Source organism: Batrachochytrium dendrobatidis (assembly GCF_000203795.2).
Source record: "Batrachochytrium dendrobatidis JAM81 unplaced genomic scaffold BATDEscaffold_1, whole genome shotgun sequence".
Lineage (NCBI taxonomy): Eukaryota > Fungi > Chytridiomycota > Chytridiomycetes > Rhizophydiales > Batrachochytrium > Batrachochytrium dendrobatidis.
The window spans coordinates 2601563-2870325 of record NW_006281099.1 but is presented as its reverse complement, the minus strand read 5'-3'; the positions used below and the strand labels follow the sequence as shown (position 1 = coordinate 2870325).

General features: G+C 39.6%; 92 protein-coding genes across 92 annotated transcripts in view; 52 read left to right on the top strand and 40 right to left on the bottom strand.

The window, feature by feature from the left end:
* Positions 1-313: 313 nt before the first annotated feature.
* On the top strand, positions 314-1013 carry BATDEDRAFT_36498 (uncharacterized protein). The gene has a single exon (XM_006675822.1). The coding sequence runs from the start codon at positions 324-326 to the stop codon at positions 891-893; it is 570 nt and encodes a 189-aa protein (XP_006675885.1). The 5' UTR covers positions 314-323; the 3' UTR covers positions 894-1013.
* Positions 1014-1125: 112 nt separating this feature from the next.
* Positions 1126-2001, bottom strand: BATDEDRAFT_85900 (uncharacterized protein; the record flags this gene model as incomplete). Its single annotated transcript, XM_006676030.1, has 1 exon — positions 1126-2001. The coding sequence occupies one exon, from the start codon at positions 1999-2001 to the stop codon at positions 1126-1128; it is 876 nt and encodes a 291-aa protein (XP_006676093.1).
* Positions 2002-4981: 2980 nt separating this feature from the next.
* BATDEDRAFT_85352 (uncharacterized protein) lies at positions 4982-5377 on the top strand (the record flags this gene model as incomplete). Its single annotated transcript, XM_006676319.1, has 1 exon — positions 4982-5377. The coding sequence occupies one exon, from the start codon at positions 4982-4984 to the stop codon at positions 5375-5377; it is 396 nt and encodes a 131-aa protein (XP_006676382.1).
* A 3585-nt stretch (positions 5378-8962) lies between these two features.
* BATDEDRAFT_36497 (uncharacterized protein) lies at positions 8963-10493 on the top strand. The gene has a single exon (XM_006675821.1). The coding sequence runs from the start codon at positions 8976-8978 to the stop codon at positions 10260-10262; it is 1287 nt and encodes a 428-aa protein (XP_006675884.1). The 5' UTR covers positions 8963-8975; the 3' UTR covers positions 10263-10493.
* A 77-nt stretch (positions 10494-10570) lies between these two features.
* BATDEDRAFT_84963 (uncharacterized protein) lies at positions 10571-12366 on the bottom strand (the record flags this gene model as incomplete). Its single annotated transcript, XM_006676029.1, has 3 exons — positions 12052-12366; positions 11811-11920; positions 10571-11694 (listed from the first exon to the last, which is right to left on the bottom strand). Exons 1-3 carry the CDS (start codon positions 12348-12350, stop codon positions 10571-10573), a joined length of 1533 nt encoding a protein of 510 aa, XP_006676092.1. The 5' UTR covers positions 12351-12366.
* Positions 12367-13216: 850 nt separating this feature from the next.
* On the top strand, positions 13217-15098 carry BATDEDRAFT_34170 (uncharacterized protein; the record flags this gene model as incomplete). The annotated part of the gene is made up of 2 exons (XM_006675711.1): positions 13217-13352; positions 13543-15098. 2 exons carry the CDS (start codon positions 13217-13219, stop codon positions 15096-15098), a joined length of 1692 nt encoding a protein of 563 aa, XP_006675774.1.
* Positions 15099-15272: 174 nt separating this feature from the next.
* On the bottom strand, positions 15273-15935 carry BATDEDRAFT_22093 (uncharacterized protein; the record flags this gene model as incomplete). Its single annotated transcript, XM_006675405.1, has 1 exon — positions 15273-15935. The coding sequence occupies one exon, from the start codon at positions 15933-15935 to the stop codon at positions 15273-15275; it is 663 nt and encodes a 220-aa protein (XP_006675468.1).
* A 120-nt stretch (positions 15936-16055) lies between these two features.
* Positions 16056-20154, bottom strand: BATDEDRAFT_34169 (uncharacterized protein). Its single transcript, XM_006675710.1, has 11 exons — positions 20050-20154; positions 19769-19869; positions 18637-19204; positions 18410-18528; positions 18139-18266; positions 17920-18057; positions 17621-17828; positions 17192-17523; positions 16826-17098; positions 16477-16751; positions 16056-16366 (listed from the first exon to the last, which is right to left on the bottom strand). The coding sequence occupies exons 1-11, from the start codon at positions 20117-20119 to the stop codon at positions 16191-16193; spliced, it is 2388 nt and encodes a 795-aa protein (XP_006675773.1). The 5' UTR covers positions 20120-20154; the 3' UTR covers positions 16056-16190.
* A 1459-nt stretch (positions 20155-21613) lies between these two features.
* Positions 21614-23101, bottom strand: BATDEDRAFT_36496 (uncharacterized protein). Its single transcript, XM_006675820.1, has one exon. The coding sequence runs from the start codon at positions 23043-23045 to the stop codon at positions 22248-22250; it is 798 nt and encodes a 265-aa protein (XP_006675883.1). The 5' UTR covers positions 23046-23101; the 3' UTR covers positions 21614-22247.
* A 505-nt stretch (positions 23102-23606) lies between these two features.
* BATDEDRAFT_15571 (proteasome regulatory particle lid subunit RPN9) lies at positions 23607-25641 on the top strand. The gene is made up of 7 exons (XM_006675068.1): positions 23607-23720; positions 24038-24201; positions 24326-24567; positions 24691-24846; positions 24958-25089; positions 25163-25387; positions 25465-25641. The coding sequence occupies exons 1-7, from the start codon at positions 23614-23616 to the stop codon at positions 25606-25608; spliced, it is 1170 nt and encodes a 389-aa protein (XP_006675131.1). The 5' UTR covers positions 23607-23613; the 3' UTR covers positions 25609-25641.
* Positions 25642-33725: 8084 nt separating this feature from the next.
* BATDEDRAFT_15567 (uncharacterized protein) lies at positions 33726-35604 on the top strand. Its single transcript, XM_006675067.1, has 5 exons — positions 33726-34020; positions 34347-34545; positions 34654-34863; positions 34959-35281; positions 35383-35604. Exons 1-5 carry the CDS (start codon positions 33775-33777, stop codon positions 35485-35487), a joined length of 1083 nt encoding a protein of 360 aa, XP_006675130.1. The 5' UTR covers positions 33726-33774; the 3' UTR covers positions 35488-35604.
* Positions 35605-35621: 17 nt separating this feature from the next.
* BATDEDRAFT_22087 (uncharacterized protein) lies at positions 35622-39324 on the top strand (the record flags this gene model as incomplete). Its single annotated transcript, XM_006675404.1, has 5 exons — positions 35622-36146; positions 36786-36886; positions 36971-37027; positions 37115-37369; positions 37413-39324. 5 exons carry the CDS (start codon positions 35622-35624, stop codon positions 39322-39324), a joined length of 2850 nt encoding a protein of 949 aa, XP_006675467.1.
* Positions 39325-41305: 1981 nt separating this feature from the next.
* Positions 41306-43576, bottom strand: BATDEDRAFT_22086 (uncharacterized protein; the record flags this gene model as incomplete). The annotated part of the gene is made up of 4 exons (XM_006675403.1): positions 41306-42041; positions 42110-42299; positions 42365-43256; positions 43403-43576. The coding sequence occupies 4 exons, from the start codon at positions 43574-43576 to the stop codon at positions 41306-41308; spliced, it is 1992 nt and encodes a 663-aa protein (XP_006675466.1).
* Positions 43577-43810: 234 nt separating this feature from the next.
* Positions 43811-45512, bottom strand: BATDEDRAFT_22085 (uncharacterized protein; the record flags this gene model as incomplete). Its single annotated transcript, XM_006675402.1, has 4 exons — positions 43811-43836; positions 44041-44241; positions 44309-45227; positions 45306-45512. 4 exons carry the CDS (start codon positions 45510-45512, stop codon positions 43811-43813), a joined length of 1353 nt encoding a protein of 450 aa, XP_006675465.1.
* Positions 45513-46370: 858 nt separating this feature from the next.
* BATDEDRAFT_5215 (uncharacterized protein) lies at positions 46371-47495 on the top strand (the record flags this gene model as incomplete). Its single annotated transcript, XM_006674857.1, has 5 exons — positions 46371-46463; positions 46529-46654; positions 46778-46912; positions 47008-47184; positions 47295-47495. Coding segments are annotated over 5 exons (732 nt in total), but the record flags the coding sequence as incomplete, so codon positions are not given.
* A 334-nt stretch (positions 47496-47829) lies between these two features.
* BATDEDRAFT_22083 (uncharacterized protein) lies at positions 47830-52061 on the top strand (the record flags this gene model as incomplete). Its single annotated transcript, XM_006675401.1, has 15 exons — positions 47830-47931; positions 48122-48182; positions 48311-48472; positions 48568-49067; positions 49216-49462; positions 49530-49605; positions 49686-49749; positions 49817-49845; positions 49926-50125; positions 50212-50303; positions 50383-50436; positions 50502-50830; positions 50932-51121; positions 51246-51555; positions 51706-52061. The coding sequence occupies 15 exons, from the start codon at positions 47830-47832 to the stop codon at positions 52059-52061; spliced, it is 2772 nt and encodes a 923-aa protein (XP_006675464.1).
* A 201-nt stretch (positions 52062-52262) lies between these two features.
* On the bottom strand, positions 52263-56118 carry BATDEDRAFT_34165 (uncharacterized protein). Its single transcript, XM_006675709.1, has 2 exons — positions 55581-56118; positions 52263-54966 (listed from the first exon to the last, which is right to left on the bottom strand). Exons 1-2 carry the CDS (start codon positions 55843-55845, stop codon positions 52388-52390), a joined length of 2844 nt encoding a protein of 947 aa, XP_006675772.1. The 5' UTR covers positions 55846-56118; the 3' UTR covers positions 52263-52387.
* Positions 56119-57000: 882 nt separating this feature from the next.
* BATDEDRAFT_34164 (uncharacterized protein) lies at positions 57001-58910 on the bottom strand (the record flags this gene model as incomplete). Its single annotated transcript, XM_006675708.1, has 2 exons — positions 57001-58245; positions 58331-58910. 2 exons carry the CDS (start codon positions 58908-58910, stop codon positions 57083-57085), a joined length of 1743 nt encoding a protein of 580 aa, XP_006675771.1. The 3' UTR covers positions 57001-57082.
* Positions 58911-59389: 479 nt separating this feature from the next.
* BATDEDRAFT_22080 (uncharacterized protein) lies at positions 59390-60247 on the bottom strand (the record flags this gene model as incomplete). Its single annotated transcript, XM_006675400.1, has 2 exons — positions 59390-59860; positions 60113-60247. 2 exons carry the CDS (start codon positions 60245-60247, stop codon positions 59390-59392), a joined length of 606 nt encoding a protein of 201 aa, XP_006675463.1.
* A 1061-nt stretch (positions 60248-61308) lies between these two features.
* Positions 61309-63822, top strand: BATDEDRAFT_84954 (uncharacterized protein; the record flags this gene model as incomplete). Its single annotated transcript, XM_006676318.1, has 2 exons — positions 61309-62095; positions 62202-63822. 2 exons carry the CDS (start codon positions 61309-61311, stop codon positions 63707-63709), a joined length of 2295 nt encoding a protein of 764 aa, XP_006676381.1. The 3' UTR covers positions 63710-63822.
* An 844-nt stretch (positions 63823-64666) lies between these two features.
* On the top strand, positions 64667-67797 carry BATDEDRAFT_22078 (uncharacterized protein; the record flags this gene model as incomplete). The annotated part of the gene is made up of 14 exons (XM_006675399.1): positions 64667-64737; positions 64912-64995; positions 65067-65111; positions 65193-65251; positions 65344-65431; positions 65515-65605; positions 65703-65986; positions 66053-66170; positions 66248-66445; positions 66544-66673; positions 66739-66798; positions 66883-67165; positions 67342-67622; positions 67715-67797. 14 exons carry the CDS (start codon positions 64667-64669, stop codon positions 67795-67797), a joined length of 1875 nt encoding a protein of 624 aa, XP_006675462.1.
* A 1090-nt stretch (positions 67798-68887) lies between these two features.
* BATDEDRAFT_22077 (uncharacterized protein) lies at positions 68888-69681 on the bottom strand (the record flags this gene model as incomplete). The annotated part of the gene is made up of 2 exons (XM_006675398.1): positions 68888-69522; positions 69648-69681. 2 exons carry the CDS (start codon positions 69679-69681, stop codon positions 68888-68890), a joined length of 669 nt encoding a protein of 222 aa, XP_006675461.1.
* A 156-nt stretch (positions 69682-69837) lies between these two features.
* On the top strand, positions 69838-70723 carry BATDEDRAFT_29299 (40S ribosomal protein S13; the record flags this gene model as incomplete). Its single annotated transcript, XM_006675573.1, has 2 exons — positions 69838-70259; positions 70690-70723. 2 exons carry the CDS (start codon positions 69838-69840, stop codon positions 70721-70723), a joined length of 456 nt encoding a protein of 151 aa, XP_006675636.1.
* A 335-nt stretch (positions 70724-71058) lies between these two features.
* BATDEDRAFT_84952 (uncharacterized protein) lies at positions 71059-72681 on the top strand (the record flags this gene model as incomplete). The annotated part of the gene is made up of 6 exons (XM_006676317.1): positions 71059-71187; positions 71385-71684; positions 71745-71855; positions 71938-72062; positions 72138-72409; positions 72481-72681. 6 exons carry the CDS (start codon positions 71059-71061, stop codon positions 72657-72659), a joined length of 1116 nt encoding a protein of 371 aa, XP_006676380.1. The 3' UTR covers positions 72660-72681.
* A 155-nt stretch (positions 72682-72836) lies between these two features.
* Positions 72837-74257, top strand: BATDEDRAFT_15564 (proteasome core particle subunit beta 1). The gene is made up of 5 exons (XM_006675066.1): positions 72837-72895; positions 72991-73069; positions 73438-73558; positions 73689-73963; positions 74044-74257. The coding sequence occupies exons 1-5, from the start codon at positions 72854-72856 to the stop codon at positions 74169-74171; spliced, it is 645 nt and encodes a 214-aa protein (XP_006675129.1). The 5' UTR covers positions 72837-72853; the 3' UTR covers positions 74172-74257.
* A 288-nt stretch (positions 74258-74545) lies between these two features.
* On the bottom strand, positions 74546-75459 carry BATDEDRAFT_85895 (uncharacterized protein; the record flags this gene model as incomplete). The annotated part of the gene is made up of 3 exons (XM_006676028.1): positions 74546-74998; positions 75117-75225; positions 75443-75459. The coding sequence occupies 3 exons, from the start codon at positions 75457-75459 to the stop codon at positions 74546-74548; spliced, it is 579 nt and encodes a 192-aa protein (XP_006676091.1).
* A 1673-nt stretch (positions 75460-77132) lies between these two features.
* BATDEDRAFT_32741 (uncharacterized protein) lies at positions 77133-78900 on the top strand. The gene is made up of 3 exons (XM_006675604.1): positions 77133-78151; positions 78272-78376; positions 78446-78900. The coding sequence occupies exons 1-3, from the start codon at positions 77222-77224 to the stop codon at positions 78674-78676; spliced, it is 1266 nt and encodes a 421-aa protein (XP_006675667.1). The 5' UTR covers positions 77133-77221; the 3' UTR covers positions 78677-78900.
* A 513-nt stretch (positions 78901-79413) lies between these two features.
* Positions 79414-79656, bottom strand: BATDEDRAFT_85894 (uncharacterized protein; the record flags this gene model as incomplete). Its single annotated transcript, XM_006676027.1, has 1 exon — positions 79414-79656. The coding sequence occupies one exon, from the start codon at positions 79654-79656 to the stop codon at positions 79414-79416; it is 243 nt and encodes an 80-aa protein (XP_006676090.1).
* A 1002-nt stretch (positions 79657-80658) lies between these two features.
* Positions 80659-84293, top strand: BATDEDRAFT_34161 (uncharacterized protein; the record flags this gene model as incomplete). Its single annotated transcript, XM_006675707.1, has 5 exons — positions 80659-80717; positions 81207-82671; positions 82786-83596; positions 83683-83943; positions 84067-84293. The coding sequence occupies 5 exons, from the start codon at positions 80659-80661 to the stop codon at positions 84264-84266; spliced, it is 2796 nt and encodes a 931-aa protein (XP_006675770.1). The 3' UTR covers positions 84267-84293.
* A 609-nt stretch (positions 84294-84902) lies between these two features.
* On the bottom strand, positions 84903-86340 carry BATDEDRAFT_9100 (tryptophan--tRNA ligase MSW1; the record flags this gene model as incomplete). Its single annotated transcript, XM_006675015.1, has 3 exons — positions 84903-85390; positions 85496-85617; positions 85706-86340. The coding sequence occupies 3 exons, from the start codon at positions 86338-86340 to the stop codon at positions 84903-84905; spliced, it is 1245 nt and encodes a 414-aa protein (XP_006675078.1).
* A 180-nt stretch (positions 86341-86520) lies between these two features.
* On the bottom strand, positions 86521-87429 carry BATDEDRAFT_85893 (uncharacterized protein; the record flags this gene model as incomplete). The annotated part of the gene is made up of 1 exon (XM_006676026.1): positions 86521-87429. One exon carries the CDS (start codon positions 87427-87429, stop codon positions 86521-86523), a length of 909 nt encoding a protein of 302 aa, XP_006676089.1.
* A 1548-nt stretch (positions 87430-88977) lies between these two features.
* On the bottom strand, positions 88978-91211 carry BATDEDRAFT_22069 (uncharacterized protein; the record flags this gene model as incomplete). The annotated part of the gene is made up of 9 exons (XM_006675397.1): positions 88978-89259; positions 89362-89425; positions 89492-89856; positions 89944-90147; positions 90233-90276; positions 90355-90497; positions 90583-90692; positions 90809-90851; positions 91030-91211. 9 exons carry the CDS (start codon positions 91209-91211, stop codon positions 88978-88980), a joined length of 1437 nt encoding a protein of 478 aa, XP_006675460.1.
* Positions 91212-91912: 701 nt separating this feature from the next.
* On the top strand, positions 91913-93514 carry BATDEDRAFT_22068 (uncharacterized protein; the record flags this gene model as incomplete). The annotated part of the gene is made up of 1 exon (XM_006675396.1): positions 91913-93514. One exon carries the CDS (start codon positions 91913-91915, stop codon positions 93512-93514), a length of 1602 nt encoding a protein of 533 aa, XP_006675459.1.
* A 241-nt stretch (positions 93515-93755) lies between these two features.
* Positions 93756-94339, top strand: BATDEDRAFT_85358 (uncharacterized protein; the record flags this gene model as incomplete). The annotated part of the gene is made up of 3 exons (XM_006676316.1): positions 93756-93884; positions 94058-94165; positions 94286-94339. 3 exons carry the CDS (start codon positions 93756-93758, stop codon positions 94337-94339), a joined length of 291 nt encoding a protein of 96 aa, XP_006676379.1.
* Positions 94340-94865: 526 nt separating this feature from the next.
* BATDEDRAFT_85359 (uncharacterized protein) lies at positions 94866-97582 on the top strand (the record flags this gene model as incomplete). The annotated part of the gene is made up of 12 exons (XM_006676315.1): positions 94866-95226; positions 95361-95567; positions 95662-95763; positions 95830-95931; positions 96022-96135; positions 96222-96311; positions 96409-96504; positions 96571-96684; positions 96800-96910; positions 97032-97130; positions 97206-97343; positions 97449-97582. 12 exons carry the CDS (start codon positions 94866-94868, stop codon positions 97580-97582), a joined length of 1668 nt encoding a protein of 555 aa, XP_006676378.1.
* Positions 97583-97620: 38 nt separating this feature from the next.
* Positions 97621-98347, bottom strand: BATDEDRAFT_85892 (uncharacterized protein; the record flags this gene model as incomplete). Its single annotated transcript, XM_006676025.1, has 2 exons — positions 97621-97853; positions 97933-98347. 2 exons carry the CDS (start codon positions 98345-98347, stop codon positions 97621-97623), a joined length of 648 nt encoding a protein of 215 aa, XP_006676088.1.
* A 133-nt stretch (positions 98348-98480) lies between these two features.
* On the top strand, positions 98481-99528 carry BATDEDRAFT_8312 (uncharacterized protein; the record flags this gene model as incomplete). The annotated part of the gene is made up of 5 exons (XM_006674926.1): positions 98481-98545; positions 98656-98766; positions 98918-99083; positions 99203-99283; positions 99394-99528. The coding sequence occupies 5 exons, from the start codon at positions 98481-98483 to the stop codon at positions 99526-99528; spliced, it is 558 nt and encodes a 185-aa protein (XP_006674989.1).
* Positions 99529-99573: 45 nt separating this feature from the next.
* BATDEDRAFT_34160 (uncharacterized protein) lies at positions 99574-103367 on the bottom strand. Its single transcript, XM_006675706.1, has 12 exons — positions 102741-103367; positions 102568-102658; positions 102352-102453; positions 102026-102271; positions 101840-101932; positions 101643-101761; positions 101286-101510; positions 101102-101183; positions 100917-101038; positions 100706-100848; positions 100527-100626; positions 99574-100426 (listed from the first exon to the last, which is right to left on the bottom strand). The coding sequence occupies exons 1-12, from the start codon at positions 103248-103250 to the stop codon at positions 99644-99646; spliced, it is 2616 nt and encodes an 871-aa protein (XP_006675769.1). The 5' UTR covers positions 103251-103367; the 3' UTR covers positions 99574-99643.
* Positions 103368-104060: 693 nt separating this feature from the next.
* Positions 104061-106984, top strand: BATDEDRAFT_84945 (uncharacterized protein; the record flags this gene model as incomplete). The annotated part of the gene is made up of 15 exons (XM_006676314.1): positions 104061-104134; positions 104203-104320; positions 104437-104575; positions 104666-104751; positions 104848-104885; positions 105050-105262; positions 105368-105462; positions 105547-105701; positions 105774-105854; positions 105940-106049; positions 106128-106285; positions 106372-106508; positions 106578-106659; positions 106789-106902; positions 106974-106984. The coding sequence occupies exons 1-15, from the start codon at positions 104076-104078 to the stop codon at positions 106982-106984; spliced, it is 1596 nt and encodes a 531-aa protein (XP_006676377.1). The 5' UTR covers positions 104061-104075.
* Positions 106985-107042: 58 nt separating this feature from the next.
* Positions 107043-108865, bottom strand: BATDEDRAFT_34159 (uncharacterized protein; the record flags this gene model as incomplete). The annotated part of the gene is made up of 1 exon (XM_006675705.1): positions 107043-108865. The coding sequence occupies one exon, from the start codon at positions 108863-108865 to the stop codon at positions 107234-107236; it is 1632 nt and encodes a 543-aa protein (XP_006675768.1). The 3' UTR covers positions 107043-107233.
* Positions 108866-108980: 115 nt separating this feature from the next.
* BATDEDRAFT_22061 (uncharacterized protein) lies at positions 108981-110838 on the bottom strand (the record flags this gene model as incomplete). The annotated part of the gene is made up of 2 exons (XM_006675395.1): positions 108981-110383; positions 110766-110838. 2 exons carry the CDS (start codon positions 110836-110838, stop codon positions 108981-108983), a joined length of 1476 nt encoding a protein of 491 aa, XP_006675458.1.
* Positions 110839-111665: 827 nt separating this feature from the next.
* On the bottom strand, positions 111666-112301 carry BATDEDRAFT_8543 (uncharacterized protein; the record flags this gene model as incomplete). Its single annotated transcript, XM_006674958.1, has 3 exons — positions 111666-111858; positions 111929-112062; positions 112146-112301. Coding segments are annotated over 3 exons (483 nt in total), but the record flags the coding sequence as incomplete, so codon positions are not given.
* A 6264-nt stretch (positions 112302-118565) lies between these two features.
* Positions 118566-119597, top strand: BATDEDRAFT_8175 (uncharacterized protein; the record flags this gene model as incomplete). Its single annotated transcript, XM_006674912.1, has 2 exons — positions 118566-118872; positions 118933-119597. Coding segments are annotated over 2 exons (972 nt in total), but the record flags the coding sequence as incomplete, so codon positions are not given.
* Positions 119598-120888: 1291 nt separating this feature from the next.
* On the bottom strand, positions 120889-124087 carry BATDEDRAFT_85890 (uncharacterized protein; the record flags this gene model as incomplete). Its single annotated transcript, XM_006676024.1, has 4 exons — positions 120889-121699; positions 121788-121888; positions 121957-122880; positions 122981-124087. The coding sequence occupies 4 exons, from the start codon at positions 124085-124087 to the stop codon at positions 120889-120891; spliced, it is 2943 nt and encodes a 980-aa protein (XP_006676087.1).
* A 339-nt stretch (positions 124088-124426) lies between these two features.
* BATDEDRAFT_22057 (uncharacterized protein) lies at positions 124427-126837 on the top strand (the record flags this gene model as incomplete). Its single annotated transcript, XM_006675394.1, has 8 exons — positions 124427-124522; positions 124726-124843; positions 124968-125033; positions 125148-125151; positions 125217-125318; positions 125423-125593; positions 125675-125767; positions 125832-126837. The coding sequence occupies 8 exons, from the start codon at positions 124427-124429 to the stop codon at positions 126835-126837; spliced, it is 1656 nt and encodes a 551-aa protein (XP_006675457.1).
* A 193-nt stretch (positions 126838-127030) lies between these two features.
* On the top strand, positions 127031-129154 carry BATDEDRAFT_34157 (uncharacterized protein; the record flags this gene model as incomplete). Its single annotated transcript, XM_006675704.1, has 4 exons — positions 127031-127335; positions 127736-127857; positions 127965-128838; positions 128913-129154. The coding sequence occupies 4 exons, from the start codon at positions 127033-127035 to the stop codon at positions 129000-129002; spliced, it is 1389 nt and encodes a 462-aa protein (XP_006675767.1). The 3' UTR covers positions 129003-129154.
* Positions 129155-132540: 3386 nt separating this feature from the next.
* BATDEDRAFT_85889 (uncharacterized protein) lies at positions 132541-132866 on the bottom strand (the record flags this gene model as incomplete). The annotated part of the gene is made up of 2 exons (XM_006676023.1): positions 132541-132658; positions 132769-132866. The coding sequence occupies 2 exons, from the start codon at positions 132864-132866 to the stop codon at positions 132541-132543; spliced, it is 216 nt and encodes a 71-aa protein (XP_006676086.1).
* Positions 132867-135149: 2283 nt separating this feature from the next.
* On the bottom strand, positions 135150-135663 carry BATDEDRAFT_85888 (uncharacterized protein; the record flags this gene model as incomplete). The annotated part of the gene is made up of 3 exons (XM_006676022.1): positions 135150-135222; positions 135358-135454; positions 135603-135663. The coding sequence occupies 3 exons, from the start codon at positions 135661-135663 to the stop codon at positions 135150-135152; spliced, it is 231 nt and encodes a 76-aa protein (XP_006676085.1).
* A 771-nt stretch (positions 135664-136434) lies between these two features.
* BATDEDRAFT_15558 (uncharacterized protein) lies at positions 136435-137796 on the bottom strand. The gene is made up of 3 exons (XM_006675065.1): positions 137565-137796; positions 136684-137448; positions 136435-136597 (listed from the first exon to the last, which is right to left on the bottom strand). Exons 1-3 carry the CDS (start codon positions 137776-137778, stop codon positions 136503-136505), a joined length of 1074 nt encoding a protein of 357 aa, XP_006675128.1. The 5' UTR covers positions 137779-137796; the 3' UTR covers positions 136435-136502.
* A 228-nt stretch (positions 137797-138024) lies between these two features.
* Positions 138025-139882, top strand: BATDEDRAFT_84937 (uncharacterized protein). The gene is made up of 3 exons (XM_006676313.1): positions 138025-139306; positions 139433-139464; positions 139552-139882. Exons 1-3 carry the CDS (start codon positions 138103-138105, stop codon positions 139870-139872), a joined length of 1557 nt encoding a protein of 518 aa, XP_006676376.1. The 5' UTR covers positions 138025-138102; the 3' UTR covers positions 139873-139882.
* Positions 139883-139986: 104 nt separating this feature from the next.
* On the bottom strand, positions 139987-143411 carry BATDEDRAFT_34155 (uncharacterized protein; the record flags this gene model as incomplete). The annotated part of the gene is made up of 16 exons (XM_006675703.1): positions 139987-140164; positions 140267-140381; positions 140471-140521; positions 140600-140687; positions 140765-141175; positions 141260-141358; positions 141483-141551; positions 141651-141703; positions 141787-141858; positions 141935-142135; positions 142235-142260; positions 142361-142427; positions 142519-142550; positions 142661-142745; positions 142916-142982; positions 143241-143411. The coding sequence occupies 16 exons, from the start codon at positions 143409-143411 to the stop codon at positions 140041-140043; spliced, it is 1731 nt and encodes a 576-aa protein (XP_006675766.1). The 3' UTR covers positions 139987-140040.
* A 1057-nt stretch (positions 143412-144468) lies between these two features.
* Positions 144469-145491, top strand: BATDEDRAFT_22051 (uncharacterized protein; the record flags this gene model as incomplete). The annotated part of the gene is made up of 4 exons (XM_006675393.1): positions 144469-144610; positions 144688-144884; positions 145030-145101; positions 145351-145491. The coding sequence occupies 4 exons, from the start codon at positions 144469-144471 to the stop codon at positions 145489-145491; spliced, it is 552 nt and encodes a 183-aa protein (XP_006675456.1).
* A 128-nt stretch (positions 145492-145619) lies between these two features.
* BATDEDRAFT_22050 (uncharacterized protein) lies at positions 145620-147569 on the top strand (the record flags this gene model as incomplete). The annotated part of the gene is made up of 4 exons (XM_006675392.1): positions 145620-145673; positions 145714-146016; positions 146153-147103; positions 147192-147569. 4 exons carry the CDS (start codon positions 145620-145622, stop codon positions 147567-147569), a joined length of 1686 nt encoding a protein of 561 aa, XP_006675455.1.
* A 2159-nt stretch (positions 147570-149728) lies between these two features.
* Positions 149729-149953, top strand: BATDEDRAFT_7482 (uncharacterized protein; the record flags this gene model as incomplete). The annotated part of the gene is made up of 1 exon (XM_006674877.1): positions 149729-149953. A coding segment is annotated over one exon (225 nt), but the record flags the coding sequence as incomplete, so codon positions are not given.
* Positions 149954-150010: 57 nt separating this feature from the next.
* BATDEDRAFT_36488 (uncharacterized protein) lies at positions 150011-150735 on the top strand. Its single transcript, XM_006675819.1, has one exon. It carries the CDS (start codon positions 150035-150037, stop codon positions 150584-150586), a length of 552 nt encoding a protein of 183 aa, XP_006675882.1. The 5' UTR covers positions 150011-150034; the 3' UTR covers positions 150587-150735.
* A 671-nt stretch (positions 150736-151406) lies between these two features.
* On the top strand, positions 151407-153322 carry BATDEDRAFT_18497 (uncharacterized protein; the record flags this gene model as incomplete). The annotated part of the gene is made up of 8 exons (XM_006675120.1): positions 151407-151707; positions 151990-152194; positions 152296-152436; positions 152538-152589; positions 152632-152760; positions 152832-152948; positions 153020-153118; positions 153215-153322. The coding sequence occupies exons 1-8, from the start codon at positions 151473-151475 to the stop codon at positions 153320-153322; spliced, it is 1086 nt and encodes a 361-aa protein (XP_006675183.1). The 5' UTR covers positions 151407-151472.
* A 2019-nt stretch (positions 153323-155341) lies between these two features.
* On the bottom strand, positions 155342-156105 carry BATDEDRAFT_36487 (uncharacterized protein). Its single transcript, XM_006675818.1, has one exon. The coding sequence runs from the start codon at positions 156042-156044 to the stop codon at positions 155463-155465; it is 582 nt and encodes a 193-aa protein (XP_006675881.1). The 5' UTR covers positions 156045-156105; the 3' UTR covers positions 155342-155462.
* A 7201-nt stretch (positions 156106-163306) lies between these two features.
* On the bottom strand, positions 163307-164996 carry BATDEDRAFT_22045 (uncharacterized protein; the record flags this gene model as incomplete). Its single annotated transcript, XM_006675391.1, has 5 exons — positions 163307-163458; positions 163548-163934; positions 164027-164254; positions 164554-164629; positions 164700-164996. The coding sequence occupies 5 exons, from the start codon at positions 164994-164996 to the stop codon at positions 163307-163309; spliced, it is 1140 nt and encodes a 379-aa protein (XP_006675454.1).
* A 591-nt stretch (positions 164997-165587) lies between these two features.
* On the top strand, positions 165588-167489 carry BATDEDRAFT_84932 (uncharacterized protein). Its single transcript, XM_006676312.1, has 6 exons — positions 165588-165775; positions 166000-166231; positions 166376-166477; positions 166571-166686; positions 166811-167046; positions 167151-167489. The coding sequence occupies exons 1-6, from the start codon at positions 165593-165595 to the stop codon at positions 167356-167358; spliced, it is 1077 nt and encodes a 358-aa protein (XP_006676375.1). The 5' UTR covers positions 165588-165592; the 3' UTR covers positions 167359-167489.
* Positions 167490-167532: 43 nt separating this feature from the next.
* Positions 167533-170733, bottom strand: BATDEDRAFT_22043 (uncharacterized protein; the record flags this gene model as incomplete). Its single annotated transcript, XM_006675390.1, has 12 exons — positions 167533-167760; positions 167857-167928; positions 168018-168142; positions 168205-168319; positions 168414-168478; positions 168562-168630; positions 168759-168975; positions 169061-169357; positions 169466-169793; positions 169867-170030; positions 170135-170233; positions 170353-170733. The coding sequence occupies 12 exons, from the start codon at positions 170731-170733 to the stop codon at positions 167533-167535; spliced, it is 2160 nt and encodes a 719-aa protein (XP_006675453.1).
* A 508-nt stretch (positions 170734-171241) lies between these two features.
* Positions 171242-172144, top strand: BATDEDRAFT_22042 (uncharacterized protein; the record flags this gene model as incomplete). Its single annotated transcript, XM_006675389.1, has 3 exons — positions 171242-171548; positions 171695-171832; positions 172098-172144. 3 exons carry the CDS (start codon positions 171242-171244, stop codon positions 172142-172144), a joined length of 492 nt encoding a protein of 163 aa, XP_006675452.1.
* A 1289-nt stretch (positions 172145-173433) lies between these two features.
* On the top strand, positions 173434-174085 carry BATDEDRAFT_8511 (uncharacterized protein; the record flags this gene model as incomplete). Its single annotated transcript, XM_006674952.1, has 2 exons — positions 173434-173742; positions 173942-174085. Coding segments are annotated over 2 exons (453 nt in total), but the record flags the coding sequence as incomplete, so codon positions are not given.
* Positions 174086-177931: 3846 nt separating this feature from the next.
* On the top strand, positions 177932-179466 carry BATDEDRAFT_22040 (uncharacterized protein; the record flags this gene model as incomplete). Its single annotated transcript, XM_006675388.1, has 6 exons — positions 177932-177983; positions 178144-178209; positions 178463-178609; positions 178693-178863; positions 179051-179347; positions 179441-179466. 6 exons carry the CDS (start codon positions 177932-177934, stop codon positions 179464-179466), a joined length of 759 nt encoding a protein of 252 aa, XP_006675451.1.
* A 411-nt stretch (positions 179467-179877) lies between these two features.
* BATDEDRAFT_5975 (uncharacterized protein) lies at positions 179878-180678 on the top strand (the record flags this gene model as incomplete). Its single annotated transcript, XM_006674862.1, has 5 exons — positions 179878-179949; positions 180029-180101; positions 180191-180270; positions 180350-180534; positions 180621-180678. Coding segments are annotated over 5 exons (468 nt in total), but the record flags the coding sequence as incomplete, so codon positions are not given.
* Positions 180679-180988: 310 nt separating this feature from the next.
* BATDEDRAFT_22038 (uncharacterized protein) lies at positions 180989-182564 on the top strand (the record flags this gene model as incomplete). The annotated part of the gene is made up of 6 exons (XM_006675387.1): positions 180989-181264; positions 181343-181388; positions 181512-181697; positions 181840-181958; positions 182386-182440; positions 182524-182564. The coding sequence occupies 6 exons, from the start codon at positions 180989-180991 to the stop codon at positions 182562-182564; spliced, it is 723 nt and encodes a 240-aa protein (XP_006675450.1).
* A 375-nt stretch (positions 182565-182939) lies between these two features.
* On the bottom strand, positions 182940-185739 carry BATDEDRAFT_22037 (uncharacterized protein; the record flags this gene model as incomplete). The annotated part of the gene is made up of 11 exons (XM_006675386.1): positions 182940-183303; positions 183392-183477; positions 183554-183672; positions 183751-184068; positions 184157-184274; positions 184360-184662; positions 184773-184871; positions 184976-185071; positions 185131-185349; positions 185434-185523; positions 185626-185739. 11 exons carry the CDS (start codon positions 185737-185739, stop codon positions 182940-182942), a joined length of 1926 nt encoding a protein of 641 aa, XP_006675449.1.
* A 1252-nt stretch (positions 185740-186991) lies between these two features.
* Positions 186992-188474, top strand: BATDEDRAFT_8480 (uncharacterized protein; the record flags this gene model as incomplete). Its single annotated transcript, XM_006674943.1, has 6 exons — positions 186992-187055; positions 187723-187812; positions 187895-187921; positions 188009-188076; positions 188192-188260; positions 188343-188474. The coding sequence occupies 6 exons, from the start codon at positions 186992-186994 to the stop codon at positions 188472-188474; spliced, it is 450 nt and encodes a 149-aa protein (XP_006675006.1).
* A 174-nt stretch (positions 188475-188648) lies between these two features.
* BATDEDRAFT_32736 (coatomer subunit alpha) lies at positions 188649-193724 on the bottom strand. The gene is made up of 9 exons (XM_006675603.1): positions 193626-193724; positions 192916-193045; positions 192272-192829; positions 190843-192203; positions 190531-190729; positions 190219-190431; positions 189627-190179; positions 189194-189542; positions 188649-189122 (listed from the first exon to the last, which is right to left on the bottom strand). Exons 1-9 carry the CDS (start codon positions 193647-193649, stop codon positions 188871-188873), a joined length of 3639 nt encoding a protein of 1212 aa, XP_006675666.1. The 5' UTR covers positions 193650-193724; the 3' UTR covers positions 188649-188870.
* An 87-nt stretch (positions 193725-193811) lies between these two features.
* BATDEDRAFT_22034 (uncharacterized protein) lies at positions 193812-197488 on the top strand (the record flags this gene model as incomplete). Its single annotated transcript, XM_006675385.1, has 7 exons — positions 193812-194081; positions 194215-194539; positions 194626-196098; positions 196206-196356; positions 196430-196536; positions 196644-196906; positions 196991-197488. The coding sequence occupies 7 exons, from the start codon at positions 193812-193814 to the stop codon at positions 197486-197488; spliced, it is 3087 nt and encodes a 1028-aa protein (XP_006675448.1).
* A 95-nt stretch (positions 197489-197583) lies between these two features.
* On the bottom strand, positions 197584-198609 carry BATDEDRAFT_8814 (uncharacterized protein; the record flags this gene model as incomplete). Its single annotated transcript, XM_006674986.1, has 3 exons — positions 197584-197790; positions 197858-198266; positions 198371-198609. Coding segments are annotated over 3 exons (855 nt in total), but the record flags the coding sequence as incomplete, so codon positions are not given.
* A 754-nt stretch (positions 198610-199363) lies between these two features.
* BATDEDRAFT_84929 (uncharacterized protein) lies at positions 199364-204064 on the top strand. The gene is made up of 12 exons (XM_006676311.1): positions 199364-199424; positions 199686-199730; positions 199917-200083; positions 200209-200276; positions 200360-200476; positions 200570-200677; positions 200764-201486; positions 201567-201741; positions 201833-202112; positions 202225-202355; positions 202435-202931; positions 203021-204064. The coding sequence occupies exons 2-12, from the start codon at positions 199723-199725 to the stop codon at positions 204041-204043; spliced, it is 3297 nt and encodes a 1098-aa protein (XP_006676374.1). The 5' UTR covers positions 199364-199424; positions 199686-199722; the 3' UTR covers positions 204044-204064.
* A 536-nt stretch (positions 204065-204600) lies between these two features.
* Positions 204601-205606, bottom strand: BATDEDRAFT_22031 (uncharacterized protein; the record flags this gene model as incomplete). The annotated part of the gene is made up of 2 exons (XM_006675384.1): positions 204601-204917; positions 205006-205606. 2 exons carry the CDS (start codon positions 205604-205606, stop codon positions 204601-204603), a joined length of 918 nt encoding a protein of 305 aa, XP_006675447.1.
* Positions 205607-205704: 98 nt separating this feature from the next.
* BATDEDRAFT_85368 (uncharacterized protein) lies at positions 205705-206076 on the top strand (the record flags this gene model as incomplete). The annotated part of the gene is made up of 1 exon (XM_006676310.1): positions 205705-206076. The coding sequence occupies one exon, from the start codon at positions 205705-205707 to the stop codon at positions 206074-206076; it is 372 nt and encodes a 123-aa protein (XP_006676373.1).
* Positions 206077-206162: 86 nt separating this feature from the next.
* On the top strand, positions 206163-207283 carry BATDEDRAFT_85369 (uncharacterized protein; the record flags this gene model as incomplete). Its single annotated transcript, XM_006676309.1, has 5 exons — positions 206163-206516; positions 206626-206665; positions 206769-206877; positions 206969-207104; positions 207191-207283. 5 exons carry the CDS (start codon positions 206163-206165, stop codon positions 207281-207283), a joined length of 732 nt encoding a protein of 243 aa, XP_006676372.1.
* A 472-nt stretch (positions 207284-207755) lies between these two features.
* On the bottom strand, positions 207756-212086 carry BATDEDRAFT_68 (uncharacterized protein; the record flags this gene model as incomplete). Its single annotated transcript, XM_006674812.1, has 4 exons — positions 207756-209537; positions 209619-211112; positions 211231-211469; positions 211540-212086. Coding segments are annotated over 4 exons (4062 nt in total), but the record flags the coding sequence as incomplete, so codon positions are not given.
* A 1140-nt stretch (positions 212087-213226) lies between these two features.
* BATDEDRAFT_34150 (argininosuccinate lyase ARG4) lies at positions 213227-215456 on the top strand (the record flags this gene model as incomplete). The annotated part of the gene is made up of 4 exons (XM_006675702.1): positions 213227-213245; positions 213289-214340; positions 214409-214477; positions 214594-215456. 4 exons carry the CDS (start codon positions 213227-213229, stop codon positions 214843-214845), a joined length of 1392 nt encoding a protein of 463 aa, XP_006675765.1. The 3' UTR covers positions 214846-215456.
* A 24-nt stretch (positions 215457-215480) lies between these two features.
* BATDEDRAFT_85372 (uncharacterized protein) lies at positions 215481-217074 on the top strand (the record flags this gene model as incomplete). The annotated part of the gene is made up of 4 exons (XM_006676308.1): positions 215481-215596; positions 215688-216626; positions 216739-216899; positions 216980-217074. The coding sequence occupies 4 exons, from the start codon at positions 215481-215483 to the stop codon at positions 217072-217074; spliced, it is 1311 nt and encodes a 436-aa protein (XP_006676371.1).
* Positions 217075-218040: 966 nt separating this feature from the next.
* On the top strand, positions 218041-225548 carry BATDEDRAFT_29284 (trans-hexaprenyltranstransferase; the record flags this gene model as incomplete). The annotated part of the gene is made up of 6 exons (XM_006675572.1): positions 218041-218080; positions 224212-224402; positions 224529-224880; positions 224923-225074; positions 225136-225309; positions 225387-225548. The coding sequence occupies 6 exons, from the start codon at positions 218041-218043 to the stop codon at positions 225546-225548; spliced, it is 1071 nt and encodes a 356-aa protein (XP_006675635.1).
* A 635-nt stretch (positions 225549-226183) lies between these two features.
* Positions 226184-227672, top strand: BATDEDRAFT_22024 (uncharacterized protein; the record flags this gene model as incomplete). The annotated part of the gene is made up of 5 exons (XM_006675383.1): positions 226184-226465; positions 226555-226612; positions 226696-226856; positions 226928-227410; positions 227511-227672. The coding sequence occupies 5 exons, from the start codon at positions 226184-226186 to the stop codon at positions 227670-227672; spliced, it is 1146 nt and encodes a 381-aa protein (XP_006675446.1).
* A 195-nt stretch (positions 227673-227867) lies between these two features.
* Positions 227868-228828, bottom strand: BATDEDRAFT_85881 (uncharacterized protein; the record flags this gene model as incomplete). The annotated part of the gene is made up of 3 exons (XM_006676021.1): positions 227868-227977; positions 228078-228151; positions 228416-228828. 3 exons carry the CDS (start codon positions 228826-228828, stop codon positions 227868-227870), a joined length of 597 nt encoding a protein of 198 aa, XP_006676084.1.
* Positions 228829-229145: 317 nt separating this feature from the next.
* On the top strand, positions 229146-236715 carry BATDEDRAFT_84927 (uncharacterized protein; the record flags this gene model as incomplete). Its single annotated transcript, XM_006676307.1, has 22 exons — positions 229146-229278; positions 229402-229508; positions 229641-229696; positions 229805-229832; positions 229901-230080; positions 230154-230300; positions 230526-230547; positions 230608-231883; positions 231961-232589; positions 232775-232838; positions 232932-233376; positions 233471-233525; positions 233606-233913; positions 233986-234052; positions 234522-234634; positions 234723-234820; positions 234908-235215; positions 235293-235426; positions 235527-235774; positions 235866-236218; positions 236285-236416; positions 236488-236715. The coding sequence occupies 22 exons, from the start codon at positions 229146-229148 to the stop codon at positions 236655-236657; spliced, it is 5073 nt and encodes a 1690-aa protein (XP_006676370.1). The 3' UTR covers positions 236658-236715.
* A 623-nt stretch (positions 236716-237338) lies between these two features.
* On the top strand, positions 237339-237708 carry BATDEDRAFT_85377 (uncharacterized protein; the record flags this gene model as incomplete). Its single annotated transcript, XM_006676306.1, has 3 exons — positions 237339-237367; positions 237454-237485; positions 237584-237708. The coding sequence occupies 3 exons, from the start codon at positions 237339-237341 to the stop codon at positions 237706-237708; spliced, it is 186 nt and encodes a 61-aa protein (XP_006676369.1).
* Positions 237709-242303: 4595 nt separating this feature from the next.
* On the bottom strand, positions 242304-242807 carry BATDEDRAFT_85880 (uncharacterized protein; the record flags this gene model as incomplete). The annotated part of the gene is made up of 1 exon (XM_006676020.1): positions 242304-242807. The coding sequence occupies one exon, from the start codon at positions 242805-242807 to the stop codon at positions 242304-242306; it is 504 nt and encodes a 167-aa protein (XP_006676083.1).
* Positions 242808-243383: 576 nt separating this feature from the next.
* Positions 243384-250997, bottom strand: BATDEDRAFT_22020 (uncharacterized protein; the record flags this gene model as incomplete). Its single annotated transcript, XM_006675382.1, has 8 exons — positions 243384-243450; positions 243521-244197; positions 244276-244325; positions 244401-245242; positions 245320-245401; positions 245535-248094; positions 248190-248955; positions 249028-250997. The coding sequence occupies 8 exons, from the start codon at positions 250995-250997 to the stop codon at positions 243384-243386; spliced, it is 7014 nt and encodes a 2337-aa protein (XP_006675445.1).
* A 430-nt stretch (positions 250998-251427) lies between these two features.
* BATDEDRAFT_84926 (uncharacterized protein) lies at positions 251428-253866 on the bottom strand (the record flags this gene model as incomplete). The annotated part of the gene is made up of 11 exons (XM_006676019.1): positions 251428-251624; positions 251708-251771; positions 251845-252002; positions 252093-252403; positions 252495-252560; positions 252633-252734; positions 252871-252906; positions 252998-253112; positions 253210-253298; positions 253381-253572; positions 253697-253866. The coding sequence occupies 11 exons, from the start codon at positions 253864-253866 to the stop codon at positions 251452-251454; spliced, it is 1476 nt and encodes a 491-aa protein (XP_006676082.1). The 3' UTR covers positions 251428-251451.
* Positions 253867-255117: 1251 nt separating this feature from the next.
* Positions 255118-256422, bottom strand: BATDEDRAFT_8359 (uncharacterized protein; the record flags this gene model as incomplete). Its single annotated transcript, XM_006674931.1, has 4 exons — positions 255118-255588; positions 255665-255799; positions 255886-255973; positions 256250-256422. Coding segments are annotated over 4 exons (867 nt in total), but the record flags the coding sequence as incomplete, so codon positions are not given.
* Positions 256423-256898: 476 nt separating this feature from the next.
* Positions 256899-259010, top strand: BATDEDRAFT_22017 (uncharacterized protein; the record flags this gene model as incomplete). Its single annotated transcript, XM_006675381.1, has 4 exons — positions 256899-257321; positions 257415-257807; positions 257893-258535; positions 258616-259010. The coding sequence occupies 4 exons, from the start codon at positions 256899-256901 to the stop codon at positions 259008-259010; spliced, it is 1854 nt and encodes a 617-aa protein (XP_006675444.1).
* Positions 259011-259528: 518 nt separating this feature from the next.
* On the bottom strand, positions 259529-262329 carry BATDEDRAFT_22016 (uncharacterized protein; the record flags this gene model as incomplete). The annotated part of the gene is made up of 12 exons (XM_006675380.1): positions 259529-259653; positions 259749-259773; positions 259879-260210; positions 260303-260365; positions 260447-260537; positions 260612-260792; positions 261084-261249; positions 261359-261485; positions 261566-261662; positions 261803-261989; positions 262107-262157; positions 262299-262329. The coding sequence occupies 12 exons, from the start codon at positions 262327-262329 to the stop codon at positions 259529-259531; spliced, it is 1476 nt and encodes a 491-aa protein (XP_006675443.1).
* An 841-nt stretch (positions 262330-263170) lies between these two features.
* On the top strand, positions 263171-263389 carry BATDEDRAFT_85380 (uncharacterized protein; the record flags this gene model as incomplete). Its single annotated transcript, XM_006676305.1, has 1 exon — positions 263171-263389. One exon carries the CDS (start codon positions 263171-263173, stop codon positions 263387-263389), a length of 219 nt encoding a protein of 72 aa, XP_006676368.1.
* A 347-nt stretch (positions 263390-263736) lies between these two features.
* BATDEDRAFT_22015 (uncharacterized protein) lies at positions 263737-264513 on the top strand (the record flags this gene model as incomplete). The annotated part of the gene is made up of 1 exon (XM_006675379.1): positions 263737-264513. The coding sequence occupies one exon, from the start codon at positions 263737-263739 to the stop codon at positions 264511-264513; it is 777 nt and encodes a 258-aa protein (XP_006675442.1).
* Positions 264514-264666: 153 nt separating this feature from the next.
* BATDEDRAFT_18488 (Serine/threonine protein phosphatase PP1) lies at positions 264667-267344 on the top strand (the record flags this gene model as incomplete). The annotated part of the gene is made up of 7 exons (XM_006675119.1): positions 264667-264708; positions 265781-265922; positions 266041-266172; positions 266269-266499; positions 266614-266790; positions 266869-267155; positions 267231-267344. The coding sequence occupies exons 2-7, from the start codon at positions 265865-265867 to the stop codon at positions 267342-267344; spliced, it is 999 nt and encodes a 332-aa protein (XP_006675182.1). The 5' UTR covers positions 264667-264708; positions 265781-265864.
* Positions 267345-267672: 328 nt separating this feature from the next.
* BATDEDRAFT_84922 (uncharacterized protein) overlaps positions 267673-268763 on the top strand; it is a gene marked incomplete at its 5' end in the record, with an annotated part of 1586 nt that continues 495 nt past the window's right edge. Inside the window, 4 exons of the mRNA XM_006676304.1 lie at positions 267673-267789; positions 267951-268001; positions 268158-268496; positions 268626-268763. The exon at positions 268626-268763 is cut by the window's right edge and continues 156 nt beyond it. Coding sequence (XP_006676367.1) covers positions 267673-267789; positions 267951-268001; positions 268158-268496; positions 268626-268763 — 645 coding nt within the window. The remainder of the gene's footprint in view (positions 267790-267950; positions 268002-268157; positions 268497-268625) is intronic.

Here is a 268763-nt window from a genome sequence, read left to right as displayed (position 1 = left end):
TCAATTTCTCCCCCATTGACGCTTCTCACTCTGCAGACAACTTTCGCGCAGATAGTCTGAAGCGATCTATTGCATATATCCACCTCACCATTGCCAAAGTTTCATGGGTACTTGCTGGCTCAAATTCCAAGGAAGACAAGTCTGTCCGCCGCAACTGGTTTGAACAGGCTCGCCAAGCTCTTGAAGCAACTGTATCGGGTTCATTTATGAATAATGCCGCCGATCACCATTCTATACACAGATTGTTTGGAAAAACATCTGTTTCTGGTAGCTCTACTCAGCAAGGACTGGTTAGGGGAATGTTATCTGATCTTCTTAGTGCTATGGGTGATCATTTGGATATGCATCTAGGAAATCAGCTGGATGTGGGTCGGCCGCTTGTGAATGGATACCTTGGCCCAATGGTGTTTGCAACAGTTGTGGACTTGTTGCGATTTGCTCAGTACTTGAGCTTATGCAAGCAGCCATTGGAGCCATCGAGCTCAACTACACCGTGTCCAAGTGGCTCTGATCATGCTCAGTCATCCGACTCGACCCAATCGCAAGAGCGTGAATTTGGGCTGTTTAAAATGCTGGGTGTACCTGAACGTACCGTTTCTACCATAATCCACGCGCTTGTTAATGCAGCCATGACGCTATACGAGTCGCAGATTGGCGCATGTGGTACATGCTTGCCTATTCTAGTGGAGTCGCTCAAGAGTGATATGAATGTGCGCAGCGTGTCAGGAGCCAAGGATAGATTTACTGGCGAACCAGATAGCACATCGTTGCCGTATGCATTTTCTGTCCTGTTCCGTCACCAAGCAATTGGTGGCGATTTTACAGACGATGCTGCTACAAGATTACATGCTCTTTTGCCATGTGCACATCACCATCACAATATACAAGTATGACATGTATATCAAGGTTTTTTGGGCGGACTCGTTTTGATATTATCAGTTTAGAGTCATTCAATTGTTAACGGCTATCAAATATACATATCGATTTATAAAGAAAATACATTGACACTACTCCAAATTGTGCATGACTAGATTTGCTTGTGGATGTTTTAAAATTGAAGATGCGACCATAATTGCAAACAAGATCGAGTATAAACATTTATGAAACTTGGTATAAAAAATGCATTTACATTCGGCTTATTTGTGCATGAATAGCCTCGACAATTTCCAACTCTGCAAACCCCATCGTATAGTCTACCAATCCATAGAGTTCCAATACATCACCACAGGAGATGATGTTATCTCGAAGCATGATCCAATCCTTGATCAACATGGCAGAACTCAGATCGCCTTCGGTATCTGCCTGAGATGAGTCTGTTTTTGCATTACCATTTGCCGTAGCTGTGGATAGATTAAGAGCATGAGCTGTAGAAGCGGCATCCGCCGCAGCAGCAGTTGCTGATGCCTTTGATCCTCGAATGCTGCGACTTCTAGATCCACGCCTTGAACCTGTAAACACAGTTGTGTCTTGACGCAACAAATCCATCTCTGTCGATGTTCCTGCGCATCGAATTGCTAAAAGCCATGTACTATTAACCTGCTGCCAAAACTCGATACGATGTGCTACTGTCAATGGCATTAGATCGCTTCCTTGAGTTGCCCAAGAGAATGAATGTGTGCCAGTGTTTGTATTTGCCAAATCACCCTTGACATGACTGTTGCTCTTGGCAGTGGATTCAGAATCCAGCACCTTGTTATTGTGTTGGCTATGGTTTACTGCAGCTGTTTTTGGATGAGCAGTGGTTGAGGGTTTAGATGTAGTTTCAGATCCAAGACGGTCAAATCCGCCCAACAAGAGTGCAGCTGCCTTTTCAGTGGTTGGCGAGTGGGGTGAGCCTGGCTCATCAGGGTCAACCAAACCTAATATTTCGATATGTGTACAAACAACCTCCATGACTGAAGAGCATAAATCCAAGGCCTCCTTGACTTTTGCTTGAGAAGCCAGGGTAACAGCATGCTCCAGGTCAGTATGGACAGACAGCAATGTCAGCGTGTCGCCCATGATTGGGATTTCAATGTAAAAAGTAAAAACTGAAGCCGAGTTTCGGTGCCAATAAATGGAATGTTGAAGTTTTCATTCCATTTCCACTTGTTCACATAAAATAAAGCACTAAAAGTGTCTAATGACAGTGTCTGATGACAGTGTCTGACAATAGTCTTGTCAAGTGTTTCATTTTACTGCACAACATTGTTTTTTGAACTCTAGTTACCAATCTCCTGGTGATTGGCATAAAGTTGCATCCCTAAAACTAAAGTCCTTGATTTCAAACTAGGGCGTATTGAGATTTCAGGACACAGCAAAATGTATTGTGTAAAGTGTTATTGACAACATCAAAATAGCCGAATTCAATATCTGGGTTACAATGAATATGATTTTAAACTTGGTCATCTTGCGTGTGGTTATGCCAAAAAAAAGAAAAGACTCGAATATATTTAGATTGTGCACCATATGATGGTCGTTATGCTTATTGAAAAATTGAAAATATTTATTGAAACCATCAGTCTAATAGAAAAGTATAGCATTTAATGATTGTCTATTCCGAAGCAGAATAGAGATCAATCGCTGCTGGCACTCTATTTTGCGTGAATACAGCGGTAAATGCACTTGGCTTTACAAAACGGTACAGAAATAAGGTATGCGTACCTTTAATAAGCAAAAAGCTACGTTCATTTATTCTACTACGGGAGTGTTTGTGCTTTATACACTTCGCCAAAACTATGCACATCGCTTGTGATCAGTAAAGGTAATAGCAAGATTGAATATCTCGGCTTCTGTAACAAGCGCTAAACAAGATAGGGTGTCTCGCCATCATTATCAGCTCTTGATGCGGATAACAGGCCACTTGAAGCTTTGAAACCAGCTATTACAATTCATCCGTTTGTGCTATAACGTGCCGAAAATACTGGATATGACACGATTTTGTGTTCAAGCTTTTTGAGGCCCTGAATCTTGGACTGGAAACAGTCCCTAAACAAGCATCCAATTTTGAAGGCCGTCTATTTAAACTCTAGTATTCACTTGCCGATTCTCAAAGTGTTCAATTCGCAAGGTATTACAAATCAAACTTATGAATGTCCATTTATTGTCTGATCATGTATTTGAATTATGTATTCCTGTATGGCTTAATGTACAATTGCTCTTTTTATCCAGTCCCAATCATCTATTTTCTAAACATTCCCCTATCCAATACTTTTGATTGACATTAAATAGCTGCTACAATTGAAATTCTTTCATTCAAGCAGCTGTTTAAATAACAAAAGCATACCTGATAATTGCTCCATGGCTCACTTTTGAAATAACTAGACTTGTATCCGCATTCACGTAAAATACAATATGTATTTTGCAGCCAATGCCTCTATTCTGGGAATGTGCACTAGTTGAATGTTATACCTTCCTACTGGAAAGTTGTGCTCCCTTAATACTCTCAATTCTTCAAAACACAACACCCATCATATGATGCACAATCAAACTGATTTAAACCTCCCTTTTTCCCTTTTTGGCATAGCCATACCCTAAGATCCAAATTTGAAGATATATTCATTGCAGCCCAGATATTGGACTCTCATGTTTTCAAACTCCATCTTATTGTATCCTAAAACCTCGAACATGTTCGCGCCTATTTCAAAGTTTCTATACCAACTGTTCAATGCCATAATGTGGTTTGGATGAAAAGTTGGAGACTGAACAGGTGTCGAGGATGTGGGATTTATTGAAACAGAGATGTGAAGATGTGTTCAGTATTTTTATACAAAATGGGCATAAAGGAGAAGTATCAATGGGTGTAAAGGAGAAGGATCAGTGAGCATAAAGGAGGTCTGGTCAACACAATGCTGCCAGTAATTTTGATGAAGCCGTTCATTTATTATGCATTGACACCCTTATTTCATGGCTCATTTACGTGAATACGGCAGTGGATCAAGCTTGTATTTTTCAACGACTCCACAGTTTGTAGTTACTTGGTACTTTTGTGCGGGTAGAGCCTATTGATGTGGTGCAATCAAGTATTTATCATGTGATATAAATCAATATGTCTGATGGTTGAGAATTTGATGAAGATGGTTCTTACCGCAGTACAATGCACCAATTTGCTTTGAATGATGACTGATGATGATTTCGATGAAAAAGCTAGGTCGTGAACTGGCGAATGTTTAGATAATGCTAGGTGTCACGGCTAGCAAAAATAAGGACGGGGTGGAAAGATTGTCGGCAACCATCACTACCATATGTATCATGTATTTAAAGCATTCAATAGTTTTGCCTTTTGGAGTACTGCTTGATACTTGCTTTGGTAATTTTGATTGCGACAACCTACCACTAAACCATCTTTATCATTTTTTGGTAAATGCATACTGCTTGCTGTATCATTAATCCAAATCCTCGACATTGGTTGATCTTTTTATTACCACCATTGCCTTGTTCAATTATCGTTATGAATCTGCCCTAGATGCTACCAATCATCTTGAATACTGCCAACCTTGCACAATTTGAAGCATAAATATTCATTGTGATATTCAGCCAAACATTGCACAATTTAGCAATTATCCAACTTGTGCACGATTTGGCTATACATTCTACTTTAAGCTATATATTTTTATGCATTTACATGTTTATACTCTGGAACTGCATGATTATGTTTGGAATTCCATGTATTGATCCACCCGAGATACAGTGTGCCTTCTACTAATCTATATGCCATCTATATTTTGCTTGAACAACTTTATCTGCACGTGTCAAATATGGAATGCTTCTAGCTTATACCAAACTAAGCATTTTAAAGTGAATCGACGATATTAGCGAATACCGATAGCAAGCCTGCTTTATTTCTCGTCTTTTTGAAGAGCCCAAATCTATAAAGACACCCTTGACTACATTTAAATCGATCAGCATTACCGTGTGATACTGTATCTGTCTAATCATTTTGGTGAAACCTTGAATCTGTGCACTCTACTATTTGGAATCAAGTTTTATTACAAACCGCACCATGACTTTGGGTCTTTGGAACAAACTTAGAAGGAGGGACGGTGGTGCCGCTGTCCTGCCTGTCACTCCTATGAATCTAACTAGCATGCAGGGCAATACAAACAGCACTGGTGGTATTGACGATAGTTTTAGATATGGTTTTGACCATACCGATTCTATTGTGCCCATGAGCAATACACACTTTGGCTACACTTCCAACAAGCCAATTCCCGATACGTCGATCAATGTTCAGACCGATGCTGGTTCGTGTAGTGACACGGATGTTCTACAATATATGCTAGCAGGCCAAGCCAAGTCTAATCTAAAAAACACCACTTTACGGGCAAATGCACGACAGCTAAAAGGCGGGCCCAGAGCCAATTCCACTCAAGGTCAGTGCAAAATATTAATTGCTTAATTCATTGGTATGAGACTGTAAAGTGGAGCAGATATTTTGAACAGACGGCAGGTTTAGCCATATTGAATGGTGTTTGGTCGACCCACCACAGCATTTCAATTAGTGATGGGTGGTCTACTAAACTTCCATGGACTAATGTCATTGAATTAAAAAGGCATTGATTTGCTTTTGTTTTAGTCAAATTATGGCTTTGCGCTTTTGAATATTTTTTTCGCACTGGCTTGCTTTCCATTGCTGTTGTGGAAATGGGCCGAGTGCTAATATTTGTGGTCTGATTGCTTGAGGTGCCAAACCTCAGTATCAAACTGTGTGCTGTTTTCACCCCCTTGTTGTTCAAATGCAAGCATTCCAGATTGGACAGCCATTGCAGCGGAGATTTAACTGCCTGGCTGCTTGGCCGGAAACAAGTGGCGGGACAGTAGAGTAATGATTGGTGGATAGTTGTATACAATGACGCGCTTTGTTTTTCAACTTGTCGGGTTACTGCTCAATTGGTATCTTTTCAAAAGTGCTTCTAAATCGGCTAATGGGAGAAATCACCATTTACTGAAGCGCGTCTTGGTATCGACAGGGCTTTGTTGATATGCTGTGCTAGGACTATCAGTGAATTTGATTGGTCAATTCATATAGCATGCATTTGTTGCTGTTTTCAGTCAATTTACACTTTTTGAGATGTTGGATGAAACTTGGTTGGTTTCATGCACTGCATTTGTCCCATCATTACTTGTTTCAGCTCTTAATCTTGCTACATTGTTAGATATTTACATTAGTCAATAATTCCTTGATTGCTGACTGGCTATCTGATGGCACTTTTAGTCATGTGAATTTGTTTAAACTTGAATTGAAATTGTTTGTTAGTTTACCCTGTTTCCATTTGGCATATACTCGAGTGGCTTTCACTATTAATCCCTCATCAGTTCTTTATTGATTGCTTTTCTCATTTATTCCGTATTTGCTGTATGAATGGCATGCCAACTTAGCTAATCTGACACTATATTATATTTGCATTTTACTCTTGCACAGAATCTATTAATACATTAGCAATCACTTCAACCAACACCACTTCTATTCAGTCACCTGCCATTTTTACCAGCAACCATCCGGTGCTAATGTCATCCCACCCTTTGAAACTCCAATTATCTCGGTTGGACCGTCATAGCCATTCTCCTCGAGCACAATCATTTTTGACTGAGCAGTCACCTGGTCCATATGCTTATCCGTTTGGCTTTGGTGACTACGCCAAGTTTTCCTTGTCCCCAATGTCATCTTCAACTTCATCCATCTTGCCTGCTCCAGCTATCAACGCCATGCCATCCATACCGTCTTCCACTGCTAGCGATGATTTACTATGGAATGCATCCATGAATTTACACCAGTCTATGGCCATGCCTTGGCCAAATAGCGCAATCATGACGAGTAAGTGTTTAATTCTACTGATTCAACTCAATTAACCATTAGTAAAAGGCATTCCATAACCAAATGCCAGTTTGCTTGTTCGAGCCTCAAAGTTTCATTACATGGAATGCTTTTTGGTTCTAAATATCAGTCGGTATTGTTTTGATGGCAACTAACTATTTTACTTTTAGATTCTACGCATACGTCTAGTGTTGTGGATGCTCCACCATTCATAGCGTCTAAATTGTCTTTAGCAACAAGCCAACCCGACAGTGCACACTTGTCGCACTACCCAGTACCCCAACCACCTACTGGAGCGCACATACAAACACCGCGATCAATCAAACGACCGCTTACTGCTGACCAATGCAAGTCCGAATCCAACGAACAGCATTCTAGTACAAATCAAGTACAGACTGAATCATCTGGTCATCCAATGTACTCGGCAATGACAGAGGAAGAGTTTTTCCTGCTATTTCCTCAGAATGATCAAAGCGACTCTGCAACCATTTCGCCTGGTATGGCTGATTTGGGGAAAATCCTTTCGAATGGAAATTTGGCCTCATTGCCATACATCAAGCCCTATCCAGATTTGCACAAGCGTTCCAAAACTGCTTTTGAGAATACGGATCACAGCTGGTGCAATTTGTCTGATTCGGGAGTACAATCACTTGCAGCATTGGAAAGCAACACTGCTCACCATCCTTTGAGTTCGTTGAATATGCCTGGACAATCCATTCTAACTGGCACACTCAAGGAGGCAACAAGCAAGTTCAATCGATCACGCTTTCAATCGCTCAATACGAGTATGCGTGGTCTTGGACTGGATACAAACAGCCCAGGCGCTGTTTCAGGATCTGCTAATGCATTCTTTCCATCAGCTCTAGGCGATCCACAGCTTTACTCATCAGCCATATCCAATACACCTTCCTTTGGCTATAATTGCATGCTCAGTCCTGTTGTTTCTTCCCCATCATCCCAAGCTGCCACCCGAAGCAACAGCGAAAGCAACATTATGTCGGGAGTTTCAGGACTGGGTTTTGCTGCTCCTAGTTCCAAGTTCCGTCGTGGATCTCCCAACCCTCCACATCGCCGCAAATCCACTTCTGCTTCTCTTGCATTAGGCGCTACTCAATCTTGTAAAAACTACCGAAGCATCCATTCGGCAAATGTTTCTGAGGATTGGGAGTCCTTTACCTGTGATCCAATTACAGTAACTCAGGGCTCATCTGGTGAAATGGCGTGTGCTACTATTAAAGATACTTGTGTGGATGCAACTGGTGTGGTTTTGGCTGGCCAATCCAACACCGATTCAATGCACATGTCTGGAGCTACCTTTGCAGACCAGCCTTGGGATGCTATAACCAATGAATCTACCTCGCCCACAGTGACCAATATGTCCTCTGGTCAGCGATTAACAGCATGGAAAACTGGCTCTTTGGGAAAAGGTGAAAATCTTTCGTTTACTGGCTCAGACACAAATGTTTCGGCAGCGTCAAAGCCACACCGAGCTCAAAATGCTGGTGCACAAACGCATTCAAAGATTTCACCTGCAACAGAGTGCAGTGGCAATAATAATTCGGCTGGACAATCTTCGGCGTCTTACTATACATCAACCGCCGAGACTGCTTCTTGTTTTTCAAAACCAGCACCTGTCGCATCTCAGTCTGCGTCACAAATCATTTCTCCAGTCTCTCCGAGCGTACCCCGAGGAGGACCGCAAAGCAAATATGCGGCTTCTCAATTCCATGATAATATATCGATGCGATCACCAGCTGATTATCTGCAATTTTCCGGTGCCACAAGTAGTCATGCCTTTGTTCAGGGTTATCCAGCAAATATGGGCATGGACGCAGGCAATATTTCAGCCGTATTTGCTCTTAATTCTCCTACATCAATAATGCAAGACTCTTTAGATGGAAACTCTGCGTTTGGCAAAAGAAGCATGTTTAGATCGGATAGTCTTGTAGATCCCAATTCTCAGTTTTCCTTTGCCAACTTTAACCAGGATCCAATGCAACAGTTTAAATATAGTATAGCTCCACCTTTAAACATTTCTCAACCATCACACATGCAGATGCCCATGACTGCTAACTCACTTGGTCTCATGAATCTGTCTCCAACAACTCCCTCAGACTGTGCCATGTCTACAACACTTGCAAGGGCACAAAGCATTCCTATACCTGGTATGTTTGGGGGAAATATGACAACAGATACTCTTGTGAACCCCATGTATGACGTTCATACGTCTATGGTGCGTGGACTTTCCTGTGATATGTCTGATACTCAATCTCTTCCCAGTAGCCACAGATCTTCCGTGTTGTCGATTCCAAATAGCGTGTCTTCAATGGGAAATGGTGGTATGGGACTGATTGATTCAATTGCCACTACAGATTTTTCAAATTTAATGTCGGACATATCAGGAAGTAGTTCTCGTCAAAGTCTAGGCTCTGCCGAATTAAAGTCTAAACTAAATCGAATTCAGACTCCAAGTCGCTCAAAAACTAGCACTCCGAAAAACTCTCAGAAAAAGGCATCGAATGTTTCCAAACTAGTTCATAGCCCAAAACCACTGCTTACCAAGGGCTCTTTAATTTCAAAATCGGCATTGGATACATCCAACTATACAACTACTCGGCCTAATCTTCTTCAATATCCAATATCTGCCTCAGTAAGTGGACATCTTCCATGCTATAGTAATAATGCCTCGGACACAGCGTTGCCAGAACTTTTTGATACTTTGCAAGAAAGTGGTGGCGATACTGGTGAGTCTACTGAGGAGCGTCGCGAGCAAGAATTGTTGTTTGTTGGTGATGTGTATACTCCTAGATGGGTTCGTAACCACGCAACTCATAAACAAGGCCTTTGTGAGCTATGTCCAGCTCCTGGCCGTTGGCTTCAATTAAAAAACTCAGCCTTTTGGTACCACAAGCAATTTACGCATGGTATTTCGTCTGTTTCTTGTCTGCCATTCTTGCAGCCTGTTTCGCTTCGCACTGTCTGGATGCTTACTGCTATAAGCATTCCTGTGGCTGGTAAAGATTTGACTAAAGAGCGAAAGGACCCGACTTCTTCTGCTTATATCATGATCGAGGGCTGCTGCCACACCTGCAACGAATGGATACCTCTGATGAGCACCAAGCGTCGCTGTGCCACAATCCAATGCAGTCTTGTCAATGTTACGAATCTTGTTGGAAAATGTAGTCCCGCAGGTGCTACACCAGCAGTTTTGCTTACAGCTGATGAAAAGTCCTCTAAAGTTCAAGTATCGCTTTATCCCAACGGAGAAGTTGTTGTCCCGCCAGTTCTTTTGTCGGTTTCTTCTCACTTTACAGAGGGAGTTGCCGATATTGAGGCACGACGCGGATTAGTGCCGGCATGGTACCGCCATGCATCCAAATGCCACGACCACCAAAAACCTCGCCGAGCAACTGCTCCTAATATGGACGCTCAAGACGTTTCCACAATCACTCCACCCCCACAAATGTAACCACCCAATTATTTTAAATATATATTTGGATATCAATCCTAAATATGTAGGCAAGCGTCTCATCTTTTTGATCACTTCACTACCTATTCTTTTTACACCTTGTATCGGAATCACACTGGTTGCGATTTGCTTACTTTTATGTATATGATTTTTATGCTGCTTTTATTTTCTTGTACCTGTAATGTTCCCTGAATCGATTTTCACGAATGAAAAATTATACTATCTGAACGCAACCCAACTTTTTGTCATTATCTTTGCAGAACATTGTATAAACAGATCAGACTAGCTAATTTATTGTTAGTCCTAACCTAGGTTTGGAATTCCGTTGTTGTGCCATCTCGTTTCGTCAGGATAATACGGGTGGTGCTTCCCAGAGCAGCAGGGTTGGATGTGTCGCTATTGGGACCTTTTTTACTCTGTTTGCCCTTAGTTTGGTTACCTGCAGAAGAGGTACCAGTATTGCCTTTTGCAGTTGCACTTGTATTTAAATTCAAATCTTTTTCAGTCTTATTACCATATCCATTTGACTCCTGGAGCCCAATGGCTGGCTGAGAGATGGATTGTTGGTTGAGAGGGATAGAGTTGGATACTGGAGCATCGCGTTTCTTTCCACGACCAGATTTACTTTTCTCTTTACTACGTAAAGCAGTTGTGCTTGTGGGAATGGGTTCAGCATCATACTCTGATGGCCCTGATACGGAAAATGAGGTTTCCTGAACTGCATTCCCGGACTTGGATACTGGGGTTGATTCAGCGTTTTGAGAGTTGGGTTGAGATGAAGCATGTGCACCAGCAAATGACTTGGCTGCCTTTTCTTTTTTGCGCTCAGATCGACTCTTGCGAGATGAATTCAAGTTTCCTGTCTGAGATGGCCCAGATACTACATCACCTGCGCTTAATGTGTGTTGAGATGAAATCTGCAGGTTTTGACTCGAAATGGCTTGCTTCGGTGCCTTGGATTTTTTGCCATGTTTCAATGTAGCAGCTCCAGAAACAGTTTTATGCGCATCAGTATGTTCACGAGATAAATTAGAAACAGACTCTCGTTTTGCCAATTGAATATTTCCAGATATCAGTGATGTTTTGAATAGTTTTTTTTTGCTTTTTTCATCTGCCTTGGCAGTCAGTTTTCTAGCTTTTTCTGCGCGAATGGCATCTAAAAGTGGAGTACTTTTGGTCGTCTCGGCATCAGTCAATAAAGTACTTCCCACCACAACCAAGTTGGATGCCGTTTCCAATGAAGAATCTATACCAACTTCGCTGGGCAAAATGGAGTGTGGATCAGAAAGGCTACTTGGATCAGAAAGTGATTGAAGAAAGGCTTGATAATCTGCATCTGCATCCAAGGTGTTGACTAATGGATCGATTGTTTTGCGCTGTTTGCAGAATCGTTGAAATGGCGCAAATTCCACGACTGCTCTATGCTCGTTGCCTGCAAGTGATTGATGTGTAATTTGATTATACAGGACAAGGTCAGCAATCAGAGTATGGTTGTTTCAGAGATAAAAATCAAGACAATGAATTGTCTAATCAAAGCTGATGCTATACCCTTGCTATCCACAAACAAGTGGCCATTGCAAGATTTGAAAAAATCTAGCACAGAATCACAATCGATGAAATTCAGATAGGCTCTTGAAAAAACATTTTGTTTTGCCAGCCTATATAAAGATATAAATGTGTAAGCATGGCGAATAAAGCAAGCTGCAATCCAATGCTAGATAGATTGGATTTCAACTTGAACATACAAGACATGATCTAAAGCAGCCGCTGAATGATGCACTAGCCTTACTTTTTGGCAAGCTTTCCGGAAACATATTCCGACCAATCTATATAATCCAACCACTTGGATATGGTATTAAAGAATGCATCTCTAGGCAGCGTTGGAGGCAGTCTCCTTACAACGATCTTTGTGCGAAGTTTAGGTGTATGTGGTTGCTCCTGCCTTGGTCTTTTTTGCTTACGCTTTGCTTGAAGCCGCTGTTGATTTTCCATCTTCTGCTGTTCACGAAGCTCCTTTTGTTTTTGGTTATATTCTTGAATTTCCTTCTTGGTATACTTTGGCTTTTTGGGGGCCTTTGTAGCCTCCATGATGTTGATGAACTGAAAGGAAAAAGATGCAATTTGAATGTGTAAATTGCAAGTCGCATTTTGGTAAAATAATGAATTGAATGGCCAAATAATGGATTAAAAATGGCCAATTGAACTTGCATTCATATTCATACTCATGTAAAATGCAACACTTGTATTTATCTTGCATTAATTGTTTCAGAATAAACAACAATCAAATATTTGCTACACTTTTCTATTGAAATGGGTTTGGTTAGACATTCTCAATTCAGTACACACAATGCTCACAAAATCGAAGCATCTTTTTTTCAATTTTGGCATAGCCGTACATTATACGACCACAGATTCATTGGTTGCAGTATATATTTGGTTTGGTTGTTTGGTGTTTCAGAAACTCATCCTTGTGTCCTGAAATCACATACATTCGCGTTCTAGTCTGAAAACAAGATTACACGTTTCAGGAATGCAATTGTAATGCCAATCACCCAATATCATAATGTTTGATTTGTGTCAAGGGTTAGTTGGAGATTAAACAAGTGGAATGTATTGGAACGGGGATGTGAATGCTGCTTTGAACATTTGTCCAGTTGTCCTGTACGAAATAAGCAAAGAAAGATCAGTAAATTAGAGTTCAAAGGCAGTGTTGTCCAGTACATTTAGCACCAATCAATTCATGAGATGGGTTGTTGTTTATGTATTCGACACCCTTATTTAGTCTTACGTGAACATGGCTGTAAATATATGGCCAAACATATTCCTCATTTGGGCAAACTGGAAAGATCCCATGAAAAGTCGATCAACACAATCCTGCCTGTGAAAAAGCCAAGGATTTTTGTGAATTTAGAGCGAATACACAGGGCAAAACATTTAGTCTGAGCCAATATTGCATGGAATTTGCATTGGCCCAGCCTCATTGTTGGTTCCAGGTTCCAAAACACGAATACAAAATAGATGCAAATAATCAGCAACTGCTATGCAGCTACGAAGGGTCTACACATATGACTCACGTCCGAGCATATTTCTGTGAGTTGCATTCTGTTTCTAGTCATGGTGCTGCTGTGTTTGAATCAAGATCAACCGCACTGGCCTAAAAAGAAGGAATCTGCTGTGTGTAGAAATTAGCCGCCTCGTGACAGACAACACGCATTCGATAAATATCAATATTTCAGGATAATAAAATGTAGATATTTATACTTGCCATCTTTAATTTCAGTTACTTCAATCCCCCACATTGATATCATGGACCGTCGTTCGTCCAACCGAAAAATTCGTCCTCTTGTCATGTCCATGTTTGAGACCTCTGATAGAGATCCTATTGTACCGCAGGCCCATCCTTCGAATACTCGGTCTTCTCGACATTCCAGCATTCATAACTCAGATGAACTTGCCTATATCCGCAGAAAGCGTAGCATGTCCCTCCCAACATCCTCGTTAATTCTGCCAGTAACCGTTTCTACTACTGCAATCACTGAGCGACTCCAGGGCCAACTCTCACGACTTACTCTCAAGCTGTCATCTGGGAGTAAACGAGATCAGAATGCTTCGTCCTCGTCTTCTTCCCGCCGACTGTCATCCAAAAGTGTTCAGGATGCAGCACAGAGTGCCATGGGATTAGCTCCTGATTGGCAGCTGCCCAGTAACTACGACTGTCTGTTGGATCCAGCCAAGGAGTTTACTTTCCAGCCATTATCTACAGATCTCGCTTCACTGCCACGCAAAGAATCAAGGGCTCATCACTCATCAGAGGCGGCTTCTGAGCCATTATCCGTATCATACAACTCGGCTCCAGTGCTACCTGTGACATTTCCAACAAGCAATACCTTGTCTAATCAAGTTTGTCGGGATACTCAACATAGCTCCGCCATATCCACTCTACGCCAAACTAGCAACTCATACACAAGCTCTCATGCTTATGATTTCAAGACTGTCTCGGATGATCATGCATTATCATCTGCATTCAAGACTTCTGACCACACATTGTCAACAGACTCCGCTCCAGCAACAGCTGGCGATTCGATTGGTGTAAGTACACTGACTGCTTTTTCATCATGCCCTTTTATTCAAAAACGCAGCTCATCACATTATGTCCGCTCAAGGTCAGGTCAGGACACAGTCATGTGTTCGACACCCAGCAACGAGCTGGAATCTCGAATTCAATTGCCGCCTCTTCTAACAGCAAAGAATCGGTATCAACCATCCTTGACATCGCCTGCATCTTTGGAAAAGTCAATTACTGGAACTACAGAACATTTGTCTGAAGCAGCATCCTACCCTGGCACTCAGCATCGGATCAGACAGTATGAGCAATCGCTTGGTCAATGTCCTACTCTCCCACGCTCTCACACTCCGACACTAGGCAAATATCCGCAGGAATCATTTTCCAGATCCCTTAGTCCAAGCTACCAACAGCGCCAATCCACATACCAAACAAGCTCTTTTCAGCCATCATCTACTATTCACCATGAAGACCATTTGTTTTCAGTAGCCAAGCCTCCGCTGTCCCTGAATCACGCAAAAGCTTCAATGGAATACACAACTGGTCTTTATCTGGCAGTGCCCAACACAGCTTCTCGTCACACTCAAAAGCATCAGCCCTTACTCGCACAAGAGCAGCCTGTTTCAATCCTGCAGAAACACAACAGAGAGCCATCTCATGATAGTGGCTATGGATCTCCATCTCGTTCTCATCCTGCCTTGTCCGACAGGGGACGGCATCTAATCAGCCCTTTATCGTTTACGCCCACGCTCTCTTCTACTGTTTTGGAGTAATTGATTAGCCAACCCATACTGGCAATGTCTGGGCGTTTTCATGTTTTTAAAAAGCGGCTTGTAATTTTAGAATTTTATTTTTGGAGCATACCAATATTCCCTAGTAGTCTAGCCCATAATAAAGGTCAATATTACCTGGAGACTAGTTTGGTTTTTTGAATTGCCATGTCAGATTTAGTCGTCCCATGAAGGGTCCCAGTTGGGTTCATTCGAAACGACATTCCGGGATTTCCAGAAACTCTTGCCATATGTTACAAGTAGCTCTTGGCCAGCCTGAATTATTTGGTTCAATGTAAACACTCCCACTCTGCATTCCCCAGTCAAGCGATCCCGATACACATCAAAAGCCACGTTAGGCCTCTCATTCACTCGTCTAAAGTCGTTTATAAATCGTGCCTCATTTCCTGCAACTGCTGCATCAATCGACAGAGTACCATGAAAATGTATACAATAGTCGCTGTTGTGATCAATCAGGTCGTCGAGTTGTATTGTTCCACGATAGTCAAGAATGTAAGCATGTGGTGGAACATCCTTTACAGCGAATAAACCATACTCGCCGTGTGCTGGATGACTGCTGTTTGCAATCTTTTGGATTGATACAGTGTCACAGACTATGGGCGACTGGATCTCTAGTTCATCCATGGTCTCGAGTAATGAGGGGATTGGTGTTTTGGGTTGTGGAAGCAATGTAGGACAAGTCGGATGGTTTACAAGACCGTATAGGGTTTGAATATGTTCTGGAATCTCAGAGGCCAATCTATTGTGTTTTAAAAAAGTTACATCCTCTGGCCAATCTACTGGAAGTGTTTTGTCTATGGAATAGTTGTGTGTATCCATAAATCAGGCGTACTTGTTTTGGAGCAAGATATTTGGAGCTGATTCAAGTTTCTGTATAAACCGAATCACTCCAATGTCATGGTTTGAGCACATGTGTTTCAGATGAAATGGTAGAATTTTATTCAAAAGTTTAATTTTATTCAAGTGGTTGGATATAGAGCATCATTGGCCATGCCTGCTGTCTAAATCCACATCCTATTAAAACACCAGCCAGTCCAAAGCCATTTTTAAAAATATACACATGTCATGATTCATCTAACGCTGCTTTTCTCTATTCAAGGTGAGCATAAGTATAAATGCAATCAGACGCCATCCAAGCCCAATAAGTACCATCATGCCAAAATCAAACGGGACTCGGTTCAATGTGTACCCAGATCGATTTGTCAGATCAATATCATACACGCCTTTATATATATTAACAGTATCTGAATCTACATTTCCAATACCCATTGCACATTGGATTAGCTCATGGTTTACAATGGGTTTGATGCTATATCATTTTTACAACATAATGCACATTATGTTGTAGAGTTTAGCTTACATTGTGCTTCGCAGCCCCACATGTTAAAGCTCAATGCCCAGATAAAATACACTCCCCAATTGGTGGCTTGACGAATTGAAGGCCCGTATCCACAAAATACGGCTGCGAATAGACAGAATACAACACCAAGAAGCGGAGCACTTTCTCGACTAACGAGCATAGATACTGTCGCACTCATGCCATATACTCCGAAAAAGAAAAGCATGATCATGAGATACTGTGTTTGAAATGTGATTTCCGGTGTTGCAAGATATACAAAAATTGCTGTAAAGTGACTGTATAATTGTATATGCCATGGGAATATTAATCAAATATACTCGACACACTTTTACTAAAAGCAACGACTTACAGACTACATATCAAGGTGCGATAAAATGTGGCGACTGTTTTTCCAATATAGTACGCGGTGGAAGAATGCCCAGACGAGGCTTCTCGCCAGTATACAGCCTTTTCGTTTCCAAATACATTTACACCAGCTGGTGCAGCAGCAAGTGCTACAGCCATACCAATCAGCAAGCCAAATTGAGAAATCAGCCATTCCAGAGGTGCAGGGGATAAAAGAACATAAGGTTGAATGAAAAGTCCCTGATAAAGTTCAGTGGTTCCAAACGATGCTAAACCCCTATTTTGGTATATATGAATAAATAGTATACATTCAAGTTATAAATGAATTGCCACAGATAGTTGTACTAAAATGAAATAAAGGCAACATCACACTTGCATGAGTAATCCTGCAAATACGCCGACCAATATTTCCATCACAAATGCATTGATGCGTTGGTACTGCTGCATTAGACTACGGTTGTGACAATACAGAATCTGCTTCCACAAAGACGCTCCACGCTCCTTAACAAGAGATATAGCGCCTTCGTGAAACGCTGTATCCTTTTCAATTTTCTTTGGATCTGTTGGGGAGGTTTCGTTCATGTCTGCATTCTTGAGCCATAGTTGTACAAGCTCCGTGCTTGTATAATTTTTGATCGTGTTTTCGCCTTTTCCACTAAGAATGTCCATAAGCGTATCTGCCTCATTGCTTCCAGCATCAAACTAAAGTCACAATGTATCAGCAATGTGAATCAGCAACATGACTAAATACCCATCAAACTCTCAAAAACACGGGTGTATCCTAAATGAATGGACTTACCAAATAGCCAAGCGATTCAAAATAGTTTTTTGCGTTGGCAGTGGGTCCAAGATAAGCCGTCTTTCCACCTGGTGCAATCATCAATACATCATCAAACTGACGGAAAATTTCAACACGAGGCTGATGGATCACAGCAACGATTGTCATGCCTAAATCTGCGATACGCTTCAAAATCACTGCGGTCTGTAATGCAGATGTGGCGTCAAGGCTTTGAATTTAAGGTGGGGTCGAGAATGAATGTAAATAAGATGGGCTTGGTAAATACAATACAGCAATGGTGCATATAAAGCATGGTTTACCCGGATGTCGGCTCGTCTAAAAATATACACACTGGAGCAGCAGCAAGCTCCATTGCAATATTGACTCGCTTTCGTTGACCTCCAGAAATACCGCGGGTTGTCTCGTCACCGATTGTACTATACGCCACATGAGATAGACTGCATTAAAGTTGAATGTAAAAGTTAGCTCACACTAGTTAATGTATCACTATACAATCCAGATACTGAAAACAGTCATACTTGAGTGCTTGTAGAATATTGTCCACATGCTCGGCAATTTCCTTTTCAGTCCACGAGTTTGGAAGGCGAACTCGGGCTGCGTGTAGGATATTTTCACGCACAGTTAGTTCACGATGCATAATATCTTCCTGTAACGTTGAGCATAAGCATGTGTTGGTTTAGTATGTTGAAACCAAAGTCAAGCATTCATTCACTGATCAAAACAAAATGCAGTAGAAATATACAATGGCTTGAATATTACAACCCATTTCAAAATTTTGCTTGATGTTACCTGCGGGACAAATCCAATAATCTTTTTAAATTCCGTAATCTCTGTCTTTTCTCCACTAACATGAAGCGTTCCCGAAGTACGATTGATCTTGCCGCATAAAACACTCATGAATGTAGTTTCTATTGTTATTCAATCAAAGCAAGTCAATATACTCGGTTGATAAATGAAAAATTGAAATATAATTTGGGCAAGAGTACATAAAACCAACCAAAAAAATTTAAACTTACTTCCAGCACCTGATGGACCCATAATAGCTGTCATACGAGAGTCACGAATGGATCCACTCACTCCTTCGAGGACTGTCTTTCCGCTAGGTAGCTTTAAACCCAGATCATGCATTTTAAAGTTCATGCGCATATCACGACCACCCAGTGCTTTGTGAAAGGCACCCGTCAATACATCCATATGGGTGATGGGTAGCGTACTCACTGCTGAAGAAGGAAAAACCGAATTCAACGGTTCCTCCATTTTGTCAATTTGACCATACGTGCCATCCTTGATTTTCAAGATACGACGAATAAAGTATGGCAAAGCGTTAATGGCAGACCTTCCTGCTACTCGAAGCTGTGAAATGGTCACTGCGTACACCAGCACAATCAAAAAAACGTCGATTACAACTGCAGATACGATGCCTGTATAAGAGACTTGTGCAATTGAACCCGGTGAACACGATGAAATTGTATCGCAGATTCGAGGAGTTGTTGTTCCCGTAGGACAAAAGTACCCTTGTGGACTTTCAATAGATATATATTGTATCAAATAAATATTCAGTTGAAGGTTTGTCATGATTGTGATCTATCAAACGAAAAATCCAAGTTTAAATCGGTATGTATCAATAACGAGTTGAATCTACCATTTTAGCATACTATACTGGTCAGGACAATAAAACCCTGCTGTACAAACTTGAGGCTCAAGAACTCCCTGGATATGTCAATTCAATCAAATATTGTGAGCACAACGTGGGTTTTATCAAAACAATATCATAAACGTAAGTTTATTCTCGTACTGATGACGAGCGTTTACATGTTATTTTAACCAGTTTAGATAAGTATGATTGACATTGTGGTTTAAAACTTTACCTGAGGTAGCTGTTGATTGTCATCAAGCGTATTCCATCGAGACGCATCAAATGTGTTTTTACCATCACGATTTAACCGAGTTGCAAAATTATTTTAGATTGACAGTGAGTATACATGGTCATTGAAGCAATAGCGTGTTAGTATGGATTCAAATGGACAAGTGGTAGGATAACATCAATTAGCGCGTCAAATGATCACGATAAAGATTTGTTTGGAAATGGCTTGACAATTTGAATATCACTACTGTAAAACGAATGGCTATGTGGCATATGGTACCTACATCACAGTTCACGCCACGAAGACGATGTAAGCTACATTTAATGGAGGGTGGACAGTAAGTTGGACTTGTGCTTGCATTGATCGAGTTGGGGCAGTAAAAACCTAAACCATGTTTGTAATACAGCAGGTTTAACAAATGTTTTAAATAAAACTGAGAATAGTTGTTGATTTTCATCTGCCAATGTCTGAGTATATTGGATAGTTGGGCTTGGCATGATCAGATCAACTGGCTGTTGAGCGATTATAGGTTACACACTATCGAGTATCACAAGCTTGACTTACCTTTTGCGCATGTAAATGTACCATCTGAAAATAACGGTACTCCTGACGAATTGGTTACATAGCATGCCATTTTGAATCTAAAGTATTTATTTAGCTACTTTTCTGTAAAAGTGTAGTATGTGGCTTGTTAGGGTGCGATAAAAGAGGCGAAAACGTTTATATTTAAACAATCCAGCTTTGTCATGTTTGAAAATGCTGACAGCCATTGAACAAGCAGCTGCTGTAGCATCTCAACAGCGTGAATTTTCCGTTCGTAAAACTGTACGCTTGCTTCAGATTAGCGTAATGTTCTATATAAGCGAAACGCCGAGCTTCCGCGTCAAAACAATAAGAACAAGACCAATATCGAGCTTAGCAAGCAGCCGCCGCTAGACTAAAAGAGGAACGTTGTCCTATTTAATTGACAAGAGTAGCAGGTGATGTCACAAGTCGTTCAGCAAACATGTCATATCAACAAGTCGGATTGTCGCCATGGTGCAAGAGACGTGAGCGATAGATGCTCCTGCCATTCAAACCGACAGGTAAACAGTCTACCGACACTTTCAAAAGAACTGCATTTCCAATAAAGCTGTCAACCCCAACATATACTTTTGTGTGGCTGAATGGATTTTGCGCAGATATTTCATATGATACGCTGAGAGTATTGATTGCTGACATTTTCTCATTTATCTCTTTGTTTTCATGCCTTTTTCAATCAGTTGTGGAGGGAATGTACAGAAAAGACGCACTAACAGAGAGTTTAAAGATGCAAGGCAGCATTGGGGTTTATTCATTGATGATTTTGGACAAATTTCATGGATGAAAAAAATCCAACTTTAATGTTTCACTATCATGACTTATTAGGGTATATCCAATAGCAAAAAGTAGTAAAGTATAGCTAATATGGTATCGCATGTGGTGTGTAATTTATGATTTCAGAAATACAATGTTGTCCAATAAGCTGGAACCAATAAAACACAAGACTGGCTGCTTATTATGGGGTTTGGCATCCTTATTTGGTAATCCATTTTACGTGAATAATAGTCATGGAAAGCTTCGTTTAAAAACACATTTTTACGTATGAAAGAACGCACTCGTGGATTTTTACCCAGTGCAAATGTCTCGGCCAACAATGTCAATGATCTTGAAGACAATATTATGTACAAAAGCCAACATTTGTGAGTGACAGACATATTGGCAACGTGGAATATGTCAAGACTTTTCAGAATATTCAACATCTAGATTGCAGTGAACGGGTATTAAATTTGACGATCGTACAATGTATGGCTATGCAAAAAAGCCAAAATGCAAAGTTTAGACACAGCAGTCCAAAACTATAGTTTGATTGTATGCGTCACATGATGGCCAACGTGTGATTAATCAAGGGAGCTGTCAAGGCTGTAGTATTTTGACTTTCTAAGCGACATGCAACGTTTTTAAGCTGCCATCTCATTTTGGATGATGTTCCACTCCATAAAGCAACTGTCTTATTAGACATGATTTTTGAACTCTGCATAAGATGACTTTTCCAAGAAATTCCAGACACTGAGAAACTATCCAAGTCAATTTGTAATGGGAAAACAGTAACTATTCAACCATTGTTTATTCCAGAGCAAAATAGATTGAAATATGAATACAAGATGCGCCATTGTACACGAATACGAATGCAAAACCGTATTCACGTACAGCAGTAAAAGTCCACAACCACCCAGGTTTTGGCAAGTGGTTGATATTGTTTTATTATGACCAAATCCCATTAGACCAGCCAAGTTTATGATCAAACAAGTATTTGACATAATTAGTGTCCAAATGCCAAAAACACCAAGCTACATCACCAACCATATATACAAATAAACAAAACAGTATAGTTAAAAAACGACTTTGTTGATTGCGTAGCAAATAGTGCTTGTATAAATAAACGAGTAATTGATGAATCATGGCAAGGTCGAAATATGGGTTTTGAAAACATTGTTGCTAAAGATGATAGATCGAGACAATAGAGAATGAGGTTCACAAATAAGCCAGTGTAGATAGACTAGAATGAAATTCAATCCACTTGGGCATACAAGCATGATTAAAGACATTATTGGGCAATTAGGCTGTGATTAAAGAATAAGACGAGATTTTTCATCTAGGGCGGGCTGATGCGAGGGAGTGTCGAGAACAGAAAGAATTAGGTAAATGAAACTGAAGGCACTGGCCAGTCGGTCCTATTCATTCTATTTTGTAGACATTGGAGTAAAGAAATGAATGATGCTGGCAGTCTTCTGAGTCCATCGAGTATATCTCTTTTTGCTTTTCTTCAGCTCTTGCCGCCGCTTTTCAAACTCTTCAAAATCATGTTCTGTACTGAGCGATTCTGCCCAAGAGACAGAATGGCCCTTTGAATTTGAGCGTTGGGGGGTATGAGTGATTGGAGAAAGTAGAGGTTCAGAGTTTGGATCTGTCGTTAATCCGTGGACAGTGCATCGTCGACGAGGCAGAGTGTTGATAGGTGACGAAGTGGAGTGAGCAGCATACGAATCTACTGAGCCGAATCTTACACGACAAGAGTTGCAAGAACGATTGGCCATCAAGGCTTGTGGAGATAAAGGCATGGATATAGACGAGTGCTGAGAAGATTGGCTGCAAGAGTTCTGGCAGACGATCTCGCTGGAAGAGTATTCACAGTCCAAGTTTAAACTTGCATGGTGCTGTGGTTCCAATGTTTGCAGATGATCAGACAATTGTGGGGACGAGACAGGGCTGCGAGTTATTTTGTTGGTCGAGGCAAAGTCGGTACTAATATGAGTAGCAGTATGGCAGCAGTCATACGGAGACTTCATGTCGGCTCTATCCGTCGGCATACAACAGGCACTACTTGGAGAGACCAAAGTAGAGGAAGTCAATGTATCGATGAACAGTTGTGGGGTAAGAGGTTTAGTAATAAAAGAGGGATGCTTTTCTGGGAATGCAGAAGCGGTAGATGATAGTGATGGCACACAGACGGCAGTGTCTGTGTGAGTAATACAAGTCATGGCAGTAGTTGAATGTTGATGGCAGTCGAGTCCTAATAGTAGTTGAAGAATCGGTATCGATACAAAACGGATGAAAATCAAAAAGTTGAGCGCAAACCTCCGCTACGCTCAGAACGAGTGGTGTCCAAACTCAGACTGATTCATGATCCATGTGACTAGTGGCGCTGCCACTGCATAAAACTTGTTGAATTGAACTCAAATTGTGGATTTTCGATGGCTGGAATTTGTTGATTTTGTCGAGTTTTGATGTTGATTTTGTCGAATTGGGTTTGCTTTTGTCAAGTTTGTAATCCAATAGTCTAGTCAACAAGTTGTTTGAATTACTGAATGGTTGTTATAAGAATACCTAGTCTGTGATGACATGTATAAGAATATCAATCCATAATAATATCAATCCATAATAATACCTAGTCTATAAGAATATCAACCTATAAGAGTACCAATTCATAATAATACCAATCTATAACAATTCCCAATTCATAAGAATATCACCAATAATGCTCACTCTGTAATAATATCATTTCGAGAATTGCAAACATTTCTTTCCTCTCAAATGGCTCCCGATTTGATGCAGATTGAGCGTGATGTCAATGTCTGGCTGACAGCTCAGAGAACTGCAGCTCCTGCTGACCTTAAAGACTACTACTCCAAGTTTGCCGACTTTTATGATAGAAAGTACGCTCAGTATCTTCATTGCATTCAACTCAATCCCGTTGTATTGCCTTCAAGGCTGCAACGCTTGCTTGCAACACCCTTGCTGTCAAGTCTTGATCTAGCTGCAATAACTGCTTATCACTACTTCCATCTTGATGAATAACTGGGTTTCTTTTACTACTTTACATTGATGTAACCTTGTCTTTTGGCTCGGCTGAATAACTGTCTTTGTATATTCGACCTTGCAATTTATATCTGCAATGTTGCTTTCTGGCTGGACTCGTGGTTAACAACTGCATATTAATACATTGATCTTTGGCTTCAATTCAACTATGCAGGCTATGGCATCAACTTACAGTCTCTATTGAAAAGTTTGCTGCTCTTCCTGCTGCTGTACCTTTCTTTCTGGCTCTCTATGATAACTTCATTGTCGACTTTGAAAAGAAGATCAACCCTATCAGCCTGGTTAAATTTCTCATCCAAGTTGCCCATCAGATGAAGGGTAAGCTCACTACGCAGCTGTTGCTATATTAAACTATATACTATTTGCTATCCAAACTATGCATCCCAAGTCTTAAATGCTCATCTATCGAGTCTTGCTAAACCATCCTTGTTTACTTGAACAGATCCCAAGGCTGCCCTTTCATTTTTATCTGCTCAGTCAGAAAAACTCAAGGAGTGGGGAGTGGGTTCTAAAGAGGCATATGTGCTTGCTGTAATGGAAACTGCCCATTATCGTGTGGTTACAGGAGATCTGGAGGGCTGCAAAATCGCCATGGAAGAGTCGGAAAAGTTGCTCGATGAACTCCCTGCAACCGAAACCGTAATTAGTGCTGCATTCTATCGCGTATCTGCAGATTACTACAATGTATGTCATGTCGGTGTCTTGACAAGAATACCTTTTTTAATACTTGTTGAGTCTGATTTTGATCTTCTTGCCACTAACAACATGTGAATAATCAATCTTTTTAAACTACACAATGTGTAATAGTACAAAATGGCATACCAACAATACTATCACAACGCACTTTTGTTTCTATCGTCTGTCAATATTGATGATCTGAGTATTCAGGAAAAACAAGAACGTGCATACAATCTGTCCATGAGTGCACTTCTTGGCGAGTCTCTATATAATTTTAGTGAACTCGTAAGTATTTAATCGTCTCTTTTCATACGTGAATTAGTGTTTTGGTCATTGCTCATCATTGGATTTGTTTTTGTAAACCTGCATGGCACGTCTACTACCAACACGCCTCAGCTTATGCACCCCATTCTTGATTCTCTTAAAAATACCAGCATGGAGTGGTTACGCATCTTGCTATTCCAATTCAATACTGGTGACATGGATGGATTTGAAAAAACTAGTCGCAGCGGAGAGTTTCTTAAACTGGTATTTATACTGCCACCGTTGTTGTATAGTTTCAAAAAACTAATTGCATGCCATGTTCTCAACCTACTTTCAGCCCATTTTGGTCAACACTCTTGCCTTTTTGAGACAGAAGCTGTGTCTCATGACTCTCATTGAAGCTGTTTTTAAGCGATCAAAAGAAATGCGTGGCAAAATGACATTTTCTGAGATTTCTCGTGAGACTCGAGTGTCGCTTGAAGAAGTGGAACATCTAGTCATGAAGGCGCTTTCTCTTGGTCTGATTCGTGGAAAAATTGATCAAGTAGATAGTGTTGTTATTGTAAGTTTCACTTTGAAATTCCAAGCCAGTGGTTTAATATTCCAAATACACTAATGCTGACGGGTTTGCATCATTAGGTCACCTGGGTTCAATCCCGTGTATTAGACAAGTCGCAGATTAAAACAATCCATGACAGGCTAGATGGCTGGAGTAACAAGGTTCTTGAGCAAGTTACTGGTCTTGAGCAACAAGAGAGTGTTCAGAGTCTGATCGTTCAATAAATGTATTGATGAGCGACATCTTTATCAAAATTCAAAACATTGTGTTTACGTCTAGCAGGTGCAATGGTTGAGAAGGGTTAGATTTGATCGGCAAGCTTTATTTGAAGGCGCCAAGAGAATCGGGAGAGCAATAAGGTATAAAACTAAATATCATGATAGCCCGTTTGTAACAGTTATTGGGAGTGGGTGTTGTTTGGCATGGAGCCGCCTTGAGCAGGCGGATGTTGAGCTACTGTTCCAGCAAGAGATTGGGGCGAGCCTGCAGCAACTGTTCCACGCCCACGACCACGTCCTCGAACAGTACCACGACCTCGGGTACGACCTCTACCAGCAAGTGGCGGCGGAGTCTCCTGTGGAGTCTCTACTGAGATTGATGTACGTGCTACACGAGCTAAAAACACCCGGGCCATTGGCAAGCAAATCGTGGTTAAATAGTCAGTTTAAAATCAATAAAATGTAAGCATGTAAATCATACCTCGAAGAGAGCAGGTGTGTCGGTAGGTGTTCTTGTAATTCGCTTACCTCGAAGTGATGGTGTGGGTTTACCTATGGGTGAAGCCTGACCTTCTACAAGTCCAGTAGAAATTGATCTTGTTGGTGTAGATACATTGGTTGGCATTGACGCTCCAGAAACAGCACTAGGTGTAGTGGGAACAGTTGCAGGTGACGAAACCATAGATCCCTGAGTACCCGATGCAGTTTCCTGTTCTTTCATCATTTTCTTCTTTTTACTCAAAAGTAGCATCTGTTTGATGCGCTGCGTTTCAGCATGTAGATCTTTCTCGGATTTCACCTCTGTAGGTTTTGGAGTAGCTACTGGGGTGATATTAGGCACGGAAGGATTAGTTGAAACAACTGGAGCGGATACTGCTGCAGCAGTCATAACAGGCGCGACATGCGTGGTAGTGATCAAAGATGGGGTAATGGAAGAGACTATACTAGTTGAAGCCACTGTTGTTGAATCGTTGTGGGTAGCTGCAACAGGAGTTGAATGTGCTACAGAAATAGGTTCATGAACTGATGGTTGTTGCACTGAAACAATTGTAGGAGATACTTTGACCGGAATTTGTGATGGTTGCACGTTGGTAGAATCTTGTGGATTAGGAGCATGCAAAGCAGTGGCTTGCACTGCTAAAGTATCCAACGTGGATGGGATCAAAGTGATGGATGTCGTGGCAGGATGTTCTACTACAACCTCTGGAATTTCTTGTTTCTGTGACTGCAACTGAGGAGCAACTATTTTTGAAGTAGAAGTCGGTGATTCAGTAACTATAGCACCAGTTGTTGATGGCTCAATACAAGGTGTTTGTGAAAAATCTGGTGATGCATTCGGCACTTGAATTATGGGATCTGTCATCTTGGCGCGTTTAGCCATAGATTCTTCTTCAACAACTGATGGTGTAGCAAGAAAAACATTTTCTACTTCATCGCGAGCTCGCTTGATTGGAGTTGGAGTAGACGTTGCAGCAGGATTGGTTACCATGCCAGCAGAAGTCGTCATTACAGTTGCTGCGTTGGATAAGGGTGTTGTAGATGGTATATGCACCAGAGTTGTTGGCAAGGTCTGTGCATGCGTTGTATTGCTAATCGAACCGTCTGAATGAGTCGCTGGTAGTGGCTTAGATGGGGGATTTAACACGACTGTAGCTGATGGCATTGCTATGGTAGCAGAAGCAGGTTTTGGTTTTTGTGGTGTAGCAGGTGTAGGGTTATTGGAAGTCGCCGTAATGCTTTGACGAAGTAATGCAATTTCGCTCTTGTATCGATCCAGTTCGGCTTGCAACTCCAATTGCCGCATTTCCCACTTAGACTCTCGAGACTTTTGCAGGTTTGTTTGCTGCTCCATTTCTGCAGTATGAGCAGTAGACATGCCACTAACAGCCTCAGCAAGTGATTTCTCAGTCTCTTGTAGTTTAGCCTGTGTTTGTCTATACTCTATAGTAACACGATCTTTGCTTTCCTTCAATTTTTGAGCAATGCCATTTGATCGAGCAACCAGATCCTTGAGTTTGGTGTTGGCATCATCTGCATCCTTGGCAGCACGGGCTTTGACTTCCTCAATGACTGCATCCTTCTGAGCTAGCTCATCACGGCACTGAGAAAGTTCGGCGCGAATCTGTGAAAGAGTGGTTTCCAAAATTGTCATTTGGTCTTGATGCTGCTGCAATTTGGAATCTATAGAAAGGCGAAGCTCGGCAAGATCACCAATAGCTTGATCGCGAGCAGCTGTCAAATTAACCACATCCTCCTTGAGTTTGCTATGTTCGACGGGGTCAATCCGCTCATACTTTTGCAAAATCTGTTGCGTACGACTCTGCCATCTCTCATTGTCTTCCGCCAAGTGTTTGTTTTCCATCTTACGAGCCTCAATCTCTGCCTCAAGTTCACCGGAACGTTCACGCAGTGGCATCAACTGTGCTTCAACTTCTTCCAAACGAGCCTCGGTCCGTTTCAATCGCTTCAATGTCTGTTCATTTTGATCACGAAGCGTCACATTGGATTCACGAAGTAAATTGGCTTGCTCAATTTTCTCCAAAAGCTCACGATGCTTTTCTTCGTTGCCCAAGGCATACTGTTTTGATTTTGTCTCCTCGTCCAAAAGTGCACGGGTTTCATCAAGCGATCGCTGAACATGATCGACTTGGAGAGTAAGGCGTTGTGATTCTTGAACAGCCACTTCAAGACGAGTATCAAGAATAGATTTCTCGCGACGAAGGAACCGAATTACCTCACGCAGGTCATCCAGCTGTTTTTGATGCTCAGCTGATACATCACCGTCACCCGTGGCAGCATCAGTATATTCACTCAACGCTCGGGATTTGTTGAGAGATAGCTGCTCAAATTGAGAATGAAGCAAATCGTTTTGCTGACCAAGATCCTCAATTCTCTTGATATACTCACTGATTTGCTCTTCTAATTTAGATCGGGTGGCTTCATGAGACGCCATAGTGCTTTGAAGCTTGGATACAACTCCATTATATTTGGTCTCCATTTCTGCAGCACGTTCATATAGTTCTCTATTGGTTTGTTTGACTGCTAAAACAGACTGTATTGTGTTGGAGTGTGCAATGACTTCGCGTTCATAATTTTCTTGTGCAGAATGAGCAGCGGCTACATGCTCAGATACATCTGCATGCATCTTCTCTTGTGATGCAATAGCTTGTTGCTGACTTTCTCGTAGTTGAATAATGGTATTTGCCAATTCAGTGCGCTCAGTATTAAATTCGGCACGAGTTTCTTCAAGAGTTTGCTCAAGATGAGTATGCTTATCTGTTGCTGCATGCAGTTTGGTTTGCAAATCAGCGATTTCTGTTTCAAGTTTCTCCACAGTTGCTTGTTTTGCTGCTAAATCCTGCTCCATCTCAGTTTTAAAGACCTCATAAGTGCCATTCATCTCGGCTAACCGTTGTTCATTGGCGTGGCTAATGTCTTGGAAAGCTGCGCATCTCTCCTTTTCAATAGCCATCTCGGCCTTCAATGCCTCCAACTGAGACTTGCTTTGAGTAAGCTTAAGATCAAGGTCTCTGATTTTGTCTAAATCAGTTGCATCGGCACCCAAGCCAAAGTTGTTTTTGGAACGACCCTCGTAGAGCGCAGCCCGTTCTTCAGCAACAGCAAGACGCGACGACAAGTCTTGGCATTTGAGGTTCAGCGTTTCCTCTTTATGCTCAGTAAGTATCAACTCTCCACGTAACTTTTCTATTTGGGAAGTGAGCCGTTCAATTTTAATGTGCGATTCTTTTTGTTCAGAGTCTCTCTTTGCAGTTAGAGTACGATTATCGTCCAATGTTTCACCCAACTGTTTGCGAACAAGTTGAATATCGCGTGTTAAAGACTCGAGACGATCCTCGAGTTTGGCCTTTTCAGCACTCACTAAACGCTCGCGTTCATCCAGCTGGTGCTGAAGATCACGGAGTCGATCATTAGCAGCATTTCGCTCACGAATCAAATCTTGAACATCACGCATTGCTCGCGACTCGCTTGATTTCCAGACTTCTCTTTCAATCTTGAGCTGCTGATTCTCATTTTGCAAAGTTTCAACTGACATTTTGGCATCCATGAGCCCGTCTGTAAGTTCCTGTGCTTTGGCATCGTGACGAGACGACATATCCATAAGAGATTGAAGTCGTTTACGCAACTGCGATGTTTCTTCTTCTTGGTGCTGCAATTTTTTGTTCAAAAATACATCCCTCTCCTGAGAATACAAAATTTGGTTTTTCAAGGTAGCAACTTGAATATTCAGCTCAGTTCGCTCATTTGTAACGGATTCAATTTGGGACTTGAGCTGTTTGATATCTATTCCCGATTCTTTGCGGAAAATAGAAAATTCAGATTGAATATCACGATACAATTGCTCGTACTCATTGGTCAGAGCTAACGTGTCAGTCTTTTCCACAGATCGGAAAGGACTTGCTGTATCTCCTTGACCCATTTCTTTTGTATGGGCTGGAGAACTAGCTCCACGGCGTTCAGCAATAGCACGCCAGCTGTCACGCTCGTTGGAAAAGCTTTGCATCTTGTTAGTTTGATGGTTTAGTCGTTCCTGTAGAGCCTTGATAACACGAGCAGCTTCTTCCAGCTCATGGGTTTGCCACTCATCTCGCTCTTTTACTCGCTCAGCATCATACGCCTCCAATTTAAGAGTAAGGCTACGCACAGCCTTCAAAAGAGATTGATTTTGTGTCTGCAATTCTTCAATATTTTTAAATACAACCAGTCGCTGCGAAATAATGTCGTCTGCTGCCATATCTGCATAGGATTCACTAGTGGTGTCTTGGGTAGTGCTAGAAAGTCGGTTGTACAAGGACGAATCTACTCCATTGAATCGAGTCTTATTAAGCTCACTCTGTCGAAGTAGTGCCTGCAACTGACTTGCAAGATCGCGAGACTCTGCAAGTGCAAAATTATAATTAGTCTATCAACAATATACCTTGCAGTAAAACTGACTGATTATCAAAACGAACCTTGTTGGAGCAGCCTATTTTCGTGTTGTAATGCCTCTTTATCTGCGATAGCAATACTCGTCTCACTTAATGCTTGAGTGCGTTGTTGTAAAGCAGTGGATAGCTCGGCAGAAATACGTTCAAGCTCTTCATTTGCGTGCAACAAATCCAGTTTGTTCTGATGTAGCATTGGAGCACGCTCCTCAAGCTCGGCCATAATATGCTGCACCATTTCGTTGAGTCGTTCTTCTTCAAATTGAGAGCGAACCAGTTGTGCTTTCAGATCATGATACTCGGAAATAATATCTGTCATACTTTTTCCAGACTTTTGTGTTTTACTGAGTGCCATTGCAGTAGAGCTCAATTCTCCCATTGGGTCTTGATAGGACGACTCGGCAGGATGTGTGCTCAAAGTCTCAAGTTTTTCCGTAGTGCAATCCAGCTCTTTCTGTAGTCGCTCTACATTCTGGCTGGACTGCTCAAGATCATCACGCAATTTATCTTGAATTTGATGATGTTCCTGCTGAAGTTGATCAATGCGTGACTCGGTCTCGCGAAGAAGGTTTTCCAATTCAGATATTTGGTCTGCAAGCTCTTGACTCTTGGTTTGATACAGCTCTGTTAAGCGTTTCTGTGAAATCATTTCACTCTTGAACTGTTTCTCTAACAGAATCAAACGACTATCCGTCTATATAATAATTAGATTGTAAATAAAATGCTATAGGCTCATCTGTACATAACATGATTTTGTATCATTGGCCAAAATCTTATTTAGCCTCACCTCTTTACACTTTTCTGTCGAAAAATGAAGCTTTTGTTCCAGATCAATGTTCCAGGATTTCAAGGACGCATGAGAAGCTTCAATAGAGACTTTTTCTTGTGTTAAAATCTCCAATTTAGTTTGTAGTGAACCAAGTTGGTCCGTCTATATATAATAATACAGTTGGTATGAGTTGATAAGATACATACTCGCAATGAGTCAAGACAAATTCAAAAATAGATTTACAGGACTTGCCTTTTCGCGTCTATATTCTGAAAATTGGTTAGAGCGACGTTTAAGCTCTTCACTCAACCAATCGTTGCTTTTTTGCAGTTGCTCGACCTGTTGTTCGCGAGAAGAAACGCTGGATTGTAGCTCCATTCGAACATTGTTTAGTTCATTGACTTTTGAAAGCGATGTATGCAATTCTCCACGGAGATTGGATGCTGCATTATGAGCCTCTTCCAACTCCTCTACATTAATGGAAATGGCAAGTAAAGCGTCAGATATACTGAATACAATCACTATAATTACAAAATGTGATCTTTTCCAATGATATTGCATAGTAAGCGTTGCTAGCTTTTGAAGAATAAACAAAACACACCAGTTAAGCGAACAGTTTCGGCTTGTTTTTTGGCAACTAAATTAGCAAATGTCCGTTTTTCAGAATCTAGAGATTGAATGAGTGACTGATTGGCAAGATCCTTTTCGTGCCAAGATCCAATCTCGGCTTCTTTCTGCCTGATTTCTTGGCGTAGAGATGCGACAAGAGTGGCTACAGAATCAATGAAAAAAGAGTTGTTTTAGATTTACACAATCATACTTTGCTTCAAATATCAAATTTCAATAGTGGCCCCAGTAAAATCAAAACAATCCAAAATAACCAACCATTGGAATCACTGAATGAGTGATTTTGTTCAGCTTGTTCTCGAAGTTTGGCTAGCTGTGATGCAAGTAAACGAGACTCTCGTTCAGAGTCGTGTGCACGCTGTTCTGTATGACGCAGCATGATATATTGTTTATATTAGTCATATTTATAAACGTAGGTTTGACCAGATATAGCTGCATACGACAAATCAACATGGTAAAATGAATCAGCATTTGGCTAGTTACACTTTAAACAAAACCAATTTACCAGCTTCAGTTTCGAGCATAATGTTTTGTGCCTTCATTCGTTCGATTGTAGCCAAAAGAGCTGGAGTGGATGCAGATTCGAGAGATTTTGGATTCAAGACACCATCGAGCTTACAAAGAAAAATAGACAACGATGGAACTGCCTGCAATGACTGAGAAAGGGGTGTAAGATATGCTTCTGCAGACAGACCAGCTAACAATAGCAAGCGAGAAAGTGGTTCTAGTTCTGCATGGGATACTGGCGAGGATGAATGCAGAGGAGCAGCAGTATTTGAAAAATCAGTGCTAGAATCCAACATTGGAGCAACAAATAAAGAAGCAGCAGATTCATGAGTTGGACTTTGAGCCTGATATGAAGATCTAGTTGGAGAATGAGTGGATATGCTAGATTTGGTAGTTTCAGTCAAGACAGCAGACTTTAATTCTAGTGTTGATGATTCTAACGAGTCATTTGAAGCCAAAGATTGTTTGCTTTGAGCATTCAACTCGCTGTCTTGTCCAGAAACTTGTTCGAATGCTGACTGAGTGTCCTCTGACTCATGAGAGTGTTGTATAGCTGATGGAGTTGGTTCGCTCGAGCTTGCACGTTCAGATGCGTCGGTGGCAGACAAGCCAGAGATGGAGGGATCAACTTCCATGGCTGCAGATGCAGAAAGAGAGTCAAGTGTGTCTGACATGAGAACTTGTAGACTATTCCTGCTATCCAATGAGATAGAATTGTCCGGTTCTTCTACCTGTTCAAGTGGTGGATCTGAAGAGTCCATGCCGATTCCTTGGCTGGGATTGAATGTCAGGGTTAGAATATTTCAGCAATATTCACGTAAAATAAAATCACTTGAAATTCGTGTTTTTTACGGCCGTTTCAGTTCGTTTAAAATGCCATACAAATTCAACCAATGATTTTGAATTGAGATTCTTGGCATTAAACTGTCAAACTTTTATATTCTAAAATCACATTCGTTCAACATGGAAACAAGAATTACAGCGTTTTCAGCGTTTGTTTCCATGTTGATCACTCGATGATTTGTGCTGTTTTGTGTCAAAACAACTGTAAATTCAATGAACTTTCATTTAAAATTTGGAATTAGTAATTTGTAATAATATAAAAATCAGTCAAGATATAATCCATTCTGTTGTTTTGACTGTCAAGATTATCATCTCGCAATGTTGGTTCTACAGAAAAACTGGCAATTCTCAAGTCACGTCGTTACGATTCAAAGCTCGTTTAAAGCTAATATCTTCTTGTGTTTTGGCCCATTCGATCCTATTCTAGTCGAGCACTTGTTGCTACTCAACTCTTTCTAACTTATTTTGGACTTCACCAACACTATGACGACCGTTGCTTCTACCAAAAATGCCTCTGTCGGCCAGCCTCCAAAGCGAAAGAAGAATATGGCAATGCATTTGTTTTCAGGTGGTGTTGCTGGCTGTTGCGAGGCTCTTGCTTGCCATCCTCTTGATACTATCAAGGTACGGCTTCAGCTTAGAGGGGAACGACGGGCCAGCATGGCTGCACTGTCCCATATTGGTCCTGGCAATGCAGCTGCTTCTGTGGCAGCATCTGCTGCTGTCAAGGTACGAGTATACTCTCCGTTTTCTTTGAACTCTTGCATATGCAATCGGCACTTGGTTCCATCTATCATCAGATATCTCTGGTTGAGCGTTATCTCTTGAATACCACACAACATAATAGCTGGATTCATACTAGTCGCGACCTACTATCAAGCCTTACATTTAATGCACGTGAAATCAATGGTTTACCATTGATCTTGATCTATATGCAGAATCATTCGAGTTGAGAGTGTTACTACTATTATTCTTTCAGCTTTCTGGCCCATCTTGTCTTGTGCTAATTCTATATATGATGACAACCCACTGGGTTTGGATTTAACTTGAAATAGCCAAAGGGACAAAACTTTATTGGTGTTGGCATGCAGATTGTTCAGCGTGAAGGATTTTTATCACTGTACAAGGGACTTGGTGCTGTCACTGCTGGAATTGTACCCAAAATGTCAATTCGATTCTCGTCGTTTGAATACTACAAAGAGAGTCTAGCCAAACGTGAAGGCGGTACTGCCTCTTCAGCCAGCATCTTTCTTGGTTAGTGTTTTTGTAAATAGAATGAGATTCATCAGCTTTTAGCCTATGCTTTGAATATTTGGTTTACTATCGCGACATTCAGATTCTGATCATCTTTAATGTCAATAGCTGGTTTGGGAGCCGGTGCAACAGAGTCGGTTCTTGTGGTTACTCCCATGGACGTTGTCAAGATCCGCTTGCAAGCTCAGCATCATTCCATGACAGACCCCACTGACATTCCAAAATATCGAAATGCGGCTCATTGTATGTATGTGATGGTACGAGAAGAGGGCATTGCGTCGCTGTACAAAGGCGTGAATCTGACAGTCCTACGTCAAGGTAGATCTTGGTTGAACTTGAAAATAGAATGCTTTATCAAGAGCTATATCTATAAAACTAGGCTTTAACTATTGAACCCACGATTCAATATTTAGGCACAAATCAAGCTGCTAATTTTACAGTTTACGAGTTTCTCAAGACTAGACTGTATACTCTCCAGCCTGATGTCAAAGACACGCTTCCGCCATGGCAGACATTTGTCATAGGGTTAGTTTCTGGTGCATGCGGGCCGCTGTTTAATGCACCACTAGATACAATTAAAACTCGAATTCAAAAAAATCCATCTACTGATCGTGGCTGGACTCGATTTGTTAATATTTCCAAATCGATTATCAAGAATGAGGGTTATCTAGCATTCTACAATGGACTAACACCCCGAATTCTTCGTGTTGCTCCTGGTCAAGCAGTAACATTCATGGTAATTACTCTGAAAATCCGATGACGATCTAGATAATTGTTGATATTGGGCATATAAAGATTTGCCAGTCCCTAACCTATACTCTTGTCACTATAATGTAGGTATATGAACGAGTGTATTCATGGGTATCAAATCTAAGTCAAAGTCTACAGATTGAGGATATTCAAAAGGCAGGACTTCAAGCCACGGACCCAAACGAAACCTGATTGATGTTATCGACAAGTTCCAAATTAATTGAATGGATTGCGTAACAAATGACAGGATGCTTGTAATGAGTGACATCAATCCTTATGAATCTTGAATGAAATGATTTGATTCACAACATTGCTGATAGCATAGAATGCACGAGTTATTTGATTTAACTAACGTTGAAAAACTTGAATTGGACTCGCTTATCAGCAGTCTGTTCTGCACATCGTTTACCATCAACACTGAGTTTTTATCAAGTCCAATGAACACTGCGTCCACTCCACTTTCATCGCCAGCTTTGTCGGATTGCTCTGTCAAAGACAATCAGACTTCTAGTCCCGTTACTAGCAAAGTAGTCGCTAACCCAACTCCAGTCACAGACAGTTCTTCAACTGTTCTGCACTCTGGCTATTCAATCTCTTCTGCCTGGCTATCACCTCCTTCAAGTATATCAACTAAACCCACCGCAAGTCCAGCAACCACTTTGACAGGCAGGCAGTTTAAGCCATCCATTCCGTCTTCTCTCAGTCTTCCAAAGCAACAGCCACCAAAAGGGTTTCATATATACAGTCATCTCATACCCGAAAAACCAATAGACTTTAGACTATGTTTTATCAGCCGGCTTCCAAAAGAGATTCTGGTTCATATCTTGTCGAATTTGGATGCTGATGAAATGGTTAGTTGTGGACTGTCAACCCTGTACTTAATTTATGCTTTCGCAGCCGTATTTACGCAAATGGATCATTCTTGGATCTTGCAATGACTGCCACTTTTAGTTTGGAATAGACAATGATGGATATGTGTTGTGCTTTCCTATTACAAATTGACCACTTTAATACAATTATCGCTCAATAGCTACAGCAGCCACCATATAATGCAATCAAACTATAGTTTGAACCGCGATGATTCCTTTGGCATAACTATACACTATACAATCACCACATATTGGACTTGATTGTTTTCAATCAAACCTTAATGTATTGTATCCTAAAATCTCATACGTTTTCAATCTAGTTCAAGAGAACAATGATTGTGCATTTCAGTAACTCAACTTTTGCTCACACCAATTGCCAAAAGGCCATTTTTTAAAAAGTTTAGAGTGCACAATAGTGTCCATTAAACTGGCTGTTTATTATATACTGACGCCTTATTTAGTATTGTATTTACGCGAATACGGCTGTAAATTGAATAATACTGTCAGTTGCAGTATTGCATTCTTTTAACTACCAGAATAAATATCCAGAACAAAGCGCATTGAAAAAAGTTACAATCTATTGACACTCACTGACATTTAATTGTTTTTTGAATCAATTAGAAAATTGCCACTGGTGTCTGTCGTCAATGGAAATCGGTCGTTTCCGATGATCTGTGCTGGAAAGCTGCATTTGGAAACTACTTTGGTGGATTTCCTCAGAGGTCCGTTTAGCATTTCATTCATTATCATTTTGTTGGTCAAGCAAGTTATGGCCAAATTATATTATTATTGACTTTTATGAATAGACGACTAGCTGTTGATAGCTGGAGAAGCGAATATCTTAAAAGATTAGCGTTGGGCAGGTAGAGTATAATCGTATGCGATGCACAGAGTAATACCATATTTGCCCATGTTTAAATTCACTTTTCCTAATATCCTTACTATATAAGAGAATGGCATCGTAGCAGACAGGGTATACAGTCTGAGCCCCGTATTGGTCGTATCGATCAAATGCATGTCGATCATTCAGAGGGACGAGCATATCTTGGATCACTGGATCGTGGAATGATATCCATTTACAATCTTTTCACAGGAAAAGTGGAAAAGTCGTCTATTTTTTGCTCTCCAGATAATTTGCAGATCTCAATTGGCTGCATGAAAATTGACAAGCAAGTATACGCTTATTTAAAGACTATGGTTATTGTGTACTGGTCTAACTTTATTACAACACATCACTCGTGTAAATAGAGCTAGGATTGCAATTGGATATTTGGACGGATCGGTCGGGGTCATAACTAATTTCAAAGGAAAGGGACTACCAACAAGACAGAAATTTGCTGCCAAACACATGGACGCTGTTACGTGTCTTAATTGGCTACCACACATCACTGACATTCTTGTATCTGGATCTGCCGATGGAATGGTGCGACTCTGGTATACTCCTACGGAAACATGCTTGAAACAGTTTCAGGCAGATGGTTCCGGTATATCACATCTTTATATAAATGACAGAAATTACATTATTGCTGGCACTGAGGCTGGACAATGCGTCGCATGGAACATAGATGTCATGCTATTTTCACACTGCAATAGACCCAAAAAATTACGGCCCATTGAAAGTGATGTTCCTAAAGACTCGGGTGTTGCTGTGACTGCGTCGCGAATCATAAAATGTGGTGACCAACCTATCAAGTTTATAGAATACAATACTATCAGTCAAAGTATTGCTGTCGTGCTCAATTCTCCGCATGCAAATGCAGCGAATTCAAATCTACCTTTTGAGGAAACACTAGCTGATCAGTTGACGGAAACTAATAATGCTTGTATTTCCATCTGGCATATCCCATCCGGGAAACAATGCGTCATATTCAAGAGCATCACTCTGTTTACCGAAATCACCTCTTTGGCATGGGATGCAACTTGTGCAGATGAAAGTAGTAGCAGCTACTCGTTACTTGTTGCTGGTGACAGACACGGATCATTGCATATTTGGAAAGTTCCTTCTTTGCAAACTTTTGCTGATCATTTGGTCACTATTATGACTTGGGAATCGCTCGTGTCTCTCCATAATAATCCGATCTGCAAACTTTCAATAGACGGACACAAGATCGTATCTGGTTCAAGTGATGGCAAGGTTAAAGTTTTGGATGCCATGTCAGGAAAGCTGATAACCGGATTGGCACTCAAAATAGGACGTCAGTCGTGGGAAGAGTGGAATGGTATTGCTAATAGAGATGCAATGTGTAATATATGGACAAATGAGTATTCATTACTTGTATCTTTCCATGAAACGGTCAAATTCTGGTCTTTTGAAACCATGTCCAAGCCACGTGCGCTGCCAGGACGGAAATCTAAGAACAAAATCAACCGGAGAACATCTGATGCTATTTTTGGCAGGAATGACAGAGGTATCTATACTCAAACAGATCATGTAGATATGCAAAATGATATTCATGAAATCCGACAAGAAATCGAAGCTGAGCGAATGGAGCATGCTATTCTCATGCAGCAACGCGAAGCAATAAATGGCATTAATCATATACAGTCCGGTATGACCGACGATGAATTACTAAGTTATGCGCTTATGATTTCTGCTGAACAGCTTCAAGCAGATCAAGCTCGTCGTGCAGAATGTCAGACACTGCTTCCTCAACCTACCCATTCCGCTAGATCCGCCGATAGTGCTACATCCTCTTGCCACAGCTCCACTCTAAGCAATGTACAACGTTTTACTGGTTCAAAAGAGTGTGATGACTGGGATGACGACGACCATACTATTGATGCAGAAGCTGCAGAGTACTTGTCGCCACAAACTACTGGATCTCGACCCAATACTATGATTTTGAATCTGGACGAATTAGATTTGAATTTGCCTGGAAATCATCGTATTGTATTATCTAGTGGAGCCTCTCGAACATCTCAAAACAAACTTGAAGATAATGATTGGTCTTCAGCCTCCATGCTAGCTCGTCGATCGCCTCGGATTGCTCCATATTCACCCTCATTGCATCCACAATATAGAGGCAGACATCATCAATCTACTGGAAATGTAGTTGTGATTCCCCAGCGAACCTTGATGGATGAGGAAGAGGAGCTTGTTTATGTATTGGAAATGAGCAGAGTGGAGGCAGAAGAGGCAGGGTATTTCAACTCAGAATAGAGCATATCTGAACTACAGTCGCGTTCGCATAAAATCAAGCACTTGCAATAACGAGTCCTATTGTGCTTTGGGATAGACAATGTTTAAATACTTGCAGTACTTTCCAGTTACAAATTGATTGCACTGCTTGTTCAGCCCTTTAAAACACATTGTCCAACATATAATACGATCAAATTATAGGCTTGAACTGGGATGATATCCTTTTTTGGTATAACCATACACTACATGATCACCATATTGATCCATTACAATTCAAATATTGGGTTTGATTATTCTGATGTTGCCAATAAAACTATGTACAAACCCTTCTGCTTATTCTAAACTTCAGATACGTCCGCGTTCTAGTTCAACAAGCCAATGGTTGCATGTCTCAAAAATTCAACAGCTGTTTTCATACTGATTATTCAGCATTCGTATTGTAGGAAATGAGAGTTGAAGATTAAACAAGTATGAAATGCACTGGAGCAGAGATCAAACACTCATTGTTTTATACAAGAATGAGTAGAGGAAAGACCAACAAACTTTAATAGGTTTAAAAGATACAGCGTTTTTCAGTAAACTGATCTATCATTCCATGAAACTGGATGTTTATTATATACTGTCACTTTTATTTAGTGTTACATTTATGTGAATATGGCTGTAATAAATAATCTTGCATCTCGGGTTTTTAAATGATACAAGTTGCATAAATCTAAATAAAATGTTCAGGCTATTCAATATTTGATACTAGAGTATGCTGTAGAGTGTCTAAAATATACCTGTGTATATAATGTTTGTTTGGACATTCTACAGTAGGGTTGTGTTTTTGTAATGTCGCTGCTAACAGTCATGTCGTCGGATACAGCCGTACCAACTTTGAAACCTCACCTTCCATACCCGAATCATCAACCTTGGGATGATACTCGTGTTGCTAATTTATTTCATACTATGATACACTTGAAAATACACGATCCCAACGTTTCTGAATGTGGTCATCACATTTGCAAGCAAATCGAGAAATATGTAGGAAAAAGGCATCTCTATCTATACACACTCCAAGTAAATGTACCAGTAATGCAGGCTCATCAAGAACTATACAATTACAAGCCATTTTCAATCATCTTGTAAGTGTTTCTAAAAAGGTTAAAGATGAGTCCATTGAATCAGTCGCGAAAAAGTTCATAATAAAACGAGGCAATTCAACTTGAAGCAGAAATGAAGAATATCAAAACCAAAGTCAAAGACCTGCTATTCAATAATCGACAATAGCTTGATTAAATATCAAACTGTTATCAATATGCATACAATTGAAACAATAAAGTTTGGAATCATGATATATGCATATTGTTTGTAGGTGCACATTGTACAACAGTGAATACAATGGATTGTCATTGACTGTTGTTTTGAACCATTTTGTCAACAAATGCAACTGCTTATGACATGCAATAGATTTGGATAATGTATCAACAAGAAATCAACATAAACTGGTTTACCGAGTATGTTGTATACAACAATTGCTTTTATACATGTTTGATATGGATCATTCAGCTGGGACCATTGCATTGTTAATAATCGACTACAGACTCATGGACGTGTATTTTAAGCTAGTTTATATCATAATTATGGCAGGATGTGTGATGAGATGATGCAGTGGACATATTACAACGTGTATTACAGTAAAAACATGGACTGATTGTTTGGACATGTATGGAGCAGAGCTGTTGTAACATCCAAACAACTATACTAAACATGTTGAAAAGCATCAAATGGCAGTAGGTTGATCGCCAAGACGGGTTTCTAGATTGGTCAGATCAGATATCAACACACATGACTATTGTTGGTATTGGTGTTGCATGTGTCAATACGACATGTCAAGCAATACTATATCGACACAATACACACATGCATGTCAGTATCACCAATGTGTACAACTATGCAATCTAAAATCACTATTTTTTCTAAATGAATTTTATTTATTTAAAATAAAGTAGGTTGGTAGATTTTATATAAACATGTATGCAGCAACAAGCACTGCAAGACAAACATGTATTGTGAATTCTGCTAAAGATCTACGGGTTTGAATGGCAGTATTGGGCACTCCACGACGAATTATATTAGAGTTTTCTTGAGTTACCTGATGGGGAGTTGAGGTTGAATGAGGGGTATATGTGCCTGTTGAAATAGGTGATTTGTTTAGTCCAGTTGAGCATGATGTGGGAATAGGGATATCACTCTGCTCAACTCTGATTGTACAATGTCCTGTAGGAAAATAAAGTGTAGAGAACACAGGAGCCGGTTTTGTAGTAGGATGAGAATCGCACATTGAAGCGTATAATGAAGTAGAATGAGCAGTATGATAGATCGTTGGAATGTGATAGACTGTTTGAGTATGGTAAACTGTTGAAACGTGGCAACTTGATGGAGTAGTATGTATGAGGGTGCGATGATGGGTAGTAGACGATCGATGAGTGGCGGACACATGGCTAGTTGAATAAGTTTTAGTAGTAGTGTGACTAACCGAATAAGTTTTAGTAGTAGTGTGACTAGCCGAATGGGTTTTAGTAGTAGTGTGACTAGTCAAACCAGATTTAGTAGTAGTGTGACTAGTCGAATCAGATCTGGGTGGTTGAGTTGAAGCTCGAGTTGAAGATGTTGTACTTGTTTGCGAAACACGCCGAGATGTGGTTTGTGTAGCAGCTGCTGGTGTAGATGATGCAGACGAAGTAGATGAAGTAGAACTACAAAAAATAAACTAATGAGCATCTGATGAGTCAGTTGTAAACTCTAAATTATTAAAATCACTTACACTCCGGCTTTCCACACTCTCCCGTTTGCATCTTGGATTATTGGGTATCCATCAGTGGCAGTATCACATCCACATCCTTGAGAAAATCCAACACGAGCATTTGCTCGATCAAGCACAACATTCAGGTTAGAAAAAAGGGGAATACCAAGGTTGGCATATCTTTCACCACCAGATCGGGCAATCATTGCGACTATCAATCGCAACATATTAGTAAATGGCTGTAATACATGTGTGTAACGGGTTTTAATCACTTACAGTATCCGTTGGCATTTGGTTGGATATACTGTCGAGCTCCAAGAGTAATTTTAAATGTGGCATTTTGACCACCTGGTCGGATTTGATCAGATGTGATGTCAAACGAAATGCTGGGAAGTTTGCTCCATTGGAAAGGCTGGACCGGTCTGATACCAATGCTTCCACTAAGAAAATTAGAAAGATGTGGCGATGAGGCAAGATCAGAAGGAAGACCACCGCTTGATTGAATGGCATTCACCAGCGCAGTAATCACAGATCCTGGAAGTATCATTACACTTGTGCACGAGTCAACCAAAGACCATTTATTGTATCCAATCCCATTCTGGAATGTCTGAGGGAGAGTTACTGGTACAGAGTCGATCGATATTGCACGAACATCGATTGTGAAATAAGTACGTGCTGGTGAGTATGCCCATACGACTGGCACTCCGTTCGAACTACACTTGTATGACGGATCGTCGTTTCCAAAGTCAACGTAACTTTGGTTGGTCATACTGTATGGACATGCGTGAAACGCAATCTCATTTTTTGGCATAGTTCCTGAAGCAACCCATGCATCTACGACTGTAGATGGAGTTACACGATAGCTAGCCAATGATGGATATGCGATTCCGAGTAGTCCCTGTGTCACATCGCCAGTAGTGTAGATTGGGTTCGTCGTTTGTCGAAACATGCCAATGACTGGAGCATTAGAAGCCGTAATATTAGTTCCAGTGACACGCGCAGTTCCTTGAAATCCGTATCCAGTCCATCCAGATTGGTCGCCATACGTACCAATCAAATCACCACTACCAGGTGGACGTGGCGTATTGATTGTTGGGCCAACATAGTTGTTCAGACCGGTAAGTGGTACAGTAAGATCAGTAGAACCCGAATCAATCATGACGCTGAACTATAACAATATATTTAAAGTCAGTATCTCGATTATAATCCAAGTCACCATCATTCATCCAATAGCCATTGGTGTAGTCATGTTTACTATATATAGTAAACACAAATAAATCAATATTGGGTAATATTGGACAGTATGTTACTTACAGTGGTGCCTTGAACGTCCATGTTTATCAAAAAGCATGTTGAATATCCGCCTGGAAGTTTGACGCTAGTGCGCTGATTTAATACGCTACTGGTAGATCCAGTATCTTGAGTGAGCAATGGGACTCGATGAGCCACGACTAAAGTACACAAGAATGCCAATATAAGCCAAGCCATTTTGTTTATCTTGTAATGCACTGTTGTTTTGACTCACATTCAAGCTCAACACCTTTGTTTTATATACACTCTGAGAGTATCCAAGGAAAATCCAAATATCAAAAACATAATTGTTTATTTTTGCCAAACACTTGTTTTACCTGAGCAAAAATTATCAGAGGATCCAAAAGCCTAAATGAATCAGTGCAACTGAGATATTTCGAGTAAGTGTTGGATTCTTCGCGTTTTTCCATGTTAGTTTTGCACATTAAAAGTCATATCTAATGCATACCTAAAAGCATTACCAAATTTGGCTTATTTAATCTTGGCCTTGCAGCATTTGGGAATGCTGAGCAACAATATATTTTCAAGGAACCGCATGATACAAGGCAAAGTATCAATATGTTAGATAAAGCAAGGTATTGGACATGGTCAAACATAATGTAAGAGCCAAGTTTAAAGTTATACTCTATGTATAGACTTACGTGAATTAGGGTCCCATGTTCGTACAATGGTTGTATTACTAAAATATACACTTGGGTAGGAGTTGGCTAAAGTGCTGCAGCCACATCCTGGAGCAAACCCAACACGCCCATTTGTTCTATCGAGTGTGATGTGCAAGTTGGAAAAAACCGGAATGCCTAATGTTGCATAGGCATCACTTCCCGTACCAACAAGATATGTACCTAGAAATATACTTTGGTTAGTATATTCTAATCAAACTACTACAAAACAACTCGATTAGAGGCTTACAATATGCATTTTGGTCACATTGAAGGTACTGCTGTCCACTCAAAGTCACAGTAAAAACTTTACTAAGTGTACCATCAGTCTGATCTGATACAATATCAAACGAAAGAGTGGGTAATGCAGTCCAGTTGATGTATGGAGTGATCGAATACGCGTATGTTCCAGACAAAAGGTTATTGACAACGGTTGAACTTAGTTGATTTGACAAGGCACCGCTAGAAATAATTGCATTTTTCAAAGCGGCATTGACAACAGCTGGTACATGGATCAAAGAAGAGCACGAATCAATAAATGACCAAGCCTTGTATTTGCCTCCAATTAAGCTCGGGTCGGTGGTTTGGAAGTTTGATGGTAATATAACTTGCTGGTTACTCACGGATATATTTCGGACATCCATGGTAAAGTATGACTTTGAAGGACACAATGCCCATGCAATAGGTAGTCCAGAAGGATTGCAGTCGTACGATGGAGAGTCGTTGCCAAAATCAATGTAGGCATCCGCCATTTGACTATAAGGACATGCGTGAAATGCTATCTCGTTATTTTTGATTGATCCTTGAGCATACCAGGCATCCATTACAGTTGGAGGGGAGAAAGAAAGCTGACTAAGTGGATGATAGGCAACTCCCAACAATCCGTTCTGATTGGGATTTCCTGTACCTTTTACAAAAATGGGATTGGTGCTCTGAGATGTAATAACAGAGAATGGAGCGTTGCTAGCTGTAATGTGTGAATTGCTTAAAGATACAGTTGATTGGAGTCCAAAGCCTTTCCACCAGGATCCGTCAGCATAAAATCCGCTAACCGATGGCGCATTATTTGGCATTACAAAAGTCACACCTCCAGTAGATGAGCTGTAATTATTAAGACCTACTCCTGCAACTGCCAAATCCGTTGAGCCAGAATCTACTGATATTGACAGCTATATCCCAATAAAACACGAATAAGTGCATGTCAAGAGTATTTGAAACCATTTGCATCGTGTCTTATTGAGTCATACCTGTACTCCAGAAATGTTCATAGACACATAATAACAAGAATGATATCCACCAGTGAGTTGAAATTCGCTAATATTATTAGGAGTAAACGCTCGTCCCATATTTTGAACTACATCAGATCCGCCTGTAATATTCCGGATTTGAGCAGTGATGCGTATGGAACCCACCAGGATATGAGGCAGGAAATAATAGACAATGAGTATATACATGATATATTGTGTATTTTTAACATAATTCATTATACACAATTATATTGCAATTGAAAGTAGTCAGTCGAGTGTGAAAAATCAAATACACGACCAATTTACACCATATTCACGTAAAATGGGTTACTGAGCAAGAGTTTATAATAAACAGCCAGTCTCGTGGAATGATAATTCACACCAAGCTTACTCGACATTTTGCCTTTCAGACTCCTTGACAGGGTTACACATTTACTGATTAAACATGATCTGTCAACTGTTCAACCATTGCAACATCAGAAAGCATCAAGTTCCACATTGTCGATTTTTGAACCTTGTTGGCAATTATTTGAATAAAAATGGGGTCAAGTGATTCCAGATACTGGACAAGAACTGAGAATGTCAATTGAAGTAATTAATTGACACTGGGAAAGCGCAATGAATAGTTGACCACAAGGCAATCATTGCAAGATGCGTTCTATTTTACGTGAATGTGACTGTAAATTGACATTTTTTGACTGCCAATGTCGTTCAATACTAGTGTAGTAGACAGTTTCAAACCAAATAGTTTGTATTTCAATCGTGTATTGTCCCAATAGAATGGTTTATTCGACAATGGCGAGTCCATGCAAGACCATTTACTATCACATCACGTGGCATTGCTTTATGCTTATGACTGCAAGATTTGTAGTTCAAGATCTTGTTGGTCCGCTGTTTGTTCACTTTGTACCAATTGTGATGGTTGGCGGTCAAATGTTAGATACGTTATTATCTGGGGTTGAGCACATAACACATGGTATGACACAGTCAGCTGGAGCATCTCCCTTTTCATTGTCACCCAATATATCTATGTGGCAATGGAAGCAGCTCCTAGATTACCATGAATTTCGATGGACTGTTGGCCAAACTCCGTTTTCAGATCTGTCAGTTATTATTGCAGCATGGATAGGATATTTTTGTACAATTGGAATATTGCGAGTATGTCAATATCAGTTTACTGACGCTTTAGATGTGTAGTTATTGAAAGGCTAATATGTGACTAGATCTATATGTACGGCAGAGATCCAATGAAACTCAACACTGTAACAGCATATCATAATATGTTTTTGTGTGTTATTTCTCTAGCAATGTTTGTTGCTGGTGCATTTGGCACTTACCACAGGGCCATGGTCAGTTAAAGATTGATTTCTGTCAGCGTTTATGATTTGGACGTAAAATTGCGATTGGTGTTTCAAACATATACTGTATTAAACTTCACTGCAATATTGCTAATCATTTTTGCCTTGCAATAGAGTCGAGGCATTGATGAGATTTTTTGCTCAAACGATCCAGATGGAATGCGAGGTCTTCTCCCTTTTACTCTGTATATGTACTATCTGAGCAAGTTTATCGAGTTGTTTGATACCATCATTCTTATTTTAAAAAAGGTATGCCGAGCAATCTATACAAAGAATAGTATCAGATCTATTGAATATTACGCTTTTAAAACTAGTATTTATTATGCTATTTTGATGAAAAATAGAAACCAGTCATATTTTTGCATTGGTATCACCACTCGATTGTAATGCTCATGGTTTGGTCATGGCTACAATACGATGTGGCATTTGCCACGCAGGGCATGATTGCCAATACATTGATCCATGTATTCATGTACTACTACTACTACTCGTCCAGTCTAGGCCGAAATGTTTGGTACAAGGTATGGAGAATATAAAGCTATAGCAGTTGCATAGATTTACACAATGCACATTTCACAAGTCTAACTGTTTTTATGAATCAATAATGCTATCCTATGCCAACATTCATTAGAAGTACATTACGACTGGACAAATCATCCAGTTTACATTATCCTTTATACTGAGCATACCATACATTTATTTTTCACTACAAAAAAACTGTTCAGGATGGAATGCATTCATCTTTTCCATGACAATCAATGCAAGCTTCCTGGCACTATTCATCAACTTTTACCATTCAGCTTACAAGCCAGCAAGACATGTGGACAAAAAGAACCAATAAATGAATTGATTGATGCAACTTTTGAATAGCAGTGAATACGGCGAAGATGCTGTGGGCCGAGCAGGGCCGAATTATGTTCAGCTTGAATGTCGTTGGAAGCATAAAAGTGTTTTCTGCATTTACTCTAAAACTCGGCATCAAACCTTTGAATTTACTGGCTATTCCGAACTTGCTTGCAGATATGATCCAATTATTATGTACTACACTGCTTATAATATATATTAGCATAGCGGTAAGTATTCAATCACCAATCCTACTCCAGTGTATAATCGCCATTTGATATCATCAGACTAAACCATCGCAATTCTAATAGTCTTGCTCCGCCATGAACAGGCAGGTTCCACTCATGTCTGTTCAGACTAATAACAATCTTGATGGGAATTCTACAACTTCTGACCATGAACTTAAGCTTCCTCAGTTCTGGCAGGTAATATTAAATGGAATGACAAGAATAAAGCTTTTGTTTTGCATGGAAATCCATATTCAATCATGTCGGATCTAGTCAAATATATCAATCTTTAAACTATGACGACCCCTGGCTTGATTATTCTTTTTATTGATGGTCACAAGCCTTTCTCACTATAAACCTCGACATATGTCATGATCAATCTATTTAGGTACTGGGTCCTTTTCCTCATGGCTCAAGAGAAATTGGCGTGGATCCACTAAGTGCATATGGTGGGTCGAGTACTAACCATAGTTTTATAGGCTAATTTCAATCATTAAACAGCATCATACCATGAGAATACGCTCTAATTTTGTCATAATTTGAATGCCAATCACTTGTCCATATTGGTCATATTTAGGTGGGTTTGAAAATCTCGAGTATATAGAAGGAGCTCAATATTCATCCGAGTTGGCAGATGGTGGCTGGGTCACTTGGAGAAATATCTCTACAAACGTAGATGGGTCTGTCGGTCCCATTGACTATCCAAACGTGCGTTGGGATTTTAATCGCAAAACATTTGGTATGTACTTTGAAATCTCAATCCATCAAAAAATGCTCAAATAATCTATCATGCATTAAATGGACGAGTAATTGAATTTATTTTTGTTTAAATAGGCTGGGCGGTTTTACATCATGCCACTTATTTTCGCGGAACTTTTAATATAGCAACTGCTGGTTCATATCTTGTATCATTTTCAGGTGTGATCAGTTTCAAGATTGATGATCGTTCATTTGTTGGAAACCTGTACAGCTACAGACATGCATCAGACTCTGCAGTGTATCTTGAGGCAGGAGAGCACTCTTTGTATATTCTAGTATCTATGGATGTGCGTATATTTGGTGGTTCTACTCCACCTAAGCCTGTATTCACTGGTTCGCTTGAAAAGGTTGAAGTGGATGGACCTACTCGTGGAGTCGTGTCGTATTCTCTGGATACAATACTTCCAGATGTACTTGATGGAAAATTAGTTACATCGTTTGCAAGCATAACTATTTTAAACGGACTCAGTCTACCATCAATGGTACACGGCACATTGAAACAGCAAAGCAGAGTTGACGAAAGGAATGTTTTTCAGTCTACTAGTCAGGCAAATGATAACTACACTGACACATTGGTAAAAAAGGGATGGATTCAAGCACTCTCTATCCATGCTTTTGCAAATGGAAAAGAAGCAAGTTTATTGTTTGATGAATCAATCTGAAATACGACTTTTCTGACCAGCAGAACAACCATGAGTTTAACCATTTTTACTGGAATTTTAGATTGATACATCGATATATGTTTTAAAGCCTCTCAATATTGCGCCTGGACAAGTTTTACCAATTTCATTTGAATTTGCTGGCCCGTTTGATGATTTTCCTTTGGAATTTTCCTTGTCGATTACTCTCAAAACATTAGACACGCTTGAAGAGTTTGATGTACCTCTTGGCAATTATAAATTGACTAAGCGCACTTGGGGTGATCCATACAAATTCACCTACTATGGATATGATGGAACTGTTCAATACGGTATGCATTGCAAACAAGTATTGGGTTTATGTATAACTCGGAAACTTTACTTACTGTATTTTAATAGCAATGGCCAAACCTCCAATCAAGGCGTGTGTACGCTCATCAAAGATGGGATGCCCTGTTGTTGTTGCTCTTCATGGGTATGGTATTATTGCATCTTGTAGACGGATCTTGACTTTAGTTTGAAAACTGTTGTAACGTAAAGTGATTTAAATTACAGATCTGGAGTAGATGCCGATTCTCCTTTTTGGCTGGATGCTGTTAGACGACAAGACTATGCATGGGTAGGCTGATTGAAATTTTGATGCAATTTTACCTGTCAAACTGTATACTAACCACTTGAAAATAAAGGTTCTTTATCCCACTGGTCGCACATCGTGGTATGTTTAAACTCGCTTGTTTTTACGATAAATTATTACTTAGATTTGAACCAAAACACTAATCTTGGTTTGTTTAACAGGGGATTTGATTGGCATGGACCATCACATTTCAATGTTGAATCGTCCATTGATGCACTGCAACAGCTAGTTCCTGGTGTTTCCAAAGATCTACGTAATACTATCTTTCCAACATCATCGCGTCGTGTCTACGTAGGTCACAGTAATGGTGGACATGGTGCATGGTGGATGGCAACTCACTTTCCAGACACTGTGCTTGCAGGTAAAATCATTTGATGTATTAAACTGTTTTATGTGGTATATGAGCCCAGTTTATTCTAATCGCTTCAACAATTGATATTTGCATAGTGGTACCGGCTGCATCATATGTCAAAATTCAGCACTATATTCCATACTACCTGCATATTGGATATGCTTATGCCGATCCTATTTTACGCGCAGTGAGTTTTGATGTCGTATTATACAAACCATGGCAATTTAATGTATCAAATACTTGTAGTTTAACTTGAATATTTTTAGATATTTGAGGCATCTATTTCGGAAAACGACCTTGATCTGTATATACCTAATAGTGTAAGTATTACCATTTTATTGTTTCCAAGACTGGAATCACATTGCTGACATGTACATTATGTTAGGGAGGTATTCCGCTGCTTGCAAGAACTGGTGCAATTGATGAGGTTGTTTCACCTTTGCATACTCGCCGACTTGTTCGGATGGTAAACGAATGGAATCGAGACGCTACTTCTGCATCAGTGTCTGAAGTGCCAAACAAGGGCCATTGGTTTGATGGCATTTTAAATGACGATACCGTTCAGGACTTTTTGGATCTTCATTTACTTCCGGAAAACAATCCCACGCTTGAGCTTCCTTCTCTCCCACAAGGATTTACTATTCAAACACTTAACCCTGCTTCTACTGGATCTAAAGGAGGGATTCGAATTCTTCAACTTGAAGTACCATTCCGGTATGTGGTAGATGCAAACTTATGTTGGTTATAATCAAGGTTTACATTTCAATACTAACAAGTGTTTTGTGCATGTAATTTTGGTTGCTTGGAAAATTTAGTTTAGCGACAATTCGTGTTCATCGATATGAAAATATATGGGTGTTAAACACTACCAACGTACGCCGATTTGGATTTACACACGATGAGCGTCAGAAGGAAATTACATCTTGGTCAATTGATGGAACTGATTTTTCCAAATCTCCTGCAGATGCTGGACCATCGTATCTTCGTGTAGATGGAGTATGGCAGGTAAAACAAGGCTTTTAAACGAATATTATAGAATAGGGTCAATGTAGACATGATATCCTAAATAGTTTTAATCATGCAATATTTCATCATTTTATTTACTGCTGTGCTGATTGATGGTGTATAGGTTGCAGATGATTTATTGTGGATTAGTCGAGAGCGTCATCCAAGCACATATGGCCCCGCTAATCTGATATTCTCACACCCCTTTCGTATTGTTATTCCATCAGAAGGTGTGGAAAATCTAAAACTATACTATCACCTTGCTCAGCACATTGCCTCCTCTTGGTATCTGTTTGGACTTGGTAGTACACAGATCATACACGATGTAGACGTGCTTGACGGTGTTGCTGCTATGTTTAATCTGATAGTGCTTGGTGGTCCAAATGATAACATGTATACACGTCGACGATCTCAAGAAGGTGGCTCAAGACAAAGTATGTTGTTCTCATCCATGTATCGATACATGTGATTTAAATATTCAAAAGTAGCAGAATTCATTCAAATGAGTTGTGCCAGTTTCTAACTCTACTCTTTGTCATTTAAACATTAACATGTTCAAACCAACCGACTGAATATGTAACAAGTCACCTTTTTGCCGAGTGGTGGATTCAAACTACACGATCGCACATTTGAACGACCTGGTACGGGTGCCTTGTTTCTTTCGCCTAGTCCAACTCGTACTCGACTTGGGCTATTTATAGCTGGTATAGATGCGATAGGACTTCAACGTGCTGCATGGACCATTCCCTTTCGTACTGGTATTGAAGTTCCTGATTATATGATTGTGGGGGATGAGTATGGCGATGCAGCTACAGGATGGACAGCCGGCAATGGATCGCCTTTTGGTGGTGCTGGCACAAAAGGTGTGGGCGGTGTGTTTGCTGCAGGATATTGGAACAACACATGGGACTATGATGATCGATGTGGATATTTGAAATAGGATAAGAATATTTTAATTGGCATGTGTGATTTGAAATGTGCTGGTTGAGCATACTGAATTGAACAGACAATCGATGGGTTTGTAGTGCAAACGTATGTATACCCAACGCATGGAATGCAAAATAAAAGTGTAATTGAATACTCAATGTCCAGCCGTCTATTATGCAATGGACAAACACTTAAAACATCAACTCACTCTTCAAACGTAACTACGCATCTCAAACTTTATTTCAAAATACAAAACCACGTTTAAAACAATATGGGCGGGAAAACAGCTTAAAACATTGGATGATGAGAAGACGGAAAAACAGTACAGTATAATTCTATTTACATTTGCCTCGTTGAAAGTGATGCTAACGCCAAAAGAGCGTGCTCATATCCCTCACGATTCACTTCATTGATCGCAGGTTTTTGCTCATTTACGGGAGAACATTCAATGGAGCGATTCCGCATACCAGAATGTTCTAATCCAGTATCCGAGTACACAGGATGAGTAGATGTAAGATGTTGGTTCATTGGATGAGTCGGACTTGGAGTCATGGTGGTATCTTGATTACGGCAGTTGCTATGTGATGCAAACGAGATAAATTGACCAAGATTGTTGGGCGTGTTAGGGTTAAGCAGCTGAGCATGCTGAGAGCCGCCAAAGTCTCTTGAAGGGGTCAGGGGAGAGGGAATAGTAGACTGCCGCATTGATCCAAACGAGGTAGATATGCGAGGGAGAGTTGCACAATGTCTATTTTGTTCTCGAAACTCGGAATTCTGTTCGGAAGAAGCATCAGATGCATGGTTTGCCTGCTGATTGAACGAGTTCCGCAATACTGGTCGCCTATGTTGAGTATGCAACCTATTTGTGCCAGATTCACAAACAAGGTCAGATCTATCAGAGAGGGGCTGGTTCGTGTGGTAGCCATCATAAACCTTTGCGGACTGAGTAGAGCGAGTCAAACTAGATAAACTAGTAGCACGTTCGCGTTGGTAGGCGGTAGGCTGCTGGGGACTCAAAAACTGTATTTGTTGCAAGCCAGACTGCTTAGAATTCAACGCGTGAGATGAAGACTGATCTTGTGGTCGATGTTGAACTTCAGAAGAGTCTTGCTGTTGCTGCTCGTAAGCTTGAACACGATGCACTTGGGCTTGATAGTGCTCTTGTTGATTTTGGCGCAAATGGGTGTTGCTTGCATCAAGGTTGGCTCTTACATCGGCATATGGCTTAGGAGCAGACATGCTTTTTGAGCGACGTCTTCCCTGACAATGTGGATCGGCAATATTGTGATTCGAAATACTGTAGATTTCTAGACCAGATGATGGGTTTGAAGAAAGTGTTGGTCGAATATCCACTGGAGGAAGTTGATGACCATCACGAACCTGTTTAGCTAGTTCTAAATTGCCTGTGACATGAATATTGCGTCGAAAAGTTTGTTCTTCTGCGGGAAAAGACGCACCTTTGCTACCAAAAATTGCATGAAGAGAGGGCAAGCGAATGTCCGACGGATGCATCAATGATGCATCACGGGCCGATTTAGGTACTCGAATAGCAGGAAGACGCGCACCAGTAAAGTCTGCTAAAGCAGATACACTACGTTTCCTAGTAATTACATTGGTATTTTGGATGGTTGGGGCGGCATAAGATGGAGGTGCGCTAGACATGGACGGCACGTTTTCCGATTCTAGTTCGGGTAAAGGACGGGAAGTAAACAGTTCCAAACGCGGAGCAGATACCCTGCGACCAGTTTTGTTGTCACTTTGGAATTCGGCAGACTGTGGAGTGTTTCCAAAGATGGATCGCTGATTGTGAGGTGTGGTTGTCGAAGAAGGTGGGGTTGTCATGCTGGACTCATGCTTTGTATCAGATTCAAGATTACCGCTCAAAATGAATGGACGATGAGTTGGCAGATCAGCAGTGGTGATACGAATAGGACTGGTATCCGGAGTCCGGAAAGACGCATTTGATCCAGTGTTGGAGAGTGTTGCGCTGGGCAAAGCAGGGATGATAGTATTTCTACGACGACGCTTGAATGTAGTAGATGCGCTAGTTTTGAAAGTCAACGGACGATGTTTTCCATGTAGGCGATAGTACAAACCACATGCATTGCAAATAGATCGACTCATTTCATCCCTGCGCCAAAGCGGAGTAGATGTAGTTCCGCAATTGACACAAATGGTATGTGAAATGTCACGGGCGGGAGGGATGGTCGAGGCAGATGATGCATTGATAAATGTAGCACCATTTGTGGCAGTAGATAATCGCACAGACGGCACGTCAGTAGACGATAGCTGAGTGGATACGAAGGGAGGATCACGAGAAGCTGATTCCTGCCTATGGCTGTGCATACGCTGAGTTTGTGGAATTCGCGATTCAGTCTTCAGATTTGGATTTGGATTGTTTTGAGTGCTGGCCATCAAATATTGGTTTTTGGATTGATCGACTACAATCTTGTTATCTACATAATACAAGGGCATATCGCTGTTGTTTGAATTGCATGATTTCATCTGTAAGGGTAGTAGTGGAGGTGATTTTTTTGTCGGGCTTGAGTTGCGGATTTTAGTTCGACCAAGCATATGATTTGCTAGAGTATCTGCCGGATGAGGATTGGCCACTTCTCGCCTATTACTGCGTTGCTGTTGCTGGGGAGGTCGATGCGAAATCAGAGTGGGATGATGGCTACGAGTGACATTGGCAGGTATGTTATAACTTGAGCCAGGCTCGTATGACTTGGCCTGCGCAGACAATGTCTGTTTCAAGGAAAGAGTGTTGCCGAGATCCTTGTTTCCAACGTTTGGGTAGGACATGGAAGAATATTTGTCATGATAATCTCTGGTTGAAGTGTAAATTGGCACAGGGTGTATAGCGGTTTGCAAATAATCCTTGTGCGGCGCAGAGGGGTTAGAATCGGAAACTGAATCTAGAATTCGTACAAATGGGAATAGAATGGGTAGTTTGGTAGACATGAGTATAGTAGGATGACACCAATCAAATTGTGTTGAGTGGTTATCCGACAACGCAAAGTCCGTTCCGAGTTGTAGCCGTACATTACAACAATAGATATTCCGCAATCCAGTATCAAAACAATATTGGTTGATAAGAAATCAAATATTTAAAATAAAATTTGGTTAGTAAAAATGAACTTATTTCAAAACAAGGGTAAATGCAAGGATAAACATCACTTGTATTTTCGTAGGGTTGTGAGGCTGTTTTAAGAAGCTAATGATGGGCGGGACTGAACACTGAGCAGTATTTCTCAACAAGAAGATGAATAAAGCAGATATTAAAGGGGAAAAGGAGGCTTTAACACCATTAAGCATTGTTCACATGCTCATATATAAACAAAAGGAATTAGAAGCTAGATGACCCATTAAATCAGGGATGTAGAAGATTGCCCATTATTATACAGGTCTGAGGATTCTATGCACATCCAAATGATGGACAATCCTATGCAGACCAGAGTGATGAACGGGCAGATACGCAATAAAAATGACAATCAACACTGCCACTTGTTTTAAAATAGCCAAAACATACCACATGATGTGCAGATAGCGAGCCCTTGAGTGTTACGCTGCTGGTTTGAAATACTCACACCGCAGCTGAGGCAGCATCTAGAATATTGATCCAAACGGTGGTGGCCGTGGGTTGACAATATTGGTGATGCATGCGGGTTGGAATGAGGTTGTTCAACTGTATAGACAGGAGGTGCTTCATGGTGCTGCGGTTGGGCCGGTAAGATATGAGAGTTCTCCTGTCGGTAGTGATGCTCATTGGTAATGACTCGTTGTGGTGATGACATGGTTGTTTGTTGAAGGAAATGCGATCAGACTGGTCCAGAGAATAAGTGAATAGATAGTAGCGCTGGTGTGTTGATACGTTACAACAGTATGCCAAGTAAATATGCAATAAAAAATAAAGATTGGATAAACCCAGCAGTTATCTAGCAAGCAATGGTCTGCAATTCCAAACGTATTGGGCTAGTTGATGTAGCAGCACAATCCAAAGATTTGATGATTCAAAGATTTAAACAGGTCGAATGGTTGAATTTCAATGATTGCAGTAGTCAATAACCAGCTTCCACTTTTTTGTTGTTGGATAAAGTGAAAGACGCAATCAATATTCAAATATAAAATTAGACTGGTATGAGCATGCACGTATCCGAGTCGAGCACTAGCTTTGCGCACATTTATTCTAGATTACCCTTGCTGGCAACAACACGGGTCATCGAATATCTAGTAATCAAAACAAATCAAGATGAAACATGCACAGCAAGCAGAACATTGACGAGAGGAGAACAGGGGTCTGTTTGTTATATTAGATACACATTTGTATATATATTGAGCGCTCCACTGTTTCAATATTGCATTACATTGCTTGATAAGGGTAGCACCCAAATTGCACCTGAAACAACAAACCGAGTCGCATCAACTGTATTTGTTTGCAATCTAAATCATACGAGCCCGTATTTCAATCTCACTCACACGACTGGAATATATTTATATACCCCTCACATATCTATCTGTATGTGGTATCCTCCTGCTCAAGCTTGGTGTCTTGATAATGATTGCGCACATTTGGCTTTCTCACGCGAATAGCCAGCCACATGCCAGCTTACTTGCACGCACACGAAAGCAAAATGATTCATTTCTATGCATTTCCATGTTCAAAACAAATACCAAATCACTCCAAAAGGGCATGCTTCTTGGACATGACTAAGCAAATATGCTAGCGCTAGATACATTTAGCCGTCTTAGATTTGGCTTAATGGGTAATAACCAGGTATAACATGCTGCTTACACCCGATAATGCCATTGAGCAGTATACCGAGATACAATACCTTGAAAGTGTACACAAGTCAACAATGATAAGCATGTTATCAGATAGTAAAAAGCATTTTTGCTGGTATATGCTTTTTGAATTTCACATGGGTTGCAAGACTTGCCATTTGGAACTTCTAAAAATTAAACAAGGCTTCATTTACGACGACAATTAAACAGGTATCCATGTAATAAAATAGAAAAAGAGATTGGTAAAAATCATCTATAGTTTCCTCCATAGTTGGGTGGGTCACCATGACTAGAGTCGCTTCTATTAGCAGATGGGTGATAAGGCTGTGAAGTCGACATGTGCGTTCGGTTTGCCATCCCGCCTGGATTAGGTGTCATGGCATATATATCATATTTAGTCGTCTGCGGTTGATACGGCTGTTGTGCACCACCTGCATAAGTATTTCCGTGGTGCGAAGCCGATGTACCAGCTGAAGGTGGAATATATGACCTGCCTCTTAAGCTGTACACTGACGCATTGTTTGTGTTGGCATATTGAGACGATATACCACGATTATCATGGTGTGAATCTGGGTCTGGTTCGCCACCATAATCACTGCCACTGTAATCACTGTGGATGGGATAAGAGGGTATATGTGCTGCACTGCCACCATAAGGTCCAGCCGCAGGTGCGGGAGAATAAGCGTATTCAGACACAACTCGAGGTCTTGGATATTGTGAAGGAGTTTGCGACTGTTGAACAGACGGTGCATGGCTAGAGTATGCAGAGGGTGCAGTAGTATATCCCACTATATGAGGTGGTGGTTGCAATGGATATGGCGCCTCGCCATAAGATCGAGGATTAATATTAGAGTAGCTAGAAGGTGGGTTAGTGACGTTTTTGCGCATATAGCTCCCTGAATATGTGCTATCTAAATCGACATCGATATCCGGTAGCGTTGGTCTTTGAGAAAGCCCAACTGGAGGAGTAGTTTTACTCTCACCACCGGCTCCAATCCTGCGACGATTAGCTTCAATCTCCTTCATTTCTGCCTTGCGGGCTTCCATGATTCGCTTCCGAGACTTGCGACGCAGCAACTCGCCAATTCTTTTGTCAATCTTATGTACACAGTACTCTTTTAGGTTACCACGAATTGTACAGAGTAGAGGAATATACATGAAAAATGCAAGCAGCAAAGAAATAGCACTAAAAATCCAAATTGTGACAGTGATGGTCGACAGAATTAGTGTGGCTTTTTTGGTATTGGCTTCTGATCCAGAAAGCTGCATTGCAGATCCATACGCTTTTCCTAATCTGAATAAAAGAAAGTCGTTTTGAAAGTCTTTTTTGGTGCACGAATCGAGTGTGACCAGAATACTGATGGCATTTAGAAATTGACGAGGAAATTCAGCAAGCAACAATCGTTTCCATCCTACATCAGATTGGGAACAAGACAAGAATGAGTATTTACAAAACAAGACAGTCTTTAAAGGATTTGAATGACGCTAGCAATATACCTTTGAATCGGAAAAAAACGAAGAATGCGACGATATCAGTCGTCTTTCTCGAGTTCTGAATTTGTGAAAAAACACAGTAATGGGGAAAAGACCTGATGGTGTAGTAGCGATAGGCCACTGTTGAAGTAAAAGCATACGAAATATCTCTTGATCGAATAATAGCCATGGCCTTTTTCCATTCAAAAAGCAATAGGATAAAAGAGAGGGCAATTGAAGCAGCAATGACACCAATAATAATATGCGGGTTGTTCTTGACCCACTGTCCAGCAGAGGAACTAGGCTCGTTGGTGCCGTCACAAAAAAGGGCGTTTCCACTCGGAGTCGAGGGCAAACCATTGATGTTGGTAGAGTTGTTGGCCGAGTCAAAGAGAGAAGTGACGGCTCCGCTTTGCAGCAGCAGGACCAACACACCCAAATCAGCCATGTATACTAGAATGGACTTGAGGGTGAACAAAAACACAAATGAGTAGGAGAACTTGGCCATGGGGCTGTCCTCTACAAAGTCATCGACATCGACATAGTCAAACTTGTGGTCTGCAATTTCTTCTCGCTTCCACTTTGCTGGCTCGCAGCAAGTCATGGTGTTGGGATTTCAAGTGCCTTGTAGCTTCTAAACCAAGGATGCAGCAGGTGTATGTGGATCGATTCTTGCTGATTGTTGGGTAGGTTAGAAAGGTTAGGGTTCAGAATGAAACGACGAGCAGCGGATAAAAGGGCGGGTTACTGTTGCAAGAATCGTTGCTTTCCTGCTGCTCAATAGAATTTATTTCTTGATTCAACTCTACAACCCGCCACATCACGTGAAGACACTGGCTCCAATCGCACAATTATGCAAGGGCGGCAGTTGCATCATTTATCTTCGTTCCTGCTGTCATGAGTCGCAACTCTAATTACAATGCAAAACCTTTATTCAATTACTATACCAAAAAATTGGTCCAATGTGCATGTTTAGAACAGAGGTCAGGGTTTGATGTCAAATGCGTTTGATAAAGCACTGTTTCTTTACCAGCAGTTATCGATTAGCTTATTCACAACTCGATTCTCTGATGAATCATCTAGCTAAATTGGTTGGTGTGGCTGGGATTCAACCATTATTGGAGTGGGTTCGGAATCATGAGGTACTGTTTCTGATGTCAATGCCGGAGGATCTGCCGTCTCTACACTTTCTATAGTATTGGCTGTATTCTCCAGCTCGTTGTCTGTAAATGAGCCGAGAGCGCTATGCTGCTGAAACGTACCGAGAATCTCGACATGAAGTCGTGATTGTAATACTGCTTCATAGTCTGGTGGAAATTCTGAGCCATCGCTTTCTCGCGGTACACATATCTCCATGTCTGAATATGTTGGGGGTGGTACTGGAAGTGATCTTGGGTTAGGATCAAACATGTTGCCTAATAAGCGATGACGCAGTCGTACCCCCTGTTGTTGGCTTTGGGCCTGCATGCGCTCTGCATGTCGTTGATTAACTCTACGCAAAACGTGGTAAAGAGCAGTCACTATAGAAATTGCAATCAGAAGAACAATGACTGTCTATATGTTGAATCATTAAGAGTTATAATAGTAAATATTGATTAGCCATCTTGAAACTATCGCATCATACGTTTGAAACGATTTAAATTAGCTAGATTAAAGGAGGTTGCAGGGATTGAAAGCAAGGCTACAGCCTATACTTATAATTAGCCGGTTTTGATTCGATCTTCTGGTATGGATGCAGGGTGGCCAGGCGATCCAACAGAAATCCAAATACTACGAGGCATACATCAGTCAATACATTCAACATACCGTCCAGCTGAAGCTAAGACCTCCAGGATTTGAGTTTGTAAAGCCATTACCTCCTATTTGTGAGGAAGTATTGGTAGACAGAGGACTGGATGTAGCGCTTTCGGTCATAGTAGCCATGTCAGAGAAAGTTGTCATGGTTGATGTTCTTCTATTATTAGTTGATTCTGAGCCATGATTCCAAGAATTTGATGTTGAATCCATGATAGTAATATATCCCAAACTAGCAAGTCACTTTTTAGCAGCTCATTGAGCCTGAAAACTGCTGACTGGGAAAAACAATAATTCACAAACCCTCAGGACAAAAATACTGAAACGCCATTACAGAATTATCCGCCACAATTTGTGTTGCCGAAACAGTACTTTGAACGTCTTTCAATTCGAATTCTAAATACAATTGTTTATGAATTCGTACTTGATTAAAGTGATTGACCAATTCTTTTATACGATTTCAAAACATCATCAAAAGTTGGATTCACAGAATGAATCAACAATTAAACCAAAACAGTCTCATTTTAATCGTAAAATGGTTGCATCTAGATGCATAAATAGGCTGCCAAATGGCAATACTGCAATTTAGTGATTTAATTTACAGTCGTATTCACGTAAACCAGATCGCTAGGGATGTCAAAATACGTAATAAACAACCTGTCTCATAAAACAATGTGTCATTTTACTGGACAATACTGTGACATGAACTCATTGTTTGGCTGGTCTTCTGGTGATTGACACGTATAATTGCATTCCTGAGATTGTTTTGTTGAATTAGAATGCGAGCGTATCTAAAACTCAGGATATAATAAAGACGAGTTTGCAGTATTTTGGCAATGTCCAAACATGTGGGTTGCAATCGATGAATCTGATGATTGTACAGTGCATGACCATGCTCAAAGTGAGCAGTTTGGGTTTACAACTATGGTTTAATTGCGTGTGTTATATAAACACTATCTATTGAAGAGGCAGCCAATTTGTAGTAGGAAAGCGTAACAAATACTTGTCCATTCCAAAACAAAGCAAAATACAATCACTGCAAGCGTTCCATTTTACATGAGCACTGCTCTAATTGGTTCGTTCAATCTGGCATTGTCGCATTGTGATTGGCTCAAACTATCACTCAAATCTGATTGGTCGGTTGCTTTAACTGTTTTTTGGCCGCGATTTAAAAAAAAAACTAAAGCGCTTTTCCAATTAATACAAGTATGCCTACATCCACCAATATAATCAACGAGGTCAATATGGTTGACGTAAAGCAAAAAAAGGAAAAGAAGACAAGCGCTGCCGATAATGTCCTTACGGATGAGAAGAGTCTGCTCAAGAAGTCCAAGCAATCGACTGATATGAATGGTTCAGAAGTCAATGGCATCAAGGCCAAAAAAGATAAAAAAGAAAAAAAGGAAAAGGACTCGAATGGAAAGTCCAAGGATAGCAAGCGTAAGCGGTCGAGCAGTGATGAGGATTCATCCAAACCCACTGCAGATGATGACAAAGCTACAAAGCTGCGCAAGGTTTCTAAAAACGACGACGAAGCTACCAAGGAGTCGGCTGTTATTGTTGAGGACCAACATATTGATGATTATAAATCTTCTACCAAAAAAGAAGAATCCGATATCCCAGTCAATTTGCGTCTATCCTCCCATAACCTTTCTTTGTCGACCATTGAATCGCTCAAGGCTCGTGGAATCGTGCAACTTTTCCCTATTCAGGCTGCATCATTTGATCCCATTATCAAGGGCATGGATCTTCTTGGCCGTGCTCGTACTGGTACCGGAAAGACGCTTGCCTTTTCTCTTCCAATGATTGAGGTTTTGAAACGCGAGCGTGAGAGTAATCGACACCTTTTCAGCCAGAGAGGACGAGCTCCTCGTGTTCTTATCATGGCTCCCACACGTGAGTTGGCTATGCAAGTTCACCGTGAGTTTGATAGTATTTCCTCTGGTGAGCTCAAGTCTACCTGCGCTTATGGTGGCTCTCCATACGATTCCCAATGTAAGTTTTTACTTTGAATGGCCGTCAAAAGTCAATGCAATCATATACCAGCCTTCCACCCTCACTTGATTTGCTCACGTTTATATATGCATTGAAATATATCTAGGCAATGCTATGCGTGATGGTATTGATGTGATTGTTGGTACACCTGGTCGTCTAATTGATCATATTGAACGTGGAACTCTCAAGCTCAATCAACTGCGCTTTATTTGTCTCGACGAGGCTGATCAAATGTTGGACATTGGATTTGCTGAATCCATGGAAAAGATTTTGCAGCAAGTTCAAGAGCAAAAGTCTAAACTAACAGATGCTCCTGATCACCAAGTTCTTTTGTTCAGTGCCACTATGCCTGTTTGGATCAAGCAAGCCGTGTCTAAATATATGAAACCCAACAAAGTGACCCTTGATCTGATTGGTACTGACAAGCAAAAAACATCTGCTACTGTCAAGCATTACGCTATTGCTTCTCACTGGCAAAATAGATCCGCTCTTCTTGGTGACATTGTGGCCATTTATGGTCGTGGCGGCGCTGGTCGCACCATTATTTTTGTAGAAACTAAGGGTGAGGCCAACGAGCTTGCCATGAACGATAAGCTGGTTACTATGGGAACTCAAGTTCTCCATGGTGATATTCAGCAGAAGCAGCGTGAGGTCACAATGCAGGGTTTCAGAGAAGGCAAGTTCACCTCTCTCATTACCACCAACGTCTGTGCACGTGGTGTTGATATTCCCGAGGTGGATCTTGTCATCAACTGTGAACCCCCCTCAGATGTGGAATCATACATTCATAGATCTGGACGTACCGGACGTGCTGGAAAGTCGGGTATATGTGTTACCTTTTACAAACCCAACCAAGAGTATGCTCTACAGAATATTGCTCGCCATGCCGGCGTTAATTTCATCAAGATTGGTGCACCTCAACCAAAAGATATTGTTGCTGCTCGTGCCTCTGACACGCTCGAGACTGTCAAGACCGACTTGGATGAGCGAGTTCTTGAATATTTTACCAATTGCGCAGGAGATATTCTTGAGCATTTCCAGGGCGATGCAATAAAGGCACTTTCTGCTACATTAGCAGTTTTGTGCAACACTACGAAACCATTGGCAACCCGCTCAATCCTTTCTGCTAATGAAGGATTCATCACATTGCTGTTTACCGTCGATAGCCCCATCCAAAATGTTGGCTATATCAAATCAATTATCCAGCGCAACCATTCCGATGTTAAATATGAGGACGTTGTTGGATGGCGCATGACCAACGACTCTATGGGTGTTGTTGTTGATGTGATTGCCGAAAAGATTCAAGTGATCGATAACGGATCTGGTATTCCACCTACAATTAAACTTGGCAGCAATATTTGGAGTGATGGACGCGGTGTTTCGCTTACAATCCCTACTGAATTGCCAGAAATGCAAGATCGTCCTAACTACGGTAATAGTAACGGCCGAGGTGGATTTGGAGGTCGCAGTGGTGGATCTCGTGGGGGTTCATATGGCGGCGGTGGCCGTGGAGGCTCATATGGTGGATCTCGTGGAGGTTCATATGGCGGCGGTGGCCGTGGAGGCTCATATGGTGGTGGTCGTGGAGGAGGCCGAGGCGGATACAGCCGTTAAATTGACTTGATTGCATTCTACATTCATATTCACGTAAAACGAAACACTTTTCTGTATTTATCTTGCAGTGACCTTTCTTTGCTCAGAATAAACAATGATTAAATATTCGTTGCAATTTTCTATTAAAAACTGATTTTAATTGATATTATCAAGTCTTATAGCCGTATTCACATAGCGAAACACTAAACAAGTGTCAAATGCATGATAAACAGTCATGTGTGATTGGCGCCAATCTTACTGAACAACAATGTGTTTTTTGAACTAATGAGTTCACTGGTCTCCATGCTCATTCTTGTACAAAAATACAGAGTGATCACATTCCTATTTCAATACATTGCGTAATCGGCATGAAAGCAACTGTTGCATTCCTGAGATGTTTTCTTGAACTAGAGCGCAAACGTATCTGATATTAGAATACAACAGAGTTTTAATAGAAAGAAATAATCAATATCTAATAACAACGATTGTTTATTCTGGAGAAAAAGAGTCATTACAAGATCAATACAAAAAAGTGTTACTTTACTTGAATACGGCTGTAGTATAAAGCATCTATTGTATGATGTACACAATCAAACTATAATTATGAGCGTCTCTTTTTACCTTTTTTGCACATTCGTATATTGTACGATTGCCAACTTTGAAACCAGATTTATTCATTGCAATCTAGATATTGAGTTTTAATGCTGCCAGTACAGCTTATATTTGCTGTATTTCGCATCTCGGACACGCTTGCGTTCTAGTTCAAGAGACAGATTGCGTGTCTCAGGAATGCAAGTATACATGTCAATCACCACAGAATCAGTCAACTAAAGAGCACAGTCCTGTCCAGTAAAATGACACATTGTTTTATGAGACAGGTTGTTTATTACGTATTTTGACATCCTCAGTGATCCGGTTTATGTGAATACAACTGTAAATCATTGATTTTTGCATTCTTTGCTTTGATAACATTCTTGAATGCTTTTTACAAACGATATTTTACTGCAGCATACTGCAAGTCGCAAACAAAATTCATTGGCAATTGTTTGGTAAATGATATATAATATTCTGCTACATGTATTGATTTTGTGTATCTACTTTTGATCATATATCTTTATTGTATCTGGCAGTAGATTACTAGCTTTATACGATCGCAATGCAGAAAGAATCAGATATACTATTGTCATTATACTTACCATCTATTACGTTTCAACAATATTAAGGCTGGCAGCAACATTAGGACAAAGAAACTCTTGTAAAAAACTGGGTCGCAAGGAAGTCAATGCAGTGAATCTGGTACAAACATGGTAGGTTTGATTGAATGTAATACAGGCACGATTGGAATGTCTCACCGTGTTTATATTGAAACTTGCACCAGCCATTATTTGACCTCGCCACCAGAACCGTTGGCTCTGCGACTCAGGTAATGACATTATGGAAATAAAACTGCATATGTAACGTCAAATATGGCATGTTTTAACCCTGTCTCATTCACTGCCAAAAGTTCTAATCTTATGATGGGAGTTGCTCGTGTCTACTCGCACCAAACCAACTTTTTCTATGGTAAACTATTACGATTGTTTCAATTAATGCATTACATCTAGATAAATCCAGTTTTACTGACTGAGATGCACTGAATATATTGGTAATCAAAGGAGATGTCAATAGTGTCATTATTAAATTGAAACGCACACTGTCTCCACTTCAAACCACTGATATTGATCTAGCCAATCCCGAGGTCAGGTGAGACAGTTTAGGAGATTAGCTTTGTAAACTAATGATTTCAATCAAGAAATTTAACAGTCACACCTATTCACATATTTCAGGCTTGAACATATTACTTTGGAAAATGATATTGACGATACCCTGCTTTTGTTTGAGCAAACAGTCAAGATGAAAGATGGAAAGATTGTTTTTGTAAGTCGATTCGAGTTTATTTCAATCATTGTGAATAACACTTTCATGCAAGCTCAGAGATTGACAATTATCACTGTATCAAACCATTTAAATTTAGACTAAAACACCCACCACTGTACTTGGTTCATCAAAACGGTGTTCGGAAAAAGTATTTGATTCTTTCAGTCGTCTCGGTCTGGAAGAATCGGATACACCCTTGACTAAAATGTACAACAAACACATGATTTATTCAAACGATATTCCTGGTAGCATAGCTACGTCTCCTCTTACAAACAGACACCTGTCTCGAATCAAATCAAATGCATATTCATCCTTGTCATCTCACCAGTCGCGCTCCATTCTACTGAGCAACGATCCTCTACAAGACTTTCTTGATTCTGGGTAAGATGTATTTTAAACTGTGCTACCTATGTTGATTGAACTGCCTAAATGGGTTTAAATATATAGGGATGCTATTGATGTCATGGACCCTCTTATGAAAGACTTTGGAGGAATGCAACAGGATGACTTTGATATATTTACAGACTATCCAGTTCAAACTTCTGATCTCAGAAATCATGATCAGGTAGTGTTTATGAGCGTTATTTATCTTTACCATTCATCTTATTTGTCTAATTAAACAGACAAATCTTGAATTTCAAGCAGCTTTCGTTTGGACACCAAGACAGTCATGACTTTGTCAAGCGCATGGCTCCCAATCGTGCTAATGAGCACACATGGCTTGAAATTCCAATTACTACAATAACGCCAAGCTCTGATATTGCCGAGGTAGCTCAGGTGCCAATACTGACCAAGCGCATAAAGCTGGCAGCTGGAAAGCGTAATCTTTTTGATGAAGCGGTACTTGGTGACATGCATTTTTAAAACACTTTTGTTGGAATTATCGAGTTTATTAGTCATGATATTCAATTTGTGTACCAATGGTTTTAACACTTTAGATCTCGCTACCAGATGAGCCACATTCAACAAAAACAAATACTTTTATAGCAAAAATATCCAATATGGAGACGGCAAAATTTACCAAGAAGCAGAATCAAGTGTATTTGCAAAATCTAATGCATCAACCAGGTAGTGTTGAAAACATCTGTAAACTCTGCTTGATTAGACTATTAAAATGCTTAAAATATTTATAGATCTGTCACGCAATCTAAACATGTTTTGGCATGAAACAGTGGTTTCTCATTTTGATGACGGTAAATACCATTTTTATAGCATGGGCAATAATTCATAGTGCCCAAAAAATAATGCATGCTAATCAGCATAATAATTGTTTCGAGAGACAGTAGTTTCAGGTCGTAAACGACCACGATTCGGTCCATCGAGTTTTACAGCAAACAAGCAAATCGCACAAGAGTTTGACAAAATAGCTTATCAGCCAAACAGAAACAACCAGATTGGGAATGAAGGCAACTTTGACAATTATAACTTTGATGAACCCAACCTATCTGCTGAAATAGGACGAGCTCTCGAGTCTGGCGATATACCGCTTGAAACCCATGTATCGCCAAAAGTCATGCCATGGCATGTTCCGTCGGCTACAAACTCGAGCGTATCAGGCAAGTTGCTTTATAAATGACGATTTTTGAAACACTATAAGGCTTTGTGTTAACAGTAGATGATGGGTAGTCGATCAAAGTCTAACCGAGTATTTTAAATGCAATCGTAGAACTTCGATCAAGATCTAAATTCACGCATGATACACTTTCTTCACTGAGTGATGGAATTGGAATAGGTAGAAAAATCAGTGGGATTCGTAATAGTGACAAGCATGTATTTGATGGAGATCTTGGATTGCATGGCGTGCTTCCAGTATCGGAATCGGATAAAAATATTGGATTCGAGTTTGACACAAGTGATGTGTTTGCTCATCAACACAGGTCTCCAGACAAGGAATCAACTGCATTTTATGAATATATTCGATCAATCATGGTTGAGGCATCCACAAGTTCGGTGCATCTTTTTGACCTTTTAGAGCACGTAAATTCCCGCACTGTTGCCAGTCAAGCATTTTTTAATGGTAAGGTTGGCAGGTTACTGTAGAGTTTAATTGTATATTTTTTATATATTCACTTGTTGATGGTTGACCAACACATTTGCCAATGTTTCTAGTGCTTAATCTTGCTACAAAAAACCGTGTCCGCATATATCAGTTTCAACCATATGGTGATATTGAGCTTGAACTATGTGAATGAGTACTATTGAAAGATATAAGCAATTATAAAATGAAAGCAAATGATTGAGCAATGTTTACTGAAAAGTTTATTTCAATGGGTAAAATAACTACAGTCATATTCACGTAAAATGGGTTACTGAGCAAGAGTTTATAATAAACAGCCAGTCTTGTGGAATGATAATTCACACCAAGCTTACTCGACATTTTGCCTTTCAGACTCCTTGACAGGGTTACACATTTACTGATTAAACATGATCTGTCAACTGTTCAACCATTGCAATGCCAGAAAGCATCAAGTTCCACATTGTCGATTTTTGAACCTTGTTGGCAATTATTTGAATAAAAATGGGGTCAAGTGATTCCAGATACTGGACAAGAACTGAGAATGTCAATTGAAGTAATTAATTGACACTGGGAAAGCGCAATGAATAGTTGACCACAAGGCAATCACTGCAAGATGCGTTCTATTTTACGTGAATGTGACTGTAAATTGACATGAGAATGGAAAGAAATTGTCAGCGATCATTAGCATGTATCATGATTTGGGCAGTATCTGTATAAAATTCCATCAGTTTTGTATATGGCCAAGCTTGATCCCTGTTTGGGTTGCTTCTGCAACGACTACTACCAAATACAATGTCCTTTTGAAAGAGGCAGATTTACGTTTGCAGACTGCTTGCAAGTGTGCACTTTAGCTGGGATGGGAGATGAATGTCAAAGTAGGCAGGACCATTAGCCTTTTTTTGCCGTTGAGATTATCTTGCATAGCGTGCAGACACTCCAAGAGTGTAAACCATTTGCCACGTCTGCAAGTGATAGGCATTGTTGAACGCTCTTGGCTTGAACTGCCGTATCCTTCAACGTCCACGAGCGCCATATTTCCATCTCCAACAATTGTCTTGAAATGTATTTATAATGGGATTGGCAAAGATTGGTAAATGAATTGAATTATACAATCAAAAAGTAGATGAATAGATTTGGCTATTTATTAATGGTATCAATCTTGATCCCTTTAGTTGCTAATGTTGTCCTACAGGCCCCATGCATTGTCTAACTGCATTCTCTAACAGGACCCTGTATTGCTAAACTTTAACATTATGCTCTCAAGTTCAAAAAAAGATGCATTTTGTGCCCTTCTTGCTCCATCCATAAGTGGGTGTCATGTGTGCGTCAAATGATGATTCAAGTGAAATAATGGGTTCCGCCTGTTGCTCTGCATCTATCAAGCGCATCTGCTGCCAAAATGCTGCGAGCTTACTGGGATCAGGCTGTTTAGTCCGAAGATGTGCTTTTTTGTGAGTGATGTTGTTCTTTCTTAAATATCGGTAAACTGTTCGTCTGCTGATTTGAATGGCAGGAGCATCTATCGCTCTTATTTCCTGTACTGCAGCAACAATCTGACTTGTGTCGACACGACCAGTCTGCTGAACGACCTGCGCTACGACCTGTTGCTCCTCTTGATTAAATATAGGACAACGCCCCTCTTTTGGCTTAGCAGCGACTGCTTGCTGATCTTGTTGAGTTTTGTGTTGGTTTTGTTCTGATGCAAGAGCTTCAGCGTTCCATCTATATAGAGTCTGTACGCTAATTTGAAATAATTGTGCAATTTTACGGACGGAGAATTCACGCTTTTGAAATGCAGCAACAGCGGCCTGCTTGATGCTGTCTGAATGTTCTCGAAACATAAAGTTGAGCTGAAATGTAAATAACCATTTTTTTGCGTTCTCATTCTTTTTGTCTTTGACTGTAAATGAATGATTTCACACGTCTAGGATAATTTTGTAATTGGCTAGATTTAAAAATTCTCCGATCACGGGGCTTAAATTGAAAGTTGCATTTTTTGATATTTCAAGTTTGCACACACTTTACAATCACTCCCACTTTCAAGGTACGCCATAACCATTGGTTTTTTATTTGAAGCTCTCGTGCTTGAAGGGACTAGTGGGATATATAGATTGATGTTGCTAGCTTACACTAAACCATACACTTTGACTTTTAATTCTCAACCTGATTGATTTTTAAATACTTGGATACAACCAGCCTTTTAAATACTTCAACAATGGGTCGTATGCATGCACCAGGAAAGGGCATTTCGTCCTCTGCTCTCCCTTACTGCCGAACTGTACCAAGCTGGTTGAAGACCACTCCAGCTGAGGTTATTGATCAGATTTGCAAGCTTGCCAAGAAGGGCATGACTCCTTCCCAGATTGGTGTTATTCTCCGTGACTCGCATGGCATTGCTCAGGTCCGTTTTGTGACTGGTAACAAGATTCTCCGTATTCTCAAGAGTAACGGTCTTGCTCCCGAGATCCCCGAGGATCTTTACCAGCTCATTAAAAAGGCTGTTATGGTTCGCAAGCATCTTGAGCGCAACCGCAAGGATAACGATGGCAAATTCCATCTTATTCTGATTGAATCTCGTATCCATCGTCTGTCCCGTTATTACAAGACCGTTGGTAACCTTCCCCCTAACTGGAAATAGTAAGTTTTGATTTTTTGAGCGCTAGTAATGATTGTTTACAGCCCGTCGTGCTTTCACCGTGACGTCTGGCTCGCTTGTTGAATTGTGTCTAGTATTTAGAAGTGATGAACGATCGATGGTGTATCAGCTAGTTAATTCTCGAGTGTTTGCATTCACGAACGTGCATTTTGCTGGAGTTGCTAGATCTGTGATGGGAAATTGACTATTGCATTAGGGCATTGAGAGTCTTGTTTGGGCTGTCCACCTTTTTAAATACTTGTTCATGTTCAACAAGCTTAGACTAGACTAGTGATTAGAAACATGGGACATTGCATGGGTTACTTCTGATAAACGATACCAACAATTTATTATTGTTGGTATCTTGGAGTCTGCTCTACAATAGTCGACATTGTTTACCTGTGCTCACACTATTTTTATTGGTATGTTTAGCGAGTCTTCCACTGCCTCTACTCTCGTTGCATAAGTTTTTTGAAATAAACTGACAGTCGATGCCATTCATAGTTGTATTTATCTTGCAGTAGTGACTGTTTTGGAAAACACAGTATTTTAATATTAGATATGCTTGATTCTTTAGTATTCATCGTATGATGCAAGCTTTCTTTTTCCAGTTGACAGCCATACGATCATCCAGTTTGAAACCGGATTTTGGTCTTGACATTGGTTCAAGTTTGATGCTCAATGTTCTGAATATGGTTCTAATATTTGGGTTGAGAGTTGTATCACGTGAGTGATAACTTGAATGTGATGCTCGAGCATCAGTTGGGATACCAAAGATTATAATACAAGGCTATCTGAACCATGTCAGTCTCAACCTCAGAAGTGTATCAATACAAGGCACCATTCCCCACTTACTCTGTGCATTGGTCTCATAGACCTGGGTCGTTCCGACTCGGCATATCTAGCTTTTTGGAAAGCAGCAACAACAAGGTGCAGTTAGTGTTGAATACAACTGCTGAATAGCTGATTGTATATACATTCATCCTTCTGGAAACAGTAAACAGTATTGGATGCTTCTTGTCAATACCTTTGTTTTCAGGAATGAGCCTTGCGAAGCCATACCACTACAGCCCGATCAAGAGTAGTCATCTGTAATTGCTAATACCACCTCTTGTCATCTATAATAGCTTCAAATCATCCAGTTGTTTAACAAGGCCGGAGATTTTGTTAAAGTCGCTGAAGTGGATCACACATTTCCAGTAACGAAGCTTATGTGGAGTCCGCACAAGGGAATGGGGCCAGATCTCCTTGCAACCAGTGGCGATTACCTTCGATTGTGGGAGCTTGTTACACCTGACGAAGCAATGGATACAGGATTGGATGGTGTTCCTTTAAGCAATACAGACATGGGTACAATGAGTGATGGCAATTTTATTGCCGAGCAACGTCAGATTATTTGCAGAGCCAAGCTAGCTAATATACGCAAGGTGGTTGTTGTTGAATCCATTCACGAGTTTAAGGATATCTAATTCTTTAATGATGTGTAGAGCAAGAAAGAACAATGTGCACCATTGACATCGTTTGACTGGAATGATACTGATCCAACCTTGTGTGTGACTAGCAGTGTTGACACTACGTGTACAGTGTGGGATGTGGAGGTAAGCAAGTGTATACTGTTGGACTAGTATTTGGTGCATCTTTGTATTTACAGCTGTCGGACCTTACTTTTGAGGTTTATAGACACAACAAGCAAAAACACAATTGATTGCACACGATAAGGAGGTATATGATGTGGCATTTTCAAAAGGAGTTCATGTATTTGGAAGCGTTGGTGCAGATGGATCTGTTCGTATGTTTGATCTACGGTACGTGATATATTACCCAAAACGCATACATGCTAGTGTCAATCACTAAGACGATTCTTGCGTTTAATTCACAAGTGCACTCGATCATTCGACTATTATTTATGAGGTTCCAGCAGCATTGTCGCCAACTCATGATGGACATGCAAAAAATGGAACTGGATTGATGCGACTTTCCTGGAATAAACAGGATCCTAACTATCTGGCTACATTTCAGCAGGAGTCAAAATCAGTACTAATCCTCGATATTCGAGTTCCTGCAATACCCGTAACTGAGCTTCGTGGTCATACTGCAAGTGTTAGTTCCATCGGATGGGCTCCACACTCCAGCGTGCATATTTGTACTGCCGGTAAGTGATCATTTTAGAATGACTCGACTTTCGTTGAATTGATGCATTTTGTATTACTCAACACTACATAGGAGAGGATTCGACAGTGCTTGTTTGGGATATTTCACAAATGGCCAAACTCAAACACATCAAAGAACCATTATTGGCATACGCTGCCGAGTCTGAAATCAATGGACTGTCGTGGTCTACAGTGTCGCCAGAGTGGATTGCAATCACACATGGAAGCAAAGTGCAGGCACTGCGAGTTTAAATAAATATTTTAGTTTGCAATCAATTCAAATCCGAATTAATACGAAAAGCGGTGAATTGATTAAATCTCATTTGTGCTCGAAACCGTTTTTGATTTGAGCGAGTTTGTGGATTGCCTTTCGATCTGCTGCAACTTCACTTTTCCACTCAACCCCTTGTAAACACGCATATTTCAACAGAAACAACTGAGCAACTATGGACGGACCTAAACTGAAGCCTAACGAGGTTAACCTTGGAGTAAGCTGTTCATCTTTTATTGTGCTTTTGGAGCTGTAGTGGTACGCTAGTTTGACAGGTAGATGAGTGAACAACTAACCGTTGAATATGGATAGACGACTATTATGGCTGTTCAGTTTGCGGACGGTGTGGTTGTGGCAGCAGACTCTCGGACAACTATGGGCTCCTATATTGGCAAGTCATTACTATTCCTGTGCATTAGATACATTCATATCCTTGAAACCTTTTGAACCCTGACTCCTGATGGGTGGTCTTGAGCAACACTTTGCCACAGTCGGTTGGATCAAGTATACATTTATACATGAAAGTGAATATTAACTATATCATGGAAAGAAAGTGATGTCGTGCATGTATACTTTGAATCCATTATTCTTGCTGGATAATGTGACTGCTGTTGGATCTATCAGATTTTCCAAAAACTTGTTACAAGTATTGGTCATTCTACTGTGAAATCTGATTTGCTGTATTTAAAATAACTATTTTATTACGATACTGGGGTCAATATGACCTATGCTGACTAACAAATTGAAATGAATCAACAGCCAATCGAGTCACTGATAAGCTTACCCAGATACACGAGCGTATTTTTTGTTGTCGTAGTGGATCTGCTGCAGACACACAGGCCGTTGCCGATATGGTACACTATCAGTTGCAGGTGTTTAGGTAAATATAATGCATTTAAACTTGAGAGTTTGAAACAGATGGATATGCCTTGGATTGCGTTAAAAATCTGTTTTTTACGTTGTTGTTTTGGATATTTTCTGACCTGTTGTGAATATATATAATGGAATAGCGTCACAGAGGGAGTTTTACCCAAAGTTGAGACTGCTGCAAATATGTTTCAGCGCATTGTCTACGAAAACAAGGATCGACTGATGGCGGGAATTATCGTTGCTGGGTGGGATCCTGTCAATGGACCATCTGTTTACTCTATTCCTCTTGGCGGGTCTCTTCATAAACGACCATTCACTATTGGTGGATCTGGATCTTCGTATATTTATGGTTATTGTGATGCCACGTTCAAGGATGACATGACTCGGGAAGAAGCTATTCAATTCACCAAAAATGGTAGCGTTTCTTGAAATCTGATTTTATTTACTTGAATTGCGTGTGTTACGAGTTGTACTGATTCAAGGCTTTGTGTTTAGCTGTTTCACTTGCCATGTCGAGAGATGGATCTTCTGGAGGCACAATTCGTCTAGCCATCATTACCAAAGATAACGTGGAACGTATATTTGTTCCTGGAAATGCCTTGCCCACTTTTTGGGAAGGCTAGGCTTGTTGATATGGTACTGAATGATGATCCCATATATACACTTGCTCTTTGGCTGCTTTTTTTTGGAAAAGTGGATTCCCTTTTCCAGCCTCAATAAAAGTGATGTTAATTCAAGTTCTCGGGTATCTCAATGTTGAAATGTATTTGAAAGTTTCTCAGATTACAGCAATTCAACGGTTTGTTCATGTTGGGATTGGCACATGCAGCGAGGTGAGCATTCAGGCGTGATGCCCAAGTATATTTATTAAAAACGACGCAACTAAAAAAAACAACCAACTGTCCATTTTGTGATGGCACCAAAAACCAGTCTTGCAAGCTGTGACCAGGAGTAAAAATTATAAATCTCGATTGTAGATTAACAAAAACCGCATTAATCAAACTTTTTCCTTTTCTGAAGAGTATGGCGATTCTTCTTTAGTGTGGTGAGCTGGGGGTTTGTTCTCAGGACTCGCAGATTGCTGTCGCTTATGTTCACGCCGTGGACTACGACTAGTGCTTATCCGATTTGTATCTCTGCTCTTGTCTCGATCACGATCATGATCTCTGCTATGACCACGGTCCCGACGATCCTTTTCACGATTCAAATCCCCTTCACTTCGATTACGACGTTTACGATCTCTGCTTTGATCAGTATCCTCTGCAGAGCCATCTGTCTCAGATATAGACTCTTCACTTTCGTCGGATTTATACGACCGCTTCTTGCTCGACTTTTTTTTGGATTTCTTGGATTTGCTCTTCTTTTCCTTTTTACGTTTATGACTACTACTGCCCGACGACTTTTTATTATGCAGTTTTTGGTCACGCTCTTGATCGAGTTGTTTTCTGTACTAACGGATGGGTTGATCAAATCGACGATGATGGCGTAGCAATATGTTGTTGATGGTAGAAATGCAAGATTCAGCCAATGTATAAGCAATAAAGCTGTCTGTTTAAAGCAAAACATACCTCGATCATACTATCTTCAGAGAAGTTGACATCTTCCTTTTTCTTGGATTTAAGTTCTCGAAACTCCTCCCACGTCATGCCATTCTTTTTACGAGCATCAATATACTCTCTGGTTGGAATAAAGTTCAAAAGAAAGCCCAAATTAGAGTCAGAGATGAATATAAATACAAGTGGATGGATTCAGACTTTAATGAGCACTAGCCAATGCTATCAATCCACTCGATGACAAGAATGACTGGCCAAGAGAGACCAGACCAAAATGACTGATATCCAGGTGATAAGCGAATGAAATACACTTGGTTTTACTACAACAGCAAGTACATTACCTTGCAGTAGATGCCATGTTTATTAGAGTGTGAATGTTTTGCCAAAAACATTGGTAATATCAATTTGCATTTTCGAGGTCTTGCTTGAAATATGGGGACTGTGGTCAGAATCGCCTATTTTGCAGTCAAGCCGCTAAAGCCAACAAGTCGACCAGTTTGACGCAATGCCATCAAGCAAGACCATTCTATTAATACTGTAGTGATGGTTCTTTAACACGACCTACAATTGGATGGTCTGCTTGCCACGTTGGTAAAGACCAAGATCTCGACAGTTGATCTTTTACAACTCAAGCATGCATGTTTGGCTGAATAGATAATGAATGGCAGAATATTGAGCAGTTGTACTTTAAATCAACAAAGGATTGCAGGGATCGAACTGCAAGCATAATGTTTGGTATTTTAGCTTCAAGACATTGTAAGCTCCAACATTCAATACTGACGAGGGGTTTCATTCACAAAGTTTCTAGACTCGAGGCAAACATCACTCTGGGGCCAGACAGTGACAGTAATCAAACTGTTACTGCCATATTCGTGTAGAATACTAAATTGTATGAGCAACTAGTTTTGTGGAATGATTGGTATCAATCTTACTGGACAGGATTGTGCTCTTTAGTTGACTGATCTTCTAGTGATTGGCATGTATAATTGTATTCAATTAGAACACGAATGCAAGATTAGAATACAAAGGTGAGTTTAGTGTTGTATTAAAGACAAGTTTGATATCTGAATTAAAGTGAATCTGGCAATCATACAGTTTATGGCTATGCCAAAAGTGAAGAACACGCTCAAAGCTATAATAGTTTGAGCATCGTATGATGAGCATTGTGTTTATTGAACTGAAAATGTTAGTTGGAAAAGCAAGAGTTGATGTGTAGGAATCGCAACGAGTATCCAACCATTGCTTGTTCCAAAGCAAATAGAAACAAACACTCAGATAAATACAAGTATCTCATTTTGTGAATACAATTGTAGATAGTCTTTTATCATAGCAATCCCATCAGTTTATTACTCTGAAAGCATCATCAGCGATATCCAGAGCAGTAGTTATTTGCACATACTTTCATTATGCAACAAGAGTCTAAACCCATTCAAGCGACCTTGGGTTCACTAAATAAGAATACACAACCCAGTACTGACTCGCATCTCGATACTCAAAGTGTTGCTCATTTCATGAGTGGTAATGACCAGCTACAGGACATGTCGCAGGATCATCCACCAAATCAAGCCCTAGAACTGGATCAGACCAACATTGCGTTGCAACAATCCATAATGAAGCCAACAGACCAGTATCATTCACAGCTCGCTATGCAGCAAGTATCGGCCTATCCATTCAAACCGCAGTACTATCAGGACCAGCAACAGTACTATCCTTATCCTGTACCACAAACATCACACTATCCCTATCTATTTCCCTATTTCCAACCCCACCAGCCATATGCAGTACAAGACAGCTACCAACCAGGCTTGGTGCACCAGGATCCATACCAACACATGTATTCTCAGTCTGTACCACAACTCAATCAGCTCCAAGTACAGGAGAGTGAGTATCAGAATGATAGAGTATGGATGAGTAATCCACATGGCTTTCATTCAAGCAGTCATGGAATCAACTCCGACCTTTGGGCTCAGGACACTTTGCCTTCTGAATCGTGGCTGAATTGTGGCAACACTCGTGCACTTCCATTGGAATGTCCGTCAACTCAGAGTAGGAAACACTATTCACAATCCTCAGTGTCCAGATCCCATCCATCATTAAAAGCAGTCTCAAGCAAGGGCTACATGTCTCGTCACTCGTACAATCCAATGACATCCACTTCCTACCATCCAAACTTTCAACCGCTTTCGACATCAACCCTCAACAAATCAGTTCAGCAAATATCCATGTCTGCTGCTACTTACCCACACTCATCCATGTCTGTTGCTACTTACCCACGCTCGTCTGATACTTTGGAAAATATAACTCAACCTCAGCCGTCTCAAACCAATTTGTACAATCCCACTCGGCAGCATCCATCTCAGGCGGCCGTACATCCTACCGATCCTTATTATACTCAGTACCAACTTCAACCAATGCAGGAGTCTGAACAACAGTCTGGACAGCAGTCTGGACAGCAATATGGACAACAGTATGGACAACAACTTGGACAACAGCCTGTGCTTGATCCTCAACTTCAAGAATCAGCTTATTCAAGCACTCCTGGTTTGGCTGGAAATAATCGACAATCCCAACAACCCTACCAGCAGGAACAAGGTACTATGCGTGCCAGCACTCAGAATGTACCTTATCAATCTGATCCAGTAGTCGTCACTCTGGACAATCAGTCATCTAACCAGAACCCTTCTAAGCTCGACCCATATCCTCCATTCGATACAAAACAGCCTAAACAGAGAATATGCTGCTGCTTCCGCACCTATTCTTGTTGCGTCAGTTGCTTTTGCTGCTGTTTCATTGTCCTTATTGCTTTGGGATTAACCATCTTCTTCCTATGGCCGAAAATCCCAACAGTCAATATGTCCGATCCTTACATCCCTATTGGGTCTACTGGCTTGCAAGTCTCTTCTGGTGATATCTCCACCGCCGGCATTACAAATGGTCTTAAATCTGCTTCTGCCAGTAATCCATATAGCTTCTCGTTTCCATTTGCAACCAATGTTTCGGCAATTTCAACCAACAAAATCGATATTCTGCTGGATACTGTTGTTTTTAATGTAAAGTACTAGATGGTGTTGCTATATATCTGACTACCTGTTTTTAGAATGGGTCTTGTTTTACGCTTGATGCGTTCAATCTTTAATTTTGACATGCTTCAATCCTATAATACAATCTAGTCTATTTTGCTATCCAAGGCAGACACGACACTTCCAAACATTCATGCTGACAGTACCCTTGAACATGTCAATATCAGGAAAAATGCAGAAACTATCATTGTTGTGGTAAGTTGGCATTCTATTTTCAAATCATGCGTCAACTCGGCTTATCTTACTTTTGTGTATAATAATTAGCCGTACCGACTTACGTATTCCACGTCAGCACCGGTCGACCCTTCGACAGACCCGGCTCTTTCCTTGCTGATGGAAAGCTGTAAAAGTCGTGCTCCTCTGAGAATGTCATATAGTGTGACACTTTACTTGAGATTGGTCTCTTGGACTGGATACCATCCTACCAGTTCTGGCACATTTTCGATTGCATGTCCTTCTTCAATTGCTGACTTGCTCGGAAATATATCCAATTAGTCCATTATGTAGATGCACAAACAAAAGCACTACCTCGAGTGAACTTTGATTATTTACCCTTTTATCACTCAAGACCACCATCCAGGGTTTAGCCAAATATGGCGATGTGAATAATCAAGCAATACTATTTTTGTAGATATATTCTTATTCCTACCCATACTTTTGCTGGCTTATCATATCTTTTTCATAGTAATACGATAAATGAACTATCAATATTTATCATTAGGTTTACAACTAGCGACAATGGGGATGAGAATGGAGGGGAAAGTGTCAGCAACCACCAGTCGTGTACCGTGTATGGCATCTCGCGTCAACTTCATTCAACCGCACCTGTGTGATGGGATTTGTTTATTTTGTAATGCTCACCACCGCCTATGCACACATGGGTTTGGAGGTTGACGAGAGAATCTGGAAAGTACAGGTTTGCGTTTTGGGGTTCTTTAGGCGAGATGTTCAGCGCGTAAACGTCAGTAAAACCATCAGCTCGCTCTTGTCGTGATGACCACAACCAGTATGTACGTGACAGGAATTGTGGCAACTGTTCTTGTTTCGACACCAGAGGCGATTGTATAATGAGTAGTATTTAAACTTTACGGGCTTTGGTTCCGTACTGTTTGGTTGCGCATACACATGGCGAGGTACAATCCAAAACCCTTTGAAAGTTTGATGAATCCTTTGTTCTTCTGCAAGCGCTCGACGTATTGAAATGACTATTGTTTCCAGTCGATTGTTTTGTGTCATGTAGCGAAATAAGCACGAAAGGCTTGCGGTTGACTACTATTGAGCGATGGCGATGCAACTCGGTCAAATATTCCAGCTAATCCAGCAATTCCATGACGTAACGGTTCTGCTGGTTGCGACTGAGTGTTTCGTTTTGCAGAAGCCTTTTCCTTGGTAGTGATACCAAAATCGATTCCAGTAAATATCTCCCTGTTTTCACAACACTCTAGATTTACATTTGCTATGGATGCTGCAACCATCAAAAGAGATGAAAAATAGGTTGTCCAACTGCTGTTGATTGAGCGGAATAAACATATTGGAGCATCCATTGTTCACTATATTGTGCAGTCAATCAATTGTAAAGCATTTCACATAAAATGTGTTGATTCGGCCTGGATCAACATGACTGCAGCAACACGATCCATCTCCATATGCTCAAGCGACTTGTTGATATATATAACGTACTGCATGGCAGGTATTTGAGCAACCGGTTTACCTTTAGCTGCTCGGTGCACATGCTTCAAAAGCGCAAACAGCCATTTACCACGTATGCAAGCGACAAACGCTGTCAAACACTTTTGGCTCGAGTTATCGTTTATTTCAACATCTACGAGTGACATACTCATCTCTAGCCACTATCATTTGACTGGTATAATAGTGCTCGAATGGCATCAAACCATGTCAAACGATACGCATGTAGATTGCTTGTCAGATGATACTCCACGCTTGCAGGATTACTTGGCCATTAAAAAAGATGGATATCAATTCGGGAATGGATGGTGATTACAGCCACGCTTTTTGCCAAGCCTGTCAATCCAATACACGCCGGTCAGTCTCCGTTGTTCGTCTGAAAGATGAAAGGCTTCACATACAAACTCGTGCATAATGCAGTGCTGCAGTCAAGCGTACATGGCATCCATCAACATCTGAACGCTAATGATGTTTACTTGCCAGAGCATGATCTTTTCGACACATGGCATGATGAATTGTTTCGAGATTGTCTATTTCTCAATTCACTCAATAAGTTGTTCGCTTCCACAGCAGCGTCGCCATCGTTACACCATAATTAGCATTCAGTTGGCAAGCGGCGTGCTGCAAACTGGCGCTCAAACAAAAAACAAGCCTGAAAGCGTGGTTGAATGGATTGAATGCTTCCCAAACACATGATACACACTGATGGTTACTGACAATTTTTCATTCCTCTCCGCTCTTGTCCTTGTTATCACCAGCTGTAAATTCTCATATTCGAGCTTTCTTCGAGTATGAAATTCTCGCATTCCATTACGCTGAATGCTTCGCCTGAATGGCGGGAGCATTATCTGTAAGATGAACATTGATTCCTTGCCAATGTTTAAACCTACGCTGCCCATCTATTATTTCCATCTTCAAAATGCAGATGTCTGTGTTCAGGAGATCGAAAGACTGCTGAATGGCTCGGATTGGAATTGATGCAAATATAAATATTGCATCCTGAATTGGCAATAGCCAACTGGCTTTCAAGGCAACTGTTTGCCATACCAATGCTTTGTTCTAGTATTCAGTCTAGTAGAATAGCTGTTTTCCCTGGCCATATTATATTTTGGGGCTGCATTGCAAGCCGTTGTGTTGAATCAGCAGCTTGTATTCAGCTTGTCAATCTACCGATTTTTATTTAGTTCAACCAAGACGAATAAAATAGCAATGCAGATACGCTGCTCGAGTCGGAATGGGCTGAACAGTTGCTGTAGCATGTCTTGACCGACTTGATCCGACACATTTTGATATTTGAAACTTTGCATACTGTACTCATCCATTGTGCTTGTTTGATTAGTGCCTACTCTCATCTCAAAAAACTAATCTATGCGATAGAAAAGGCTACTCTTGGACTTGATCAGCTTCCTGTTGATCACCATGATCTTGAAAATGGCACTTTGCCACCAGCTCATATCTATCAAGGCGCTAGTCTGGAAACCCCTCAAGCTGATAGCATTCGCGATGAAGCGCCATCAGAACAAACGCCTTTGCTTCCCGCCGGAATGGAGTCTGTTACGGCAGTCGGAAAGCTTTCTTTGCAAGATGCCAACGACTTTTTTGAGCGTGCTTTGGATGAGGAGTTGGACAAGATTAAAAACTTTTACACTGAAAAAGAGCTTGATTTGCTGGCAGATGTTCAGGCACTTATCAATGAGATTAGAAGTGTTGAAAAATACGAAGAAAGCTATCTTGTTGGACTTTCCGATGCCTTTGATAGCTCACAGGTTCCTAGTCTGCATCTCATGTCTCCAGCTTTGCCTCCACCTCAAGTTGGGCTTGAAAGTGTGCGCGAGGAACCTTTGAGTTATTCAATTGCCTGTGGATCGAATCCCTCTGCTGCTAGCGCAACGACAACAATGGCGTTTCTGGGATCCACTGTAGATGCGACAAAGACATCTCCAACATCGTCTGCCTCGGAATCCATGATGGAAGATCTTTCTCAATCCAAACCATCACTTATAAAGCGAGCAACTACAATAGGGCCTATTCTCCATTCATCCAATCCAAACATTTCACTACAATCATCCGTGAGTCCAAATGCTACGGATCGTCGTCGTGTATATTCTGAAAACTTTGATGATGCCATTGGAATGACTCCAGATGCATCTCGTCCAGGATACCTCACTTTTCTAATCTGGTCGTCCAAAGGTCTGCGCAATCACCGCCAGCGATTCCAAAAGCGTGTTATTGGGCTCTTTGTTGTTTTGTGCGAGCTGCGCGACTATGTCGATATTCATGAGACTGGATTCAGTAAAGTCCTTAAAAAGTACGAAAAAGTTGTTGGTGCAAAACTAAAGCATTCCTATATGGCCAAGGTAGAGCTCTCTTATCCTTTTCTCAATCGCACCAAGGAAGCCCTTGCTAAAATCATTGATCGAGTCATTGGAATCTATGCTCGTATTGCCACGGATGGCAAGGCTGGATTGGCTCTGACAGAGCTTAAAAGCCATTTGCGCGATCATATTGTATGGGAGCGCAATACCATTTGGCGCGATATGATTGAACAGGAGCGAAGGAGGGAGACTATTGGGCTGCGTCCAAACGCTATGACGGGAGATGCTCTTGGACTTTCCAAGTTTGTTCCAATTAAAATAGGTACAATCACGCTGTACTTGCCCAATGTGATTCCTGCCAACTTTTTGGTGATTCTGCTGGCTACAGCCGTGCTGATAGGCATTATACAGTATCGTGTTTTACCAACTCCAGAGCAAAATGGGTGTTTTGCCATTCTAATCTTTGCCTCTATTCTTTGGGCCTTTGAGGTATATTATATATGTTTGTCTTTTTGAAATTGTTGCATTAGATTTATAAACTATGTTTGTGATTCAACTGCAATTCATCTCACCGCCTTGATGGTTGTCTAATTGTATTTTCAGGCACTCCCACTTTTCATTACATCAATCTTGGTACCTCTTTTAGTTGTTGTTCTTCGTGTGCAACGCAAGAATGGCGAGCGACTCAGTGCACACGATGCTGCTAAACAGATATTTTCAGATATGTTTGGTCCAGTTATAATGCTTCTCCTTGGTGGGTTTTCACTTGCCGGTGCATTAAGTAAGCACAACATTGCTAAAGAGGCAGCCGCTATTATTCTTGGCCGTGCAGGATCTAAACCTCAATGGGTTTTGCTTGCAAATATGTTTGTGAGCACATTCTCCAGTATGTGGATCTCCAATGTTGCTGCTCCTGTTTTGTGCTTTTCGCTTGTATCTCCCATATTGAGGAACTTACCCCATAAATCCCGTTATGCTCGCTGTCTTGTCATGGGAATTGCCATGGCTGCCAATGTTGGTGGTATGGCATCTCCCATCTCGTCCCCACAAAACATCATTGCCATGGCAAACATGAATCCACCACCATCGTGGCTGCAGTGGTTTACGATTGCCATTCCTATTTGCTTGGTTATTGATACTTGCATATGGGCTCTGCTACTTCTTGTATACAAGCCTGACGAAGGTGCTGCGCCGCCTGAACTTTACGGACAGGAACATTTTTCATCGCGCAAGATGTCGTGTACCCAGATTTATATTCTGTGTGTTACGGTAGCTACTATTGGACTATGGTGTGCAGAGAGCAACATTGAAGGGATTGTAGGAGATATGGGTGTGATTGCTATTATTCCGATTGTTGCATTCTATGGCACCGGTATTTTGACCAAGGATGATTGGAACAGCATGTTGTGGTCAGGTAAGATCAAGTCTTGTCGATTAGGTTTAATTTTGGTGTTGCGTTCATTAATGGAAATAGTGTACTGATTTGTTTTTAAATTATAGTTGTTATGCTGGCTATGGGTGGGATTGCTCTCGGCAAGGCGGTTGATTCATCGGGACTTCTTGCTTTTATCACAGATATCTTTTCACCATATCTAGAAGAACTCCCCTTGCTATACAGCATTGCTTTGCTTACAGGTGTTGTGGTAATTATCACGAGTTTCATTAGTCATACCGTAGGTGCTCTTATCATTCTTCCTGTAGTGGCTCAGATTGGTGCCAGCTTGTCAGATCCTCGACCTCGCACACTTGTTATGGCTGCTGGTACGTACTTGCGGTATTGATTTGATTGAATCAATTTCAAGCCCTGTTTAAATTTAATCTGCTTGATGACGAATTGTTTTTAACAATGGCTTAATTAATTTTTGAATCTAATGACTGATTTAGCCTTGCTTTGCTCTGGTGGAATGGCTCTGCCTGTATCATCGTTTCCCAATATGAATGCCATATCTCTGGAGGACCCAACTGGTGTTCCATGGCTTAGAGTAGTAGATTTTTTGCAAATTGGTATTCTTTCTACTGGTATAGCATGGCTTTCTGTTATGAGTATTGGATATACAATCATGACTGTGATTGAGTTTGGATAGTTTTTGAATGAATCGCCTTATTGTTACATATCCATAGCAGGGTATACACAGTTTTGAGGTTTTGCTATTTTCAACCCATGGATTTTGCTGAATACATTAAATGGGGTTGAGTCATGTCAAAACATCATATGCGAGATGCAAGCAATGTAAAGTTGATCAAACTCTTTGTATGAAGATGCAATTGAAATGGATTAAAACGATTCTTGGTTTGGATCGAAAGTTTAATCTCGACAATCGAAATGGCGAGTTGTTGCAAAGTTGAATTACCGCCGTATTGACGTAAAATGGATGACTAAATAAGAATATATAATCAACCGCCAATCTCATGAAATGATAATTTACTGGACAGCAATGTTCTCTACTCATTAGTCTATTAATATTTTCCCGTGCCCGTTTTTGTATCAACTGAACGAATATTCACATCATTGCTGATATACGATGAATGAACTGTCATGCATTACAGACCAAGATCATGCACACTGATTACACAAATCCATGCAGACCATTGATCATTGCAAATACTGTATCAACAATTGTGATGTCTACTATAATCTAAATAGTCGAGCAGTGTTTCAATAAACCACCAAATACAAATTGAGCACAATTGTGAGTGTTTTTAAGAAATCAAAATATATATCAAGTCAATCCAATAGTACGGCGAACGTTTTGCATGGTTTTTTCAGCCCGAAATCTTGCCGCAGCTTCGCCTTTTTCCAAAACGCCATCAATATATGCCGGATCTTTTTTCAGCCTTATTATCTCATTGCGTATAGGTGAAATATGATCCACAATCACATCCGTCATAATCATCTTGAACTTTTCATTGGATAGAGATCCAAAATGCTTGGCTAGTTCATCCATAATTTGAGCCTCTTCAAGCTTTTCCCATTGGATACCAGTTGACGTTTCAAGAGCCATCCATATTTGCAGTAGATTGGCAACTCCTGGCCGAGTTTGAGGATCGTATGTAATACCATGTATCGAGTCAGTTGTGGCTCGTCGAATTTTAGATCGAATCTGATCTGCACTATCGTCCAGATTAATACGCGATTGCTCAACAGGATCTGATTTGGACATTTTTGATGTAGGTGTTTTCAGTGACATGATTCTCTTTCCAGTAAAGGCTATCCAGTACAACAGATTAAAATAGTGTTAGCACAGGTATTTTGTTTGGTACTTGAATGTTTTACAAGAGTGATTTCAACCCACTCGGCTCTACCATGACATACAAACTATGCTTTGGGGAATGGGAAATACGTTTTTGTTGTAGCAAGAGTTGAAACGGCGTGCAATCATACTAGTCAAGTTTAAATGTTGGGCCTGATCATCGCCCACAGGAACCTTGGTTGCTCTAAAATTCAAATGATCATCACAATCAGCAGCTGATGGCATCAACATGATAATGCAGTGCAAATGGATCACACATCAGTCAGTAATACCTATACAACAGAATGTCAGCGGCTTGAAGAATCGGATAGGATAAAAGACCAACATTTAAATTGGATGAACTATCGTCATGGTCTTCGACATCCAATTCATTCGTTGAGTTTTCAGATTTAGAAATGGTATGATCTTGAGTGACTGCAGGAACCAAGTGCAGTTTTGTTTTCCATTGGTGCATGCGAGATACCCAACTCACGGGAGTCTGACAAAACAACAGCCATCCCAACTCTGTATGCTGGGGAACCCTGCTCTGTCGAAAAAGGATGCTATCGTCTGGTTTGATCCCACATGCCAATAGCACACACACCATATCTCGCACATTGGCACGGAGCTTGACTGGATCTTGCGGAATAGTCAATGCATGCATATCTGCAATCATGTAGAGAGTGGATGGAGATGCGAGCACAGACGATTGAGCATCTTTAGATGGAACCGATAGTTGGTTCTGTAAATCAACCCAGTTTCGAAGTGCACCAATGTAATTGCCAATATGTGGAATGCCAGTAGGCTGAATACCAGAAAGCGTACAACTTGGAAATTGTACAGGCTTGGGTGTTGAAGAAAGGCTCGTTGTAGAGTATCTGTGAGCAGTATTCGATACGATTGACTTGTAAAGACTTTGTCGCAGCATCATTGCTCCGAATGCAGATTCTCTAGAACATCTAATCAACGAAACTGGCATCTCGATTTCTTTTGCTTGAAATGGTTTTAATCAGAAATGTGATTTAAACAAGCCTCGGATTGCATATCTCGAATATTATAAAACCATCGAAAAAACTACAAGACATACACACTCATATTATCTGCAAATTTATTCCGAACATATGGTCTTGGTATCATGTGTTTCAAAAACTGTACTCAATGGCTTATCTGGGTGGTAGCAAGCTGTGTAATAGTCTAGATCAATATCATCCTCACTTTCTACAGATAACAAAGTAAATATGGATTCAGACTCCCACACCGACTCTTTGGATACGTGGTTACATCCTTTCTCCGAGTAAATAGTTTGTTCCTGATGTTCCTTTGCTTGGACATGTGCTGTATCGTGAACAGATTCAGCCTTGTTGGTTGTAGTGCCTAGCTGCACCATGGTCATTTCAGTGCGATCTGTTAATAAAGGATCAATTGGAGTCAACACAGTGGTGTTTAAACAAGATTGCTCATTATCATTAAAGTGTAGACTAGCAACACTACTGTGTGTAGGGTGTCCATCACTCGAGTAGTGCGCACTGGACGAATCACATTCGAGCACATCGTGGATAGTAATGTCAGTGTCTAAAGTCAATGGCGAATCAGTAAACGCAGTATCTATGCCATATTCCTCTATTGCTGTTGATAAACATATTGATGCTTTTTCTGATTCTGGAGTATCTGCAGTAATCGATTTGGAATGCACGAGTCTAGCTGAGCCGCCATCTATCGCGCCAGTCAGTGTCGATCCAGATGACTCGACAAGATCTGGTTTTGCATGATTCTCTGGCTGTTGATGGCTGATCTTTGCTTTCTGTATCAAGTTTCGTTGATTTTCATGTATGACCAGAGATCCGACTGCTGCTTTAAGCTCTTGCTGACGTCTGTATCGAGGCGAAAACAATGCCTTGAGTTTGTGTTTCATAAGCTTTGACCATGATATACGCTTGGAATGGTCTGCACGATTAATGGGGTTCAATGGAGTATTAGTAGATCCTCTGGTTCCAGCGGTGTTTACTGTATTCATCATATCTGTTGAAGTTGCATATATAAATTTGGGTTAGTCAAGATGGGCTCTAGATGCATGCAAGGGATTATATTTTGTGGTGATTTTGAGGGTAATACAGCCGTATTCGCATAAAATAGATTGCTAAATAAGGATGTATAATAAACGGTCAATCTCTGGTGCCAATTCACACCAAATTTACTGGACAACTTGTGTTTTTTGAATTCAGTTGGCTGGTCTTTCTTCTGGTGACAGACATGGAAGCAACAGGCTCATTCCTGAGATGTGCATTCTTTGCTCACTAGAATGTAAGCGCATCTACGATTAAGATGCAGCAAAGATGAGTGTAGAGCTGTATCGATAACACCAGAACAGCCAAATCCAATATCTGGACTGTAATGAACGAATCTGACAATCGTACAATGCATGAATATACCAGATATGGGAAAAGGGATCATTCCAGTTCATCTAGTTTGATTTTATATAAACACTGTTTAAAAGAGTGGATAATGTCCATTAAAGTAGTCAGTAGTAGGAAAACGACAAATACTTGACCATTGTTCATTCCAAAGCAAAGGCAATCCGTGCAAGACCATACAAAAGTGTTCCATTTTATGTACGGTAGTAAATAGGCTTACTGCTTGGCAGCGTCATGAGTAATTGTTCTGGCTTAGATTTAAGCGTACTGATTTTCCAAATAGCTCCAGGCTGTGCTTATAAATATTAGACTGGTCGTTACAGCTAGCAACAAAGCATACACGTTTGACATTTAAACTTGCTAAATTTACTTGTTCAAGGGTTGACCATACCGAGCTTGTTTGTGTAAACTACATCTGATCATCCAAAACACAATCTTCACTTTCTCACAATACTATTTGAAGGGTCCCGGCAATATAGCCATTAAACTCTTGTAAAGCATTAGTGGAACAATCCAAATTTTCCATAATGAATTGAGCAATAGATGGAAGTTTTGGCTTCATTGCCAAAGCCAAGATTGATCAACCCCATCACAAGTCATCTGATAATGTTACAGCCGTATTCATGGAAAATGAATCATTAAATTATAGATACCAAAATACATAGTAGACAGTCAATCTCATGAAATGGTGATTTATACCAATTTTATTCGACTACATTGTCTTGAATTCATTAATTGATTGGTATGCAATCTTGAACTACAATGCAGGCATATTCGACTTTGTACAAGGTTTGACAATATCAAAATAGTCAAACCCAATGATGGGTCTGGTTTCAAATCTGGCGATCATGCAATGCATGGCCATTCAAGAGTAGTGAAAGAACAGATTTAAAAACTATAACTTGATCATGTCCACTGAAGAAGCAGCCAGTTTGTAGTAGAAAGCAAATAATATTCAACTATTGCTTATCCCAAAACAAAGTCGTTGCAAATAAATACAAGTGCTTCATTTTACATAAGCATAGCTGCAAAATGACTTATCGCCACTTTATGCCAGCAGTACTTGACAAACAGCTTAATTGAGATTACTATCTTCCAAAACATAGAACAAGTATGCCAGCTGTAACTGGTTTTATTCAACTTCGACTACAATTTTAACCACCGATTGGGCAAATGTTTAACTTTATCCCAGCCAAGAAAGCATCATTTTTATCGTCATGATGGCTCGATTGTGTAGTGGAGAATACTTTTTTGTGTGTGCGGTCAGCTGTCGAGGTATCATCAGACTTTGGATGAAATAATGTGCGGAATGTATCATATGCTGGAAAAACATGACCCTCGGCATTAAATATATAGTTTCCAACATTAAACTCGTTTTTTTGATCCAATATAAGATAAAGGTATTTGAGTGTTTTGGAAATAAACGCAAGAGGTGTCTGAATCAGCAGTAACAATGTAAAATAGGGTTAGCTTGATTTGGCCTGCTTTAAAATGCCATGTTCGTATATGGTAGACTGCCAATGCATTGCAATACGTACTTTATCTTTTTTCTCCAAACTCACAATATTAGAAATGCTAGCAAATCCACATTCTGTTCTGGTACTAATGAAAAATAGTAAATATACCAGCATAAAACTAAAAGTCGCACAATGAATTCATCAAACTTACAGCATATTTAATCGATCGATCAATTCAAATACCATTTCAAGAATACTCTCGTCTTTTGTTGCCGCATACAGATGCCACAGACTCTCTGCAGTTTCTGATTGAAGTAAATATTCATTTTCCGTCTCTGCATTGTCTTGTCTTGGCATACTCGTGGTATCAGGAAGAAACGGTGACAGAGCAAGATATCGTGCTGTATGTTTCCAAACCTGATCTGCTTCAAGAATATTTCCCGATAGCACTTGTATAGATGGCCAAATCGTATCAAAAAACATTTGTTTTGAACTTATGGTAGCTCCACTTTCCAAATTTACAGATGCATATTGGTGATCAGACTTTTGCATATAAAGCTTAACTGCTTGATAAATCTGTATAGTTTGATGATACAAAGCATTAGTAAAAGAGATGGCTATGCATGTATTGTCGCAGATATCCGGTTCTCATTGTACTAATACCTCCTTGAACATGATCCCGTACTCTTTTTCGTCGGAAAATGAAATATGTGTTTTAAGTAGATACTCAACAAAGCCTTCTATTCCCCCGCCAAGAAAGCAATCTGGATGTATCCATTCTCCGCTAACAACATCAATGTGACTTCCAAAAAGGTTGAGTTTAGAACGGCGATCCCAGATAGCTCTTATAGCCTTGCGAGCAGTTTGCTAGAAATTCTCAGTTTTAATATACAAATCTCGTGAAAATAAAATGAATGGATATACATCCAGCAGCAATTCAGTAGTTACTCACCTCATAGATGGGATCATCTGTTAAATGACTAAGCCATGTAAACTCTAGATTAAATTTAGTAGCACAAGCAATGCAAACCACGGTTGACTGGCTCTGCTCGATCCCATTCAATAAATTTATACGTTCATAAGGCAATCCAGTGGGTGTGTCAAAAGCCGCAAGTATTTTTTTAGCAATGCCTATTGCAACGACCAACAAACTTTCGTCGTATTCCTGGTTGAATGATTCGTCAAGGTATATTAAAATGTGCGCTGAGAGTAATCCTCTAAAAACAAAAGTAGATTAGCCATTTGCATTAGACAGTTCATCTTTTAAAGATGTAGGATTTTCCATCAAAGAAACGATTATACCCAATGATACGAGTATTTATTTCCATTACAGATACGTCAATGTCTTGCTCCACGTCAATATACTTGATCAAATTAACCAACCGAGAAAATACCTCGGCATCTTCAAGTACCTGAAAGAATAGCAAATCAGTATATTTCGTAAATCAACGTTGAAAGTCTGTATTTCACAATGACAGCAGATACAGTGGATATTTAAATAGCAGTAATGCGAAACATAAAAACTTACAACGGCAGTGCCTAGTGACTCGATTAGGTTTAATGCAAAACCACTACATCATTTGCAAGTCGAGCAATGAATGTCAGTAAATACACCAGTGAACCATGCATAGTACAAGTCATTCTATCAAAACTTGCTTTCCGATTGTGTTTAAACCACGACATGCCAAGGGGCTTAATCCATCTTTTGGATATGCATAATATAAATAACCTTCAACGGACATATAGTACATCTCTTTAATCTTGGTTTTGTATTCGTAAATACGACTTGCTATAAACGGATCCAGAGGTTTCGGATGCAAGAATGTGGTTTGTGGTGTTGGTTCATACTGCTGATCTTCAAGTGTATGTGCTAGTGTGTACTTTAGTATACTAAAGACCCCGCATAATCCAGCAAGTCTGAGTATTCGCATTAGTAGATACTCGAGTTAACTTGCCTGCAAGCGCTAGAATGAGTGGTTGATTCAAAACAGTTGGATTTCAAACGCAAAAATCAGTTGTTTTATGCTTCAATGGCAGAAACAAGTCAAATCGAGACCAATGAAAAGCCAAACGAGAGCAAGCCACTGGTGTCTAGTCTCACAATCTATTTGAAAAACCAGCGTCAGTGAGCTGCCTCATGTCATGGATAGTTATGTCGACTCGATCAACAAACTTTACATAAACTGCCAAACTCATGAAATGATGAATGTCAGTCTATTGGACAGTCTGTGCTATAGATTCATTGGTTGTCTGGCCTTTTGTAACAGACATGAAAACAACTGTTGCATTCCTGAGATGGTTGAACTAGAACGCAAACATATTCGAGTTTTATTGAAAACAGTCAAACCAATATCTGGCTTCAAACTTGTCGATCGCACAATGGATGGCTATGCCAAAAGTGGAGTGATGGCTCGATTGCATGCAGCATGTGATGAACGTTGTGGATTGAATAATTGAAAATGCTGATTGAAGAAGCAATCTATTTCTAATAGGAAGGCACAACGAACAGTCGCCTATTGACTATTTCGAAACAAGATAGAAGCAGTTACCGCAAAATAAATACATCGCAACACATTTACGTGAACACGATTGTAAAACTGTCAGGACATTGCTATCACCGTTTTATAATAAAATGATCGACGATCTTTCCATTGAACCACTGCAAGGTCAAAAGTCTATTCTTCATGGATATGCGGGTGTCACTAACCAGATGGCATACAAGGGCACTGTGTCGTTCAAGACTACCAAGGACGCAAAAGTACTCTCACTGACTCTGGAGCTGCGTGGATCGATTCATACTGCTCTTTCCTCTGAAGAGGGCCATTTTGTTGTCCAGCAGGACATTCTTTCAAGTGCTCTACGTATCCTTGATCCTACCACAGGCTCTACTCCTGAGATTGATATCAAGGGCAAAGGACCAACTATTTTGGTGCCCAAAGGTACGCCAGCATTCGAGTTTGCTATCGATGTGCCTAATGACATTGCACAGGCTCTTCCTGTAAGCTATATGCGATCGCTTCCTCCACCAACTGGTGCTGCTGCAGATGCAGCAAAAGCATTTGCTACGGAACTTGCCACTGCCTCAAAAAATGATGGAGGCGCAACACTCAAAAAGAGCAAGACTTTCAGCAGCTCTAGTCTTGATGAAACCACCAAAAAAAACTGGAATGGTGGTAAAATATCATATAAACTTACAGCCACCTTGGAAGTGCTGCAGACCATTCTGCTTATATCGAGTCGAAAAGTGTATACTGTCACCGAAGAGATTGACTTCCCACGAGTGGATGCCATGGCTGTTGCACGATCGGTGCATACTAATACCGGAAGGCTGATGCAAGGATCCGACAACTACATCGATTACAAGTTTGAACTTGATCGAACCATTTTTGGTATTGGCCAACCAGTCAAAGTAAATATCATCTCTCTCATTCCAAAAGAGTTCAAGCACTCGATTGCCCGAGTTACTGTCAATCTGGTTCAGATTGAAAAAATACGTGCCGTTCGCGATCAATCACTGGAGCGGCCTCACTGTTATAAACAGTGCATTCAAAAGAGCATCCTTGACAGCACTGAGATTGAACGTCCTTCTAAAGGATTCAAGAAATTCATGACTACTGTGAGCAAAAAGATTGAACCATGGCGAGGAGAGACGACAGTTATTGTCGAAACTGCCCACCGCAAACTTAGAAACGACCCCAAATACAAGGCAATTGATTCAATCCAAAGTTTCGACTCGGAGTTTGTAACCGTCACGCATCAGATTGAACTGCGAGTCAAAATTGCAAATCTATCTGAAATCATGGTGTATTCTGTCCCTGTTCGCTTCTTTGATATTGATGGCGATACTCGACATTGGGTTCTTAACAATGCAGATTGTCTCACTGGTGGTGATGTAACAGAGGAAAATGAGGACGCAAAGAGCGGTTACATATTTGACGAAGATGATCTTCCATATCTTGATCCACCATATCTCGATCCACCGGTAATAGACACCACGCCATTGACCTTTGAAAATATATCGCAACAAAACTCGATTGATGAAGATGGAAGCGATATTGATGCGTTAAAGGATGACAAAACTTCCGAGGCACCCGCCTTGGCTACTGGTACTGCCCAACAGATACCTGTGGCTGCGACTGCCATAAAAGAAGTAGTGGAACCAGCCATTTCCACTATCGATCAGAAGGATAAGAAACAGATACACAAGGAAGTTCTTGAACACAAGGAGGAATAAACATTGCCATTCAATCTGGATACTTTTGCATATTTAGTATTTTGTTTAAACATTGGATATATATGGTTTAAAAAAATAATATTTTGATCATACGCATGGCTCTGCAAATAGAAATAAGCATTCAGGCTTGATACAGCTGGATGATCATTAAAAATATACATTGGTTTGGCTTGGTATCGAAATTTAGGTTGTGGAGCACCGATTACAATTTTACATTTCAACCTCACTTTCACACTACTTTATGAAAAGAGCACTCAGATTTGCACTGTCAACAGTGGCCTTTGCTGGCATATGGCTGATTATGCTTTTCCATGCACAGATTCTTCCTGGACTGGAACTCTCTCCAGCCGTTGATTTGGTTATCCCTGCAGTATGTTTCAATTTACTCGCCACACTCTGTCACTATCATATGCGATTGGAAACAAGTGCATAGTCTGATGAAAGAATGGCAATTACTTGACTGTCTTTAAAAAAGACGAAGCTGCAAGAATATAACATCTGATAGTAGTCAAACATATGCACTGACATTTATTTAAACTGCAGATTCCACTCTGGCTACTTGTTACTTTTGGGTCATATTCTCTCGCCAATCTTGGCTGGGCTCTCATCATATTCGGAGACTGTCCTGCAGCACAAGTATCGCTTCTCAAGGTAAGCTCAAAACTAAAATGAGCCTGGCATATCTATGGTTGTGCTGTTTTTGAATGCAATAGCGTAGACTAGCTTCGTTATTTTGCTTATACTCATTGACCTAACATCTTGATTCAATAGGAGATTCAAACAGCAAAAATGGATTTAAGAAGCCACGGAGTATCGATTGACTAGATCATTTACTAGAGTTTTTATACAATATGAGACTGGTATATATGATCAAATGAAGCCAAAATGGTATTTGTGGTAGCATCAGTTTGCCGTATATTTACATGTTGTGTGATGATAAACCCACCCGATGCCAGAAAAACTGGATTAGCTCCCAAATGCATGTATTCTGGCTAGCTACAAAAACCTGCACTGTAAGCATGTCTCGTAACAAAACTCCATTTAGATTTTAAATCTGGGCCAGTACATGTATGTTTGAATATAAATTCAGACCGCAATCAGAAGGCTCGTTGATATTATCAAGATTCATGCAAGCATATTTGTATTTTAAATATGCCGCATGATTAGCTATATTAGTTTTAAAAATCAATGAAACTCAAGTTGGGCCATGATCATGTGTGACCAAATGTCTGATTTTAAAAAATGGCATTTCAGATTCTACAAAAAAATTAAGATGCGACTGTTCTTTAGTTATAAAAATCTTGGCAAGCATCATTAAACACTTTACTGATATTTATCTATTGAATCGAATATGCCATCTAAATCAGAGAGCATGCCTGATTGTGCGGCAGCAACTCGCGAGAGCGATACAAATGAACCAAGGAAGGGCAATACAGTCGAGCCTGAAGAAATTACTCCGTCTACACCACCTGCTCATGAAGAAGATGGAGCTTATATAGAAGAAAGCACCACCAACTCCAAACGTAGCAGCGTCAATATCAAATCGCGTAGGCAGGCACATGCTCCAGAGTTGACCACATCTGTTCACAATCAACACGTAGACCATCCTCCACATGTATTTGAAGCTCGTAGACGCATCAAGAATCTAGGTGTTATGGGACGATCACCTATGGGTGAATATATTTCTACTACGAGTCCACTCTCTCAATTAGGTTAGTATTACACCTTTATTCCTAAATCCGACGGTCAATTCATACTTGCAAAACTAAACTATTATCAAATGTCAATACATTCAATACTCATTGCGGGTATCGTGTATTCTATTTACCTGTCGTGCAATAATCAGCCGTTCCAACTCCAGGGCCACTTGATTATGAACCCAAGCTATATCAGTCAGGCGTGCAGTACTCCATTCTGGGAAAACATGCAGCTGTCAAGGAAGAAAAGATTAATATTGGACCAGGACCGTCAAAATATGATGTCAGACCCATCTTACTTCCGTATTGTGATGCACCCCATTGGAGTTTTGGACACAAACTTGCCGATCAAAAAGGTATTTGATGCATTTCAAACATCATGGTATTGGCATGTGCTGATCTAACGTTAAAATCTGGGTATCGGCGTGTATTATGGATGCAATCATTCAGTCAAAAACGACACTCCAAGTCCATTTGCATATACTGATACTCACAATGCATTTGGAAAAAATAACCTTTCATATACCATGTCTGGACGGTTTTCACACTCTGGTAAGCAGGATAGTTTATTAAACATCCGAAATGAAAATCTCACCATTTGCGTTTATAATTGTGTAGAAAATGAAACACCGGGACCTGATAGGTATTTGCCCAGGTCAGAGTTTGGTCCAACTGGAATAAAGCCAAAGTATTCTTTTGGACTAAAATCATTCACGATTGGTATGTATTGCTGTATAATGTGCATGCTTTATTCAAGTAAAGCTTAATTAAAATGCAATATTTATTGGAAATATTTTGGCGAATTTCTAGAGGATTCAACACCTGGTCCACTTGACTACAGTATTCCCAGCTGTCCTCCTGATGCTGTTAAAGGTCCATCGTTTACCATGAGGCGTCGCCTTGATGACCTGTCTCTTCAGAAAGGTATATATAGAATAATGGCTCAACTTGAAATTGTTGCATGCCAAATATTTTCCAACCATTGTTATGGCTCTGTTTATGATATGTAGATACCAAGCCAGGTCCAAATGAATACTATCCAAAACTTCCTGCATCAGAAAAAATGGCATCGCTTAAAGGCATGCACAAGGAAACCAAATGTGAGGATTAATGTCGGGCAACAAGGTTTAAATACCGTGTTATCTTGATATTCCTTTACATATTGAAGTGATCATTTAATATATAATCAAAATATAGCTCTCAAAACTCCCGGGCCTGCCAATTATATCATCCCAGCCAATATTTCTAGTGGCCCGCATTATACTCTCATTGCGCGTAATATCCCATATCAAGGTGTGTCGACATTGATTGTGCCCAATCCGCAAAGTATGTTGCTAACTACGATTCTGTTTTAAATAGATAGCAATTATATTGGCCCATATCCTGGACCAACAGACTATAATCCCGAGATAAAATTGACTTTTAGCAAAGGACCAACATTTTCGCTTGGTGCCCGACCTAAATCAAGCAAAAGTGAGTCCTGATGTTACATACTATTATTTGACAAGCCTGTAATATAAACGTCGTTTTTTAAAATTATTAGTATAAAACTCAACCAATGGTTTGACTAATCAACGATTTTCTCCAGATCCAAGTGATGATATTCCGGGACCTAATGCATACCATCCACTAGATCGTCAAATTCGTGGCAATCGTCATCCAAAAGTGACTATTAAAGGAAGGCGCAGTACAACCATTGGTAAGTATTTATATCAAGCAAATAGGCCCGAGTATTTCTGGCATTTCTAGACTGCATAGTACGGTGTGCTGTCGCCGAAAGCATAACTTTAATTTATCTTGAACCTAACCTTTGATTCAAGATGTAACACCAGGACCTGCAGACTATAACTCACATACCCAGATCGCCAATCCCACGGTAGCACAGCTTGCTCGAAATTCCACACTAAGTAAAGCCGGAGGTAACTTGATAATACATGCATTCTACGTATATATTCATCTCATAAAATAATCGACAATATATACAATTTTGACAGCCAACTGCTTAGCTGAACGTATCAAAAGTAAAGTTGTGGAAACGCCCGGCCCTGCTGATTACCAATTAAAACCAGCATTGATTGTAAAAAAAAGTGGACCAAAGTATTCACCACAAAAGCACACAGAGTCTCAAAAAGGTATTGCGATAAGTTTGTTTACAATCAGTCATCTTTTCAAAGCCAAAATATTGCAGATAATAATTATATATTTGACTGAAAATGCCTCACGCTTTTGATTATTAGTAAATCAAACTCCTGGTCCAAATGCCTACTATATCCAACCAAAAAAGAATGGCGGATATATTACAATGAAGAGCAGACCCAGTCCATTTGTTATGGTGTTTCCATCTAATCGTATCAATACTCTTCGCGTCTAAAAATCTACCCAGTGAAGCCCTAAAAGCAACACCAGCAATCAAAGGGGCATTGATCCGTATCTGTACACGATCGTAAATGGTCGGGTGGATTCAAGCAGCGTGTTGGGAATATATTCAATAAAGTTAGTATCAATTTTTGTTTCTGGATGTTCTCGACTCTCAGACAAGATCAGAATTGAAAAAATTATAGTATAGCAAACCACTATACCTCCTCCTTTTCCAATCTGGAGTTCTTCTGCAGAGTAAATATTGAGTCCATCGTCAGTTTTTGCTACAACGTATTGGCAGTTGCATAAACACACGATTAGCAGTCTAAATAAGATAAGATCAAACAAACATATTGGGATTACCCCGTGGCTTATTTCCTCGACTATCTGCAAATCCCTCGTCATCTACAGGCATTGTCTGTTTTAGTTTAGCCTTGTCGGCTAGATATGCACTAAAATCGACTGTTTCAACGGCAGGCTCTTTGGTGATTTCCAATGTGGTTTCAAATGCTGATCCTTGCAAGGCTGGTTCTAAATCGGTCTTGCTATCTGTTGATATTATACCAGTCTTGACTGTAGCAATAACACTTTTTTTCTTTTTAGATTTTTTTGATGCTGACCCAGAATTCCATGAGTTTATTTTTGCAGGCTCTTTTGATTGTTTTAAACCACTAAAGTCGGAAGATCCGGCTGTGTTTCCTGGTGCAGCTGAGTTGGCTGTTGGTAATGTGGACTTGCTAGCCTTTTTCTGCTTCAATACAGCAAATATTTCATCCATTTGTGCAGTGAAATCGGAATATTGAAATTCAAAATGTCAAACAAACCCTCATGTTAATCCAAGGCATTCGACTTTTGTCTTGACCAAATCGAATCGAGTTTAGATTTATAAAAGCCATAAAATCCTTGCAATAATGGGACTGCTGACAATTATCAAAAAACTGAAGGCTAAGGAGAAGGAGACTCGAATTCTTATGCTGTAAGAATAGCATAATATATTAGCTTGAAGCAGTTTGAGATGAACCTTGCAGAATGCTTGATTCTATTTGTTTCTGAACCATTTCTATCTATATATTTTCAAGATCATAGTGGTCTGGATAATGCGGGAAAGACTACCATTTTAAAACGGATCAATGGAGAGGATATTTCCACTATTTCCCCAACACTGGGATTCAATATCAAAACCATCGAACATAAGGGGTAAGCCATCCATTGCACTCTATCGGACTCGTTAATTGCTCTCTAGAATTTCGTTTTGTCCAGAAATTAAAGATTGTCAACTTCGGGTCCATTCCATAGTATTCCATGCGCGATGGTTCTAATCTATTCTGCTTGGCATTTCAATATGTAGATACAAACTCAATATCTGGGATGTTGGCGGCCAAAAGTCTATCCGTTCGTATTGGAGAAATTATTTTGAACAGACTGACGGACTGGTGTGGGTTGTTGATAGTGCCGACCGTCTGGATCGGCTTGAAGACTGTAAGAATGAGCTCAAGGAGCTTCTTAAGGAAGAGGTAAACAATTTTTATTGTAAATCTATTTATCAAATCCATAGTGCTTCTATTCATTACCACGCCAGTTTGTACAAGTGTATGAGCGTTAAATCCATCCATGATTGTCCCGTTATATTTAGCGACTTGCCGGCGCATCCCTTTTAATCTTTGCGAACAAGCAGGATCTATCAACAGCACTGTCATTTGAGAAGATTAAAGAGGTGGGTTGTCTAGCAATACATTGTTTTTACCGCTTCAGCGGCCCTTACTTTCTGCATCCAATCGATAGTTGCAGATTATTGATTTAAATTATTGTAACTGTAATTGACAGATGCTGGACTTGGACAATATTAATACCCATCATTGGCACATTGAAGGATGCAGCGCTGTCACAGGAAACAATCTTCTTGCTGGGATTGATTGGATTGTAGATGATATTGCATCGCGTATTTTTTCTCAAGATTAGCAAGATAAAACTGCTTCTTTCATTCGATATTCCATAAACCCATTTGAGATTCAGAGATTTGTATTTATTGTCTATTAGTAGTAATATTTGATTGGCATGGCTGTTTGATACTGCCTTACAATTTGTTGTCGATACTTTCATCGCTCTTCATCTCAGTATTCCTGCTAATCGTGGATTCAGAGGTAGCTGAAGATACACTGCTTATAGTAGACGCACTCGTACTCACAGAGGCTCTCTTGAATGATGCAGCTAAACTTTTCTGGCTTTCTTGAAGAATATGTTGTGGTCTATTCGATGTGTTTTCAAAAGTAGTTTGACTCTTGTACACATTCTGTATCGATGTCTTGACAGAAGAGATTGAATTTGACAGATTGGTACTAGAGTCGGTCGTAGTAGATTTGCGTTGTAATTCTTTGGTGTTTTGATTAGGGATTGGTGGCATAACATTTTTCAATCCAAATACATCACCACATGGTACGCGACTCCCATCATGATCGACAGTAAGATTTACTGTCTTGAAATATCTTTCATGTGGCATAAAAGGCGAGGCATACATATTTCCACGCAGTGGTTTACCACTATTTCTCAGCCCAGCATAAAACACCACATTTCGCGGCATACTGGTTTTGGATGTCTTTTTTGTCTGAGTGGTCGAGTCTTTAGGCTGATAGTATTGTGTTTCCGATTCACGACGGAAGTGACTCAAAGCAGTTTGAGTAGAGTGAGTGTGCTTGTCTTTGAGATTTACAAGCATCAGTGCTTCACGGCGAAGATCCCATTCATTCCAGTGGTACTTTGAGTTGATCTGAGTTTCTACAATGTGGGTTTCTACTTGACATCCAATTTCTGCTACAATAGGCATCTGACCCAGCAAGCGTTGGCGGGTATACGATTTGGCCTAGACAAATAGTATTCATTGTTGGAAATTTAAACGATTTGAACGAACTGGTCGAGCATAGTCATTCAACTAGACAAGAGTTATTTCAGCCCAGACCTACCCGCTCCAATGCCTCGACAGTAGGAAAATAGTTGTATAAATGCAAAAGCTGAACAAATCCGGGGTTAGCTTTAGCCATATCGATCACTGTTCTCATGTATCTAATTGCTCGAGTGAATGTTAGAGTCTGGTATTGAGTCTAATGCTACAATCGTAGCAACATTACACACTTATTCATACCTTTCTGGAGCCTCGCAAAATCCAACCATAGATTCTAGGTTAGCAAATGAAAATAGCTTATCCTTGTATCGGATCATTCCAATATTTTTATCTCCAGGCACGACAAGCCCATCTCGAGTAACAAGAGAATATGGACAAAATCCCTTTTAGATCAAAAACAATCGTTGGTTACTAACAGTAAGTTGCAAAGATATACAATTAAGCCACGTACGCCATATTCTACTGGAAGCTTGTAATACTGAGTGGTGTTTCCTGGGTGAATAACTTCCACGGTTTTATTCACCATTGCTATTGATACCATTGTAACTGCAGCCTTTTCAATCACTTCGTTCTCTATAGTTTATAAGCGCTATTAGTTTCATCAGCAAAATCATTTTTGATTGGACACTGCATTACCTGGAAGTATCTCGGGTTCAATATCTGCACGAAATTGCATGCTTAATGTATCTACAAGTGATGGTATCTCTACAGTAAATGACTGATATCAAATTCATGGCATAGATGCAATCAAACAAATTAGTCGAGTTTTGTTCATGTAACAAAACTGGTATGTATGATCAAACTCGGCAAATCGATTTACCATGGAGTAGTTGTTTAGCTGATCGAGAATACCACGTTTAAATGCAAGCAAAAAGAGTTCATCCGTCCAATTGGACCATAGATCATAGATCATGATGAATTGCGGATACACTTGGCCAACCGGTACGGCAGTCTTTGATTTACATGTTGCCTTGAGCTCTTGCATTGTGCTATCAAACTTTTCTCCAATGGAAATAAGCATTTGTCTAGCTTTTGAAACTTGTTCCTAAACCAAATCATAAATTGACCCAAATCCGAATAATTGAAGTGTAATTAAGTTTAGATCAAAACTTTGTGGTTTCATTAACTATCCACGGTTTAGCCTAAAGCAATGGCTTGTGGGTAGACTATGATTTACCTGTAATGCATCCAAATAAACAAGATATTGCCGTCGAAAAACAAGAGCACACCGGACACGCTCGGCAATTTCTGGAGTCACTTCAGAGTCGGGAGTAGAATTTTCATAATCCAACACGGCTATTTCAAGCAATGTGCACAGTTGGATCAAAACTCGTCAAGATATCATCATGTGTAGATTATTGACTGCATTGTTACCTTTATACTGTTGAACAAGATGTTCGGTTTGCTGAGTGTGATTATGCAGCAAAATAGATATTTCTCTGAGCTCCAATGCACACAGCTCAGGAACTAACAGTACCAATAAAGTTGATGAATGTATACAATTTACATCAGTTTAAATCTTGGGGTTGAATCTATACAATTGGAATGATGTGAACCCACGTTTATCAATGGATTCGCCTCCTTTTCCAAGCTGTTTGTTGAATAAGCGAATACCCGTCACAAGTTGAGCCAGACCGTTTAATTGAGCTTCTTTTTCAGTTCGCGTAAGGGATATGAATGCATTGAGCTCGCTTTGAGGGAATACAGACTCAAGTGCAGTTGTAGTTTCGCGAACTACTCGAACATCTGTTGCGTTTCCAACATGTGCACGAAGCAGAACATACAATACAATCTTGGAATACATGGCTAGATTTATAGTAGCAAATTCAAAGCATGGTTTGTTATTTTTGTTTACTATGACGCAGGAGAGTTGTGTTTGAGAATACCTTCATAAGCTGGAATTGTTTTGGATTTGGCATCTAGAATCTCTCGCAACATGTTTGAGCATGACTCAATTCTGGTAAGCTTTTCTCTGTGCAGAAAGTCATCTACATCAATAATTTTCAATATTATGAGTGTGAGAAATAACTGTATCTTGTCCTATCAGAATATTTGAAGTTGAAATCTGGATCATCTTGATCACAATAATTAATTCAACTTACCTTGAGCTGGAAAGTTTGTATCAAAATATACTTGCATTTTAACGGTTTCTTGAATTGGATCATTTTCAGAAACAATTTTCTCCACGCACAGCTATTCAGTGCCCATTATACCAGATCAGTATATAAAACTTCATGACAAGTAAACGACTAGTAAGATTTATATCATTACTTACGTCAATCAGGCGAGAAACTTCGTCTCTAGATAGCTCCTTTTCTATATGGAATGCATTTTTGGGATCAAGCACGACTGCTCTGATAAAAAATGCAGCGAGCGTTTCTGACACATGGGTGGAGATGATTTGAGAGCGTATACCTTCCAAAAATATATGTTTGATATGCTCATAATTGTGCTTTTGCGACACAACTTTAGGAGGACTTGCTTGTGCTGAAAGCGTGTTTTCCGTCTCTCTATCCTTTTGGCCAACTATCGAGTCGTTGGGTAATGGCGGTAGATTGTCTGAATCTGTTTCTTGAGGTTGATAGTCTTGATTGTTTAAATTCATGATTTCATTTTCAACTGGTTCGTTTGAGAATTCTACATCGTATTTTACTGGCTTGACTGTTTGTTGTAAGGTGGACTTGGGTTTGACATCTGTCGCCTTTATCTTACGCGACTTGAGGACATTTGAAGACCTTGTCGTAATATCAGAAATGATATGCCGAATAACTTCGTCAGAAGACATATTGAAATGGTTTAAAAAATAGAAAATGTGCTATGAGCCCTTTGGTCTATGTATATTTGTTTTGAATAAAGTGGGGACTCGTGAGTTTCTACAAAGACTAGCTGACTGCTCTTAAACTCGAACTTTTCAAACAATTAAGCTGAAAAAATAGATTTTGGTAAAACTATAAATACTGTTTTAATAGACCACATTCCAAGACCCACATTTGGATTTGGAATAGTAAACACGGTTTTGACTATTTATGTAGAGAATAGCCATCAGCCTACTTTAATCTATAATGCTGTTGCCAGTTACAGCCAGATTCACGTAATGGATCACTGAATAAGAATGCTAAAGTATATAATAAACAGCCCATATTACTGGACAGAATTGTATTGATTCAAGAATCGGCCAATTTCTAGTAAGAAAACAACGAATATTAGCCATTTATTCTGAAGCAAAATAGTGACTGCAGTGTTTCATTTTACGCGAATACAGTTATAATTAGATTTAATTCTACATTTACACAAGTTCAACCTTTATCATAATCGGACAATAGTAATACTGCCATCGAATGTCTATGATTCCACACAAGAGTATGCAGTCACTTCCTACCGGTGAGTTCACATCACATGCGATATTCACTAATACACATGTTGAATGATGTCTGTCATGCTTGCTTTGAAGGTATTGTTGATGCATATCAGCTTATAACGCAGAGCTGCAGATTTAAATCCAACACTATACTATTTGATGCTAAACATACACTCGGCTGGATAACTAATACCACAACCATTTATTGAACACAATCTGTTAGAGTTGCAGATATGTCGAGAGTGTGCATTGATGGGCAATTATGATACCGCACTCTTATATTTCGAAGGCATACTACAATCTATTCATCAGTAAGGCCACATCTTAAGCTTTGAAATTTTAAATCTGGTTCAATAAAACATATACTTTTAAACATCAGCCATGCCAAATCGCTTGCAGATGCGGAGCAGTGCAATAAATGGATGGATACTAAGGAGCAACTTATGGCAGAATTCAAGGTTATCAAAGATATTTCTTTAGAGCTATCCAAATTCAAGGTACAACCAAATAGTTTCAACTGAATCAAATGTATTGATGGTTCAGTTTATTTTTTGCAATGTACTTGGACTTTTGCGCTTAAATCTAACAATGTCGTCTGGCGCAATATATATAGGCAAGATCGGATACATCTGGTGCAAAACCATTTTCAATTATGGATGATGGACAGGAAATATACGACAAAGATGTTTGGCCAGCTCCAACTCCAAATCCAACGCCATCCAAACGAATGCTTGCTCAGAAGCAACGTGGAGGTGAATGAGATTTTAATTGATTGATACTGCCAAAAATTTAGGGTTGAAATCAGTATTTTAGAACCATGTTATGGATTGGCATGCATATAGGTGAGGAAGATCTGCCATCATGGGCTCGAAACCAGTCTATTACTACACAGCCCAACACACGGCGAGTTGCTCCAGTCAAATCCAAGGTAAAATAAGTGTAAATAGCACATGTTGCAAAAGCAACACAGATCCGGATATATTGTGCGACAATGCATGCTAATCTCTTGATACCAATAATGCAGCCGGTACTTCAATCTGTTACCAAGCGATCTTCAGTACTGTAAGTAATATAGTGTTGCCAATGAATGGTGGCTTTTTTATAAGTTACACATGACAATATTACTTTTGTTGGTTGGAAACTCTATTTGAAAACATAGTATGAAAATTACAATGTATATGCATAATTGATTGACTAGATATACAATACATTTTCAATACTTACAGAAATATAAAAGGTCCCAGCACGTCATCCAAAGGCAATGCAGCTTCATCTCCAGTGCAAAGTCGCCCGGCACAAAGAAAGTCTAAAGGATCTACATCAAATTTAATTGATCAAGCAGTAGATACAAAGCGAGGACGAGGGCGGAAGCTTTCCAACAATTCAAATCTTGATAGCGAGGAACTCGCACTTGATGGTGGCCAAAACGCCAAGCCAGAGTACGTTGAAAGATTGAAAGTGAATATATACTAGATATTTCAATGCCGTGCTTTGCATTTTAGCGTGACTGATTATCTGGCCCATGTGTGCTGTTTATCTTTTAGGTTTGATGGCACTGGATATGACAAGGAGCTGGTCGAGATGATAAAACGTGATATTTTACAAACTTCACCAAATGTTCGCTGGACAGATATTGCTGGTATGTGATAATATACTTGTTTGATGTTCAATGTATGTGGTTTGCATGAATGCTTGTTTTGTAACTTGCTGCCTTCAATCACAGGACTTCGCGAGGCAAAATCATTGCTAGAGGAAGCTATTGTACTTCCATTGTGGATGCCAGATTTCTTTCAGGGAATTCGTCGACCATGGAAAGGAGTTTTAATGACAGGACCTCCTGGTACTGGAAAAACGCTTTTGGCAAAAGCAGTTGCTACGGTAAGTTGTAAATTTTAAAAGTGTGATTCACCCATGGCAATATCTGCATTTTTTTAACAGAGAACGATATAGGAATGTGGAACGACGTTTTTCAATGTTACTGCAAGCATGTTGACATCAAAATGGCGTGGTGATTCTGAAAAGATTGTTCGTGTAAGTATTGTGAATTTGGGAAGCATCTGTGCAAAGTTTGCTGGGTTTTAATTGCGTATCATGGCTTATACATAATCTTGGTTAGCTTCTGTTTGAAATGGCCAGACACTATGCTCCAAGCACGATATTTATAGATGAAATTGACTCTTTGTGTAGTACTAGAGGTGAGGGGTCTGAACATGAAGCCAGTCGAAGGTATATACTCAATCAACTGTTATGATTTTTTGACGCTTGATTTCATGGACTTATTTGTTGAATGTTTATTCACACTAGAGTCAAATCAGAAATTCTCATGAATATGGATGGTATCAGCAGTATTGCAGGTCGCACAACTCCTGAGGGGTCAGATGGAATTGTAATGGTTCTTGCTGCAACAAATTTTCCATGGCATATTGATGAGGCTCTTCGACGACGCCTTGAAAAGCGTATATGTAAGCCAATCGGTATATGTTTGTTTTGCAGTTGGTATACTTTAAAACTGACGTGTGTTTTTACCTTGAATTTTTGGGTGTGGTAGATATACCACTTCCCGATCTGAACAGCAGAAGGGAGTTGCTCAAACTCAGCCTCGAGTCCATCAAAATTGCCGACGATGTAGATCTTGAAGACCTTGCAAAAAAAATTGATGGGTACAGCGGAGCTGATATTACAAACGTAAGTTTACGAGACTTTCTATGCTTTTTACTCATGTAAGCTACTCATACTAAAAACCACTGCTGATAGATTTGTCGCGATGCAAGTATGATGAGTATGAGAAAACGTATTCGTGGATTGACTCCTGACCAAATTAAAATCATTCCAAAAGGTATGTTTATGTCTTTTAGTGGGTTATCAAGTTTCAATACAGAGTGCTGTAAATTATGGTGATTTTGTTTCAGCTATGCTTGATATTGTATTGAAAATAACATTTGATACTCATTATGGGTGGAACTAGATGAGTTGGAGTCGCCAGCAACCAAAGAAGATTTTGAAACTGCGGTGTCGCGGATTCAAAGCTCAGTATCACAGTCAGATCTGAAGCAGTATGAGAACTGGATGAAGGAATTTGGTAAGGTTTTACATGTGGGTATCGTGCTTGTATATTTTATTTTTCTAATCTCGACTGCCATGCAACTACAGGGAGTATTTGAGGTAATCGATACAAATAGACTCCTAGGGAAATTACTTTTAAACCTAGAGGCATAGTATTGGTTGCAAAAGAATTTATTTTTGAGTGTGTTTGCATGAAGACCATTGTCGGACGAATAAAGACGAAAAATAGAAACGCATTATAAATGAGCAAGGTGGTAAAATAGCGACACGCTTGCTATGGTTTCAATGAGATTTTGATAAGGATTCAACACCAGCTACCAAATCTGGTACAGCCTTTGTGGTTCAAATTACATATCGTTATGATATGAATAGCCATCTTCACTACAACGAGTCCAGGCCTCATCTGTAGCAGAAGATGCAGCTTGAGATGAATGGACATGGTCAAACGAACTTTGCGAAAGCTGTCCGCTTTCACTGCTGGTTTCCAAGTATGTGGGGATAGCCAGGATAGACGGGACGCTATCACTGTCGACTAAACCATGCAAGGAAGTGTTGGGGAGATGAGAATCGTCATTCTCATGTTGAAATTCAAATGGGTTCAAATCAGCATTCTTTGCCGAGACATATGATGGTGCTAGGCTACAGTTCGAGATTGCATCGTTGGCAAGAGCGGGAAACAAAACTGCGTCGGTACAGAAAGCTTGGTTAAGATCCAACTGATCGCCAGTAGTGGTCAGGTGGTTGCTGGTATAAACATTAGTACGACCCGCTGTTTGCGAATCAGAAGAGATTAAAAGGGAATTGCTAGAAGCAATGGAAATAATATCTTCAAATACAGAATTTGCTTTAGAAGGATTAGCAGTAGTCTCTATACCTTCTGCAACAGACAATACATTCGATTTAGTAGCAGATTCCATATATGCATCTGCAGTCTCTTGTATGCTTGCTACAGCGACTACAGGAGGTGAAAGAATAGCAGTAGATGCATAGTTTTCCTGAATTTTTTGTATAGCGTTATTGTCCTTGACATCTGCACTTTCAGATTTAGAATCTGATGAGTGGGTAGTACCAAAAAGGGCTTGCTTTAATGCCGTTTGTTTGATTTCAAGATCACGACGACGTTGACTGATGGATCGCACTTCATTCTCAACGGCCAAGAGTTCCTTTTGACTTGTTTCATAAGCCGCAAGTAGGTCAATTTTACGTTGTAGTTCGACCCGCTCCTGATCAATCCAATCGGGAAGCGATGCTTTTACAAGGGAAGATGAGGTTGGAACAATCGCATCAACTTTTGGTTTGAAATAAGTTTCAGTTATTGATACCGCGGGAGCGACATCCATAGTATTGACAAGCAGGGAATCGAATGCCAGAGGAACAGAGGATAACGGCCCGGATGGTGAATTGTATTTAGTTACCAAATTAGAATCATTGACTACAGGAGCATTTAGTAAATCAACGAGGTCTGGGTGTGGTTCGTCATAGTATGGTGCACGGGAGTTGTGTGAAAGTGTATAGTGTGCAGTACCAGCAATGGGAGTGTCTGCAGAATTCTTGTTTATAGGTTTACGCTGACGTAAACCCTGGTCGGCATTGCTATGATGGATTGAAGTGGACATGCTTTCGTTGACAATCGGAGCTGTCTTCAAGTTCAACTTATCGTCATCATGAGCATTCAAGCCAAACAGGTGTTCTAGTTTAATTTCCGTCAAAGGCATACGCTCGGATTGAGAGTTTTCACCATTACAATGATGACTGTTGGAATTGTGATTATGCTGATGGTCTTCAGAGTGATTATGCTGATGATGACTGTCAAAGTGATGTTTGTCAGAATCATGCTTGTCGTAGCGGTTACGTTTGCGATTGTGATGATGGTCATTGTACATCATATTTTGTTCATTAATGACTTTCACTATTGTAACAATTCCTACAACTGCAATAACAAACACACCGAGCCCAAAGGCAACTGGAAACAGAGGCATGATGATGTGGTTGAACCATGAAGTTGCGAATTAGACTTTTAAGCATTATATCACGTGGAATGATTTCAAATACAAATAACTGCATTTTTATTATCAAAATTCATAAACAGGATTGCTAATGCGTAGGTGACTGAGCATGAGGATAAGGTTGTGTCTGTTCAAGAGTTGGTATGGACTGTTCTGGTGGTGGAGATGTATACCCTGAATGGGGAGGGTATGGATGCATTGGGAAGGCTGTCACCTGCTGCTGTTGTGCATCTGGATACATCATTGGGAGTCGGGGATCATACTGCCCATGGAGCTGAGGATTGTAATTAGGATCATACTGAGGCTGATACTGATGGTTGTAGTAGGGATCAAACTGAGGGTTATAGTTGGGATCGTAGTTCATGACCATATTGGGGTGAGGTGCTGGATAAGCTTGTTGGTAGTAGTTTGAGGTTGGAATACCTGCAGCAGATACTGCCTCTGAAGAATAGGATTGTCCATAGTAGGGTTGAGCAGGGTATTGTGCATACTGCATTTGCTGCTCCGGTATGGATACCATAGTGGGCATAGGAGGGACATGTTCTGGTGGTACGTGTATATTGCCAGTTTGAGTCAGCGAAACAGCGGATCCTTTATGTGAAGCAGCCTTTGATGAACCGATAGGCACCATAGTAGAAATAGTTGCTGCAGTCGAGGATGATGGAGCTCCAGATGGAGTCAATGCATTAGCAGTAGAGCTAGATATGGGTCGTATTGGATTCAGTTCTGACCCACTCACAGACTCGCTACCACGGTTCATTCCAGTGGCAATGGCTGCAGCAGCAGCAGCAGCTCGAATACTGGCTGCAGTCTCTGCATCTAGTGGAGCTGGCCCAGACTTGGCATCAAGCGAACTATTATACAACTGAATCTTGCTATCCTTGTTACCATTACGGGCTCGCAGCCAGCGCCAAATGACCATACCAAGTATGATCAGAAGAACAATCGCACCAATGATACATCCAACAATAATACCCGTATTTGCTGCAGTGGATCCAGAACTACTATCTGCACTGGATGCATTAGTGGCAGTAGAAGTGGTACTGGATGAAGTAGACGACAGGGTTGTACGAGCAGATGTGATCGTGGTAGTTGCAGATGTAGTTGTGGGTGATGCCAATGTAGTCGTACGAGCGGATGTCGCTGTAGTGGAAGAAAGTACTGCTAAAACAGCTACTGGACTACTGATCGCATTCGACTGACCCGAACAAAAGGCAGGCCCACCAAGAATATCTGTACATTCTTCATACTGAGCAGACACGGTTCCAGTCGAGGGAGAAGTGTTATCTGGCACAGTGAAGGAACAAGAAGCCGAGCCACCAGCGTTTCCAAACTGACGCTGGCAGATAGGTACAGTAGCTCCACCTAGTAAAAGTGACATATTATCGACATACAGCTTTTTTCTTGTAGTCATGATTGTCATGAGAGTGACTGTCTGGGTAGAGCCAGCAGGCCAAACGCCATCGTTGCTCAGCAGAAACGTGCCCGACCCTAATACAAAGTTTGCATAAATTGATAAGCATTAGAATCATGCTAGCTTTGAAATAAAATAGATAGGATCAACGGTTCCATCCATAGCTGCAGTAGAAGCTTCATTCAATCCAATGCGCTACAGGCTAATTTAAAATTCAGCCACATTATGAATGAAGCAAGGCGGCGACTACTAAATCATGTGCACAATTCAAGGAATGAAACGCCCAACCAATGGTTCTTGCCATCAATTGGGTGTCAAAGAAACCAATGGTCCATCTCTTCATAGTAGACTCTTGTTTCTTTGTCTTGACAAGAACAAGAATGCTGGGCACTGCCACGATTTGAAAAAATGGCCTAAAGAGTATATCCACATAGTATGATCGTCATGAACAAGGCTTACCAGTTTGAGCTGCACTCATTGGAAGGCTAGCCAGAAAGGAAACCAGTATAAGTGCTATTGCTTTAGCACTCATTTTTGTACAACTGGATGGAGGTACTATGTTCAGTATAATGGACTACGATGGCGACAATAATGAACCAAGCTACAAAGTGTTGAATTAAATTGGTAAACCACGTAAAATGGGATATTTTTCTGTATTTATTCTGCAGTGACTTTTGAAATAGATAATGGCTGAATATTCATTGTTTTCCTACTAAAAATTGATTGTTTCTTCTATAGAAGCTCTGTTGTATTTTAATCAGATACATTTGCGCTCTAGTTCAACATATCTCAATAATGCAATTGCTGTTTCCATGCACTTCACCAATGCCATATTGTCTGGTTTGAAAAAAGGAAGGTGAAGGTTGAAAAGGTATCAAGGATGTAGGATTGACTGATGTGAACATTTGCTCTGTATTTTTGTACAAGGATGAGCATGAAGATGGGTAAACTAAGAGTTTGTAAAACAATGCTGCCCAGTAATATTGACACCAATCCAACATGCGATTGACTGTTTATCATGCATTTTAGCTTATTTAGTGGTTCATTTTACGTGAATATGACGTAGACCGGTAAAACGCCCTGATTATGAAATGCATGACAGTTCAAGTTGGTGCGCAAAAGTAACAGGCAAAATAGTCGATTCTAATGGATACTAGTCTGACAGTTTAATGCAGTCGAAAATTACTGGTGTTGACTTTAAAGACAATGAATAGCTGAACACCTTGATAAAATCATCACTTGTTTCAGAAAATAGTCCTATACCAAATGATTCTTATAGTGTTACCACAACAACAATACAGCTGGATAATAAACCCAACTAGAGTTAAAGTCAATTCATTCCACAAAACAACTGATAGTCTATTCATCATCCTCGCTATCGCTGTCATTTCTAGATTTGGTGTTGGCAAATCCAAGGATCGTTCTTCGTGAATTGGCTCCAGCTTTGTTGATTTCATCCAAAACTATTACTTTGCTCCCTTCAGTAAGACGTTTCTCGAGCATGGATGTTGGAAAATCATCTTTTTCAGAGACTCCTTCAAATCCTAAAAGTCTACCAGTAAATATCATTAGACACTGCTAACAGGACTAGTATATAGCTATGCTAGACCATAAAGACCTACTTGTCAACAGTTACACCATCTATAAATGCCATAATGCATGGCAGAATCTGAATCTTGAGTTTATCGACTAGAAAGGGTGCGTCTGCCACATCGATCTTGATAAATCGAGTCTTGAAGTGTTTCTTGGCAAGTTCCTGTCATCATATTTAATTAGCTTTAGTATCCAAGCACTGACAGATCTTTAGGAAGTTGGCTCAATTTCAAAAGCATTTCAAACCTGCATGTGCTGGTCCATTAGTTGACATCTTCGAAAATCCTTGTGACTAAAGTGAACAACACATCGCTCCGCAGTAGTGGTAATATGTAAAATATCCTTTTCTGTACGAATAGTTTCATAATGCCCATGTCTAGCCTGTCCCATTTGACGTAAGCGATGAGCTCTATATTAAAATAGATGGTCTAGTCTCAATACATTTAAATCGGACATGATTGCATAGGAAATTCTACCAACATGTAACCAAACAGTTAGACTAGTAAATGAACATACTCTGCTCGAAGCTCATTCATCCGCCGTTCCCTAAATATAGCAGCCATGTCATCGTCGTCTTCTTCTTCCAACTCTCGTAAGATCTCATCTTCCTCTGCTTGGTCCTCTATTGAGGTATAAGTGGTTGGTTCTAGCGGAGTCGGATCCACTGTTTTTTCGGGTTTACTTGGTGTCTGCTGAGTTGGTTGAGCTGGCTGGGCTGGTTGAGCTGGCAGGTCGACAGCATCAGTGCGTGCGCTACTACTAATGTAATAGTTATAAAGAGGCCAATGTTTTAAAGATTGATATATTTAAGATGATAGTATGTGTTGGAAAGTAGATGGGCCAGATTTGGTATGATGCCAAAGTCTGTTCATTAGTTGGATTGATTTCCACTATATAGAAAGTATCTGATACATAGAGTGTATATCAATGCAATTCATGGTCAGATACACAATTACATACTTGTCTGCTGTCATCATTGCTATCAAGATAAATCCAAGAGTATAGAAAAAGCAATGATAATCTGCAGTCAGTTTTACGAGGCAAGTTGAATTATTGCCCATTTCTGAACAACATCTTGCACTAGCAAGCGTATCAGTCAACTACATTTAGCATCATAATCTGTCAATTAGATTACATTATGTGGCTAGTAGTTGATCCATTATTTTTTTGAACTCAGTTTAATCCGTCATGAACACCATTGTGGGTTTAAATACTCGACTCACGATAAGGTGAACTCAAATGCCACGATTGTCTAAACTTGACCACTAAAAAGGTGATTAACATTTACAAATGCAGTTTTAGAACTGGAATGTATAGAGGACCTGTAAAAATAAAGATCCAACTCCAAGTATATAATTTGAAAATTGTTGGAGTCGGTAGTTTGACAGCCCTCCAAGAGATGTAATACTGATGGTGTATTCATAAAGGTGGATAAAGGGTGTTTATTGCAGCAGTGTCCACATGAATGGAGCACTTTTGTATTTGGAATATACAATGATTAAATATTTGTTGTACTTGCTAGAAATTGACATTGATTCAATACACTTCATCATATGAAACACGCTATAGTTTTGAAAACTACCTCTTGAAATAACCATGCATTGTAGCTACCAGATCCATCCATTGCAATCGACTATTTTCAAGCTGTGTACAAACTCATCTTGTATTCTAATCTCAGGTACGTTTGTGTTTTAGTCCAAGGTTGCAAGTCCTGTTAGGATTGAAATCAGTTGCCAATAAATGCATTATGGCCTCAGTAGTGCCCATATCAATCAATCAGTTGGCACTTGGAACTTTGAATAGACTCGGATCATTTCAAGTACCGTGTCATTCAAGGTAGTAGATAGCTTAGGTTGGATGCTGTCTTGCAACATGTAGATGGGCTAGCAGTTTTTAGGATTGAAGAACCAACTGATGTTGAATTCATCGCAAGTAGTCGAGTTCACAAACCACCAAAGCTGTCTTGTCATGATAGTTAAAGTCTAGACAAGTCTTTGAAAGCAGTGTTGAGCAGTCTGATACTCGGGTAGATTGAGTTTAGCCAACATTCATTTGGTTGAGTACCTCGAGTGAGTTCAAGTTGTGAATAAAATATTGTTACAGAAACAACAAATACAGCTCCAACATCAAGACATTCCATGGTAATGAATTTCCACCAACAATCTACAACTCGCATAGAACCACTTCAATCACTAGTGCTATCCCTTTAAATAACTTCAACCACTGCTTTTATATTCTAGTCATGGGATCCTCAATAGATAATATTCCCGACAGTCCAGCAGTCAGCACTATGCCATTGGAAACTACAGCTGTTGCTAGCATAACAGCAAATACTTCAAAGCCTCTTGATGCTACTAATGATATAGGCATTTGCTCTGAAGCACCAACAACTACAAAAAGCTATACATTAACCAGGTCTGCATCACTATCGTCAGTCAAACCATTGCCCACAACTCCATCTAAACCATCCACATACTTGTCAGCACCCACTTCACCAGCATTACCTTCAAGAGGCCATAGTGTATCTCCTCATAGGATGAATTCAGTTTTTCCCAGTGCTGGTTCTTCGTGCTCACCAGCAGTTCTAGCATCAAGCGGTGATCCATTGTCGGTAGCATGGGATACTCACTGGGTACAACGGATACTGGAGGAGAATGGGCTTGGCCAGTACAAGACTCTGTTTGTGCTACATGGCATTCATGGACAGAAGCTCACGACTCTGTCTTACTCTACATTAAAAGACATGGGCATAGTGAGCTTACCAGACCGCACTCGTATACTGCAGATCATAAGAGCTGTTTCATATAATGACTTGGTCTCTCATGCAGTCTCTGAAGCCATGAATCATTCTTTAGCAAGTCAAGTAAACGAATCCAAACCATCTGCGCGACATCACAGTGATGAGGATCGGATTCATCAAGCACAACATGCTCATCTTTACAAAACCCCCATCGGTGTTGCTGGCATCAATTGCACTACTCCAACTGTTCAAGACCGTTCGGTTTCTGCTAGTCCTGCCTTTGTCTACAACAGAGCTAGATCTCCTATTCGAATGGCTGCTTCCCACAAGAAAACCTTGTCTGCATCCAATCTCTTTGCTGGTTCGTATTTAGGAACTGCTGGACTTCGCCAGTCCACACAATCATCCGATATCAATCCTGCTGCTTCAGGATCTGCAACACATACACTGCTTTTGCTTGATCCTAATCAAGGTGCCCCAATTGCGATTCCCCATTCTAGTTCAAGCAAAGCTTCGATCAATGTTTCACAACCACACCATTCCATCTCTACTCTCGGTGGCCATACTGGTTATAATCAACCCAAGAGTGACCTTTTTCTTAAAGGAGAGTCTGGAAACCCTATTATTCCTCCACGCAGTCCACGTAGCTCACCTATGGTGTTGACCAGTAACACTATTGCATATGTGCCTTTAGACCTGGCACCACCTCAATCCCCAGATTCAAAGCTTAAAGACTCTACCTTGAGCAGCCATCCACATCCAACAGAGTTTTCAATAAGAGGATCATCTATTTCTCCCATTATTGGAACTAGTCAGGGGTTATCTGATACTAACCCTTTAAGGAATAATGCATATTTAAAAGGCAGCAGTCCATCCGTTTTATCGCAAAACATTTCTCAAGTTCCCGCCTATAGCACTCCCATCGATCCAGATAACTTATGCTTGACTAAACAAGCTTATTTCACTGCAGCCAGTATACCGGGATCTGTTTCTACTCCATTTATAGCTGGAAGTGATGTAATTAGACCAGTTAACACACACAGTAGTGCATCAAGTGTAGATTCAAAACAAAATGTATCATTTTCATTGCGTTTAGATACACACGAGATTGAAATGGAAGCAAGACGAAGTTATACAAATCTTAAAGGTCCAGAATCAGCAGTATCGCGGTCCGAAGTCACTCCGTGGGAGACATTTGAAGTGACTCCCTGGGAATTGCAAACACCAGATACAGGTTCTTCTGTTGGCGTAGGCTCAGTAGCAGATATTACTGTCATGGACACAACCCTTCCAAAACAACCAAAATTACGAGATCGAAATAGTTCTGGTTTTGATGAAGAATTTGTATGTAACATTGCTTTGGTTTATTTGGCAATTTTAAATGTGTTTCTAATGTAGAGTCATGCTTTTTATAGTCATCAATTGAAGATCGAAACGATTTTACAGTAAAACCCGTACAATCGCGCTTACCACAAATCCGCACCGATCTTGGATACAACGATCCTCCTTTGGTCATTAATACTGGCCATTTTGCTTTACGGAGTTTGTTTAATTTCTCTCGTCCGACTGTAAACAACAGTCCTATTAAGCAAGATATAGATGAGTTGAATCCACAAGCACTGAGTCCTTTGCAAAATAGTGGTGAGGAGTCCCCTGAACTCCTTAGTGGTGGCTTTCCTCGTCGAACTCCATCTCCAAATCCTACTTTCCGAGGAGCAACTATTGGCTCATTTCCAGTTATTACACCAAGATCATCGTCTATCAAGCCAATGGACTTGAGAAGTGCTGGAGCTATTGCATTGGCTATGTTGGATGGCGATTACACTAGAGTATCCAACCCATTATCTCCTTCTGGTCGCACTGAGCATAGTTTTGCAACTTCTAATGGTGAAATGTCTTCCGTAGCAAGTAGCACGGTTTCTTCACGAAAAACCCCTGATATTAGAACTACTCATGCGCTTAATGAAAAGAGATTTGGAGACAGCAAGCGGCGATCTGCCAAAGGATTGCTGGCTTCTGGTCCAACTTCACCTATTTCTCCAACCTATAGAGATGATATCATGAATCTTGAAGGAATCCGCGCAAAATGTATTAGAGTCTATGACGTTCGGCGACAATCTCACATTTTTGATGTTTCTGGAATGCAGGACCCTGCCAAGATTCGAGAAAAAATACTTGCTAAATTCAATATCAAATCTCATGACCGCTATGAGTTGTATATTGAGCAAAGTACGCTCAATACAAATCGGTTTGTTCGAGATACAAGTATTGACGATGCCACTTTAATGGAAATTTGTTTAAATCCAGATCATCCTTATCGCAGCCATCTCATGTTGGAGTTGCCACGTTCTCGCAGCTCTGTTCCCCGAGCACGTCCTTCAAGTCGTCGTGCTGCGGCACCCATTGTCCCTGTAGATGCATTGGTTGAACTGCTTGACGGACCTTCTCCCAAAACTTCCAGAAAAAAGCCAGGACCATCTTCATCTAGTTCTGCTGGTAATTCAAAGCCATCTCCTCGCTCCACTTCAACATCAAAAAATTTGATAAAATCAAAATACACCCCAGTCACTCCTGTGCGGCATACGTCTCTGCCTCGTGGAAAGTCTAAAAAGCATTTGGATTCGTTGCACAAGTCTTCTGCTGAAGTGGATTCTATAGGATCATCACAATTTGACTCGGATTTAGATCCAGCGCTATCAAACACATTGTCCGATGTCAAAGAGACACGATCCATTCAAAAACTTGCTAGTTTCTTTGGCGAGTCTGTGCCTACTGATGGCTCAAATATGCTTAATGCTCCTTTTGAGAAACACCAGCGCAATAATTCAAGATTTTCTATCCGTGTGGGATCCTCCCGAGCATCTACTATTAGTCGTAACGCACCCCACATTACCAGTCGGTTTGATCCCGATTATACTGGCGCTGTAAATTTACGAAGTACAAAAAAGCTGGAAAGCTTTTTTGGCGATCGGCCTCCAACCCACGAAATCGCAAATAATTTAGAAAAATATTTCCCAGGTATCGAGCAACTTAAGCCAGCAAAAATTAGTCAAAAATCAGGTGATAAAACCTTACCGGTGATTGTTAGGGAAACCGTAACTATGAAACGCACAAGTCGAATTCAGCTTCAGCAGCAACATAACCAAAATATGACTAAAAAGCTGCTATCGAGCACTTATGATATCTCAGCCCATCCTGTGCCTTGGGAATCTTTTGAAGCAGATGCATCATCAAATCCATTCACACCTGATCAGGCAGGCTCTTTACATCTTGAGCCAGCAGTGATTGAAGAGTCGATGGATCTACTGCACAATGACACGACGTCAATCAAACTCAAGCCTGATACGCTTCCCTCTACGATCAGTGAGGAAACAGAGGAAAACATAAATAGTAAAACAAGCTCTAAACTCTCTGATCACCGTACGAGTGAACAGTATTCTAATAGTCTCCATGAATTGAAAGCATCCGATGATGTTTCTACCGCTGTTAAACTCATTTCAACTGCCCCACTACCACTTGAGTCTGACGATCTAATCTCTACTGAAAACTTTGTATCAGATGACTTGTCTTTGCTCAACAACACCTTGAAATCAAACACGCAACTTCCCAATCGATACCATTTGTCAGAAGAAACGAAAGGTGGTAACACTAATGAGCTTATTTCACACAATCAGACCACTACTGCCGATTTAACAGACACTTCACTTCATGTTCCCTCACTAAGGGCTCCTAGTATTGATTTGACATCTTTGAACGATTCCAAAGTTAGAATAGAAGGTTCATTTAAAAATCAATTTCACAAGCCTGTTAAACGTCGTACGCGTAGTGCTGACATTGATGGAACGCTTGATCATTTTCACAATGATGCCGATGACGAGCAGGAGGCCATGTCTAAAATAGAGGATTCTAGTGATGATGAGTTTGATATGGATGAAGACTCTGAGTCTGAGGAAGAATTGACTGGTTTATCCAAGGTATTTGCGGATGGCCAAGCATTGTCCGCGAATGGCTTGTCATGCTTAGAAAGAAGCGATTCAATCAATGACTATCAGCACACATTCGCTACTCATCCAGATACACCACGCAATGTGCAATGGATTAAAGGGCCATTGATTGGTGCTGGCTCATTTGGAAAGGTGTTTTATGGTGTTAACTGTGAAACTGGAGAGATTATGGCAGTCAAGCAAGTTCCATCACCAACTTATCGAGTCAGAACATTTTCTCGTAGCAGCGGTGATTCGACATCATCTCGTAAGCTTCATCACTCTACACATGACGAAGCTGTAGCTAAAGCACGACGCAAGATGCTCGAGGCTTTGCATCGTGAAATTTCATTACTCAAGGATCTTGATCATGAAAACATTGTGCGATACCTTGGGTTTGACGTCGAAACGGATTTTATCAGTGTTTTTCTCGAGTACGTGTCGGGTGGATCTGTTTCTACTGCATTGGCTGTAATGGGAAACTTTGAAGAACCGCTGATTCAAAGCATTGTATCACAAGTCCTGAATGGTCTCAGATATCTGCATGAGCGGTTGATTATTCATCGAGACATCAAAGGTGGAAATATTCTTATTGACGAGGATGGATGGGCCAAGATATCCGATTTTGGCATTTCCAAAAAGAATAAGCATCAAATGGCATACCGATATAACTCTCGTATGTCGATTCAAGGGTCAGTGTATTGGATGGCGCCGGAAGTAATCAAGTCCAAAGGCTATTCTGCAAAAGTGGATATATGGAGTCTAGGATGTGTGGTGTTGGAGATGTTTACTGGTAATCATCCTTGGAGACAATTGGACGAAGTTCAGACCATGTGGCGATTGGGCAGAGAAGACAAACCGCCCTTGCCTGAGCATCTCAGTTCTATGGGAACAGACTTTTTAACCAAAACGTTTGTTATTAATCCCGAAGAGCGGCCAACGGCAGCCGAGTTGGAGATGCACCCGTTTTGCCTGTTTGATCCAACCACGTTTGACTTTAGAGCGTACAAGGAGGAAGCAATTCAGCGGAAACAGCTTATGGATCTGATGTCTTCTGGCACATCGATAGACGAAGATGAGTATGAACTCGAGGAAGACATATATGAGGATGATGGCGAAGTAGACAAAGTAGAAGATATATATGAAGGCGCTGAACAGGAAGATGGCAGTCAAAACATTGCTGTGACTGATGCCGACAATGAGGTGCAGGATTTGGTATTATTGGACGCTGATGACAATGATGATTGCCAGACTAAACCGAGCGAGTGTCGTCAAATGTATCAAACATTTCAGGCGGAGCGTGATGAATCACTGTGCCATATCTCCACCCATTCAGATGACGATGTCATATCCGAGCACTACACTAATACGGACACACTTGATGGATCTACCAAGTTGGGTATTGAAACCGACTACTCCTTTGCAATAGTTCCTATATCTCTCGAGTCATTGCCATCAAACAATGTCCAAACAATTATTCCCGACGTGTCGAACCCGCAGTTTGGGTTTACCGATGCATCGACTGTTGTCCATCACATCAACCACGTCTCTCCCGACTTTGACAAAAATGCCATACAATCAGAGACTTGTTTATCAGATACTGAGCTGCGTTGACTTTTGAAGACGATAATGATTTAAATCATCTATAACGACTATCACCCCAGTTAGTTTTTGTATTGCACACACATAATGAATTATGTAATATATTCACCCTCACAGCTGATGATAATGGAGATATCAAATAAATAAACATGAGACATTGTCAGCATCTATCATCTCTAGCGATGCTATTTTGCAAATATTGATGGATTGTTGATTTGAATGGCAGAAGTATCTATTGATCGTGTTTCCTATACCACGATGACCATCTGACACGACCTGTTTGCTGATCTTCTCGGCTCAATATAGGACAAAGCCACTCATTTGGTCTAAAGACTGTTGGTGAGTCTGTTGATCTTGATACACGTTTCAGTCATATAGTCTGTATGCTAATCTGAAACAGTCGTACATGGTTACAAACAAAAACCCTTTGCTTCCAAAAGACTGAAATAACGTGTTTGATGCCATCAACGTGTGTTTAAAACATGACGAATGTGGAGTTTTGTACAACTAAAAATATGGGATTTCTCTATCCCTTCCATTATCGCTAGCTGTGAATTCAGATACACTAAATTTTCATTTTTCATGGATTCTTGCTGAATGGGTTCAACATGTGATCAATGCAGACACATCTAACTGCATACTGTTGTTTCGACTTGTAATAACATTAAAGTCGCTGATTAGGTCCGCGGAATATTTCTTTGGCGGCACGAAGTCGTTTTAAAAGTTTTTCGTGCATCTCGATTTCACCATCTAGCCACGTCGACATTGCATCTTCAATCATAAACATTTTTTCAGAATGGGCTTGTACCGCCTCGGATTCGGCAACAGCAAGAACCACAGCCGCTCGTTGTTGGGTATTGTTACGAGGAAGTTCTGATCTAGCTTGGATGGGGCGTCGATGTGTGCCTAGCTCAGACTGCTGATTGGGTGGATGCGATCGAGAAAACAGCCGTGGTTCAGGTAACCCATTTGGATTGGGTGTGGTAGAATGCGACAAGCCCGAATTTGCACTAGGGCGAGACTCCAAAGCAGGATCATGCACACTTTCAAGCCCACTCTTTTGGTGCTCTTGTTGCAGAACTGTTTTTGTCACAGTTTTGAACATGTTGGTTAACGATCGTAACGGACTCATTGCTGATTTAATCTGTTTAGTGCTTTGCACAAATGATTCTAGAGATCTTGTTCCGTGTGATTGATGCACATCGGAAATATGCTTAAGCTGTAAGCTTGCAGCAATCATTGCATCACCAATGAGTCCGCAATCGTTGCATGAAGGGTTCCAACAGCCAGGCTGATTGTCACCAGTGCGGGAAAGCAGTCGGCCCGTACTGAGAAGTGCATCTGACATTTTAAGATAGACGTCGTGCAGTCCAACAATGTGGGATTGATAGGTGAGTGTTGCGTCAATAAAGGGCGAAAGGCGATTGGCTAGTGCATCTGAAATAGACTCGACTCCGCGCAGTTTAAATGTTGATCTAAGATTATGGAATAAAAGTCAGTTACACTGTACAAACAAGTTCTATTTGAAACTATGCAACGCATTCATGTTGATAGTTGACTTACAAACTTAACGAGTTATAAGCTGCAGTTTCGGGAACAATAACATGCTCAAAGAAGCTATATGTTGGGTTAGAAATGCGAGGAATGTCATATGCAAGTCTCCACTACAGTATTCATCAAGCAAATCGGTTAGTGTTTAAAATGAAATACATGCCATCAAAATAGTAATTACCTCGCCACTATTGGCAGAAACAACAGATGACTCGCTATCCAAGGGCCAATGCCCTTCATCAATTTCGGCAAGATCTGTTTCAATGCTGCAAGTAGTCAAAAATTGCATGACAATATCTTCAGATCTAAAAATGGGATGACGGGAAATTTGATCCAAGTATAACTGAAGTCCGCGTCTGCGTTCGTTTACATGGGCTTCGTCAAATCGAGATTGAGTCGAGTGTCTTGGAGGAAGTGCAGCAGGCAGCGTCACAACCGTACTTACAGGGAAAATGGTCTCTAAATATGAGTGGAGAAAGGTAAAATCGTTGTATCGACGCTCTACAGTGACACTTGTATCTGCATCGTGTTCATCTGCACGATTTGACACGAACATGGTTGTAATCTTGTAAAGCACAAATTCTTCGCGTTTGCTAGCTGTAGTGCGACGACAGCGACGAGGAGAGTGTACACTTACTTTGAAGGGTTCAATTTGAGGTTTCCAATGCATGGTACCGTTGTTTTTGCTCTCAATCACATAGCATGAGGGGATTACCGACATGACACGATCATATGGACTATTGTAAGTTGAAATGGTGCTTTGGATTCGCTGACGAATGACTGCTGACGGATCAACTACCGGTCCACGTAAAATAAATTCACGTAAAGCGTTGTTGTTTTGGAATATGGATGACCACATGGACTGAAAAGATGTTCCTACTTTGGCTGAACTCAAGATGTTTGCTAGTGCAATGGGTGGTGTCTGATGGTTGTCAAGATACATTTCTAAAGATGGATCTGTTGGAGGTGCGGGGAAAGATGTCAGATAATTTCCTGCAGAAAGGCGATGATGGGGTTTAGAATCTATAACAAGACCATGTGCACTGTTTCGTAAATTAGCTCGCTCTGGAAGGTCGTCTGCTTGCGCAAGCTCTGGTGTTTCAAACTAAATCCGCACATTTATTGTTTTGGAAATATAGACTACATGTCAGTTACAAGGCACTCTAACCAGATCAACAGTAATAATTAGAATGTCAAATTTTCACCTTGAGATAAGCAATGGGAGCATATCCGTTTTGGCCATCCTTTCGTTCGACATGACACCACCCGCCAGAAACATTGACATCGCTGACAATGTCCAGATTGTGATGAACAGGTTCAGCTCTGCTACTCCTCCAAAACTCGCCAGTGGCAGTATCGGTAAAGCCAACACTGTTGTTTCCAAAAACACTCACGATTTCTCCAGCAGTGAGCGAGATTGGAGTAACAGCATTATCTCCTGACCCGTCGGGATCTACAAATGTGGTCGGAGTATAATCAAAAAGTACCTCCGCCCGATACACCGTGACCAGATCCATCAGCGGACCATCAGCTGTTTCGCTGGTAATCATGAAGGAATAGCGTGGATGAGGGACTTGGGTTGGCAGAGAGGTTCTTGGAAATAGCCAAGAGTTGATGGTGATGTTATGAACTGGATCACTGCTGTCAATCTCATCATTGGTAGCACTGTCGTCAGTGCTGCTGGACAGACTGATACTTTGAGCATTGGTTGCTTTCGGAAAGGTGTCTGAATTTTGACTACTTTGTCCATCTTGTATACTACAATTGCCTTGCTCATCACGATGATACTGATGATTGATGCCATGAGCAGCATGGCTCAACTCACCATCCTTCTCTACGCCACTCTTGGAAAGCGACTCCTTAAAGCCCAACGCTCTCGTTGGTTTCGGAGTTCGTGTAACGATTGAAGAAGAGGTTGATGGTCGATCCAAAAGATGATCAAGACCTTGTGGTGGATGCATGCCTGCCATACCAACAATAGCAGCTATTTCACCTGGTTTAGGAGTTGGTAGTCCAAACTCGAATGCAGTATTTGCAAAGCTTGTAGTTGTTGGAGTGCAGCCAGTGATGTCGGATGGGGTTGAAATAGTGGTAGCAACAGTAGTAGCAACAGTAGTAGCGGAGTCGGCAATCGACACAGTATTTGCACGAGAGCCTAATGTTCTGTTGGTAAGCAGTTCTACAGCAGAATGATAAACACTCTCCTCGCTAATATTCAAACTCTGCTCTTCCGTATCACCCGACCTATCAGTAATGCTGGTAGCAATGCTGTTGTTACTGCTAGGAAATAAAGCTCCGGTCCAGTGTGCCATCGTGTGAAAGTCAGCATAAATCGGAAGCTAACCGTCAAAACCTAAAAGTTGAAACGCGTTTCCATTCTTGGGCTACTCGTTGAGATCATTGAAAGTGTCGAGAGTTGTTGTTCTGGCTGGAAAGTTGCATGCGTAACGCATGAATTCTGTAGATTAAAAAGTAGTTTTTGTCTTTTTAAATTTGGTGTTTATGACTGTTGTGTGCAGGATAGATTCTATTCATCAGTCTAATGGAAGCCAAACATTGCCAAGAAATCACGAGTTGCACTTGTATATGGAATCAAATCTACAGGATAAACTTGCTTTTGATTTTTTACTAAAACACTATAGCGTGGAAATATGGTTGAATACGACCCTCAAGAGCGCGAGCTTGTCAAGACACTCGATAAGAAATTGATTCCATTCTTGGCTGTGTTGTATCTTAGTATCTTGCTAGTAGGTTCCAATATACCAATTGATACTGTCAAGCATCTAAAATGCCATTCTAAAGAGAATACACTGACTTGTATTATCCTGTCAATTCAACAATATTGTCCATATTAAAACGCGTGGCTTACATGACATGTTGTCAATGTTTAAACTATATTGCGGGCTACTCTAACTGTTTAATCTCATTAAAATTATATGTGACTGTTTAGGATCGGTCTGTACAACTTAATACTCGTCTTACAAACCCTACAACAAGAGCAGGTTTGGCAAAAGACCTTGACATGAACAATAGTGACTTTAGTTGGGCTTTGATATCATTTAGTATTGGTGGGTTTAGATTCATTAAACTTTTGACTACATTGGAGTGTATGAGTAAAACTGTGCGAGTTTAATAGTGATATAAATAGTTGATGAATCTGTTTGAAATAACCGTTGTGGGTATACATTATAGGATCGATTTTGTTTGCACTTCCAGCAACCCTTACGTTTAGATTGATAGGTTCATCACGTTGGTTTGGTAAGAAAAGCATTGTGTTGAGATTACCAAATGATACTTTTATTAAAACATAGTTACTAATGTTGTTTGTGTATTTCATGGATCAACGTTGAATCAATGTGTTGTGTATGACAGCAATGTAAGAGTTGATTTAAATCTACCGAATGTACGTTAATTTTTTGAGATTAATTTGATAAATACTAGATGTTTTTTTTCATGGGGATTGATTGCTGCAACAACAGCAAGCACATCCAATTTTGCTGGATTTTTAGTGACTCGCATTTTTCTTGGAATTGTTCAGGCTGGGTATGTGCTGTGTGTCATGATCGCTCGGCATGTCTACAACATCAGATAGTGTGTTTGAATATTGCAGTATTTATACCAATCATTTATTTTGTATTTTGCTGTAGATTTGTACCTTGCATTCTACTATATGTAGTCTCATTTTACACAAAGGAGGAGCTTGCAACACGATTTTCGTATATTATTTCATCAGCAACCGCCGTATCTTCTGCATCTGGACTTATTACACATTATCTAGCACGTGCAGATGGTGTAATGGGATTGGCAGGATGGCAGTGGTGTGTGATACTATGGGTGTTTTTCTTATTGTATCATGTAGATTTAACACTCTTATATTGACAGGACATTTATTGTTCAAGGACTTCTCGGAGTGACAATGGGATGCATCACTTTGTACGGTTTAAAATGTTGATCAGAGAGCCATATTTAAAGATTGAAGTTGGTTTATCCACGTATGTTCAATAGCGAGTGATATGTTTTGATATTAACATTGAGTTTTAGAATGCTATTACCTAGTTTTCCGGAAACATGTCATTTTCTATCTACAGCCGACAGAGTACTGGCTGCTTCACGTGGTCGCGATGGAGCCGAGGATGATACCAACCTATTGATTACAGGGATTACCAAAAAAACCAAGGAACCCATTTTCAAGTTTCATATGATTCAGCTTTTAGATATTGTCAAAGATCCGCGATATTGGCTGCTGGCATTGATTTTTTTTTTGGCGTCCGTCGCATTGGATTGCCTGATCATCCTTAGTCCTGAAGTTGTGGTAACATCGTTTGAATTTAATCCATCTGATCTGAGAAATGTCACTGGAGGCGAACTTGATATTATTATTTCAGATAATGACAATGGTAACATTCCAGCCATTCTGTTGTCCACTGCACCGTATCTTTTAGCAAGTGTTGTTGCATTAGGAGTATCTTTTCATTCAGACAACAGCGGCGAGCGTGCGATACACGGTGCAATTCCACTGCTGACATCTAGTGTTGGGTTTTTCTTTATGGCCATGCTACCACCCAAATATCCAGGAGCAGGGCCAGCACGGTATTTTATAGGATTGATTCCAGCGGCAGGAGGATTGATCACAGCTGTGCCATCCATCTTGTCTTATGCAATGGAAAAAGCACAAGGAGATACAAGTAGAGCGACAGCAGCAGCACTAACTGTAGTATTTGGTAATTCCCTTGGGATTGCACTTGCTGGACAGCCAGATTTATTTCGGAGTTCTGAAGCACCCACCTACCCAATAGTATGTGTGATGTGTGCTGTATCTACAGGACTGGCAGCAGCATTGCTGCTGCTTGTGAAATGGCTCAACCAGAGAGAAGAAGACAATACATGGGGAAAAGCGCCTGGACTCCGACGACTGCTAAACGATGCGGATGAAGCCAAAGCATGGGATGTGGAACTATCGAATCTAGACTTTTTAAAGACAGAGGGAGGATATGATGCTGGAATGGATAGTCCAGAACCTCATGAGCGATGGAGTGAAGATCAGCAGTTTGAGAGTCTATAAACTTCAATACAGAACAATGCCGAGTATGTTGGCAGACAATTCAAGTTGAATGAATTGAAGTTTAAAGACTGAGCATCGCACAGATCTCGAATCAAGTTTGAATTCATAATAAAATAGAATCGACTTGACAAACGCTAGTCTTGACATTCGCGAGTCGTGGCAGAAAAACTTGTTTTCTTTATTGAATTCGTCAGAATGTTCCGTCCAGCATCCACTGCTATGCACCGTACGTCTGGCTTGGTCCGTCCATCTTTCAGGTCGTTTGCCGTGCTAGCAAGCTCTCCAAATCCAGTGATCTACAGTCGCAATGGCTTCCAGCCAGTTGTTGCTCCTGCTGTCGTCAAGACTCTCTCCAAGGCTGAATCTGGTGTCAATGTGGCCACGTACGACCACTTTGGGCCTGCTTCGACTCTGGCAATTGTGGTCAATGCTGGCTCTCGCTTCGACACTGCTGATGCTCCTGGAACTGCTCATATGCTCAAGGCTTGTCTTCTTAGAGTAAGAATGCATTGATACACAGTGGGTGAAGGGTTTTTTATCCTGCGCACAGACTCATTGCTATTGGTGTCTTTGACGGCTTGATTATCATGAGGATAGTGGAGAGCATGTCTTGTTTAAAACAATGCTTTGCGGTAGTCTTTACTCTTGATCAATTCAGCATCAGTTGTTAGTACAACTGATGCTGTCATTCGTTGATTGCATTGACTTGTATGACTGATCAGCAGTTGTTGAAATATAACGGATATCACTGCTTAATGATCTTTAAGCATTGTTAATGGGTTTATTGCATCTGCAGATACTTTTGCTGATCCTATTACATGATGCATCAGCTCAGTCGTAGTAAATCGCGCATACTAACCCTTCATTGTTGAATGTTGTAATCAATGATCTCTACTAGGCTCTTCCAGGTGACAATTTGGCTCGTACTATCCGTGAAGCCGAACTTCGTGGTAATACCCTCCACGCATCAGTAAGCCGTGAGCACATTGTCTTGGCATCCGACTTTTTACGTGATGATCTGTGAGTCAAACTCATGATATAATTATTCATATATTTGCAAAAGTTGATTGCAATGTGATCCTTGTAGAATTAATAATTGTGCTCAATACTGTCTACATTTTATTTAGAGTCGATGCTGTTCCTACTCTTGTCTCGCATATGTTCAACCGCTCGTTTCAACCATACGAATTTTTGGATGCTGCTCCTCATGTCGCTCAACAGACTGAGGCCTCTCTTGCTGATCCTGCTACTGCCCTGTTTGAAAAACTCCACCAGGTCGCATTCCGTAATGGACTCGGTAACCCTCTTCTTGCATCTAGCGAGGCTATCCACGGCCTTAATCGTGCCAAATTGTTTGAGTTTGTTGATAAATACTTTACTGCTGATCGCATCACCGTTGTTGGATCTGGCATTTCCCACAACGATCTGAAGACTCTTGTTGACTCTGCATTTTCAAAGGTTTCTCTTTCTACTGGAAAATCCAATCCACAAAAATCCCGTTATTTTGGCGGTGAAGTTCGTATTGAGATGGGACCTCACTCTGAGGCACATTATGCAGTTGCCTTTCCCGGTGTCGCATATACCGCTCCAGAATATCAGGCATCGCTTGTTCTTCAGGCTCTGCTTGATGGCTCCAAGCGTGTCAAATGGGGTGCTCGTTCTGGTGCACTTGCCAAGGCTAGCACTGAAAAAACAATTTCAACCTCATTTACCACATCTTACTCTGATGCTGGTTTGTTTGGTATCCATGTCGTTGGTGCTACTAACGAGGTAAAACAAGTTGTATCCAAGTCTCTTGAAACTCTTCGCAGTCTTTCTTCGAGCATCACCACAGAATCATTTTCAGCTGCACAAAAGGCTGCCATCATTTATGCCGAAGAAGGTCAGACTCGTGAAAACCTTGTCGACTTGATTACAAAAGGTGCTCTTTCAAATGCCACGTCCCAGGCTGGTTCAGAGGCTCACTCTATCAACAAAGTGACCGTTGCAGATGTCCAAAAGGTTTGTTTTTTTCACAATATAATTTAATCTTGAAGATCTTGGCACTAATTCTTTTAAACTTCACTGTTTAATAGTTGGTCAAAAGCATGCTTTCCGCCAAGCCATCGGTCGTGTCTATGGGTAATACCTTGACACTCCCCTACGCCGAGGAATTCCAAGTTTAGCAATGTTAATCATAAAGGCATTACTGTTTGGCCATCTACAAGCCTGTTCTCTGCTTTGTTTCAACTTACCTTTTCTCACCCCACCCACAATCTAAAGAAAAATACATTTCTTTGGTTTGAAGAATAAAGGCCTATCCATTATTGTTCAAATTACTTTATCTATCGTCAGACACACCATTTCAAAAGTGAATCGAGTTTAAAATGAAATGAAATGGCCAAGTTACTGGCTATTAGCACCCAACCTTCAAGATTCGACCAATAATTCTAATATTTGGCTAATTTTAGACAACGCCAAAATCTTGACAATTACAAAGTTACTCCAAGAATCCCAGATATTACTTGCATAACCAGTTATCGAACAGCAGCCACTTTTCAGTTTATACCAGATTTACTATCAGAAAGAGAATACTTTTAAAAAATATGGCAACAACTGCTACAGTGAGTCCAAACTACATGGTTTTGGAATGTACTTGTTTGCAAGTCATTATCCCAACTAGGCCAAGCTGTAGCTACTAGCCTATCTGCATCCAAAACCAATACACTACAATTTCTATCATCTTGGTATACAATTAAATGGTTTAAAGCCATCAAAACCACTGCAGTCAAATAGAATACTGCTTTTGGATTCTGGTAAATTGCCAAATTACTGAACCAGAATAGTTAAAACCAAAGTACTCGACCCTGACCATAATAACCCACCCAATCCAAAAATATATTCACTGGGTTGTATTTGATCTTACTAACTGTACTTTGAACTTGTTTGCGTGCATTTGCTGCAATGCTGGACCGTCTACCCTAAACTTGCTATGGCGAATTTTATCTAGCGCTCGAATACATTTAAATCTGATTATCTGATTATCAATCGTCGTCGAGAAGAAGAATCCCGAAATCAGAGCCGTGAAACAAAGCAATACTATGCTCAAGCAGAATTAAAGGTAACTATCCAATTGTATTACAATCTAGATAGCGATGGGCTCATCACTTGACTGTCATGAGCTGACTGGTTTTATTTGTGTTGGATGGGTTGGCTCATGGTGTGTGATGGATTGGGTTGTATAGTCTCAGTTTGAGGAAAAATCGAGCCAGTCTATTCATCGCAAACAGGTTTTGCGAAAATTCAACGAATTGAAGATTTTTGAACGCTCCAAATTAGAGGAACGTCAGGAACGGTGAGTGATGGTTTAAACCATACTGAATCTTTTACTGTTTTGGATGTGTGAAATGTGCGCATTTTGGAAATATTTGTCATGATGTACCTGTAGCGTGCCGTGTTGACATTACTTTTAAATTGTGGAGTAGACTACGTCAACTGTTTGCCGATGATGAAGAAACGTATCGATCTTATCTGTTATCCAAGCAAGAGACACGTGAATCTAGAGTTGATACCATGCGTAAACGTGTGAGCGAACTCCGAGAGCAACGTGAGCGTGAGCGTAAATCTGTTGTAGAAGAAAAACTCATGCAGCGATGGAGGTAAACTATCAATTGATCAACTTATCAAAGCGACAAACGTGCATCCAACCTTGTTTGATTGTGTCCACAAAAATTATGTTTACGGTACTCACGCTGTATTATCATCTGATGTGTGCCTGTGTGTTTTTAGAAAAGAATGCGATGACCTTCGTACCATTGAGTCCAAAGTCCTTGAGAAAAAAGTCTCTGATGCACGAGCAATCCAAATCCAAGAACAAATCGAGCGTAAAGCACTTGAGCGCAAAGAAGAGCTGTACTATCAAGATTTATGGGAACAAGATCGTCAAAAAAAGATTTGCCGAGAAGAATCAGATCGTGCTCATCTACAAGCTATCAACGAAAGCACTACACAGATACTAGAGCAGCAATTACGTGCTTTAAAGTCACAAGCCCAAAAGGAAGTTGAGCTTAAGCGTGAAGAAGCACGATTGATGGTAAAGTTGAGCTGTTTCACTATTTTTACTGATTAAATGTTGATTGCAAGTTTATTTTTATTCAATGTCTGATTTTATTTTTGATTTTGATTTTTAAATTTTTGTAGCGAGAGGAGCATGAAACTCAGCTCATGGAAGATGAGCGAAAGCATCAGCGCAAGCTACAGGAGCAGCGTCTCATTCGCCAAGATCTTGACGATTTCAACAAAAAGCGCCTTCAGCAGCGCCAAAAAGACGTTCAAGAAGCTTTGGAGATGGATATGCGTATTCTCTCTGAATTTCTCAAGCTGGAAAAAATTGAAAAAGAAAACAAGCAACGCCGTCGAGATGAACTCCGCCATGAGATGCAGCTTTATCGCGAGCATTTACTAGATCAAAAGGAGGTGGAACGACTGCGTGAAGAAGATATCGAGCGGTGGTATATTGGCGAACAGGAAAGAGTGGGTTGCCGTTTCATGATTGTATTCATATACCTAGCTATTGCTTTGAGAGTTGAAATGGACACCAAAATGGGTTGATTAAATACTGTGTTGAAATCTCACATTCACTCAAACTGTAGCTATGGAAGGCACGTACAGAGAAATGGCGAAAGGAACAATCCACTCGAGATAAACTCATGAAAGAAGTAATGGATGGTCGTCATGAGCAAATTAAATATGCATGCAAGTTGTTTTGGTCTTGCTTAACCAATTGCTAGCTTTTCTTTGTACCAGCTCTTTAAGCTTTGCCTGATCAACCCTTTTTGCATTTAATCTTTTACCATGTAGTGGAGCGAAATCGTCAAAATCAGGAACAGATCCGATCAGAGAAACTTGAGATTGCCAAGCAAATCGAGGAGGCCAAGGCATGCGAGGCTGCTCGCCATGACAAGGTGGTCAAATCCAAACGTGATTATTCAAACACACTCAGGGATCAGATAGAGATTGCTGAGCGTCATCGTGTGGAAATGAGGCATAGGAATCAGCAGGAAAACGAGCTTTCAAAAGTATGTAAAACAATCAATTTGAATGGGATGGCGAGAGTCCATTACATTTTGTTTAGATCGAGTCTGTTGCATTTTTAACACTCCTTGACTGTATAGGTAGCAGATGAGAAATATAGAATGCTTCTACAACAAGAACTTGCTCGTGCTTTGCAGTCTTGAAATGATGGAGCGACATGAATGCCACAAACTGGGATGGCTTATTTCAGACACTTGGTAAACTTCCCATTCAATTTGACACAATTGATAGTATACAGAAAAGTATATAAAGCTTAGATATGTGGTAACCATCTTTATTTTGGCAATTTAAGTAAACCAGATCCAGTGTAGTAGTGCAAAAGCAGTAAAGAGGATAGTATCACGCTATTGGGTAAAAGAGAATAGGAGGATAAAAAGAGAAAATGGAGGTGAATGGCCAAAAGGCTTAATTCCATTACTTTAGTTGTGGAAATTCAAAGATAAGACAGAAGCGCAGTAAGAGGGTTAGATTGCAAGGAAAAAGTAGAAATAATGCACCAGTGGTACAAAAATAATCTACATTACATTTTAACCAATAAGTTGAGAGTATGTAGCGCTGTATCAGTAGGGTAGACAGCCCATACATAAATTACATCGCTACCCGATAACTCCTTGTTTCTACCCATATAGACTACAATACTATACAACAAGACCCCCCTCCTGTTTGGAAAGGATCTTCCTTTTTATCAACTAGACCCCAAACCGAAGGAAGTAGATGGTCTTTAGTTGTTGTGACGTATTGAATTAAGCTGGATTAGAATGCGGTCAAAAAAGTTAGACATGGTCTGAATGGTCAAGCAACAAGGTATTGGTCATCTGCCGACGACAAACACACTTTTAAATCCAGTATTAAACTTACGTTTGACTGGCCTCTGAAACCTTAATTCTAGGCAAGTCAAGTTGCTCTTTCAGCCGCTGCGTGTGCTCCATTAGTTTCCTGAGTTTAAGTTCTGACATGATGTTTCTTCAAAAAATGCTATATGAACTAATGGGTTTGATCAAAGTTATGTTGCCTGCTACAAAAATTAGAAATACATGTTGAAAGCAATGTTAGTATCTCGAGTAAATAAAAGGATATAATGGGTAAAATAATAAAGTGTTAAAAGGAGTCAAATCTGGATAAAGTGTATACAGTCGCCAACAAATAATATGATGCACATCAAAATGAATCTGGTAAAATCGACGGTAAAGCATCAGGTCATACAGTAGTCCGGCAATACAAAATAAAACATCAGTTACATGGGAGAATATGAGGAGTTTCAAACACACCAGTGGCTATTTTAAAATGCACAAATACTGGTGCAAAGCTTAGTAAAGGAATATTGCAGTGGACAAAGCTGCACATACAACCCGTATTAAATATGCCAGATACAATACTGTATAGTAAATGAACATAGTGTTGCATTGCTCCAGCAAGTTATTGCCAATGATCACCTTGTTCTGAAACCAATCTTTTGAGTGGATTAAAGTGAATTGTTGCAATTTAAATCAACCGCATGAAATTCGATAGGAACAGCTTCGACATCTGCAATGCATTAGATACATTGCAGATGGCGTCTGCGCACTCGTATGCATAGCAATCAGCATGCTTAGCTTTACAAGCTGCCAATTCATACTATATTAGGGATAGCTTAACCGATGATGCAGTGCAAAAGATAAAGCCCTGCAACTCGAAAGATGAAAGGATTTATACAAAAGGATAAGGCTCAGCCGTTTGATGTAAGGGTGTAAAAGATGAGTAGACAATGAGGGTGGATGAGCAAGTATGTGCCTAATGTCACTATTGGTAGAATAGGAATTTCACCCATGCACTATAGTACTTGGATACGCACATACAAACAGACATACTACATAGATTCATAATAGTCCAGTATAATGCCAAAACACACTCCACTGATGGATAAAAAGGCAGATTTGGCGAGTTGGGTTTAAATATTAATTAAAACAGGCCGGGCTGGCTCGGTTGATAGAAAATTGAATAGCTCAAGACTCGAATGATTAGAGCAGGCTTAGTTGCTAGAGTAGTACTGGATCTTGATGCAGAAAGATAGTAATGATGACAGTGTCTAGTTTCATTAGAATATCGTTTGAAGTTGTATGTGCTAGGGCGTATCAGGTCCCTAAGCAGTGCCTAGAAGCCCAGCAAATCAATATTATGGAGCAGTATCCAGTACTAATGCCCAATACTATGCAACCTTTGATTGGGATGGAGAAATGCAAGCGAGAGTGGACTGAGAAGGGAAGATGTTTGCCAATAGGGGCAAATTGGTGTTGAGCAAACAAGGGACATATAAAAAGCCTGCAATACAAAAGGACTACCTGTGTTCTAAAGTTGCAGAGGTAGTACTGGCTGGTTTGCAGATATAAGCCGTAGAGTGGTAGTTGCTATTAGTCTGTAAATTGCACAAGCCTAAGTGAAGAGTTCTTAGCAGAAAACTAAATGTTCAACAAGCGAAATATGAACTTATTTTTGCTTCCAACGCGCTCTTATTTGATTCTTGCGAACCATCTCAACCACAGGATCGTAGATTCCAATGAATACATCAAGTATGAATATTCCAACAAGGGTTTGAGTCTACATAAGCATCTTGGTTTAGACTTGAAGATACTATTATCAAGAGCCAGTCATCTATAATCACGTGTTGTCACCTTCAATTTGACCAGTTGTATTATATTCTCAATCCAGTTGACAAGATATATTGATATACAGCCGTATTCACGTAAATGGAACGCTTTTGTGTTTATTTTGCAGCGACTGCCTCTATTTTGTTTTGGAGTAGACAATATCTAAACATAAAGTTTATTATATGATGCACACGATCACATCATGGCTTTGAACTGGTATTATCCTTTTTAGCATAGCCGCACATTGTACAGACTACTATATCCTAAAATATCGGATATATTCGCGATTTAGTCCAAGAAAACAGACTGCACATCTCAATACAACTGTTGTGTTCATGCAAATCATCAGGAGATACCAATAAGCTAAAGAGTCCAAAAGACAATGCTGTTCAGTAAATTAGCACCCATTATTTTACAAGATTGGCTATTTATTAAACACTTTTATTTAGTGCTCCATTTACGTGAATATGACTGTAATATATGCCCTAGCCATTTAAAAAGTGGATTCGAGTCTTCATTGCTACAAATAATAGTCATGCATTCAAAATGCTAGTAGATTTGAATCAAGCCCTGATAAAATGCACTCCATTTTGTAGATTCATTATTGCCAATCGACTATTTAGATCCTGCCCCTGATGCAGATGTGTCTAAAGCAACTCCCGTTGGCGGTATTTTCAACAGTTCTGCTCTATATTATGTAACAAGTAGTGAGTGATTGCAATCGGAATGCCATAGTTGGCGCTCTATAGTGTAATACCCTCGAATATAAAATCATGAACTAGACAATAGATATAGATTGTCTAGTTCATGATCAGCAACATACCTCAATTGCTTAGTAAAGTCATCATCAAAGTCCTCATTGTCCCAATCCTCCAGCCATAAATCCTTGTCCTCATGATCTTCCTTGTCCTCTGTCCAGTCTATTGATTCAATTGTCAGTCTTGTCAGCTATTACTATATCAAATGATGCTCTACAAAGAACAATATTGAAAATGAGTTGCACCAAGGCATACCACAACTGTCTAGTAATAAGAGCAGCTAGATATCATGGTTGTTTTGTCCACCTACCAGCTTCCCGAAACTCCTGAAACTCATCATCATCCTCTGGAAGTTGTTGTCCTGAACTCATCGTATCTTGAGTGAAACTTTTCAATTATTATAATCATGTAAGTTTGGGTTCAGGTATTCATGCCCTACAATCCATATACTCAAAAGTATTAACCCAAAGCAATACAAATGTCACTCACAATCAGAATTATTTTGGGCAATCTTCCAAAATGAATTACAGTCGTATCCACGTAAAATGGAGCACTAATCATGATGCTAAACAGTCCGTCCCATGTTTAGTTGATGCGAATCTGACTGAAAAACGTTGTATTCTTTGGAATCATCGTTTAGAAACAGGTTTTGATGGGTTTAGTAGGTAAACCTGCTCTTTTACATATGAATCTCTACTTTTGTAATAATTGTTATAAAAATATACAATCATTGATTGATGCCTGACACCTTTGTGGTCATCAACACTTGAACGAGACATTGCGAGTGCACTTGTGGACTTCTACCAAGCACAAATGTCTCGGCCAACAATGTTAAGATTGTGTGCATTATATGATGGTCGCTGTGTTTAAAGACTGACCAAAAAAGCTGTCAAGACTGTAATATTAACTTTTTAAACAGAAATGCAACATTTCCAAACATTCCATTCCACAAAACAACTCTAGTTGGACATGGCTTACCAACCATTCAACACATGTCGCACGGATTGGGGTTTCATATTACCCATTCTTGAATCCTGCAAAAAATAATTCGAGTATAATAAAGAATTCATTGAATAATTCCAGACACCAAGGAATTGAAAACGTCTATTCAAATCAATATATAATAGGAAACCGAGTATTTAACCACTGTTTATTCTGAAGCAAAATAAGACCAAGATAAATACAAATTCCATTTTACGTGAATACGGCTTTAAAACTTAAAGACATCTCCCTCGGTATATCCCAATTTCTTAAGAAGTCCGCTCAACTCGCCTTGCTTATTATCCTTTGTCTTGGGTCCAGTAACTATATAATTCATTACATAAGCGAATCAATATCATGCACGTACCTCTAGATCCAGCCTATAATACTATGTAGTTTAATCCACTTACTAAATTTCATCATGCCTGGATTGCCGCAAAAGTACACTTTGCCCTGACCAGGAGCCGGCATGTGCTTCTTGAGCATATCTTCGCTCACATACCCACTGCCTTGCTGCCATCCAGCAGGAGGCTTGTCAAGGGTATGGAACACATTGATTTGTCCAGGATGCTCCTTTGCAAGCTTATCCAGATACGGTCTCAGTGGAATGTCATCTTCGGTAACGTTCGCAAAAATGAGCGACACCTTGGTTTTGTCAGTAGGATCGCTTAGGATCTTTTGAATGACTTGCACCATGGGAGTAATGCCAGATCCACCAGCAACCATGCCGATATGTTTGAACTCGTTGGCCTTGTACTCAAACTTGGAAAACGGACCTTTGATCTCGACAACATCTCCCACTTGGCGAGAGTGCAGGTAGGAAGACATGACTCCATCAGGATATTTTTTGACCAGCATATCAAAGTATCCAGTGTACCCCTTGGCTGGATCTTCCAAAGGCGTATAAGGTCGAATCACCACATCAGGTTTTCCATCCTCTTTGAGGCCCTTGACAAACTTGGTAGTACAGCAACTTGCTGCCTTGAGACCTAGTTCCGTGGCTTCTTCAGGAAGAGCAAATCTAAGGATCTTGGTGTTGTGGTTAACATCAACAATCTCCCTGACTGTAAATGGCTTAAACGTAGTTGGATCAAGTGCAGCTACGGGAGCTTCCTTCCAGGCGATCTGCTTGGGACTAAGTTTGCTTCCACAACATTGAGTCGAATAGTAATATCCTAAATAAAAGTAGAATAACACAAGAGTCGCATATGAAAATCAAGTTGGTTCATGAATCCAACTGTTGTGGCCATGAGCATAGCTATCAGATCTGCAATACAAGACTATCAATTACCTGCTCCTGCAGCTGGAACTCCAAGTAGGAGCATCCAAAAAAATGGCCCACGTGAATTTGATGCTGGGTTTGGTGGTGGAGCTGAACTGGTGGTGGGAGCAGTAGTAAATGGGCGACAGCCAGAACGAATCAGATTATTTGAAAAAACTGATGATGCAAGTGCTCCTGGAGTACTGGGAAAGCAGCGGGATTGAAGGGATCGAATTCTCATCATATCTGGCAGTTGAAAGTTGAGGATAGTTTAGAAACAAGTTTGGATCTTGATACCAATCTTGCCCATAAATCAGTCCAAACACCCTGAGGAATGGCATTGTCTAATATCCACTTAAATTTTAACTTTGGATTACATCACTATGAGTAGATTCAGGCATTGTCCAAATTGCCATTATCCTATATGCTTTACAATTTCTACGCCAACAAAGTAATCCAAAATCAATTTTCCGACATTCAAAAGTAGGATAATAAATCCAGCTTCTAATCTTTTTTTATAAAAACATTAGATCTCAATCACAAGCCTTGTAAAGTATATCCTTACAAAATGTATCCAACAAACGGGTCTTTTCTAGCAGGACGCCAGCTTTCCCTCGTTCACCACCAGACGGCATTGGAGCGCTTACCAGCATCAGCAGCACTTCCAAGCGCTGCAGGAAGATACAGATCAGGAACTATTGGTGGCTCGCTGCTTAGTGGTGTAGCCAGCAAACACAGCCTAATCATGGATCTCATGAGTGAAAATAGACGAGCACCTACAACTGACGCGACCAATCGCGATGGAAATGCTCGTCTTGGCACATCTCAACAATCTAGATATAGCCAACCAGAAAAAAAAGTGAAACGTGTCAAACAGCCTGCTGCTGAATCCAAAAAAATGCTGTTTGCAATCAATGACAGTAACAAGCAGGTCTCTGAGTCCAAAATAGATGATTCAAGTGAATCTATTGTTACCTCAAAATCGAGTATAATTGAAGGCGTTTTGCTGATAGACAACGGATCAAGCACGTTATTAGAATCTGGCATTAGTCCCAAAAAAAATACATTTACCAATGCAAGATTCCTACCCAAAGGTAAAATGATGAAACATTCAAAAACCAAAATGGCATTCGAAATATTAGACATTGCAGCAAAACCCAAATTACCTAAAAATCCAAAACCTCAATCCTATACAAGCCTGGATTCTGTTATGCCATCTATACGGTCAATTTCAACACAACCATTGTTGGCAGAGACTTCTACATTGACAACCGAATCGAAAAAATACAAATCTGCACCAGTTTTGTTGACTCGTATATTGAGCTCACCAGATTTACAAGAAACTCAACACTTGTCTGACTTGTATAATCAGCAACACGTAAGTGCACCACATCTCACCCTTTTACCAGAACAGACCAAACTTAAAAGTCAAGAGTCGGGAATAGAGCAAGAGAGCACAGTCATTAGACCTCTATTATCCAACTCACGCAGTCAATCAAAATCACTGTGTTCTGGGATTGAATCAAAAGCAAAATGGTCACCAAAAGAAGCAATGACCTGGGCATGTTCATCAATCATCAATACCGAGATAGCACAGTCGCGAAAAGCTTTAAAAATGATTCGGAAAAGATCGACGAACAAGCAAATTCAGAAATGGTATAGTGTGCCTCAAGCTGCTCTCACAAAAAAACCTTTTTCTGGAAAAAACAATCCAATACGACAAACTCCTTCAACTCCAGATATTCATTCTGAAATTGAAATGGGTGCACTATGTAAGTTGCTGTATACTGACTTGAAAATAGGTAGTATCAGGCTGTAAATAAGTATTGGAGAAATCAGCATACTATTTATTTCTAATATGTGATTCTATGTCTAATAATTTTACATTGTGGATACAGTGGAAAAAATGAAGTCGCTTGGTACAATCAAGGTAATCTAAAGTATGAATTGCATGTATCATCTTGAAATATGTATTTAAGCCAAAAAGTGTATCGACATGGTTTTTGAAACTCAATAGAGCCAAAGAGATTTAAAAAAACGTTTACAAGACCACGCGGATCATTTAATCAAGCATGAGGAAGCACACAAACAGCAGAAAGAGCAGTCAGAACAAAAAAAAGGCAAGGAGCAGGCATGGAAAGAGTTTTTACAGCGGCGGGCAGAGGTTCACGGGTTGAATCAAACTCTTCAGAGCTTGTTTGAATCTGTACAACTTGGCCATCATTATCCAAAACAGGTGCACGCGGATGGTGAGATTAACTCTCCTACAATCGAGCGTGAGATTGATAGTCTGTCGCAAAGTAATGGCGAGTTTTCAAATTTAATAAACCGTGTATGATTATTTCAAACCCATACATTTTGAATTTCAAATATCTCAGTAGGAAAAGTGCAAAGTTTTCATACGTTGAAGCAGCACACACCAAAATAAATCAAACCCCACATCCAGAATCTTGGCATGTATAACATGATAAACAATGTATTTGATTTTGAAGTTGCATGAGAGAAATTACATGCGGAAAATGCCAAATTTAGTATCTGGGATAGGAGCATTGAGAGCAGCACTGAGACTAAGTGCAAGAACACTGCGAGTGTCTGCGGGATCAATAATTCCATCATCCCAAAGACGTGCACTTGAATACAAATTGAGTTTTGGAATTGAATAAAATGAGTATGCACAAATTTGATTAAAATTCTGTATAAAACTAAAACTATTTGTAAAGTATATGTCCTACCTAGCATAATAGGGATGACCCTCGGATTCGTAACGTTCAAAAATAGGCTTCTTAAACTCTTCTTCTGCCTCGACAGACCAAGTCTCTCCCTTTTTGGCTTTGGAATCGCGAGTAACTAGGTAATAAAATAGAGTACGTTACAAAATGTCATATTAGCATTATTCTGTTAAAACACCGATGCTTGGTAATTTTCAATCAACTTACTTTGTGCCATGACTCCAGCAGCTTGTTCACCACCCATCACACTGATACGGGCTAAAAATAAAAATAAGTCCAATTACTTGATATGATCCAACCGAGGTGCTTTCTAATGTTAATTGCATCCAAACTTACAGGTAGGCCAAGTCCAAAGGAATCGCGGCGAATATGCACGTCCACACATGCCATAGTTTCCAGCACCAAATGAACCGCCGCAAAGGACCTGTAGAAAAAATCGGAATCAAAGTTACAAACAGTCAAACCCAGTAGCGTAAAAATTTAAAAAAGAATACAACTTACGGTGATCTTTGGCACTTGAGCAGTTGCAACAGCCGTGACCATCTTGGCACCGTTTTTGGCAATACCGCCAGCCTCGGCACTCTTTCCAACCATAAACCCAGTGATATTTTGAAGGAAAATAAGTGGAATCTTGCGCTGGCTGCATAGCTCAATAAAATGGGCACCTTTAAGAGCACATTCAGAGAAAAGAATGCCATTATTAGCAACAATACCAACAGGGAATCCGTGAATGCGAGCAAATCCAGTGACTAGCTGTGTGCCATAGAGCTCCTTGAATTCGCTAAATTTACTGCCATCAACAATGCGGGCAATAACTTGTTTCATGTCATAGGGCTTTCTCAAATTGTCACCAACAATACCACCAAGCTCGGATGGTGGGTAGAGTGGTTCCTCAATTGGACAAACTGTAACCTATAATCCACATATTCAATAAGTAACGCAATCAACCCAAAATAGCTTTCAATGATTATTTTTAATATAGATCCATTGACACACCTGGTGATTCTTTGTATAGTTCAGATTGGTAACGATCTGACGTCCAAGCTGAAGTGCGTGCTCATCTGACTGAGCATAGTAGTCAGTCACTCCAGAGGTCTACATAAAGGCATAGTAATAGTATAACCATTAGTTCAAATAAAAACCGTTTATACAATTCAAAATCAGCAAGAATAAAAACCAAACCATGCACATTCAGTTGGCAAAATATATCTAAACTTACTCGGCAATGTAGATCGGCACCACCAAGGTCCTCGGCAGATACAACCTCGCCTGTAGCAGCTTTTACAAGCTAAATCAAGATAAAAGTAAAATAGTATGTGCGTTAAAACCTTGATATGCTATACATTGTTAAATTGCATAGCAAATACAAAGCGCATTTAAATCTTACAGGTGGTCCGGCAAGAAAAATGGTGCCTTGATTTTTGACAATGACACTTTCATCTATGGCAGTGTTGAAAAATAGAAATTAAGTATCATCATGCTGAATATTTGAAGCATCATTAGACTCGTGTAATTATACTTACCAGCCATGGCTGGAACATATGCACCTCCAGCAGTGCACGATCCCAAAACAATAGCAATTTGAGGAATGCCAGCTACAAGGTTATAAAGGGAAAACAAGCAGTTTAGTTGATTGCATTCAGATAAAATACAGTAATAGATTTAACTTACCGGCCGACATATTGGCTTGGTTAAAAAAAATACGACCAAAATGTTCTTTGTCTGGGAACACGTCAGCTTGCTGTGGAAGATTGGCACCACCAGAGTCAACTAGATAGATACAGGGCAAGCGATTTTCCTTTGCAATCTCTTGTGCCCGCAAGTGCTTCTTGACAGTAATGGGAAAGTAGGTACCACCCTTGACGGTAGAATCTAAAACCATTGTTGGAAGTGGTAAGTATCTATGTGGATAAGTTCAAGATGCTCAGCCATTAATACGCTAAAAGTATAGTAGATATGCAATAAACTTACCATTCGCAACAATCATGCATTCAACACTAAAATATAAGCAATTGATGGCAGATAATTAGTATATGTTGAGTAAACTTGATACAACAAGGATTTTCGGATAGTATTTAATATGGCCCATTGACATACCCGCTCACACGACCAATTCCAGTAATAATACCACCGGCAGGAACGTTTGCATCATAAAGCTCATGACCTATAGAGAAATAGCCGACATGTTCAAAGCCGTATACAATGAGCAAATGACATTGATTAAAGTATAATACTAAATTCAGTACGGCATATACCTGCAAACTGTGATAGTTCCAAAAACGGCGATCTTGGTGTGGGTATTAAAGAAATTCAGCAGGCATGAAGAACAAACGAAAAGTTTAAAACATAAGCTCTTGTACTTTTAAAGCGACTTGAACAGCAAACCATTATATTTACCCAGGATCAAGAAGAGCATCTACCCTGTCACGAGGAAGTAGTTTATTACGGGACAGATGGCGCTTGCGAGCAACCTCACCACCGCCTAATTGATCATGCAAATTAATATGTTTAAATCAAGAACGTCGAGTTTAACAAAACTGTTAAAATCCGATTTGAAACCAGCAACCCTGCCGTCTATGGTTTCGGGTGGAGTTGTCATGGAAGAAAACAACAGCAGCACCTGTACAAACCAGCATTACAACAAAACGATACCTTGACGGATCTGAGCAACATCATCTTTGAGCTGTTGGGTTAGACGAGCAACTCGGATGGCATTTTCCTGATGTATAGTGGGCATAGTATTGAAAAACAAACATAGTGTATAATCAGTAAGTTAATGAGTGTGGTCAAAACCTCGATACAGCTGTGGATGCAATCGTTGAAGCAACCCAACCCAATTCAACAAAAATACGAGATTAAAACCACAACAGTCATTTTAAAAAAAGACACTAGAGTATGGCATTGAGTATTTTAAAGGATCCGTTCGTAATTGAACAGAATCCATGAATGCCAAGAATCAAGAGCAGCAGCATCCAACCTTGAATTCGGGCAGATCAGTATCGATTTTGTTTGAAATCACAGTGCTAGCCTTTGAAGAAAAGGATCGGACAATGGCAGGCTTTGAGTAGGAATTGGCATGAGGGGCCCAAAATGCAGTAGCAGTGACTGGACGCAGTCTAGAAGCCGAGAGTCTGGCAGCACGAAACATGGGTTGTAGATGATTGCTGGCAAAAGTTGTGATGAATTACTTTCAAATGGAAAATGGCTGGTCGTGTGACTTGACTGCAGCCTCTGATGATTTCATTCAAATCCTATCGAGTGTCCAACTGCATACTCACCATGTTGTTGATCAAGTATTTGCCTGTATACTCATTAATTTTGCGAGATTTACTACCAAGAAACTGAGGCAAGCACTTGATCAACCAAGATAATGACAACCGTCTGTAACAATGGATGATATTATAGTATATCCCATTTGCATTATCTCCAAAAATATCAAAAGTAGAATATGGATGTTTTGCCTTTATAGACAACTCGTTTTACAGTCATATTCACGTAAATGGAGCACTAAATAAAAGTGTTTAATAAATAGCCAATCTTGTAAAATAATGGGTGCTAATTTACTGAACAGCATTGTCTTTTGGACTCTTTAGCTTATTGGTATATCCTGATGATTTGCATGAACACAACAGTTGTATTGAGATGTGCAGTCTGTTTTCTTGGACTAAATCGCGAATATATCCGATATTTTAGGATATAGTAGTCTGTACAATGTGCGGCTATGCTAAAAAGGATAATACCAGTTCAAAGCCATGATGTGATCGTGTGCATCATATAATAGACTTTATGTTTAGATATTGTCTACTCCAAACAAAATAGAGGCAGTCGCTGCAAAATAAACACAAAAGCGTTCCATTTACGTGAATACGGCTAGTCCAATGGCTTCCAATTCACGACAAAAAATATGTTGATAGACTTTCTAAAGTGCTTGACATTTGAATAACCACGAGATTCTCAACTTTACAAAATATAGACATTTAAAAACTATTAGATTCATTTTTCAAATGGACACATTGCTTACAGATGAGATTCTAAACGACATATATAAATCAACATATTTAGTTTTACAACAGTCGTCCCAATTTATTCCTTCAATCCATTGCTATAATCTCATCTCAAAACGGCCATTGGAATTTTCAAAAATTGAACTAGATGCATCCTCGCATAGTTGCGCACCATTGACAACTCCTAGAAGCATATCAGCCATGCAGAATGCTATTTTTTCAAATCCCACCGAGATCATCCAGTTTCTTCAAAATAATCCAGATCTAATTGGGCTGTTTCCTATTCCTCGTGAACCAAATCTATCTCTCGATTTACCAATACTATCGCACATTCATTCAATACGTAAGTTGTAAATATTCATTATATATTGCTGCCGATTCCTTATCATTTATAAGATGATATTAATGTGCTTGTTTTAGAGGAGTATATTCAGACTCTGTCATACAATTACTTGGGTGAGCCGTTTTTTGTCGTGAAAAAATCATCATCTGTGCGAAATCTATTAAAACTGGCACAAAAAATGGTTCAGCAAGCTCTTCCAATCAAGTGCCTCGAGGCAACAATACTGGGGATCTACCTAACTATGAAGTTTGATGATCTGCTAAGAATGAGTTGCGTAAATCATTATTAAGCCTCGATCTAAAACTAGCAAAGTATAGTAGTATTTAAAGAATCAAAGTACTAACAGTTTAAATTTAGCTGTTAGCTTCAAGTCAGAGTGCAACGGGGAGATTTATAGACATATTGTGCTTATTATAAAGCTTGGTGGAAAGTGGGGTGCAATCGGTTTGTCGAAAAAGTCGGATCTGATGAACAAAAGCCTTACTTATACTGTAAGTCATTGGTTTTTTTGAATTAGCTTATTGTTTTTAATTTGCAGTCGTGTTTACATGAGAAACGAGTCAAGCACTAACATTAAAGGTTAAAGTCACTTTCAGAATTAATGGAAAACTACAAGACATGCTATGAAAAAAGTAGGTTCTATGATTCAAATATGCTCAGCGGTGTATGTCATGATGAATAAATTGATATGAATAATGACCGACTTTAAACTAGACAATCATACTCTGCTTAAAATCAAGTTGGGCTTGCCAGTAACTCACAATCCAGCCAGTAATGAAAAGATTGTTTGGAAAAAAAGCTCTATACGACTTCAAGATACATTATGGGATATCTCAAGTAAAGAAATCGATGCTCATTCACGCAGTCTGAGATCTCTTTGAATCGTGTTGGTATGTGCCATACTGATGCGGATCTCTAATAAACGACATGAGTGAGTTTTAATATAAAGTCAATGGAGTTTCAAGTGTGAGTAAACTGCAGGCTGAGAATATATGGTTTCAGTAACAAGATGACTGCATCGCCAATACCAGTAGCAATCTTCATCTTGGCAACTTTTGCCATTGTAGCAGATTTGACCAATTTCTGTTTTACTACACAAATAGCTGATGATTAGCAATAAGCAACATTCAGACAAACTGCAAACCCAAGTAGATCTTCTAACACAGCAGATAGAGCTTCTTAAAGGAAAGCTTGCTGCTGTCAGGGAACCCCATATTGCCGGACACTCGCAGCAATATGCCATTCATCTAGCTGACTACAAATCTCAGCATCATAGACATGGCCAGTCTACTAACAACCACAGTATAAGCCTGCCTGCCGATACAGCTCCGCCAAAGAGTATCCAGCAATCATCTGCACGTACTTCCGAGTATATCTCTTGTCCTGACTCGAGTCGGCATTCTATTGTAAGTCATTGGAGTCTTGAGCAATATATCGAGTACGATGGTCCAGATATTGTGAATGCCAATAGTACACTCGAGTTTTTATTCTTGAACCATTGCCTTGGATGAATTGGTATTTATAAACTAATATAAACTTTAGGATCATCCTCTATTATGCAATATGAATAGTAATCGATCGGTCCAGCAGGAGATAATCAACCCTTTGGTTCGCTCAAGTAATACCCAGATATCCTCATCAATGCTTACTAGTTTTGAGCATCCACTACTTTCTCTTCATATGTCGTCTATCCATGCTCCCTCTGATATACTCCCAACATCACCTCGAATGGTTTTGGATGAGCTCGGTCCGCCAGATGGCCAGTATATCCCACTTTTTTGTCCGAGCAAATCTAATCAGCCTAATCTGTCGCAATCTATATCGTCTATGGTTGATCAATCTTTGTATCACAGCACTTCTCAAAGACCATCAAATAGCTCTACCCCAAAAGCCTTTACCACTAAAGTGCAAAGCCATGATTGTAGAAACAAAGTATATGTAGATCGAACCCTGCCATCATCCTCATCAGCATCACCTATTCCTCTAATTGCAAGTGTATCTTTTGAGCAAAAGCAGCAGCTTTTGTTGCCACAAGCTGCTATTGCTGATCAAGACGAGTTTACACCGGAACTGTATACTGACTTGTTAAAAAAGGTCGAGCAAGCACTACAGATCAAAGATAATGAGTCAATTCTCGACACAAAACTTGGACTAGATTATTCACAAAGGGTCAATGTGCATTCAAACAATCTCAATAGCTCAAGCACAGTCGGTTCATCTGATGATTCTGTAGATGGTATCGATTCCATTCTAAGCCAAATCCAGCAAGCAATTGGCTGTGATGGTAGTTCTTTACAAAACTCGAGTCATTCCATACCTCAAATAGAAAACACACATCGAAATCAATCTTTATTATCTCAAGAATCACATGCGCAGCGCATTCCATCATTACCAGTTAATACTAAAAGTAACTACAAAAACGACGCGACTTCAATATTTCGTGTCCCACATATCGAGTACAATTCTTTAGTTGAGGAAGATTCACTCTTAGAGGTTTGTGAATTTGATCATCACTTCATTTTACTGTTGACTATTATTTTATTTTGCAATTATTCATGCCAATATTTGAATTTACGATTAGCGAGCATCAGATCCCATAATGCAAAGATATCTTGGCCCCAACTATCTTCAGCCACATAATAATCAAAAACGTACACCGTATCCATCCCATCTGGACAGCTCAAGACAAGCAAATGGCACTCCAAGTCATTTTTCGTCATCTAGACGTGTAAACAACCGGTTAAACAATATATATGGCAACAATGTTTTAAACGATAGTCAGTCTTCATCTAACAGTACTATATGTGATGCATCGACGTCTAATTTTGAAGATCAGCTGTCTATGGCAAGTTTAGAGTATTTATTGCGCTATTCTTTGCAGAATCCAGAACCTACCGATTCAGAGCCAACAAGAGTGCTTGACCTTGCTCATATCCACAGTCTTCCAAAGCTACGATGATGAGGATCTATTTATTAGAGTAATGGGTTGAGGGTGTCATATATTGATATTTAACAATGCCACTTGTTTAAACGCCTTTCAAGTCAGATATTTGTAATTCAAAGTTTTTGTAGATTGATGCAGTTTGTATTTTCAACTAATTTTAAATCTAAGACGCCTTTTGCTAACTAAACTAGTAAATGTACGAACGTGTCGTTTGATGCAAATCCTATTATGAAATAAAATGTATACAAGAGTTTCGTGTACTTAAATTTTCAATAGACTTGGTGTTTTAAAATATACTGATATTGTCTTGATTTCTAATTGAAGTTTGTTGAATTATTCAAAACAATCTAATAAAAATGCGGCTGAATTTAAAATGGCTTGCAAAACTTACAAACACATGCTTTCCATTCTCACTTTGGCAAGCCTTTTCAAGGGTATAAAAGTTTAAGAGTTGGAGACGGTACTGAAAAAGTACTATCTACACACCAAGATCATGCTTATAGATAAACGTAGTCTGAAATCGTGGGGTTGTTAGTGCTTGCCGATTAGTCAAAACATCCACCCTTGTGATAGGAGGCACATTCTACAATTCTTTTTCCAAAGACGCGTTGTGTTGTGGTGTGGATATCCAAAAGTCGCAAGTTATTTAAATGGCCATTTCATTGTTTTACGCATCTCAACCTTTATCTTGACACTTTATCTCGCCTTGTAAACTTTGCTTGAAATAGTTTTACCAACAAGTAGATTTGATTTTATTGCGCTAATAAACCAAGAACTAGTCTTGAATACAATTTTGTTCGCGATGTAAGTTCAATCAAGTAATATACTTACTATTGTCATTTGGCAATTGTCTAAATTGAATCTTATATCTCATTGCTCTATCATTTATTTTTGGTGTTGCTTGTTTAGACTTGACCTTTTTGGAAATGAAAACAACTCAAAACGTGTTTATGTCAGTTGACAAAACAATACTGACACATACCAACTCTAGGGACCATCCACTGCAGTCGTACCAGTTTCAGGGCCGTCAATCGCCGGCTCAACATTATTCTAGCAATACACTCCAAGTTTCGAATGATAGGCACGTATTGAATAGTATGGAATTTCAACAGTTCGACTTGAAGTCGAATGCACCTAGGATGCAAACTAACGCGCAGTCGCGTGGAGAACCACTTTATAACGGGGGGATGCCTACTCAACCATTTGCAAACACCCATATGAGTGTCTATGGTGACAGCAACACTGTACCCTGTAGCAGTGGCCCGTTGCCTCAATCTGTCCAAAGCCACTATTCACCAGCCATGCATACCCAACTGCTTCCCAAAACGCAAACGTATGCCACTCAATCCACCCCAAACAGGTATATAAATTCATCTGGCTGCCTAACCCCTCTCGCAGCGATCAAAAATAATCTATCCGACAATCTAGTCTTGTCCATAGCGTCCCCAAAGCAAATTCTACAGCGCTTATCTCCAAACTTGCAATGTGATGAACTACAGCCATCCAAACAGGCTGATTTGCAGTTTCAATCTGCACGTATGAATGCATCTCCTCCTCCTCTACAAGAGCAATCGTCTAGCTTTCTGATGCCATCAAATCCCGACCAATCACCAAAAATGGATTACATGAAGCTGCAGCTGCTTCAGAATGGACAAACGCAGTTGGGCGAGTTCATGCAGGTGCTGCAGAGTCACAACAGGACTTCCAGTTTGCACGCCAACCCATCTCAAACACTAAAATACCAGCCCATGTACACCAATATTACTAATGAAAGTCCTGCCCATTGCAGTGGTATCAAGTGCCATGCTATAGATATCAATGAGAATCACGTTCATTCGCTTCTTCATAACACGGAGTTTTCAAAGTCCATAGATGGTATCCCCACAGATGGACTGCTTGGTTCTGCTGCTGTATATGATAATATGGCTCCCGCTCATACGGTTTTGTCAAAAGACAGTTCTATTTCCAGAAACCATTTCCCAACACCGTTCAAGACTGGTACTGTAGGTCTCTATACTGCTCCCCAACCATTATTGGTATCTCCTTCCACCGCCACTATAACCGAAATCAGTCATAGCATTGCGGCTCTAGCTGCTGGGCCAAATACTACTCCAGTTCGTTCACGATTAACCAAGTCTTCTGGTAATGGAAAAGGAAATTCGACTCACACTCCTCGTCCTGCCAACTCATTCTTGCTGTACCGCGCAGAAATGCAGTCTATTGTCAGGAAAGAGTTTGCCGAGCATGAAAAGGTAAACAACAATACCGTATCAAAAATTGTTGGAGAAAGATGGAGAAACGAGCCTGACGAAGTCAAAGCCAAGTATGCTGCTCTGGCTGCAGAAGTCAAACGCGCTCATGCTATCGAATACCCAGACTACAAATATACTCCAAGAAAGCCGCAAAAGCATCTATCCAATGTATCAAAAAAAACGGGTATATCAAAAAACCCAATGTCCCGAGGGAATGCACAGTTCAAGATGACGGCAGCACCCATAAAGAAACTTCATGAGGCTACCAACCATCTGGCTCGATTGAATACCGCCTCGGCTGCTAATAGAGATGTCGGAGTTTCACCAGTATATACATCTGCGTCTACAGTGAGCCATTCCCTGGCTGGATCTCACAATGCAGCCAATTATTCCCCCACCACCCCGCCCCAGTGGAGCAATTCACTTACTACACATGCTTTATCTACTACTTCCCCAATGATGAAGCAGAATCCCTCTGGTGTTCATTTCCAGCAGTTGATGGACCCGCAGACCAATTTTCAAACTTTTCCCATCCATTTAAACATCAACATGACATCTCTGTATCCCAACACTCTGCAAAATCCTAATGATAGTGACGCCTCTCATTTCCAAGAGTTTGTCATGGTAAATCCTCAAATGATGACATGTGGAACCATAAACCCACAGAATTCATACCCTGATGTATGGTCCACTAATAACGGCATGTCTGGTGGTTGGGACATGGGGTTTGACAATACCTTGCTGGCTAATATTTCGGATCAAGGACTCGCCGAGTTTTGACGACTCCATTACAAGTGGCATTGCACAATGATTTGTTACAAAATTCCCTATACTTTTGACATTAGCTAAGCCTAGGAACCATTTGGTTGTGCGGAATATTTCTTTTATTGAACAGGCAGCACATAATAAATTTGAAAAGATTACAACTGAAGATAATGAGGATAAGAATGGAGGTACAAGTGAAAATTGTCAGCAATCATCACTAGTGTCATGCATTTGATTGATTCAACCACATTTTTGGAAAAGGCAGATTTGTATTGTGGATTGCATGTTCGCGTCGCCATCAAAAATGACACGAAAGGCTTCGCATAGAGCCTAGACTCGTGCATAATGCAGTGTTGTAGTACAGTGTTGTGGGAGAGCGGCAGAATGAATTGTTTATTTTTATTCAATCTACAATAGTTATTCCAAATGTAGTATTATCTATTTAAGCGCTCAGTTGACCATATTCAGTTTATATCATCCGACTCTAAACAGTAATTTTATTTCACCAACCCAATTCATATTCTTTGAAATTGACTCGTTTTTAGACATCAATTACGGTTGGGTTTAAAAGCAAAACAATAGTTGGAATTAGTAGCTATGAAAGGTTTATTGGCGAATGAAAGCATTATTCAAAAAGATTATCAAGTGTATCATTCAAATGGATGTTTAAATGGATTGTGTTTTCATTCAATCCAGCACAATGTTTGACATGCAATCACCGTTTATTGTCAACTTCCAAAAAGTTCAACAATAAGAATACTTATGAGGACAACTTGCCATTTCAGATTTAAACTTTCAGTGATTGTTCGCGTCGTGGATAGTAAATACATTGGGCAGTTTACATTACAATATTGAAATATCATACAGCTATTTTATTTTTAAACTTGAAAAGTAGTGTAAAATGAAAGCAAAAGAACCTCAATCGATACATACAGCTGTCCAGCAGACTTGTCAACAACCACCATCAACAGGACAGACTGTTGCCCATCGTCAGGTAGACATACACGCTCGGTCAGGTTCTGCACAGTCTAGAGTATCTGGCACACCAGGAAGTCCTCAAACTCCACGCCATCCGTCAGAAAGTCAGCGTATAGGTCCATATGTACTAGGAAAAACACTTGGCGTAGGAAGTACAGGTATTATTTGCTTGTCAGTATCAATTTCCAATCATACATGGCATAATCCATTTCATTTTAACGTGAGAATGATAGTCTCCAATTGCTTTATTTTTGGAATGCAATGAATACAAGTCGTGTAATTTATCCAAGATATTTTTTAAAAGGATGCCACATAGCTACTTGTATTATTTTCCACCACAGATACTCACGTAATCCTGTCAAATTTGATCCAAAACTTGTTGTTTTAAATCAATTCTGTAAAACTTTTCATATGCTAATTTAAGTGTGTTGTTTCTATAGGCCGAGTTAAACTTGGATTACACATTGAGACAAACCAGCGAGTGGCCATAAAAATCATTTCAAAAGAGATATTGGATCCAAATGAAAAGTGTGTCAAAAAGGACGATATGAATCGCAAACTGGAGCGTGAAATCACAATCATGAAGTTGATTCGACATCCAAATGTTTTACAGCTTTTGGATGTTTACGAGACCAGCAAAGAGCTGTAAGTGGATACTTGCGGTTGTTTACTTGATTATGGTTTTCAACATCAAGTGTATATCAGCCAAGAATGCTCAATTGCCGAAACTTGAATTAAAATGGTAGATTTTTGGTTTTGGAGCACGTCGAGGGCGGAGAGTTGTTTGATTACTTGGTAAAAAAAGGTCGGCTAAATGATGCCGAGGCGGTTTCGTTTTTTCAACAAATCATCATGGGCGTTGAGTACTGCCATCAGCACCTAATTTGGTAATGTGATTGTGTGCGTTGCTTTATTTCTCATGTAATTTAGCACGTGGGTTTTTGGGATATAATACGACATTGCTAATTTGTTAAAATTTGTAATATAGTCATCGTGATTTAAAGCCAGAGGCAAGTGATTGCCGATATGCTTGCCATTTAGTTTAAACTAGAAACTAACAACTATTGCACTTCAAAATTTAGAACTTGCTGTTAGACAAGAACCGCAATGTCAAAGTTGCAGATTTTGGTATGGCCAATATGCAAGTTCCAAGTAAAATGTTGGAAACCAGTTGTGGATCTCCCCATTACGCCAGTCCAGAAATTATCAAAGTAAATCAATTTCAGTAATGATTTAACACAATATTTATATACATTTTACACTGATATTTTGGTTTCTATAGGGAATTCGATATGATGGTGCTGCGTCTGATATATGGAGCTGCGGTATAATTTTGTATGCTCTTATCACAGGAAATCTTCCATTTGACGATGAAAATATCCGTCGATTATTGAACAAGGTAGATTGATAGTGTTATCAAAAGCCATTGCTTTCATGAATATATATTTACAGTTTAGATTGTAATTTCAGGTCAAGACTGGACTGTTTTTCATTCCCGATCATGTTGGTCCAGAGGCACGCGATCTTATCAAACGAATGCTTGTTGTTGATCCAGCAAAGCGAATTTCAGTAGGTTTCAACATACAAATTGAGATATCAAATCCTTGTTGATTACACACTCAAGCTTATTTTCTAATTTACTCTGAAATTCACGCTATGCATTAGATGAAGGATGTCATTCAGCATCCGTGGTTTCAATCTCGTCCGATAAAAAATGACAGTCATTACCCTTCTCCATTGGAAACTGCATCTGTAGGTGTAGCTATGTTTTAAACAGCCATATTGATAGCTTAAATCAAATGTATACTTAGTAGTGCACCTGTTATTTGAATAGCTGTCGGAACCACTTGGACCAAATTTGGAAATGGATATTATTGAATCTTTATCGCTCCTTGGATGGACCAACAGAGAAGAGTTATATTCTGCCCTGCGCGAAAAAGAGTGGGTTGGATTTGGTTAGAGAATGTTTATGTTTAACCATATAGGTTTTATTGCATTTACATCAACTTATACTACATTTCCATTAACAATTAGAACAAATACGCAAAAGGTCTATTACAACTTACTGCGTGCTAGAAAATGGGAGATTTTTGAGCATTACGATGCTGAAAAGCATGCAATGTACGATGTAGAAGGCGGACCACGTCGCCGAACAGAATCTTATTCCAGTGCGCAAAGCATTGATTCAAAACATCACAATGAGGTGTCTGAATTCAAAGAGGAAAAACGAATTGCCACTAAACAAGCCGAGATACCGATCGACGGTATGCCAAAACTCGGTAGTTTAGATTGTGTTTTGCATTTTTGTCAATAAGAGTGCAGTATTAATAATAATTAATCATGTGTTATTAGTTGGTACCGACGAAGCAAAATCATCATCACCAATCATACCTGCCATTGGATCTCCTGGAACTACTCGCCGCGCTGTCAGCGAGATGAGCACACGACAGAGGTAGTTTGAAAACCTATTTGATTTGAATTGGTATCAATCTCACAATCTAACTGCTTATTATTAAATTAAATAGTCGTATTATTACAGCAAATGTGCGAATTAATTCACCGCTGGCTATGGCAATTATGTACGATATATTAGTATTTTGTCATTTGAAGTAGATTTTAATCGAGTTTACACTCATGCTATTTTGGCGTTTAAACGATATATCGTATAAATAGGCCCCAGTGTGATACAGGTACAAATGATAATCAAAAAGAAAAGCATTATACATACAATCAGGACTCGTCCGAAAGTGTCAAGAGTGTTGACACGGATCAGGCAATAGCTGGGCGAAGACGCGCTCAATCATCTGCTACCGCGATTGCTACACTAAAGAAAAATTCGTTGACAATTAGCATTCCAAGATCTAAAGACGTTTCTGATACTGTTGCAGGAGCTTCTACAGCCAGTGTAGCGTCTCCATCTACTACGGAAGGACCTCGCAGTGCGGCATTGGTAAATGCATTCGCCGCAATCGGACTCGGAACTCCCAAATTCCATCGTAAAGGTAAGTGACGGTTGCTGATGATTTCATATCTGAGCTTTTAACACAACGATTGTAATCTTGTATTGAATGTGAATATACAGTATTTGATGCACCACAGACTCCAGTAATTTCACAAACTCCAAAACAAAGCTGGTTCACACATTTGTTTAATTTCAAGCCAGAGTCCTTTTCATTTGATTCGTCACTATCGAGAGATGAGACTAGCAATGTGCTGATGACTCTATTACATGTAAATGCAATGATACGATTTAAATTATAATCATTTGTTGAAAGTTTTTATCATATTGCCAACATTCAATTTTCGTGTCTTCTAGTCACTGGATGTCAAGTTTCAAATTCGTAAGGATGGACTAATTAAATGCAAGTACGACCCAAACACAATTTTAAGTACCCCATCGGGAGCTGCTACAACCACTAGCGCGGACAAGGAAGACGATTCGATTCTCCAACAGTCGACTGGTGCAGCCAGCGTAAAGTCTATTTGGATTGATGCTCCCACTTCTCCTGCCATTAGTGGAAAGGCAGTCAAGTTTAAAATAGAGATTCTGGTTGAGACTGGAGATGCTGAGCGCAGTAATTTACTGCGTGTTCATATGACGCAACAACAAGGTGCATTCTCCACCTTCCAATATATAGCCGAAGTGATCCAAGCCAGATGGGCGGACACCAGATGATTTATCTTGCAGAGTCTGGGGCAGTCAAATATCTGCATCTGATGCAGGACTGCTTTCATGATAATTTTAATATTTCTATTTTCTAAGTTGCTAGCAATAAAATAGACAAATCAACTATAGCAATAAGATTGTTTCATTTGAGGATTACTTTCATAATTTCGGTTGGTAAAATAAATGCAGTCGGGTAGTCCACTTAGAGGTACTATATACAAGGTATTAGAGGTAAAGAGCAAATGACTAGCGAGGAAGTAAAGATCGTGTCCGTGCCGTCAATGCACTTGCTCGAGAATTATAGCTTTGTCTTTGGGATTGTCCTGAGAGATAAGGTTGTGTAACAGAGAGAGGAAAGACACCTTCGGCAGATGTAGAGACGTTGCGGCCAAATGCCCAACCGTCATCAAACTCTTGTAAAACAACAATAATATCATCGACTCGAAGCTCAATTTCGTCTTCCATGACTCTATCGTAGTCGTCGCATGCACGTACACACATCTCTGCTGATGCGCCATTGTTACCGTCTGTATTCGAGTTAACGTTTATGATTGAATCGCTATTTTTTCCATTTCTGGTAATTGTGCCATTGCTGACCATGTTAGCGGCAGCCGGTGCGAAAATTGAATCTCGACCATTAGGAATCTGCGGCGCAGATATTGGGATAGGAGGCAATTTGGGAGTTAGTGGAGTTGCTGGGATCTTTGGAACTGGAGGTGCATCTACAGCACCAACACGGAATTTGTCACTTCGCACACCGATTAAACTGGCTCTGATGCTGCTAAATAAGCTGGATCGATGCATGGCTGACTGCTTATTGTTGTTCATTGCATATGTGGCTCTATTTGCAGCAGCTTCTGGATCTTTTGATTTGGATGCTGCATCAAAGCCTCTTTCTTCAGGAGGAGGTTGGAACGCATCTGTGGTGCGACTCATTCGGCGGGTAATGCGAGTAGCAATAAAGAATATGATGAATATGAGAATAAGACCGCCTGCAATAGCTCCAAAGATGAGCCATATGTGGTTAGGAGATGCCAAAAGATCTCCAGCATTGCTCTGGGCAGCAATTGCACTGCAGCAGCTATCGTTCTTGTTGGCAGCACAATAGGGAGCAGCGTCAGAAGAATTGGCATATCCACAGCTCAGGATATCGAGTTTGATACCATTTGAGCAGTTGGTAGTATCCGTAGCATTGAGTTTGGCGCAGTAGTCAGCGTAAGAAAGAGTTGGGCCATTAGTTCCAATGGCAGCACGACGATAACTTGCAGCAGTGTCTGAGGGTGTTGCGTTACATAGGGTTTTATTGTTGAAGATTGATGTTAATGATCCGATATACGTGTCGCATGTGGACTTGCACAAAACGTGCGAAGTTTTCGACTGGCCTGCGCCAGCGGTGGCTGGTGGAGGACAAGTAGCCACGGAGTCGGATACCATGAGAAAACACGTAGTGCTTAAAGCATAGCGCATCATATGCCCTGTATATTGGGGACAGTCGAATGCTTGCTTGAAGCTGTTGAGAAACTCGGTGCTATTATCTCGCTGGCTCTGAAGGTACAGGTCAAACGAAGTCACATTATTAAACTCCGCAGAAGGCATAATAACTACAATGAAATAGTACCCAAAGTTGTTAGATGGGCTCGTGCATATGGTATCTTGAGATACGAATTTTCAAGCTCGGCATTTACTTGAATAGTCAAAATAGCAAGCTCGACTTACAATAGTTGGAAAGCTCGGGACATTCTCGAGAATTTGCTAGTTGGAAGCAGTTGGTTGAACCTGTTGCGGCAGATGGAGAGGGTTGTGCTGGAGCCTGTGCATATACAGAGACAACAGGTAGCAACTGAAATATAAACAATATTTTAACAATTGCCGAGTAGACTGCAATCATTGCTTATGTACTTGAAAAATGTAAAAAGTTATACGGCTACAAAGGTAAAGTAGCGCAGAGGAAGCCTGTAAGTTTATAAGACTCGAATGTTCCAATGTCAAGTTTTCAAGTTGAACTGCGGCCACCAGCAGCAAATCATCTAAACAATCGCTTGTTCAACTGAAACAAACTTGCTCTGTATGTGGCGTGTTGGACTAAACCTGAGCGCGGCTAATGGACGCCACGTTGCGCTCATAAACGACGCATGGTGATGTAACTCCGCAATTGATTTTTGAAATAATGTCATGACCGTCATGTGTTTATGGGTTGCCTCATTGTCATGTTTTTTACACTACTCAGATCGGAACATTCTTCTGTTATCTGCATTGACTAATGTCAGAACCAACAATGGTTAGATGTTGGTTGCGCTTTCCTTCTACAGATTAGCTGCTTGTTCAATAAACATTTTCAATTCTTTATAAGCACAATGCTCATACAGTGCGCACATAGTTAAACTGGCTTTGAACTGAGGTTTTTTGGCATAGCCATATATTGTATGATCTTCGAGTTTGAAACCAGATTCATTGCAATCCATAAATTAGACTCGACTGTTGTTGGACTGTATAAACTCGTTGTTGTATCCTAATATTAGACATGTTCGTGTCTAATCCAAAAGAACAAATATCATACGTCACAGGGATACAACTGTTGTTTCCATGCTGGTCATCAGGGAAACCCCAATGAAGAGTTCATGCATGTTATCCAGCAAATTAGCACTCATCATTTCATGAAACTGGCTGTTTATTCTGCAATTTGGCACCCTTACTTGGCGTTCCATGTTACGTCAATACAACAGTGACAGAATTATGCAGCATAAACTGGGTACTACTCGGTTTATTCACTAGATGATTTCATTACTGTCAACACATGTTGACAATCAAAATGCTACCAATTCTATACTGCAAGACTAGTTTTTTGGTTTTTTATCGTGCACCAGCTGAAATGTTTTCAAGTGTGTTATTCTGTGGTATGCCTGATGCTACTCAATACCAAATATATGAGAACTTTGAATAGTTATTTTGAACAGGTAAAGAGTTTGAAATTACCTTCAATAAATGGTGGTGCCGATGGACTGCGTAAATTTAAAGATTTCAATCCCATCTCTGCAGTATGTTCTTTTTGTTTAACACCAATAATATCTCTTCTTAGTTGATTGATCTCTTTGATGAGTGTCACATTCTCTTGCATAATGCGCACATTGTCTGATCTATGAATAAATTGATCCTTGGCAACTTTTCTTTGAAGTGATACGGCGGTGCGCTCCAGATACTCTCTTTGGCGAGCATACTCTTGCTGGATATCTACTTCCATCGAGTCTTCTGCGCGGAATCCCTCTTTGCAGTACTTTTGGTACAACTTCTTGATGTAAGACTAAAACCCCAACATTTTATGATTAAAACCACATTTTAGAAATCGCAGCATAATCATTAGAGTCTTGTGAATTAAAAGTAATCTACCTTGAGAAGCTTTGGGTCCTGCACATACTGGACAGTTTCGCTCAAATCAACCTTGAATCGTCGAATGAGTGCTACTTCCGCATTGACTTTGCTACGTTCTTTTGCCACTTCTTTCTCTGCTGCCTTTAGCTTAAGTTTGAGATCAGTAATGGTCAAGTCAAGATCTGCATTGGCCCGATGATAGTGTTCAAGCTCCACATTCATCTCTTTGATCTGCTGAGCCATTCCCTGAATGTCCTGCTCACGAGGTTCAATTTGCTTTTTCAATTCTTTGATCTTGTAATCAAGCACAAATTTAAACTTTTCCAGCTCCTGATTCTTTTTTTTCAAGTCGTAAATACGCTTTTCTTTGTCTTGAATAGTCTCGTCTCTTTCTTGAATCTATTAAATCAAATTTGTACATCCATTCAATCGTGTATGGAAATTGATTAGCTTGGCTTAATGCATGCATGACTTGGTCAACGCAAATCCATAGCCAGCTTACCTCTTTTTTGAGACCAGCAATATCTTTTTCAAGACTTTTTATTACAGAGTGTAGTTTCTTTTCCTCGTTGTACATTTTTGCAATTTCACCTTTGTGTGCATCAATTTCTCCTTGCAGAGTATTGAACTTTTTACGCATAATTCCATTCTCTCCTTTTAAACGCAGCACAATCTCACGCTCCTCTTTTAGCTTGCGTTCGTATCGGTGCTTTAACTCCAGCACTTCAGAGTCAGCATCCTGTTCAGTTTCCTTGGTAGTTTCTTCAAACTCGAGAAGCTGTCTTTTCATTTCTTCTTGGAGCTATATTTATGTAATCCAACATGCATGTGGTCAATGATGCCAGCTAATTTGTAATGCTCTTATATATCCTACATATAAACTAAATATAAATTACCCGATCAATCTCGGCTTGCTTTTCTTTGAGACGTGATTCAAAATGCTTTGTCAAATCCGCCAATGCCTGATCTTTGGCGCTCTGCATTTCACGCATCTGTTTTTCCCATTGATCTTGCAACTCTGACGTTTTAACTTGAAGCTCTTGGTACTTTTCATACTCTGCCATGAGCTTTCCGTTATGTACAGTCTCAAGCTCCATTAGCTCCTTGGAGTGTCTGTCTTTTTCCTCTGCCATTTCCTCTTCATGACGCATTTCTTCCTTTTCCTTGTCGGTCCGAAGCACGGTACTTGTGATTTTAAGCGCCTCAATCTCTTGCATAAACTTTTCAGTCACCTCTTTAATCTTTTCATTAAAATTCATATCTTTAAGTCTCAGTTGGTACTCATTTTCCATCTTGAGCTCCTCTACTCTAGTCTTGAGTTCTGCCATGAGCGAGTTTTTCTCTTCCAGATCGGACTTGGTAACCAGAATCTATATAGTGCAGTTTATTTTACAATTTGTAACTTGTCATGATAAAAACTAGGCGACAGCAAAAAGCACATGAGCTGAATGATATAGTATTAAACAAACCTCATCAGCGTATACAATATCGCGCTCTCGTTTTGTATTGCAGCCATCTCGATCGGTAATTTTAAAAATATACAAGCACCCATCTTCGGAACTGGAAAACAAATACTGATCATCATAGCTAATACGAATTTTTGTAATGGCTGATGAATGTCCTTGATGCTCTTGAAATTCACCAATTTCAGATCCCAGTGGAAACTTCATGGATCGAATAGATCCGTGACTGGTTCCTAAAGTAGTGCAACATTTAAATCAGCAAACAAAACTTGGCAGTATATTTTTGATAAAAATGCACAAAGGAAAATCACAGCACATGTTGATGGTACTGTATTGGATTGTTTCTGTCAAATAAGCAATTCAGTGTATTTACTTACCAGTGAACATCATTCGACCAGAATGGGAAAGAGCAATTTGTGTCAAAACGTAGTCTGATTCAAGCTCACGCACAATTTGTGAATCAATAATTTCCTATATAAAATAGCATATTTTTAGATGAATAAAGTTTCAAAATATGGATCCATGTGTTTGAGAATAGACTCAAATAATACCTTGAGTGTTTTATCGCTTCCAACAGCAAATATTGTTTTTCCATCTGGCGAAGCACATGCGCAACTGTAACTGCAGCTTTTCATAATACTTTCGCTTTCTCGCTTAACTCCTTGTCCAGAAAATCCAGATAAATCTTTCAACGACCAATCATAAACGGCACCATCAACTCCTGCGGTAATGATTTTTGAATCATCAGAAGTCCAGTAAATGGAACGCACTTTGCCATTATGTCCTTTGAGATTCCCAAGATTATCAAAGTTCCATGTGGAATAAATCTGAATAGTATTCCCATGTACAGCTGCAAAATATTGTCCACCGTTAGAAAAGCGACATTCACGACAACCACGAATCGTAAACTCTCGAAATGGGCGGATATCATCGATCAGCAAATTCATAAGCCGCAGTTTGTCACTAAATCCAACAAGAATATAGAGTCCGCTTGGATGAATAGCAATTGAAAATGCCTCTTCTGGAAAATATTTTACCAGCTCTGATGTTGTTTCAAGATAATTCCATACACAAATAGACTTGTCTGAAGAGCACGTGGCAATTAGTGGTTTGCGAATGCACGTATCCATTCCTGTAATTTGTCCATGATGAAATGGTTGCAAAAAATAGTCAAACTTTGCTTCTTCTTCCTTCACTTCTGCACTTGACAGTGAAATGGTAAAGATCTGGCATGTCTCAGTTGTACAAAGAAGGGTATCTTCTGAAAGACTAATTGCCATATTTGTAATTTTGGCAGTTTCGTCTAAAAGCGTACACTCGCGAGATTTGCGGTACAGGTCTTTGGCAGCACCACCTTGTTGCATGACTTGAATACCCAAGTGTCCTGTTGCCTGGGGAACACCTGAAGCAGAAATTCCACCAGTGGACAGATCTTCAGTACGTTCATACACTGCAGCCATACCTCCAGAACAGCCTACAACAAATCCCTTTGAAAACGACGCAATAGTATAGATTGAGCGTGGAATCATTCCAGAGCCATGGCTATGTAGAATTTCAGCTTTACATTCGCCATTGGATTCAAACACGTAGATTTTACTATCTTCAGTTCCAACAATAATTCGATCGTCTAGTGTCCATGCATGCGCCGTAAAGTTTTTTGACTCGAATTTTTGCGATCCAACGGCTCGCATGTATCCTTCTTGATATCTTAATAGTTTAAAAATGCCATTTCCAGTACAACACACTTGAGTGCTGTCGTTAGGGCTGATGGAAACTTGATAAACGATTGACCCAACGAGGTGTTCTCGACTGTCTTTTCCAATTCCCTGCTGGGCAATTGAAATTGATGCACCTATCCCGCTTGGCTGGATGCTGGATTTTTCAGGAATATTTGCAGTTTTTATAGAAGCAAATACTTTGGATTTTTCCCAGGACCAGTAGTGGAGCATCCAGTCTGGACCTCCGGTTTGAGTCACTAGAAATTTAGAGTCCGAGGAAAATCCTATAGATATAAACTCCTGTTTTATTTTAAATATTTTGTTAGATTCCTATTGTGCATTAGCCATCAAAGCGACTATGAACATTTATCGATCTGAAAATTAAAAACTTCAAATTTCAATTGGATAAATTCTAGAGTTGCATCAGTTGTAGATTAATACTGTTAATTTTAAATACTTGCCTTGCTTTCCATATCTGACAGTGTAAGAGTTTTTCGACGGCGCAGTGAGTGTAGGTCGTATATTGTACAGGTTGGCTTCTCTCCACGTTCTGCAATAGCCAAAAACCGTTTTATACCGCCTACAGCCATGGCAGTCATTCCTTCCGACTTATCTATGGCTTGAATAAACCTTTGTGACTTGTTTTCCGTGTTGTAGAGAATGACATTAGATCCGGCAGGATATACAATAGTTTGCTCATCGAGGTATGCTATATTGTTGTTTACGTCTCCTTTGAGACCAAACACATATCTGTCATGGTACAACAGTTTTCATGCCACATTAGCACACCGCGTAAAGTTTTGACACAGGGGTAGCAAACAATAGCACTGGTTGTAAGTAAAGAATGCATACATGGGATAAAAGTGTATTGCATGCGCTTTAATAGTCAACTTACTTGTGAGTAACTGCAGCAATGGACATGGTTTCTATTTGCGACTCTTGCAAGTAAATTACAAGCCTGGGTTAAATTTTAATTTGAAAATCCCAAAGTTTATTTACAGCCGATTCACGTAGATGGAGCACTTGTTTGCCCTGCAGCGATTGCTTCAGAGTGGACTGATTAAATATTTGTTGCGCTTTCCTACTCCAAATCGACTTTTATGCAGTTTCAATTCTTTCAATATTTGGAATCGCACACTGTACAAAATCATTCTTTATTCAAGTAATTTTCTGCAGTTTATGGTCAACACGGAGTTTTATACTTTGTAACATTCCGATTGTTGAGCAGTCAACATGTCATGTTTAATCTGTGAATCTGTAGCCATGTCAAGAAACTCAAAGTGCATAGCATTGTCCAGTAAACTGACACCAGCCATTTGATGAGATTGGTTGTTTATTACACTGACTCTTATTTAATGTTCCGTTACGTGAACAAAATGATAAAAATATTTGGTTTTCAATTAGTAATTTCTATATTCATTGAATAGTCTCGACTATACTTTTCACTACACATAAATTTTTGTTTCGCCCATTTATAATAATTCCATTCGACTTGAATCTTGTGTACCCAACGCAGTTGCTAAATAATAAATTGCGATTAGATTTAATACTGATAACCAGTAACATATGCATTATCCATGGTTGAATTCAAATCAAGCTGAAAACCACCTTGTTGAGAAAACCATGTTTCTAATTCAGATCTTGACGATATCAAAAGTATAGCTGATATTAGATCACAGAGTGCTATAATTGCAACTATAAACACATTACACAATTAGCATCAAAATGGTACTTTAAACTTTGCCATTCAGCACTCGTGCTAAACTATATGTGTTAATGCATACCATGGATTACCACTCGCGGATACTCTTGTGAAAATATAGTATCAAAGTACCAGTATGTAGAACCAAATATTGAAGTCAAGACATTTATAATAAGGATACAAATCAAGTATGAAATTGCAGATTTTCGTTGCTTATTCAATCCAAAAAAATGGAGTGCATTGCACGACACAGTGGCTAGTGTAAATAGTAACAATGTGATTGATTCTGGGATGATATAGCGTGAAGAAGTCCATGGTGTATCTTGAATCCCAACTGGAAATTCTTTAGCAATTCGATCGGCTTTACTAACAGCATAGAGTATAATTCCTACTTGAGGAAAAAATGCCACCATCACTGTCATTTTCACTGCTGCACAAGCTTGAAACGATTGATACTTTATCAGCATTACTAATCATGAAAATGCAATCGATTGTTAGTATCAAGATGACTCAGTTTCAGAATTGGCATTTGTTTGACAATACAAATTTAAGCTCGCGTACATCGTTTTCTAATACTGGCTCCGTACATATGAAAGTGAGTCCATTGTAGCATGGATTTGGTTTTTATGCTAAACCACATTGTTGCAATTAAAAGAAAAACGGACAAAAATATTTTTCCCAACATGGCATCCTGAGCACTGTCTGCATAGCCGATATACTTGTCCATATATAAGGCAGAGTCCCTTGTATTTTCAAGAAAAGGAAGAGTAACGTTTACTCCTGCATTATCTATATAGTAAAAGGTATTTCCTGTAGATACAACCATATCTGGAACAAAGCAGAATCTGAATGCATAAGATTGATAGATTTGAATGCTTGATTGTGTTGCGTTTGTTGCTGTGGATGCCAAATCAATCCAGGATTTTGAGCACGACCTTAGTTGTGCAATTTGATTAAGATCTAAGAGAACCCATAACCAAGTTAGTACGGATTTTTTAAATCCATCTTTGATATGCTTTAGAAATAAAGTTGAAGCCTTTGCAGACTTGTCAGCATTTTACAGTTTAAACTAAAGAAATGCAACATACTTGCTCCTTGATACGCGAGAATTAAAAAGTTGACAAAGGGTATCATAAACACTACGACAATATTGAGTGATTTATACTAACAACGCGTAGTGTCAGTACAACTGTTTCGACTTCAAGTAAATCTATACTTTCAGCATTAAACTTACTGCATACAAAGAAACACCTGCCACCATTATATGTGCTACTACAAAGATACATGTATAGGTAATCAAAAGCATAATGTCGCGGTTTATGGTCCCATACGTAGCTTTTGCAAAAATCATGATGGTATATACCACTACAGCACCAAATATACACGATGAACTTGCTTGCATGCATTGCAAAATAATCATGCCTTTTGCCCAGTTGAATTCTTTTTTTTTCTTGCTTGATTCAGCTGTCGTAACCAACTTGGTTGAATGATGAAAGAATAATGGAAACTCTTGGTAGTTTGTATCCTCCATGTAGTTAATTTAAATAAGTACTTTTAAATTTTAGCTATATCTGAATAGTTTGTAGAATAAGTTTCAATTCTATTTTGAATTCAATCCCTGAAAACAAACGCGACTTTAGTGGAGATGGTATTGTTCTATTACCAATGTATTCACGCAGAACGGAACATTAAATAATAGTCAGTGTAATAAACAACCAATCTCATCAAATGGCTGGTGTCAGTTTACTGGACAATGCTATGCACTCTGAGTCTCTTGACATGGCTACATATTCACAGATTAAACATGACCTGTTGACTGCTCAACAATCGGAATGTTACAAAGTATAAAACTCCATGTTGACCATAAACTGCAGAAAATTACTTGAATAAAGAATGATTTTGTACAGTGTGCGATTCCAGATATTGAAAGAATTGAAACTGCATAAAAGTCGATTTGGAGTAGGAAAGCGCAACAAATATTTAATCAGTCCACTTTGAAGCAATCGCTGCAGGGCAAACAAGTGCTCCATCTACGTGAATCGACTGTAGGATCGTTTCAAAGTTGTCGGAGTTTTGTTCATTGAATTACATTGACCATCTATACCAGCTTAGAAACAATATTTAAACATGAGCCAATTGGACAAGTGTCAGATATGCACTCATGCAACCAAGTCGCTAGCCTACACAGCATTCGATGTGCGCTGGATACCCAATTCACCTCGCTTTGTCATATTAGGACAGCTGCCTAGAGGATCTGGCATTTTGGAAGTTTGTCAGCTGCAAAACGGCTCCATTGTAAAGCAGCAAGAGGTAACAGAGATAGAGTTTTAAAATGCGCACAATACAGCTGGCTTGCTTTATGGTCTGGTTGTCAATACTTATTGCTAACGCAATTGAATGTGTTTTGAACTGTATGTTCCAACTGCTCGTTGATATCAAAACAATGGTTTTATTAATGTGGTTGAAACGGTGTTCCGCTTGCTCTGGCGGTGCTATCGACCTATATGTGTAATTGGTTATTGATGCATACATAGATTGAGAAACCGCATGCTTTCAAATGTGCTACGTTTGGTGCATCTTCGCTCACCACTCGACATCTGGCAACAGGTGATTTTGGCGGAAGACTGTCCATGTGGGATCTGGAACGAACAGAAATGCCAATCTATTCCGCCGTCGCACATAGTGAGATTGTCAATTGCATAGATGGATGTGGTGGTATTGGAATCCAAGCCGGCCCTCCTGAACTAGTGACCGGCTCGAGAGATGGTGTGTAGTTTCTACTAAATTGACTAGTACCATATCGATTTAAACCAAGACTTTGTATCAGTCTCTTGTAGACTGGAGCATATGATGGCTTTGTTTAAAAAGTTGAGATTGTCAATTGACTTGATTGTTTGGTCGTGATGCTAGGATCTGTCAAGGTTTGGGATATTCGTCAACGTGACAAGCCAGTGGCCAAGATTGCTCCAGCTGAAGGAGAGCCAATTATAGATACATGGACAGTTGCTTTTGGTAAGTGAAACAACTTTTGGACAAAGGCAGTAGCATTTATATTTGAAATCTTTATCCCAGTACGTTGATTTTATATCATTCATGGCATTTTAGGTAATTCTTACAACGACGAAGAGCGATCGGTTTGTGCCGGATATGAGAATGGAGATGTGAAAATGTTTGACCTTCGAGCAATGAAGGTACTATGGGAAACAAACTTGAAAAATGGTGTAAGTTATAGTCGCAAATACTGATGCTTATGGTCATATCTGATATGAAAAGTGGGGTTTTATCAGCTGTTGCAGAGTTTGAATACAAATAATTTAATATTTTTTAAAATGCACTTGATTACAGGTTTGTTCGGTCGAGTTTGATCGTCGCGACATCAAAATGAATAAGCTGGTGGTTGCTGGACTTGAGTCCAAGATCCATGTATTTGATTTGAAAACGCACCATCCCAAGGAAGGATTTGCAAGTGTCACACAAAAGTCTACTGAAACGACAACGATTTGGACTGTTCGCCATCTCCCTCAAAATCGGGATGTGTTTATGACATCTGGTGGCAGCGGAGACATTAATCTTTATCGCTAGTAAGCTGCATTTAGTTTTTAGCAATTATCTTTACTTTTCATTTTCTGCAAAGTATAAATTGCTAATTTTTCCTTGATACATTTGACTTTGCTCAAATTCAAAGCAAATACCCAGAGCGACGTTCTGCCAAGAATAAGGACGATCAAGATGTTGGTGTGCCAGGAACAGTGGAGCTGTTACAGCATGCACAGGTTGCTGAACAGCCCGTTGCTGCGTTTGACTGGAGTCCTGATAAGCTTGGTTTGTACGTATTTGCTGGGTTTGACCAGTCTGTTCGCGTTGGGTTTGTCAGCAAGTTAAGCCAGTATTGAGCCAAATGAGGCTATCAGTCTGTTTTTGAAAAAACTATACAGCGCACTAATGTGAAGCTTGTCCATTTCCTGATTAAAACAATAATTCAAGTTTATTTAACAATCACTATTATATCTTTAATAAATAAATGCACTGCAATTGAATGCACCAACTCATTCAAACCATAGTTTAAGCTATTTATCATCAGACCCAATATTCTCCAACTCAGTAATGCGTTTCATGACCATCGTCAATGTGGATTCAAAGTCTTCCAAAAATACAGTTACAGCCTCACGAGTAAGTTCAAGCGATCCAAGTTTTTGCTGAAGATCTGCAAGTGGTGTCACACTTTCTATTAAAAGTTTGGCAATATGTTTACGCCTGCTATCTAGTTTCTGTACTACTTCGGAGATCATGATGTTCTAAGTGGATGATAAATAATAAAAATTAGTCTAGCCAAATTAAAATGCTGGAATACACATTTTTAGATTGTGCATTTCCACTGATGGTTTACATACGTATTTGGAATACACGTCTTGATGGAACTTGAGTTCCTTTTTAAGAGCATCCAGTTCAATAGAATGCAGTTTCTGAAAACCAAATGTAAAGCATAGCGTGAGCAATTTAAAATGGTGGTATTGGAAACTCCAAGATATAGCAGGTATTTATGCTCAAGTACCTGTTCGGTAGCCAATGACTTTTCCAATAGTAAAAGTGGCTCTTGCAGTTTAGTCTTTGTAGAAACAGGCAGACAGTCAACAATTGCTTTCAAAGTTGGCGGTCGTTCCCCTGGATCCTTCAAAACTGAAATGCAATATAAATCAAAATTAGCTTGGTGGTACAAAATGAGGTGTATGAAAATATACCTTTATCCAGTTTCGGAAGTGGCGGCGCGGGAATTAAAAGCTGAAGACTAAACAATCCCTCTGCGACAACCATGGTTTGATTCAACGCAGATTGTAAGGTGTTCAAAACATGTTTCTGTATTAAATAGCCAGACATACTCAGCATGTTGAGAATTGCATAGTAGAAATACAAAGTTACAATTGGTTAACTAAAGAATAAGTTAAGCTACCTCGATAATTGAAGATATATTTGGAGTAACAGCAGTTGAGATACATTTGTCGAGTTTAGTCAGTTCTAAATATACACCGTGACAAAATCAAGTATTAGCATCTTGAAAGCAAAATTGTGCAAAGTAACTCGACAGCCATCATACTTACCACCATAAAGTGTGTGCATTTCATTTTCTAACCGGGATACATGACGCAGATTGATATGTCCGATGCCACCTATATAGTATTCAAGTTAAAAAGCAATCCGCTAGTAAGAATATAGAAACAAAATTCCATCATTCTGCATCCAGTGAAACTATCAATGCAAAAATAATCGAACTAAAAATCAAAAATTGTAAACATACCACTCGAAATATCATCAATGGTAAGATTCTTGGAGTTTTCTAAAAGTAATCCTTTTGAAGACACAAATGCAGATACAAATCGAAAGCTCGTGGATCTAGATTCTTGGTCTGGATCCAAGTGATCTCGAACATGCCGAGTGGAATGCTTGTACATGGACTCAAGCATTCCAAGACATTCCATAAACTGACTCTTTTTTTCCTTTTCCTTGAGAAACTCCTATCAAAAAGTATGAATAGACCAGTATTATTATCAGATTAGATATGTTTCAGATGATTGGCGCAAGTCTAAAATCAACACGGACCTGGCCAGAAAACAGTTCTTTGAGCTTAGTCTGGATTTTTTTTGCTGCTCCAGAAACGTCATACACTGATTCTTCACGAGAGACAATCTCGTTCTTGTATAGGTCTACTTGGCGAAACAGTTGAATATTTTGAGATTTAAGCAGCATGATTCGCCGTCTATTTAATGATGACAGCACTGCACTTGGATCCAACTTTACATCTGTAACGGTTGCTTCTTTTGTAGCACTATCATACAGATCTTTTAAAGCAGTATATTCAGCTTGTAGTTTGGTATACGCTTTTTTGAGTTGATCCATCTAGAAAATACCCATATAAACAGATAAAACAAATTAAATATTGTCATTTGCAGCATATTTCAAATTTTGAGTCTATCTAAAAGTAATCGACAAAATATTCAAGTGTACCTCTTGCTTTAACTCGCGCGACTGGCTAGAAAGAAGTCGGTTCTTTTCTTCAAAATAGCCAATATCAGTTTTGTCTGCTTTAAGCGTACCAGAGGTTGATGTTTTTGATGAACTATTTTGTCTATTGGCTTCTCGAGCAATAGATAGTACCGAATCAGAAATTTCTAGCGGGTGCTTTTCAGTGATATTAGACATTGAAGCGATGGATGTAAGTCGACCATTCGTACCAGAAGTTTGATTTTTAACATTAACTGTTTGCAAAATGGATTGTTTTTCTGTAGAAGCCAGGTTTGATCTTGCGGTACTATTTCCCGCCTTTTCACGTAGCCTATGATTAGATTGAAATTAAAACTAATGCTTGAATCTACACAATAATATTATATGCATCAAGGTATTCTTACGATGACGTAGAAAAAGCCTTTTTAATGGATGGTTTGGAGACTGAGGAAGAGGCTTTGTATGAGATACGTTGGATCGCATCTACCAAAAAGGTCAAGACTTTAATATAATTAATTTTGCTAGATAGTATGGATGAGCTGGTCAAAGAAGGCTCGAATGATAGATTCTTTAAGCCAATGACAAAAACAGACAAATATTTGATGAGATTACTAACTGAACTACAATGATAAAACCTGCCAGATGGCAGCAATTAAAAATTAAAACACTTACACTCAGCTCCTTTGATACTAGTTGATTAAATACTGCTCTGAATACATCCTCCTTTGCCTTTCTCTCACTTTCAGTCAAATTAGATTTGATGTATTGCCTCTAAGCAAATACCAAGTCATGTCAGAATAATGCACTTGATGATTTAGTCATGGATTGACGAGGTGGGTATAAAGCATGCGACCATTGAAAATAGTGTATAAACTTTTAGATAAACTAACCCTTTCAAGCTTTCTAGTTTCAAGTAAATGTCGTACCGACTCGATACCAAGACTTTGAAACGTGAATGCCAAAACCTTTTGTTTTGCCAGCATCATTTCATCGCTAGTTTGTGAAGCCACTTTAACAAGTTCTGTATCAGAAAGAGAAGCACATTCTGGTACTAGAGAGCGTAGTTTTCTAAAAACGGCGTATGATGAACTGCCAATTGTAGCAATCGATGGATGATTTTCTGATTCAGCAGTAAAAACATGCGATTTTCTGCTGGAATAAATGTCAGCTTGATCTAATACTGAAGATATATTGGCTGAGGAATGTTTATGAGAAGAAGAACTGGAAGCTGTAATGAATGGTGCGGATTGGTGTGAAGGTTTGATCGTCATGGTGTAGTCCATGCAATAGAGTGTAGATTGAATTCAATCAAGTTGGAGTTCAAAGTAAACTTCGGACACTCGCACGTGATCCAATATTGACAGTGGAATCTTGTCGCATTTGCAGCTGATGTCAATGGACAGAAATCAAAAAGTTGTCAATCACCAATCTTGATAATGTTTGTAAATATCGATAAGTTGTTGACTTGAATGTCATGAACATTTATCGATCGTGTCTCGTGTACTGCGGCGATAATCCGACTTGTTGACACGATCAGTTTACTAATATACTGCTTGCTGAGTTGGGTCTTGTTTTAATACGAGAGTTTCACCTATATAATATACATCAAGTCAAAACGATTGTACAATGTCACGAGCCAAAAACTTGCTTTGAAAGACTGTAGCCCACTTGATGCCATCAGAATATTTTCAAAATATGATGAAATTGGTTCGTTGAAATATAAATATTTTCATTTCTTGTTTTTTGCATTTAAACTTTCAGGTGCTCGACTGAAATCAAATGGCTGAACAGGATCACAAATCAACTACCAGCACAATATCTATGTTTCCAGCACAAAAATCTCCCCCTTTACTTTCTCAACCAGAAACTCAAGATCATTTTATTGTGGGAAACCATACCAAACAAGCATCTGTTATCTCACAAGTTTCTGAAGATAAAAGTCCATATATAGCCCATAATGAGTGTATACCATTACATCCACCACCAGGCATTCACTCTTTGGGTGACGTGCTGAATGGATTTGATCGTGATGATCTCATTCAACGGATTGAATCTCATAAACAGCACCTATTCTATGCTCAACGAGGTATATATCCAAATAGTCTATCTACACTTGTAATGCACTCAATACTATTTGATGACTATCCTGTGCATTTGGGTTGTACTAAATCATTTTGTTCAACTTGCAACTACTTGCATTTTGGCGTGTCTCACAAATACTGTTTCAATAAGATCTAATCGAGGCAATGCTTAGTATTGGACAGCAGCTTCATATTCTTACAGAGGTATCACTCAGTAGTGCAATCATTTTGCATGAGAAACAACTCTCTGACCTACTAACAGAAATCGAATCTCTAGAGAACACAAATGGTAGTCTTGTATATAACTCATCAACTATGTTGAGCGTTTCAGTTTAAACCTATTCTTTGCAATTGTTGTCTTATAATTGTACCAACTAATAATATATTTACGGTGTCATCTCAGAAACAACCCGTCGACGTTTGCATGCATTGGTTCTGCAAGTATCCTCGAGCCTCCAGACCTTTCTTTACCCCAATTCTGAATATGATCTCACGTCTGCATGATTTACAGCCGTATTCACGTAAAATGAAACACTTGTATTTTGATACTTTAGGCTGCATAATCAAAGATACTCGCCAAATGTGCCAATTGTTGCAGTGATAAAATAAAGTTCAAATCACGTGATTCGGTGTTGAATCGATAAATATCAAAATGCTGCATATCGGCTGGAGTTGGATAATTGGCAGTCAAGCATTATACATACCCAATCACACAGGATAATGACCAAAGACAAAGCAGCAGAGAATGAATATTCAAATACAAAATATTCTATTCACGAGCTTACGAATGGTCGTCTTCGAAAAATAAACAAGCTTGAGCCCGCACACTATTCAACTCTAGCCGAATACGATGATGTCCTTACTGACGCACTCATAGATACTGTTTTTATGGATTTCAAAACACACAAGATAACAGAAGAATACTCATCAAAAGGTTTGGTTGCTTTAATATCTATATACCAAATCCTCCCATCATACTCCGAGTTCAAACCACTTGTTGATAGTCTTGTCTATTTTTGAATCTATTCTCAGCTATCGTGTGTTATTCCTTTTTTGTCCAATCGGCTGACCTAGAAGCTTAGTATCGGTCCATTATGCCTTGGTTTGTATAGAATTAACTCGTTGGGTTTGCAACATCCTGATCTTGTTATAATCTAGGTGAAGCAGCAAACTTGAATTGTGGACCAGATCGTGCTGCCATTGCTCGAGTTGTCATAGATCTCATTAGATATATGGGAGAAAAGGCTTTATCATTAGACGAGGCAACTGAGATTTTAGTTCATCAATTCTGGCCCAATGCACCCAGAGATACACGAGAAACTGCTGAGCCAATCATCACTCAGTCTTCAAATTCCGCCAATCCGAATCTTTGGCATAACCAAGCAAAAGACCTTGACGATATTTTGAAGGATGCAGCAAATCTGTGTGATACTAACTCGAATCTGCTTGAAACTACTGTTTCAGCGTGCTCGGACACTCAATCAGTGGCCTTTTTACATCCACTACTCGATATTCCAAACAAGATTCCCAATAGCATAAATAAGGAAATAGTTGAGCAGGAATGTCCATATATTTAAGGGAAAGCAAAAGCAAAACTATAAAAGGGTTGATGCAGCTGTTGATGGAAAAAGTGATGGTGACAACAAAAATGGCAGAGCTGCTTTTGGTGAAGTAAAAGTAGCAGATTGTGACAAGGAACTAATGGATGCAAAGGATGTGTCGGCGGACCAAGAGCTTGAAATTCCTATTCCAAGAGAGCCCGCGTTTTCCTACTATGACCATGTATTCACGTCAAAAACTGAAAATGATTTCAAACACTTTAAAGAGTAAGTTGTTGAAATCATTCTTGTTTAGTATTAGCAAAAGTACTCTAGCTTATATTATTTACAATTTTTTATGTCTAGCCATGTTCGTCGGTATCTTTCTATATATACCACTAATGCCGGATTTGAGATTGATCGAACAGATAGATATTTGAAATTTAAAAAAGCCGAGGCTCGGATTGTTGCCACACGGGAGTGGAAAACAGGAGATGAGATATACTTATGCTCTGGTATTTTCACAAAACTAAACTCTGAAGAAGAGCGTAGCCTTGCCCAGCGCGATTTCAGTGTCATGTTTTCTACTAAACGACACTGCATGGGATTATTTCTTGGGCCTGCCCGATTTGCCAATCATGACTGTTGTGCAAACTGTAAAGTAAGTGTCTTAATCTTGAACCATCTATCTGTGATGCTAGTCAGCTGTGCTTGATGGTTTATATGTCGTTTTGAAAATATCACGATCAAGCATCAAGACGCCTTTTAAAACATTGCATTTCTAGTTTTGTAGCACTTGGACATATTTATAACCATTTGTTTTATTTGGCCTATCAATTTAAACATTGGAAATATTTTAGTTTAATCCTGTTGGCCGGACTAATGCTATATATTTTAAAGTGACTCGAGACATTAACATTGGCGAAGAAATCACATGCTACTACAGTGATAACTATTTTGGTCAAGGAAATTGTGAATGTCTATGCGAATCGTGTGAGAGGTAGAATATTTGACTTTTTAATAATTCCAACTCAGCTTGTAGTATATCAACTAAGCCTATAATGCGATTGTTTAGGTTAAATTTAGGCGGTTTTGCACCACTATCTCAAACAAATTCAGATGGTGAAGTAGTCGACTCCAAAACGACGTTGAAACGTATTCGAAAAGAAAGAAAGAGCACAGGATTTATTCGTACAATGGCGTCTTCTCACTCTACAAATGGTTATGATGGAACAAAATCCAATGTTGCGAGAAAACAACAAAAATGCAATGCTGATACAGATCCGTCACTGAAAACTTGCCATTCTTGCGGTGTCGACATTATTGGGTTTCAACTTTCTCGATTCGAAAACTCTGATCCAGATCTCATATTTCCAAAAAGTGTGGCTACTAAGTTACACAAGGATGATTTACTGGACACGATCTCTGATTGTACCAGAAATAGGGTTGCATCAAAACCCAATACTATAATAGAGCTAGACGTGAGTGTAACTACTACTGAGCTGCCTGTAGATAGTATTATCAAAGTGTCAGCTCAGTCTGCTGTTGACCATAGTCATCAACCAAAGTTTGACTCTACTTTTCAAGTGTGTGATAAAACTTGTACACCTTTTAATTCCGACACAACAGTCTCATCTGGCACTGTCATGGCAACTGTATCATGCTTAAATGTCTCGACGAAAACTCTTCCAATGCTTACTCACTGCAATGATTCTATTAATTATCCAAGTTTGGAAACAACTACTCAACCGGATCAAGATCCAATATATCTGGCTGACATGAAAACAACTTTCAAATCGTGTTCTGATCTAAATATGGTTACAACAGAAAGTGCGGCATCATCTATAGCTAGTACGGATCAGTCGGATATATATATTAAAAAACCCAAGCATGTTCTATCTAGCAACCCAAAGAAAATCGACGTGCCATTTAAGGAAGAAAACACATACTGCGTTCGGTGCTTGCGCCATTTTTTAATATTTGGTCTTAATTGGCCCTTAAGAAAGCCTCTCATTACTGAGTGTGTAAGTAAAGTTTAAACTGCAAAAATATTTTTGCATTTGCTTTTTAATGGAGTTTATGACAATTTTATGCTAACAAATATGCAATGCTGATGGATCTGCTGTATTTTAGCCCAATAGTTTTTGGTTGGAAAATCGGTAAGAACTGACAATTTTTATTACTTTTAATTTGCATCTTATAACTCATAAGCCTTTAATTATTTTAGTGATGGTCAGTTTAGATTTGGCAACACCATATTTATTTCTAAAAAACAGGTCGATAATGGCTTACAAGGTAATTGATGACTGTGCTATTTAAATGCAATGCACTGAATTTGAACTATCGCTTGAAGTTGTATGCTATTTATATTTGATTAGATACACGAATATACTTTGTTAATATACATTGCTTAAAAAAACAATACTAATCAAGCACCACTTTAACTGCAGGTTTAGTGGGTCAGGTAAACACCCAAAAGCCTACAGTCTCCAATCATAACACTCTTTCATATAAAGATAGAATTAATTTGGCGTTCAATTATGGTAGAAAAGTACCATTGACTGATCCGACAAATAATGAAGCCAAGTACAAAGAGCCTTTGAATGTATTTATTCCGTCAAAGTTTAGATGCGAGGACCAACTTTTTGTGGAGGAATGCAATGCCAAGCTGGAATCCAAAACTAAACTAGTGACTGATACCGAGTATTTGTCTCAATCAAAAGATACACAAGCTGATACCGTTGAAAATAGGCTGATTTCATGCATAGATCAAGTTGGAGGTGTTCAAGTTATGGATTGTATGTTACGCGCGACTGCCTGTTTTATTCTATTTGCTTGGTGTAATAACTGACTAGCTGTAAACGGTTGCTGTGTTGCTAAATGTATTGCTATTGTTGTATTTATAGTCGACAAAATGACTGCAGTATTCGTCTATACTGGAGATCCTGAATGTCCCTATTGGTGGCCAGCAGTGGTGTGTTGTGTTTGCTTGATATATGACTTGTATTGCAAAAGATATGATTGCTGATTTTTTAGATATTGCAATGCTGACATTTTATCAGTTGATTCCCTCAAGCGAGGTAGATGGATCCATTCAAAAACCCAAAGGAAATTGGTTGACACTCACCTATCTTGAAACCCCTAAACTCTAGTAGGTTTAGATTTTGATTAAGCGGTCGAGTCATTTGGTTTAGTCTAACAAACAAACAATTGCTTATTCTTTTATATTTGATCTTGACCGCCGAATAGTACATTCACTACCCCTGAACAAACCCGCATATTTGACCCAACTCAAGAGCCGTATTTAACCTTTATAAAACATCCCGAGTTTGTAAAATCTGAAGGACGCATCTGCATGCTTAAATTTTTGGAGAATTTAGACATTCCAGAAAAGTGCCGATGGAAACACTATGGACGATCTGCTTCAGCACTCCAGCGAAAGAATCCTAATGGCAATAATAAAAGGCGTAAACGTGTATTTGACAATGTAGATGAACGGAGTATCTTGCCATTTCCGCCTTCCTCTAGGAGACCGCGAAAATAAACTGTAGCTATTGGATGGTTTCTTTCATTGCCGTATTCACGTAAATAGGCACTAAATAAGTCTGTATAATAAAGTCAGTTTCAGCCAATCTCACATGGGTGCTTTTTCAATATTTAGCCTTTTCTATAAACCAAACATTAGCATTGGGTGATTGGCATGGAAACAACATTCATTCCTGCAATCTTTGTTCCCTTGAACTAAAACGCGAATGTATGATATTTTAGAATACATGAGTTGTATCGAGGCAGTCAAATCAGATATCTGGATTGTAATGAATGAATCTGGCAGCTGTACAATGTATAGTTATACTCTGGGAAAAATGATGGTCTGATTGTAAGAATCATATGACGAATAGTGTTTATTTTGGGCGTCTATAAAAGTCGATCTCCATCAAGAAATGCAATGAATATCTAGCTACTGCTAATTTCAAGACAATCACTGCAAGATACAAGTATTTCATTGACATAAATATGGCTGTACATCCTGGCCCAGTTGAGCGAATGTATATGGGTCACATGCAGCTCAATTCAACATAACAGATCCACACTGACTTGTGTGGATGTGGCCAACGCTTTCAAAAGCCAAGTCTACAGCCATTTGAATAAGCTATTTTATTTTACTAACTTGTTTTTGTACTGTATCAGGTGTTTCTAGACGATTGACAAGTATATTATAGTCTCATTCAAGACTCGTTACTTTTGCTGGAAAAGTTGATCGAGTGCAACCATGCTGTATAAGATACTGGAAAAATCACATGCAAGTGAATTAGCTGGCGGTGAAAATATGCAATAGAACATCAATTATCTGAACCGCAGTCCATGCCCATTATTGAACAGTCAGCCAATACCGATTTCTCAATTACCTTTTTTGGTATTCGTTTTGCAGCAACGTGTAATGTTGGGAAAGTGACCTGTTTCTGCTTTCACTCACCAACAGTTGAACTTGCATGTAGATTTTATCCAAATCTAATCAAAGCGTTACAGATCAATTGCCAACCAAGAATACCGTTTGACTCCACGATCAAATTTTTAACCTGCTTGTGCGGCGTTGCGTAGGGAAGTTATAATGGCTTGATATCCACGCGTCGGCTTTGACATTGTGTCCAGGCATATAGCATCAGCCACGAAAGATATCTGATAAAAATCCCACTATATTCCAATTCTGACCTGCATATCAACAAACTTCTTTTTAGTCTCTTGACTTGCATTTGAATTTTTGAAATACACTTGCGCAGATTCGAAAACTCGAGTTTTTAATACCCCATTGGCAAATCAGACGAAACTGCGTATATTGAGCCACACCAATCATGTCTGCAGAAGTTAAATCTGATTCCCGTGGTTTATCAAAGATTGTGAATGGTGCGATAATCTTGCATGTATTTGAAACAAATTAAAACGCTCGTTTCCTCTAGTCTTATGCATTACAAATGATGTGATTACCATGACACTGGATTGTACTAACAGCCCACTCTTTTCAATCCAATTGATACTAAATTCCACCAATATGGCCAACTCTTAGACTTTGGAAAACGATTTGCTAGCAGATCCACCCCAGCTGAACTTGTTCAAAAAAACATTCTTAAAGGTACAGTTGACCCTGATCAATTTAAAAAATGCGTTTTGATAAACTCTGATGTATTCAATCAAGAATGGAGCAGCAGAAGAATAAGCAGCTTAACTTGGATGGATTTGTCTGTTTGGTACTATTCACTTGTCACTTCTATTGGGTAACGCGATGCCGATTGAATACATAGAGTCAACAACTATAAATAATTGGGCATTGATTAAATTATAGCGAATCATGGAATTTAATTGGTAACTTTTAATTGGATTATTAGAGGACGAGACCCATCCAGCTATTGTATCATCCTCTATTCTTCAAACCAAACTGTCATTGGAGGAAGAGAAGCGCAAAGACCAACTGAATCGCAGATTAAGCATTCGCCCAACTAAAGTGGATCTCAAGCTGCGCAATATTCTTCGCGGTAAACTTTATGTTTGTGAGCTCAAATCTCATGCTCTGTTGGCCGTGTTTAATCTCGTCATTCTATGACCAACTATAATTTAGTCGACAGTTCCCAAGACAAGAACGACGATTCCAATGAAGATGCTCAAACTGATTGTGATGCAGGTGTTTCTCAAACTCAACAAAGCTTCGAGGTTCGATCCGATCAACTCAAATCCATCTTAAAAAAAAGACCCGAGAAAGCACAGTTGGAAGAACTGAATATTTTGAAAGGTATTTAAACAATTCAATCGCTAATATACACCCTAACGTATGCACGAATAGAAAAAATCATCAATGCCATCAGTTAAAAATGGACGCTGAATTTGGAGTTTACAACTGATAATGGGTGTTGATAGCTTTCATCTCATTCCAATACTGTTTGCTAATATTACTATTCTATCGTGATGCCCCAAACTAGTCGGATACGTAGTAGACCCATCGTTGATTACTGCGCAAGAAAAACTAAAGCGAGCCCAATTAGAAAATGTACTTGAAAGTCGTCTTCGAGAACGTCCAAATATTGAAGAACTACAGGAAGCCAAGATTATTTTATTTTCAGAAACTGTCGAGGTGCTACCCACGTTCCGCAAGAGCGAGTATAATCGCAAACCCGATGCAGGTGCTACATTTAAAAACTTGACTCCTCAGATGAAGGTACAGATTCGAGAGGAATTGAATACATTTAAAAAAACAGAAATGCCAGTTCACGAAGAAAGTAAGTATATTCTTGAATGTGTAAACATTTGGTTTGCTATAAACATACAGACTAGACTATCATATTAACGAGTTTCTCGTGTTGTAAATGTAGGCCTTAAAAACACTTGCTTCCATTAACGTATAGTATTTTGCCCCGCTGTTCTTTGCAATATACCATTTCAGCATCTTATTTGAAATTCAACACAACTCACGACCAGGCTGAATGTCAATGATGCAAAATGGTTCCACAATAATATCAATAAAAACTGAGATATTTATCAAGTTTAAACTTTGCCCACTTGCCCTGAAATAGTATTTTCACAGCATAAATGGATAGACAAAGAGGACATCTAACTACAAAATCACATACTAGTGCTATTACACGGTGAGTATGGAGATACCATAAAATGCACAGGATAATACACTTTAATTAGATTCATTTTGCCTGGAGCAGTACTTTGACTTTTTGATAAAGGTCATCACCAAACTTTGAGCTATAGAAAAGCTAACAGAGATATATGATGCTGCCAATTGTTGATGGTCAACAGACTTAAAATACTTAGTATGGGAGACTCAAATTCTGGAAAGAGCTGTCTTGTCAAGAGATATTGCGAAGGAAGGGTATATACTCGCTGATCACGACTGCAAAGTCACACTACATTAATGTGTAGCTGACATTATATCTAATGGCCATGAAAAGTTTATATTGGAATATGTAGCAACAATTGGAATTGATTTTGGAGTCAAGGCTATCCAGTGCAATGACAAAGAAAGTATGGCTCTTGTTTGATAACATCATACTTGTATTTTGTGCATAGATTCAATCTAAAGCATGGACAATCCTTTTATGTATATGTATTAGTCAAGGTCAATTTTTGGGATGTCGGGGGAGACCCACTATATTTTGATATACGCAATGAGTTTTACAAGGATACACATGGAGTAATTCAGTTTCGTGTATGTTTTCAAGTCATTTGAATAGATACTAATCAACCATCATGGCAATTGATGTCATCAATAGGCTATGCTGACGATTGATGTATCCAGTCGTATAGGATTTGAAAATATTGAAACTTGGATTACAGAGCTACGAGACTACGCTAATACAAATGTTGTATTGTATCTCGTGGCTACTAAAACAGATATCCAGCCTCGTCTTGTCGAAACATCAGAGTGCGAGTCAAAAGCAAAAGAGATTGGAGCAAAGTAACTGCTTTACTCGAACGATCCATACTCATTCTAATTATCTCATAAACCACCTACTAACTTGTTGAACTGTATTTGTAATTTAGGTATTTTGAAACATCATCATTAACTGGTCAGGGTGTATCGGAGATGTTTGATGACTTGTTCAAGTCATCACTTTTGGTACATTTCCCTACTGAAAATTCCCCAAATCCACTAAATATAAATGCAGCACATGTGGTTTCATCTGATCCCTTAACAGTAGCAGCTGTAAAATAACAATAAAGCTTTAATGCGTTGGATGGATGTTGATGTTATTTATCATGGTAGTGATTGAACGCGACTATTAGATTAGTCACGTACATACTATTTACAAGCCTTCTTCAACTCTCCTAAATAGTTGACAGACTGTTTAAAATCTGATTTATCTGCAGCCCATAAACCCTTTGAGATTTACATCTTATACTGCATTTAAATGACGGGGTTTAATGTACTTGGTTCTTTTTCCGTGTGGGTGTCTATCCTTCTTTTTTTGTTTCCGACTCCAACATACGAGCTAGCCGATAGTTTCGCTACTGGCACTGCAACTGGTATTCCTTCGCATGGAATAGCAGATTTAAACAATATATTCAACATATCTACTCAAACACAATCATTAAGCAAAGGCGATGGACAGATGATGTATATGCGCTGGTTTTCTTGGGATGGCGACAGATCCACTACACCCAAAAGTTACACGGCAGCATTCTGGGTCAATGTTGATGACTATGCTACACTTTCTATTCCAAACAGTTGAGTATTTGAATGTGATTCTTGTTCTGATTTTTAGTTGAACATATCCATCTACTGGACACGCATATTTGTTTGGTGTATCGGTAAAACGCCGTGTAGTTGCTGGTTTCAACGGCTGCCATGAATGAGCACGACATCTATACTTTTATAATATACCGTACCAACAAAATTACTGTTGTATACTATACATCAATTTTATTTAATAGGTGTTTCATTGTTGGTGCCAGTAGTGAGCACATCGGTTGCATACAGAAATATTTCTTTGTTTTATTACCAAACCAGCAACAACACTCCTCAGATCGTGTGTAATCTTACACCGAAAAGAATGTGGGTCAAAACTGAGTTTGACTGGGCCGTTAGAGCTCGAACTGTTCTGTTTAGTTTGAGAAACGGTAAGTTTTTATTTAAACTAGATTTCACAAGCTATTTTTATACCTGAACTGGTACTGCTGTTGACTGAGTATTAACAGTTTTGGTGTATACGCTCATCAAACCAATTTCTATACGGATCAACTATTCTAATGCAATATATAGGCATTGTGAATTCGTGTAACTGGGCACCGACAAATTGTGTTGCCAGTCCTAATTCGTATGCCTTGGATGACATTTGCGCAGATGCATGTACCGGTCAAACATGTGGATATAACATTACGGTAAGCCTATTTCTTACGTATTCGCGTAAAATGAAACACTTGTATCTGTCTTTCACTATTTTAAAATAAGCAATGGTCAAGTCTTTGTTGTTTTCCTACTACAAATCGGCATTCTCAACTCAAAAAACAACGTACATCATATGACACAGTCCAACTATGATTTTGAATTGAAATTATCACCTTCTTTTGATATGATCATGTATTGTACAATCATCAGATTCATCCATTACAATCTAGATGTTGAGTTCAACTGGTTTTATATTTTCAACCAACTAAAGAGTTTAGAAAACATAATGTTTAGTAAATTTGGTGGAAATCACCGTTCCATGAGACTGTCTATCATGCATTGGTTTTATTATTGTATTTCATTTTACGTGAATGCAGCTGTAATATACAATAATATCTACTAACACAACTTTTACTAAAGCTTCGCGTGGCTTGGACTGGAACTGACGCTCGTGGGAATACTCTCACTAGTTATTGTAAGTATTTTTGAATATAAAATCAATCACTAACCCAATTTCAAAATAATGCATTCTAACCTATTCCAACTGATATTAAATAGCTCGTGATATTTGGAGACTGCAGAATTCTCTTCAAAATTAAACACTAAAATAAACTTTTCATCTATATTTTTATCGCCGTATTCACGTAAAATAAAACACTGTGAGCCAAACAAATGTTTAAAGCAGCGTCCACATCAGTTTCAATAATTCCACATTTATAGAAACAAAAGTTGTATGCTCGAGAGATACAATCATTGGTTTTTGCACTAGAACACAGTAAGGATGAGTTTGACAATATTTGAATTACAATGAATGAGTTTTATGATTGTATCAAAACTACAGTTTATGTGTTTATTAAAGAATTGAATGTCTATTGAAAAATGGAAATCACTGCAGGATAAATACAATTTTTTTGTTTTACGTGAATACAACTGTAAATAGTCAAATTCAACCTTTTCTATTTGTCCCAAAAAAATCACCAACGATTAAGATTTCTATCTTGAATTTTAGAAAGTAACTCGGCATCCTCTGGATGACTATCAGATGAGTTTTTGTCAAGTTTGTTGATTTTTTTCAAGATTCGTTTTTGGATGGGATTAGTTTTTTTAGTAAGATCCACCAGTTTGGATTCACGGAGTTTTGCTTGCCGCGAGGAAAGACGTAGTGCTCCTGAAACATCTTGTTCGATTATTTTCCAAGCAGGAGCACGTCTGTTGAACGGTTGTTCAGAATGCCTTGTATCTCGTTTAGATCTGCGTCCAGTTGAAGAATGTGTAGTGCTCAAAGCAAGACCCTGATCTGGCTCTGCAGTTGGATCAAGCGGTGTCCCAGTATCATCTCTTTACTCATTACAGCGTGTTAGTTTACTTTCATGTATTGAGCAGTACACAATAAATTGGATAAAGTTGCAAATATCATATGGTATACCTAGGAATGATTTTTCCATGAACAGGGCATCGAACTAAATCGCGACGTGGACACAGCGCTCCAGTTCTAAGTGGAGCTCTGCATGCCTAGACAATAAAACAATAGTGAGATCAAAACAAGCTTGTATAAGCAAGTTGCATCAAATTTTAGCAATTTAAATACCGGAATATTTTTAGGGGCCTCAGCAATGAGATACATTTGGCGCTTGCGAAGAGAAGACAGCGCATCCTTGGAAAGTACTCGATCTGTTGGCCCATCTCCTAAAAATCGATGATGAAAGTCTACCAAAACACCATGTAAACAGCTCTGATTTAGCAAAATAATATACAGCATGTTTGACCAATTATGCAGATACATACCAAGACCAGCATTTGAAGATATACTTGAAAACGAAACGTCCTGCTTATCCCAATAATACAAATCATTATCATAAGGAACTTCAGGAGCTAAAGCCAAAAGTTTTTGAAATTCAGAGTTATCCTGATAGCAATTCTGTGGCTGATTAGTTTCGCTACCTGACGCAACAGGCTGAATAGGCTGTTCAAGCATTTGAGTATCTATTGTAGGAATTGGACTATTAGATGGCTTGATACTTTCCTCTGATAGTTCTGGATCGGGAACTTCTTCAAACATTTCTTCGTCGTCACTATTCTCCTGTCTCGATTCTTCAACATGATCTTTTTCCAATGGTGTTCAATATTCAATCCAAGTCAGCTATGCTTTAATAACACGACTGTAAAACTATACGAAAACAGCATCACGTACCGTTATCTACCTGGGATTTGCTATATTTGAGCAAATCTTTAGCTTTTTCAAGCGCATTCAACACAGAAAATTTTAAATCAATCACTTTTTTAAGAAATAGTTCATGCGATTTTTTATCCTATAAAGATATAAAAAGCCATGAATAGCTTGGCCCCGAATATGGATAAAAGCATATTCAATTCTTGGCTACAATTTAAACTAACCGGATCTTCTGCTTTAGTGATTGTATCGATCCACGTAGATATCAAAGAAAGGTGCTTGTTGTTTATAAGCGCAGTACATTCTCGAAGGGTATCAAATAAGACTTGATTTTCAGCAGTTTCTACTGGAAACTCTGTACTAGGGATCGTAATATCTAGAGAGTATGTGTTATTTCCAAGACCGTATGCTTGAATAAATTCTTTGGATGTGGCAGTTGATTTGATTGTTGTCGAGACATTGCAAGTGCCATTTCCACCAGAAAATATATCCTCAACACTAGGAACTATGATTTCTAGGCAATGTTTCTGCACAGGTTGATTAAAAGGTAAGTGTATCTTGTTGTCTAGTCAAAATTATAAAAGTAATCACTCTAAATCATCTCAGATACCATTTCATCAATGTAGGTTTAACTTACAAGATTTTCAAGATTCTCTAAAACTCCAAAAGATACATTGCGAAAGTCATCTCGCATTCGTAGGTATTTTTCTAGTCGAATTTGTTTTGTTCGTGCATGCTGGATTTGATGAACGTGATGACAGACAAAAATGAGTAAATCCATTTTAGATTGCAGTATCAGAAAGATGGAAACATGTCCAGTACAAACTGACAGAAAAATACCTGACTGTCGCTCAAGGACTCGGGCACCTCAACTAAAGTGTTTCTATTTGTATTATCAGGTAGGAATGGCTCGGCTACTTGCATAGCAACAACAAGCTAAAACCCAAATGAAAATCAGATACAGCATACAATACTTTTAATACTACCAACCATACCTCTCCGAATAGCGATCCAAATCTTGAATGCCATTTAAATATAGACGATGCCGCCAAATGCTTTAATTTCAATGCCCATTCCACCGGAGGTGGTAAAACACCTTTGTTTCCTCCAAAACACAAAGACAAATATGATTGTATTTGTGACATATGCAACGATCGAAAAAGACTTGACCGCATAAATAACACATCTGTCAGTTGGACACATGCATATCGAATCTAGAAATGGAAACAGGTAAATTTGCAATCTCGACTCCCAACATTCATCAGCCATTATTGCATTCAAGTGGTCTAGCTATATACCTGAGAATGTTTGCGGTTCATTATTCGTCCAATTGTTTTGAATACAATTTCAACATTTGCATTGGATGCTTTACAGCTGGATTTAATCAGCTAAATAGCATTGTCGATATAAGTAACAATGAGTATATTATCCAGTATGTATAGGCCAATACAATCCATTGAATGTGGATTCGAAATGGTTGCAAGTTTCACCTTGAGTTTAGCTGAATCAAGCTCAAGTTCTCCTTCTGTAAGCAATTGAGTTATAATCTTTGTAAACTCATTGCTTAAACTATTGTCATCAATAAAATTTGATGTGTTGCGCATATTTGGCAAGTGGTTGTGATGGTATTAAGGATTATGAGAAATGACTTTTTAATGGAGATGCTGGTCGTCAGATTAGAAATACTTTGGACGTTGCTGCAAGCTATATCAAGAGGCGATTTGCTTGTTTTACAGCTAGTGACAAAGGAAATGAGAACGCGAGGCAAAGTCGGAAATTCAAAAATTGTAAGCAGTCTTGAGTGTGCACGTGCATTTGGAGATATTTGCGCAAATTTCAACCACATTTTCGATCGTGATTTCTGCACGCGGCGACAATCTGACTTGCTGGCAGTCTTGTAAACTGGAAAGTTTCGTTTATCAAAGAATGAAACAGCAGTCTGTTAATGCTATTTCAGTGTTTGAAAATAGAATGAAAGTGTCATTTTTTATATAACCAAAAATATATTTTTCATTTTGTTCCCATTCTTATTCTCGCTAGCTTAAAATAGTGATGAATTTTGCCGAAATTTATAAAAATTGACAAAGTTATACTTTATTGGTTTGTTTTGTCAAGGTATTGTATTTTCATCAATGCATTGCTTAGTCAAATCATTATAATAGGATAATCTGTGAATGTAATACTTCAAGTCAAGGGTTAGGCATGCTCAAAACATGTAATAATGGTTAAAGGCATAATTAGAAACTGTCATTGTATATGCACACTCCAGTTTTTTGATCATGCGCGTGGTATATATCGCAAGTAAATGGTCAAGTGGTTATGGCTTGTATCTTGAATTACTTGATCTGTACATTATAATCACGTTCGGGTAGTAGTTGTAAACAGCTGGCAGCATTGAAATGTGTAGAAGCAATATTAATACACTTGTACTCGCGCAGAATGAAGCACCAAGAGCTGAACGAGTGTTTAAGGAATATCTACATCAGTTTCAATAATTCCACATCTATAGAAACAACAGTTGTATGCTTCAAACATGCAATCACTGTTTCTTGAACTAGAGCACAAATGTATCCGAGATTTAAAATACAAGAGTTTCTATAAAAAGTAGTCAATTTCCAACAACGAATATTTAGCGATTGTCTATTCCAAGACAATCGCTGCAACATCAATCCAAGTTTCATTTCATGTGAATATCGCTGTAATTCGGAAATAATCGCTTGCTTTGCGACTGCAATTGAGGCCGAGTTCAGAGCCTTTTTGCAGCAATTCATTTGTGAACAAAAACGCATTTTAGACCCGACGGAATCTTGCACTTGCGTAATACGACTATTTCTCACTTCAAACTAACCTGTAGCAATGGACGACGATTTGCATAGCCCTTCTCATGGTGGTGGTGACGAGGATTTGTCATTGCCAAAAGGTATGGTTTGACCTGGACAAAAGCTGGTTTTAATATCTGATGCCATGGAACTATTTTTGAATTGGTGCTTCTTGAGCAGCTATTTACTTGCAGTTTAGCTATTGTCCTTTTTAGTCTGGATATTTACCTATACTGCCACATGTATTGAGTTTATTTGAAAGTAGAATTACTGGCTAGTTGGACAATGAAAAGGTTCATTTGAATTGGCTGGCATGATCATATTTCAGCACAATTTACAGCTGTTCATGTAAAATGGAACATTATCTTGCAGTAACTGTCTTTTTTTGCTTCAAAATATGCAATGGTCAAATATTCGTTGCACTTTCCTACTACAAACTGACTGATTCAATAGACATTCTCAATTCTTCAGTTGTTTTGTACAAAATGTGCAACAAGATCAGCCTTGCCAGAGTTTAAAAGGCACAATCCTGTCTTGCAAACTGGCAACAATCATTCCATAAAGCTGTCTGTTTATTATATACAAACAGTCTTGGTGTTTTTATTTTACGTGAATACGACTGCAAGTCGTCAAGTATATTCTAATCCACTGCGATTGTCAACTAAACAAATCCGATCTATTTTTAAAGTGTTTGATTTGTCAATTCTTGAATTATGCTGTATGGCCAACTTACGCTTTATTGATCTCCATGCATTATTGACGGTTTAGCAACAATGACCAAGCTGATACAAGAGCTACTTCCACCCGATATCACATGTGCCAAGGAAACAAGAGATTTGCTGACCGACTGTTGTGTTGGTAACGTGCATTGCATATATTGATGCTGCTGTGGGTTTCCACATACTAATGTACTAATTGGTCTTATTTTTGAACTACTTAGAGTTTATACATTTGCTTTCGTCCGAAGGTTCAGTATCATTTATGGCTACATCTTGTATATTGCTGTATCTGTGTCCATCATGAGATATTTAGTCGAATGCTTTTGTTTTTATAGCCAATGAAATCTCCGAAAAAGAAGCGCGGAAAACCATCAATGGCGAGCATGTCATTACTGCTCTCAAGGTAAGCAGGATTATCAAATCGTTTAATCGGTTAAAACCTTGGTCTATATGACACTTTGCAAGTGTTTACACCATTAACTCGCTTTATTTTGCAATGTTTACTGTTGTTCAACTAGAATCTGGGATTTGAGGAATACATAGCCGAGATGGACGAAGTCCAGACTGATCATCAAAAGAGTGTTAAAGTGAGTTTGTGTCAGCATCAATCTGGTTTTAATTCTTTCTCACGACCCCTTTATTGTCTTTTAAAATGATATCAAACTACAGAATCGTGTAAAGCGCTCGTTTAGATTGGAGGATCTAGGCATGACCGAGGAAGAGTTGATTAAAAATCAGGCAGAATTGTTTGCAAAATCTCGTGAACGGATGATGACAGGACCATCAACGTCTGATATGTGAATATCGTCATCAACTTGCAACGACAGATGAAATTCAACATGTTGCCCTTTGCTGGTTGATTTTCAGAAATATAAAGAGCCTTTACTTCATTGAAATCAGCTTTTTAAATTTATTTCAGGTTCAACTTATTTATCAGATGGATTTATAGCCCACCAATAAGCATATAGCCAATTTGAAAGACAAAAGGCTTTATTTTAAAATATCTTTATCCTGCATGGATTGGCATATAAAACTTGACAATCAAAAGCTAGTAGAATGATACTTGTTTTATATGAGATAGAACAGGTCAGAGCTCAGCCCACATACGCAAGACAGTATTGAAAAATAAAAGTGTAAAAATAAGCTGGTAGAAAAAGACAGATTGAAAACAGCTCAACATGCACATTCCACAAGTGCTCATTTACTGCTATGCTCATTGCGTAAGCCAGTTCCCTGTGCTCCAATCTGAGAAATACAACACACTGTGCACTTTTTGCCATTATACTCGGGCTTGAAAGATGCTCCACAGAAGGGGCACGTCGCAGTTGCACTTCCTCTGTAAATGGGTGTCAAGGAAATACCACACACAACAAATGGATTATACTGGTCATAATCAAGCGTTACTTCATCGGTTGCGTTACGTTCACAACGTTGAACAACGCCTCGTGCCTAAAATGAAATAAATATGCAAATAAGCAAAGTGAAACCTTGGTAGAATCAAAATCAACTATTCATCTTACTTTTTGAGCAACGGCAGCAACAGGTCCAAGTTCAAGCAGCCGCCGAGCAAAAGAAAGTGACGACCCAAAGTTTTTGATTTTGAACGAGAGCAACATCGCTGTGTTTAATACAAGTTGCAAATGAACAGGCTGAAGTTGGCAGTGGGAGAAATAAGCTGCAAGCTCAACTCCGCGCTTAGGATCGCTATCACCTAGTTCTCGTCTGGCAAGCTGCAACTTAAGACCAAGAAGATACTCACGGCATACAGCCATTAGTTGCTGGACCTCATCTACTTCAGCATGGCGCTCAACAACAGTCAATACAATCTGGTGCAAGATTGTTCTGAAGCTCACTTCGGCATCAGCAAATCTAAGTGTAATCATGGTCATAATTTAAGTTTTGATATAAAGTGTATAAAAATAGACAAAAACAAAAACAAATTCAAATACGTACTTTCCAGCAGTAAATGCCTGATATGCCTCTTGTAGTCGATTAATAAGAACTTGTGGAGTAAAAACAATATAAGGAAGCACACGACGAGAATCTTCATCCCATGCACGATAAATGGGCGAAATGACAGCAGGAACTGATGCGGTGGCAGGAAGATACGATCTTGCAGCCTGATACACTGCAAGAAAATGTGGTTTAAGAGGTGTGAAATCAACAATACCTATTTGTCTGTTAAGCAATTGCATGGCAGAATCAAATGCACCGGCTGCAACATGATCTGCAGCCAAAGTAGAGTTGCGAACCCAAATATCGGCAATGCGAGTGCCAGGTGCTGGTGGGTTGTATTCGACGATATTGGCTTCTGGTGCATCATCAAGTGGAATATCCAAGTCGACTTCAAGATCCCAGCCTCCACCGCCTTCTTCACCATCCATACCCAAAGCGTGGCCGTTACCATTATGAGCAGCAGTCGCCGTAGCACTGGGTTTGCGTCGCTCACCAGACATTTCAGGAATATCCAAATCCTCATCACCCCAGTCTCCAGCATTGGCAAAGTCTGGATCGTCCAAATCAGCAACAGGGGCAGCAACGGCACTTGTATTCTGTAAAACAGTGCTTTCAAACATGATCTTGCTGACAGTAAGCAAGGGCCAGTTGGAATCAAACTGTTTAAAAATGGGAGTAGGTGTTTTTAGTAGCCGAGCATTTGGAAGAATAGCCGGTGCCTCGGTAAGTCCAGCTTCTGCCATGATTGCATCTGCCTCTTCATGAAGTCCATGAGTGCGAGCAGCAAGATATGCAAGAGGCACTAGATTGAATATCAGACATCACGTATATAAAGACACGTCAATCTTGATGAAACAACACAAAACTTTAAAGCAAGCGATAAACAAGTAGCTTAACCTACATTGACCAACTTCTTTAAGAGTTTGCACTTGCTCTTCAACATTGCCCAAGAAAAGAGCATTGTGATAACGCGACATGGTGTCGTTTCTCAACTCGGCAATCTTGAGCATTTTTTTAAGCTTTTCAACATTTCCGGTAGAAACGTACAGAAAAGACAGGCGATCAAAGTTCTTGATACGTTGATATACATATTCCACAACCTAAGTTTGAAACAAATGTGAGCGAGTTTTCACAAGAATGGATCTGCAATGACTCCAGCAGGAATCAGCCAGACATTACAATAAAAACAGTCAATTTTAACAAGACTATATACCAAATGGTTTCCTTGTCCAAGAGCCTCTACACCGAGCTTACTCCAGTATTCGTCCTTTTCAATAATCTTGGCCATTTCAAGAGCGATTTCAATGTTACCGCACTCTATTGCCAAATCGAATCGAGTTTTTGGATCCTTGACAAACTGCAATGCAACTTCTGGATAACCCTTTTTTTGAAGATAAGAAATAATAGATTGGCCCACCAGATTTGATGTACGAATAATGTGGAAAACTTCGTCGTGGTTGCGACGAATAAGAGCCAGTTTAAAGCGATACTCTGTGGAATCAAACTGAATAGCTCGAACTTTTGCCTCACGATCCAGGACAAACACCTGGTTACCCTTGACGTGGAAAATATATACGGGCTGATCTACTGTTCGGATGATTCCGTTATCGCCATTGGGAAGAGCGTACTTGATATGATTGAGGGTTGAATAAACAAAAATGCCCAAATCGTCCCATGCACCACTCTTGATTTTGATGGTTTCATGGAAGGTGGCAAGTTGATCCAGTTTTTTGTTGGCGAAAATAATAGTGTGCTTGCTGATCAAAGCAACGGTACTCTGGTCTGCAGACCATACAATATAACGAACACCACTGACTGGTAGCTCGGCAAGAACGGCACGAACCTCTGTATCAAACAAAATCATAGATGTTGGAGTAGAAACAAGCAGATTCTTTCCTCCAGCATAGAAAATCTCTGACGCATTTATAGGAGCCTTGATTTGCTTGGTCACCGTATTAGAAAGATCTTTGATAAGAATTTGGCCCTTGTCAAGTACAGCAAACCGATTACGAGCTACAAAAAGAGCCGATGTACCTGTGCCACGTTTGGTGTTATTGCCATCATTGATGTCATTTCCACTCAAATCACGAGGGAGATTGTACATTTCATAGTTTCCGCCATCGTTCATGGAGGTAAGAATAACAGAGTGCTCTGCAGGATTGTATGACATGGTACGAGGCGGGAAAGCCTGGCCAGCTTGACCACGACGAATGGTCACAACGGCATGGTCGCCATTTTTTTTCACATTATAAGCACGAATATTCTTTTCGCGGACAAAAAAGAGCATGTCATTGTGCATAGTTGCAGCAGGTCTTTCACGTTCGAGCTTGAATACAATTAAGCCACTGTCGTGACCGGCAGCAAACAAATTCAATTCGGGATGAGAAATGAGAACCCAGAAACGATCGTGTTCTCGGCGGAATGTTTGAAGAGCAGTGCGTTTGTTCATATCCCAAATACGAATGGTCTTGTCCTCGGCAGCTGAGATGATTAGATCCTGGCGAGGATGAAAAAGAACGCCAGAGATGTTGTTGAAATGGCCTCGACAAGTATCTACTTCCCATGCTCTCGTTTCTATTTTTCAGTGTAAGATATAATTAGTATAATCAAAAAAGAGTAGTATCAGTCACTACACAACGTACCATTCATCCTCCACAATTTGATCAGACGATCGTCACCACCAGACACTATAAGTGGCATAGTGGGATGAAACGATGCCCAATTGAGACCGCGAGAATGACCTTCCAAGACATACTTGACAACTGCATCAGTGTTTCCAAACACATCAGGTTGGCCCGTCAGACCGCGAGAATGATCATCGACAGGAGGAGCACCAGCAGCATGTTTTCTACGCAAACCAGAAATATCCCATACACGAATGGTTTGATCTTGGCATGCAGAAAGAACCAGATCATCCTTTGGATGAAACATGGCGCTCATTACGTAGTGATTATGACCTGTAAGGATAGAAATGCAGTTTCTGGATTGCCAGTTCCAGATTCGAATGGTCTGGTCATCGGAGCACGAAATGATCCAAGGAGATTCATGATGAAAGAAGACACTGCGAACATAATCGAGATGGCCATTAAGAGTAAACAAACAACGACGTTGTTTCCAGCTCCAAACCTTGATCTTGTAATCGTCACCACCAGAAACAAACATGGGTTGAGTTTGATGGAAAGCTACACCACGAACTGGACCTAAGATTTGATCAAACAAAACGCCGAGTTTATTTCTGCAATGTTGGAATTAATATCACAGAAATTGAACCACTATAAGAATATACCTTCGTGCTCATCAAAGCGATCAACCAGAGTTCCCATTTTATAGTCCCATAACTGAATAGATCCATTGTGCAATGCAGCTAGAATCCAAGGACGTTTGGCATGGAACGCTAATCCCTTGACTCTGTTGGACTAGAAATGAATTTGACATGTAGTTTAAAGTTGGGATTAGCAATGAGAACAAGGATGATGGAAATCAAACATGACAGAATCTCGTTTCCGCCTAGTCCACACAAGCCAACTCTTACAAGAGTTGAAACTAAAAGTCTATACAAAAGACTGATATTTGGAATGCAGTACATGAATAGAATTACAGATTCATATAGTAAAGTGTAGGTCAGGAACAAGACTTTACAAGAATACTGACAGTAAAGTGATGATGCAAGACTAGAGATCCACAAGGACGAAACCCACTAATCAAGACATGCAGTGATAACCACATGTGAATGTATGTTACTTGTCTATAGCAAGGAACATCAAGTACTGGTTTAGATCAATCCCTTGTTGTACATTCAACTTCAACCAGTCAACTACTTGATGAATGCTCATCACAACATCAACAGTGAATGCCGTATTTTATTGCAAGAAACTTGAAGGGTTTCCGCACATCAAGAATCTAAAACGAGTTGATTCAGCAGTCCAGTCCAATCCAATGCAGTCCAATGCAGTGATAAACTCGACACCAGCATTACAGCTGAAACAGTATCAATACCTTGGTCTCAAACTTGGACAACATGTTCAACAATAATGCCAACGAATGCTTGAATGAATAAAAAAGAGTGTTCTCGTTGATAAGATCCGAACAGCGCTTTCCAACTTGTAAGTCAAGTGTCGAATCGCTTTATAAACTGACTTGATTCTCTGCCAACGCGACGCTCTCGCTTCACTTGAAACTGAAATGCAACCCAAACGATCGAGATCTTGGATGCTGCAGTCGAGCAATCCTCCAAAAACTAACCTTGCTTCTGCGTCAAATCCTTCTGAAAACCATCAACAAACTCATCGCATTAATCTGTCCATTCCTACTAAACCTCGTTCAATGCTTTATCCTGCTGCCATCGAGGCTTCTACTATCGCTACATACATTCCAAATGCTTCTCGTCAACCTCCTCTGTCTTTGGCATCTCCTTCTCAACAACTCTCTACTTTTCAGTCTAGTGCTATTCAGGTAAGACTGTCATCAACTCTTGTATTGGCTTATGCATGATCCAAACTCGTTATATTCCTAAATTGTCCGAACATTCAGTCTTATATTAATGTTCAATGCATTACTATCATCCATTGGTATACAATGCATTCAGTGTACATCTTATCCAAGTCCGTCCATTGTGTCTGCTCGATCGCATCATCCAGTCAACTCTCACAAGGATGACAATGCTCCAAACACTACTCAAATGTCACACCTTGCTTCTATATCTAAACCTCAAATCAATCTAAATCCTGGCAATATTGCTTTTTCTGAAAAAAGTAATGCCATGGTTAGAATCAATTCAAAGTCTGTCATGTCTTCTCCGACCTATGATTTACCTCCGCCAACTCAGAAATACCAACACAATCAAAATCAGGCCCGTCAGCAGATTCACCAAAATTTCATGAATAACAAACTATCTGAAAGCTATATTCAAGGTAATCTATGCACTATTACACCCTGATCAACCATTTAAAAATGTTCATATTTAATCAACTTTCAATATGGGCTGTGATTAAATTAGACTCAAATATAGAGGACAATAACTCCAAGGTATCGAGTAATGTCACAAAAAATCAATTTAGCATTTCAAGCGAAAATGAATTTGAAATGTCGGATTTGGATGAAAGCGATATCATTGAACTGGAAAACAAAACTAGTCAATATATGTCCCAGGTCGATACTATGCACGTCTCTGCTACTACTATTGCTCCAGGTCCTTTTGCTGGTGCTCGTCTTTTAGACGTGAATGCTGATATTCCGCTTTCGCCGCCTCCATTTGATCATGGAAATACAAATGGTAATATTAACAATATTTTGAGCCAGTCTCAAAATATACAGTCAAACAACACATTTGCCTATAAACAGCAATTTCAACAACAAAATGAAATAAAACAGCCATCACAAAAGCAAGTCCATAATCAGACTCCATCTCAAGCGCACCCATCTTTGTCTGATTATCCAAATGCAAAAACCCTCAATCTACTTTCAGCTACCATGGAGTCTATCCAATCAATAAAATCATACGCGATCCCAGAAGTCGAGCATCCCGAGTCCAATCTCTCCAAACGACAGGACCAGTTACAAACACCATCTGCTGGTCCAGGTCAATCTGGTATCAACACCACTCTCATCAATCGCCGTCCGGATGCATTCACATTGAATGAACTCTACTACGCCAAGCGCGAAGTTGAAAAACTTCAGCGTGAGATTGTACAATCCAAACTTCAAAACGAGCGTTTGGAAAACGATATGCTGGTCAAGAGCGGTGAAATTAGCATGATTAGAAAGAATCTAAATAAATTGAGCACTGAAAACTCGGCTCTAAAAGACGATCTAATTAAACAGCGTGTCATCTCCGAGCAAAGTAAAGACTCTATGCGTGCAAGTTTACAGGTTCAACTTGAACGTGTCAAAACGGAAATGTCATTCAAGGAACAAGAGCTTTTAGCTTTACAGCTCAATACAAGGAGATCACGACCCAGCTCATACAGTCAAAATACATCTTTTACTCCAAGTGCAGCCGCACGACACCATGGTCAGTTCCCGACTATGGCTTCATTCAATGAGCCTTTGCCTATCCACAAACCACAAATCACAAAAGTATCAACGGCAATCAACACCGATCCTGTTCCAGACCCAAAACCCCGCATTATTGAACGCATTGTGACTGTTTCGGCTCGATCTAATAGCTCTATTCATACCGATTATACGCGTATTGTTTTTGGAAAATGTATGATGGATCATCAGCTCAATTTGTTGGAATGGGGTACTCAGCGTCAACAGCAAAGGGCTATTCATGCGCTGCTTGCTGTTGTTCAAGATCTAATGACAGACTCTTCTTCCAACGCTTTACTACTTCTTCCACATATCCAGGGCCTTTTGGAATACTGTATTGAATGGGAGCAGAATACTTGCTTGCTTGATTTATTGGAAATTTTACGAGCTACTGTTGGCATTAGTCGCTCCTGTCGTTTGGTAGTATTGTCCAGCTCAGGTTTGTATCTATTTTTCAGTATGAACTTTTTACTTAGTTTTTAATGTTTTTATTCAACAATAATTGATATGCACTTCTACATGGCATTTTTCAATTCAAATATTTAGAATTTTCAACGGTTTTGTTTAGCATTTTTCAAACCATGACTTCTGGGGATAATGGGTGGTTAGCTGGTGAAGCATTAGCATTGGTTCAAACCTCGCTTTTAAAGATATTCATTGATTTATCTTTCGAGGCAGACACAGAAAGTATTTACAAGTGAGTGTTCTATCGTTATTCTAGTATATATTTAAACAAGCGATCTGATAATTAAGCGCTGTATTTGTTTTAGATTTGAAGACATGATTACTTCAAATGGGATAGGAAAGCTATTTTTAACCACAGTTCCTACCCATGTAACGATTTTGGCTACTCATTTATGCTGTCTTTTATGCAAGAGTAAGCACGACATTGCTTTTTATACTAATATGTATAGATCTAGTAGAACGATTAAATCACGGTTTTATTGTTTGACTAATTTAAGCTTTTCACTGTGTTTTACTTAGACGAGTCATTTGTGCAGAATCTCTCTGTCATAGCAGCTCCTTCAAATGATGGGTCATCTACGACGGCTCTGTCAACGACTGGATCAACCTCGGGAGTTTCTACTGGAACATCGTGTATTAACCACATTTGTAGCCTATTGACTAATCCACTTGACTCAACTACACGAGAGGATTCGAATCAACTGAGACACACCATTCTTACTTTTTGTATGATTTCCATGGAAACAAATCCTCAAAATTCCCAGATTTTTGGAATTTACTCGGTGAGTCTTGATTTATATCTGTCAGTTGATGTTTGTTTCACTACTTTATTAAATGGGCGTGATATTTTTGCAAAACCATAATAGAATCTGAGCTCATTTGTCGAGTATATGCATGGTCTCGTTCAAGAATATGTAGTACACTTGAACTCGTCTCTGGATCATGTAGATCTCCCAATGGCAAAAAATACGCATGCTTGTTCAAGTAGAGAGCTTTTAAAAAGCAATCTTTCTTATAGATTATCTACTGCTGTGAAATTTATTCATCGTCTTTTTGGACTTGGCACGACACTTTTTGGTATATCTCATGCAGAGCATCAACTGGTGACTTCGCTTGCTGAAGTCGCAACTCGGCCTGGTTTTGAAGATGAAGTTTCAGGTACAGTTTACCTTGTTTTGATCAATACTCTGTTTCTTGATTTCAATTCAAATCCAGTGTTTGATGCTAACTCTTTGATGTTAGATCTTGCTAAAGATTTGCTGTACTCGGTAGCAGAAAATCCGGAGCCAGCTTTGGTGGAGATATGGGGAAACGATGCTGCTTTAATGACAGAGCCTTGTGAAGAGGGAATGGGTGTCAAATAGCTTTGATTCAATACATTTAAACCTTATTTAGCCAATTCTATCATTCATTTCAAGTACTGATATTTAGATGGCTTGGTGTTGTTGGATATTCTGTTTCATCTTCCTAGCGACTGACCTACACGAATAGTTTGGCCAGCTTCTACTGAAAACTGAAATGATGAAGGGGCTTCAAATACCAACACCACAGTGCTTCCCAAACGAAACCCGCCAACTTCGTCACCGCGAGTAATAAAGCTTTTATCAACTTTATGATCATACATTCCTAAAGCAAGCTGATTCTCTGGAACATTGGTGATCAAATTCTAAGAATGAATCCAAGTTAGTCTAACCGAAGCAAAATAGCTCAATTTGTCTTGAAATAAAACTTACTGGACACATGTTGATGCGGATTGAGCCAACATTGGTTGCACCAACAGGGATCATGAAAAAAGATCCATATTTCCATGTGCCTACCATAACCACACGCTCATTAACAGCAAATAGATTCCCCATTTTAGCTGCAAGTTTTGGGGATACAGAAAACAGGTCAGCGGCAAAATGGCGCACATTAGAAACAGTCCAATCTACTGGAGAATGGAACCTGTGGTAATCTCCTGGTGCAAGATAAATGACGATTTGGAAAAAAGAGTTTCCTTTTGATGGCGATATAGACTGTGAATCGGCAAACAAAGCAGATGGACCAAGAAGAGCCTTGACTGGATATGAAATACCTTTGACTTGCTCAATGCAGCCATTGGAATCGACGGGTCCGAAATGAAGGATACGACCATCAGCTGGACTGACCTAGTTGTTTTAGATACATAAAATATAAACACATGCGTATTCAACCATCATACGTGTATTTTATGCTTAAACGCGCAGTTCAAATGGTTACTGACCAACATGGCTTTCTCTGGACCAGCGATGGGGCGAGTGCCAGCCTTGAGTTCACGATAAAAGAATTCAGCCAAGTTGGGGTAGGTATTCAGATCAGGCTCGAGCATCTCATCCAAATTGCACCCAAAAGCTTTGCTGTATAGCGTAAACAGTGGGGATCTAAGATATTCTGGCACAGTTAAATTATTCATCCATCCCCAAGCACGAGATATGGCACGAAATGGTAAACAAGTATAAACATGAACCTATATGATTTAAAATGATTTAAGCTACAATCAACCCTTTTCAAATCAACCAATAAACACCAAAACTCACCCAGAAAGGTCCGGTTGGCTCGACATGTGACTTATCCTCTGACGTCTGATTTGCATCAAGACTTCTTCTAATATTCATAAAGTGCTGAACAGCGATCCAGGTAATACCAATAGATATGGGAAGAGCATAATATTCAGTCTTTGTATTTTTCCATGCATTCCAATATTTTTCATATGTAGCTACAAATATGCAATGTTTTAATAGTGTATAACGTCAGAATAGTTGAAATTGGTTAGGGCTTGGTGACAGCATCATACATTCTTCACGATGGTCTTGTTTTTGATGATCCTGATTATACTGCGGTTTGCTTTCAGTAGCTATTTTTGAAGAGTGAAATGGTTGATACTGGCCATGCATTGGATACTGAGTATATTTTGAATAGCCCAGATGCCATTGTCTAATGGGTGTCATAATAACACCATCCAATGTAGACCTTGAAATTCTACCAATGAATGGAAATGCCAAACTATTCAAACGAGTAGACTGTTTTATTGAAGTAATGCACTTGGCCATAGTGACTCCAGAAACTAGATGCGCTTTCAGGCAAAAATGCCAATTGGCGATTGAAAGAAATAGCAAGACACAAATGAGCGTTGACGTTCTTCAGATTGCACTTGATTAGGAAATGGATTGAACTTTGCATTCTATTGCCAGCAACCATCCAGACAATGGCAGAGGAAGATGCTGATAGTCTGTTTAGACGCCATGGAGTGGGTGAATTAAAGGTTTTGCTTGAAAAGATAAAGCAAGTTTTTGGTCATTCTTGCTCATTATTCATGCAGCCATTTGTATTGCTGCCAATGCCAGATTATGCCTTTATCTAGTTTCCAAGATTAGACTGGCAGTCTGTATGCTCAGATACTGCGACTATTCCGCAATTTCAAATGGCATGCATTAGATCATAAATTAATTGTTTCTGCTGCATGTATATGCTAACGCTGGATATCTGTTTTTGTTTAAATATGCTGCATCATGCACTGTTTGCCACTGTTAATCTTGCTAATAGAACTGATGCCGATAGAAAAAAATATGACTTGCGCATAATGGTTGGGTGAGAATTATACGCTTGTTTAGATCCTGATATAGCCTTGATTTGTATATTTAGCTTATTCATTGTCCAACCATATATCTACTACATTAGTTTAACTGCATTTAAAAGATATTTTTGATACGTAATCATAACCACTCTGAAGCAATCCTACCTACTAACAACTATTACGACTTATTTACACATTAGCGAGCGATACCGAGATGTTATTGGCACAGCGGATGCAATTTTATTGATGCGAGAATCTGCGCAGCAGATGGGAGATCTGTTTGAACAAACTGATCGATTGTGCGATGTAGCTACTCTAAAAAAACAAACCCTTTTAAAAACATCTGCAAGTGGTAATTTGGCGGCTGGTAAGTTTTTAAGTTACTCGCAATTAGGACTTGAGTGCATGCATTTACTTGGAACCCCAAACCACAGTGTTCATTTGCATTAAGCTTTTAATTTTTGATTGGAAACTGGACTCATGATTATATAGAGGATCGAAAGGCACTTATTTTTTCTGTTGCTGCCCAAATCAGGTTGCTAGTCATTACTCCAGATCAAGTACAGAACTATGCATATTTGACAAGCTCGACTTTTAATTAAAAAAACTACGTTTCAACTAACCAATGTGCTGTATTTAATAGATATGGACGTCGCTAGAACAGCATCAGTACCTGGCAGCTGGAAGGCTTTATCTGATCTCTCGGCTGGTATTTCGTGGACTACAAACTGGACGTCAGGCTGCTTTGCTTAAAATACCTGTACGTAGCTGTAACTTTTAATTAATGTTGAATGGTATCTGATGGGCATAGCGTTGTCTAACATGCACATATTAAACCTCGATCATTTTACAGTCATCATTTCCCGTCGTTCAGCGTCAATGGGATGCAATCAGTCCTTTTCGTGCACAAATTATCGAAAAAATCAAGCATCGTTTGCTTAATAGTAGTTTAGAAGATCAGGTTGATTAAACATTAACTCGTGTTTTTAATATTTAGAAACAACTTGATTCGGGAACATTCCTAACACATGTTCTTCACTCGAATAGCACATTTTAGAAACTTTGGGAGCCATCGCGATGCTGGATAATCTTTCGCCAAAAGGCACATTGGATGTACTGTTGGCTCAGCGCATTGCCACTGTTGAAAGCATTTTGTCTTCAAATTGTCAGACTGTGAGCACAGATACAATTTGCTCGCTGCTGGTCGAAAGTATCGACGCCATTCACAAAACACTTCAATCAATCAACAAACTGTTTATTCAACCCGTTACTGCATTAACTGATGAAACAACTACTATTTCTTCAATTGAACTGTTTTTGCATCAACTTCAAAAAAGGTCTTCTCATTCCACTGCTTACTCTCCTTCTACACCAGTAGCACCACCACATCTTACTTTGACTGTTCAATCTGAGCAACATCAATGTCTTGTATCTAGTTTGTACTCAGAAAAGACCAACATGCACCTTTTATTTCGACACTTGCCCGAATCCATCCAACGATTTTCACCAGTCATGAATCTTGGATCAAATCATATACCTTTGAATAATACTGATATTCAGACAAGTGTTTTGGCTTGGCTTGAGCAGATTACTCGACTTGTACAAAGTGCTGGTAAACTCATCCTTGGGAGTATCTTGTCGGGCCATACTTTGGCAGATATTCGATCAACAATTCTAAAGCATATTTATTCGATCGAGTTTCAGTCTTTACCATCTGATAATCCGGTTTCGATTTTGACAGATAATACTCGGCACATTTCCTGGTCAGAGGTAATTTTGATATTCGTATTGCTTTATAGAGACTATTTGGAATGGATCATTTATTTAGAATATTTTACTTGGTATAATAGCTTACTGTGCGAGTGCTACGATCCAAATCGTATTCATTATGGAATGATATATTTCAAAAGCTATTTTTGGATCAATCTATAGTGCTCATCAGCACTGCTTTCAAATCGATTACCAGTCAACCAAAAACACTACTTCAGCAAGCATTGGACAACTTGGACAAGGGTGGACATACAGGTACTTTAGAGATGGTTCAATGTTAATACTGCCGCTACTAAAGGTGTATACGTTCATATATTGCATTGGTTAACCAAATATTGGTTTCCAGATCGTGATGTTGCCAGTTTTGTATGGAATTCAAATTTGGTGGATTTGAACGAACGCAGCATTTCGTACGATAATCTGAGGGCGGTGTGTCGTATGCAGACACCAACAATGAAGAGTCTTGGCGAGGCATTCGAAGAAGCTGCCTCGGTTGCCTGTAAAGATCTGCTGCCTCTTATTGATTTTCGAACACCATCTTGTCATAGTGTTTTAAACCAGCATGGCTCTCCATATTTTCCTACCGAGACCTTGGACATTAATGCTGATATCTTTCATTGTAAAAAGTGAGAAGCATGTTTGTTTTTTAAATATGACGGCTTTTCTGCTAGTTACTGACCATTGGTTTTTAAAACTATATTGATCACAATATCAATCAAATTGGGATTGACCTGATAGAAACGCAGAGATTTTGTCTACTGCACTGCGCGACTCGTTTTTTGAGGCTGTCAAGACTTACAAAGATGGTATGCTTGCACAACTTACAGACATATCAAGTCACATGCACGAAGATGAGATGACAGAATATGGTATGATCAAATATTAAGAGTAATGTTTAAAGTGTTTTAGGCTGTATATTCATCAGTGCTGACTTTTTCTAATTTTTAGTTCTTGGAATTGATCAAAGTTTATTTATTGGACGAACTGCTCGTATCATTGCTCTTAAAGCAGGAAAGTTTATGGCAGAGTTTGATTCAAACTCGCAGTTTAGTTTGGAAAAAAGAATGACTGACGGCAGCTCCGTTCAATCGACAGCCCACCACTTTTTAAGCCGCCACTTGGAACAACAATCTGAATCACGGACGCTGCTCCCCATTCAAGAGCTACTCATGGATGTGTATAACCAAGCCCACACATTCTGGACTACTTCGGTTGCACTACGGTTAGAGATTGCTTTTCGCGACAGTTTAGAGACTCAAGACTGGAAACTTGGAAAGCAGTTTCAAACACTGTGGGAGTCAATGACTATCCATGCTCAAGGAGAGACTGGGGATGCCATGGAAAGTAAGATGTGTCTGCCTGTGCACGCATCTCCATTTGTCCTTAATATTCTTTGGAATGTTTGCGCAGAGCTAAATCGTACCGGTAGTTATACTCTTGAAAAGGTGAACACGATTTGATTTCAATTGTTGATACAGCACTGGATAATTGGTTGGCTGCTGGCATGAATGCTTACTACCATTTTTGTATATAGCCTTGTCTCAGGTTTCTGCTTTTGGAGCTGTCAAATCGGATAATCCAAGTATATAGCACTTTTGTAACGTCTGAAGCACACGCTGAAAGAATTTCGGAAAAAGGTGCATTTCAACTTTTGTTTGATTTTCTGCTACTTGTCAAATTCATGGAAGGAAGCTGGAAAGCAGATACACCCAGGAAAACGTCTATATTCAGCCATAATGCAGATGAAAAGGACCCTTTAACATTGCAGTTTCCATCCAGTCATTCTCATGAACAAGAATCTCAGTCTGTCATAGCTGCCATCAAACAAAAGATTGATCCGATTGATTTGGCTATTTTAGAAGTACAGATTTCATCCAATGTGGAGCGATTTTACTCTCGAACATCTGTTTTTTTGGGATCGCTGCTTCTGCTTAATCCAAAGCCGCTAGAAACAAAACGTACCCCATCCGTTCAAGAACAGCACAATCTAGTGCCAGTTGCACCTCCATCGCCACGATTTGCGCTACTACCTGTGGCTGGAGCAGTACATTCTCGTTCTACGGGATCACGGCATCGATTGTCTGCAGAATCGGCGCAGCCAAGTATAGACTCTGGTGCGAGTTCTAGAGCACTAGATGGCAGCAGTACTCAAGCCGAATCTACAAATGTTTCTGGTGTCAGCAATAATGCTGGTAGCTCCAAACTCAATGGAACTAGTCATTTGCAACGAAAAGCAAGACCCAAAGCGACTGTGCGATTGTCCAAGACTCTTGCTTCGATCTCATCCTCTGAGAAATCTCCATCACTTGTCAGCTCCATCTACAATAGTCAAGCAGGTTCTTCAAGTGGAAGTGGTGGTCGCGTCATGGGATTAGTCAATGCCGTTGCTGAGAACATCACACTTAGTAGCTCGCATCAGCAAAAGGCAACCGAACTGCTCATGAATGCATCTAGTTTTATATCTGGTGTATGGGGAACGTCATCCCCTTTGACAACCAAAACAACAAACGGTGTTTCTGGATCTGGAGGAATTCACAAGCGATTTACAAACAAATAAAGGCGCATTCTTGCAACTCATATATCCACCACTTTGCATTGTATACGTAGTTTATTTGAGTTGAACGTATTTGCAACTTGTTAGAATCCGTATTTGGATCGTATTTCTTTTTTCATGATTTTGCGATTTGTTGCTTGCTCTTCAAGTGTCTGTTGTCGTGCCTTTGCTTCGTGTGCAAGGGACATGATATTATGGCGTCGCTTCATTCCTTGAGATATGACACCGGATCCAAGTTTCTATGATTATTGATTCACACACCATTTAGATTCCAGCACCATTTTACAAATGTTGAACTATTTACATTTTGAAAAGACATTTGGCATACAACAGTATAATTTCAAAACTGGATAAAAATGATAGTATACGATGGTAGCAACAAGATGGACAACTCACCGAAAATGAAGCGTTTTCTGGTAATCCTTGTAAACTAGCATTTCGTTCCAAATGCATAGCATGCATATTTCCCATCTGATCAGCATGATGAATCTCTTTAATCTCCACTGCTCCATCCTTTTTCACTCTATGTCCTAATTTAAGAAGCTAATCGATATGTCAAATCAAGCAAGATTTAAACCATGTTGATCATGAGTATAGTTTACAATGACTTGAACTCGTACTCTTACCACACTTTCATCTATACCAAAGGGAAGTCCATTTTTGTCTACGTTTTGAGATTGATCTTGAATATCCTCGGGTGGAAGTACATTTGGTTTTTGAGATGTATATCCACTAAACTGAGCTGCATATGCTTCATAATCACCCACCACCGGAGATTCACTCGAATCTGTGTAATTAAGACTCATGGATGATGAAACCAATGGTGCTACAAATGTGGATAGATTTGCATTGCTAGAGCGATCGCTGTCCTCGATACCTAAAATTTGAAATTCGTAGATTAAATACACCAAAGCCATCATTACAAGATAAACACAAGCGATTCATCTACACCAATACGACCTCACCTGGATTAAAGAAGCAATCTGGATCAATATCATCCGCTTGTTTTTTTACTTTTACCTCGGTTTCTTTTTCTAAAGTAGATTTGGATGCAGTACTACTTTTAGTATGAGAAACTGGCATGTTTTTTGATGCAGTAGAAGTGATTTTTGAAATACGAGAGATTGGTTGAGAAATCATAAGCCCAGGTTGCAGTCCATCGCCAGAGGCTTGACCAAGCATGCGTGGAGAAGGCATACTATTTGCAGTATTTGATCCTACAGTGTGTGGGCTTGTCATGGATGATTTCTTAGGAGCTGGAAGCATTGCAAACAGTGATTTGAGTCCAGACGGTTTAGGATCCATTCGAGATAAATTGGATGGACTGTTTAATGTGTCGTCATGCTGATTATCCTGATCACTACTGGACTCGACATCTCCAGAATGCACTGAGAAGAAGGAATGATCCACTTTAACTCGAGTTTTTTTCCTGGATGGCTGAGCAACAGATTCATGTTTTGCAGAAAGTGGTTTAGAAAAAGACTCTGTTTTCAAAGTAAGTTTGCAAGTATTACTGGCTTCACTGTCCTCATCAGATGAGCCATAATCAGCAACAAGCGACTGCATATTAAACTGTATTTGTTGAAATCATCCGAATTAAATCACGGCAGTCCTCAGGTAGAAACTCCGATATCTTGAATCTTGCAGTCTAATCTGAACTGTTAATGATTGGATTCAACGCTTGCTCGCCCATCAAACCAGAATCACACAATTCTTTGCTGGAACTACCGAGCGTATGGGCCAAATATCGCAAGGGAAAGGAGCTTGGCAGAGGAGTCTATGGAGTGGTGTTCAAGGCAACGCACATTGAATCTGGAGAGTTGGTTGCAGTCAAACGGACTCCTATGGACGAGGAAGGCATTGGTGCAACAACCCTACGAGAGGCATGTATTCTCAATAGAAACAATATTAGGGATTATGAATTGCATCGTAGATTTCAACCTCATAGCTTCAATCGTCGAATGAATGCGGAAAACATTGTCCAGTTGAGTTGTTTGCTAGATCTCCGCTTACTAATAAAGTCTTGGTTTGTGTAGTCGTAATACTGACCAACTCTTATTGAGCAACTCGTAGAGTTCATGAAGTTTTTCAAGATCTTCCACATAGATTTATCTACCTTGTAATGGATTATGCAGAAACAGACCTAGCAAAACATATCAAGGCATATGTATGTAAAGCTATGTTAGAACAAACAAACGACTTTAGTTCTGAGCAGCAGCTATCGCTTCTTTCCTTGGATGACAAAATTGAGTTGGGCTTACCAAGAGAAACGGTTCGAGATTGCATGAGTCAGATTTTAGCTGGTCTGGCGTTTGCTCATGGTCGCAGATTAATGCATCGTGATTTAAAGCCAAGTAACATTCTTGTAAATTATTCAGTTCGGGGTGATATGTCTTCAAAGCTTAAACTTAAAATTGCTGATTTTGGATTGGCTCGAGTACGTTCGTTCCCTGATAAACGGCATTACACTCCCGAGGTATGCGATCGTATGGAATACTACTTGGAATTTGCTTTGGATGTGTATTTGAAATAGACTCCAACATAACTTTTTCAAATGCGCTTGATTTTTACATGATTATCTTTAGACTGTGACCATGCTATATCGTGCTCCTGAAATCTTTTTTGGTGTGAGAGAATATGGAGCTGTCATAGATATCTGGAGTTGTGGTTGTATCTTTGCAGGCAAGTCATGTTGTGTTGCTATTTATTTCTAATATTTTATAAGTAGATTTTGATGTACCATTACTGATCATATTCACCATGCAATTAGAGCTGGTACGTGGCCGCCCGCTATTTGATGGAGAAACCGAAATCAGTGTTTTAAACGATATTCAAAGGTAAAGGGTTGATAATGTGTTAGAATACATGATTTTGAAATTCATAAATTGCAGTTAAACTCCTAATACGGTTTAAATTTTGGCGAATTAGAAAACTGGGTCCAATTAAAGCCTCTGATGTGCGTAACATGTCGTTACCAGACATTATCTCGTTTCAAAATCACTCACAAAAAACACCCCTTTCAAACTATGTTTTGCTTGATCCGATTGGTCTCAATCTGCTCGAGGTAAACTATCTATCTGCATGCATGCCATGTTTATATTAAATCGCTCTCAATCTGTTATTTTAAACTATCCTTTTGAAAAAACGTAGAAAATGCTGGTCTATAATGCAGATAATCGTATTCGCTCCCAAACTGCTTTGGAACATGCATACTTTAACCCTACGCATGATCTTGAGGAATAAAGTCTATTGCACACAAGCTATCGTTTGTCATTTTTATTGTATCTTTTATTCACTTGACAATCAAATAAATATACCATTCTTTAAATTTCCAACCTCCCAGTTTAAATAGGCAGTATCATACAACTTACATTGTAGAATTACATCCGTAGTCACGCAAATGGAACACTCAAAACGAACGCTTACATTACAGTTGCATTTTTGAGACTTCAATCCTTGGTTTCTCGAGTTACAGCGCAAACACGAGTTCAATTAACAACATCAAAACAGTTGAATCTAGGTTCAGACTTGGTGATCGTATAGTGTATAGCTATATTAAATAAGGAAAAAGGGATCATTCGATTGTATTATATGAATATTATATTTACTCGAGATATTTAATCAGTTTATTTAAAAATATTGCATTTTACGTCAATACGTCGTAAACATGATTACATAATCGATTTCAAGTCTTAATCCTTCATAGTTTGACGTGCCTTTTGGCAGACTCTTTCAGTTCATCTAGCTCACCTGTCTCTGCACACATATCGTAAAATATGCCTTTTCCCATGCTCAACAGCTCGTTGGGAGTGCCAAACTGTGCCACTTTGCCCTTGTCCAAAACTAAAACTTTGTCATAGTCAATGATTGTACGCAGACGATGAGCAATACACAGCAATGTGGCGTTACGGAATTCACTGCGGATAGAAAGCTGGATACGAAGGTCAGTGTCGTGGTCGACACTTGCTGTAGCTTCATCAAGGAGGATAACGCGAGATCGACGAAGGAGAGCTCGTGATAGACATAAAAGCTGACGTTGACCTTGTGAAAAATTCGTGCCGCCTTCATTGACTGGTGTGTCGATAGAAATTAAAGACGTTGATGGAATGGCTAGATTTTGCGTCGTGTCAGACAAGGGTAGGGAAGTCGAAGACAAAAGCTCAGACTCGACAACTCCTTTGAGAAGACTACCCGATGAAGAGTTTGGAGAAAGAGCACTTTGGCGAATCGAGTCAAGAAAATGCGATAGCCGAAGACATGACCAAATCTCTGCATCCGTATGCTGGTTAAACGGATCCAAATTGGATCGCAACGTTCCTGAGAATAAAACAGGATCTTGTGGAATGATGGTCAATCTAGATCGCAAGTCGTGTACTCCAATTGTGGAGATATCCACTCCGTCAATTAGAATATGGCCGGCTTCAAACTCGAGGAATCTAAAAAAGGCCAAAGACAAAGTAGTTTTTCCAGCACCTGTGCGACCAACCACGGCCACTTTTTCTCCGGCACGACATTGAAACGTTACATTTGAAAGCACCGGATTTAAATTGGAAGAGTAGCGCAAAGTCAAATTCTCAACACTGATATTGCCATGAGTCGGCCAATCAGCTATAGGACAAGTAGCAGGAATAGTAGCAGGTGCCTCTTCCTTGATTTGCAAATATTCATCCACTCTCTCGACTGCATTAATCTCCATTTCCATAAGCGCATGCATACGAATCAGCCAAAGAAGAGATTGGCTAAACGATAATGAGTAACTAATGCTCAATCCAGCAAGACCAGCGTTCATGCCTCCATTAAACAATACCATCGTCACAATAGCCATTGCCGATGCAAGGGAAATGAGTGCACCGCTAAAGTCGACACGAATTCCAAGCCAGCGGTTCAATGCCCAAAGATTGAAAAAGGCAATATTGTTGTGATCAATTCGTTTGTGGATCTGATCCACAAACCTATTTTGAGCAGAATAAGCTCGAATTGTTGATGCACCATTGATGGTTTCTCCAAAGTGAGAGAATATAGGAGATCGAGTAATAGAGTCCAGACGCTTTAGTTCACGAGAACTACGAATGTAACTGCGACCCACAACTACATAAATGACAGAAATAGGGATGACACTGAAAATGGCTTGAGGCGTGGCATACAGAATCAAACATAGGATTCCAGTAGCAGAAATACAATTTCCAAGGAAATCTCCAATAAAAATTCCAACTTCTTGATCAATGTCTTTGATGTCTTTGGAAAAGCGATTCAAAATACGTCCCATGGGTGTTTTTTCAAAAAAGTGTGCAGGTGCACGAAGAATCTTGTCGACCAAGTTATTATGGATAGTACGCGAAGCGTTGAGTGAACCTATAGCAACAACACATACACGAATAAACACGGCAAAAATAGACAGTGATCCCAAAAACGCATAGATTCCAATATAGTAACTTAGATTTACTTCCTTCTTTGGTGCCATTAATACAGTAGTAGATGAATTCCCTGCTGCCCATATCTGTTCCTGAAACAAGTCATTATTCTGTATCAAGAACCCAGTGGTAGGAAGCACCAAATCGAGTTGTCGAGTTTCATGTACTTGCCGACTATTAAAGGGCTGCATAATAGATGTAAAAACATTTCCTACATTGGAAACAGATGGAACTTGTCGATACGCGTCTGCCCATGTTTTAAGCCATATATCATTTCCAATAACTAAACCCTGAGCTGAAGTATAGGCAGCAAGTACAGCTACAAGGAAAAAAAATCCACCAGCAGCCAGCATATATGCCATATATACTCGAAAAGGCACAGATCCAGTTAATCGCTTTTCTTCAATTGTGATTCGCTTGATATTCAAAGTAGATATACTGTTTTCTTCCAAAGAAATAATCAAATCTTTGGAAGATGTGCCTTTCCCTTTAATCAGGGTGAATGCATCAGATTTGCTGGAAGCCCCTGCCATAGGAGTGTCGTCAGGAGTCAAATCAGCGTCAAGCAATGCATCTGGAATTGCATGTCTTACGGGAGACTCGGCGGAATGCAAAACTACTCCTTTAGATAGTCTAACGACAAAATCGGCCTTGGGGGCACAAAGTGCTTTGGCGTGAGTTACTAGTATACGAGTGCGTCCAGCCAGCAATGGCCCACAAATGCATTTTTCAAACAAATGCCTGGCAGTTGGAGCATCCACAGCAGAAAGAGGATCATCTATAAGAACGAGTGGCGATCTTGAATACACGGCTCGAGCAAGAGATATACGAGCCTTTTGACCGCCAGATAGATTTACTCCCTTTTCACCTACTTCAGTCATGTCGCCACCATCTAGATTTTCCAAGTCTTTAGTCAGAGCACACGCGGCCAGTGTTTCTTGATACCTCACAGGATCAAAAGCGGATCCAAAACAAATATTTTCGCGAATCGTTGCATTTTGAAGCCAAGACTGCTGAGAAGCAAATGCAATTGGCAAGTGTTGATCTCCTTTTTGAAGCTCACCCAAGTGAACACCGCCGCCATGTTTCAGATGCATTTCTCCTAGAATTGCCATAAGAAGACTGCTTTTTCCACCTCCTGTTGGGCCATAAACAACGCTGAGTTTATTTTTTGGAAAGCCAAGTGTCAAGTTTTTGAGATGAGATGCTGGTCTAGAATTATTATCTCGTGTGGCATACCACGAAAACGTGGCATTACCTATAAACTGAACAGAGTCGGTAAATACGGCAGAACTATCCACAGAGTTGTGTATGTTTGGTTCTTCTAAATAATCCTCAATTCTGCGAATGCTAACAAGTGACTCCATGAGTTTGACAATAGCATCAGGAAAGGCTTGAAGGGGCATACGGAGCAAATTGAGCAGTGCAAGTGCTGTAAATGCCGTTGATGCATCTAGATTTTGACCAAAAATCCAAGTCATCATGGTAAATGTACAGAACGAAACGAGTACGGGTGTAGCAGCCCAAATAACTCGGGAAAGGGCCGTCGTGAAGATATATGACCAAAGTGCCTTGAGCTCATTTTCACGCAAATCTCGAATCTTTTTTGCAAACCGAGGTTCCCATGCAAAAAATTTGACAATCCGAATGCCATGCAACAGCTGTTATTAAAAACAAGTTGGATGAAAAGCATTAGTACAAGAATGCATGATTAAGAGTAAGCCATCACCGTAGAATTGAAAATCTGGCAGATCTGATACCAAACAGTATGTCAAAAACAAGTACCTCATTGATGGCATTGATACGACCATCGGTAGCCTCCATTAATTGCTTCTGATATCGAGCAATCAAATGTCCAATTTGGCCTCCAATAGGAATCATGATCACCATCATAGCAACCCCAGCTAGTCCTGCTGGGCCAGCGATATAGACTAGAAAAATAATACAAATCAATGCCTCGAGTGGTGTCATCCACAGATACATAACATAGGATGCAAAATCGAGGACCTTGAATGCATCTAAATAGTAACGGTTAGTTGTTAGATAGCAATACAGTTGGGGTTTTAAATATGTAAAAGTGTAACATACCAGATGACATCAAATTAACAATTTTTCCTGAACTGGCATTAGAATCGGCCAAAGACAAGTCAAGCACAGTATCAAGATGACTGGCAGGAATTAAGCTTTTTTCATATATCAGCATGACAATCACAGAGCGAACACGGAGTCCAATTCGTCGACCAATCAAATACATTTGGCCATCGCAAATAGAGCGTGAAATTGAAGAAAGGAAAATAGCAAAGGCATACATGACTGCAACAGATGGATGTGATATGGAAGCAGGATTTTCCACAAAAATCAGAATTTGTTGAAGGAAATATGGACTTCCCAGAGTAAACACTGCAGAAAAAAAAGCGAATATCGCTTGTATGATCAGCAGTGTACCGACATATGTTGTAAGATTCCAAATAAGCGAGCAATTTTCATTTTGGCAAGCCTCGTATGATGAACGAATGTTTTTTGCCAAGTCATCAGGCATCATGTTATTCAGATCCTCTGAATCCAACGATTTGTCATATCCAAGACTAATCAAATCATCCATCCAAGAAAATGTAATGATTGACCAAATAGAAGCGCACGACTCTTTTACAGATTTATCGTTGGATAGTAGCCATACACGAAACCTATGCTCGTTGCTCAGCAATTTCAAGCAAGAGTAGATACCGAGCACAAACAGATATCTAGTAGCCATGGCGGCTATATTATTATTACTGCAATAAGGCTCTCCAATTGGAGCAGTTTCGCATACGATCCACAAAGATCGAATATCTGCAGGTATAGATATTAGACGAGCAAATCCAAGCCAAAGAAGACCATGAAAGATTGGGCCTGCATAGGATTGCGAGACAGTCGTCAACGCTGGAGTTTCGTAATCAATAGCAAGTCCAATAATGAGAACAATCAACCCCAACGTCCATGTAATGAGCAGCAATGCATGTCCTGGAAATAGCTCAAATACTTGTTTATAAGACATTGAAATGGTATACTGATTATTGCAGATCAAGGCAGAAAGAACAATCTGAGCCAACATGAGTAGAGTCAGTATAACCTTGAACAGCACAGTTCGTTTAACGGACTTGTCTATAGAGTATTGAAACTTGACAGCATACTCCATGTGCTGATCTTGGGTAGTAGGACTACTGGTAGGGCTGGAAGCGGCTGCTGTGGATTCATCCGCGCAGTCCGGAAGTCGTTGATACCCAACATGTTCATATATTTGTATCCAAAAAGTATTCAACAGCACTAGCACTGCAATAAAACATGGTACAACACCATCTAGCAACCTTTATAGAAGTGTAACCATTTATCATGTCAGTGACATCAAGACGAGGTTTAGATAGGTCACAAGAAGCCTTGCTTACAATTGCTGGCCGTATGGTGATATTACAAATACTAGCCATTGGTGTGTCAGATCAAAGACAGACATGCACAGTAATGAGTAAAATGTATATTTTATCCAAGTGATGGTGTAAAATGAGAATGAATTGAATGTGTTGTAACAGCTCAAATCATTGAATTTCTAGACTGATTGAATCTAAACTAAATGATTGAATCGTTCAGTTTAGATTAAGAGTATTCTGCAGTATCACCAAAGAACTCGATCGTATTAAATTACAATTGTTCATCTCCATTTCTAACCAGCAAGTTTATGAATCCATCATGTGATGATCATTCATCAAATCTCTATTTTTAAATCTCTTCCCATTTACTGATAATGGCTCAGCTTTGGGGAGGTAAGAATTGGTCTACTATAACTGTATGCATTCAACACTTTAGTCAATCCTTTGAATTTGTTAGGACGATTCACTGGCGAAACAGATCCATTAATGGTGGCATTCAATGCCTCCATTCACTTTGATCGTAGACTCTGGAGAGTAGATATTCAAGGTTCTCAGGCGTATGCTCGAGCTCTCTGTCGTCAAAACCTTTTGACTGAGAACGAATGCATTTCACTCGAGTCTGGTCTACAGCAGATTGCTGTTGAATGGGAGAATAAATCATTCAAAATCCTCGACTCGGATGAAGACATTCATACTGCCAACGAGCGACGACTCGCAGAAATTGTTGGATCGGTTGCAGGAAAACTGCATACTGGTCGTAGTCGCAACGATCAAGTTGCAACCGATATGCGCATGTGGCTTCGAGACGAGGCTACTCAACTGCTGGTGCATCTTCATAGTCTAATTCGAGTTGCTATCAATCGAGCCGAGTCTGAAATCAATGTAATCATGCCTGGATATACTCATCTGCAAAAGGCTCAGCCCATTCGATGGGCACAGTTTATCCTATCGCATGCATGGACTTGGCATGCAGATGCTCAACGTCTTGTCCAGCTGATTCCTCGTATTAACCAAATGCCACTGGGCAGTGGTGCACTGGCTGGAAACCCATTCAACATTGATCGCATGGCACTGGCTGCAGACCTCAAGTTTGTCGCTCCAATGCCCAACAGTCTCTATGGCGTGAGTGATCGCGACTTTGTTGCCGAGTTTCTGTTTTGGTCGAGTCTGACAATGATTCACTTGAGTCGTTGGTCAGAAGATCTCATTATATACAGCTCGGGTGAGTTTGGATTTGTGAAGCTTGCTGATGCCTACTCGACTGGAAGCAGTCTGATGCCTCAAAAGAAGAATCCCGACTCGCTTGAGTTGATTCGTGGCAAATCGGGTCGAGTCTTTGGTGACATGTCTGGATTTATGATGACCTACAAGGGTCTTCCTAGTTCCTATAACAAGGATCTGCAAGAAGACAAAGAACCCATGTTTGACGCATTAGAGAATCTCAGTGGATGCATTCAAATTGCAACGGGTGTCCTCTCCACGCTGACTGTAAGATCATGCCATGTATTGAACTACTGAATTGTAGCTTAAACTACCATTTATTTTAATACAAATAGATCAACGCCGAAAGAATGGAAAATAGCTTGACTAACGATATGCTGGCTACTGATCTTGCTGAATACCTTGTGCGAAAAAATGCAAGTTATTGAACTCGACGTGTAACTTGCCAACACCAGGCTGACTAAATCCATTAAACCTAAATGGTCATACAAGTATTTTACTGACTTTATACATTGATTAGGTTCCATTCCGCGAGACTCATCATGTTGCTGGACATGCAGTAAGAATGGCCGAAGAGAACAACACCACGATGAGTGCATTGACTCTAATGCAACTCAAAACCTTGCATCCTGCATTTGAAGAGGACGTGGCTCAAGTTTGGAACAATGAGCGTAGTATTGAACAGCGATCGGCTCTGGGCGGTACCAGCCGTAAATCCGTTCTTGTGCAGATTCAGGAGCTACGCAACTACTTGGATTCGACAAAGGCTTGATTCATCATTTCCAATAAATATAAACCGACGCATGGATTATGCTATCATCAATAACAGGGAATGCATGACATTTTAATCAACCCTTTTAGTCTAGCCAAAACTATTGAATCTTTCGTTTGCTTGGTGGTTTTGACTATTAAGCATGGAATCCAATCACACACCATCGATAAACAGTCTGTCTGGACCAGACACCCCAGCTTCAACTATGGCCAATGAGCCAACTCTTCCAAGTGATTCCTTCTCTCGTCCAGATGGTGGCTTAGTTGCTGATAACTATCCTTTGGATCAAGAACTGCCAGTTGCCAACTTGGTTGCATTACCTATACAAACCGGAGTAGAAAAGGAATTGCCTAGACTCGTTCGCAGGTCATCGTCGTTTCTTAGCTTGGATGTTTCTGCTGAGCTAGAATCCCACGTTGCATTTAAAGCCCTGGAAAGAAACGATTGTTCAGCCATTTGTGACCTCTTGGTCTCTCATCAGGTGTGTTTAGCTTCTACTAGATATACACCAACCAATCTGTAATAACATGGCCGAGTCTCAGTCCTGTATATCAAAACTGACATGTGTGTGAATGCCTGTGCTGATTTGCGACGTCATGGTTTAGGCTATTCTGCTTTTGCCAATATCAAAAACAATGATTGAGCTTGAGGATGTTGCTGTCGAATTTTTTGGCAGGCATGTGTATTTGATAAACTCGACGAATCCTCTTCAACTGCTATCCATTTCAGGCATGCGAGGCGTCATGTCAAGGTAAGATTTGATCAAATCAGGCAGTTTAGATATGCATCGTCACTAAGATTGAGTGCCAATGTTGAATTCCCATCAACTGCATAAATCACAGAAATCGACTTTATCTTATCGGTCCTACTCCATCAGAAGACGAACTTGTGCGACAATGGACAATAGAAGCAGATCAGACTCGAGCATTTAAAAAAGGCACGCTTTGGGACTCGTTTGATATGCACGATCCATCCATTACGCAGTATCCATCAGTCGAACTTTATTTTGAAAACATGATTGAAAGGAAACTAGAGATTAACGGGAAAATGGGTTCCGTCAAACTATTGCTCATTCAACGTCCTATCATGGAGGAAGACCTTCATCATGATGCATGGACAGACTATTCTTTAGAAACTAATAATGATTCAAAAAATGATCCACATGGTCCAGCTTACCACTTTTTAACGACGAAAGCAGGAGGGAATTCAACAGGCGAAGAAACTGTTGCTCTTCCCGCGCCAGCCAATACATCTGGCTCAGCGTATTCTTTAAAGCCACATCATACACCATTAGCAATAGGTTCACCCTCGCAATCGGGTGATGAGCCTTTGGGAAAGTTTGGATCGACCATGTTTTCATTTCCAAGTCATGTTCTTGACAACATCAACCCGCTTCATATTATACCGTCACTGTTTGGAAAAACAGATATTAGACTTTCAGAATTAGACATTCCAAGTTTGAAAAATGATCCTTCGTTACTCAAATTTATGGAGCTCATGGCTGATCAACGAGGTACAATTATTCTGCATCAAGTGTATCGATTTACAACAGATCTTGAAATCCACTTTTCAACTTATCCGGCAGCACAGGTTTCAGCAAAAACATCATTGATACGCACTTCTGATCGATCAGATGCACTTTCCAAGCGTATCGTGGATTTTTTAGAATTAATGCAGGGGTTCTTGCATTCAACCCGCTTGATTCGAACACAAGGAGAGCCTTATATTTTGACCATTTTGGATGGCATGGAGACGTATATTATTGGTAAATGTTTTGAAAGGTAGTGTTTTGTTTGCACAAATTATTCTGTAAACAGTATTTTATTTGAACATATACATGATAAAGTCTAGCAACAAAAGACAATAATCTAATGCGATTGCTTTTGAAACTAGTGTATTTGGTGTGTCGTTGATGGAAGAGCAGATCAACGATTACATTTTAGCATCTCGACTGTCTATTTTAGGAATATCATCGTTTGGACTGTCAGATCTTGGTTTGGATTTATATCAGGATCATCATGGATTTGCCAAAGTAATGCGTGCTGCTGGTTTAGGTAATCTTATAGTCATTGCAATGTTGTTCACCTATACAGACGATTTCAAGACTAATTGTAAATTTGATGATCCAATGCAGAGCTGCTTCGATTTGAGAGAGCACTGTCTCCCATATTAAAAATGGAGGCTCTGATCAAAGTTCACAGTCATCTTGTTGGTAAGCCTAATAATTGAGAATTGCTTTTAAAAAAACGTGCCAGCATTTAACAGGATTGACTGTGATTTTTAGAATTTATAAATACATTTACAAAAGATCAATTGAAACAATCAGATGAAAATAGCAGGATTCGAAATGATGAAAGTGGTGCAAACACTGATACTTTGCTGGGATTACTCATCTATTTGATTGTTCAGTGAGTCGAAACTAAATCCATATACTGTGGTATTCATTCCACATACACTAATGGCGTGGTATTGTATATGTGGCATAGAACCCATCCTACGCATTTGATTGCTAGTCTGAGATTTACTCACAAGTATAGGAATCCAACTCGCATCAGTGGACAAGAATCTTATTGTATGGTCAATATTGATGCAGCAGTAAGCTTTATTTTGACTTTGGATTTGACTATAATTGATATTCCAGAGGATCTACTAGAAAGGTAAGTAGATTTATATCATTTTAAATCCATACATTTGTCAACTCTAAACTGTATCATTTAATATATTCAATCTCAGCTGCTCTTTACCAATACAATCTACAGGGAAAACAATTGTATTGCCAGCAGATGAAACCAAGATTTTACACCAAGAAGCTATGCGTCCGCCAACTGCTACTCCACCCAATAGCCTATTTCAACCTGGAACAGCCATTATTTCAGGGATTAATGCCGTGACAGATGATATGTATGTGTCGTGAGAATTTTAATTCAATGTTAACAGAAAACATTTGGGCGATTTGTAGTAAAAATTAAGCTATTTCTAGTCACTAACATTAATATTAGACAAAAAGTGACGACTCGACTATCAGGTCTTTGGTTTAAACGACCTTTTTCAGCATCAAAGTTATCAAGCACATCTACATCGTCGCCATTTTCTGAACGATTGAAACCATTGCCCGTTCCACCCAAGAATGCAGTAGTGACGACAAGCCTAGCAAGATCTGACTTGGAAAAACAAAACTCGGCGCCTGCGGTATCTATGCATTCATTCTCACTAATAGAGCCTAAACCGCATGCAAGTAACGTCGAATCCCAAGTTGTTATTGAACACTCGGTTTCAAGTGAAGATGAAGCAGATAAGCTTGGAGCAACCAAAAACGTTGGTCAAGCCAAGTTTACAGACAAGTTTAGAGAAACTCTGCGTGGTAAAGCATCGTAATGCAGAGTGACAAGATGATCGTATCTACTCGATGATAATAAAATATGTTGACATGAATGACATTTGAATAGTTTGCAAGTCGAGAAATCAACTCGACTCCACACTCTTCAATGTCAGACTTTGAAGACCCTTTTGCTGCTGGTGTCTGGGCTGATGTTGCTACACCCAGCAGCCATAGAGCCAGTCAACTCACTCAAGACACAACCACCAATGGCTCTAGTACAACACAAAATCACTCGACTGCTACAATTGCTACCAGTCTATCAACACTCTCCATTGAACCATCTGCCACCACAGACAGTATGACTGAGCACAACACCACTACTCAGAAGGATCAACATCCACTACTCGCATCTATACCAACTGCTTCAAAACAGAATCAATCTAAAGTGTCTGTGGAATCTGTTTCAAAGAAACTGCCTACAAAGCTTGCTGCTCCTCCAGTTCCAAAGCATGCAGTCATTCCCAACCCCTTGTTTGATGATCCTCTTTCTGTTGCAACTACTGGATCTACTGCTACTCATGCCACTGCCTCTGCCTCTGTTCCTCCTGTTCAATCCACTGATGTCAATTTTGGCTTGCTTGATCCAGCCTTGAATCCGACTAAATCAAGCATGTCTGCTAGCACAACGATTCCGCCTGCTGCATCTACTATGCAACCCCATCCATTAGATAATCCTTTCCAAAGCCTCGTTGACCCTCTATCCCAGCCAATCATGTCTTTTTCTCTAGATGAACCTATTCATTCTTTTGAAGTATCAAAACCTGCTATTGAGTCGGATACCAAAAAACCGCTTTCCCAAAAAAAATCAGTACAAGCTCTCTTTGATCCACTCATGTCGCCAGAATCCCATTCTTCAAACGAAGATCCCGTTGATAACGAGCAGAATTCTAGCTCGGATCTGCTTGAAAAACAAGAGGTAGTTGAGATTCTATTTTAAATGTATTGGCAAGTGTCAACAGTCATTCATTCGCTGCTGCGTTGAATTTATATAGGATTCAACTTCAAAACAAACTTTATATTCTTTTGATATAAATGTCACTGAACCATTTAAAGTTGGCGAGACTCTTTCATCCCACATTGCTTATAAGATCAAGACAAAGGTAGATTGCTTTTAAAGTGAGCATCGTGTATACAAGATCAACTCACTGGAAATGTTGCTTTTCATTTCAACTATTGCTTTTGCTAGACATTGTCCCCGGATTATAGAAATCCAGAGTTTGTAGTCAATCGTCGTTTCAGGGACTTTTTGTGGTTGTACAACCAGCTTGTTGACAAATACCCTGGTGTTATTGTTCCACCTGTTCCTGAAAAACATGCCATTGGTAATGTTTGTTGTAGTCTGTAGATTAAGCCTGTGATATAAAGATAATGTTATGTTGATATTAACAATGGCACGAAAATGGTAAAATTAGGCCGATTCCAGGAAGACTTTGTTGAAACTCGCAGATCTGCACTTGAACGCTTCATTTGTAAAGTGGCTGCTCATCCAATTCTGCAGCTAGATACGGATATGCGCCTATTTCTTGAATCCGAGACCTTTTCCTACGACGTTTGTAAAATCATTTGCAAATATGGCCTGTGATTTCAACTGACATTGTCAAATGCTCACACTACACGTCATTTTTGTTTTGGTTTATATAGAAACGAAGTGATCGCAAAGGCAGCTTTATGGGTGCGTTTACTGAAACCACACCACAGGTTAACCAACCATTTCCAAAGGTTCCTGATAGTGATATAGTAAGTAAAGTGGGTTTTACATGCAGGTGTAGTTTGACTCTGTTATTCAACCAATACTATTCTGTTAGACTTTAGAGAATCGTCGCATTCAAATTGAAAGCATGGAAATTCAGCTCAAATCACTTTTGAAGGCGTTAGAGCTATTGATGAAGCAACGGAGAGGTAATTCTATATTGTGTAGCATCTGTTTAATACTATCATCAACACATTAGGTATGTCTTCTTGTACCAACCTGATATAAATAGATCTAGCACAAGCGATTTTGGAAATGGGGGATAGTCTTGTTGGACTAGCCAATATAGAGCGGAGTCCAGTGCTTTCAAAAAAACTGCTAAAGCTTGGTGATATTCACAAGACGATTTGTAACTTGCAAGAAAAACAGGTAACATAACTTGATATTTTTCAAGAAACCACAAAACTTTATACTGTATTGATGGTATAAATATATTTGCTTACGTTACTGAATATTCTAGGCCAAGGAGGATATCAATCACATATTCATGACGGTTGAAGAATACATTCGGATCATTGGTTCTGTAAAAGTGGCTTATTCAATGCGACTCAAGGCGTATTCCAGCTTCTCAGCAGCAGAGACCAATCTTACTAAACGAAATGATTCTTTGACCAAACTGACAACTTCTAGTCGAATCAGATACGACAAGATTGCCGTGGCTAAACATGAACTGGCCGAGGTAATCACTTTGTACACTTTAATTTTACCGTGTATGCTCTGATTGATCCTCTAAACACATTTATTTTTATATTCTGGGAAATAGGCAGAAAGCCAATTAGAAGAGTCATCAAAGGGATTTACTGCAATGACCAACCTGCTCATTAGTGAACTAGACCGTGTTGACAGGGAAAAGATTGCAGATTTTACAGAGTCGATGAAGACGTTTTTGGCATCGTTGGTAGACACTCAAAAACATGTAAGCCTTGACAAGGATCCAGTTGAATGGAGTTTTATGAGATACTTTAGAAATGGATGGCATTGCACTAACTTTTAACTTGTAGATTATTGAAGCATGGCAAAGCTTTTTTAAAGCCGATACGAACGATGTACCTGAACAACAGCAACAAAATGGACAACATAATGGGCCATTAGGCTTTACTCAACAGCCATCGTTATCTTCGCTGGACTCTGGGTTTTAAAATAAAGATGATTTATTGCAGATTTTAACTATTCAAAAGGCTTGAGCAAAACATTTGACATTGAGGGAATTGGAGCAGTTTTAGTTTACCAAACTTGGAATGTTCAAGTTGCGAGCAACGCCACATATGAAGGATGAAGAGCTGATTCATGCTCTCAATCAGTCGTCCACAAGTGCAACTCTGTCGTCTGCTATCAAGTCTGGTTCAATGGCTTCTGAGACTGGCTCAATGACGTTTGATGCCGGCCTTTCATCCAAGCCAAACGCTTCAGACGCTTCTCTGCCAACGAGGTAACTACATTGCAAGTGTATTGAGCCTCGCCATGTCACTAACATTCTGTATTGTTGTGTATAACAGACACATGTCATCTATTTGTAAGTCTTATATCGTCCTTGTCATGTCAATGGTATTTACACTTTGGTTTCAACTCAAATCTATATTATGGAGTCTAGATGTGTTGATTGCAAGTGCTACCATCATGTTGGAACGTCGAATATCATATATTGCACAACCTAATCGACCTCAACCACTTGGGTAAGTGCATGAACTGGAACTTCACTTATTTTGGTATCAATACATATCGTTGCTTTAGATCGAGTCTGTTACCATGTCTAATACATGTTATAAATGGGTTTGGATTCCATTCCATTAGAATTGTAAAAAAACTACTTCTTCGACTCCCAGTCATCATCATGCTGGTTTATCTATTGAGCCATTTTTGGTCACTCTCTATGGAGCACGAATTACCGGAATACCTACACATTTCTTTTTTAGTCTTTTTTATGCTTCATTGTATTGATCACATTGTCACTGGATTGATCTTGACTTTGGAGTTTGGACGGTCTGAGCTGGATTTAAATCACCAACATTCTCCAGATTTTATTGAATGGGTAGGCACTCTCTATCTAGCCACAGCAACATTGAATCTAGAACAAAGTCCTGTAGTCGGTATGATCATTATTGAATTGCACAAACTGCTTTTAATGAGTTTACTTGATACGGCAGACTGTCTTGCACCCTACCGTCTTATTCCGACCAGTATTATGGGACTGGCTCATGTTGGTTTCAAGGTGTGGTGGTCAGTTGTAAAACGGGACGGAGGTGTTCCAGTTATTTTTTGGCTATCTGGAATTCCTGAACTGTTTCTTGTCACTTTGTTGGTCATACTCAGTTTGGTATACGTGGTCAGCTATTTGGTAATGAGTGGTGACATGCGTTTTGACATTACCCAGCTGCTGGATGGCGTGACACTTCGTGATGACTTCAAGGTTGCCATACGCAAGTTTGCTATTTTGATTTCTCAGAGACGATCGCCAAATTCTGGGTTTTCAAAAGAGTTTGAACCCATTTTCGCACCCATTGGAATTGGATTGCCACCTACTGAGCTAATTAATGTGCATGCTCGACCAACTGGGTTTCGACTTAACTTGGATGAGCAAGAGATTCGCAAAAAGTCGAGTTCCTGGATACAGCTGACACGATCGTTGGAAATGCACGAAGTATCTGCTACAATATACAATTCACTGTATATGTGGCGATGTTCGGGGCTTGCCATGTTGCGTCCTATACTATTTGCTATGGAGAAGGTATTGAGAAGACTATTTACCGATAGAAGTGGCTACGTTTCCGGAGATCCAGACAAGACTGCATTGCTATACAGGGATGGTGGTTATGAATCAGGACAAGATGAAAGCGATTTTGACTTTACGCTAGACGAATCGGATGTTTCATCTGAATGGAGTAGCGTGATGGATGACCATGATATCTTGGATGCCATCAGTGACAGCAGAGTAGACAATGCTGAGGAAACTGTTCATGGGGACGATGATGAATTGTACAAGGAAATATTTTGGCTGGCTCAAGATATGCAGCCATGTGGCAATGATGCTCATTCTACAGACGCATGTACTGAAAATCTACAAAACCAAAAGAGCAATGCAATGATTACATCGGCATCACTGATATCATTTGGTCAAATATTGCAGCTAGCAAATTCGGAAAATGGTGTAATGACTCGAAGTAGACGTCAACCTAGACCCATTGAAGGCCGCCGTAGTCGGCCTGGAGATGATGAACCACAAGCAATTTCGATACGAAACTGCGTGGTGTGCTACCAAGAACCACGGCAGATTGTGCTGCGTCCATGTGGATGTTTGTGCCTATGTGATACCGGATGTCGTGAAGCATTGGCGCTTCGTGACTACAGTAAGTTTTTTGATGTCATGTAGAGTGCCGAGCAGGAGTTTGATTGGAATCTGTATATGCATGTTACTAATTCGTTTATCATATTGCTATAGAGGAATGTCCTTGCTGTAGGAGAGTTGTCAAGGGATATCAGCGAATTTATGAACCTTGAGTGTTGCCAGGCTTATCCCGACAACAATGGCTACTGTATATGAAATAAACGAGTGTTTTTAAAAACTGTACAAGACGGAAGCAATGCTTGATCAAAGTAGTTGTAGAGTTTTACTGTACAGTGCATTAGTGAACATGCATGTTGAATCAGTCCAAGATAGTACAAACGATTCCAGATTAAAATCGTGCTGGACAATCCAAAAATATTTTTTGAATTCAATTCAACAATCCAACAAACGATAGTTGCTCGATACAGCCATTCATTTGAAATTGAGATTCGTACTGTGTCATATCCGGAATGTCTTATTTACAATCGCATAGAGCTGCTTGTAATGCCAGGAATGCATTCCAATGCAGCATTTACCGCAATCAACTATTGACTCGACTGATTCCATTCAACAGCCCTGTTGGGTTTGGTACCATCTCTTCCAGCACTACAAGGTCGGCAGAAACACATGCATTGTCTGGAATGATTTCTATTAGATTTGTTTCAAACATGATACACAAGCCAATCTTCATGGTCAATGCATCGCCAACTCCATTGATTTTAAAGCCTGCTCGGCCAGAGATCAAAACACAGAAAGCGGGCGCTACTCGTTTATTGACGACCAAGCTACCTGCTTGGCTATCGAATCTAGTGATATCCACCGTACCAGACAGCAAACCAATGACATGGTCGCAGGCCATATCTGCTGCCGAGCGATTGGTGCATACCAATGGCGGGTCAGTCATCAATCCCAAAGATCTGCTAGGTGGTGATCTGTCCTTGCTAACAGAAAACATTCGCAAGCTGCTGGGTTCTGGTCATCCTGTTCTCAACACAATCTCCAGCTACTATTTTAGTAAGCAAGGAAAGCATATTCGTCCACTGGTAGTGTTGTTGATGGCTCAAGCAACAAGCATTACTGCGAAAATGCCCGGATCCGATCCTTTTGTTTCCTTGACAGATGCTGATATAGATCGTCCACTGAGCGCTCCAGCAATCGCTGTTTCCTTTTCTCCTACAACTTCGTCTTGCTCCAAATCATTATTGAGTTCATCTGTATTACCCCCTTCTGAGACGAACTCGGGAGCCACGATCCTTCCCGAAGCTGTTATTTTACCTACCCAACGTAGACTTGCAGAGATCACCGAAATGATCCACACCGCATCGCTATTGCATGATGATGTAATCGATATCTCCATGACTCGCAGAAACACCCCTTCAGTAAACGCCGAGTTTGGAAATAAAATGGCCATTCTTGCTGGCGACTTTTTGCTGGCTCGTGCATCGGTTGCACTCGCTCGTCTGCGCGATCCGCGCGTTGTTGAATTGCTCTCTACGGTCATCTCCAATTTAGTAGAGGGTGAGTTTATGCAGTTGCGCAACTCTGCTTTAGGCGGCTCAAAATCTGCCTACAGTGCTGTTCACGGTGTTTTGCCTCAGAGTGCCAGAGGTCCTGTTGAATCTCAAGATAGATTTCAGTATTATATGGAAAAAACATACATGAAAACTGCTAGTTTGATTGCCATCAGCTGTCGTTCTAGTGCAGTGTTGGGTGGATGTACCGATGATGTTATCGAGTCTGCTTATTTATATGGACGAAATCTGGGTCTCGCATTCCAGGTTCGTATATATGAATTGGCAATGATTTGGTTCGAAATCTAATACTTGTGAGATTGTTTAGCTGGTAGATGATATGATGGATTTTACTGTCTCCTCTGCAGATTTTGGAAAACCGGTCAATATTGATTTAAAGTTGGGGTTGGCAACAGCACCTGTATTGTACGCTGCAGCTAAATTTCCTGAATTATATCCACTCATTGAGCGCAAGTTTGAAAAAAAAGGAGACGCCGAGCTGGTACATTTTGTTATGATATGTGTACGCTATTTGTGTATCTGCTTACTCATTGCCTGTTTACCTTTTCAAAACTTTAGGCTCTTAAACTCGTACATGAAAGTAATGGTGTTGCACAGACACGCGATTTGGCTCGCGCATATTGTCAAGAGGCGATCAGTGCGATATCTGCGTTTCCTCCAAGTCTGGCACAAACTGCTCTGATCCAACTCACTCAAGCAGTCATTACTCGTAAAAAATAGAACATATTTTTATTCCGTTTAATTCATTTCTATTCCCTTTCAGGTTCAAATAGTCCATCTCTTGAATAATTCAATTAAAGTATTGTAACTTTTTGGTGGTCATCACTTTTACAGCCCTATTCACGTAAAATGGAACTTTTTCTGTATTTATCTTGCAGTCGGAGCCTCTATTTTGCTCCGGAATAAACAATGTCTGGACTGGTTTATGTAGCACTTGTTTTTCGTTCAGCTTTTCCAACCTTTATAGAGCTCCAGGTTTAGACTTTTAAAGGTTAAAAGGTGTACACTTTGAAGGTGGTATAATGAAAGACAAATAGTAAAGGGAAACAAAAACCATAATGGAATCAAGATATTGAAAAACGGCGCGAGGATTGGGACTACAGTGCTCCATATTGTCCATTTTTAAACTATAAAAAATTACTTTGATGTCTGAAATGGCTCGATGCACAAAGTCATTCCAGACATCAAAAAATTTGGAGCTTCTACAGAAGAAATCATCAATTTTCAGTAGGAAAACAACGAATATTTAACCATTGTCATTCCAAGACAATCACTGCAAGATAAATGCAAGCCCCATTTTACGTGAATGCGGCTGTAAAATAAAATATATTATCTGTTTATTCACGTCCTTCAAAATGATAAATCGTCTGATTATCCATATAGTATCAGGAGGCAGCTACATTCTTCTTCTCACACCCTTTCTACTTGTATGGTATCTAAACCGTACTATAGGATTCAACATTGGATTGATTTTGGTCATATCGTGTATAATTGGCATCAAAATCTTGGAAAATGTCATTTATATATTTGGTTATTACCTTTCTCACCGTTTTAAAGTACCATGGATATATGGATTGACCAGTATAGCTACTCTTATTTCATTGTTATGCTTTCACTGTGCGCTAGTAGCGATTAGCGTGAGTATTGATGGCTATTCTCGCGCATAGACAAGCTTTTTTGACATGTTCATGTAAAAACAATGTATTAATATTGAGTGTGTTGCTAGAAAGGACTTTCAATTACAACAACATCTCTGAATCGACATGACAAGCAGATTATGCTGGGTACGTTTATTCTCCAATGTGTTGAATTGAATATGCATTGCATATGGCGTATTTATGGGTTGACTAACTGTTATAGAAATTAGTACTTGGACTATGTATGACAGTGGTTGAACTACTTACATTAGGAAGTCCACCGATATACTCGATTTCATTGATTTTGGTATATTTACTTGTTCTGCGTGTGCTTCTTCAATTGCTCGATCGAAATCTTTACCATTTGGAAATCCAATCACAGCACTTGCGTGTAAGATTTAAACCATGTCTATTTTCCTCGAGTCTTAAAATAAACACTCATCAGATTTATATATGGTACAGGAGAATGCTAGAGTACCACGTAGTTTTTTAGACGTCGCATACAAGAAAATCGCAGCATTGACCTATTTTCGACTGGCGTTGATCTGCTATTTCCTCTGTGAAGTCGCACTTCGTCTCATGTCAATTCTCATAAGTCCATCAATCGTTCTACTTGGCCAGGTGTCTTCTCAATTCATTTTTATTATGATTCTGTGCATCATTTTTCGAATGCAAAAACCTATTGTTGCTTACTTGTCTACTAGGATGGATGGGCGTGTTATCGTCACTGTGGATCCTCTGCAAAACACGCAGCCGAATGCAAGATCATCAAGTACACCATTGACTGTTAACACTATAGGAGTATCAGCACTAAATCAAGCTGGAGTGTTGATACAAGTATATCCAATACAGATACGTTCCACTGATAATATTCCAATATCAAGCACATCTTCACTTTTTAATCCCAATGCCACAAATAGCTACGGGACAGGTGAAAACTCTGAGGTAAGCTTATTTTTAAATAGGGTTGTATTCAATCACAATACACTAATGCTGCAACGACATTACTTTATTTTGACGTGATCCGCACTCATCAAACCACCAGAGTCGTCAAAGTCGTCAGCAAGCCAGCCACCTACTTTTTAATGGAGTTGTTCATGGTTTTAATTTTGTTGTTGTGCCGCCATACAGTAGAATCAATATTGGAACCGAACGACCCAAAATGGAACTCGCAACTTTAGTCAAACAAAGTATTCGACCAACATAGTATTTAACTGTAAATTAATACCCAGCAGTACACGTTAGAGGCTCGTCAGATTAAGCTCGAGGTATTTTGCATAGTTTGACTTACCACTTACGAAGGTGTATCCATGCAGCCATTGTATATAAATGAACGCATGCTTCAGACCAAGAATTTAAATAAAAACGCCCGAGATTACACACTGAAAAATCGGTTCGCCAGCTATAGTTGGGATGAATGTTCAGCTGGTAGTGGTGCATTTCGAGCAAGTATGATTTTTAAAGCGCTCTTGGATGATCCATCTTTGGATATCAGTGATAGTGTTTGTACAGCTATTGCATTTTATTTAAAACAGCATCCCAGCAATTCAAAACATCAGCGCCAAACTAATATCGCAGATCAATTCATATTCAATTCATGAAAATGACTTACATTGCTTATATGCCAATTTTTTCGTGCATAAAACAATAGCTATCGACGAAACCACAGGTAGTGCTGGATCGATTCTGTATGTTAAGAGCATAAATATCATGCATGGATCAATAAGTTGAATGCCTCCTCATCAAAGAATTAGTATAGCAAAACGGATAGTTTAATATGTACAATCTACCCAATAAGTTCTATGCAATCCAAATGGCTTAAACTAAATGATATCCAGTCCACATAACTATATCGTTGATTCAACATGTAAATCTATTAGAAATCCATAATAATTGTAATACAATGCCACTAATGATATCTGCACATGTCCAATGAATTGCCAAATTTACCTCGAGATTTGTCGATTCTCAGCCAAATCCATTGCATCTCCATCAATAACAATGGATTGAGTAACAGTAAATGTTTTGTTGTCAAGTGGAAGCATTGATGGTGGTGGAGCTCGGTTGTTTGGCAGCTGTGCGCCTTGGTCCGAGTATGAAGATGATTGCTGTAGTCGAGGTCGAGCATTACCATCATGCTTACTGCTCGACTGTCTATGTTTTTGATATGGTCGATTTTTTTTGGGTTTACTTGATACGCCTGTGGCATATGGATCTACAACCGAAGCATTGGGTGCTATTGGATGATCGATCTGTTCAATCCAGGTGTCATTACATGTTGAATCAGTAGGACCCAAGTTTTTACATGAGGTATCTTCCGCAGAGTATTTTGTATAAGAACGACCATTCTTGAATAAGGTCATATATATCTTAATGATGCTATCCATTCATCATGTTAGGGTTTAACAGGCAACATCGCAACAAGTTGAAGATAATAAACGCTAGTCAGCCAAAGCTATTATCCATTTACCTTGGAGATGCGCTAGAAAAGACAGTCTACTCAATAATAGTAAAAATATGGTTTGATATCAACACGCAAGCCTAATAAATACCAGCAGCAAGCCAAAGGATAATGCTATTCAATAGTCGAAAGCTGTTTGCAGGCTGAAATTGCAGATGAAAAGCAATGCATTGAATTGATTGATTTCAGCTTTTTGGTTTCTGGCATTGAAAGTGTTGAATGGCAGACAATCGTAACGCAACTGGACGAGCTTTACAGCGGATAGCTCAGATACATGCTGCATTCTCTTCTGCAAACAGCTCTTGTTCTGGAAACAACAAAAGCTCGACCTTTTCATCAACAGATGCAAATAGTGAGTTATTACCGATTACTCAACCCGATGCACTTGAGTATCTGCAACAATCTATTCCCAGTTGTTGGCTGACAACTGTCCATTTGGATTTGGATTTGAATCTTGATTCATGTTTAATTGTAGCTAGCAGTGCTACGGTTTGCATTGGAGATGTTGTTTTTCAAGTACGGACTCCAGAATATCCAGAGCTTGTTCCAAGTTTGTCAGTTCCGTTTTTTGATGGTGCTCAAGTAAGCTTACATCTCTTTACGTGACTATTGAATAACTGGGATTTCAACCAAGTTCAATGTGGTTTGGTCAGCTATTTCTATATGATATGTACATGAATAGGTGCAAGTCTAATTTTTAATTCAACTTGCTAGGATATGATCGCTCATCTTCGATGGATGGCACAAAAGGATCTTCTTGGACAAGACATGTTTTTGACTGGGCAAGCCTTTTGTTTGGAATGCGAATAAGTAACTTTAGTGAAAATTAGCAACGTGTTCTAATACGATTTCTGATTCAATTCATCTCAAATATGCAGCGATCCAGGACCACTAAGACGGCATTTGGTAAGCATCATTTCCATTGCTCACTGATGAATACTTTGACTGATCATTTAGTATTGGCAATCAATTAGGTATTGAGATATGCTCAGCTATCTCAGCGCGAGATTGAGTACGTTGCTATCTCACGAGATGTTTCAGATACAGATCTAAAACAACGACGTGAAATTAAAAACGGTACTGCATTTTACATTGATCAAGCGTGTGTTCGTGCTGCCATATTTGGCAGACTTTTGATTTTAGATGGCGTAGAGGTATGCTATATGGTCTTGATTCAGAAACAAAATACAATCAGACGCTGCATTCAATAACGGTTTTTAATGTTAGAAAGCAGAACGGAATGTTTTGCCTCTGCTAAATAATCTCTTGGAAAACCGAGAAATGGCTTTGGACGACGGTCGGTTTCTCGTTCATCCAAAAAGATATGATAGTTTAATTCAAGGTCATGGAATGTCAAGTCTTGACAAAGCAAAGGTGTATTTATTTACTCGAATTCAATCTACTGACTACATAGTTTTGTCAACTTTTTGGACTTTGCAGACTAATTCACATTGCTTGATTTTTGAAGCTTATTCGAACATCAGACCGATTTCTTGTCATTTCTCTTGGACTACCAGTACCAGTGAGTTTTTACATTACATTTTAATTTATGCGTATTATAACATTAGAAAACTAAATATAATTTTTTGTTATATTCAGAAATACGATGGATTTCCGCTTGGTAAGAAATGATTGAAATCAAAATGCATTTATGTTGAAACAACTAATTAGATTTTGCAAGACCCACCATTTAGAAGTCGGTTTCAATCGCGAAGCATTAATCCGCCTACACTAAACAGCAGTTTAAGTCATCTGTGTGGTCGCTTTCCGAGTGTTTCGCAACAGTATATTGAACGGCTTGTTTGTGCAAGTGCTGTTTTGCGAGATATATCATCAATTCCCGATTTTCCAATTATTTTTGATAACTTTGTTGCCATTCTTCAGTCATTTCCAAAAGTCGACCCAAGTATCCTGATCGAAGCCTGTTATCCATATTTATCACTACCATTTTTTGACGAGCATACTAAAAATATATTTTATGGCGTATTGAAGCGATTTGATTTGGCACACCATCAGGACATAACCAGCACTAGTATGGCTCTTGAATCCTTATCTGAAAAAACACATACCTTACCATATAGCATAATATCTTTTGGAGATGCTATTTTGCCCACAGAAAACCAGGAACAACAGCTACCCCCTTTAATTGAGCGTATAGTGCAATTTCGTGATATCACTGGGGATACTTTAAAAGTTCGACTTTCTAGTGGATCTGAAATTTCACAGCAAACTTCCCTTTTTGTCATGACCCCTTATCATGAACAGCTTCTTACAAAGCTGCTCATGGTACATACATCTAGTGACATTTGCATTACTGGCGATAAGGGATGCGGAAAATCAGCCATTATACGTGTCCTTTGCCAGTCCCTGGGATACCAAACAGAGTATGTCTGTCTTTACAAGGATTTTTTTTCAAGAGATCTTTTGCAGCGAAGAAATACACTTTCATCTGGAGATACTGTATGGGAGAATTCAGGGTTGATCGAGGCAGCACTAAATGGTAGAATCGCAATACTGGATCAGATTGATGCTCTTGCATTTGGTACACTTGCTAGTATTCAGCGACTTATAGTTGATCGAGAGCTGTCCTTGCCAGACGGCAGTACTCTTGTTCGCGCAGATCGATTCAAATCCCTTATTGTAAAGCATGGCTATTCTCGCAAAGAATTAGCCAAACGTCAGATATTTTGCATACATCCTTCATTCAGAATCATTGGTATTGCACGATCTACTTTATCCACAAGCATAAAAGGCCTATGGTTGACACCTGAATTGGCTTCAATGTTTTTGTTTGTTCCGATGCGCAATCTTAATCTGGAGGAAGAGACTCATGTTATCCAGTCTTTATATCCTCATGCGCCTGTAGAGCCCATGCGACATTTTATATCGATTGCTTCAAAATTGCGCTTGGAAAAGGATGATACTCTTAAAGAATTTTCTGCGAGTTTATCTACCAGGTATGTCAATTGGATTACATAAACTTTATTTGCCAATTTCTGTTGCTGATTGTGATATGTTTTTGTATGGGCCATAGACAACTACTTCGGATTGCTCGATATCTGACCAAATATCCACAAAATAATCCTCGAACTATTATCTTCAAAGCAACTCTATATCAATTTTTGCCAGCATTAGCAAAAGATGCGCTTGATCTTTACCTAGATGACCAAGGAGTTCCCCGTCAGCAAGATACCGACATAAAAAAAGATGTTCAGTGTGCGGTCGTTTTGAAAGCTGACTCGGCCCAGTCATACCTTCAAATTGGTGATGTATCTCATCCGATTCTTGAGCCCACCAACCCATTATTAATTCCAGACGTGGTGTTTTTTGAGAATTCCAAGCAAACTATGATAATGCAGGAAATACTTAGAGACTACTCGCTAGGAGAGCATCTCTTGATAATCGGCAATCAGGGGGTTGGAAAAAACAAAATTGTAGACCGATTCCTTCAACTTTTGCGTCTTCCGAGAGAATATATTCAGCTGCATAGAGACGTCACCGTTTCCAGTTTGACTTCGTGCCCTACAATTGTGAATGGGTGTCTTGTTTATGAAGATTCTCCACTAGTTCGTGCTGTTCGTGAGGGATACATTCTTGTTGTTGACGAGGCTGATAAAGCTCCGACACATGTCACTGCCATTCTCAAATCCTTGGTAGAAGATGGTGAGATGGTTTTATCGGATGGTCGACGTATTGTTTCTTGTAATACAACCAGAGATGTTAACACTAACTGCATTGTTATACACCCGGTATGTTTGGTTTGAAATAATTTGCCGATTCGTGTTTTTCTGCTGATAGTAGCTAATTTTATTGATCTGGTGGATAGAGGTTTCGAATGTTTGTTTTAGCTAATCGACCAGGTTTTCCATTTTTGGGTAACGATTTTTGGCGAGAAGTTGGAGACGTATTTGCGTAAGTATAAAACTAAATTGAAACCTTTTAATCCTTAAATCTATACTTGAATGTAAGCTAACAGCATATATTTTGCATGGTATCACGTAATAGTTGCCATGTTGTTGAGAATCCTGATTCCGAATCAGAGATGCAACTTTTGAAGCATTATGCACCTGAAACACCAGATCATATGCTTTTAAAGGCCATTAGTTTATTCAATGATCTTCGTAAATTGGTTGATGAGGGACTTATATCATATCCCTATTCTACTCGCGAGCTAGTAAATGTAGTAAAGCATATGCAGGCGTATCCTAGCGAGGGATTATCTAAAGCATTGCAAAACGTATTTGACTTTGATCTTCACGAGCCTGATTTGAGGGCTCTATTGATTGATACAATGACAAAGCATGGAGTTTCAATTGGTAAAGAAACCATTTTTAAACTTCGGTTGGCAAATAATATCTCACTTTCACCGTCTACAATATTGGAGCACTGGCATGTGTTAGCACATGCTAGATTATGCATATCGGGAGATGCACATAGTATTCAAACTAGAGTAAGTAACCAGAGTAGATTTAGGATAAGTGTGTCTGATTGAATGAGCATTTTCAATACGTGACTAATGATTGCTACTTTGGTATGCTGAGCAGGGACCTTGGCCATTGCGGCGGCCACCGACATGGGAGCCATTGATTTTGAAAAATGGTAATCTATTATATTAATGTACAATTCATATTGTTTACATTTAAATGCAAATAGCTTGGCTTATACGGTTTTGATAATAGAACGCGCAACGACTTTTACAGAACTGCTCTACACCTTCAAGCTTCCATGTGTTGGAAATTCATTGGATATTATTCATGCACACGATCATTGTCTGCTTGTAGCGACTGCTGAGCCATCAATGTTGACTATTATCTCTCCTGACCACAGGACTTATCAAAAGATTGAACTGTATGAGTATGTTCCTGCAACTAGCGGAACTAGGCTGTATATTGCTGAAGTTTCTCCCAATGTCATTTGCATTTTGAACTCGGTAGAAAACAACATTGTATTGCTTGATTTTATCAAGGGTTTGACCAGCATTCTTAGTGTAAGTCGACTTATTTATTGCTGAAAAGAACAATTGGAAACTTGGATAAGTAATCTTTGGTTCAAATTTCAGATTGTTGGAATGGATCCAGCAATGGAGTCTACCATGTGTGCTGAATCAGCTGCTTTTGGTTACTTGCGTAAGTAGATTGCATTGGATTAAGCTTTCAAATGGTGTTTTGGTTATGGACAATCTATTAAGACAACTTTTATCAAAATTATATATTCAAAACTTAGTTTGCTACCAAGCTGGAATGAGCGCTGTGATTTTCCTTGATCTAAATCAAATGACTCAAATACGGTTTATGTTGTCTATTATCATCAAGTCTATTATGGCTTGTTCTGCTGAAAGTTGGATTATTTGTGACAGTCAAAATAGACTATTTATAGCACACTTGAATCGAAACACTACATTGTGGACATTAGATATTATCCCAATTGAGCAGCAGTCTTTACTTGGGTTTAAACAAGCAGTTCTGACGTCAATATCGAGTGCTGATTCGGACCAAACGAATTGGCTTTGCTTGTCTACTCCTGAAGTATATGGAAGCTTAATTCAATTTACAGACATTAGCGCGCCTAATTACCATCATACACTGCATGTTATAGCGTGGCCTCGATCAGTTGACGATTATGCACACAACGAATATATAAATATCGAGCCATGCTTTCAGTATTTGAAAATTTCAGAGCAATTAGCCACGTTAATACCTTCCGAGAATGTAAGTGTTTTTGCCAAGCTTTCATTGAATCCGATACACATTTTTACCGAGTCTCACTAATGCCATTTTGAATTGGTATTCATTCAAGGATGGCCATGGATGGTTAGAGTTGTTGGATAAAAAATCGAATTGCCTTCGTCGAATTGACATGAGACTCGCAGTTCCAAACTCTGCTGTATTAAATCGGTAAGTTGATACATTTGATCACCGCAGTTTCAACTCTATATACCTCTGTAAAGCCTGTTTAGCTGTTTGTTTAATCATTATTTTTAGGAATACAACAATGACGGAAAAAACACTTTACTTGATATCTGGAAAGCGTTTGAATTTGGGAAAACTTGTAGAACTGCCTGATGGAAATTTGCTTTTCATGAACAATCTAGGATTAGTTAGTGTGGTACAAATACAAGCTGAGCAAACTGCTGAAGATGAAAAACACTGGAAAAAACTTACTGGAATGCAAGATGAAAACACGCTTAAAATTATCTACAATGGCAATCACCCGGATGCATTGGCAGAGTCACAAGATATGATAGGTCAGGGTGGAAATGAAGGGAGCGGACAGGGACAAAGTGATCAAAGTATTTGATTTATATATATTGTGATGAATGAGTTTATTGCTATAATATGTGTTGATCATTGTGTTAATGCATCGTAGGTGGATCTGGAGGATCTGGAGGAGGTGGAGGAGCTGGAAATGCTGGCAATAATTCGACTGACAATATTGGCAGCGGTTTGTCGGATTTAAAAGGTCGAGAGTCTGGAAATATAAACGAGTCGACGTTTCAGCTGGTATGTAGAGCTGACTTTACAAATATGACGTAAATGAGCTTGGTACATACTTTTCTCGATTGATTTTTCAACTTACTTTGTATATTTAAAATATCTGAAGCGATCTGCTGGAGAACTTCCCAAAGAAATCACAGAAGCGCAGTTGGCGCTGCATCATAAACTACTAGAATCCAAACTTAAACAACTTGATATTTCAGCCAAAGACATGTCGTTATTTACAAAGTATAAAACAAATGTTCAACGAGAAATAAGAGAATTGCGTGTAATTCTAGAAGGGCTTGAAGCAAAAGAAAAAGAAAGAGTCTGGATCAGAAACAAAACAAATGGCGATATAGATGAAACAAAACTGTATGTATAATTGAACATGCTATTGAGAAATCCATTTGACGCGATATTGTACTGATTTGTCGTTGATTTTATGTTTGATTGAATATTCAAGTGTCGAGGGACTTGCAGGTGATCGATCAATTTACCGAATTCGAGGTGACAACAACAACGATCCAGCATTTCAAAAATTACCAAAAAAACTACACTTTGTGTTTGATCTAAGTGCAAGTATGATGAGATTTAATGGTCATGATGGACGAATGGAACGAAGTCTTGAATGTGCAGTGATGCTCATGGAAGCTTTTCGTGGATTTGAGTATAAGCTGCAATACAAAATCAATGGTCATTCTGGTGATGGGCCTAATACACAGTTTATACAAGCAGGCAAATTTCCAAAAACTGAAAAAGATATGCTTGAAATTATAAATCGAATGAGCATACACGCTTCCTATTGCATAAGCGGAGGTAAGATCAATTGGGAGTAATGCATCTAAAACCACGTAATGTTTACTTATTGAGCTTTTACAATAGACAATACAGTTGATGCCGTAACAACTGCCATAAAGGATATTACAGAGGAAGAGGCAGACGATTATTTTGTACTGGTGTTGTCAGATGCTAACCTGAACCAATACAATATTAGTCCAGAAACAATAGCCACAGGTACAAGACTTTTTACCTTTAAATACTGTTTTTACATGATATTTTGATTCTAACTTGTGCATGAACTGTAGCTTTGAAGTCAGATTCTCGTGTAAACGCATACATGATCTTTATTGGAAATTTGTCTGATCAAGCTCATCAATTCTCCAAAGATCTTGGTGGGCACGCCTTTGTGTGTCTCGACAACAAAGAACTTCCAAAGATTATGAAAACAATCTTTCTTTCGTCATTTTTGAAATAAATTTGACCAAGAATGCTCTATTTAGAAATAAATCTAAGATATTCCAAGTTGGAGTTGGATATATGGTCAGAGCTATTAAATGTGCGTCTGGCATATTTGGTATCAGTTCAGAATAAATTCTGGTGTTTTAACGAGTTGGTGATTAAGCTTGCTAAATCTCAGTTGCATTCGTGTTCATGTAAAATAAAACACTTGCATTCATCTTGTAGTGACTGTTTCTTGCTTTGAAGTATACAATGGTTAAACGTTTGTTGTCTCTACCACACATTGATTACAAGATAGCGTTTCATTCTACGTGAATACGGCTGTAATTGCTATGCGTATCAAAATTTTATCATCAAGTGAGATAGGCATTGATCAACTACAAGATTATGTTGACTGTTGATCCAACCACTCTGTTTTCATTTAGTGGTCTAAATGCATGACTTTTTGCGTCATTCGGTAATACATCACCCAATTCAAAAAAGCTGTGTAATCACTTGCATAAGCATCTTGCCTTGTTGATAGATTTCAACTACTACTTTATGACTTATCAATACAATGCAATGATACAAGTGTTTTACTAGCACAACTAGACTTGAATGCATCTGCTCTGACTGCATGCTTTCGTTTTTTCGTTGTTCCAACTCCGCTGTAAAAGTCGCGTTCATCACTTTATCCACCATCCGGCATTTCAAGCAGATGGCAAGCAGCGTTGTCTTGGAGGAAGAGTAGGTTTTAAACTGCCCTGATATTGCACATAGTACTGTATTTTCTAAAAGGTAGCATAATAACCCATTCTTTTTTGATATTCTAGATACGATGAAAATTATGAGCCGACCCAAGAAGGTAAAGCATTCACTTGTCCAACAGTGGTGCAATATAATGTTTCGATTAAATAGGTGTCGTGGTTGCATGCACTTGGTTAATATTGAGTCTATATTTAGAGGTCATCGAGTATGCAAAGTTTTTGGGCATGGACCCAGTTGCAGATAAACACTTGCTTTGGATAGCTCGAGATTCATTGAAAGCACCGCTTCCTGCTGATTGGAAGCCATGGTGTGTTGGATAAATTTTTATATCTATACGCATGTGTTTGAAGAGAGTATATGAAGCATCCCCACTATTGTACTACTAGTATACTAAACACATTCAAACAATATCAACTTGGATTTCAAACATAGCCAAACGGATGATGGCAATATATACTACTTTAATTTTAAAACAGGTGCATCTATCTGGGACCATCCATGCGATGAAGACTTTCGCAATCTGTATCAAACGGAAAAGGCGAAATCAAAAGAAAATGGGTCGGTAGCAACTAACAATGCTGTAAACCCAAATACTCTCAAAACAAATACATCAAAGCAAACCACTGTAACAACATCAAAGTCTGCAAGTATATCATTGGGTACAGATTTAAAACCGAAACTTGGAAAAATACACAAAAAACCCCACACAGAAAATACTCTAGGTACTTTGAGTGAGTCAGAGCATAGCGAAGATAATGTAAGTTTACAGGCTTGATATGTACTTTAATATTTAAAACACAACACGATTTTAAATTTATCTTGATTTTGTAGGATGTGAAACGTACACCTTCAAAAAGTATACCTTTAGTAAAAAACAATCAGAGTGCTTTGACTCAAATCTCTTCAAATGTCACCATGGCAAGCATTGCAGCAGGATCAAATCAAACACAATCAAAAACAGTCAATAGTGGCTTGGTATCATTAAAAGAAAGTCGAGCATTACCAAGCAAACCAAACTATGAAGAATTCGACGATGAGGATTTTAGTGACATTGATGATTTACTTCCCACTGAAAAGCTTCCCAGCAAACCTTCAAGTTTATCAAAGTCTGGCATGATGACCAAATCAAATGTGAATGCCACCAATGATTTACCAAGCAATCCCACTTTGGCCATGTCTGCTCAAGCTTCCAAAACTCTGCATGTCACATCCAATTCAAATCTGGCGTTGTCCAAACCAGAAGCAGGGCAAACTATATCGTCATTCCAAGGTACTTTTATTTCCAAATCAAATAGCAAACCATCATTGAAAAAGCAGATTAGCTTTGATGATGATTTTGATCTTTCTAGTGACAGTCACGATGATAAGCAGAAATATACCGAAAAGAATTCGTCTAAACCTATGGAATCTTTAGATATCACTAGCAAAAACACCGCACTGAAAAAAATAGATGTATCCAACGCCTTGAATGGATTAAAATCTGCTCCTACACCTTCAAATACTGACGCGTCAAAACCAACGACAACACTAGCTGCTCCATCATCGGCTATTGAAACCACTTTGGTAAAGCCTAGTTATCTAAAAGAAAAGCCAGCAGCTCTAGATAGTACCTTTAGTGCTCTGAAACCGTTGTCTACCAATCTGACAGGAGCAAGTGGTAAAATTAGTCAATTGCGATCGCTGGATGATTTTGACGACTCGGACGAATCTGCCAAATCTGAATTGCGTTTGACAAGCTTAGATGTAGCAAGCGTGAACCCAGCCCAAAAAACAAATGAATCAATTAAAGTTTTAGGTAGCAATTCTTCTAAAGTCGATAATACCTGTATTTCCTCACTTGGTAATGAGCGCTTAGCATCCATGTCAACTATACCGACATCACATTTACCCACTCTATTGCAGTCTAATTTTTCAAAACCTGCTACTGTGCAACTTGGTACTTTAGCAGCTCCGTCTTTTGAGCCACCTGAAGCTAAACTATCAACTCAAATCAGCACTTTGGACACAGCAAAATTAGATAATCTCAAGGAATTGGAAGAGCGTCGATTTCAACAAGAAAAAGAGTCTTTGCTTAAAGCATATCAGTCAAAGCTCGCAACGTGGAAAGCTGAGCAAGACAAAGAATTTCTTTCATCCCAAGAAAAACTTAAACATGACATGCTCAAAGAAGTTGATGCTATTCGGCAAGAAGCCAAAGGCAAGATTGATGCTGAAATCGCGTATATTCAAAGGTTTACCTTGGATGCACTAGTAGATTCCAAATTGAAGCATGAAATCGACTTTTCAAGTCATGAGAAACTTGATACTTTTGATTCAGTTGTATCGGCAAAGCGTGCAGAGTTTAAAAAGGGACTTGCCAAAAAGTGTGACGAGCTTAACCAGGAAGCTCGAAAAAAAGAAAGTGAGTTGCTTGCAAAAATTTCCGAGGAGCATCAAAAACAACTTGAACTTTCGTCTAAAAAAATGACACAAGAGTCACGTTTACAAAACGACAAGGCCATTGAAAAACTCAAACTCTCACTTGACATGGAATCTGACGCGCAACTCATCGAGGCACGCAAATCTATTCAAGCAGCCGAAGAAGAATATCGCAAGCAGTCTCAGGCACGAATCGATGCACTACAAGAAAAAACTCGTGCACAAGAGGCTGAGGCTAAAGCCGAGGAGCGAAAGATTGGCGAAATCTATGAAAGTATGAAAACTGAATGGAAGAAAAAGCTTGCAAATTTGGAGCAAGAAATGACAGATGCAGAGTTTTCAGTAAAAGATAAGCAATCAATGAAAACTGCACAAACTCAACAAATTGCTCAGATGCGTCAAGATACTGAACAGGCTATTGAAGAAGAACGCAGATTACGCAAGTCAGTTGACATGCAGCTGGAACAAATCACCATCAAAGAAAGGGAGTTGAAACAGCTGCAGTTAGACACTGAGCAGGCTGCTCGTGATGAAAAAGATAGACGTAGACGTATCGATGGTATATTAGATGAACTAGCATTCCAAGAACAAAAGGCACGGGATAGGTTGCAAGCTACTTTGAGTGATATGGCTAGACAAGAAACCACAGCTCAAACACAAAATAATACGATTCTAAACGACAATTTGAAACTGGAGTATGAAATAAAGTTAAAGCAGACACAATTGGAGCAAAACCGAGAGGCCTTGTATCGTGAACTCAAAGATATTGAGCAAAAGCGATCGCAATTGAAAGACGAGTCACGGCAGTATGAGCTTCAAGCATCCCAAAAACGTCAGGCTGCAATTGAACTTGGACCACTTGAGCGCGAAATTGATTTACGTCGCCAGGAGCTCGTTGCAGACAGAACAAAAGTGGAGGGTCTCATGAACGAAGTCAACACACAGCGTCAAAAACTTGAAGATGAAAAGTTTAGACTCACATTGACTGAAAAGGAAGTGTTGCTTTTGCGCAAACAGCTTGAAGAAGAGAAGCAGATACTTGAACATGCTCAAACCGACCTTTTAACGGAGCGTAGACGAATATCTTCATTGCGTGCTGGATCAATTATAGGTGATATCCACGATCATGCACCCAACCACTTCAACGCATCTGCTTATACTCCAAAAAACAAACAGTTTGATCTAGATGCACACTCAAACTTTGATCGAATGCCAGAAAACAGCTTATTGAAACACAAACGTACACATAGAACCAAGGCTCGAGATTCGCACACAACAGATGAATTGACAGATACGATAAGCAAAAGTAGCCAAGATAAGAGTGAGCTAAGCCAGTGCACTTCCCAATCAAGCCATTTAACCTCAGATGTTGCTACTGTCAACGATTCCTTAGCCCAGCTCAAGGCACGCATACGACAGGAAGAATGTGAATTGAAAGATGCCAGAAGACTCCTCAAATCTCAGCACATTGGTATTGAAAATCGTGTACGTCAAATGGTATCGCATGAAATGCACGAACCTCCATTGCCTATTTCAGAACTAGTAAGGGCTCATTTAAATATTGCTAATGGTTGCTATATATCAATTGCGCTAATTGTGGCAACTAAAACTTTAATGTCAAATATTAGAATACAACTGCATCGACCTCTCGACCATTAATGACCATGGACTTACAACCTCATATGGAAACCCCCAAGAGCCCAGCTTTGAAAACACCCAGCATATCTGCTCATGCGGTTTTAACTGAAGCATCGCTTGCTAACTCGGAAACCTGTCGCGTAAGTATTTACGTGTATGTTTAAAATACGATCAGATGTATTCGAGGCATGCATATTGACACCATTTACATTTATTAGGTAGCTCCATCGTTACTTTTGAATCGTAATGGATCGTTGGATCAAATTGAAGGAGAGCTGAATAAATTGCTCAGTGTACTCAAGGAACAACACACTCAGACAGGACTCCAATCTACCAAGAATGCATATAGCATGTAAGTGCATTTTTTGGCTATTACTCGACAAAACTTTGCAATGGATTGCATTTCAAATGTTCTAAATATTTATTATGACCAATAAGCAGCAATCAGACGTTTGAACATTACACGCCATCAATTCCTACTTCTGGATTAACCGAGGGCGAACGACTGATACGAGCGTCATCACAATTAGGACGGATCCAGCGAGAACCCATTTCGAGTGCAATCACAAGAGACAAGTGCATCCAAGACAAAGCATTGCTATCCAGCGCATTGAATCGATCTGCATCGGGTGGTAAAATCACATCAGCATATCACAAGACAGAATGGGATGCCGGAAATCTCCATACCGAAGCATTGCTTTCAGAACATGGAGAATGGTTAAAACAGTTTCGAGCACGAATATCAAAGTAAACCAACTTGCTAATTATGTGTGCACAACCCCTTGCAAGTATATATTTTATTACAAACATCAAATGGGCTGGGATCGATATAAATAGAATAGATAGATGAGTAATGCATTTAGTCGATGAGTTTATCGAATTTGAGATGAGTGGACACCATTCTAATCCTGCGAAGTGCTGAAATGGCCATGTTGGGATTATTGGCTGGCAAGGCCAAAGCGTCATTGGAAGAAAATGCCTTTTCCCAATCCCAGACACCTGGCTGATAGTTAGCATTCCAATACTGCTCCACTGCATCTTCAATACTTGGATGATCCGAAGTGAATTGCTGTTGGCTGTTGGGTGGAGCAGAAAACTCTGACACCCATGATGGTTGGTGGTTTTGTGGGAATATGGGTTTTTGTAATATTGGGTCGGTAGATGTCGATGTAGAGTCCAGTGGAGGCAGATTCCAAAGACTTATAGCTGTAGCAATAGGTCTTGCTGATTGGGAGTGAGAATGGAGGCCATTAGAGGATACTGGCTGATGGACATAAAAAGTACTTGGCTGGTGTTGGACTGATGATGTATGGGCACTGAGAGTAAACAGTGGATTGGCAGTGTCGCTTGTCTTGTTATCCATATATATACCTTTAACTAGCTATTGCAGTCGTACTCCCGTAAAATAAAGACTACAAGAGTCAAAAATACATGATAAATAGTCTCATGTCTGATTGGTGCTAATTTACTGGAAAACATTCGTGCCTTTGAATCATTATATAAAAACAGTTTGTGGTGTATCATTCAAGCATGTCCTTTTATGCATGAATCTTGTAATATATTGCCATGAAAACATATCAAATCATTGATGAATTAATCTTGTGGATCTTTACCAAGCGCAAATGCTTGACCAACAATACCAATGATCTTGGTAACAATATTACGTACAAAAACCAACTCTTGTGAATGGAAAACAGATGGGCGATGAGAAATGTGTCTGGTTTTTGAACCCTGCGGAGAATGATTTTGTTCGTCAGGCAATTCCAAACACCGAGGAATTGATCATGTTGATTGAAGCAATCAATGTGTAGAAAAAACAATGAATATTTAGCCATTGTTTATTTTAGAGCAATGACTGCAAGATAAATACAGAAAAAGGCTTCATTTTACGTGAATCGGATGTTAAACTATGGATGGGTAATAAAAATATTAGATGAAGTTACTGAGCAATAGTCATGCCAAGCGATGCATGCGAGTCTCGAATCTGGCACAATGTAGACCAACATCTTCATAAAAACAAGAATCAGTACCGATTTCACGATTAAATTCAATGCAGTTCACATGCCAATCATTTACCTGTCTCGCCATGCCACCAAGTCAGTTCGTGGTTGATGTCCAAATGGCTGGAGTGCTCCTGTCAATTTGAATTCCGAATATATGGTTGCCCGCAGTCGGTTCATCTGTAACGAGGTGTCAAACCCTGCCATCTCTAGATTCTTCATCCATACCACGGCAAACTCCTCATTTAACTTGAAATTGGTTATGCTCTCCATATCCACCACAAACAGATGTTGGCTCGTATCGCAGCATAAAAACGTATGTTTTGTCCGTTGCGACTGATGATCGGCGCTACTGCCATTAATATGCTGCTGTTTCCAGTCAATATGAAGGCAAACTACTGTAATCATATCAAGCTCCCCATTTATAGGAATTCCATGGAGCTGATCTGCTTGCACCAATTGTCGTGGAGTATAATGCGTTTGAGCTAATCGTGCTGGATCTATAGGTAAACTGTAGAATGACGAAAATTGGGTGATTGATAGTTTCAACCGATCAGATTTGTCCCTAGATGTACATCCTACTTTAAACGCCTTAACTCGCATGCCTTCACTAAACTTTGAAGACTCAGTAAACTCTTTGCATGGAATGGTTAATATAGCTGTCCGGGTATTGCTCTTCATCACACCAGCTGGTGGATAATCGCATACAAGAACTTGCAGTATGGGAACCACTATTCGAGCCGGATGTCGCTCCTATGGATTGAAATGCAATCAAAAATATAATTCTAGGTATTCATTAAATATTGTTAATCATTTTGATTGTCAAATTACCTGAAAAAGATCCATCACCAAGTCTTGAAATTCTTTTTCGTCTCGAGCATCTAAATAATTAAAGCATTTAGCCAATAGTCTAATACTAATTACAGTATGACATACAGCAATTCCAAACAACCTACATTTTTCAGATTCCTTGCCGCACTCACTAAAGCACTCCTGTTGCACCATTTGAAGCACGGCTTGCCCACGACGCTCCCAGCTATCGGCGACCTTATTCTCTTCTCGCTCACTTCGATAGATATACGACATATTTGGCAATCGCTCCTTATATACAATCGGGTACTGACGAATCACAACTACATCAAGACAGCCAATGCTACCACCATTATGCACAAGACCTTTAATCCCACGAGTAATGTGAGGTGGAAGCGCATACCCAAGCTTATCATACCACTTTGCTCGTTGAACACCATTTGCGTGAAGTCGAAGCCGAGTCTCAGCAGTCATTTCAAGTGGAGTTGTGGGTAAAGGGCCCTCGAGTTGTGCACCATCAATATGTAGTTTTTGACCCACTTTGATATACCCGCGAGAAGTAAGAAACCGAAGGCGATCATCAAGCACGGCACAAATACAGTACCATCCATCAGTCAACTCAATCAAACCGTCAGTAAAAATTTCGGAAACGCACAGAATCATATGCCATCCAGGAACATTATCCTGCTCAGTAATTTGTTTGATTACCGAACTTCGAACTTTGTTGATCTCCATTTCATATCGATACTTGAGCTGCTGAACAACAGTGTCAAACGACCAATAGGTTCGATACTCGAATGGAAATCGTCGAACAAGGCTGGCAAGTTTCCATAAAATTAAACTATAGTGATTCTGAACCCATGCTTCATTAGCTAGTTTTTGATTTGCACCAGCGGCAATAATGCTTGATCGCGCTGCTGAATGTCCTTGAAAGTCAAATGTATAATTTGATGCAGATTTAAGAGTGAGGGTAATTACTTCCTGTGATCTATAGACAGGATAAACACGTCAGGCTAATAACCGAACCCTCAATGTAGATGACAAACAAAACATAACAACACTTACACTCCAATAAGTTGCAAATCCGAAACTAGTGGCCACTGTAGCTTAGAAAACGATTTTAGCGAAGGACGTGAAACATTGTGAACTATTACGATAATTTGATTTACCCAAAAAAACAATTCAAGTTTCAATGGATAGCATAAGCATAGTCAATTTTATGGCTTGTGTGTATTATACCAAACTGATTATAAACATTATTTAAAAACAAAGCAACTTACCGGAAAGATCGTATAGCTCAAATGGCGGTTTTGATTGAGCAGTTGAAAGCTGGCTAGACTCAAAAGTAGTACCATGACTATACCGTTTTGCCGAAACTGCTTTTACATTTGGATGAAGCATTTTACTTGATAGCGGAGTTTTTATAATGGGCATCTTGAAAGGATTGTTTAACATTGGCGATGATGTAGAATTGGTTGCAGCGATTTTAGGGGACGGATGCACTTGAGTAGAGATACGGCGTCCAAGACTTGACAGCGACACAGTATGCCTATTCCCTAAAGCCGGACGTTTCGGCGTACTCCAATGTGACATGTTTTCTGACGCCAGTGTTTTTTTAATATGTGCCGGACTTGATTTATACGAGTCATCTGGAGTTTGCAATCTGACTTCGTCATCGTGTAAAAAGTTATTGCCAGTACTAGTTATATCTTTATGTGGCAAGTCATTCGTCATGTTCAAATCTGCAAACAATCGCGCTGATCGGCGACGGGCTTGGACTGATGGCGCATCTAATTGTTCTCCAGGTGCAGACTGGGATCCCATAAAATTTAAAGCAGTTTTGGAAGTAGTCTCGCTCAACATAGGATTATCAGACAAAGGGCTAGAAGTATTGTTATTAACATGCAAAGTAGTAGAATTTGGATCTTCAGAATCCGTAATTTCACTGGTGTGTTGAAACACTTCATGTAGTGATGTGTCCAGTTTTTTCCCTGACGTAAACTGAGATTCAGATAATGGTAAAGTGGATCTAAAAGCGCTTTTGTCGGAAGTATAGTCTAGTGGCTTTATGTATCTGGATGTATGGGGCATAGTTTTATCAAATGTATCGGACAAATTTAGCTTAACAGAACCCATGATGAGATTTGCACGTTCAAGTGCTTTGTTGGATAATTTTGCCAAAGGTTTACCCGATCCAGTGGTAAACCCCGCCATTTTGATTTGAGAGTTATTTTTCGGTGTTGCAGAAATGGATTGAGCTGATTCGTTACATGAAATTGGTTCAGTAGACAAGCCAAATTGGATTGGCTCAGTAAAGCAAAATGGCGTACTATCGATAGTCATGGGCATTTCGTCTTCAAAAGAAACACTGCTGTTTTGGTCAGATACATGTAAAAAGGAAACAGGCTTGATTTCAGACGCAGTAGTAACACTAGGATCTCCAGCAACTTTAGATATTCCCATTTTTGGATTACCATTTAATGCACAACCTTTAGTAGTGTATTGGCTTGCTACATCTCGCAAAATCAATGGCCGCATGGTTCCAGGCACCGTAACTGACACATCAATATTGTCCCTCAAAAGTCTTGTACACTTTTGCGAAATACCACTTTCCTCCAAAAGCAAAGCCTGTCCAATAGTTTGAGATTTTGTGCTGACATGCGCTTGCTTTCCTGATGCAAACTTATAGCTAGAGTTCAAATCAATCTTAGTATTAGATTTGTTTTGATCAAGTTTCTGCTCGTGCTGAGTATATTTTGAGGATATATCTTTGATGTGATCCAAGTCGCGGCTGCTATTTTGAATTGCCAGTCTATGAGTAACAAAATTTTCAAACTTTTGTGGTTCACTTGAATGCGGCTGAGGTATCACATTTACTTCTATTGATGTATCTTGCTCCGTTGTTAAAGGTGCATCAGAATTGAAACTAGAATCTGCTTTTGACTTGTGTTGCTGTAAAGTTTCGTACTCATGGGCTTGAATAGCAAGATCAGCTGCACGAATCATATCCTGAGTTGGACACACATCCTGCGAAAATTCATCCAATGACCAATCGACATCCTTGGAAAAACTATCAATTGAAGCCTTTGAATCCTGATCTGCTTGAAAGGATGCATCCAAATGCTGATTTTTAATCGAATCACACGTATAAGTATTAAGAGGAATATTGGCAAGAATTTGTGTACTCAGGAGCTGATCATCCATAGCATCAGCGTTATCTTTTTCTGTCACATCTATGCTGGCATTACTGATATGTCTGATACTGACAGAGTCACCTGAATCCGAGGAACATGATTTAAGTTGAGTTGGTATAATAAATAGCGGCTCATCTATCGCTAAAGAAGCTGGGATCTCAATTTTGTCAATTTGAATCGTGTTGAGTAACTGAGTGGAAATGAGATCTTCAAATTGGGTAAACGTAGTTTGAGATGCATTCATCTGGTCATCCGTCTCGTCTTTACCATCATCTGTTATAATCTCTTGCTGTATATTGGAGGAGTTTTCTACTTGACTCTTGGCACACTGAGTGACAATCGAAACGTTTTTATCGTGCTCTTGATCGAAACTAGAAACCGGGATTTGGCTAATTTCGACATCAGTGAATGCCGTTTCTGAAAATGGTACAGTGGACATTAGGTGATCGTTACTATGCAATGTGTCCACTTTGGTGCACTCATTCGCAACAGTATCTCCCGTCATATAATTATGATCCACTTGAATATTTTGTATCGAATCAGATTCGCTAGTAAGGTCAGCATGGGATCCGTTTAAAAAAGGCGCTGCATCGCATTCAATCCTATTTTTGATTTCATGATCAATTTCCAGCGGTTTAGTACTTGCCTGAATAGAAAATAAAATATGATATACCAGTTAAAATTTAAACAGCTACATGAATTTCAATGCATACAAATAATTGATCAAACCCATATGCTTACGAAATCTACTAAAAACCTGGTGGAATCACTCTGAGATTCGACTGTATCTCCTGATTCAGCTAAAATGGATACAGAATTATCCATTAAACAGTGCAGTGCAATTGGTGAGGAAAGATTTTGCAAAGATGGTAAAGCAACACGTTGAGTTGAAGTCAAATTTTCAGCTTGTGATGTATCCAAAGTATTGCTTAAAAGCGGCTTATCTACTAAAGTTGTATTATGGTCACTATCTTTAGATCCATTACCAGTACTCAATGCTGGATCCAAATCAGTAGAATGTATTGTATCAGAACTTGTCGTGGTATCACACAGCTGCCTAGAAGACTTTTCCAAAGTAAATGCCACGGGAGAAACGGCGAGCTTACTGAAAGATTGTCTATTTTGAGCACTTGGAGTTGGGGTATGAGCACCACAAATTTCAGAGGAAGAAACAGCAGCATTGGGTGATTCAGAATACTCTGCAACTGTTTCAAACTCATTTTTTTGAGCCAATAATGTAGATCTGGATCGACAAGGCGACTGTTTAAACCCCGAGTTCTGTTGATAAAATGAAAATGGCTCCGCTTGTATATTAACATCAGACTGTGATATGATATCTGGCGACGGTACTTCCCGTGAAAGTGGATGTAGCAATGACGAGCATGAAAATTCTTGTTCTGGTGTACTGCTGCGTTGTACGCTCTTTTCTATTGACAAGATTGTTTCTTTCGAATCAGAAAGCGGTAATTTTGGTACAGCACACTTCATACTTGGTGATTGAATTTTACTAAGTAACAAATGCAATTGATATGAAACACTTTAAAAACTGTAGAGTACAATAAGAAATTGCAAAATCTACCTTTTTCTTTCGTCAAAATCAGCCAATGGTACATGTAAGCATCTTTGTGCTACTGGCTTAACTAGAGATATGTCTTCTGCAATCATGATATTTTCATGGGTATGAGTGAGCGACGTAACAGACTTGAATCTCGCACGTGAATCAACATCACCTGTGTTTAAATCAAAACAAGTAGTCTTGTGCAAGTGGTCATTAAATAAAAATTCCGTGTCCAAATCCTGGTAGTCGGAATCGGTTTCAATCATTGCATCCAGTTCACTATTTTCAGATATCATCTGTTGATGAACCCTCTTGTCAGTAAACTGTTTGTCGAAAGCATTAGAAAGATCACACACGGGAATATCATTTGTTGTGGAAAAGAATGTGCGGTTACGTTTCTCAGATCGCATCACTGGTGTTTTGTGGAACATCCATGCATCTGTCATGGGTGGACGATTGTTGCTGTTTATAGACTCTGCATAATGTTTGTGATAATCTTTTATACGACTATATCTACGTCCAACTACAGGCGTAGGTGCTGTATGATGTCTGTTTGAAGCTCTGTTCCTGGATATCAGCCAATCTGGGTCATTTTTTGGGGTATTTTGCAGTAATAATTTACGCGTATCTGATTTCAGTAGCTTGGCGTTAAACTGGCTTGATGTGGGTAAAGCATCTTCAGTGCTATTAGGAAAATATTTTCGATTTTCTAATGGATGCTGTGTGAATGCTCTATGATGCTCAAACGGCCTTTCTGTTTCCAATTCACGCGAATCTTGTGTATGAATACGATCCATGAACAAATCAATTGTAGATAACTGACCATCCATTACAGTAGACTGGTTCCGACTAGGAGATTTAATTAGTTTATATGTGGACTGTACAGATTTAGATTTATCCATGATGGTGTTGATTGGTGCAGCTGTTGCTTGTAAGTCGCCATCATTGCTTTCATTTGAAGATTTCAAAAACAGCATATTGGGAGGTTCGGTCAGTCGAGATTTCGATCCAGAAAATTCATATGAGGGAGAGTTGAAACTGACAGACACATTAGTTTTACGCAGTTCGCTCATAATATTGGCATTAGTAGATGATATATGAGTTGGAGTCTCAAGAGATGGTGACCATGCCAGATGCCGAAAAGTTGGGTCATTTTTTTTAGTATTTGGAGTAAGAGGAATAGTAGATTCCTCGATAGCAACAGAAGCAGTCGAAAGATTGATTGCAGCAGAAGAATGGATTTTTGGAAAAAGTGCAGGATTGTGTACTGCCAATGGCGATCGGCTGCGTTGAAAAGGTTCTGCAAGTCTACTAGTTGGAGTATGGATCCAAGGCGACATTTCCCTAGCACTGCCAACTGACATGGATTTACCATCAAAAATTGTAGCGTCGTGAATAACAGAATCGTTTGAAGACAAAGAAACTGTTTCAAACTCTGACTTGGACAGTCCTTGCTGTGGAGTACTGAACGGATCTTGCTGTCTGATCCAAGGCTCTAATGGATTATGCAATCCAGTTCGACTAGATTCAAGTTTTGAAGCAGACCCCATTGGTTGTTTGAACTCGGACAATGCAGATCCAGCCGATGCTGTAGTTCTTGGAGGCCAACTAGGGGTTCGACATGTTTGTTCAAGTCGGGGATGCGCAGATGGAGGAGTTGCCATATGGGGCCGAGAAAGACCAATCTTTGCTAAAGGTCGGTGAGCATTGGATGGTGTAGTAGCATCTGTGCATATATTTCTGGCGGAACAGTCAGATATGTGGCTAGGAGTCTGTTTGTTGATAATAGTTGATGGATCATTTAGCAGGGATATAGTATTATGCTGTGAATTGGATGGAATCAACTGCAAGACACTTCGCTTCAATGACTGTTGATTAGTATTGGCTGCAGTAGTTCTGCATGAATGAAAGTTGTTTCCAGTAGTATTCTCCTCTGAAACGAATCTTTTAAAAGACTTTTTTAACGATCCACCTGGAACATTCCCAGTCATAAATTGCTCAGTAATGTATAATAATGGACAAGATGTCCGATGGACTGAATTTGAATTTACAGTTGGATTCGCGTAGAATGGAATGCTCGTGTTTTTCTGCTCCAGAATAATTGTTTGATATTCGCTGCGTTTTCTTATTCCAATCGACTACTTTTTGAATCAACACAACGATCATCATATGACACACTCAAGCCATCTTTATCTTGACATTCTGCATAGTCATAACTTATACAATCTTCGTATTCACAACAATCCATATATTGGACTCGATTGTTCTCAAAATTCTGCTGGTTATGAGTGGCATTCTTGTTTAGTGCTCCATTTTATGCAAATACAACAATGGTTGTTCAACTGCTTCAACCATTTACAGATTGATTTTAATTTGACCCAAACAGTAGAATCGATTCCTCACAAGTTCAAACTGTGTCTGCCAATTGATTTGTAAAGTAACGGTTTATTTGAATGTCAGTTTACCTGTTACTGGATCTATTGCTGCTTCAACTCCCATTTCTGTCAGTATCTCGTTTGGAACTACTTTTCTCGCTTCCAGCGATGCAATCAACATTTGGTTTTCTCTGTTGTTTTTGGTCAGATTACGCACTGCAAACAGTGCATATTCTCGTAAATCTGCATCCATCAGTAAAAGGGTAAATCAAAAATGCTCATCATTGACTGAAAATCCGTAAAAAATACAACTAAAGTTAACCTACATGGATTCAAATCATCGATCACGCAGTTGCTCAATACTAATGGAATCCCATCGCACATTCTGATCTACACCATGGAATGACACGTATAAGTCAATTTACATGGTTTTAGCAAGTATATCATGCATTGCTCAACTCACCTCATTTTGTGCTTGTTGAGATGTATATGTGATATTGGCAATCACTTTCATGATATCACACCGAATCATAAAGAATATGTTGGACTTGATATCATGCGAAGGACTACTCGACTTATCCACAAATATGGGTTGAAGCTTACTCACACCGTGTAATAAAGCTAGTCAAGATACAACAAAGCAAATCGTTAGTTGAAAACTAGAATATTATACCAAATAAAGCAACGAATATCCAGAGAATCGACACTTACTGATCAGAGATTTGGCAAGTCCGTCATCTACCCAACTTGAAATCTCAGCTTCTGTGGATATTTGTGATGCCACTCCGAGATATTGTAAAACAAGCACAACGAATGTGCAAATGTGTTGTATAGATGAATCCAACTGAGGTTCAGGAGTACTTAGTAATGTTTGAAGCTTTTTGGTTGTTGAAACTAGTATTCTCGATATCAACTTGCTTGTGTTTGGCAAGCTCACATTCAGTTGCGCAGAACCGTTTACCATTCCATCAAGAGCTTTTAGTAACGCTACATGCACTGAAGACATGCCTCCATTCTCTATTCTATTAATATTCAAGTGTTAGTTGCTATTGATTTAAAAAATGAATATTTTAATTTTATCAGTTGATAAATCTCCAAAGCAAGTGTACTGACTGCTCCAAAGATGTCCATATAGCTGGAGCCAAGTCTGATATCAACAGGTTCTTTATACATGAATAGCTTGTTAAACCCAATAAAATTTAATTTAGTTACGATGCCAATACCACCAGTAAAACTGCAAATCAAACTCACCTTAATTCAAAATTGTCAGTTTGAGTACCGCTTTCATTTGCAAAAACATTCAAAATAGATGCAATTGCTTCAGAGCCAGTAATATTATCAACAAAATCTTTACTAGATATAATCATTTGTAACGAGCATACAATATAAATTAAACATTTCCAAAATAATTAAGCGTGACTAAACCCATCACACTTGCCATTGTAACGAATTGTTCAAAGTACAGTTATGGATCCACACAAGAGCGTACTTGACTGACGCAGGATCGGCAAATAACAGAAACAAGCTATTCATCATAGTAGTCAAATAGTATCAAGTACATATGTCAGAAATAGCTGTACCAAAATATGTAGCGAATGCTTCGTGCAATTACAAACCTAAGAAGCTGCGATTCCCTCACAAAAAATTGCCAGATAGACGACTGCACTAAAGTGTTGGAAGTGCACATATTTGACAATGCTTGCATCCCCATGTCAATTGCTTGAGTTGCGTCTATAAATAAAAGGTGCCAAAACAGAACATTAAATCCAAAAATAATGGTAGTTTGATTTGCTTGAATCCAATGATTTGAAGGACATGTAAAACGTACCTTTTCTTTCAGACTCTTCGCCTGCATGATTACGCCAATCAATCAGATCCAGTAGGATATCATTAACAATAGTATGCACTTGAATCTCGCTAGTTGAAGATTGGGTTAAAAATCAAGAACACATGTTCAGTACCAAAAAACAAACATTGATATACGCATAATAGGTTTTACCTAGCAATCCATTGATTTTCTGGTACATCCGCACATGTGTTTCGCATCCACTCAAACAGTTTCTTGATAAGTTTAAAATAAATTGAAGAGGTTCTCTCCCATTCCGATCGTTGCTGCAACGTCTGTTTGACTTGGACAAGTTGAGCTTCATAGAGTTTCCATATCTGAGTCTCGATTACTCTGGGAAATCGTCTGCATCAGAACCAACATCAGGTTACACAAAATACAATGTATAACAGATGAGAATAAAGTCCAAGAAACTGCTCGAATCTGTAGTAAAACTATGACATTCGTCGCTTAAACTGATGGTATTTACCTCTTTTGAGGTATTTTGATCAACTGTTCATTTACAAATGCAAGTTGAGAGGAAAGCTGGGAAATGGATATGTCTATAGACTGGCTGTCCTGTTCATTATTTTTGTCAAACCATACAGGTAGTTCGACATGCAATAGCATCAGCTGCACAAACTTGGATAGGCTCTCCATGACAGACGAACCAAACTCGAGTTTTTGGAAATGACTGCCGTGTTCACGTAAAATAAAACTTGAATTTCTTGCAGTGATTGTATTTTGCTCTGAAATGAACATTTGTTCGCTCCACTTTCCTGTTAGGAATTGACTATTTTTTCAATGGAAAACGGCCATCATGCGATGCTCACAATTAAACTATTTATTCACTTTTGAAATAACCGTATCGTTCAGTCAATTTGGTGGAAACTGGCAGTTTGTTATGCCGACTTTTATCTAGTGGTTCATTTTACGTGAATGCAGCAGTAAATTGGAATGTGTGCAACCTTGACGGAAAAATATGTAAACCCAGCCTTTAAAGCCACAGTTATAAATGTGTGAATACTTTATTTAACCTACGGCAGACATTTAAAAAAGTAGGATACGGAAATCCTATAAACTATGCCCAACTTGACAATGTAAATAAATGGATGGTATAAAAATGAAGCCAATGGTTTGGCAAGTTGCCCGATGATACAAAACTAACTATGGAAATAGAAATCATTTATGTGTCTCGCTTGAATGAAAATGCGTCCGTAGCAGTCCACTACTATCTTCTGTAGAGTCTACTTCAATGACATCATCATAAGTATCCTCTTCTCTGACCATAGCATGCTGTTTACCACGCGAGCCATCTAATTGAGCATTTGCAGGACGATTGGATGGGTGTGCATATTCCTGCTCAGTATCGCCAAAAAATAGTGTTCCAAATCCAAGACGAGCTACTTGTGCATTAAAATCAGTCGCATGTTGCTCAATAATCCGTCGAACCTGCGGCGGATGCTGATACCGTGGATCTTCATGCACAACAGGAAAATTAAAATCTCCAAACATAAGCTCTCTGGATTGAGCATAATCAATCTCTTCTTCGTCGTCAGGATCAAGAAATTCAAGTGGTGTCATATCAGTCTCATCATCTGATTCAAGGTACAATTTACCCTGACGGCTTGGTCCAATGTGCTGACGTTCAGATCTAGCCGCTAAAATTGACGAGGATGAATAAGATGCACTCTGTTGTCCATAATAGCTGCTTGGCAAACCATCTTCATCATCTTCAATCCAGTGGGCTACTGTATGTGTTTCTGCCCAGCTGCGATGGGTTGGATGACGAAGTGGACGTGTAAAATCTGGTGGATCCACAAAGGTAAAATAAGTGTCTTGGATCAAATCTTTGATTCCCAATGCATCACGAACAGCATATCGCAGTGTAACACGCGATGATAGTCTACGATCATCATAGTCGGTCCAAGGAAATGCATAAAAGTGCAGCCAAGCAAAAAATGGCATCTCAAAACAAAGTATGGTATCTTGTAAAGCAAGTGCAATATTATTTGCCGAATATTCCTTGTCTTGATCAGAACCACTAATTGCTCCGACAGCAACTAACATTGCCACAATCAAACCTTGCCAGAATGTAAGGAAAATAATAGCCTTGACACATATAAATTTTGGCATGGGTCTGTACGGTTCAAGATCGTTGGAGCATTGCACATAAAACAAAACTAGGCAGTACATGCTACAGCAAACACTGAGGTTATATGCAAACGACAGATATAGATATGAACTCTCCCATGCAACGTATCCTTCTTCGTAGTGTCCTGATACTTTGAGAATCATAATGAGGATGGCCAAAAGTGGTTTAAGAATAACAAACTGAAGTACACCTCGACGAATAAACAAAAATGTTTGTGGATCACTCATCTGTAATATATGCATTTTGATTTGGTCAAAAAATACAAAGACACTTTAATTCACAAATATTAAACACGCAACCTACATCCATGGGAAGAAAACAATAGTTGAATGGCCAAAGATGGTGAATACGTAATCGTTCTTGTAGTAGTGAAAGAAGTGCACGCTCTCCGCCGAGATAGTTGATTAAAAGAGTGAAAAACGAATATATCACAAAAGCCTAATTGCACAAGTATGCCGATAAACACTCATGACTTTAATCAAATGAAATTTTGCAAATTGTCGAAAACATCAACTCGTACTGACCTCGTAAACATCACGAATTGTGTCGATATAGTGCGACGTGTACTTGGATGACAGACTAACGAATGAAGCAACACCATAAATAGGTACCCTATATTTGATTGCATTCAAAAACAAGAATTAAAAACTACAAGTAGATCAGATAAATAAAACATCCGTTGAGATCATAACGTAATTGATCTACAAGATAAGTAGACCAAGCATGAAGGGTAAAGAACGGAACATCATTGACCTAAACAAGGTTATTGAAAAGTTGAACAGGACCCAAGTTATTTGAAACAACAAGATTTGCAGCAAGAAAAGCAAGTGATTTTCAACAGTTAATATGCACTACACATCAGACGTCTTGTGAAACCAGAAAGCTTACATCCACAAAATACGGATAATCAGACGCTGCAAGTCAGGCCGTCGATAGTTTTTAAGATGCAAAAACATAGAGTACAAAGACAAGACAGTGGCAACAAAAACAGACACTCCAGCGAGAAAGTAGGCGACAGCACCGACTTTGGTGCTGCCTTGCTGGATGGGCAGTGGCAACATTGTTTTAGTACAAGCTTGACTAGAAACTGGCAGTTACAGTCGTATTCCTGAGGGTGTGCTAGACAACCGTTTCGCGTAAACTAGAACACTTGGAATGAGTATTTGCTGTTTTTCTGTTAATTATTTTTCAATAAACAATAAATCATCATTGATGCTTGCAGTTAAACTACTTCACTTTGAAATAGTTATATACTGCATGATCGTCAAGTTTGAAACCAGATACCCAGTTTGACGGTTTTGGTATGGGATTCACACCACAGCAGTATGAATATCTGTCTAGTTTTTATATACAATATTGTCCTCTAAACTCGGCAAACTAGAGTTTAGATAACAATATCGTCTAGTAAATCTGATGAAACTGGCTGTTTATTCGACACCCTTATTTAATGTTTTACGTGAATATGGCAGTAAATTGGACATTTAATTCTTTCCATTGAATTGACAAGATTGTGTTGGATCAGCTCAAGAGCAACTGCATGGCTTCTCATCCAGTTCATTCTCTGACTGAATCCAGTCAATCCAAGCCTATTAGCTTGTTGTCATCCTCACGGCAGATTCTACAAGACACTCAGCCTTCACAACACCTTGAATCACCTTCACCGGCCATAGCTTCTGCCTTGACCGGCGCAACTGCGAATTCCTTCACAAACTCTTTTTTACAGCTGCTGATGCAGCAGCAGCTACAACATCAAATCCAGCTGCAGTTGCAGCAATTGCAACAGGAACAGCTTTTTCAGCAGCGGGCTGCTCAGGCTCAACTGGAACAGCAGCAGGATGATGTTACGCAGCAAGTTATGGATCATTTTATGCAGTCCTTGATTCCACTGGTTCAGGCTCAAATGGCTACTGAAAATCGCTCGTTGCAAAAACCACAGACTCCATCGCCATGGCAAGATCCGGTATGTCAGGAATCACTTATGGCATTGGTTGCAGTTGGTTGCAGGCATGCACTTTAAAAAATCTAACTTGTTTCTATTTATTGTTCATGGTAGTTGTCTAGTTTACCATCCTTGGCAGCCATAAAGCTAATCACAGATGCAGTAAACAACACAATGGGGAATGTCGCTGGTCAGGATACACTGCAACAACAGCCATTGTTGGATAAACTACACCTGCCAGATCTTATAAACCTGGCTGCTCCTGCTGTAGGAATGAACACTTTGCCATCCTCTTTTTCATTGCAGGGACTATCTACCTTTCCGAATAAAAGTCAGCCCTTTCGATATTCATTTCCTGATGCAAGCCCCAAAGGACACTCTGGACCTTATGTACAAAAGGCATGCCAGGCATGTAAACTAGCACACACTGCATGCGGTAATGAACGGCCATGTCAGGCAAGTTGGAAATTTAACGCTATAAGCCATCAAAACCTGTGTATTGGCTTGGTTTGACAAGATTAAAACTGCTACTACATACCTCATTTTGTCACTGTTCAAACTCGCTAACCTAGTAATGTGTGTATGTTTTTAGAGATGTATTCGTAACAACAAGACCCACGAATGTGTAGATGCAAGTCGTCGTAAGCGTGGTCGTCCATCAAATGTTGAAAGAGCATTTCGTCAGCAGAACACCCAAAGTTTGTCAAAATTAGAACCATTAGTACTTTCAGGTTCTCAATCGGTAGAATCTAGCACCACAATGACAATTTTGCCTCATACTGCATCGATTTTAGAAACAGTCAAAATTACAACTCCCATACCCGTTGCATTGTCACCATTTGGTCCAACAACAACTACATCTGTTGCTGCAATTGAAGATATTCCATCATCCACAGATTCACAAACTGAAAACTCCGAGTCACCTACACCTGCAGTACAGGCTTTGAAGCGAAAAAGGCTGCAGAAATTGACAAAGCCTTCCAGATCGTTGAAATATTCTACTGCAGCTCATTCGCGAGCTCATTCGGCATCAAAACACTCAAATAAAGCATCTACTGGTGCTTCAACGCAAAGACAGATTCTGCCATTTTTACCTCCATCACAACATACAGATCTTCAATCGTTTTATCAAAAGTTATTGGTACCTTCTACAGCACAACCGACTGTGTCAAATGAAATTCTACAGGCAATTGCTACATTGGCTGTTTTGCTTCCTGGGGGAAATGCCACCACAGGTAACCATGTTGCTGTAAAGCTATTTGGCTTACAGTGTTTATATTTAAAACTAACAATTATATATGTTGATGATTACTAGCTCCGGATTATGGTGCTATTACTGCAGCCATTTTAGCATCTGTTCCACCACAGCCGCAACTTGCTTTAGGAAATATGAATCCGTCACAGCTTGCATCGGCATTACATCAGCCATCGCTTTCGATTCCCGCCCAAAACCATCAACATTCCTCACAATCTTCAGCTGATCTCCGTCACCTTTTGCACAACTGTCTCATTCCACCATTGCAGCCATCTAATTTTGATACAGTGATACCAACTAGTCAACCACGAGGAAATGCCGTTCCAGAGGCAGCAACAGCAGCAGTCGATCCAGCCCTTATGGCTCTATTTCAAACCCACATTGCTGCTGCTTTACAACAGACAGGGCTATTTGATGCTGTTGGGGGTAAACCAAACTCATTGTCAGATGCATAACTGGTTTTGGTCTTGAAAATCATCTACCAGTAACCCATCGTTGTTTGAAAACTAAAGTTTAAGATATACGTGCTATCCTGAGACAACCGAGTGTTTTTTTGCATAACCTAAATACACATTTTACACACATCGTTTCATTACCAATTATGCCAGACATTCGATTTTTTAACTTTTGATAAAACTGTCAATTTGTTGTATTAGCTAAATAAGGCAGTTTGGAATCTATTGTATTCACTTTTATTTACTGCATTGCTTCTTTCATGTACAACCTACTGGACTAAACTCAACTTTAACTCGGTTACAACCATCCAAAATCTGCAAGAATCTGCCTTTGTTCAAGTCACTCTGGTAGAAATAACAATGTATTGAATGTTTAACAAGACATTTAAACTTTTAATAAACACATCAACCCAAAATAAAGAAATAAAAGTTTCAGAATAAAACTGGTTTAATGAAGAAATGGCTCGTTAAAAATTAAAACAGTTTTACAATCGATATATTGCCAGACAATAGACTGGCTACGAGTCAGGAACAACTACCAGCTGCATCTTGGTGGTCGTGCCTTCCAAAAAACCCACAACTTGACCAGAAGTAATCACTGCAATATCCCCTGCTTTACACAGACCAATATCCTTGGCATATACTAAATACATTAAAAATATTCAAATTTTTGCCACAAGGATCGTTTAGAATATGATATATACAGACAAGAACACCACATCATAACCATCTACTTACGCAGTGTGTCCCTAATGGCGGTCTCCTGTAAACATTTACAATCAAAAAGTAAGAAACTATACAAACTCGATCATCTGGGCTATTAAAACCAGACTCGATACAATCCATTCTAATGCATCTCAAACCGTACAGGTCCAGTACTATGATAATAAGGAACAAGTCCGAAATTGGCAGACATCTGACGAGCAGTTTTTCGCACTGTCGTGGCAGCAATGACAGGAATCAAAGGTCGGTATTTTGCAACAAGACGAGCAGTACCACCAGCTTCGGTTAGCACCATAATAATAGCTGCACCAACTTGACGCGCACACAAAACAGCAGAAGATGCAATGGACTCGTTAATATGAATGGGTTTCGTCACGCTGCGCATGGCCTTCATTTGATACTCGAGATAGTTGGTGTTGAGCTCGGCTTGATAAATAATTTTACGCATGGTGGCGACGGTCTCAATCACATACTCGCCTAATTTGGATAAAAAGTATGGTTTACATTCGAATTAAAAAGTTATCATTAGCTATACTTGTGCTGACAAGGTAAACAGTATGTGCACTCACCAATGGCAGTCTCTCCAGAAAGAACCAGTCCATCAACACCATCCATAACAGCATTGGTAACATCTAAATAGTTGTTAAATTAGCATCTAATCGTTGAAATTAAACACCAGTATGCAGTACAGTATTCAGTCCAACGCATATTACCAGAAGCCTCGGACCTCGTTGGATAGGGATTTGACACCATGGATTCAAGCATTTGATTTGCTATGAGAATAGGCTTTCCTGCTGTGTTTGCCTGCAATGTTTACATGAGCATCAAACAACTCAATCGCAATACCATTCAGCACAAAGTGATATAAACCAACTTACCAAAGCAACCATCTTTTTCTGAGCAACACAAATAACATCCACATCCACTTCGGCACCAAGGTATCCACGATCAATGACAATACCATCGGCAACATTCAGAATCGACTCAAAATTATTCATAGCACGTTTGTTTTCAATCTTGGCAAGCATCTTAGTATGCGAGTTACCAAGGATCATTCTGCTGGTCGTAAATGAATAATGAAATTTTCAAATTAAAAATATACTAAATTAGATTTCTATTACAGTCATACTCATGTATGAATCTAGTTCAAACTTGGTAATTGTACAATTTTTGGTAGAAAACACAACACATATTGAACCACTGTCTACTCCAAAGTAAAATAGAGGCAGTGGCTGCAAGATCGATACAAAAGTGTTTGTTTTACGTAAACACGGCCGTAAATACAATAGATCTAGTGCTAGCCCATAGTTCAAATAGACAAGAATCGTAATCAACCATAAATCAGCTCACCTGACTTCTTCGACATCCTCAATGTCACGAATACATGAAATAGAAATGAAATCCACGTTTTGTTGCATGGCAAACAAAATATCTTTTTTGTCCTTTTCACAGATGGCAGGGAGATCGTCAATTCTCCGATCAGGAAAATTAACTCCCTTGTTTTCGCCAAGAATGCCTGAAAGAATCATTTTTCAAAACAAATGGTTGGTTACAAAAATCATTGCCCAGTTATATTCCAAATCAAACGATCAAGTCGACTGTTCAACGTGGTTATTTATATCTACCATTGTTGTCCACGACTGCCTTGACGGCATTTTCCAAACGCTCAGTCACGGTGAATGACAGCAAGCCATCGTCGACAAAAACTTTATCTCCAACCTGAAGAAGCTCGCGGGTGTAGTTTGTCGATACCTAAAATGTAAAATAAAATCAGGGTGAGCATATTTTCAAGATATGGTGTAATATGACCAAACAATCGATTCCAAGATTACCTGGGTATGATCTCCAATGACACTGCTATCATTTACAAACAAAAAACTGTCTCCTTTCTTCAAGTGGACAGGTTTACCATCGACAAGTTTTCCAGTTCTAAGCAATAATAAGATAAACCCCCGGTTGCAAGTCAGGTTAGCAAATCAAGTCATCGGCACAGTTTAATAGCAGCCTTTGCATGCCTTTATCAAAATCTACTTGTCCCGACATCAAGAATCAAAAATAGCCATGCATACCTGACTTTTGGTCCATTGATGTCTACCCATATGCCAACTTCTGGATGGTCCTTGGAAGCATCAGTGTACTCGCGCAGATTACGGATGATTTGTGCAGCATTATCATATGTGGAATGGCTCATATTAATACGAGCGATGCTCATGCCGCTATTGACAAGGGCTGACAAAACCTCTTTTGATCTTGATGCTGTTCATGGCAACATGAAAACCATTGCATAAAGATGAACAAGGGTTAGGATGCAACAAGATCACTAAACATGACGAATAAATGATGATTAGCATTCCAAATTCAACACATGTTTACCAGGGCCAATGGTACAGGCAACTTTGGTTCGGAGTACATTGTTAGTACCGGCTAGAATTACGTGCACAACGTTTCAGGTTGAATAAATAATAGAAACGGAATTGTATAGTCAGCATATTGGATGATTACCAATTTAAAAGTTCTTTGATAATATATGCAAGTAAAAAATGGATGTATAAAACAATACTTTACCTTGCAGAGAGGGATGAGCAATGTATGGCATGATTGAATCTGGAAAAGTTCAAAGGGTGGGGAAGTTGGAGTTTGTTTAGCATGAAAACTATGTGATTAAAGCAGTTGCAAACTAGCCAAAATACGAGATTAGCCATTAGAAACAAACGGTTTCCAATACATTAATATAATAACGAGATTTACAAATTGGCATTGAACCAAAATCCAAGTCTAGCTAGCTAACGATTCAATCAAGCAAGTCTATACAGTAGTAAACATCTTTTCAACTGCAAACTCGCATTAAAAGTCGAATATTGCTGACAGTATTGGCATTCTAGTCATCTTTCCCAATTGGTTTAAAATACTGATCCGCTTATCCCTACAGTTGGCAACTACAAGACATACTAATACCCCATTCTTGATCGCGTAATATTGGTATTATAACACTCGGTTTGACAATCATTGCAGTTTAAATACTTCACTTGATCAGTCAAGAAATGTAAGCTATTGTTAGCATATCTTATGTTACTGAATAGAATACAAAACGATCTAGAATGGTTTAAACGGTATGTACCATTACTGCAGCTGATTTCAGGCCCTTTCTTGTTGGCCCGCTATTGAAAGTGTATTTGTTATTAACAGCACCAAATCCGACCATTGCTAACGCTCTTAAACTCACAACCATATACGTATATGCAGCCCATATCAGTAGTATATAAAGAGCACCGGATAATATCGTTTTATTTGAATGAGATTTACACAAAGAATAACAGATAATGTCGGGTTTCTTGGATAAGATTATTCACTAAATTACTCTAAATTCTATCTCTAAATAAAATTTGATATTAAAAGTTTGTCAGATTTCACGACTCTCAACCATTTTTCTTTACCAAATGAATCCAACCGACCTTTCTATCGCCTGTCCTGGAGTCGACTTTACAGTCTCATACCAGCCACACGATACTTTATTCTCTATTGGTGACTATGTCATAAAGTATTTACAAAAGACTTTTGACATAATCAAGTCATCCCCCAATATCGAAAACAGCACTATTGTGGATTTCGTCAGATCTAACATCAAAGACCATAATAGTGCTATTCTTGATATTTGAAGATGACTTGATTATGTCAAAAGTCTTTTGTAAATACTTTATGACATAGTCACCAATAGAGAATAAAGTATCGTGTGGCTGGTATAAGACTGTAAAGTCGACTCCAGGACAGGCGATAGAAAGGTCGGTTGGATTCATTTGGTAAAGAAAAATGGTTGAGAGTCGTGAAATCTGACACTTTTAATATCAAATTTTATTTAAAGATAGAATTTAGAGTAATTTAGTGAATAATCTTATCCAAGAAACCCGACATTATCTGTTATTCTTTGTGTAAATCTCATTCAAATAAAACGATATTATCCGGTGCTCTTTATATACTACTGATATCACATTCTGAAACCGCACTGATGGAAATACAAATATCATCTTCCTGGGTTCATCCAATCAAGGCGCCAGTCTTGGATGTCAACCATATGGATTTTACTGAAATGCCCAGCACATTGGCTGCATCATCTAGTCACGCTTCCTATGACAAGCAACCACAACAATGCACTATCCAGACAGACAAGCACGAGCATATTTCCAATGCGCTTACAGCACCGTTTAGCAACTCATATCACATTCCATCCAATGGTAGACATCAACAAAGCATGTTGATACCACGCATGTCCCATCTTGAACAACCAGATCTAGATAAATATACTCGACTACGACACGAGGCTTTTCGTGAACTCAATCAATTTGCAGAAGCTGGATCAGCACGGTTTGTTGCTCAAATGCGATGGTTGGACAGTCTTACTATTGAAGAGCGAAACGCATTGCATCCATCAAACAAAGCTGCTTTTTTACATGGATCTCGACGACGAAGACATACTGCATCTGAATCTGCACATCTTGAACGTGCTCCTATATCCTCTTTTCAAGATGACGGAATTTTGGAATATGCAGTTGGCAATTCGTCGCGTATTGAGCCAGATGGTGGTCATGTACCCATGGCACCCCACGACTATTCTTGTAGCGATGGCTTGGTGGAAGCACTAAGTCATCTTAGTACAAATGAGTTTGAATTTTGTGCCGAGTATGAGAGGAATATGCGGCTACGCCATAGATCTTTTGAAGTAGGACAATCTGGTATTGATGTGGTTGACGAGGATATGGAAAGTCATAGCGGGTCATTGTGGTAACATTGCAGTATTTGCTCGTTGGTTTAATTGGTTTGGTGGATTTGGACTAGAGCAAACAGTTGAACCCTTTTCAATACAAACTCGAATTTTGCGTGACGTTTTCAACACGACAATAAAACTTGTTTTTGCATCACAAGAGCAACTCTTCAACCTACAAAACAGCCAACAGTCGCAGCCGTATTGACAACAGCGACTGTGAGTCTACACCTAACCATTGCTCAATTGTTGAATATGCCTTATCTAGTCTTCTCCTATACAGGACATTGGTAATGGAAGTTTCATACTTGGGAAGAACAAAGTCGCCATGCTAGTGATGGTCTTCCTTTAGCATGTTAATTATCAAAGGGAAACCGGACCAAGTTGTAGCCAAATGTGCTAGTCTATGGAATAGTTCATTCTGGAATAATTGTAGACATCAAGATTGTTCAGCATCAGTTCAATCTGCATCAATCCCATTGTATTCAACCCCTACCAAGTGCTGCTATCTCAATGGCATCTTCTTGGATGGCATGATGCCAGATGTAAATCTCATGTCTGGAGTTGGATGATGAACAGACATCATGGTCATTGGATGCAAGCACCTGTTGATTCTACAATCCGACTGATGAGAACTGCCTTGATGCTACCCCTTGCATATGTACCGATGTGATTACCACCCCTTTCTATTACTACCATCATCTTGTAGATAAAGCCTCGGCCAGACTCGCCTGTTTTTGTCATTGGTCTGGCCCATTGTAATGTATGCCTCATCTCAGAATGGGACTTTGGTGTGCTAGACTGTTCTTTTTCAGTCCAAAGCTGGCCAGAGTGGTGGGCACTACTGAGCTATTTTTCTGTCAAGCATCTATTAAGATAGTCTTGAGTGCAGAAGCATGGATAAGACCCAAAGTGTCTCACAATGGTATCATTCTATATCCATTCTCTCTCGTCTCTGGCTATCCCTCTTGATTGGTGTGTTGCGACTGTACAATACCGAGTGGTATGTAACGGTAGACTCGCGCCTCGTATATTAATGGTGTCCACTTTATCATGGCTCAAACTTTTATTTCGATCATTTGTATCTACATGACATTCTACATGTCTTGTTTAATTCGTGCCATCAACCATGTGCAGTTTCGCTCTGCTTGATGTAATGCCATTTGATTTCCACTGACTTTAACCCATTTTGCATATGTCCATGTATTCCCTAAACTGATCAATTGGTGGGTACTCATTACTCTTGTTTATAATAACATTAATTCTTTATCGGACTTGTTTTTAATTCCAGTAGCATACTTAATCGCCAATCTTCATATACATTGATCTCTGTAGTCTTTGTCGCCCATATACTAGTCTAGCGTTTTATTCTGTCATGGCTGATCTTGTCCCTGAAGCAGATATTGATTCTGTCATTGAGCGACTTCTTGAAGGTTTGTTTCAATCACGTTGACTTTGATAAAGCCGTATGGCTTTGGGTGAATTTGTTACTAGATAAAAGTATTGCACTGCATGGCGTGTCTAACTGAACTTTATTTGTGAATTGTCAAGTTCGTGGAAGCCGACCTGGAAAGCAAGTCCAGCTTACAGAAGCAGAAATCCGCTACCTCTGTACAAAGTCGAGAGAGATCTTTGTAAACCAGCCTATTCTTCTAGAACTTGAAGCCCCAATTAAGATTTGCGGTGTGTTGCTTCATTTACACTGCCTGACTTTGTGAATATCCATGGACTGATTATTTGTACTTTTGTTTTGAAAACTGATTCATCCTACGGTATAAGGCGATATTCACGGACAGTATTATGATCTTTTAAGATTATTCGAGTATGGTGGATTTCCTCCAGAGGCCAACTATCTTTTTCTGGGAGACTACGTAGACCGTGGAAAGCAGTCCTTGGAGACCATTTGCTTACTGCTTGCATACAAGATCAAATACCCTGAAAACTTTTTTATTCTTCGAGGAAATCATGAATGTGCAAGTATCAATCGTATTTACGGATTTTATGACGAATGTAAGTTGGTGTTGTCTATTCAACTGATATATTTGGCAGTTTAAATCTTGACAAGTACAAATGGGTGTCTAATATGTGCTCATGACTTGCTTTTATTGTTAAACCTGTTTATAGGTAAAAGGAGGTATAACATCAAACTCTGGAAAACATTCACAGATTGCTTCAACTGTTTACCTATTGCAGCAATCATTGATGAAAAAATCTTTACTATGCACGGTGGCTTATCTCCCGATCTTCAATCCATGGAGCAAATTCGTCGGGTTATGCGACCCACTGATGTTCCTGATACAGGTGTGTGCTGTATTTTATGTGTACTTGTGTCGATTATTCTTTGAATAAGATCACTAACTTTGATACTCTACAATCAAGGTCTTCTTTGCGATTTACTTTGGTCAGATCCTGACAAGGATATTACTGGCTGGAGCGAAAACGATCGGGGTGTTAGCTTCACTTTTGGCTCTGATGTTGTAACGAGATTTTTGCAAAAGCACGACTTGGATCTAATCTGTCGTGCGCATCAAGTGGTTGAAGATGGTTACGAGTTTTTTGCAAAACGGCAATTGGTTACTCTTTTTTCTGCACCCAATTACTGTGGTGAATTTGACAATGCAGGAGCCATGATGAGCGTGGATGAAACTCTCATGTGCTCGTTCCAAGTATGACACTTGCCAAGATGAAGCTAGTATATTGGTGTACCCATTCACTGACCCTTTACTATTATTTGGTTATAGATTCTGAAGCCGGCAGAAAAGAAACAAAAGTATGCATATGGAGGTATGGGTACTGGTCGGCCCGTCACACCCCCACGAAACAAGAAGAAGAAGGAAATGGCCAAAACAATGTAACTCTGCACCTGGTATTTAAAAATATCTCTTGCTTCGTGTTTTTCTGAAAAGAAGTCTTCAAGTGGGTCTTGTGGTGGTATGATGACGATTATAAGTGATGTGCTATTCTATTTTAAGCATGATCCGCTTCAGCAGGGGCCGTACGTTTCTTTCAAGTCTATCCCCAGCCTTTTATCTTTTTTTTGAAAGAAATTTGTTTTCCAGCATTTTATAGTTTAGTGTTAGTGGAGTTGAATCAGTGAATATGGAGAATAGATGCGAGAATTCTATTGGCCAACTCGAACTTGAGATTTGAGAAATTCGAGTATTTCAAACTAGGCTTTCAAACATGCCATCCATCGTCTGTGCCAACAAAGGCTGCGGTAAACCATTTGAACCTTCCATTGAAGGAAATAAGGAATGTGTCTACCACTCTGGCTCTGCTGTTTTCCATGAAGGACTCAAGGCAAGTCCATTGGCTCTTGTCAAACCATTTCACGATGACTTGATGGAATCAAGAAGAATGTGGAAAAAATTCACTGCATTGATTCTTGAACACTTGTTGGCATGACAACCTCAGTTTGCATTGACTCCATAACACACCATGAACCATCTTGACATAATTAGGGGTGGTCATGCTGCACCAAGCGAGTGACCGACTTTGATGCATTTCTCAAGGTAAAGTTTTATTCGATTATTTCTGCAATGTGCTAGATGGAGTCGATGTCAATCACTTGATTCGAGTTTTGAAAAATGGGTTTAAAACGCTAGTCGTTATAGTGGTCGATGGGTCAGATCAAGTTCATACTGATTTCTATCATGAAAATCGATTAGATTCCAGGATGCACGACTGGCACTCATACAGACAAGGCACCAGAAGCTTCTGTGTCTGTAGCTGCTGTATCGACAACTGCGACGGATCCAAAAAAATCAGACGATGGGGTAGAAACCTTTACCATGGCTTCTGTACCTGCTGCTCTGCCCGCATCGATTCCTGCTGTCACAGCTCCAGTGTTTTTAGAAAAGGATATGCACGATCCCGCAGATGCGATCGTTGCTCCAGGCACACTTTGCAAACGCAAAACATGCGGTCAATCTTTCTTGGACGATACGTCTCGCTCGCAAGAATGTATCCATCATCCAGGTGCTCCAGTCTTTCACGAGGGCAGCAAGGTATCTCCAATATCTGACATAAAGTATTGACAGCAGGAGGATCACGATTGAACATGATGTATGATCTGAACACCGTGCTTGTTTACTAACCCAACCTATTGCTAAATGGAACTACCCTGTTTCAACTAGGGATGGTCGTGTTGCACCAGACGTGTACTTGAATTCGACGAGTTTTTGAAAATCAAGGGATGTTCGACATCTAAACACCGATTTACCAATGTTCATCTTGAATCCACGGACATCAAGCAAGTAGTAGAGTGTCGCCGT

What these genes read in the sequence shown, in the direction of transcription:
- BATDEDRAFT_36488 (XM_006675819.1), top strand. Translation starts at nt 150,035, where the DNA reads ATGACGGCAGCACCCATAAAGAAACTTCATGAGGCTACCAACCATCTG.
- BATDEDRAFT_15567 (XM_006675067.1), top strand. Translation starts at nt 33,775, where the DNA reads ATGACGACCGTTGCTTCTACCAAAAATGCCTCTGTCGGCCAGCCTCCA. An exon ending in TTCAGCCAGCATCTTTCTTG is followed by an intron (nt 34,546 to 34,653) that starts GTTAGTGTTTTT and finishes TAATGTCAATAG; the next exon opens with CTGGTTTGGGAGCCGGTGCA. An exon ending in TCTGACAGTCCTACGTCAAG is followed by an intron (nt 34,864 to 34,958) that starts GTAGATCTTGGT and finishes TTCAATATTTAG; the next exon opens with GCACAAATCAAGCTGCTAAT.
- BATDEDRAFT_84929 (XM_006676311.1), top strand. An exon ending in ATAGTAGTTTAGAAGATCAG is followed by an intron (nt 200,678 to 200,763) that starts GTTGATTAAACA and finishes TCACTCGAATAG; the next exon opens with CACATTTTAGAAACTTTGGG. An exon ending in GGCACATTTCCTGGTCAGAG is followed by an intron (nt 201,487 to 201,566) that starts GTAATTTTGATA and finishes TTGGTATAATAG; the next exon opens with CTTACTGTGCGAGTGCTACG.
- BATDEDRAFT_34165 (XM_006675709.1), bottom strand. Translation starts at nt 55,845, where the DNA reads ATGTCATCACCACAACGAGTCATTACCAATGAGCATCACTACCGACAG. An exon ending in CGCTATCTGCACATCATGTG is followed by an intron (nt 54,967 to 55,580) that starts GTATGTTTTGGC and finishes TACGAATTCTAG; the next exon opens with ATTCAGTTTCCGATTCTAAC.
- BATDEDRAFT_32736 (XM_006675603.1), bottom strand. Translation starts at nt 193,649, where the DNA reads ATGTTGTCCAAGTTTGAGACCAAG. An exon ending in CACTGTTTTACAGAATACAA is followed by an intron (nt 190,180 to 190,218) that starts GTGCCGTTGCTG and finishes TGGACGATCCAG; the next exon opens with ACTTTGCCAATGCTGGAGAC. An exon ending in TTGCTGCCGTTGCTCAAAAA is followed by an intron (nt 189,123 to 189,193) that starts GTAAGATGAATA and finishes ATTTCATTTTAG; the next exon opens with GCACGAGGCGTTGTTCAACG.
- BATDEDRAFT_15571 (XM_006675068.1), top strand. Translation starts at nt 23,614, where the DNA reads ATGCAGATTGAGCGTGATGTCAATGTCTGGCTGACAGCTCAGAGAACT. An exon ending in TATATAATTTTAGTGAACTC is followed by an intron (nt 24,847 to 24,957) that starts GTAAGTATTTAA and finishes AACACGCCTCAG; the next exon opens with CTTATGCACCCCATTCTTGA. An exon ending in GCGGAGAGTTTCTTAAACTG is followed by an intron (nt 25,090 to 25,162) that starts GTATTTATACTG and finishes ACCTACTTTCAG; the next exon opens with CCCATTTTGGTCAACACTCT.
- BATDEDRAFT_36496 (XM_006675820.1), bottom strand. Translation starts at nt 23,045, where the DNA reads ATGACTTGTATTACTCACACAGACACTGCCGTCTGTGTGCCATCACTA.
- BATDEDRAFT_15564 (XM_006675066.1), top strand. Translation starts at nt 72,854, where the DNA reads ATGGACGGACCTAAACTGAAGCCTAACGAGGTTAACCTTGGA. An exon ending in AACTATGGGCTCCTATATTG is followed by an intron (nt 73,070 to 73,437) that starts GCAAGTCATTAC and finishes ATGAATCAACAG; the next exon opens with CCAATCGAGTCACTGATAAG. An exon ending in TATTCAATTCACCAAAAATG is followed by an intron (nt 73,964 to 74,043) that starts GTAGCGTTTCTT and finishes CTTTGTGTTTAG; the next exon opens with CTGTTTCACTTGCCATGTCG.
- BATDEDRAFT_84937 (XM_006676313.1), top strand. Translation starts at nt 138,103, where the DNA reads ATGTATCCAACAAACGGGTCTTTTCTAGCAGGACGCCAGCTTTCCCTC. An exon ending in AATTGAAATGGGTGCACTAT is followed by an intron (nt 139,307 to 139,432) that starts GTAAGTTGCTGT and finishes TTGTGGATACAG; the next exon opens with TGGAAAAAATGAAGTCGCTT. An exon ending in AGTCGCTTGGTACAATCAAG is followed by an intron (nt 139,465 to 139,551) that starts GTAATCTAAAGT and finishes GAAACTCAATAG; the next exon opens with AGCCAAAGAGATTTAAAAAA.
- BATDEDRAFT_34160 (XM_006675706.1), bottom strand. Translation starts at nt 103,250, where the DNA reads ATGTCTTCTGACGAAGTTATTCGGCATATCATTTCTGATATTACGACA. An exon ending in TACAAACTTTCCAGCTCAAG is followed by an intron (nt 102,454 to 102,567) that starts GTAAGTTGAATT and finishes TTATTGATGTAG; the next exon opens with ATGACTTTCTGCACAGAGAA. An exon ending in AGGCGAATCCATTGATAAAC is followed by an intron (nt 101,933 to 102,025) that starts GTGGGTTCACAT and finishes TGGTACTGTTAG; the next exon opens with TTCCTGAGCTGTGTGCATTG.
- BATDEDRAFT_32741 (XM_006675604.1), top strand. Translation starts at nt 77,222, where the DNA reads ATGTCTCGTCACTCGTACAATCCAATGACATCCACTTCCTACCATCCA. An exon ending in TGGATACTGTTGTTTTTAAT is followed by an intron (nt 78,152 to 78,271) that starts GTAAAGTACTAG and finishes AATACAATCTAG; the next exon opens with TCTATTTTGCTATCCAAGGC. An exon ending in CAGAAACTATCATTGTTGTG is followed by an intron (nt 78,377 to 78,445) that starts GTAAGTTGGCAT and finishes TATAATAATTAG; the next exon opens with CCGTACCGACTTACGTATTC.
- BATDEDRAFT_36487 (XM_006675818.1), bottom strand. Translation starts at nt 156,044, where the DNA reads ATGAACAACAATAAGCAGTCAGCCATGCATCGATCCAGCTTATTTAGC.
- BATDEDRAFT_36497 (XM_006675821.1), top strand. Translation starts at nt 8,976, where the DNA reads ATGACAACAGATACTCTTGTGAACCCCATGTATGACGTTCATACGTCT.
- BATDEDRAFT_15558 (XM_006675065.1), bottom strand. Translation starts at nt 137,778, where the DNA reads ATGATGAGAATTCGATCCCTTCAATCCCGCTGCTTTCCCAGTACTCCA. An exon ending in AGTTCCAGCTGCAGGAGCAG is followed by an intron (nt 137,449 to 137,564) that starts GTAATTGATAGT and finishes ACTTTTATTTAG; the next exon opens with GATATTACTATTCGACTCAA. An exon ending in TCCAGGCATGATGAAATTTA is followed by an intron (nt 136,598 to 136,683) that starts GTAAGTGGATTA and finishes TGAATTATATAG; the next exon opens with TTACTGGACCCAAGACAAAG.
- BATDEDRAFT_84932 (XM_006676312.1), top strand. Translation starts at nt 165,593, where the DNA reads ATGAGCCAATTGGACAAGTGTCAGATATGCACTCATGCAACCAAGTCG. An exon ending in AGTGACCGGCTCGAGAGATG is followed by an intron (nt 166,232 to 166,375) that starts GTGTGTAGTTTC and finishes TCGTGATGCTAG; the next exon opens with GATCTGTCAAGGTTTGGGAT. An exon ending in GACATTAATCTTTATCGCTA is followed by an intron (nt 167,047 to 167,150) that starts GTAAGCTGCATT and finishes TCAAATTCAAAG; the next exon opens with CAAATACCCAGAGCGACGTT.
- BATDEDRAFT_36498 (XM_006675822.1), top strand. Translation starts at nt 324, where the DNA reads ATGGGTGATCATTTGGATATGCATCTAGGAAATCAGCTGGATGTGGGT.
- BATDEDRAFT_34169 (XM_006675710.1), bottom strand. Translation starts at nt 20,119, where the DNA reads ATGGCATGCTATGTAACCAATTCGTCAGGAGTACCGTTATTTTCAGAT. An exon ending in AATATTCTACAAGCACTCAA is followed by an intron (nt 18,058 to 18,138) that starts GTATGACTGTTT and finishes ACTTTAATGCAG; the next exon opens with TCTATCTCATGTGGCGTATA. An exon ending in TTGAATCGCTTGGCTATTTG is followed by an intron (nt 17,524 to 17,620) that starts GTAAGTCCATTC and finishes TTGTGACTTTAG; the next exon opens with TTTGATGCTGGAAGCAATGA.